This window comes from Poecilia reticulata, chromosome 12 (genome assembly GCF_904066995.2).
Source record: "Poecilia reticulata chromosome 12, P_reticulata-male-v2, whole genome shotgun sequence".
NCBI classification, from domain to species: Eukaryota; Metazoa; Chordata; class Actinopteri; order Cyprinodontiformes; family Poeciliidae; genus Poecilia; species Poecilia reticulata.
The window spans coordinates 14,415,279-14,659,071 of NC_088841.1; the positions used below are offsets into that span (position 1 = coordinate 14,415,279).

Genomic DNA, 243,793 nt, shown 5'->3' on the forward strand with positions numbered 1-243,793 from the left:
AGACTCAAAAAAAAGAAATATAAGGCATGACAGAGGAGATACTAATTCAAAAGGCTGTGCTGCCATCGTTTAGCTTTGTTTTAATAGTCAGCCGGCTGTGATTTAGAAAGGGATGGGTTATAGGTAAACACTAAAGCAGATCATGAAAGGGACTGGCTCGGTGAGGGTCGGGTTTGTCTCTGTGTGATCACTGCCTGTGTTTGTTCTAAGACCTCTGCAGGGGTTGTCTCGTTGTGCATGGTTTCACTGTAAAGCAATTATGCATTGGAGATGAACTGTCGGAGTCCTACGTGCTGACAGGCATCGCAGGAACACAGAGTAAAGACGGTGCCCTCATCCCAAAGTTCACATGGCGCCGTAGACATAGCCCTGAGGTGCTGTGATCAGTTTGGGGCCATGATGACTTTACTTGTGTTCGTCTGGGCTATGTCCAACAGATGGCCCTGATAACACAACCTGTCTTTCTCCAAGCCTTTCATTGGCCTGTCTGGTTGGATGCCTGGGGTTGTTGAATCACACCTATCATGACAATTTGACGCTGAAAAACTATAAACCACTTTACAATATTTGAGTCAGGTTTGGAGAATCATATATTGGATATTTTCATGCTTGTCTGAATCTAAAGAGGTCCTAATGAAGATAAAAGCATGAACATTGTTTTTGTGTGAAATGCCATTGGCGTTTGGTGTACAGTTACGTATTTATATTCTAAAATAGAGATAATCAAAAGCATTTACACAGGGATTAAAACTGTGACATGGTCCTTTATTTTAGCTCCGATTAAATCCTGCAAAGCAGATAGAATAGAATAAATATTTGTCCTAATAGGGAAATGAGTGAACGCATGACACTGGTCATTTACACAAACAAAACAAAAAATACTCAACTAACACATGCAGTCTCCTTCAAAACATAACTAACTGCAGACAGAATCAACAACATTTTCTGCAGAGAACAGCTTCTGTGCATGTGACTCAATCATCCACTAAGGTCATCCAATTTTTGAAAGTACAATAAATACATAATTGATCACAACATGTTCTCATAAAAGAAACATAAATGTTCTACCAGTTAAACAAAACAAACAAAAAAAAACTGTTGCTTCCACATGTTTAAGCACAATTGCTTTTTAGTACAAAGGACTGTTTTGTTCTGTTTTATTCAGAGGGCTGTGTAGCTGCACCTTTTGAGGGTGGCAGTTTGAGAGCAGTAACAAGTAGATCCTTCTGATCAACAAGAACATTTTCTACCATATTAAAAGATCTCTGCTTAGGGACGAGTTCTAAATCATCCAAACTAATCCCCATCAGCTTCCTGGCACTGTTTTCCTCAAGCTGCTCTTTCGTGTTTCTGTTACGCCACCAAACCAGTATGTAATGCAACTATTTTAAGGATTTGCCACTAAAGTGCTGTAAAACATGCATATAATTTTATATTTTAAAACCAGCTTTTTCAGAAAGTGAAGTCTTTACATCGCTTTGCAACACGTGATCTCGTCAACATATGTGTTTATAGCCGTTTGAAAAGCCTGAATAAACCACATTGCATGTTTTAGTTAGTTACTTTTGGTATCTTGTAGAAACTTGTTAACTTTTTAACTCATGTCTCTGTTTTCTTAGTCTTTGTTTTAAAGGCCTCATAAGTACAAAATGACCTTAGTCAGTTACTCACGTCATTTTCATGCAGTGACAACATTCATATTCGAGAGTGTGTCCTGTCAGCACATTGTAGCTCTGTCCACTTTCCAATTACTCCAAAATCTCCACTGAGTGTAAAAGTCTTGCACATTGAACGTTTCTAAATAAGCTACTTAAATGTTCGTATTTCTGTTGCAAAATAATACAAACAAATGTGCTTAAAAGAAAATTGGGAAACTGAAAGTAGACTTGGGAATCCTAAAATCTAGTAAGATTTCATGGTTTGGAATAAAATGTTAGATGGTCATGTCTATAAAAGAAACTTAAACATCAATATTTTGTCTCAGAAGTTTAAGAACTAAACACTCTAGTTAGTTAGCAATAGTTGACATCTGATGGACAAACATATTAAAGATGTATTTAAATAATATCCAGAGATGGTAGCTCCCCTGGTTCACTTGGTGATGAAAGTATATTTTTGCTGCATTTTTCCTCTCTGCAGCCTCTGTTTCCTGTTGCCTCGACTCCACGCTCCCAGCTTTCATAACCTGGTGAGCCACACACAATGTCACCGGTTGGGCATATTGCAGCGTCACAGGGTTGAGCGACCTTTCATGGCAGCTATCTGACCCCGTGTAAGGCAACGACCCTCCGTCACTGTCACGCTTTCACATTCCAGCCTATCGAAGTCCCGTCATAAAAATGATTCATAGCCTGGAATATTGTGGATAGTAAATAGTTGCTTTCAAACTTTGGGTTAATCTTTTCAATAGTTGCTTCTTGGAAAAGTGCTGTACTCCTTTAATGCATCTGTAAATGCTGGCTTTCTGAAAATTATCAACATTTTTCTTTTTAAACCTGCTGGGTTGTTTTGTAATTTGTAGTTAAGTTACTCTCTCTCTCTCTCTGGCTTCATAGCTACATGGTAATTGTTGAGAATGCATCTCTGGCCATTAAGCCCCAGGGTTAAAAAGCTTCTGAAACATCTTCGTATTTTGTTGCATTTGACAGTCAGGGTCATCTTGATGGCTGACCTCGCCATTGTTTGGGCCGTGCTTGAACAGCAAATATGTGTATTGAGACTCATCACTCCAAGCCACACACAAACACTGAGCAGGGCTGCAGTGACAGATAGCAAGACAAGCCCCGACGCATCGCATTTTCTGTCGTGATGCGACACCTAATGAGTGATGTTCTCCGAGAAATACAAAAACAGATGCACTTGTGAGAAAGCTGGGCCTGAAGGATCTCAAAATAAGGAGAGAAGGGGTTTTTTTTTTCCACTAACCTAAGAAAGAAAAGAAGAACAAAGCGAGTCCCATAAATCGTCCCAGAAAGTTGTGTTCCCTTCAAGCCTCCATACTGCATGTTTTGAATTTTGTGGAAAGAGTTTCTCTTTTTGTTTGCACAATGTTTTAAACATTCAGCCGTACTGACAGGCCAATTTAATTTCGTCAAAGCCTTCTCTTTGATTTTTATGTTTAAAAAGTTGTGTTTACGTGTCCTCACCCAGTTTCGCAGCGGGAAGGTTGGAATTAGGAATATCAACAAGTCTGTAAGTAGCGTGTTAAAGAGCCGTGGATTATGATTTTGTTTATTCACGCTGGGTTTTTACTCGTTCACACTGCTGTGCCTGAGGCCTGTTTGGCTCTGCAGTGATGAGGTTAGCAACTGGTCATGTCTCTGCAATGTTTCACATGATGTAGCTGGTGTGAATAGGCCTGTTTGTTGGGGCTCAGCTAGAAATGGATTCTTTGTCAAATTTGGGGGAATTTTGGAGAAGAGAACACAAACCTAAATGTTACACCAAAACATTTGCGCAAATGATCTGGAAAGGTTAAAAAAATACCAGAAAAGTAATTTTACTGGCTTTTCAGTTAGTAGTACTGCTATAAACTCTTCGTAATTAGTAAAACATTTCTACTTGGACAGTACTTAAAATGCAAACTAATTTGGTTTAGTCTTTTGCAACCTCTAACAGGTTTTTCTCTCATGTTGTCTTGTATTTGTCTTAATCCATTTTTCCATCCATTCTGACTTGCTGCCCTGTTCGTAGAGAAGACAAGCATCCCCACAGTATGACGCCACCACTGTGTCTCCGTGAAGGCCATTGTTCCCAGGTGAAAAAAAGTATACTTTAGTATATTCTAAACATACTTAAATTTGTGAAAGTACATTTTAAGTATACTAAGTATTAAGTGTACTACCTATAAGTATATCTGAAATATACTAAAATTATATTTGTATCAATTTAGAAATTAGAACTTTAAACACACTTAAACATAATTTTACCAAAATACATTTTTAATATATTAAATAAAAGCATACTTTAAGTGAACAAAATATATATTTGCCCAAGTCTAAATATACACTTGCTCAAGTATATTTAAAATATATTTTGTGAATATTTTAAATATATATGCTCAAAATAGAATTTTTTAAAATTCACTTAACGCTACTTTAAATTATTAATTTCAGTATGTTTTAAATTACATCTCCGTGTAAATTTTAGGCTAATAAAGTATGCCTTTTTTAATTTTCTTTATTTAACCGGGTGAACCCCGTTGAGATCCAGATCTAATTTTCAAGAGGGACCTGGGCATAAGTCTGCATCACGAAGCAACCTGATTACAAAATAAATCTAATTAACACTTTTGCAGAAGTATGTCTTTTAGTGCGTTTAATGTAATATGTAGGCATACTTTTTAAGTACCTAAAAGGTATGAATTTTTAAGTGCCTTAATAATCTTTTAATATTTATTAAAATTGCATACAATAAAAAAATTATAATGATGATGTAATGTTTAAAAAAGTACCCAATCCATTGTCAGATGTGTGATGTAAAACCTTATAATCAACGACATTAGCTCCAGTTCACACTCCAGACCAGATGGTGGCGGTATTGCACACTTTCATTTATTGAAAAAACGCCACAAAGAGAAGAAAAAACTTGAACGCAGGGAAGATAACAAGCGCTGTTCAAATTCGCCATTTTTACTCGCATAATATTGCCTTAAAAGTAGAGAGGGCCTTGACAATAGTTACTAATTTTGGTAAATTCAAGCTGGTGACGTCCTAGTCCGAGTTAGACGACAACACAACGGGACAACAACCTAAGGAAATGAAATGTGGGTCACAAAAGGAGCCCGGAGGGATGAAAGCTGCTAAGTGTTGCTAGCTGGTGGTACGTTTGCTTATTAATTATCTTCATTTAATTATAAACAGTGCAGTAAAGATATATAACTTACGTTGGTTTCATAATTATTTTATCAATTTTATTGTGACTTGTATGATTATTACTATAGCAGTCATTCAGCTTCATGTTATAACTGCACGGAGGTTGTTTGTTGCGACTTATGCTTTTATTCATAAACTTAACCTTGTTTTAATAAAGCTCCATAAGACAAAGATACTTTGATATTGTGAGGTGGTTGTTCCAACTTGTTCATCAATGTTTTTATCTTCAACATATGTTTGCAGTCTAAGCAAATGAAAGAGGAAGCCAGAGAGATCAGGTGTTAGGAAACGAAAGATTTTTCTGTCTCAGAAGAGGCTCTGACTCCACCAGATCACCAACCAGCTCTGAGGATGAACCTCCACATCGTCTTCATGATGTAAGTTTGTTTTTGTTTTTTCAATGAGGAGCTAGCTACATTTTCAACAACAAAAACTGGTGTGTTACCAACACCAAGTGCTTAATAAACATGATTTGATTTAAAGATAACTGGACAGAATTTATTCTCCTTGTTAATCTAACATTTCTCTTTCATGCATTTTATTTGTTGTTGGCTTTCAGGACCCTGTGATGGACTGGTGACCTGTCCAGGGTGAACACTGCCTCTCATCTGATGGCTGCTGGAGATGGGCACCACCAGCCCCCCTCACCATCCTGCAAGGATCAGTGTTCAGATCATGGATGGAAAGATTTTAAGGTAGTTTGTCTCCCTTAAGCTCACACTTAAAACAGCTTCATAGTTAATGCCAACGTCAACTGATTCTATGACATTGCTGACTATTTTTTTTCTACTTCTAACATAAACAGGCAAAGAAGGCACCCAGAAATGTTTTTCCACCCCAGGCATCCGCTTCCAATCATCATCAGTTCCTTTGATGTCACATACACAGCAAGTACAAAACGTCTTAAAATTGTAAATATTATTTTTATATTTGCTATTTTTCTGTCTTCTTTAAAATACAAATGCTTTCTCTGTTTAATTGCTCTATTGTTCTTTTTTGTAGGTTTCTGTAAGGTGCAGTAGTGCAGTGAACGGGAATGTTCTGTCATTGATCCTCACTTTCATGTTTTATTGTCACACTTAAATTTTCATGTTCATGTGGTCACTTTTGATGTGTATACTGATAATTTATGTAAAGTTCATAAAGTTGTGAGTAAAATTGGACAATTGTAAAATGTCATCAATAAAACAAAATATTTGAATTACCTTGAACATCTTGTGTAATTAATCTTTCCATGTAATTGTAGCATAAAACAATGTAAGTACTGCAGTGTAGTTATGCATGTAATGTACAAAGTAATTAAAATTGTACTTTATTAGCAATAGCAGTAAATCAAAAATAAAAATTAAGTGTAATTTAAATACATTACTTATATATTAGTAGTATATTTAAAATATATTAAAAGTATATGTTTAATATAATTCTGACATAAATAGTACACTCAATATAAAATGAAGCTGTTGAATATTACATTTACTTTAAGTATACTAAGTTCCAAAAAAGTATAAAAGTTGTAATTTTATACAACTTAAGTCCTACTAAAGTATACTAAGTACAAAATTAGTTGTTCCAAAATAGTACAGTTTAAGTACATCAATCAAAGTATGCTAAAGTATGTTAAAATTTAGTATACTAAAGCATACTTTTTTTTACTTGGGTTTGCATATGCCACATTTTTCAAATATAAAACATGTTGAAAATCAACTATACTTACTCTACAACTTCATAATATACACCGTCTTTGCTTTGCTCTTTCACATAGAATCCAAACAAACTACATTGCTATTGGTTGTCATGTGACGAAGCATATGTATACTTTTAGAGGGCACTGCAATTGTTTTCTCTTTCCCCTTGTCAGAAAGGTTTAAATTCTCGGTGTGTAGACATTGTGGTTACAATTCCCTTGTTGCAGTCCTGATCAATCTTTTCAGTTTTACTTTGTAACCCAAGACTGTTCTGCAGTCAGCAACAGTACCTGCCTCCCCACCAACCCTCTGAGTCCAGCTGGCACTCAGTCCACCTGACACAGGGGAGATGAATATCAAATGCTTTGTTTACCACTACAGGTACTATTGCTTCTGCGGTTAAATTTTGAACCGCGTTGCCCGGCAAGCCAGTTTTTGGGAGGTATTTATACCTCTGTTTGTGCCGGGGCAGAAGAATTTGTAGTATCTCTTACATGTCGTCCTAGACTTTAGGACATTTTACAAAAGCATGAATTTAGAAATTCCAGTTTTTGTTTTTACTCAACTTCAATTATGGGCAGTTTTTAGATTTTAGCACTGATATGTTGGTGGACTTGCCTACAGCATACCATTTTGCATACACTACATTGTCCTAAAAATCACCGGTCATTAGCGTAATGAGCTCAATCACAGCAGACAAGCTTTGTCCAGAAGCTACAGCTAGCTACGAGCTACACAAAGTAACCTTTTGCTACCCTCTAGCCCTCTTAACAATAGCCATCTCTGCTTAGCTTATCTCCCTTCAAAGACACTTCTTCACTGGATGCGAACTGTATTTGTTAAAGCATGTAGCTGTCAAAGCAACTTAGCCACCAGCCTCTCAGACAAAGCCCTGGGGAAGCTGTCCTTTCTGGGCCAATGAAGCCAGATTTTGTTTTCGGGCCTTGGCCATGCTAGCATGTTTGTAGCTGGATAAAACGATGGGTGGCATACATTTAAAAAGTTTTTTTATGCCTTTTTTTAAACACAATTCAAAGTAAACTTGGGTTTTAAAAAGTGAAAGCTGAGTTTCAAATTTGATGGCGCTTCCATCTTCAGATACATTTAAGGTAATCTACTTTTAAAAGTGGCTAGATGAGTGCCAACGATGATGTGCGCGTGTGTGGAGAGAGTGGGGTTTTTGTGGTTTGAGGATGTTGAACATTCTGTGGTTGCTGAACTTTGTCTCAAAGACAGATAGGGCCGTGGATCTCCAAGTGGCTTTCATTTGAAATATAAGACTAGAGACCTTCTATTCAGCAGCAGCGAAATACATTTTCTGCACTTGAACTGAAGCATGTTTTGTATAAAGTTTCATGCAGTCGGATGTTTTTGCACATTAAGGGCCAGGTTGGTTCATAACTCTGCCTTCAGAGTTATGGAAGCCAAGGAAAATGTCACATTCCTCAAAGATTTTGCGCCACATTTACATAAAAAACATCACACATTTCCTGCTAATTTGTCAAGTGTAAATCTCGTACCATAAGTGCTCCATTTAATTCAGATCTTGTGACTCTGGAGCCCATTTGAGTTTAATAAATTCATTACTATGCTCATCAAGTTGGAAATGGTTTAAGCTTAGTGACATCATCATTATCTTGATAAAAGTAGCCTGTGATTGTAAACGTAGGAACATAAGGGAAGGCCCAACTTGTTCCAATTAAAACTCCATCCACACTATGACACCACCAACAACACCAACCAGCCGAGACTTTCTGCTATAAAAAGTAACTCTAAATAAATGCTTTAATGTTGTTTACACCCAATTCTGACTATACCATCTAAATGCGCTAAAACTGTGGCTTGCCAGACCGGACAACAGTTTTATAATCTGTTATTGTCTCATTTTGGCATTGATTTCCTTCTGAAGCCATTTAATGCAGCTAGTAAATATATCTTCAGTTTGTCTGGATAAGTTCAGCTCTTCCTTTTTTCAACATTCATAAATTGTATGCATTATTTCAACAGACAAAACCATTAAAAAACAGGCAGAACAACACAGACAACATGCAATCTAGTACAACTATATATTTTACCACAAAAAATAAAAATAAAAAATAGCACATGTTTCACATGTTAAATTCATGCTTGTTTCCTGAGCACATTTTTTTCTGGCAGTCTTTTTTTTTTTTTTTCTATCCTGATCTCTTGCAAGAACAGGTGTTAGCCGGCTGATTTGTTACATGGATTAGGGCAAGTTTGTGAAAGATTGCCAGTGAAGGCTTTGAGGTTGAGATTACACATATGGGCAGGTCAGAAATAACAGAAAATTCACACTCAAATCTGGATGAAGCTCTACGAACAGGATGCAATTGGGGAAAGATATGTTCTATGTTCAGGTCATTGTGTCTAATTTAAAAAAAAATCTGCCAAACTAAAGGCCAGTCAGTGTAATTTATAAAGCAATTTCATAATATAGGTCCATTATAACATTGCAACAAGCATAATAAAAAAATAACCTACAACTGGACACAATAGCTTCATCCCCCTGTTGACAAAAGTTCTAATAATTTTAAATGATATGCCAAAATGGCTCCTGTGACACAATATTTATTTTTTTCATATTTTGTTTTCTTTTTCACTATTATAACGTTTCCCTTAACTTAAGTACTTGAATTTATTGGTAGTATAAAGTAGAAAAAAATTATAGTATTTTTATAATATTATACAGAATCTGAACAAACTCTGACATAAATTTCAAATTTTAGAGTATGGTGACTATTCTGCTTGACACACATTTTCCCTGGTCTTAAAATTTAATTTATCTGAGATTATTTGCACAATGTGTCTTTCCAACGGATTGCTTCCCTTCATCAGCTTTGGCAAGGCAGTAAATGGAATCTATGCTACCAGTGTGCCAGCGAGGAATGTCAATTAAGTCACTGGTTTTTTAGTTCCAAGTTGCAGATAGTGTTGTAACCACTACAGACTATAAATGTGGTATTAAATAAAATAAATGTCAATAATTAAGTAAAGGTCGCCAAAGTTTTCAGGTCAGAATACAGCAGTACGCGGAAAATAGTTAAACACACATCAATAACTGTTGACGTAACTCATGTTTCCAGAGATACTGTTCTATGACAAAATAAAATGTCAGTTTAATAATTATTGGCTTGAAGTTGCTGGGTAAATAACACAGAGGTCAGAACATGTAATAGAGAGCAAGGTCTAGGAAAAGTGTGCGATCTTTGTACGATGATCAGCCTATGTGGTAGAAGCTTCATAGAGTCTCCATGCACACTTCTCCTTGAGTTGTTAAGGTAGCATCACAATGCTCTGGGAAGCTCAGCGCTCCTCTGCCTGTCTGCTCTCAGACAACTTATTCAAAAACCTGCCCATTTCCTCCGGAGCCGCATTTCCTGGAACCAGTTAGCAGAGCCTCTGGTTCTTAAATACATATTCTCCTTGCCACATCCTCCTCCTCTCTAACCAGTTCTCTACTCTGTCCGATAGGTGTCCCCTAAAACAAAGGATATATAAATAATAGACTGTTTTCATACCACTCTACATATTGTGAGCAAACCACTTGCCTTTTCTACTTTGTGTTCCCTGAGTTCTCTCTGCACGTGGGTCAGGAAACTAAATATAAAAACGACATGATTAGGCATCCCTGAATATCCTGAATGTTTTGGACCGGCCTAATCAAAGTCTGGACCTAAATCTTATTGAGATGCTGAATTATGACCCAAAAAAAGCTGTTTATGCTCCATAGCAATATCAAAAAATAACTTATTGCAAATGCCGTGGTAAAGTTTGTAGCTGTGGCACAGCTTAGTGTTCACCTTCAAGGTCAAATGTTTTTACACATTTTGTTTTGGACAGTTTTTCTATTTTTTTTTTCATATTTGTTGAAACTGTCACCATGTTGTGACATTACAGGAGAATCTGTGAAAAAAATCGAGCTCCTTTGTTTTATCGCTGTAGCCTTACAGCCTTCTACATAAATACAATGTTTCTGATCAGAAAGAACCAATGAGAGTCAGAAGGAAGGTCTTAGCGCTGTCAATAATGCTCGTTTACGTGCTGCTTAATGTTCTAATGGGGTAAAACAACTTACAGTTATAGGAAAAGTGTTTATCGGAGTGTGATTGACTGTGCCCTCCTTCTGGCTCTGATTGGTAGCTTCTGACTGCATGGTGTATTTCTGCAGATGGCAGTAAGACAACAGGAAAGAAACAAAGGTTCTAATACATTTAAACAAATCTCTAAAAAAAATCATATTATTTATAAAATTACAAATTGGAGCTTTAATCAATTAAATCCTCTAAAATTACTTTTTGCATTCAGAGTGAATCCTTTAAGTTCAGTGAAATAGAAAAGTTGTTTTAAAAAATCAACTTGCCATGAAGCAGGCATATTAACACTAAAAATAACAGAAGAAAAAAACAAACAAGCATAACCTCACTTGTTTTGAGTCATTGTTTGATAGAGCAACGATCTTCTGGTCTGGCCTGCAGTTGGATCAATATTATTAGGGTACCTAGTAAAATAATGTCAGCTTATTTCATCCAATTGTTTGGCTTGTGTCCACATAAGCTGATGCCAGTGGCTCTGCAGTGTCTTAATAAGAGGCTGCAGTCAAAGAGGGTCAATATCTGCATATTACTGGGCTCTAACAGAACCGTAGACAGTCACAATGAGACAGGATCAGCAGGTCTGCAGCACCTGCCGCTCTCTGCGCGAGTCCATGCTCACAGCCAAGGATGAACAAACAAACACAGATAAATGCATGCACAAAGATTTTCAAACACATACGCACACGCACGCACACGCACACACTACAGAGCTCAGTCACAGCTTAATTTAATCAAGTGCGATGGCTAGCTCGATTAATAAAGCCAGCTATTGACTTCTAATTGGCGCCGCTCTGCTCTGCTAATTTCCTGGGACAAAATTACACTAATGCAGTTTGCCTGATGGAGTACTTATAGTTGGCTCCCAGGAGAGGTAGCCCTGCAAGGCGGCGAGATAGCAAGGTTGCAGAAAGAGAGAAAGAGGAAAAGAGGGAGGTGGGGGTCTGAGGAGGGCGTGGCGTCAAGGAAGGGGTGTGTTCAACTTTGATAAAGATCGGAGGCTGTTGTTCCAGTGTGGACCATTTTCTAATCAGTGGCCTTCTGTCTTTGGAAATGTCATCCAGGCTGGTGTAGCTTTACTGTCTGAGCGAGAGAGAGAGAGTGGGAACTGGAGGGAGCGGAGTATGAGACAGCTCTGGCTGCTGACTTTCACTAGTGGAGTGTAACACTAGCCACCTGTCTGCTCACTAATGAAGTCTCTTCCAACCGCTCACTTCCACCCTTTCAGTACTTATATGCTCAGACAAAAAAAAAAAAAAGCTCTAACCACATTAGATTTGCAAAACAATCCACAGAGATACAAGCCACAGTTAGGGGAGCGTGTGAAAGATGTAAATTGTTTTCACACACATGAACTTTGGAAAATGAGTAGAGAATCATCCTTTACCGTTGTTCGTATATTTCTTTCAAGAGATGCACAATCTTACTAGTGAAATGTATCCCTCATAACAATACAGGTCTTTCTCAAAAAATTAGCATATTGTGATGAAGTTCATTATTTTCCATCATGTAATGATAAAAATTAAACTGTCATATATTTTAGATTCATTGGACACCAACTGAAATATTTCAGGTCTTTTATTGTTTTAATACTGATGATTTTGGTGTACAGCTCATGAAAACCCAAAATCCCTGTCTCAAAAAATTAGCATATCATGAAAAGGTTCTCTGAACGAGCAGTTAACCTGATCATCTGAATCAACGAAGTAACTCTAAACACCTGGAAAAGGTTCCTGAGGCTTTTAAAAACTCCCAGCCTGGTTCATTACTCAAAACCGCAATCATGGGTAAGACTGCTGACCTGACTGCCGTCCAGAAGGCCATCATTGACACCCTCAAGCAAGAGGGTAAGACACAGAAAGAAATTTCTGAACGAATAGGCTGTTCCCAGAGTGCTGTATCAAGGCACCTCTGTGGGAAGGAAAAAGTGTGGCAGAAAACGCTGCACAACAAGAAGAGGTGACCGGACCCTGAGGAAGATGGTGGAGAAGAACCGATTCCAGACCTTGGGGAACCTGCGGAAGCAGTGAACCGAGTCTGAAGTAGAAACATCCAGAGCCACCGTGCACAGGCGTGTGCAGGAAATGGGCTACAGGTGCCGTATTCCCCAGGTCAAAGGTCAAGCCACTGTTGAACCAGAAACAGCGTCAGAAGCGTCTGACCTGGGCTACAGAGAAGCAGAACTGGACTGGGGAGAAGGAAATGCCAAAAGGCCAGAAGTCCAGTGTCAAGTACCCATAGTCAGTGATGGTCTGGGGAGCCATGTCATTTCCAACCCACTGCTGGTGTTGGTCCACTGTGTTTTATCAAGGGCAGGGTCAATGCAGCAGCTATCAGGAGATTTTGGAGCACTTCATGCTTCCATCTGCTGAAAACCTTTATGGAGATTATTTCATTTTTCAGCACAACCTGGCACCTGCTCACAGTGCCAAAACCACTGGTATTACTGACCATGGTGTTACTGTGCTCAATTGTCCTGCCAACTCTCATGACCTGAGCCCCATAGAGAATCTGTGGGATATTGTGAAGAGAAAGTTGAGAGACCAAGACCCAAAACTCTGGATGAGCTTAAGGCCATCGAAGCATCCTGGGCTCCATAACACCTCAGCAGAGCCACAGGCTGATGGCCTCCATGCCACGCCGCATTGAAGGCTGCAAAAAGGATTCCTGACCAAGTACTGAGTGCATAACTGAACATAATTATTTGAAGGTTGACTTTTTTGGTATTAAAACACATTTCTTTTATTGGTCGGATGAAATATGCTAATTTTTTGAGATAGGAATTTTGGGTTTTCATGAGCTGTATGCCAAAATCACCAGTATTAAAACAATAAAAAGACCTGAAATATTTCAGTTGGTGTGCAATGAATCTAAAATATGACAGTTTAATTTTTATCATTACATTATGGAAAATAATGAACTTTATCACAATATGCTAATTTTTTGAGAAGGACCTCTATATGCCAACTATGTTGACATTTTATTTACTATACATTTTACGGCTTAAATTTCATTAGCACTAGCACATTAGCATTAGCACATTAGTACCTTGCAAAAAATATTCACAATCTTTAAAGTATGATGGTGGATAATTATAAAGTGGGTTGGAAATGTTACATTGTTTTAGCATTTTTACATAGGCTAGCATACATTTCCTACTCTGAGCTTGGATTAGTTTGTTCTTTTTAAAGTTTTTTGTATCGCTGGCTTTATGTTTCTACACCCACATGGATCAAGAATTGACCATTTTCCCTATTTTTAAGAAAAGCATCCCCACAGAATGATGGTGCCACCATTATGTCTTACAGCAGGGTGAGGCTGACTTCAGGGTGATGTTTCGACACATATGTATTGCATGTAATTTTAAAAAAATATATGTTTTTCTGTTTGTTTATCATTTAAAATCCCAATGAAAAGACTTGACTTTGTGGCTGTAGAATAAATACATTTAAAAGATCAGATTAATGTTTTGTTTTGCATTTTTCTCACTTGTTTTTGGATAAGTATAAACATACGAATGTGATCACTAAAGGTATTGAACACTAATACCAAAACCTGTAAAATTACTTTTTTTTTTTAGAGTTCTCATTATATTGTTTTGAACTATATTCCCTTCAAGCATAATCTCTTTTCCTGCAACTCACACAAACACTGAATTACACCCACACATGCGACCATGTTGACACTGTTTGCACGTAATTAATTTTTTTCAAGGCCTGCTGACAGATTATCTTGTGAATTTAGCACTATCTGCGACTTTGCTCCTAATCCATATTTTAATCTATATTCAAATGATAGTAAATCTTGTGTTGCATTCACAATCCCTTAGCAGCACATACAGTAATCCCCAGTTGACACTGATCTTGGAGACCAGCAACACCTGTTCTGTCTTAAGACTCAAGAAAAAACACAAGGGACTCTTTTACCCACTTTTGAACCCCCATCTATTTAAACATTTTTAGAACCATTCTTTAGATCTTATTACACCGGAAACGCATTTTATTTAATATGCTTCAGTACTGAATGGTGCACATTCTGAAGATGTCAAACCATAGAAAGAGTTTTCATTTGTGCTGCCTCTATAAATCTCTGTATCTAATTAAAATGAATATTTAGAATGTCAGAAAAATATTTTATGCTTGTGCTCATTAAATCACATTAAAAATAAGGATTTGTGTTTGGATTATACAGTGATGCTGTCCTGTCTACATAAGCAAGGAATAAAATACTTAAAGTAACAAATTAGTGAAGCACAGTGCTCTTATTGAGGTAGTGAAAGTTGAAACTCAAGCATTGTTCGTTCTTACCATCTTTAATATCCTCACTCATGTCCTGGATTGTCTCAAGTTGTTATGAACCAGTGTTAAGATCCTGTATTAAGAGACAGATTGGTGTTTCTTTGATGCCCTAGATTACCAGTAATCTTATCTTCTTTAGATTTGAAAAAAAAAAAAAAAAAAAATCTGGTATGTATCATGCCAATAGGGATTTACTATTGACATCAAACCCCAGGAAAATCAAAAACATACCCTTTGTACAGCGGTGGAGGGGCACAAACGAGATTTAGAAACTTTAATCATATTTCATTTCCTGTCCTGTGTTTTCAAGTCTGCAAATTAAAAGCTGATTACGCACAACAAAAAACTCTGCCTGCTGAAAACATGTTATGGGTGTTTTGGGGGGAAATAAGATCAAATAGGCCTAAAGCATATGAAAGCTGCAATCTATTTATTGTTTATAGTAGTATCTATTAACATGAGAAATGCTGTCACCATTGTTTGTGTTAATTTAATCTGCCTGCAAGCTATAGATTAGGTAGAAGAATTTCAAAAGTCTAGTTTATTTTAAAGCACATTCCTGCTAAAAGACAGTTCAAAGTGCTTTACATCACAGAAACATAGTACAGTAACCAATTGTGAAACAAGCAATAATCACTTTTTGTTAAAACTCAACAAAATCATCAAGAAGATTTGCTATAAATTTATTGATCAATGTTCCAGATATTATGAATCAAAGGCAACATTCTGCTTTCCAGTTCCTTAATTTAAATGAACACAGTGTTTTAGCTGGTTTGCAGTTTTCTGAGATGCTTGTTTCACATTGGTGGAGGATTAAAAAAAAACTCAAAGCTGCTTCTCCCTGTTTGGTTCTGATTCTGGAGATGCAGGTTAGACTACAGCCAGAAAACCTGAGTGGTCTTTAAGGTCGATATAATAATAATATAATAACAGATCTTTCATGTGTTTTGGTGTTAAGCCATTCAGTGATTTATAGACTAACAAAAGTATTTTAAAGCCTATTCTCTAAGCTACAGGGAATACAATTCATGCAGATTTAAAATATTTATAAATGTAAGATTTAGAGTAAACACAAGAGATACAGAAACACACACAATGCATGATCTTGCACTCACACAGACATAGACACACACACACGCACGTGCACGCCCGCACACACGCACACACACGCACACACTCAACCCAAAGGTCCTCCTTGAATCTAGTCCAAACACACACACTCACAATTAGCCGGGGCCGCCAAGGCGACGTCAACGCGAACTTCTAAACAATAGGCACAGGGGATCCATAAAGCACAAGGAGGAAACATGAGCTAATACCACTATTCCAATTAAAGAAACATTTGTTGCCTCTGACACCTAAATGTGATTCTCCACAGCTGTGGCGTGCTCCAGTACAATAGTAGGTCTGCGAGGGCAGGGTTTGTTGTATTGTTGGCCACCGATTGTGTGAAAGGTTGAGTCAGGCCCAGACCCGGTCTCCTGAGAGGAATGCTTCATCACAACAGAGGAGACCTTTTGTTTTCCCTTTTCAAAGGATTTCCAGCACTCCCTGCTCCAATCTTAGCCTCCTTCATAAAGACATGGAAAGTTCAAGTGGATGGTGATGAAGCACATAAATTTAACTCTGTGGTTGCAATGTTCACTAGGCATTGTTGTAATGTTGTGAAATCTACTGGAGGGACAAGTCAGGAAAAAAAAAAAAAAACTTTCATATGTTTTTGGTAAAAGGCAGATGCTTTCTCATGTTGTCAAAATGTTGACATTTATACTGTATCTGGACAGTTTAGTCCCATAGTCAATGTAATGTTTGATGATATTATTATTCAGAGAGAGAGACATGTTATCACCTATTGTCTGTAGGTGGTCTACAGTTTCTGTAACAGTAGAGGTCACTCTTCTCTCCTTCCTTTATAAACAGAGCCCTGAAACAGACATGTGAGCGTCAAAGGACATACACACTAAATGCACAAAACTAATCCAACTTTCAAGGGCATATACATATAATTATTATCAGCAATTTATGTTTTTTCCAGTTCATGCTTGTAGGTCACTATTGTTCAGTTTTAATTATATTTCCCAAATTAGCAACTGTATAAACAAAATTGTGAAATAATTTGCTTGATTACGTTATTTGTGTGATGGCAAACTTTGATATCAGTGAATAACACAATATCCAACCGACAAGGTCTTCATCTTGTATGCATCATTTTATCCACTAAGGAGGAAGAAGCCAGAAAAAAATGTGATGAAGGCTGTGTCTTGAAAACTTCCACCAGCACACTCTTGCTGAAATTTAAAAATGTCAGAAATTCACCTCAGGAAGACAAACTGCTGACAAAAACTAATTCAAAATACTTCTGGCAGCATTCAAGTAGCACATCGCAGTTTCTGCTCCAGTTCTGACCAGTATTGTCATTAGGATGCGTAAGGATGTCAGCATTTAACAATTTTCCAAATAAATCTCTTCATCAGAATATTATGTGCATAGAAAAACCATAAAGTGTTTAGACAGTCTTACCTTTTGCGTTATACTTTTGTTTATGTGGATTTATATGAATGAACGACTATCACAACCTTCCAAATCGGTAAGGCTGACTACAGTTTTCTCATAGCAACATGCTCCAAAAACCTACTTAAAGCCAAAGCTACACATTTTGGTAGATAGTATTGCAAAATGACAGTAGATGGCATATGCAGCCAAGTGTTCTATTCTTTATTTCAAAAACTACATGTAGATCTAATGTGTTTGCACTTTTTTTTTAGCATAAGTGCTCCTTTCATTAGTTTTTTTTATTTTTTGTTAAACAAAAGTCACGTATTAGGTAAAAGTAATCTCAATAAAAATGCCTTTTTTTGATAAGAAATCAATCCCTTCTGTTATTAAAGTGGAAGATTTTCAGACTCTTCTTTGAAAGATGCTACATCCTCACCCATAGTCACCCATAGTTAAATCAGATAGTGCCTTTCTGATTTAATGAATATCACTCAAATGTTTTTGTTTCATGAAAAAGTTTTAAAACTACTCATGCATTCTGAAAGCACTAATTGTGGTTCATTGTCATGTTTTCATTAAATAGTCTGGTTTTCTGGCTGTAAAGCCGTTTGATATTTGGTCTTGAAACAAATTTAGACATGCACAGAAATGGCTTCATGCCTTGTATGTCAGCATTGTAAGACAACAGCAGTGCCACTTGTTTTGTGGTAGCTGTGGTTAATGTCGTACAAGAACAACCCCTTAGATGCCTTTGGACTCAGTGAAGCTTTATGCCTAACTAATGGCTGGTGTGTCAGATGTCTTACCGGCGTGACGAGTCCGGGGGTCTTTTACTCTGAGAAGTCATGGATCTATTAAAAAAAAAACAGATCACTAACCATGCCACAAAAAAGTACAGGAAAACTGATTTTTTTCCACCAAGAAACCAACTCCCAAAGACGATTTTCCAATATGTGTATTTCCGTTATTGAATTATAGAAAAAGCCTTAATGCTCCTCTTTTGAAAGTAAATATGTTGAACTTCTAATGTGTAGTAAGACAGTAATTCTGATTTCTATACTGTCAAACAGGATATGTTAAAAAAAAGGTAAACATCTGTTATCCTTCTTTTTTCTGTTTTCTTTCAAGAAACTGGTGAAACAAATTCAGTTTACATATTGGAAATAAGGAAAATAGTTGTTGTTCCTAAGAATGTTTATAATTAATGATTTGTATTTCTGGAGGCCGTGTAAACTTGTGTGTAAAAGCTGGATTTTCCCTTGAATTTTACCACCGGAGTGTTCCTCTTCTTAGTGGTAAAACCCTGATGAAATCCAGAGGTTGAATAGCTTTGGTGGGTGCTTTCCTTTTCAGATCTTTCATCTCAGGCGGGCTAACCTGATCTTGTGCAGTTAGACTATGAGCCGGAGATCTCTGAACTTCCTGGTGTCCCAGTAATGATTGTTAATGATGTCATCTGATCAGGAGGAGCGGATGTGTGTAGCTATGAGTATTTTGTGTTCAAAATCTGGTCTGTGTGTACATCCAGTGTTCTTTGGAGCAGATACCTCATTAGATTGAGATGGGGCTCATTTTGTTTTGGTGGTGGAGGTGGAAGGGAGTGCAGCAGGAAACATACTTGACAATGAACCCCAGTGTCTGAGCAAGCAACCATAAGTGGCCTCATCTTCTGTCTGAGTAAGAGGCCGTGAGTTCGATTTTCATCTGAGTCTTAGACAGTACTGACAGTAAAGTTGAAAAGGAAACTAAAGCTTACCTTGGTTATTTATTATTGTAGAAAAAAAATACAAAATAAGTTCATTTCTGTACACTTGCATTTTCTGCACTTGCTGAGAGCAGGGCTGTGAGGTTTAATGGTACTGAAGCTTGAAAGTGTAGTTTAATTCGATATTGATGGTAAGTTTCTACAGTTTTTAAAATCTGTTAAGAGTACTTTTTACTCTTTTTAATTTTTATTTTATTATTATATAACTGTCGCCATACACAAAGATATACTTCACAGGAAATTTGCTGAATATTTAAATGTATTTACTAATGTTACGGACTAGAGATCCGAACACCATATCCTCACCAGAGGGCCCCCGGAGAATATGGCCGAGCTGTTAGATTGCTTGAAATCCTGCTTGTGTCTCACACAAACAATGTTTAATGATTTCCTCTCCCAAACATATAGATGTGGGCAGACAAGGCATCATAAAAGCATTGCAGATAGTGCTAATGGGGCCGTGGTTGTTAATGGGGCCAGCAGTACTCTCATTGATAAATGATGCTTATCATACTCAAAGCACCAAGGATTTGTTTCACTTTTCCCACTGCCAATTCTTTGATTCAGCCACAGATAACACCCTAATGACCTGTGGTATTGATGTGGCTTACCATGCTTGTTGTAATTTGCCGAGATAAAGGCAAACATTTTCCTGTTTCGTCGCTAAAAGCAGTTTTGGTGTGACCATGCAACGCCTGGTTAATGAAATATAATAAAGTGAAGAAATTACATTGGAAAAATAAACAGGATGTCCGCTAATAACACGGTTGGCCGCTTATTGTATTTCTGGAATATAAATACAGCTCATGGTTCTTTTTTGAGCAGCCTTCTCTTTGCAGAGTCTCATACAACCATTTGCCAGCCCCACATTTAGACCTCAGCTAAATGGCTGTAATTACATCATGTTCGCCTCCCACCTCATAAGAGGGGATGGAAGAAAAGGGGGATGACCTCTTACTTCCAGAACATGACCTGGGAATGTAGACATGCAGCCTGTGACAATGGCAAGCATGGTGACCTGTCTAATGCGCTACAGCTGATGCCCCGCAGCATCCATCTGTTCACCTCACTTCTGTAAGTCTTAGACAGTGCTAATTATGAGATGAATGCGTTTTTACAGAGTTTGTACATTAGTTATATTGCAAAAATGCACGCCAAAACTTTACTGCTCATCCGAGTTTCTGCTAAAGATCACAAACTGGGAAGCGGCCACAAATGCACTCCTTCATCCAAGTGATATTTTACAATATCTGTTCTGATATGGAAAAAAATACATCCCTCTTGACTGCAAGCTGGAAGAAATTTATGTCCTCTCATTTAATATAGTTGTCTTTTGATGCTTAATGCACCATTAGGACTATGTTTTATGTACTGTTTTATGCTGCACTCACTACCTAAGACCTGATTATGAGCAGCTTGATCAATATCCTCACGTATCTGGTTCTGGAGGAGAGAGAGAGGGTTCTTATTTAGGAAGTAAATTGAGCCCAAACTTTCCTGTCAAAGCGGTGAAAGACTTCTTGAAAATTTGTGGTAAATTAGTAGCAGATGTGTATGTTTATGCAGATAAATTGAATTATCTGGGCTTTGTTGCCCAGGCGCTGGGTCCTCAGTGGCCCTCTCTAATCATGCTGTCAGTGATTTAACTGGCTTCAATGGGTATTGCCATTTCAAGGGAACTAAGGCAGGCACCAGGAAATGAAACACGGTTGTTTTAGCATAGATTGTTTAAATAGTGACTTAACTCTCCCCCCACCAACCACAAAGTTAATCTCCTTTTTTAGTGTTATGAAAGAAAGGATGGATTAAAAAAGAATAAAATATAGAATGCACATAATGAAATATATCCTTATTTTGTTGCTGAGTCTTAATTTGAGCATTCATCTAATCACGTGTACAGCACAACAAGCACTTTTCACAAGTAGTTATTTCGTAAATATTCATATGCAAGATATTAATTTAAATGTGAAATTCTGATATGTAGCCAGTTTTACATTCTTCTTTCTTATTCCATCTAACTTATTTGAATAAGAAGCTGCTACTTAGCAGAAAGAAACAATATGGATTTAATTTGTGTCGATTGTGGACACACTACATGATTTTGACCCAAAGGTTTTGGTTTAAGTTCATTACAAATAAAGGGTTAAATAAAACTGTGTTTGGACTCACATTAAAAAGTAAGGGTTTTCAATTAAAGACTCACTGACAAGATAAAATTGCTAACAGATTAAAAAGATGAACTGTTGTACTTTCATTCTGTGTACACAGAATCCTTTAATATTTTTTTTCTTAGATACTATTATGAAATCCATGTCACTGCAGAGTGTCACAGTTTTTGTCCGTAGTAATTGGGTCATTCGGCAAGTCAAACTGTAAGCAAGTGAGGCTGAGTACACAGAAGTCATGGGGTCAACGCTCTACTGCTAAAACAGAAGAAGAGTCTACAGACAAAAATAAGGAAATCTGAAATAATGTTCTTTAGGCTGCAGGACATGGCCAGCTAAACATAATAGAATCCAACATGAATTCTACAATGTATGAGAGGATGTTTGAGTAAATGAAAGGCTATGTGTACAAAAAAAAAATACAGCTGAAACGACTTTGTAATATTAAAAAAGTCACATCTAAACTGACAATACATATGGTCTGTTCCCAAAATCACTTCGGCAAACATTAGCACTTGGAAAAATGTTGGTTTAAGTGAGACCTAGATGCTCCTGAACAAAATTAACACTATATGAAGTAACTATGCAACCACCTCAAGCCATTCAGTATTTTGACCTTGTTCAAATAACACTGGAAACACAGATTTGTTTCATCTTCATAAACTAACTGCAATGAACACCTGCCCATCACTGATGCATGCATGGCATTCACTGACAATATTTACACCAGCTCTGAATTGTGGCAAAATTCTGATGCCAAACCACTTTTCAACATTCTTCTATGTCCAAGTTACCCTTAGTATTTATTTACCTTTGTAGGTCAGTTTATAAAAATGGTTGAATATTCTGTCAGTAATCTATACCAACATACCAAGTGGGAATCCGTTTTTGAAACAGAAATTTGCTTTCCATTTTGCAAAGGAAAATGGAAAGCAAGCTTCACCACTCTGTGATGAAGCTTGTGTCAAGGCCCCACTCTATCCTTTAGCAGACCCAACCCTCGACCAGGGGAAGGTCCTTTATTATTCCCCGTCAGGTCTGCCATTTTTCACCTTTGTCTAAAAATACAATGGAGGAGGTGGGGAGGTCTGAAAGATTGCTCAAGAATTGCCGGAACAAAGGGAGCGAACTTGGAGGGGCTAAAAATACAGCACAGCGTGTGAATACGATAAAGGACTTCACGAGAGGACGCTGACAAAGCTTTGCTGACTTTCAAGTGGGAGAACAATGTGGCAGACACTTTCAGGGCGTTTGGCTGCTCGCGGTGGCGGCTGGACAGGCTGTGAAGCAGGATGTCGACATCAACCCTCATGGAGAGAACTGAAGGCTGCCTAAAGACAGCATATGAGACAACAGGGAGCAAATCATGATTGTTATGAATATGAAAACTTGAGAGACTTATTTCAGCTAAACTGTTACACTTGTGGTTGTGGCTGCAAAGACAAACAGATAGGGGGCTGAGGAAGGGCATACCAATAGGTGCAACATGAGAAGGGCCCATGAACCCTCATCTTATTGATTTAGACAAAGGAGGGCTGGACTTAATTACCTTCAATTTTCCTTCTGCCATCACTTTCTCTGTTGATCACTTTTCCCAGAAAAGTAGATGCATGTGTGCATCCGTATGTGTCCGTGTTAAATTGTGTCTCTCAAAGTAATATGTTGTATGTTTTTATGGCTAAATTTGTAATTTAGTAGTAGATGCTGTGCTCTGGAAATTCTGGGCTCCCTCATCTGTAATCTGATTTCAATGGCAGTGCCTTTAGAGGTGGAGTCAATCTGATTTTCTGCTTTGACTGAGTGACTGGTTTGTGTGTGTATGCATGTGTGTGTTTGATGCAGAAGGCGCCACCACTCAGGTGGTCAGTATCTTTTCTGTTGAGGTATTACTGGAGTATTTGACTGGGCATGCCACAGAAAATAAGGTCAATTAGAATGTAAGGAGATATTGAAGCTTGTAAAAAAAAAAGGAAATTATGCAAAACCGTAAAATCTTCCTGATTCCATCAAAAAATCTTAGACATCACCAAAAAACCTGGAGCTGCTCTGAAAAAGACTAAAATTACAGCTCAATTTAGTTTTTGCTTTTTTAATGTGGGGTTCTGTGTAACAGTTATCAGCAGTAAACATAAGCCAGTTACTGGTTTCAAATGGTATCAAGGTTTTAAATATGAACAATTTCAAAACTGATAACATTTTCTGCCATTCTGTTCTTTCTGTTCAAAGTAAATTTAAAGAGATACCAGAGAAAATCATTGAGTGACCAGTGTCTTCCACCGCTGCATGCAACATAAAGTAGTTCCTTGCTCTCTCCCTGATGCTTCCTGCCAGATGGCTGACACTTTTATTGTCGCTTTCGAGGCAGACAAATTCACTTGTTTTGAAATACTTTTAGTTGAAAATAAGTCCTGACATGGCAACTAAGTGTTTTCCAGACAGTCTGTATCGCCCAAAACAGAAAGTTACATGTAGGATTGTTTTTTATTAAATTTTTACATTGTTGAAAGGTAAGTTAAAGCAAAAACAAACAAACAAAAAAACAGACACCATAAGGGCTCAATCCTGAAATACATTCAATTCGTGGTCTAAATTGATTTGGTGGAGTTTTTCTCTGTTTGGTTGAGAAAATACAAACAAACTAAACAGAATAATGCAAAAAAAATGTATGTGGTTTAGAAACAGCACATGAAGTGTTTGAAACCTTTGAGTTGGACATTGATAGACTAAATCCTGCATGAGAGTTTACTAATGACTCAACTTAAAATATGATGACCATATGACATACAACATTCTCTACTGCTTCACTAGTAATGACACCTACAAGGAGCCCTGACATTGTGCCATTTGGCCTTAGCTGACTTGCTAACGTACAGTATTCAATAAAAAAAAATCTCAAAGCAAAACTTCATTTAAACATCATTGCTCAAAGATTAAGACTTTATCAATACTTTAGAGAAGAGTGGAGTTTGTATTTGATGTGTAATCTGCCCAGAACATCAGCATATGTTTCTCTGGGAGGAAGGGAAGGTTTGATGAAAGATACATATCACATTCATCAAATAGGAGGATAAGAGAAAACTAACATGTTCAGGAATTAGAGAAACTAGTAAGTTATTGGAAGCCTCCCAGGAAATTCTCTGTAAATTATTGACATAGAAAACAATAAAATACAATAAAAAAGCAAGTGTGTATGCATCAACAATGCATGCACACACCCACACCTAAGGAGAATTTAAAGAGACCAATCAACATGACAGCCATGTTTTTGGACTGTGGGAGGAAGCTGGAGTATCGTGGGAAAAACCATGACTGCACAGGGAGAACATGCAAACACCATGCAGACTCTGGGACAGCATTACTGTGCTGCTGCCTTCTTGCTGCACGACAACAGTGCTACCAACTGCGCCTCTGTGCAGTCCCTAGTATCATGTATTATGACTCCAATATGCATTTTACAAAGCGTACAAATTTATTGACAAAACTAAAACTTTTCTGGAAGTAATTATTACAGTGCATTTCCTAAAATAAGTGTGAGCTGGGTCCCCGGATTGACTTGATGCTTGGTCCTGTTTGATCCAGATCGGAGCTTTTGGTACATACTGACAACTAAAAACAAATCGTCATCCGAATCCTTTAAAACACCCTCTTTGGATAATCAAAACGAATAATTAATGACTCACAATTGCTGCTTAAGATGGATGAGTTGGACCTCTCTCTTACATGATTTAAGACTCCTCAGTTGCACCACACGCATGGATGCATGCATGAAAATTCAAATTCATACAAACATTGCTCAACATGGTACTGTTTACTGTAATTAGTATCAGTCCATTTGCAACCCACTGACCCAGGGTGACCCACCAGATCTGGGTCAACAGGGACAAGCTGCACCACAGTGGAGATGCTTGGGGATCAAGGTAAGGCAGGCCATCCATGAAGAGTGCATTGTCATGTGTGCCAGTGTAAGCGGGGCGGAGGATGGATGTCTGGGGCTGAAGTGTGTGTGTGTATGTCTACCAGGTGTCTGTTGGCAGGTGACAAAGGCTGGTGTGCAAACTGTAAGTGTTTCTGTGCACGTGTGGGACTTGGTGGCTGTGTGAGCGTACTCCTCATTGTGCTGGACTTCAGAGGCCCAAGCGTCTCCTGCTTCCTCTCGGAGGCAGCGGGTTAAAAATAATGTGGTGTGCAATGAGCAACGGGGAGCAAGGCGCAGACAGCAAGGAGCCAGAGCGTCACACATACACACACCCTCAGCTAATCACACTTGCTCCTGCACACGCGCACACGCACGCACACGCACACACACACACACACACACACACACACACACTGTACAGTACTGCTCTATGGATTTTTTTCCTGTTTTATTGGTATCTCTCTTACAGACCAAAGATCCTCATAAACGCTATCATACACAAACAGAAAGGATTGTCATTCAAATCACTCACACTTCATTCTTTATTTCAGAACAGACAGAAAGCAGATTTAACATCTGCTTAGGCCTTTTTATTTTCATGTTTTATAAATACTTAATACTCCCACCTCATTTTGCTTCTGAGAAAAATGTGTTGCTCAGAAGTTTTTCTTTCTATTTTTTTATTCAATACATTCCATTGAATAAAAACAAAAACAAAAAACAGACAGCTCACTGATTGACAAACTGCACACTGATTCTTGATCTACAAATAAAGATACATTTAGTGACACAAGGTGGCACTGGGATCTTGCTGGTGACCAAGTAAACCTTTGACTCCGGCGTACCGTGTGCATGTTTACGCTGACTATCAGAAAATTATGAAGAGAGCACCAATGACTCACAGGTAAATGTCCTATCGCAGCTTTCTCCATATCTTTCTTGTCTACCCCTCCCTCCATCGCGTGAGGAAGCCAGGGCGGCAGCAGTCTCTCTCCGCCTTGAGATAAGCCTGACTCCAGTCAGCCCTGCGCACCTCCTGTCATCTGTCTGGTCTCCTTATCAGCTGGACTGTGAAGAACAGTGGTGTTGACGCTCTAATTAAACCCATGCTTTCTCACCTGGCCCCAGCACACAAGCGTCTTTGATCTACAAGTAGAATGTTTTGCTACGTAATCTTACAAAAGGTTCTGTGGAAAATTGTGGAATGTTAAATGTTAATGTTAAATATATTTGTCTTCTCTCTATAGGAAAACCTGAAGATGTTTCCCTGAAGATTGTGTGAAATCACAACAGTGTTTATGTGCAATGTGTAAAAAGTTCAAAATGTTTAATAATAAATCAAATATATTTTTAATCCTGCTTTTTAAGTTATGATCGCTAATTTTTTTTTTCTAAGTTGCAGAATAACAAACTTTTGTTTTTCTTTTTTTAAGAAATATTTTATAAAACTCAATTTAGAGGTTAACACTAATATTTGGTGGCCTTTCAAACTGTATGACTCAAATATTTTGGGTATCTTCCCACAAACTTCTTGGCGTAGTTTAGAATTTCTGCCCATTCCTCTTGACACACAATTTCAACTTCACATTTCTTCATTTGCACTAGGACACCATTCCTTGACCGGGTAAAAGCTATTCAATTCTGCCTTGTTTCACCATTAAAGTTAATCTGGATTGAAGGGGGGGCTAACTGGCTGATTGACCATTACCATGTCCAGACTGTGTTCTCTTATGATGGTGCCAAGCAGAGTTTATGATATGTACAGCTCTATTATGCTGACTTGAAGAGACACAGTGACTACTGCCACACCAGACACTGCAAACAATGATTTGTATCTTTTAAGATGCATTTCTGCTGGTACGTATTGAAAATCTTGATAGAAAATTTGATTACTGTTTGATAAAAATTTTTTTTAGCAGTTTTCTTAGTAAGGCAGTGTACCAGGGACGGCCATACTACTCAACATTTTTCTTCAACCTTATCTGTTGTTGGTGTGTACAAAGTGGGAGTCTTGCACGTTTATGTTCTTTTGAGTCATGCATTTCAAAGATGAATTTTCACACCTTTCAATGTTCTTATCAGTGCCTCTGACCTAAAGCAATTAAATCACCTCCATGGACAAAAATCAATATTCACAGACTTAAGCCATGACCAACAGGTTACATGGCTCCAGCCATTAAGGTAAGTAAAATGGTCTATTTTGCCTCAATTCAGTGTATCTGAAACAACATATGCCTGATAAGGAGACTCTGATAGAGGTCTGCAGAGACACTTGAGGAGAGGGTTGCACACAAAAGGTATACTCATAAATGTTTATAGCTCACCATTAAACTTTGCTTAGATGTCGGATGTGTCAGTCGCTGATAGCAGAGCTCTGTCAGTTGATTTATGGCCTTCCTTGAAATTGCCTTAGTGACGCCTGGGAAGGATGACTAACCAACTCAGGTAGGGTCAACAAGCTCAGACAGTCAGATAAGAGGAAGGCAGACACAGAGACAGAGACAGATAGCCCCTGGGACGGACAAAAAGAATGAGGGTCGCTTCATGTAAACATGGCAGACATCTCTTGATCTGCCCCGAAGACACAAGACCAGCCGCAAGCTGGTTTATCTGATGATGCTATTGTTTATCCCGATTTGATATGGAGGTCATGCAAGTTAATATTTAACATTATCAAATTAATTTGAAAACCTTCCCCCCCCCCCCAAAACAAAAAAAATAATAATAATACTACATCAGTCATCTATTTTAAGTGTCTTTCGGTGTGTTCTTGCTGGCAACAAAACCTCTAATGTGGCATTTATCCAGCATGATATCATTACACAGAGTGTGTCCATCTTTTGCACTTTCTCTCTCCTAGTTGAGATGTCAAGCCTCAACACCATTTGTCTCAATCAGCTGCCACAGCTTCCATTTGGCCTGTGCACCCATTCAATATTGAAACCAGCAGCTTCTAGTTCAGACATTAAAACTTGCGCACACATGCAAACGCACCCAACCGGCAGCACGCCAGCATGTCTTGCAGCCACACATCCCACCATAATGCCATTTAGTATAATAGCTCTGCGAGCAAATAGCAGTTAACTGCGTTAACGTCTGAATCTGGTTCACAATGCCTATGTGAGCATCTGTCATCTTTATCAATAAGCTGAGGGTCTGACGCAAATCCAATTTGCTCCCCAAGCCCCTTGTTCCGATGTCATCTGAATTTAGATCCAAACACAAGCAGTCAGTGACAATAATGTCACAGGTGCTTGTCCTGTCCTCTGACCTCGAAAGTATGCGTGTTTGCAGAAATGGACTTTCTCTTCTCCCCAATTAAGGCACAACGAATCTTGTCAGCGCTGCCCTGAGCTGAACCCCGGCCATAAAAACAACACTAATTTTTAGGAGGGGAGTTTGAATTTTTTTATTTTGTTGGGAGATGGGGTGGCATTGATGGTTGCAGAGCTGGGTCTTCCCCCTGACACTGACCTGCTGACCTTCTTGACCTCCGAGGTGGCTCGGACAAAGGAAGCCTTTCGCTTTTAATTCTGCCCAGGGAGCGTTATATGGGACCTGACCCTGTGCTCCTCTTAACCTTTTGGACCTCCGGCCTGATGTCCATGATTTAGGGCAAATTTCATTACATGCATTCTCCGGATGAGACTGTTTGCTAAGAGGATACGGAAAAGTCACAACTCAGCCTGATTAAAATGTCAGGTATGGCAGACAGACAGAACACACACTCAGATGACCAAAATGCATGGTTCTTGGAACTGTAGCAGTACATTATAGATTGATGGAAAATAAGTAAACTATTATATTGTTCAAATGAAAAGGCAAAGTAATACAATTCGGTAGACTTTCTTGAGAGATGTGGTAAAAAAAATTATATCAGTTCCTCTTTGCAAGATAGATAAAACCGAGTCAGCTTGAACTGAGGCAGACTTTGACTTATCTGCACTTTGACTTGGCCATTCTAGCACCTAAATGATTTGATCTAAACTAGCGGTTCTCAACGTGGGCGGTACCGCCCCCCATGGGGCGTTCAGAGAACGGCAGGGGGCGCTGGTGGACATTTTTACAAAAGGGGGCGCTGGGATACCTTTGGGGGGTGTTTGGTCGAAGGTAAACTTTACACCTTAAATGCACAACAATGCCAGTTTAGACTTTGAGCAACTTGGTAAAACTATTGTGTAACACCATGATTGGCTGCAACTGTATCGATGGCAGCTCTTCTTCTATTCAGTGTTTGTTAGCTTCTGTTAGCTTCTTGGCGCAGCTGCGTCCTCCTGCTACTGGTAGATAAAATCACGATACCCTCACTGTGTATCCCTCTGAAAAATGAACCTATTTAAATAAAGAAATCCCTCTATGGGTGACACCACGATAGAGAGGTTCATTTCATAGCATTAACACGGTGCTGTAAGTGGTCCGGTATGAAATGGGGGTGATGGAACAACACAGTACTTTTAAATTTCAATAATCAGAATGCAGAAATTGTTTCTGTTGTTTTAAAAGGTTTATGTCAGTCTGCCTTTTCCCATCGATATGCTTCCCAACCGCCCTGCACCTTAGGGGGTTAAAAAAAAAAAACCGAGGCGCACATTACATTGCGCAAAACTCTGAAACAGGAGAAGCGGGACATAAATGGAGCGACATACTAGATGTGAATTATGGCATAAAAACAGAGAATCCGATGCTGAACAGTGAAAAATCAACACATGATGTGAAACATGACGATTAGGCGGTGCAGCAGGTGATGAGTGAAGATTATTCGTCTTATTCGTCTTATAATGGATAAATGATCAAATAAAACTAGCAACAGGAAAGAAACTAAAGTGGACATAGCAATAAACCAAGAGAGGATAATACTAATCAAATGAAACAAAATGGAAATGAATGAAGAACAAAATGCAAGAATAAACTAAGAAACTATAGTAAATACAGAGGAATAAACTGGTATGGCAAGACCTTTCGAGCAATAATTAATACAGAGGACTGTATGGCAAGAATAAACAGGCACTGTTTCCAGATAAAAGGTAAAATAATATTGTTGAAGTGCCATGGGTTTGTTGAGACCACATCAACAAACTGAGAATAAATATATCTTACAGACCATAACAGTAAAGAACTGATCACTTATTTATGTTTTTAATTAGATTTGATATATTTATTTCTTCAATATTATTGTTCATGTCAGTGTTAATGTCATGAGGCTGATGACTCCATGACACTTTGAATTTGACTCATTAGGATTTGATTAAGAACCAGTAATTTCTGCCCAGTAATCTATAATCAATAGACAGGTCTATATAAAGATATAATCCATGTTTCATATTTGTATGGCATTAAAAGGACCTGGAACTTATGTTTTTCCACTGAAAGCTCTGGTTTGCACAATAAATGCCATGTGAGTGAAATTTTATGGATGATACTCTGATGTCCCATTCTCCTGAAGGCAGCACAGATCTGCACCACCAGAAACTCAAACACTGAAGAGAAGAAGAGCTATGATTAATGTAGTTACAGTTCTATCCATGTTTTAATGTTGCAGAGCTCAGTCGTTTTGCAAATAGTTCAAAGTTTAAACTGGCATGTTGAACATCTTTTATCTGGTCATTTTGTGTAATATTTAACAACTAGAAAATGGCACAAAATAAGAATATTTTTTCCACTCTGATTGGCTGCTGTTAGACCTACCGATTTTAACTTCAATGTTCATTACATTTTTCGTAGACGCCTGTGAAAATAATTTCTATTCCCATGACTTTTTTGTTCTCTGGAAAATTATTTTTGATGATAAATACAGAAACAAGCATAAAAATCAAAACATCTACAAAAGTGATAGTAATATTAATGATAAAATAATGGTTAGTGCAAAGTAGCCTACAAATTCTTTGGTGGGGGGCGGTGAGGGACCTGGATAAAGGGTAGGGGGGCGCTGGGCCGAAAAGGTTGAGAAACACTGAGCTAAACCATTCAATTGCAGCTTCACCGAAATACTGAAGGTTCTTGTTCTTGTCAACTCTTACAGCTGTTAACATTTGAGGTATTTTTCTATTGCTATCCATCTTCCCATGAACTCTAACCACCTTCCCTTTATCTGTTGAAGACAAGCCTCTATACACAATAAAGACACTACCACCATGTTTTGTCATGGATATGTTGTTTTACGCCACTCTTCTTTCAATCCAAAAGTTTCAGTATTGGTCTTATCAGATCACAGCACACTTAAAATATATATGACTTTCTTTCAACAATGGTTTTCCCCCTGCCATGAAGGACACTCAAAATCGTCTTTCTCAGCTTTGGATTCCTGCGGCTCCTCAAGAGTTAACATGGGTCTCTCGGCTTCGTCTCCTTTTACCTAGATTGAGGAAAGATTAACCAAACGGCAAGTCATGAAAGGTTTGGAGCTGTGCTATGCATGTTGTATGTTTGAAGGAAGGTTTGAACAATGCTCTGTTAGATGTCCAAAGCTTGGATTGTTGTTTGACCTTGACAATGCTGTTTGTTCTCTAAAGTTCTCTAAAAATTAGAGGTTTTGAGATAACAGCTGAATGATGACATACTGATTAAAATGTTCACATATCTTCCTATTAATAACATGACTGTTAATGATAGCTGGCTCCAGTAGGCTGCACCAGGTTTCAAAATAAAGACTGAATACAAATGCAAATTCCATTCATTTATTTTTTTTTAATTCTAAATAATTTTTTAAGAAATGTATAATTTTTCCTTAACTTTATAATTATGGCAACTTTTTGACAGCGTGTTCCATAAAACCCTTATTACTACACTTTTCAAGTCACTGCACATTGTATGTATTTGCAAGATAGGCTTTCATATTGTGGGAAATCTAAGCGGTATAAAGTCATATTCTCATTCTCAATATGCTTTCAATCACCCTCAATGCATGTAACTCAGCAGGGAAAGTTTGTTACATCCAGAAAAAAAAAAAAAAACAGAACACAGGTGCCAACAGTGAAGGAGACAAAGGATAAGTGAGAAGTGTAAGACAGGAAAGACTCTTGAGGGCTCCTGCCACAATTGGCGCCTCGTCCTGTGTCCTGTCTACCCGTCTCTCTCCCTAGTTGCCATGTTCTTGTCAGTGTTGACACCCTGTCAGCCCCACCTAGATGAGGGCCTGTAGGTAGTAGGCAAGCAACTGAGGTGGAGGTACACAAAGCAGGCAGTCTGAATGGGACTGACTGGGCTTGGATCTAATGGAGCCAGCCTTCCAGACGCACACAATAGCGAGGCCTGAGGCCGGGGCCTGTAACTTGAAGCCTCGGCCTGGTATTTTAAGAGGCCTGAGTGGCTCTGGAGCCAGTTGTCAATCAATTGGCGCACACAATCAGGCAAAAACAAGACTTGCCTGAGTGGGAAAAAAATTAGACGTTGACAGGATAGAAAATATTGACAGAAGCCCCTTAAAATGAGACGTGAATTTTTTTAACACATTCCTGAAGCCTGCACATGTCAACAGACTCTTTTCAGCTTAGGCTTTCTCATATCAAGTATGTTAATCAATAGACAACATAGGACTTTTATTATTATTACATTCTCTTGCATCATTTTATAATGAGTGAGAGTGCTTATATTTCTCGCCTCTATCCTCTTGCTAAAACTGAAGATGTGGCAGTGCTGATCTAAAAGATGGATATCTTTGAGAGTAGAAAACTGCAATAATTGTTGAGGCCCTGCAGCTTTATTTTTGTTTGTTTCTTGTGCTGATTATTCTTTATTGTCAGTCAGTGTGTTGTTGTTGTCCATTTGCTCTGCAGTTTTATTTCTCGGTGGTGTTGCTGATGATAATTGTACCATGCAATCTATTCTTGTCTTTTCATCTCTGGCTTTGGGACATGTAATTCCAAAAGTTGCACTCCAGAAAGAAATAGAGAGATAAAGTGTGTATAGCCTTAGTTATGTTGCATCAACATGTGTCTTGGGCCATACTCTGCTCCTACTAGAGTCAAATTCAGGATTGCTTCGTGTGAGTGAAGAAGAGTTCTGATGCTGGTACAGATATCTGGTCAATACTGATGTGATACAGAAAAACAGTGCTGAACTGATTTAAAGCTTTCCATATTTTTAAACACAGACACAAATGTTCTAAATTAAAAATGTATTCACTAGCTCTGCACCAGTCCAGCATTAAATGCACAAATAGCTTCACAAGCTTGGTCACACATGTAAAATCAGCACAAATTATAATTTTTTTTCAGTCAGTGCAATTATACCAGGCAAATATAAAATAAATAATACAGGCACGGAAGCTGACAAAACAATAGGTTAATTACCTTTGTCAAACATGTAAAAAATAAACTGCAACGACCCTTTCAAATGGTTCAGAAAGTGCAATTAGGAATTCTAAATATAATGTTAAATAAGTAATAGCTCAGAGCACAAAGCATAGAATTAAAATGAATAGATCTGCCCTTATGGATCGGGCACATTGTCACCCATACTTGATTTAGATTTTTTTTTTCCAATACAGATATTAATATCAGATTGGTGCATCTCTAGTTTTGATTGATCGATTTTTTTTTTTGTTGTTTATTCTTTTTTTTCCATACCCACTAAATCCTTGCACTGGGCAAGACACTGGACAAACATTGGACAGATCACTGTCCATCATATTTCAGATGGTGGAAAATTCATCTCAATGAGCCTTCGTTGTGACTCTGAGTCTCCAAACGTAAATCAGTCTCTTTCCTTACTATCACTGCATATTAAACCCAACCTTATAAAAAACAGAGATTCCTTTCATCCTACAACAGACCTTTGAAATTGCAAAGTCAAGAAAAAAATATTCTTTCTGGAACATTTTGATGATCTGAATGGACAAATAAATGTGCATTAACAAAAGTTGGTAAGGAATTGTATCTTAATAATACCACTATTTATCATTTTCCTTAATAAATAATGGTTGTCTAAATGTAATCGTGCTTTTATTAAACTTTTACCTAAACCGTCAAAGCCTTGCTGGCGATATGTTGGGTATCTGGAGCCTGGACACAATATGTTGCATGAGCCCAGAGACACTTGAGCTGGAGGTGTCTGAGATTAAAAACATGCAGGTCTTGACTGAAGTGTTGCAACTCTTTCTGCCAGCAAGATGGAGATTAGAAGTGACCAGTGGTACCATCAGAGCGCGGTGCCTGCCACGTGTTTGTCAGTGAAACATGCATCCAGACACATCTGCAAGCACTTGACGGGGCCTTTTCCTGCCGCCCCGTTTCTGAGGGGTCTGGAAGGTTGACACGCCGATGCTGACCTTATTGTGCCCCACCTGTCACTTAACCTTTATGTTAGATGTCAGTTCTCCCTGCCACTGTCGTTCAATCGCCCCAGCCCTGATGCCAAACACCATGCACTGTTTAAACAGTGACCTCAAACTTCAGCCTGTGAAGAGAAGCAGTCACAAAGCAGCCAACAAGCAAATGAAATATTCCCTTGAAGTTAACTGCAGAGGTGCTGAATTTGGAGGGATAGCAGCACGAGAAATAAAGAAACTAGTGTGTCATGTTGGAACAGGGGCTTCATGTTAACCTCTCTTTGTTATAATTAGAAAAAGACCCCCCTACCCTGCCTCATAAAACCGAACAGGAAATTGTGAAAACTACTACTTTCTCACCCAAAGCAGTTATGTTCCTCGGTCTTTGAAAGAGCAAGGGTGAGTGTGATAAACTGTTTAAAAAAGTTTACATTTTCTTTGCCTCTGGAGCCTTAGAAACACAAGCTCACGCTGTATAAATCTGTCAGGGCTACGGGGCTGAGCATATACAGAGTCTTGATTTACACGTTCCAGATGCAGGATTAAACTTCGGCGAAGCGCTGGAGCATCACACACACCGTGCTCCGCTCATTGCCTTGCTCCCCTTTGATGAAAATCTCTCCGGCTTTGATGCCGACCATTAAGATTCCCCCCAACAAACAAACAAAAGCTCAAAAGACAGTCATACATAGACTTTCAGGGTGGTATGCACTAACAATGAAACACATCTGTCCAGTTTGGGTTAGACAATGTATTTTATGATCGTACAAGAGAAATTCCCAGCTCATGAAAGCAGGAGCACATGTCAGACTCTGACTATATGAAGATTCCCCAATGGTTTAGTACAATAAGACATTGTTGATTATGAATTCAAACATTGCTTCACATTTGTCTCCTGAGTGAACTTGCATAATGACACATTTTAGAAACAAAAGACTTACAGAGAGGAAGAGAAGGCTTGAACTGCAGTGTGTGTGCGTGTGTGTGCGTGTGTGTGCGTGTGTGTGTATGCGTGTGTGTGTGTGTTTGTCTGCTCTGGCTGATGTGGTGTAGCCACACTCCTACTTCCTTAAGGGCTTAGCCAGGGGTGCGTAAACAGTGATCCTATGGTGCTGGGCGGAACAATTCAGTGTCAGAGAAAAGGTCAGCCATCGCTGTTGAGCTCCATCGGGTCAAAGAGAAACACAGACAGAGAGAGCAGGCTAAAGTGGCGAGGGCCCGGAGAATATGTTTCCAATAGACCCTCGTCAGGCTGTGTTAGCATCTGTGTACAACACGTGCACCACAGGGATCATGACCCTCCACTTCCCTTTCCCTTGTTCTCCCCAGTGGGCAAAGCAGCCCTGCAAGGTCACCACAGAGCTGAATGGGGCAGAGGAAGGCACAATATAAACTGACTCCCAGCAAGTACCTTCCCCTAAACAACCAACCCCTCCTCTCCCTTTCAACACACGAATATGCATATACACCCCCTGGACATTTGCAGAGAGGAGAACACCAGAGAGGTCCTACCCCATCCCTGCCTGGGTCACTGTCAGCCTGCAAAATCACACCAGAGCCCAAAGTATCTGGCCAGAGGGAATGAAGCGGGCAAGGGCCACACACACATATTTCCTCAATGGCAGTGGATGTGTGGGGCTTATGCTGCTGAGACCGAGCGAAAATATGCAGTTTGTGTGACAAATCATTGTTTGGGTGGCACAACGAAGTCAGAGGTTTTGGAACACAAACAGAACACAAAGGCCTCATGCTGAACTAAGAGAAAATAAATATATTGTTCTTCAAATTACAAATTAAACACGTCTATTTGAGTCCTATTTAAAGTAAGCATTTATAGTTAAGGTGTTTCATTTTTGCAACAACACTCAAAGAAACAAAGAGTGTCTTGAAAGTGTGTTCAAATCCCTGGAACCATTAAATATTTAACACTTTACAAACTTTAATGCTGTTTATTGGTCATTTTATGTGTAAGGCCAACAGAAAGTAGTTATTCTCCATCCAGTTTGAGTGAGATCAAGTTATTCTTGAATAGAATATGCAAAACTCTCAACTCTGGGAGATTATCAACGTTTTTATGAGACAATTGTGTTTTTTCTTACGCATTTCATATCTGACTCATATCATTAAAGTAATGAACTGATAAAGAAAAACAAAATATCCAAGATGTATTGGTGTTATTTGTTTTTTATTTCAAAGTATTGGACTTTCTGTGGTCCTAAAATAATTCAATCTGGATCAGAATACCAAACAATTACCACATATTTCCAAAAATGTTTAACATATGACCAAAAACATATCATTCCGCTTCACAGAGGGAAAATAATTATTAATTAAAATGCACTACCTCCTTCAATTAGCTTGTTCATGGAGGAAATGAAAGGGAAGGAAGCCTAATCGAAATATGTGTTTTTTCTCCAATACATGGCCATGAAAATAACAGGAAGGGCTGGAGGAGGGGAGGAGGTAGAAGAGAAAGGAAAAACATTCCTGGCTAATTTAAATACAGTCTTATTAGTCTAATGACCACAGTCTGTGATCACTACTCATCACCATTAATGCCACAACTCTCTCGTGCTTTGATTGCCCAAGGCTTGGCTTCCCCCCCACCCTTAGCCCACATTCGGTTGGGGAACCAACGCATTTTCCTTTCCACTACACATGAAATGTGACATGAGGACGCTAATACATGTGGAAAAGGGATAGAAAGCAGGGATGTGAGACACTCTGAGCTCCTCCTTTCACGGTTAATGACATGACGTGCTGCACGGAAGCCAAAAACTCCACTCTTTTTAAAAGCCATCAGCTCTGAGGCATGTTTCTATTAAGGAACACTCCTAAATGTTATAATAGGTGGCCCTAACGAGCTTTGGCCTCGCTCTCCTATCTGCCTTCTTCAACTACCATATTGGCCGCATTGCTGATGCTTATCAAAATGATGAATGCGGCATTAAGTTCAAATGAGTTGGAAGATTGGGAAAAGGGGGAAAAGCTCGTGTTTATCATTGCATGATTTGGTCCTGTTTTCTGCTTCACATTGCACAAAGACTGCTTGTTATTTTAACTGCATGTTTTTCGGAGGTCTTCAATTGTGTAATAAGACTATAATATATGAAAAAATATGCTATCCTTATGTGGATCGTTTGGAGAAATTGAGGAAGAAAATCCTTTTAGTGAAAGAAAGATGAAGAGAGAAAAGAGTAACTGTAGTGATTGGCTAGAAAAATGAAGATTCTGGCCACACAAAGAGGATCACATGGCTTAACTAGACTGTTTAACTTTAACGTTCATTTTCTGGAATATTCCCCCTCTCTCACAACATATACACACACACACACACGCAAACCCACGCACACCCCCCCACACACACACACATAGTGCCCTTTAGCCCGTCTGTCTTTTGATAAGAATGAATTAAAGGTTTCACTCATCGGTGACATAAATATTGTGGTGAAAGTTGAGCTACTAATAATTTTTGACACATCTTTTGAATTAATCCGAATCCTCTTTAAACTACACTGGGACAAAATTAAACAGACGGACCCAACTACATACAGGCATCCCACTAATATTTGTTCATGTCATCATGATGTTGTCACTACCACAGTTCTCATTTAATAGTGTTCTTAGGATTCGAAGCCTCACCCTGACTCTTCTAAATGGGCCTAATATCAAAATTTAAATCTGCGCTGATCTTTAAATCTTTTTCCAGTAGGCATTTGGCTTCAGTAGGTAACTGTAATGTTCAGTAATACTTCAATGCATTGATGTTTTAGAAGGCTTTTTTTTTTTTCTGTTGCTCGGCGATACCCTCTTCGTCAGTGGATATTCAAAACTGGCTTCACTGTGGACCGGGGTATTGATGATTTAGAGGTTTCCATATTATGACAGACTTGAGCACTGGCGGTTCCTGGGTTATTATTTTGTGTCAAATGGGTAAAACTGGAACACATTTGGGTGTTCCACAGTAAAATAATCTGAAGCACAAATCAAAACCAGACAGGCTCACATTCTGGTTCTAGAAAGCTCTAAGACCTCAATCTGTTTTTTTTTTTTTTAAGAATCTGTAGAGTTTGCCAATAAAAATAGTTCTGTACCAGGAAGGCAACCAGTTTAAATTCATGCAAGCATCGCTGATAGGAAGAGTGGTCAAGTATCCTGCCAGTGTTACGCCAGCTGTTGTTGGCTACTAAAGGTTTGTGTTCCACGTGTAAGATGATGGGCAACATGGAGCCAAGTATTAGTGAGGGTAAATGTATGTAGCAAAATCCATGATAAATTCCAACTTTTACACCAAATTCTTGTGTTAAAAATGTATTGTACATTTGTATTTTGTAATCATTCCACCCTCAAAATATGTTTCAAATTAATTGCATTAATGACATTCATACTCATGATGAGTGTATGTAAACTTTTGACAGGAACAGAGTCTTATAATGTGACAATTTTCTCTGAAGCTGTGGAATGTTTTTGAAGATTATATATTTTATTGTTAGAAAGTGCCTTGCTACCAGTTTTACAGCCCTTATACAGCCCACAATAAAGAGGTGTTGTCAAGGGCAAAACCCCAATGAAGGAAAACCTTGGCTTATAATATGACGGCAAATTATGTCTGAAGTCATTTTAAGAAGTGGATTAACAGTTATTGTCATTTTAGCACCACCTGTGTTTCTGCTGCCGCTCCATCCCCGGTTCGTGATAAATCCAAAAGGCCAGCGAACAGCGAACATTAGGTGAAAAAATGAAAGTCGCACGTCTAATGTCAGAATCATGTGGTGTGCTTCCACTCTGCTTGACAGAGTGACACAGCTGGCAAAGAAAAGAGCAAGCACAAAGCAGGCAGCGTGTTAAATGACCCTGGGATGTGGACAACCTTGGTGACTGGGGAAGGCCAGCACTAATTAACGCTGGGCAGCAACGATGGCTGTCAGGGATTGTTGCAGGGGCACAATCCCTAGATTCCACCCCCTAACCCTCCTGTTCCCTCATGGCTGTCCTAGTCACTACCCATGCTACTACCCCAATGAAGGCCCTCGGGAGAGCTTTTCACCCCCTCTCACGCCAAGCTCGACCTCACGCATGATAATGAGGGGGATGTTTGTGGGACAAGAAAACCGACCCAAACTATGCCAGTTTTAGCCTGCTCACACCCCATTACTCGTCATTACTGTCAACTCCTTTAATCTCCACTCCATCACTCAATCAGTGTTCTACTTTTGTAAATATACCGCTTAAAAACTCATAAAACCTCAGCTCGTATGAGATTTTTCTGCAAGATATACTTGCACGTTTATGCATGACGGGACTAACATTTTCGCTCCTCTTACACACCGATGGGATCTGGGCTAATTTTGCCTCGGCATGGGTGCTGGAAGTGAGAACAAACCTTGCAGCAAAACATGACTGCCGATCATTTATTGAGATTTTGGAACGCTGCCTTTCATGCGATGATGTCGCAGCAAACTGCATCTTCTACCACAGTGCTGCTTTCTGAGGCTGTTGCAGCACTAAGGAATTATTATTCATAGCCGGCAGTTTATGGATTAATTTATCACCCACATCTTATTTGTTTCCTTTAATCAAGCCTTGGGGTGTGACTATGGCCTTGGCTGGCCACCAGTTCTGGAGCTTTATTCCTCTTCACACGGCCCTAGTGTTAACGCCGCTGGCCAAGTTCACAGATTTGACTGACTGTGGACTTAATGCTGCTTGCCTTGTTTTCAGCACTTGTCCCTCCAGATTTGCCACCCTGGCTGCACAATTTCCTCCAATTCTAATTATTCATCAGCTCATTATGCCCGTTCCCGGGCGCCTCCCCTAATTAGAGGTGACGTAGGATTTGGTCCCGGGCTAGCCCCAAGTGAGGGAACCAGTTCAGAACCAGTCCAAAGCCTGCGCTCATAAAGACTGGGTAACTGCCAGCCTCTTCAGATGCATGGGGGTTGTGGGTGCTGTCTTGACAGTGTGATGTGACGTGCCTCAACAGTTTCCTTTTCCTCACACAACACACACATTATTCACGCCATTATGTTCCATATCTGTTAGCATAACCCCTAGATATTTATAAGTGCCCTCGAACTAGGGAAATTCTTTCTATCGGTGGTGTTATGCATTGCCTGCATGGTGTGACTTTTTTTGTTGTTGTTGTGTTGGTTATGAAGCTGTGAAGCAGAAATTGGGAGGCAGGGCCACTGAGAACAATGTCAGTGAGCAGGGCAGAGGAGCGTAAATTATTAAATCGTTGTTTCCTAATTAGCATCAGGCGTTAGAGGAAAAAAAAAATCTTGCAAGCAGTGAACAACTGAACTTTATTGTTAATGTGACAGCAACCAAGTCATCACTGGATGAGCATAACATGAGCAGGTAACAATCACTAATAACTGGGATGAAACAATTTTTAAGTTATAATGTTTTAAATCGCTGGATGAAGAAGAATGAACAATTTCTTATAATACTGATGCATGTCTTTCCTTATGAAATGAACTTCTAGTTCAATGTTTCTGTGTCATTTCTTTCTTGAATGAAGAAGAGTTCTTCTATGTGTTTTTCTTAGTTCTTAGTTTTTGTCTCCAGTAAATAATGCTATTGGGTATGTGGTTTTATTTGTGACACTTTATTTAGCACCATTTTTTAACATAGCTACCTATAACTCTATGTAGTCTTTGTTTTTGTTTTCCATAAAAATTACTTCTGGTTGTGCTTAGCAGTGTTTCTTTTTTGAATGAAGCCACCGACACGGCCCTTCTGTATTTCTGTGTGTTCTTTTACAGTATGAGCCAAGCCCAATAGTTTTATCCTTAGCTGTGACTCTTTCCTGGACAAGGCCATTGACTGGACTACATCTGCCTTTAAACTCCATCTGATATGTATTTCTTTCTCATGAAGAGCAAACCTGGTTCAGTTCCTCTTTTTTAAAATGTGTTTCTTAAGTAATACACTAACAGAACAATTGCTGCAATCAATTAAAATGGCTCAGATTGAGCTCTTGTCAGTAACTCATGTTATTTTTTTCCACAGAAAGTACTCCTGGTCCAGTGTTTCTGTGTTTAACTGCAGTTTCAACTTGGCATAGAAATAGGCTGAACTGCTGCTGCTCTTAATTTTTCTGTTTCTCTTTCCCAGAGAAAGTTATCTTGGCTCAGTGTTTTTCTTCCTTCACGAGGCCTATAATAGATCTACTGCAGCCTATGTGTGCTCTTTGTTTTTCTTTCCCACAGAAGGGATGCCTAAACCAATGTTTTGTGAAGGTTTTTCTGTGTCCATTTCCTGCACTCTTAATTCCCAAAAAGGGCAAATAGATGGGTCATGCTGACTCTGGGTCTACTGCTTAAAGGGAGTTTTTTTTTCTTTTGCTCAAGTTAAAGAATTACTGCAAACTCAATGGCTTGATGCAAAAAAGCTGAGTTTCCAGATTGAGCACTCTTTTAGAAAAGGCCAGTAAGCTGATTTTGACTGAATGGGATTATCATTTATTTTGAATTTAACTGCATGTGTGAAAACTAACAGTATGATTGAATTTTTGACCAGCTTTGATGCTGGTCAGTAAATGTATTTAAGGTGATATTAAACATCAAATTATTTATCCTCAGCATTTTGATTATTTCCTGCAGCACCACTAAAGTGACAGCATTTTGTCACCAATGCTAAAATAAAATTTTTGTGACATCAATATGAGGCTTCCCTTGATAACCTTGGTTTTTTATGTGACACTTCTATTCAATTAACTTTTCTGGGTGATTTTGCTTGTGTGTTTGTTTGTTCAGGGCTTTTTTTCCCCCTTACCAGACCTGCTATCACCATTAAGTGTTACTCTCCACCTTCTTCTCACCTTTCTCATTTTCTCACATTTCCTACCTGATCTTGTCAACCATACCTGGCCGGCAGTCAGGGAGAATGAATGAACAATTCCCTAATCACACAAACTCATGACTGTGAGCAGAAAGTTTAAGGATGCAAAAGTGAATGCGACATACAGGAAAACTTCAGACCGATACACTTTTACTCACACTGTCATATGCAAACATACATACAGAGAAAAAATGTAACACGTGTATGAGAACAGTAGTGCTAATTAAAGCCCTCAGTGCAAGCAAAGAAATATGTAATGCTGACATTTAGTCAAGGGAGATTTGGGGAGATGAGGAGAAATTCTAGCGCTCCGCTCGAGTTGGGCCTGGGGCTGGCTGGCAGACAAAAGGACAGCGGCAGGCAGAGAGGCTGGGATAGAGAGCGGCGGAAAGGTCATCTCCGTGAAAAGGCTAACGTGTCAGTGCTTTTGTTCCTGGCCCTCAGAACATATGTTTGGCCCTCCTCCACAGCCGCCCTGGCTATCAGGATGAAATCTAACCCCCAGCACCCCAAACGCAAGAACAAAACTCACTTAGACAGACAGGCTGATACACCCACACACACACGCACACACACATGGTGGTTATGTTACTATACCACAGTTGTTTAGGGTAAATGGATGAATGTTGGGCTGAAGGTGTTGCCTTACCAAACTCAGTGCCAGAACACCTGTCTGCTTCTGTGCTCAGAAATCAAGATAAGCAAAAGGTCACAAAAGAGGATAAATCAGCAAGTGCGTTGGCGATGGATGTTTGAAATTGGATTAAGGTCCATTTATACAGACATTTACTAATTAATTGACTAATGGCAAAAGATAATTAACAACTTTAACCATTTGTTTTCCTTTTTTATAAGCTGATAAGACGGCAACCTTGGAACCCACTGAAATTTGAGATGAGCGTACATCATAAGGATAACGATGAGCTGTATTTCACATCTGGAATGTTCTCATTTTCCTCAAGTGTTCACTTTAAATATCCTGAGATTTTCATGATTATGTTAATTTAAACTAATCCATTTTAAAAAGAACCAACAAAAATGCATGTTTTAACCAACCAGACAAGCTCTTTTGCTGATTGGCCAAACAGTGTTTGTTAAAAATCATTACTAACATAAGTATCTTTTTAGATTAGGGACTAAATCTAAAAATACACTAACAGAACCTTTAGGAGCATAAAGGTCCTATGCTCCTAAAGACTGGACTAGTGGCAGATTTAGTGCCACTAGTGAAGCATGTAGACCTGCTTAGACCTGGTCATGATTAAAACAGAGATTCAGTCACAAAATGTAAATCTACAGCATTTATTTATAACATTTACATTTACAACTTTAACAAATGTTAAAGTTGTGTTTTAGGGTGATTCAGCAGCAAGCTTAAGTTAAATTTGTAGCATGTCATTTGCACCTTATATAGATTTGTATTATTTCTTTTTGATTGAGTTCAGGCACACAAATTGCCTTCTCACACATTCCAATCCACAAACCATAAAGCAGATCAGTTATTCTGCTCCCCTAATCCCGACTCAGTTTTTTCCTCAGTCCTGCCCCAACCCCTGGGCCCCCACCACCCTCACCCTCAGTTAACCCTTCACACCAATTGCAAGTGCCAAGCACAATGACCTATATTTGCTTGAAGCCTCTGTTGGCAGATTGGGTTGAAGAAAAACTCCACCCACTAATCACTGCCTGGTGGTCAGCAAGTACACCTGTCAAAAGAGGCAGCAATAAGGCAGCAGTAATAGCTCGTGATGCAGTGGGATCATACTCATTGAAATTACTGTTTTCTCATGAATGTAGGATCGCTGGATGTGTAGTTGTGTGCATTTGGGAACTCATCTTCATCTTTTGCGTCATAAATTGAGACAGATCAAGGTACTGAAATAAAAGGCAAGCTGGAAATTGTACAAATAAATAAATGATGGTGTGAGAGCAGAGTGAAAATGGCAGCAGAAGATGCAGAAGACAGAAGAAAAAGACGGTGATTAGGCAACAAGAGCGGTTTGATAGTCCCTCTCTTCACAGTCTCTCTGGACCCTAGAGATGAGCCTGAAAGGAGGTAGGCAGACGACATGGCAGCCTTTCAGCCCACATCAGACTGTCGCCAGCTTCCTTGGCTCACCCAGGAGACCATAGCGTGCTCATTGAGAGGGCGAACAGATTCATAAAAGCTATTATTGCCCAGATGGTTTGTGCTCTTCTCAGTTCAAAAGCTGTCAGAGCTCAATGTTTGGTGGTAACAAAGAAAACAGAGGAAGGAGTTATAGTACTAGGCAGAAAATAATAAGTTATGATTCATTTTCAGCTCACCTTAAACTTGCCAGGCTTTAGGAAAGACCTCACATTTTTTATGTTTATATACATTGGATCGCAAAAGCACTTACTACTGGTACGTATTAAAGCTTTGTACATTTTGTCCTGTTACAATCACAAACTATTTTATTTCAGGAGAATGTTATTTAAAAGCCAACACAACGCAGCACACGATCGTGAATTAAAGTAGAAATAACCTTCATTGTCTCTCAGTGAGAAATTCTGGTGGTATCAATGTCGGAGAAGTACACATTGTTGTCACATCATTTGTAGTAAAGAAAAAAAATCAGAAAATGTAAAATTGCAGTTCTCATGGTATCAGCCGCCCATGGGTAAATACATTTTTTTTTCTTAATACTAGATGTGAAAAGTCAAAAGTCATGATACAAATTTGCATTTAGATTTTGGCCTCAGCTTTAAATAGGATGTTATGTCATATATTTTTAGATTTACATAATTTTGTAGAAATCAGTGTTTACTTTCACATTGAAGGGTTTTTTTTTCCTAAAAAGCCACATTTTCCTGATCATGATTGATTTGTAAAAGCAATAAGAATATTACAACATTCAAAGGCTCATCAGCTACTTTGTCCCGGCTGAAGAGAAACATTCCCACAAGTTGCCTCAGCTTTATTTCACCATGGGGATGGTGTGCTCTAAATGAAAAGGTTTTCCAGGCACTGTATGAAGTGTTTCTGCCTAAAGTCGAAAAAGCATAGAAACCTTGTGGACTAATTCTCAGAACAGCCTTAGCTTTGTGTGCTGACCAACGGAGGCGTCTCACAATCAGGGCGTGAAATGCTAAAGAGCTCCCAGCTAACACGCCTGCATGGTGTTTTCTCCCCACTACTGTTCATTTGACATTTAGTAAATCATCACTGCAGTCATGCCCCCAGGAAACACTCACTCTCTGTCTCTCTCTCTCACACACACACACGCACGCACACACGCATGCACGCACACATGTATGAACACACACCCTTGATGATAACTGTTTATTAACAAGTTAGGTGACCTGATTTCATCTGGTTGCCAAAATTACAGCATGCAGAGGTGTGTGATAAAATCCCCTGAAGCCTGCTGACATTTCATTCAACTGATTGTCAAAACAAGAAATTGTAAAAAAAAAAAAATAATAAATTATTTTTAACTGGATTTGACTATTTTATACCACTTATTGTTGAAAAAGTCTATAATTCATCAGTTTAAATAAAATGATCAAATGTTGGAACACAGTGTTATGGTGTACATGAACAAACATTTACTGACAGACGTTCACATATCATAGACAGGTGCTAAACTTCCTCCAAGCTCTTCAATCAATGTTTAGCCAGGGGGGTTTGGGGGGTGAAAGATGCTAAAAACCAAAGTGATATAATGGTCATAGATCTGTCTGCTTGCCTCGCATTGCTTTCCCATGCACATGCTGTCAGCAACTTGGTACCTTGAGAACATTTTCAGACATTGACAAGTGACTAAGAGCGTTTAAAAACCCCAACAGCAATGTTTACGTAGGCATAGACAGGCATGATGTATGTCTGCACATTATGGCAATCTCTTCTATTTGTTATGAGGTTTCATTGCATGTTGGAAATATCACTAAGTAAATCCATCCATTATCCTACACACTTATCCCTGGTAGGGTTGGGAGGGGTGCTGGTGCCTATCTCCAGAGGTCAACGGGCGAGAGGCGGGCTACACCCTTGTGTCCATCGCAGGGCATCATTAAGTACATTCAAATTCAAAAATACTTTATTGATCCCAAAGGGAAATTAATTAAATAAAGATAATTTTCTCATAGACAAGAAGTCATTGTCTTGCTCTAGCAGAGACAAAAAAAAAAACAGAAAGGCGCAGAATGTTCCTAGTACTGTTAAAATATAGTTAACAAGTGTACAGTTAACAGAATAGCTGCTGCTATTCTGCAGTGGATGCAGAATAGCATTTGGAAAAAATTTTCCATAGTAAGATGCATTAGTTGTGTTAAGTTATATGTAGTTGTTTTAAGTTGTATATTGCAAATCATAAACACCTTCCAGCTTGAAAAGTTTCCCCAAAAACCTAATTGCAGTCAGCTTTGAATAATTTTAGGGAAAAACCTATTTTTAAACATGCAGGATTCAAACTATGGTACTTTTTTCTCCTGCCATTTTTTGAAGCCACACTGCCTGCACGATGCAAAAGTATCCTAGCGAGGGTATTTCCTCAATTTATCAGCAGGACTCACTTAACTGCTGCAACACAGATCACCACCCTCTTAATTAATGCAAATGCAGCAAGCAAGCAATGGGCATTGCAGATAATCCTTTGCCTTTGTCGTTACATTGTTTTATCGAAGTGCTTTAAGCCCATTGTCTACATGACTAGCTAATAAAGAGCTCTTAATGCCTTGTCTTGCACTCATAGTGCACATTTTCCTTTTAATCCATAAGCTCTTAAGGCGTCCATAACCGCCTTATTCACGTCAGGCCAGAAGTGAAACCAGTAAAGGGTACTAAAGCAACCTTTATAGTCCATACACATTCACACGCACTTAATATCCAGGAGTGAAGGGAGGAGAATTGACTGTGTGCAGATGAGAGCAATACCCCGCAATCAAATAAAGATGAAGCTCAGAAGTGAGACATTTTAATGCTGGCCTTGAGAGCCCTGAGTGGGCAGAATCAATAGAATAAGAAAACATAATATATTTTTCCTTTGCGTATACAATTTGAAGGGCAAAACACACTTTGAAAATACAATAAGGCCTATAAATTATAGAAATATGAAAATGACTCTTCACTTCTACAGTGTCATTGAGACAACAGGGGGAAAAACAACCATAGTGTCTTTTACAGTGCTGCTTTTTCCCCCCATTTTTGCCTTGCGGCCTTTAGGACATAAACTTAAGTGTTTGACAAAGATGTGATATATTCAAATCTCCAAGCTTCCACTTTAATGCTGGCCCCTCTACCCACCCCAACCCTGCCCCAACACCTCATCATCATTTTGGGGTAGGAGCTGAGCACTCCCTTGTCTTCCTAAGGACAATGAAGCAAAATGTTATGTTTGGGTTGCATTGCCCTCTCTGAAAAAATAAGGCTCATCTAGACTCAGATTCAGATGAGACTGAGGGAAATGTCCACGTTCAAACCCCACAGGCAGGATGGAGAAACACGCCGAGGTGGAGACTTAAGAGGAGAGATGCTATGACTCTCACATGGCAAATCTACTCCACCTCCCCTCAGGGTGTACGCTGCACGAGTGTGTGTTGTGCGGAAGTGGGAAGCGGTGGGTTTGGCCATCTCTGCAGCAGTGGAACTAACATGGGAAAGGAACAGACAGAGGGAGAGAAAGAATTGAAGAATAGGTCATTAAAATTATTAGTAAGGGCAGAGGTTGAGATATGGCCATTGCCTCGAGCCTTTGGTCATATTCATAACGCAGATGAGGAATTAAAGTGTAGGGAAAAACTACAACAGAGAGGAAAATCCTCACATGGGTATTTGAACATTTTTGACACGTTCTTTATTTGTCTTATGTCATGGATGGAGATATAAGAATATTCTGCAAATTCAACTTTATACCATAAAAGTTGGTAAATATCAGGGGTCAGGGGCAGCAGTCTAAGCAGATAGACCCAGACATGGGCCAGCTGCTCTAGGGGAACCCCACGGCATTCCCAGGCCAGAAGGGAAACACGGTTCCTCCAGCATATCCTCTGCCTTGCTCTGGGTCTCGTTCTAGTGGGATGTGCCCGGTACACCTCACCAGAGAGGCATCCTGGAAGCATCCTAACCAGATGCCCGAGTTACCCAGCTGGCTCCTTTCGATGTGGAGAAGCAGTGGGTCTGCTCTGAGCCTTTCCCGGATGACCGAACTTATCTCTGAGGGAGAGCCCAGAAACTCAGGAAATTCATTCTGGCCTTTTCATCTTTTGGCTCAACTCTCTCTTCACCACAACATATTAGTACAAAGCACAAACAGTCACAACTCATACCACACACAGGCTGAGGAAGGCTTCAACACCCAACAAAATACCAATCAAACTTATTCTTGTGGTTGTAACTTGGCAAAATGTTAAAAAAGTTCATTAAAGTACTTAGAATTGGTTTGCCCTGGAATATTTCACTGTTTTTTTTTTCTGTGTAGTCCCCTGGTCAAACATCTTACATGAATGAAAAATGATTACTCCAAGCTGCACTGTCTTAGTAAGTAAATATAGTAAACAGCACAATACCTGCCAAATATCTACATGCTGGCATCATTTTGGACAGCAAGTTTAAAGCACTACTTTTTAAAAAAAAATTTTTATTAAAGACTGTACAAACTCAATAATGAAAGTTGTGAATAAACTCCGTGTATGGCCTCTTTTATGTTTGATACTTGCGACTGTTTCCAGATGCAGATTCTCCATCTTGCCCTTTCTAAATCAATCATCAGTTCAACTTCGGCCTCAGGGGACAGCTCCCTCCCCGTCTGGGGATAGATGGCTGTCTGTCTTGCATGCCTTCATCATACTTTGGCAATGGCTATTTGTCCATGCATGTTGTGACCCATTTTACTGTCGCATGCACATAGTTGTGTAAGGTCCCACATACCTCTATGTAGCCCTATGGAGAGCACAATGGTTCTGGCAATTTTACACTGCCCTGACAACTTTCCAACACTCTGACCTTTGACATACTTCCTGCTGCGCTGAAATATCCCCTCTTGTTGCATTTCAATGGATCAGGAGTTCACAGACTATTTGCCATGGTCCCGAGGGGCTTGAGGAGTATTAAAAAGCTCAAGAAGAGGAGAAGCAGGTCTGTTGTTATAGATGGGCAAAACTGTAAGATTATTATGAGCTTTAATAAGTAATACACTTCAACAAAGCAGTTTTGACCCAGTTTCCACGTAAATCCTGAGTAATTTTTTGCTTGAATGCAGGCAAATTAATAAAATACTTAATTTTTATTGGATTTAAATCTTATATCTATTTAAGCAGAGAATGTTCCTTTCACAAAAAGTCCAGGAAGACTGGTTTCTAAATCCTCTAATCCTGCATGGATTTTAAAATATTTATTAGGAAAGCTTGCAATGTACTCTACGTTGTTTTCATAGGCAATCCGCTTTATGAGATTTTTTAAAAATCTAATCAAAATATTCCATTTTGATTTAAAGAGTACATGTTGAGAGCATTGCATTTTAAAATGAAATGGAAGAAAAATTGTAAAAGAATCTAAACTAATGGGAGACTCGCAGAGATAATCTTCCACCTACAGATAGGTAATGCTTCAACTTCTTTGAAAATGGGAAGCAAGTTTACATTTTGGTAAGATGTAGTACAGGATGTGGGAGTTTCTCCTTTATAGTCTTGTTTGTACTGTGCAAAAATTTTATCTTTTGAGTATTTATTGTTGTGGATGTATTAAGTTACCTTTGGAGAGCATTTCTCTATTGCTTTGTCAATAGCGAATTCAAGATATTCTCTGACCTGGGGAAATAAAATGAAAACTATAAACAGAATGAAGCTGAGCATCAATGCATTCAATAATCTGCAAATATCAGTATTCTGTTGCATACAACAACAACAAATACACTACCTTTCCTAAGCCCCAGCCCTGTTAAAATTGCACCTGTGTGCATTTCTTTTATCCCAGCATGTGGTCATGCTTCAAGTAAATATAAATACAGAGTGATGTGGTGCAGAAAAGGGAGACTGTATGCATTTGAACGGACATAGAGCCCCTCAAACAGAAGGGCTAACAAGAAGAAGGCACACCAACGCTGTATTAATTTTTCATAACATCATGCTCAATACAAAATGCAATAAGTGTTTCTTGTAAGACGACTCCTAGGCACTTATAGCACTTGAGTATGCGGCAAGGTTCTCCTCTGAGGTCCGGATTGCGTGTTTGTCTGATTTCCGTGGTGGGATGATATCTGATGCCCGAGATCTTCGGGGTGTATAGAATACTGTATACACATGGTGTGATCTGAAACCACCAAGGATGCCTCTGTGTGTCATAGTCAGTTCATAATGAACATTAAATATTTAACTCAAAATTTAATATTTAAACAGGCAATCTTTAATAATACGATTCAAAAAATAATTAGAATTCAGGGTTTTTTTTAATATAAAACTAATGTGACATTAGAACAGCATGAGGTTTTTGCAAAAACTTTATGCATTTAATTTTATGAAAGGATTAATCTGTACAGTGTATTAAAAATATTTTTATTCCCATTTAACTTTTTTTCACATTTTGTCATCTAACCACCATGTCCCTTCAAGCCACGTGAATCTGGAAGCTGTAGAACAATTTTTCAAATCTTGGAACAAATTACCAATTGGATTTATGCTTTAGGTTCTGCAATAAGAACCTTGATCTAAACCAATTGATGATTTCTCTGACTATATGTTTAGAGCTCCTTCTGATAGGTGACCATCTTCCCATAAACTCTTCCCATAAAGTATTCCCACAACATTACGCTTCCACCATCACACTTTATCATGAAGATAACGTGTGATAAATGTAGGATGGTATAAGGCGTTAGTTCTGCTCATGCTTTTTGCATGTAGGCCTTTCAACAATTACTTTTTTTCCCCTGCCATTCTTCCATAAAGACATTTATAGTCCCCAACTAATAGTTTTTCTGTCAACAGATTGTCCCACCTGAGCAGTGGATCTCTCTGCTCCCCCTAAGTTACTATGGCTCTGTTGGCTGTTTCTTTTACTTTCTTAGTAAGGGATTTGACTTTATCATTGTTCCTTCTATTCATAATTACGTGCTGTTTTGTTTTAGTTTTATCTATAAAAGAGAACACCAGATCATGCAAATCATTTGTAATAAGATCAATGGTACAAAGAATAAGCAAATGTACTGTCATTGTTTCCAAGAAGCACAAAGATGGACAGCTTACAGTAGTTAAGCAACTTTTTCTGAACCGATCCACCTTGTTGATATTCAACTTTTTGTGTCAGCATAAATTGAAATTTAAAGATATGAAATACCTGACATACAGTTGTTCCAAAGGATTTAAATAAAATACTTCATCATAACGAGAATGTATAGCCGTCAACTAGCGGAGAACTGGATCACATGAGAAATTATGAGACTAAAATAAACTCTGAAGCACATACATTAAAATTAATATATTAGACCACACAAATATTGTAACCCCGTTTATGAAACCCACTTTTCCTGCAAAACAGGAGTATGTTTTGCAAGAATATTTCTATAATTTTAACAAAAGGCTGCAACAACTTTATAACTGGTAACTCCAATTCATTTAATCTTAGCAAACTGTTTTTTGCTAATTGGTTCAAGTCCAAAGGAATTTGAGTAATCTCACAATTTGCACCAGTCAGCTGTACGTTTGGGAAGGCCTTTGAAGGGAGGGGAAAGAGGGACATTGACATGCAAATGATTGTCTTGAACTTTATTGAGCGAGTACATTTAAGTTAATTTGCCGTTGGGAGTGGCTAATGGAAGTAGGCTCCTCCAGTAACTCTTAAGGAGTCAATCCACCTGATTTAGAGGAAGCAAGTGCATAGATCTCTTGATTGACAGAGCTGTTACTCTTTGTGTGCCAACTGATGGACGGAGAGGAAAAATAAGAAGATGGGAGGGAGCTTTTTCAGTACGTCTGGGTTCTGCAGCCTACGGTATATTAAAAAATGTTTGCAATATCCAGGCAGGAGAAGCAGCCAAGTGTTGTTTTAAAGCCTTCAGGGTGAATCATAAATGTTGCAGGTGGGACTTTATGAAAAATGCAATGCATACACTCCTTAGCTAAAACAGAGTTCTGCTGTACCTCTGGGAGTGAAGTATGCTGTTTTGACATCATGCTAGGATTACACTCAGGACAAGCTTCTCTGGGATTACACTGTTTAAAGCAGAAACTTGTTAAATTTTGTAGCTGGAATTTAATTGTTCAGCTGTATTTGCTAAGTCAGTTTTTGATTTTGGTCACATGACTGTAGGCCCAGGGTGGTACAGAAGGTTGGTCACAATTAACAAGGCTACAGGGATCTTATATTACTTAAAGCCTAGTTCACACGTAGGATTTTAAAATTGTCAACCGATTTTCAAAACCTGAGAGCCTACACACGTGAAGATTAAAAATATAAAAGTATAAAAAGGTTGATTGTACCGTTTATGGTGTTAAGCAACACGCAGGAGCAACGAACCGATTTCACTCACAAACATTAAGTTTCCAGACAGTAAATTCCGTAAAATCTTGCAACACCATACATGAATTTAGAATAAACAAACATGGCAGATAATTTAGAGACAATGGTGGTAGTTTGTGGAGATCTAATAAGCAATTAAGAACGTTACAAAAAGAAAACGCATTGCATAAAAGAGATGCTCTATTTGCTGCACCAGAGGCGAGTTGTTCTGTTTTTTCGTCATTAACCTGTGTTACGTAGAGTTTAGATGGTTTTCTGTTTTGACGTTTCATTTAGTTTCACCAGTTATATTATTTAAAGTTTTAGTTGTTTTAATTATACAAAATATTTGCATGCATTTTATTAGGGTCGATGTCAAACCCAGGCTGAATGAAGCCAATTTATACATGCATTGACAATTCTTATGTCAATGAGTTGAATATAACTCACTGACATAAGTTAATTCAGTTAATTACATAGATTTTAACATGTTGGAAAATCAATCATAGATTTTTGCATGCCAAGGTTCCAATGGGAATCTTTGTATTCGCAAGTTTATACGCACAAGAGGCATTGGTAAAAAACAGCAATGAGTTACGAAGCTGCTTCTCTTGGCCCAACTTGCTTCATTTTTTGAAGTAAGTTCATTTTTGCTTCAAAAAATAAAAGGGACGCTGGAAAGGTGGTGTTCAAGTTGGGCTAAAAGAAGTTAGCCGATCACCGAAGCTTTTCATGCCTAAAATACCATCTCAATGCACAACATGTTGCAACAAGCGAGGACATTCGCAGTGATGATGTCAGTCTCCACACTCCACATTTCTAAAAAAAAAAAAAGGTATTTTTTCAAAGAAGTTATATAAATGATCAGGGGTTCCTGAAATACTTGAAAACTGAGGGATAATGCTTTGCTGAAATGTCTGTCAATAATTTATCAGCAAAATGGGTCTGTGAAATTGAGAATGCTGCTTATTTCGTTGATATAAAGTTTTTGATAAATTGTGATTATTTGCAATTATTTAGTTACAGATTAAAGTTTTTAATTGAGTCCCACCGTTAGTAGAAAACTATACTATTCATTATTATGGAGCAATTTGACCAGGGCAGCTGTGCATGCAAAAGCAAACACTATTGGGTAACACGACTAACAAGTTGGATAGGTGTAGGGGTCAATCACTTAACATACCATGAAAGCTAATTGAGATTAACTTTGTCTCCTTCTGAGATCCTCAGGCTTCTTTTGTGTTACTCTGATACAATGTCCATGCATGACAGTGTGACTGAGCACAAATATCTTTTCTTAAATGTGCTCAGTGCTCACACACGCCTGTCACTTCGTGTGTGTGCGTGTGTGTGTGTGTGTGCTTGTTTGTCCTTTTATAGATGTGTGTGAAGGACCCGGCAGAGGAGCTAAAAGTAAAGCGTCAAGCCATAATTGGGTTACAGGGACCAGTGATGGATTAAAGCACGGCTTGGGAGACGCTGGAGCAACATTAGGGTGTCTGAGATGTCAGGGGCAAAGCGCTCTCATTAATCGCCTCGGCCCTTACATTACTGCATTAGTTGTATTAGCAGCTAGGAGTCGGCAAGCACTTTGGGATTTCTCGCTGAGGCAGGCCTCGTGCCTTTCTTTCCTTTCTAGTTACTAGGCTGAAGTGGGCACGATCCCTCTCTTTTTGCCTTGGGAGAGAAGGAAGTCCAATTCATTTGTTTGAAATGCCCCTTTTATATTTACAACCATTTTTTCGATTTTAGCCAATACCGAGAGTATAGATTTACTATGAGAAACACTAAAAGTCAGGAGTGTAAAGTTTCATTGAAAGTTGCTAGGTAATTTAAAGTAAGTGCACTCACACAAATACACGCACACGCAAACACGCGGCCTCTTGCCCAGTCTCCCAATCAGTCATCTCACTTCTCAATAACCTAATAGTCTTCCTGTGTGAAAATTGATTTTTAGGAGCCTGCTGCATGACCCAAGTCCCTGCCACCGCCAAACATAATCTGAGTCCGCTTTTTCCTCTTTCATTTCCATCCATCTCCCTTGCAGTACATATCTTTACACTATAGCTGTTATTAATAAACTGAAATTGATTTTCTAGTGTGGTAAAAACATAACATGAGCGGTCAGAGCGGTGTAGGTGACTTGACCCTGTTGGTTATTGGCTGAAAAAGGTGGGTGGAGTTTTAGCCTTTGCCTGATGGAGGGGGGAAAAAGGTGGAGCAGCGGTTCTGATGGAAACACAGATGAGGCAGTATTGAGTAACTTTAGCGATCCTTAACATTCAACCCCAGCAGTCTGCTCCCTCTTAGAGAAGTGAGAGGTTTATCACTCCGCTAACTCCAAACATCACCAGGTCCCCCACTTCTGCAATCCTCCAGAGAATAAAATATATAATTTAATCACTGATAGCGAGGCTATGATTGCCTTAAAACTGCAAACCCCAACTGTCCGTGAAATCAGATTGTATGACCATGTTATTATTCTTTGACCCTAAACATCATAATTAACTTTGAAGGATCAGGCTTAGTGTCTGTTTTTTTTTATATGTGTGTTTCTTATGATTTCTTTGCAAGTCATTAATGAGTTATGTGTGTACCAAAGCAGTTTAATCTGCTTCAAATATTTTAATGTAAATCAAACTCATGTACAACATTCAGAAAAGATTCAAAAGCAGAAAGACCAAAGCTAAAGAAATCGCCAAAGAGTAAACCTATGGGAAAAATATACAACTTCTGGCATTGCATTTGTTCAACAGATCTCATATCGCTGGCACAATGCACAATGGTAATAAATGGTTTCTGCGAAACTGCAGCATCACAGAGGAAGTTCTACTTTATCTATCTGGAGTGGATTTTAAGCTCACCAGGACATCTGTGCATTGGATTTTCAGTCCAACATCTTTTGCCAAACTTGTAAATTACCATGTTATCACTGAGTGGTGATGATTAGCTTAGTATGAACCTAAAAGACCCAACTTAGTCCAAACCTAAAGACCTTGGCTTTGGGCTAAGTCCAAACCTGATCCAACCTGACTGACTAACTGTAATTAGAGGTCCGAGCCAAAAGTAAATCTGACATATTTTAATCTGCTTCCAGTTTAATTCTTCCAGAACTCTTGCATGCCATCTGGTAATTTGTAGTAAAACTTCCCTGTTTTTTTAGCTTTTGTTTCACATTTTATAGCTCAATATGTTTTGCTCGTTTTAAATCGCACAGTAAATCAAATATAAATCATCTGGGATGTGAAGCAGGGCAGGGCCGTGAGCGCAATAGTTGTGCAATATGCTGCACTTGTTACAGCCTACCTTATCTCTTTTTAACAGGGGTAGGCACAGTTTTCAGGTCCACTTTATCTCATGCATAAAAATTCCTTTGAAAAACAGATTTCCATTACAATGGGAGATTTTCTTTTTTTTTAAAGTTGATACCTGATCCGCTTTCGACAAATGAAAAATAACTTAAAAGAACAATTGAGCATTTAAACACCATTTAATCTGTGCCCTCTGAGTGGGAAAAGGAAAATCCCATCATATCGTTTTCTCATGAAAGGATGAATGGCGAGGGACTGAGGGCAGCATGTGCATGGAGATGGGCAGAGGAAGGACTGCTATAGGATCACAATCGCATTGACTACAATTTCCCATGTGAGTGCTTGGGTACCTGATCTGTGCAAAGAAATACTGGTCCCCTTTTCTTTTGTTCTTTGCCTACGATTGCGCTACGACAACACACACAGCCCCACGCGCGCACACACACACACACGTACAGGTATCCGTTTGACTTGTGCCTCCGTTCACATGGAAGGGGTTGTCCTCCTGCTCTAGGATGAGGTATTGGCTTTCCCCGGAGGGAGAGTTCTAATTAGGTAATTGACTGATGTATAAAGCAGGTGCATGTATCCGTTACAGCTGGCTCGACCTGTTCATTATTAAACAGTGACCCTCTCCACCACTCGTGCCAAAGCCTTCGATACAGAGGAGAAAGTGGCCAGGAAGGGCTTTTACAGGGATCAGCATACTCGTAATTACACTTGCCGGTTACCTGAGTCTTTCCCCGTTACTGTTGCATGCTGAACAAGAGCTGTGCTCCTCCTCTTTCCCATAAACCGACTGCCACAATGCTGTCGTTAAAAGGGATTAACAAAAGTTTTCTGAGGTGGAAACAAATAATTTCAATCGTGCAACAAATCAGTGTAATTTTATACAGGGCTGAACTCATGATCACTGAGCTGCTCAAAATAGTGTATCATGACAGCTCTGAAAAGTTTTCATCCTCACACATTTGTTTATTGACAGGCAAATGAAACTTGAGCTACAGTAGGTCAGAAAGGAGTGGGAAGTTTTGCCCAGAGCCAGCAGGCAGCACTTCATTCTGACACTTTGACATCAGTAAAATATATAAAGTATTGTGTTGCTGTTAGGCCTTGAGGCCAGTTTACTCACATCAGTATTCCAACAATCTAGATATGGATTGATAGCGGAGAAGAAAATTGATTCAAAGGAGTGTGTGTGAACATTTTGTGTTTATGCTTGTGACAGCAGTTTTAAAATGTGAGCTGACCAATCCATCGTGGTTCTGGTTTGGAAAGACAACAAATGGTTTTTGGGAGACCATTTTTTGAAAATGGGTCCCTCCTCCTCACTCTCTCAATTAAAAAAAAAAAAAGGATTCAACATTGTTCTGGGTTTTTCATGTCATTCTACGTTAGTCTTACAGCGGCACCAATACCTACTACTATGGTTTCTTTAATGCTACATCCCGTTGTGTGGACACACCGTTTTTCTTAATAGTTTATAAAAATTTACCTTCTTCATCTCCATGTGGATGGTGTCTGGAAAACTGCAAACCTAATCCCTGTGTTTATATATTAATCACTTTGCATTAGTTGGCATGTTGGTTACTTAGCTGTTTTATCCTTTAAGCTTTATTTTTTAGCCCTTTTTCACAAAAAATATACATTTACTACTACCATTATTGTTTAAAGTGTTTTAAATTGGATCTCAATGCTGTCTCAGGAGCTAAGTTTGCGAATACAATTCAAAGTAAAATGAATTATAATACATTTAGGCAAACTGAACTTTGGCAAAAACATTACTAAGTAACCTAAAAGATGCTGTGGAACCAAGAACAAGGTTTGAGTTCAAATCTGGAAATTAAATTGTTTAAAGCAGCTGCAGGAAATTGAAAGTTTGCAAGGGAATCAGAAGGTAAATCTAAATAAAACTGCATGAACCCGCAGGAAAGAAAGAGAATAATGCCATGAGAAATATATTAAAGGGAGTTAAACCTACATGAAGTAAAATATCTCAAAATTGCTGAAAAAATATATGTAAAGTTACATTTTAATACTGAGTTTTAAAATGTATAGGCCCTAAATGCATGACACTTTGCTTTGTAGAGGCCTTTTACAGTGCCTTATAGAAGAATTAATTGTCTTTCACATTAAAACACAAACTTCATTGTATTTTATTATGATTTTACATATTCATATATTTTGATAAGCACCAATATACATTACACAAGTTATACATCTTAAATTTTGTTATCTTGACCATGCCAACATTTTCCTCACACAAAGTATTGGTGATGACACAGAAGAATTACCAGCACAGGTTTCATTCTGTGTCGGATCGAGGCAAATCTCTTGTAATGCACATCACAAGCCTTAGATTTTTGCAGGGATTGGTTTCTGAACAATACTGATTGTTTATTTCCATACAATCTCTAATCTAATCTGATCTAGTCTAATCTAATCCCATCCACAGTGATCACTGAGATCCACACATGCTAAACCTCCAATCCCTCTGAACTCTATTACAAGTGAAGACATTGTCTTAACATTTAATTAATATAAAAGATTAATAAGTTCAAGACACAATTAAAGATTTCATACAAGTTGATTACTATTTTGGGCTGAATTATTTTACAGCCTTACATTAAGATATGCTGAATTATACTATAGCAGATATCACTCTATGTATTAAAAACCATTCCCTTTTTCAGTGTTGTAGCACTGTACAAACTTCTTTGTATTAATCCAAGATACTATAAATCAAATTTTTCCGTGATTATTCACCGTTCGCTCTGATATCTATATCTGTTACAGAAAAAAAACTTAACTTGAAATGCCCAAATCCAATCATGAAGGTTTTGCAGTTATGAGATTCATCAGACAGATGTAACCACTAGACTGCAGGATTGATTGACCCATAATCCAGTCAAGATTGTCTGGAGATTTGTTTGATGAAGGGTAAAATTGACTTGGATTTTACATGGACTTTGTTCCTCTTTTGGGGGATTTTTAAAGCCTCTGGTTTTTCAAGTATTCAACTGAAGCCTTCCAACATTTGGCCTTACAAGTTCAGTTGTATCATGTTCTAAGTGTGCTGTCTGCAAAATAACAACACAGAAAAAAGACTGACTATCCAGACAAAATAGAACTCCTCATACAAAAGTGGGCATTTAAAAACAAACTGCTTCATTGGAAAAAAAAAAAAAAAGAAAAAAAAGGTGATGGATGTGCTGAAAAACCTATATCCAGATGTTGCAGTGCCTATATCCAAATTAAAACCTTAAGTAATAGTGGAAGTGGTGGGATCTAAGCTCACCTACTGGCTGACACAGCAGTTGGTTACCATGGAGACTCAACTCTGGTTGGCGTTGCAAGGTTGCTGTCTGAGAAATTCAGCTGATTTCTAAGGCGATTTCTCCTGCTCGCTTGGTCATGGAGGGATGGAACAGGTGCTGCTCCCCTCCAAGGTGTTGTTGGATGTCTTACATCTGAAGAACAATATCATATTCTTAGAAGAGAAAAAAAATATTCATGATTGATCAAAGCAGTCTAATCAAGTTTATTTGCATAGCACATTTCAACAGCAGGCCTGTTCAAGGTGCTTTACATGATTAAAACAGAATATAGCAACCAGTTAAGAAACGAACAAAAATTGTATTTTGTCAACGCCAAAGAGTTATCATTAACTAACAAGTTGACTAGCAACCAAGTTGACCCTTAGAGGTTTCCTTTAATAACAAATATGAACAAAATTGAAGCTGAAAATTTGGGGGATGTCAAGGAGGCCTTCCAAATTCAAATATTTGAAGCTCATCACCAACCATAAATCATAAAAATGCTATTGGGAAAATTATGAGACGAGCTTTCTTGCTGTTTTATCACAAAAGATCTACATAAATTGTTGCAAATGCTGCAATTTCTGTCAAACCATATGGCTAAAATGCAAGTTAAAAACTGATACTTTATTTTCAAAATTGATACTATAGCTATCTCATTTTTTATTTAATCAAAATTATTTTACTCCTAAATCTAAAACTGTATCCTAGAAATTTTTGGCATAAGATAATTTTGCTTTAATAGGAAATATTTGCCTACACTATGTCTGACATTACATACCCTAAATTGACCTTTAAGTGTTGTTTTAGATTCAGACTTTATTGTTACTAACCCCTAATCTAATGTGGAATCTAAAAACATGCCATTAAGTGACTAAAGAATGTTAACTTCTGACTTTACTCTCTAATTTCTGGAGTGAGAACAGGTTTGCTGATATGTTTCCCATTAAACTTCAATGTCTTGTAAAAGCATAGTTGGAATGACTTCAAGCCCAGCTGACACTGCACAGGTACCTGGGTTTCAGACTAGATAAAGAGAAGTGCTAACGGCTCACCTCTCTCCTTTCTGAACCTGAACTTTAACCCTTCAGAAACGCAGAACTAATGACTCACAACCTCTTCCTTTTGGAAACGCATTGGCATATATTTGAATGGAAAATCTGCGACATATGGGAGCTATGCCCTAACCCTTGCAGATGGCAAGATAGGGCATCATGTAATCCCTCCTCCATGATCAAATGTCTGCCTCCACGCACAGAGGGCCGTTAAAGTGGGAAAAGTGCAAATAAAAATCATTTTATGAGATAGTAAAGAGGAAAGGAGCCCCTTGTCTTAGGGCCTCGTCAAGTTCGGATTTGACGATAACGTTCCTCCCTCAAAAGGTCTGAGCTGGAAGTGTCAGCAGTGATGCTCTAGCAGCTCGGCCATAACAGAAGCAGATGATCATCAAAAGAAATGTTTATTTTTTTTAATTATTTTTAACTAAATGACACTGAAACAATAAAAGGTGAGCCGCAAATGATTTTTTCTTTTCTGAATCCAGATTTTTTTACCTAGAGAATCCATCGTCTTTCTGTCAAAAGACACCCAATCTAAGATTAAAACAATAAATCTGATTAGACCTCTCCTTCATCTTTACAAGGAGTCCAGAAAATGTGGGAGCCATTTTGGTGTGTTGGATCCAGCTTATTTCATTCCTCTCCCTGCAGGTGTGCCTGTACAGCATGTGAAACCTGAGAGTAGATTAAAGTGCCAATCCCCTAAAAGGAAAAAATGCTTTTAGGAACTTTTAACACTGTGTTTAACAATGTGTTTTTAGTGCCCACTAAACCCAACACACCACATGGCCAAGAACGGGAGAAGGAGCATCCTACAGATTGTAAGAGGAGAGAAAGTCAGAGGGAGGCTTAGGCTCATCACCTTGCTTCAGAAGAGGATTCATGGATCATATTCATGTAGTTCTTTTGTTGAACAATTGTGATGTAATCTGCCTCAAAGACTGGTACGCAAAATATATACATATATTTTATATTGATTTCAGTGAATGGTTGAAAATAATAATTTAAAATGTATGTTTTCTATATAAATCTAATGTCTGAAACATTTGATATATTATCTCAAGGATAAAAAACAAAAAGCAAAGGTGTAATAACTGTAGAACTAACTGGGTTATTCTTCAAACTATCAAGATAATAAAATACTCAGTATTTAAACCATGAATTTGGGTTTTCTGACAGTGTAAATCTCTTTACAACCTTATTATATAAATGACTTTCTGTGTTTTGATACTACAGGATGTGCTATAAGATACCAGCTTCTTCTAGAAAATATCTTTTCAAGAAAACCTTTCACAAATGTCCTTTTTATGATTTTGCTTGAGGCTTGTTAGAAACCATTTGGTAATTTATTTATTGATTGATTAATTTTTTTTTTACATGTCCTATTCTGGATTGTGGCTTTCAGAATTGTTCTACGAGTGTCGAGGTGAGGCCCACCAGATCTACGTTAATAACTGGAGTGTTACGGCTTTTGCTATGATCCTCCACTTGATAAAACTTCATAAGAAATTGCTCCGTTTATTTTAAAGGTAATGAAAGAGAGAAAGGTGGGGAGAAAGGGAAAGAAAGAGGTAATTGCAAGTCTAGAAGTGTGCTTCTACACCTGCAGAAAGAGAGGAAAAAACAAAAAACAATAGCAACAAACATGCATATGTAGCAACAACTACATCATCATATTAAAGTACTTGGTACAAGGTAATGCAAGATGTATTTAGTAGCAACTGCAGGCCAACATATTATCTGAAAACACCAGAATCTAAACCTAGAATTATAAAGTAATATACGGTAATACTTTATATTATAATCTTAGTGGTATTTGCTTTTTTTGTATGTTGTTTTTCTGTTGGTTTTCTGTTGGCTGAACTACAAGTTTCAGTGCAACCTGAAACTTGTAGTTCAGAATCTTAATGATATTCTTTCAATCTCATCAAGTCAGAGATTGAAAGAATATGTAAGCGTCTCCAGTGACGCTTTATTGTAAATCAAGTTCTGGTCACTTATCTCAGGGATTCACCAACCTGGACTTTATCTCAAGCTTCAGATCAACTGCAATAGTTACATGAGAAACCTGCCCTCCATCTAGTCCAGAACACTTCACTTGCTCCAGAATTTATCTTAATTATATGTTACATTAGTCCTTTGTGTAAAAAGACAAGAAGATTTTTACAAAAAGGAATACGACAGGTAATTATCAATTTTACTTGTAGCACAAATCATATAGTAAAAATGAACAAGTTTTTTCCTATCCAGATGCAAATACAAATACAGATACACAAATATATTTCCAGTTGATGAATGCTTGACCTTTGTTTTTTAGTGGCTTAGACAAAACAAATTGCACACCAACTTACTTTAACAATCGAGTTTCCTTCAGTGTAAAGGTAAAATAAAGTGCTAAACGGGAATAATAGGTCAGATTAAAGTTTGGAATCAGCTAATAAGTGGCAGGGTTTAAAATGGCTCAGATATGCACTAATGCAGAAAAGTTGAAATATTCCACAAAAGATTTTGACGACGGTCTCAACGCACAGGACAAACAGGAAGACTGCAGAAAAGGTTCCCGCGAGTCATGAAACAGAGCATGAATGTTGCTTTAACAGAATACTGAAAAACAGAGCAAGGATGTGTTTCTTTCTACAGCAGTAGTTTTTAAAAAAAATACATCAACAAGGAAATATCAAGCAGGGAAAGAAAACTGAACTTACTTTTTGAAGAAAACCATTTAAGACTAAGCTATGGAAGAAGATTTTTTTACAGTATAAAAACAAAGACGCAGCGTAATATGACAAAGCCCCTGACAAGGGTGTTTTTGACCTCTTCATACCTGTGCTTGTAAAAGCAGCCACAGGGGGTCCCAACAAGGGAAGAAATGGAAACCATGTGACACAAGACAGTGCCTATAAATATGGCAGAGATCACAGGGGCAGTTTATACAGGGGTGGGCAGACTGCCTTTTTACCAGCGCGTCTACAACATCTTTAAAAGTTTCTGTCGTGTCATATGAAACCAATAAAAAACGAAATACTTCCTCTCTTGCAGAGAGAAGAAGCCTTAACCTGGCTAAGCCCTGCTTTTACTAATCTGCAAGACACTCTTTACCTTTGTTTTGTTTGAGCTTTTCTTAGCTTTGCTTTTATGGTGTTGTTTCTCATCAAGGTTTTATTTGTCAACCCCCTGTGCTCTTTCTTTACCCTCTGAATGCCATATGTGGGTCTCTTTGTCCTCAACACCTTTGCAGGCTCTTCACAGGTATGTTTACAGGAGACAAAATATAATACATATGCTTAAGAATAGAAATGGAAGCAAGTATAAAAAATGCCTTGCAAAAGTATTCACAACCCTTTTTAATTTTTCCAAAACATTGTCACCAGACTAAACGGATAAACTCTGGTCGGATTAGAGCCATTTTCATCTTTTCAATCTCCATGCATAATGGCATACAGAACAAAAAACTAACATTGAAAAGAACCCCGATCATATCATCCCTGCCAGGAAAATCTGATGTTGGCAGCAGTATACTATGGTGATGCTTTACTTCCTTAGGGAGAAGGAAGTTGGACAGAATAAATGGCAAAAGTGTGGGAAGTCAAGTACATGGCAACACAGGAAGAAAACTGCTAGAAATAAGATTGAAACAGAAGTTCATTTTCTACTAGGACCTAGACGTTAGAGCTACAATGACGTGTTTTTGACCCAAACATACTACTGTGTCACAATGACCCACTCAAAAGTTCAGAACTAAACTCTTAGGAATCGGAGGCATGAGATGAAAATTGTTGTTTGCATTTGTTGCCCATTCAGTTCGCCCGAGCTTGACAGATTTTAAGCTATTTTGCAAAAATGTTTTTCTTAAATGTAAAAACAAGAATGAATGCCATGTATCTCTCTTTCTATTTTACAATGATGAACTACTTTTGCCAATCAGATTAAATCCTAAAAAAGAAAAAAAATATTTGACAAAATGGGAAAATGTTAGTTGGATCTGACGACAGACTGGCGACCTGTCCAGGGTGTACCCTGCCTCTCGCCCGAAACGTTAGCTGGAGATTGGCACCAGCACCCCTCCCGACCCCATTAAGGGACAAGGGTGCAAGAAAATGGATGGATGGATGGATAGTTAGATCTGACTACTTTCTCATGCATTGTACTTCTGTTTTACTGTTCAAAAAATGTAACATAATGAGCACACAAAAATGAGAAAATGATTTATTTATTTTATTAAATGCAGTAAATAGCCACAGCAGTTGCAGAATATAGTTTTTTCCTCCCTGAAAAGAAAGACAGAGGAAAGACCTGCGGATAAATATTAATTTAGAAGATGGTCTAATAAGGAGCTGTAGTTTTTCTCTCAGAGAGAATACTGAGACAATGTCAAACAATATCATACATTACATTTATGCCAGTAAATGTATAAATTAAATCAAAAATTTATTTGAGTAAACCTGTACTTTAGCCAAAGAATTCTAAAAACACAATGCTTCTGAAAAAGTGGAGTTTAACTGTATCGTGTCACTGTAACGACTGCACAAAATCTAAAATCTAAGTTTTCCCTCGTTAAAGGTTAGACTTGCCTCGAAGAGTTGACGTTGTCTTAAAAACACCCACTCCACTCTGCCCTTGATGCATCATTAACATGGACAGTAGTGGACTGAAGACTCCTACTCCGTCTTTCGTTGGGACAATGACCATCTTTAATCTGGCCATAGCCTGCTAATGAATGGGGCGGGCACACAGCCCAGGAGAGGAAGGCAATTTCTGGAAATGATTACAGACTCATTTCCTTGTTTATCCTGCCTTTGAAAAGAGAAAGAAAGACTCCCCCCCCGGCCCTCTGCCCTCCACCCACAGAGGTCCTCCACTTATTGTGTCACTACCCCCACCTGACTCCCTCCTCCACCACAACCGACAGCACTTGTCTAATCTCTCATTGGTCGTTTGTCAAACGCCCTTGCTTTAAGCTCTTTCACTTTTGCTCCGGAGCTTTGACAGATTTGTCTCAGTCAGTGAGCCATTTTCCTCATCCCTCTATCCTTTCTTACCACCTCTTGTGTTGTCTCTCTTTCTTGCCCTCCCAACAATTGTAGAAATGAGGCTCCCACTTGTAAACAATTTCCCTACAAGATCAAGCTGGGTCCCGTACCTTTTCATATAGGAGCTCCAGCCTGGCCTGGCTCTTGTCTTCTTGAAGTGGACGAGTTGGCCCAGACTGAAGCTAATGGCTGGAAATCTCTAACTAACCTCTCCAACAGCTGTCTCCAGGGTCCCCCTCTTTTTGTGTCCTCTACTTCAGCCTTGTGTCCCCTAGGGTTTTTGTCTCTCCTCGCCCTTTTGCTCTCTCCATCGCTGCCAAAAAGTAGGGGATGAGTGCACTAGCTGATTGGTGAAATAACCTTTAGGAATTTTTCGAGAAATTTGCCTTTTCCTTCAACAAGTGGCTCAAGGCCGGAAGAAAACTGAGGCGGTATAACAGGAGGTAAAATTAGGCTCAAAAGCTTTTCTGTTTTTATTCTGTATTTCTTCTTTTCTCTCCATTCCTTTCAGTAAAAGAAGAATAAGAAAAGACCCTCCACTGGACAAGTCTTTCATTTTGAAACATAGGTTCAAAGCCACTGAGAGATTTGGGTCTTTTGTCAAAGGTTCAGGGTAATGATGAGAGGGGAGGAACAACATTCAATTCCAAACAGCTTCCTGGCCTATTCTGCAGAGAATCTCTCCAAGCCCTCGGCTGTAGGACCGAGACCTAATCCACACAAATCTACTCTAGTCCGAGAAAAGCTGTTTCCAGTCTTCAAGTGGGTGAAAGTACTGCTGGAGTGGAGACTGCCGGCTGACTGAGTCCTGGTGGCTGCTTGTGTAGCTTTCTAGCAAATGCATAAATAGAAGGTCAACAGTCCTGCTCAGTTTATAAGATAATGGGCACCATCATTAACAAACCAATGAATTTTTATGAACAAAGTGGTTTTCTAAATGGGTTGAAACTAATTTTTAAAGTGAAAAAACAAAAATGCACGAAGATACACTTTTGCAAAAAGTTGGAGAGTTGTTTTCCCTACTTGAGAGAATGTAAGAACATGGGGTCAGTGTGTGAAAAGCAAGCAGTTATACACTTATGTTTAGGATATGTCAACCTATATGTGTTCGTTAAACTTAAGAGTCAAGTGTAGCAATAATAAGTCATGCTAAACCATATTAATATTTCTAAACATTGATGGAAACTTTATTTCAAACTCAAGGTCCAACCAAAAACAAGACAACAATAGAAGTAACAGCCAAACAGACACATATATCCACAAGCCTTATTATATTAGCCTGAGCATAAAACATACGACACTGCCTGTTAATATCAAGATCATCTGCCAGACGTTTTGTAATGAAATTACCAAGATATTCCATTTTAGAATGACTATAGAATGAATTCTGCTTTTTAAGCTGTAGGATGTTTATTACACATTTGAAGAAAAATTACGTGATTTTTGTATATTTCTCAACTTTATTCACAATCGCAGACAAATATGATTTAACTAACAATCGATGGAATGACAAACAAATAAAAAGGTCGATAGAAAAACATGAACTGAGTAATTCTGTTCTGCTAGGTGTTACAGGGCATGTTCTGTGATAGCAGAGCCTAAACTAAACTAGCTAAACTAGTTAGAATGTGAAAACGACCAGCAGGTTGAAGGGTTCTCCTAAACCTTTAGGAACTTTCTTTTTTCTCACAAATCTAATGAAACAAGTAGTATTCACCTATTCTGTGTTACAAGATAGCATTTAAAATGCCTTTTTGTAAATGAATAGATGTAAAAAGGCACGTGAAACCAAAGCTGAAAACACACGTTGACACGCAAGATATGAGAACAACAACCACCAGTAAAGAAATAAAAGACAGTATTTTACTTTGGCCCTGTGACAAAGTGGTTCAGTTTGAGTTTACCACTTGCCAATTATTCTTATCTCTGACTACTTAAATCTTTCTATAGTTGGTCATAATGCGTTAATTTAAACACTAAAGCATTACAACTTTGCTTCACTAATCATTCTGGGTTTGTTAGCGGTAGCATTATGTTGCACTTTACATCTATGTAAACTGACTAACACTTTAAGCTTTAACTAAAAGTGTTATCTTTTAGCTAAAGCTAAAACATCTGGACCCTTGGATGAATATTTTTATTTTGTTTCAAGGTATATTCATGGTATATTATTTGTCTTTTCTTTTTTACTCACCGTTGTTTGTCCCTTTCAGATGCAATAGCTTGAGCAGGTGTGGGGTAGGAGCCGGCTTAGCACTTCCTGCTTAAATGGCTGAATGACGTAATTGATTTCATCGCTGGGTTCTATTAAAAGGAGGGTTTTCTTTTTTTGTAATGTATTGTTTCTCTTTAAAGTAATCTTTTGAGTTGTCATGCATTACATTTTTTATTTTGCAGACCATTTGGTTATGTAGATGAGTTTGTAAGTAAGATTAATATTCTTACTCCTGTTTCTCTGTTTAGATTTTGTTGTTTGGTTTGACCTGTTATATTAATGTATGGTCTAATGAAGTGCAGGTCTGTTGCCAATTTGCTGTAAGACCAGAAATATTTCAGCTACTCAAGGTGGATGTCAGAGCCTTAAAAAATACTTACCAATAAAATTCACCAGAATAACTTGGAATTGGCATCTGATGCTGTTTTCACTCACCTGTTAGATCACGTGGCTACACTGTCTCACAGGCCCAACACAGTCAACATGGATTCCTTGATGTTTCTGCAAGGCTGCAGCTGGTCTCCTACACTGCAGTGTCTTTTGAATGCTAAGGCTAGTTAGCATGGCCAATGATGATAGCAGATAAACAGCTTTCCAGTAATGGTAAGTTGTTTCTCTGCCCTAATCACATTGAACAGTCTATACATAAACACTATGTCATAAAATATGGTGTGAAAAAGCTTAAAGACTGGATGATGCTCAAGTACTGTGGCTCTAACCAAACCCAGTCATTATTTTGGCAACATTGTGCTTTACTTTTATGAGCTCTAATCAGACTGTTCTTCAAAAGTGCCAGCTTTTGTATAAAAATCTTTACTTTCCTGTTTGTGTATTACTGGAGCCTATTTACAGCAGCTGGTAACACCTGATGACCAGTGGTGGAGAAAGTACTCAAAAAATTTACTTAAGTAAAAGTACAAATACACAGTCAAAAATATACTTAAGTAAAAGTCAAAGTACCACATTAACATTTTACTTAAGTAAAAGTAAAAAAGTACTGGCTTTTAAAAATACTTAAGTATTAAAAGTAAAAGTACTTGCTGAATGCATTACCTAATCGCTAATATCATTAAGTGTGCCGATCGTATTTAATTTTAATACATCAGAAATGTGCCATTTTAATTAACACTACCACAGATTAAACATGTTCTTATTGTGTTTATTCTCTGTAACAGTTTAGACTTAGATATGTGATTCTATGAATCATAATTTCAGGGATGGAAACATTTTGTCTCCTGTCCTAACATAGCATGAACTTCATTAGTCACATTTATTTAGAAAGAAATCTAACTGAAAGGGGATGTAAAGAAGGTGCGGGCGGGGTGGAGGACATGCAACCAAGGAGCCATGTAGCAGAGTTGTAGTCAAGACCACCGAACCCAAGACCAGCGCCCCGCGCTAAATGACACAATAACATTAAGTTTACCTATCAAAATTGGTTTTCAGATTGATCTGAAAGATCCACATTCCCATAAAAACACCTAGATATTAAATACTTAAAGCTGAAATAAATTTAACCAGTATCAATTAAAACTCACTTCATTCTGTTTTGCTTTCATCGCTGTGCTACAATCCGCAGATGTCTCCTGCTATCCCTAGAAAAATAACGCCCTGGGCGGTTGCCCATATTGCCCATGTCAGAAACCACAACTGAAACATCGCAATTAACGGTAAATAACGTTCAACTATGAACACTGTCCAACGGCGCAACAAGTAACTAAGCAGAATGAGCACCGTGACTGTTTTCATCCTCCCTCCCACTGCGATGTTTACCACCATGACAGGAGACGAAATCAATCAATGAGCAATGAGCATGCTCTGTGTTCATACGTTCAACTTTTACTTATTCAGCGATTAAATGAATGTCTATATATATATATATATATATATATATATATATATATATAGACGGATCTTAGTAAAGATCCGTCCAGAAGAATCGGATCGTTCCTTAACGTCATATCACTATATTGCAGACTTTGGTCACAGCGTTGTCCCATATATGCGACACCTCAGTCAACACCTCCACACAGTAATTCAGCGCATGAGTGACAACTTTTTTTCATCAGATGCAACATGTGTCTCAGTACAGCTAGCTTTGCTAGCACAGATCTTACCTTTCTTTAAGCTTTCCTTCCAAGTGACGCTAAAAGTTGGACGAAGTCCCCGTCTATGAAAGCGAAGCGCTGCTGATTTTACATGTCGCCATATCAATTTATGCAGCGCTATTATATTATAGACAAACATCTCCTCCCGCTCAGAGGAAACCACTGCGCATGTCTGGAGCTCCGAGTGCGAGTAAAGGTGGAGGCGATGGGTGACAACAGACACTAAGTCACGTTATTGCTCGGATTTCACGGCGCCACCTTAAGACCCTGAAGTTCACATTTTAACGGAAGAAAAGATCAACGCGACTTGGATGTAACGAGTAACGCGACAGTTTTGTAGAAATGTAGTGAAGTAGAAAGTACAGATACTTACTGTAAAATGTAGTGGAGTAAAAGTAGAAAGTCCCCATTATTAAATCTACTTAAGTAAAGTACAGATACACGAAAACTGTACTTAAGTACAGTAACGAAATACTTGTACTTCGTTACTTCCCACCACTGCTGATGACTGTTATCTTGTAAAATCTCTTTGTCTTCTAACAATATCAACAAAACAGGAAAACCACTTTTATGGAGTTCCCCGTCTAGATCCAAACCAAAATAAAAGTATATAGATAAACAAAACCAAAGTCGATGGGTTTTACTTGACACTTTTCAAATTAGATACACTCAATCCATAATTACATCTTAATAACCCAAAATATACTAAAAGTAGTAATTTTTGTTATACAATTGTTATGAGTATCGCAAACAGAAATATTCACAGATAGCTTGTGAATCAACTAGATGTACTGGCTCTGGGTCAGTCCTCTTCTACATCAATGCACACCTCCTTTTCATACCCACACATTGCTCTGTCAAATACATGTTCTTAACTAAGGTCTGCCCATAATTTTTTTAAATATTTGATGCATTATGGAAATAAATAACCATAAAAAAGCTAAAATGTCACATATAGTTTCAGTTAATTACCTATGATTTTATATTTTTTCCACTGATTGTTGTTCCAATCCCCAGTTAGGCTAGTCAAATAGTCATGCAGGTATTATTAATTGGACTCACGTTATCATATCATCATACAATAAACTGTGTGTGTTATAGAAAAGTACTTTAAATCATCTTTGCTCCCAGGCGGTGACAGTGGGAGTATTTCTCAGTGTGACAAAGTATGTGTATAAAAATGAATGTTCTTACCATTGACTAGCTCTATCCATAAATAAAACAGCTTAGCCAGTAAATAAAAAGTATAGCATGAAATGTGGATTATTCCTAGATTATAATTCTATTCAATGCCTTCAATGTTGTTTCATGTTTTAGTATTGTGTGTTTTTAAGATGATCAGAGACTTTCCTTTGAAATGAATGTCTGTAAAATGAGAGGCTCTGCTATCGTCAGACACTCAAATGCCCAGAAGAGGAAGGTGACAACCTCCCATTGTGCCCAACGTGCCCTCTTATTGCTGATGACACATTTAATTTGGCCTGGCAAGTACGGTAAGCGTTTGACCCAAGAATGCATTAGCTGACATTCTAGGCCAACTGGCACATTGCACAGGGCCTCACATACCTGCTCAAGCTGTACTGACAAGCTGGGACCACAGAATGCTTTTGGAATATAGTACAAAGAAATGCAGCTGAAAATGTATTGTTTTTGTATTGTTTTAAAGTTGCATTCATGTACAGTGTACGCATATACTCTTATGTCACACTTACTGTTACAAAAAAAAGAGAAGAAAAAAGATGCATAGTGTTACACAAATAGCTTAAAAATACATAAATATGTATGTTCATACTCACATTGTCCATGTGTTGTCAGAGTGATGGTGGTCACAAGCCATGAAGACTGATGAGCAAGATGCTGGCTGACATGCCCTGGAAGACATGATTTGTTGTCATCCTTCATCACACCTACCTGCTTTTTTCACACTTGGCTTCTTTCACTCTTTTCCGTCCCTCCCTCTTACATATTTTTTTTCACCTTGCTGAGCACATATTTCACTGCTTCAGGACTCTTTGGAGCCCCGTCTCCCCCACGCCTTCGTCTAGTCGTCAAACACGGGCTCCAGCTCACGGTGCCGTCCTGTTTGCCACCTGCAGAAAAACAAAAACCACACAACAAAAACCTGCTTCCTTCATCTGTCCTCAGACAAAGAGCCCCGCCATCCCCTCTCTGCCCTCCCTGTCCCTTGCTCTGTCACTCCTGTCTAGCTTTTCACTTACAATTAGCTGTGGCGGGCTTCGCACTCATCAACTGTCGCGAGTTTAGCACCCAGTCATGAAGGCCCCTGACAGATCAAGCTAAGGCACCCTGACACCACTGGTGTGAAAGAAGATTCTAATTCTGGATAATTAGCTGACGAGAGCATGTAAGAGGGCGAAAGGAGGGTGGGGGTCTGCTGAGGCGAAGTGGCACTGCGTCGTAAGCACTTTCTGTCAACTTAATGTTGATCTCTATTCTGTCTTGCCATTTCTCATCCATGCAACAATTTATATCTCTGTCTGTTTTCTATATTTTTCTTCACCTCTCCCATCTTACTCTTATTTACACTTTTCTGCCATTTATTCCTGAAGCTGCTTTCTGGTTTTTGATCGTAAATTTATTCAGGTTGTCAGGAAATCCTTTTGCTTTGGTAGTTTCTGGTTGTCCTCACTCAACAAAGAAACACATGTTTAAAATGAAAAAAAAAAAAACCTGAAGATGATGAGTTTGTAGAAGGTTGTTGTTTTTTGATGGCATCCTCTCAGTCATGACGATGTAAAGCTCATCTCAATATCGATAGTGACACCACTGCTTCAGTAATGTTCAGTTCGTGGCAGGCTTGTTCCACGGTGGCTTCTGGGTTGTTGCCTCTATTAGACAGCAATGAGAACAGTTATCGCAATGCTAAAATTAAAGATATGTACTGTCTCTGTAATGGACTGGTGATCTGTCCAAAGCGTACCCTGCCTTTTGTCCAATGAGATAGGCACCAGTTTTCCTGCAACCTTGTGTGTGTAGACAATGGATGGAAAACCTTGTCTGAAGTCCAATTTTTCTTTCCCTTTTTCTTATGACACCGCATAAGAAAGCGCTTTAAATTGTCCAGTTGATTAAATGTGCTATACAATAGACCTCTCTTGCGTTGTTTTAAGCAGCAAATAGTGCAAATTAAAACAGGAATGTGACCTTGTGATTTGCTTAAAGCTGATTTGGTGATTCCATATGCAGATTCTGTTTGGATGCCCCTGGTGCCTACTTGTTAAAACAGTGTAAAGAATACCAAGATATATACATCCTTTGTAGAAGTTGTATTTCATGCCAGAGGAATGTGGTGAAAAAGAGAGAACAATTAATGCAAGTATATTTCCAATGGTGGTGCTAAAAGTGGTAACAATGGCTTGTGAAAACATAAGCAATCTTAAACATATGAATACACAGATTTACACACAATAATACCAGAAAGTCTCATTATCTTGGAGCAAGTCTTGATGTAATGTGGAGATAATGCAGAGTGACACTTGTGATGTCACGCTCTTCGCACTACCGGCCGGGGAGTTAATGGCGATTAGAGGCTGTGTGGAGGTTCTGATTGGTGTAAGAGGACAATGTGACAAACTCTATGAGCATGTATGTGTGCATCTGTGATATCTTTATTTGTGACCTGCCCAGACCAGACACGGACCACATCAGTGCGTTTATTCAAAAATTCAGAAACGTACCTCGGATGACAGGGATTATGCATGTGGATACTTTCAAGCATCCCCTCTCTCCAGCTTCCTGGCCTTAACGACACATTTACCGAGGTAACCATCCGTGAGTGTCTACATATCAGACCGTGACCCAACAGTTAAGACCGGCGCTGGGGCCTCCATGTGCTGGACACACAGTTTGATCCATTCAACTGTGGAGAAGGTGGGCCCCAGCCACTAAGCTCGAGCCAGACACAATGGGGAAGATGACGGATTTTGAGATGATATCTATTACTGTTAGTGACAGCAGTCCCAGAAAGCGAGCTTTGACGCTCCCAGACACTGACAAGCCATGCAGAGTGACACTGATGGCTGTGGGCACAAATCAGAATTGCTTTACCGCATCGGCAGCGCCCGGATGCAGCTATGCTCTCCCTAACCCTAGCAACAAACCTGTGCTTTGTGCTGCTATTATCTGAATCCGATAGTGAGAAACTAGTACTAAACCACATAGTTAAGTAGGTAGGTAAAAGAAACGCAGAAAAACAAGTTAAATGTTAGTATTATGGCACAGAACAGGGCTATGAGCTTTTTTTTTCTTGCTGTTTCTGCCTTCTTTTTTGTTTTTTGTCTTTAGATATTTTTATACTAGCAGAATAAATATACCTGTATAACTTTTATTCACTGGTTTTGATGGAAACGACAGATTGTCTAGACATTGCTCAAAGTAGTGGCAATGCATTGAGGCTTTGCACTCATTTTCCACTTCAGTCCTTATGTGGAGTTTTCATAAATTACAGTTTGACATTTTAAAATGAAGTACTTTCTTAATTTGAACATTTTATATTTTGTGGGGTTTTTTTGTTTTTTTTAAAAAACATGACGATAATTTAAAAAATATAGGTAAGTAGTATTGGGTTAAATGTCCTTTTACCAGTTGCAAGAACCAATTTAACTTTTGTAGCCATAAATAGTTTTATTCTGATTAAATATTTTCCCTCAAATGAGAAATGATGGATCTCGTTTTGATTGGTGGATTTTCCGTCACAGAGCTAATGCTTAGTGGTCCAATTCCAGAAGCTACAGGTTAGCCTGCTTTGCCCATTCTAAATCCAGTTTTGATGTGTTTTTGTGATCTTTGTCCTGTTGGAACAGCCAGTTGAGTCTAAATTTCAACCATCTAGTTGTTGTTGTTGTTGTTATGTTGATATGAGAATTGTATCTTTTGTTTGCCATGTGTACCGAGTCCTTTTGCTTGCAGTAGTGTAGAAGTGCAAAAATGATGACTGGATGATTATGATGACATGAAAAGGGTGATAGTCCTGTCCTAAAAATGTTCTAAGAGAGACTTTTGGTATTGTTACAACTTTCAGACACTGCCCTCTCTGGAATCTGCTGTAGCATAACAAGGATCCAAAGACAACTTTTTATTTCTCTCTATTGCTAATTTCCCATTGAAAGACATTGATATTTAGTTTGAAAACAAGGTGATATAAAAAAAACATTGTCTGCAAATATGTTTGCACAACTAGGTAGAGTTAAGCATGTAAAAGAATGAATAATGGCTGAGGCCACAATGGCATCTGTTGGTTTATGTGTGCATGTGTGTATGTGTGTGTTTGTGTGCATATGATCACCAGCATGTAGCTCCTTAGAGCAAGAAGGGAGAGGTAGTGGTCCCCGCTGAGCTGAAAGGCCTCTGGCCACCATGCCAGCACAATCTCTTCAGCACGTCGGGACCCCCATCGCTCGCGTTTCTCCTTTTCCCTCTCTGCCTCTCGCCTTTCCCCCCAACCCGCGTTTATTTCTGTCAGCTTCCATATTCTTGTCTTCACAGCGTGTTTGCTCGTACTCACAAGACATTTCTAGTCCGTGCAGACGAAGAGCTGCCGCCAACAGTGGGGACCCCTGGTGAGATGGTAAACAGGCACACCAGCTTCTGCGGGCAGGCACTCCGGTCGTACTCGGGGCCCGAGGCCACGTCGAAGTCAGACCTTCCTCTTATCGTTCGCCTCCACAGGGATGATCACTATCCCTTTTGCGGCCCTGGTTTGACACTGCCTGTCCTGTGAGATGTACCAACACGGGCACCCGGCTCTTCCCCTGCAGTCGTACGGCCTCCATATGCACACATCACTACAATGAGTGTCCTTCGGTGAAGACCCCAGCTTTCCCGATTTTAGAGATATTATCTGAAAAGATTGTTGCCTGTGGATAGCAGCAAAAGGTCAGAGGAGCATTCACTGATCATGACCATGATAAACACAATGCAAGCTCCAAGTAGCAATTGTGAATTAACCGTAATGTAGCATACATACTGAAACGAGTTAAACTTATTTGAGTGCCTAAACCTTTAAGAAAAAAAGATGTTCAACGATTATTAGAATTTGACAAATATTAAAAAGAAATATTTCACTCAGCAATGTACAAATATGTAAAAAGACATCCTATGAACTCTCAGACAGTGCAATAAAATGGTAAATAACATACATTGCAATCAGCAGATAAAACTATAATTCAGCGTTACCATTTTACTAATTACAACCAGTTTACAACTTCAGAATATCAAGATTTTTTTTTAAGAATAACTTCCCCATGTTGAAATTCTGGTCCACACAGAAACTGTGTTATTTAGAGAACACCATCATTCAGCTTGGCAATCAATCCTAAGGTCAAGGAAATACGAGGCAGATGAACCCCATGGGAGTAGGCAGATTGAAATTGAAATCAGGGTTGGACAACAGGAAAGTCATCTAGGTGAATTGCATTGCTTTTTTTTAAATAAAAAAAATAAAATAAAAAACTATGTATGCTAAAAAGTTTTCAGTATTCAGCTCTGATCTGTATCTGTAACTGTATACAGTACTTTTGTTAGATGCCATGCAGCTGCCTCACTGTACTTTATTACTTGTCTTTATCTTTGCTGCTTCATTACGGTTCAGACACTGATGAACATCTTGGAGCCAGGACGGCTGTCCATCTGCCCTCTAATGAGATGAGCAGGAAGGGGGTCTTCAGGAATTGATGGCTGTCATTCTTGTAGGTTTCCTCCTGCTCCAGCCTCTGTACATCAGTTAGAGGAGGAAAAGCCCATATATAATGACACGAGGGTTTGTTTCACTGATTTACAGCCCTGATTTAGAGAATACCCGTACTGCAGAGAGAAATTAATATTTGCCAGCGAATGTGAGTATTAATGTTTCTGCACAACAACTTTTTCTCATCACAATTCTGGATAATGACCTATGGGTGACAAAATGTTTCTTGATCTAAAATGTTTTAGCATACATTTCTAAAATGCATCAGTTAAATTTATGATACAGGAATTTTGAGGATTATAGGGCAAATAATTGTGGAACCCCAAACACTGACTTTTTTCTCTCAAATATTAGATATTTCTTCACACTGAATAAATAAAAAAAAATGATTTGGGTATTTTTACACATTGCCAGATTTATCAAAGTTCCTTGGGGGTCTATAGTAAAAATAAATCTGACTCATGAGTGAGCAAAATATTCTGGATCGTAGTGATTGCGGTAGATAAGTTTTACAACTTTTTTCGAAACTCGGAGAATATCAAGGTATCTATTACAACAACAACAATAAAAATAAAAATCTGATATTTCTTTTCTGGAAGAGGAAGGTGAAATATACATATTTACAAATAACATAATGACTGTGTTTTACTCCACAGACTGGGTATCCTGGTTTAGGAACTAAAAGGGATTCATAGGACAACTAGTGTATTACTTTGTAAGACCTGAATGTGGACCTCCATCGCTGCCCAACAGCCAGAGTTTTCTGACAGATCGTAAAAGATAATTGCATTGCCTGGCCTTTTTAAAGTTTAGCCAAGGAGTCCTCCAGGGTGGGCTAGGAGACCTAAATGTGGTCTTGAGAAAGACATTGAGACTAGATGCAACCACAGAACAGAGAGCAGATAACACATCCGTTCTTTTCAGCTATTTATGCAGGTAGAGAAAAAAGAAAGAAACAGGGAAAAGCAATGTTTACAATTCCTAGCATACTGCTGCAGTTTGTGGCAACATGGAAAGTAATAATCCTGTAAATCTGAAAATCTGTCAGATTACCTGTGATTACAGTTCTGCTAATGTGTGTTTGTGTGTGTGTGTGCGTGTGTATGTGTGTGGGCCTAGGCAGACCCAGACCCAGCAGCCTATAGGGAGTTGTTGCCCTGTAGCCTTATAGCCCTGCTGTAACTTCATTAGGTGTAGGTAATGGCACTGAAGTCCAGGAGCTCATAATGTAGAACCAGAGGCCCCATAGGCAGCCAACTATACCCCATCCCCCCCGCGGATATTGCTCTGGTATGCATGTGTCAAATCTTTAGTTGCATGGACAGAATACTTGACATTGTGTGTGAAACTGAAAACATACTGAAAATTTGAACAAGACAATTATATAAATACATTAATTCTTACCAGACACATTCAGGTCTACAGAGTAAGACTTGTATGTGTGTGAATAAATGCTTGGATCGAATATAGATAGGTACAAATAATTGATCCTAAACTCTTGAAAATCCATACAATTCACACCACTGATGTAATAAACACAGTCCAAACATGGTCAAAATTCTGCTGACAGGCAGATTGAGGTTTCTCCTTTGTTGAGGTGAATGAAACGATGAGCAAAAATGTGCTGCTTCTTCAAAAATAATATATTAAACTCCTGGTTTAAAGCAACTTAATCTTGAACCATTGCACTCTCAGGTGTAACAATCGATTTCAAGAGGTAAAGATTAAATTGCCTTATCTCATTATCCACATATCCCATTGTTTCATAGGTTGTCACTCACCCTTGGCAGTCAACCAGATGAAAACAAAGTCTGCAGATAAAGGAGAGTTTCTATGGAGCTGAATTGTCATTATAGAAGTTACAAGGTCTAATATGCATTAAGAAGTTGGGATGTAATAAGTTATGATGATACAGGTCAAGAGAGGAGATGTAACAATTTTGTTCAAGATAGAAATATGAGATGAAAGAACTAGTTTTACAAAGTGCTTTATACTTTAAAGATGAAGAACATTATGTTTTAAAAAAATGTATGACTATGTGCATTATATTAACTGTACTGGGAATTTATTTTCTTTAAAACAACCAACATTTCCTACACTATAACAGTGAGACAGAGTTTACTTTGATGTGAAATATAGTAGTCATTCTGCAAAAACCCGGTCCATGAGATCTTGTTATATCTCCACTAAACAGAGTAATCTCTTATGTAGATTTTTTTTTCTGATTTATCCACCTTTGAAACTTTTTAGGATGTTATTCTAAAAGACAGCATTCGATATTCTCCTGAATGCTTGATATAAAACGTAAGAGAACATCCGTTGGGAAGCAGAGACTGACTTGTATGCCATCAACTACTTGTCTTTACTGGTTTTATTTGAGTGGACCAAAAGAAATGTCTTATTTGAATAATCAGTCTGGTCATAGACAGCCACACACACTGATTGAGGCACACATCTCACTGCCAGCGTTGGGCCCTGTTTATTTATTTGTTATATGTCTGAACTTGCCTGTCTTGATGTTGTTGTGTTGTAAGTGAGTCAGAAAGGGGGCCCTTAATTTAATCAGTGGGCTCTCCTGTTGGATTGAGACTATCCCGCAGATCTATGGTAATACACAGCCCGGGGTGGAGGACAATTCCATTAGTGGAGGGCAGTGACTGGGGCCGATAGTGCTACAGATAGGACCCCCCTCCTCCTTCCCTTGGCTCCCTTTGGCTGACTGGCGTTATAGCCCCTTCATCCTCAAGTTTTCAGAAGGTTTTGTGCAACTCGGAATAAACCTAGAGCCTGCAAAAATAACATAAAATAAAATATTGCCACCATTTCATATATAATCCTAATCTTATTTTTTAGCCATTTATTACAGAAGTGCAAATGTAAGATTAAATTGTTATTATTTTGGTAATCATTTTAGCATCACTTGTGTGTTGGTGTATCAAAACATGCCTCACAATTTGTGAACTGTTTTTAAAATATATATGCTGCTTATTTGCTGGCTCTTGTTCTGTAAAGTGAAAGTGTATGGGAGTGAAGGGTAAAGGATTCCAAGTGTTAAAGCATATCGGGATGAGGTATGGTCCTTTTTCCATTCTCTTGCCATTTCTGGTCTTTTTCCTATGTCCAAAAATTTGCTTGGGATAAATATTGAAAGCTAAATTAATTAGAATGTAGGTCACCGGGATTTTCATTAGTGTAGACAGAGCATTTACATAACTTAGCATTAGATCGATAATGCTGTTTTGGGGGTTTTCTGCTGTATTTGAGTAGCACTGAAAATAAAAATGTGAAATTCTGTGCGCTTTCCCTGTTTTGGAAAAACAATGGATTTTATTGGTCTTAGAAGAGTACAAGGTCTAAAAGAGACAATAGCCAATCCTTTAACATTAGATCAAAACAAGATTTCTTTTAATTTTTTATTTACTTATTCATTGAGACTGTGTTCATACGAACATGGACACATAGCAAAATTTAGATTATTCTTATACAAGCTGAGTTTTGTGAGCTAATAAATAGAATTTTTAAAAATACTTTAGGGTTTTAACAAAAGTCAAGACGCACTTCATTCATGACTACTAATGCTTTGTGTTGTACAAATATAACAGCCAAGAAAGATATTAATCAGTTCTTTCCCCACCAGTTAAATGACGCTATTAAGCTTTCAATGTAAGCTTAAAATATTGTATGGCAGTAAGAACTAATCAAACATATCAAATGAAACATATGAGCTACAATTATTTTTCAGAATCTCATGAAGCCAGCCTGCCATTGTTGTATCTGTGCTCTGAATCTTCTTCTGGGTTTTGATGAGGTTATTGACTATGCTTTGGCCTCCTACAGGTTGAGCACTGGTATTGCACCTATTTTGACTGGAATCATCGCTGACTTTTTGAAAACCAAAATCAGTTTAAAAAATATTCATTCCAGTGCAGTAAAGGCCCAAGGCAGCATAAAACATGTATCGGTCCAGTGTGTATGCTATTCAGAGACATTCCCGAGGCATGGCTAGATTTAGTTTACATTTTTCAGCCAACCTTTACAAAGTCGGGCCAGCAAGTGAGTCAGACTTGGCCAGGCTCTGATAAAGCCTGTGATGAAAGCCCACCACTCTTGTTTTTATTGTCCACTCTCCACCAGGCGGAGTGTTGTGGGAACTCTGGAGACTTGTGGCTGCTGTTTGATCACACTCTGGGAGTCTGACCTGTCACTAAGTGGTGGCAAACACAGCCCACACACAGAGCAGCGAGCATCGACAAATCTATATGTGTGTATGTGTTTCCCACACACAGTGCCACATACCTCACCAGAGGAGGCAGGTCACAACATGTCAGAGTGTTGAGGATTCATAATGGCCATTTAGCCTTCAACAGCTAATATCAGCACTGCTGATTTACAAGGAATTGGGTTGTTCTGTTCCTGTACTCAGGAGCTGCTCGGGGCAAACCTGTTTGAAATTAGACTGTATTAAAGTGCCACACTAAGGAACACAGATACAGAATTGCACTCATTTACACATGCACTTTGATGATAAAAATAAAAATAAACTAATTCCAGAATTTGATTTCTAACCATCACAAACCTTGGACCTGTTTCCATAGTTTGAAGAGTGCCAATTGGTATGGTAACCAGCTGTTTGCAGCCAGAAAGAGTGACAGGGACCTCAGGGACCTACTGAAACTCCAGGGAATGACAGAAGCATGGTGACAAGTGATGACGGCGCCCTCTCTCATGCTTGTGTTCCTAAACTGCATAGGACAGCACCCTCAGCAACAAGACAAGATGGAGATCATACACAATGCTAGGCTAATAGCCACAATATGCCCTGATGAAGTCAGCTTTGATAGAGGCTTGGCTCCATGATCACTGCTGATAGGGGAACAACGTGACTCGGGGATGTCGGATTGCATATCGGAAAACAGCAATGCGTCGTCAAACTGGTTTCCAAGACTACAATGAGAACTGGGCGATAAATTTGTAAAAGTTACAATAGTGTTTAGCGATGGGTAAACAATGATGAGCTACAGGATTTGACCTTAAATTCAACTTGAAAACAAATTTCTGAAAAGTGTCACTTAGGTGCTAATGGACACCGTGTTTGGTGTTTGTTGGATATATTTGTGGCAGCGGTGGAGTGTACACAACATGTCCATGAAGATGTGACTAGACGGTCAAGCAGAAAACATTCTGTAACAACTCCTAAAGCTTAGCTTCTTTAAAAAAAAAAAAAAAACATACACATTTTACTGGCTTCTGTGACCAACCGGAGACCAGAGAGACATTGACATGACCCAGATAATAGGCCCAAAGTCTTGCCTCCACAATTTGATCAATTTGCAGTTTCCTCACAATCGCAGGCACCGTGCTGTCCCCCGCAGCTACTCTGAACCCCTCTCCTCCTCCCTTCCCCAACACCCATCCATGCAGACACATTGCATAGTCGCCACAGCAAGATGCGCTGCCTTTCTCCCCTTTTCCCCCCAAATCACTGCTAAGCCTGCATGATGCCTGCTGCCGGGACACAAACGTGCTTTTGCTCCTGTCATCTCTTAGCAGGCACAGACAGGAGGGAAAAAAGCTGACAGTTTGTCTTGTACCATATGCCACGTGGCAGCAATGCCTAACTGATATGGCCAGAGTTTGGGTCACAGCCAACGGCTCCTTATTCTATCCATTTTATTTTCTTTCTTCCTTGCATGTGCGTGCATCTTGAGTGGAAATGTTAAATATAATCGCTGTGCTGTCAGCAGGGTGGATTTACTGCCTCGGCCCAGCAAGTTGAAAGAGCTGTGTTGGCTGTTATTTAAAGAATAATTTCAGTACAGTACTCGGATATCTTACTCTCTGCTGAAATTGCTCCACTCATTAGACATAGGCAGTGGTATACAAAAAATAATTCATGTTTTTTTTTCTGCAGAAAAGAAAAACATTTAGTTAAATCCCCTCCTCCCCTTTGCCTGAAGAAATGTTAGTTTTCAGCACATCCTCTCAGTCATGAATTTACCTGTGGGGTCTTTTCTTGCAGAGCTAGGAGAGGAATTTGAGCAATGCTGTAGGTAGTTTAAAATTGACTTGTGTAGTTTTGGCTTAGTGAAAGCAAATTTGTTGCTGATGATGTTTTTAACCCCTAAGATAGCACAGCTTTGATCCCTTTCCACACAGCTTAAAGAAAGGCAAGTCACAGACCCTGAGGCTACCTACAAATGTCAGACAATTAGGTGTTTGCTTACACCTCGGATGGGAGTGAGGAGGACAGGCTGTATGTATTTAGAATATTTGGATAGCAGGTATGGGAAACTGAATGTTGTATGCTCAGTGCCTCTAAAGCAAGTGTAAAGTGTAATTTTACATAAATGAAAACACAAGGAGAAACAAGCCAGCTGAGGGACATTTAAAACAATAAAAGATCACTCAAATCAAACAATTTCAATAAACTCCATTTGCAAATTAGACAAAAACTCCCAAAAGTTTATGAAGAACACACTCAAAATCTCTATTGATATAAAATGTCCAGGTGATGATCTTTGGTTTTTATTTCATCAAACAATACAAAGCAGAACAGTAAAACACTCCATACTGCGGTTTGATATTCTTGTACTTCAGGTCAAGCTCGACTTCCCCTTTTATTCAGGTTTCAGTGTTTTGTATAACTTTGGCAAAACTTCACTACAAGATCTGATCAACACATTTTTTAATGTATTTATTAAGCTGGTATTGAAAAGTAGTTGTCTTTGTCATGTTCTAAAGTGATTTAAATGATTAGTGTAACAGAATACAGAAAATAGCAAATTTTTATTCTAAAAATATTTACGCCGACATAACCTCTTTATTCGATGGTTCCTGACAGAAAGTCTATGGGTGTCAACATTAATGCTGGTCAGTAGTTGGCTACAGATGACATTTCAGATTAAATAAATGTGAAACAGTAACCGGTAAAGCAACTCTCAGATTTAAGAGTGATGGACTAAATTGGGCTAAAACATTAGAAGTCCACTGACAGCTGACAATATATCCACAGGATACAAATGCAAATGACGTTTATCTTTAACATTATGGCCTGCTATATTGACAATACATACAAAACATGCTTCTGTTAAAGGTGAAAACTAAAATTTTTCCCAACGTTTGGAATAACCTGTTTCAGTACGTGATGGCTATGATGCGTCATCTGTTGCAGCTGCCAAACCTGGAACAAGGACATCATGGTCACCATTTTCGCTCCGATGGTTCCTTTCCCACCTTCGCTGAGAAATCAAAGGGGAAAACAGGTTGAAAAAGCTGATGAAAAAAATGACAAGTGAGTGACAGATGCCTTGAGGAGCTGGAGGGGTGAGGGGAGGGTGATGGTGGAGGTGCGTTAGCCTGCAAGGAGCAGCACTTCGCCACAGGTAAGAAGGTGCCAAAGTAGACGTCTGATGCACCTTTGATGGTGCCGCTGGGCAGCGGTGACACAGGTGAGAGGCGAAGTGAAGGGGGGACCTTCCAGGCTCTTCACAGCTGCTTCTTTGCCACTGTCATACATATATTCACATGAAAGGAGCCTGAGAAAATGAAATTCTGTTTTTTGAGCAAGGAGGCCCAGTCAAAATGATATGACAATTACACAGTAAAAGTACAATTTCACCTTTTTGTGTGGCTAGTTTTTCAAGTCAATAATACTTTAAAGAGGTCTATAACTGCTGGACAGATAGTACTGGGGAAAGCTGGTTTGGGTTGCCTGGAATCACAATTTGTCTTGTGCATTGAGTTCAGCAGTTTGTCATTTGTCGTCTTTCTTTAGTCCTTTAAAGAAATTCTCATCCCACGACTACATGACAGGTGCCCAATGTAATTATTGACCGTCTCATTGGCTACTCCCTTTTTAAAAAATATGCTTTTTCCCCGTTATACCCATTCTAATTGGATAATGTGCTCATTTCCTTGTAGATAACCCAAACATTAAGCTTTGAAATTCAGCCTTCCTTTTGTAGAATTAGCTAATGTGGAGCAAACGCCAATATCTACAGCTAACCTTGATATGACCAGTGCAGCCAGAGTTTCTTCTAGCTTCACAACATATTTGTTGTTGTGTTGTGTGTGCTTTTTAACCTCTTTGCTGCTGTGTTACTTATGACAAATCGAGAAAATTGTACAATTATGTGTGTTCTCTTAAACTAGCATAAAAGCATAGACAAAAAAGTAAATTTTGAAGTCTCATGATATCCTCCATGCAAACATTTTACAAATAGATACAATTTCCAAAGGAGATAATAACTTATTCACTGAAGTCAGGTGCCTCTTTGCATCAACAGTAAGTTACTCACTGATAATTGTTTTGCTTATGAAACAGTGGAAATCCAGCCTTCTTTTCTCACTTGTTCTTGAGGTTAATTCTTTGGCTTGATTTCCAAAAGCATCACCAAACAAATCCTTCAAAAGGTGACATACAGTGGTGGCAGCGTCATACTGTGGAAACTGTTAGAGGGTGCAATAATTGAGAGTGAATGGAGATTCACACAACAACACAACAACAACCCTGAACATGCAGCCACAGCTACAGTGAAATGGTTCACAGTAGATCATACAATCATATTCAATAAAGAAAAATATGGTTTTCAGTTAGGCTTGTTTAACCAGATTAAAAATACTTTTGAAGAAAATAACCTTTAAACTGGTATCAAACCAATTTAATTTGTAAAAAAATAAAAATTTAATTTCAAATTTCACAATACAGCTTTTGTTGGTCACATAAAAATGACAATGAAATAGATTACATTTTGTGGCTATAATGTGAGTTTTTTTTTAAGCGCCAAATACTTTTGCAATCACTCCATCTCTTCAAATGCAGAACCATTTAGAATAACTGAGCACTTAACATTCATTTTCTTAATAATTATTTTTGCCTTTCTAATACATTCTCCAGTATACTGCTTGCATTTAGAGAATACTGGAACATGTTAATAATATTTGCCACATATACCAATAGCTGTCAGTCAACCAGAAGTATTGGTTGTTTCTACCAATACTTAGTGAATGGTAGATCACTCATAGAAAGCCCATAGTTTTCTATGAGGGATATGACGTTGAGGACAACATGCAACCCCACACCGCAGACTCAAAGGAAAGATTTGAACAATCTAAAAAGCAACTCTGCTTTTCTCCATGCAGATGAACTATAAATTAATCAGAAGTTTAATATTTTATTCAGGCGCCCTCAGTGGCAAACGGGGCACCCATCTGTCTCTCTTCTCTCTAGTCAGCCGTGGCATGTTTGACTGAAGTGAAAGAGAAAGAGAGCCTCTGACTGCCTGCAACGCAGCTCTTTGCTGCTGCTCAGTGTCACTGCCACTCACCCGCCGTCCTGATGTATTCGTTTCCCTCCACCTCCATTAATGTCAATGTATTCCAACACACTTGCAAATGGAAACCCATACAGGCCCTCAAACTGGGGAAAAGGGGGATGCTTCATTTATGTTTCAAGTGTACATGGATGCTTAAAAGACAGAACAAGAGTGGTATTTTTTTTGGCATATAAGGTTTGCATTAACAGATTTGTCTTTGAAATTTTGCTTTCAAAATTCTTGTTTTGTACTTTGGTGACCTGGTCTACAACTGAACTCTGCCAGTTGTAATCCAACTAGGCTGGCTATGGCCCCACAGTTGGTGAATGGAGATGTTTAAAGCACACTGAGTGACAAGGTGCATAAGAGGTCAGCATTCTAGAGGGGCGACCAATTGGATCATGACCCATGAGGGACAGATATGGGCAAGGGATTTAGCCTCAAAGGTCGCACCGGGGTCAAGGAGTGTCTTGCATTCCAGACCCCTAATCCTTTCCCTGCTGTCTGGAACGCTGGCCTTCACTGTTCAACACATCCATCCCCACATGAACAAAAACACACACACCTCTCGAATATTGCTGCGCCTAAAACAAACTTGCACCGCCTGCGTCCACATCGTCACCCTGCTATTTGCCTTGAGCAGAAAAAGCATGGGCTATAGGTGCCCCCTCGCTCAATTTTCTGACCTTCCACTTAACCACCCACCTCCTACAGGGCCGTAGAGTTTCTCCTCTGCTGAGACATCAGAGTGGCAGGGATGTAGGTAATTTGTCAGGGGAACCCAATCCCGACTGTTCACGTATGTGTGTGTGTGTGTGTGTGTGTGGGGGAGGGGGGGTGGGGGTGAGGTGTATGCGTGTGTGTGTGCGCGTGTGTGTGTGTGTGTGTGCGTGCGTGCGTGTGTGTGTGGGGGTGTGCATTCGAGCGCGCGTGTGTGTGTGTATGTGTGTCAATGGCCAAGCATGTGCGTGCACTGGGGGCTTTCTCTGGGAATTTCTCAGACTGTGTCGCCAGTGGAGGCAATCCCAGACTGTTCAGTGTCAGCGGCTATGTAAGCAGTGACCATAATGGCAGCCATGAATTGGAAGCTAGGGCATCCTGGCCACAGTGATTCGAGCCATCCATCAGCCTTATGTGAAACGCACGTCATCCAACACCGTGCAGCATTTTAGGCCGCCTCTGTTGAACACATATATCTTACATGCAGCACAGATGATTTTGGAAGTCGAACCTGTTGACATTTACTCCCCGGTATCCTATCACACACTTAAAACCCACAAACACAGTGGCAAAAGTACCCCTGCTGTGGCTTGGACTAAAACAGCTTGTGTGCAGCAGCATACACTAACCATCAGCCTCTAAATGTTTGTGTTGGAGCAGCCCTCCTGCCGGGCTTTAGTTGAACCCCCACCCCCCAAGCCCCCTACTCACTTCCTATCCCACTACGCTATACCAAACAGAGCCAAATAAAACACAGGCTAACATAATGTAGCAGCATGTCAGCGGTGGGCCCTGGAGCAAGTCTGAAACATGACCCACTCTGTACCAGCCATTAGGACAAGAGTTAAAGCAGCTACGGTTTCGTTCTTGCCGCACAGCCCTTATGTTGCCCAGTGCAGGGCCTGTATGTGTCTGCTAGCAGCAGATTGAGTGATGTATCCTGTGTGGCTATAGTGTGTACAGAGGACCAGAGGGAAGTCCCAGTAGGGGACTACTTCTCCCTTGGCCCACAGGCCACTGCACTTCATCAGTTTCTCCAGTGGGAAATGCCTGCCACTGGATCTCAAGATATGACTAAGCTTACACAGAAGACAAAATCAGGTAATCCAAGCAAAGACACAAGCTAAATTATAAAAGGTGTTATTTTTGTTTTAAAATGAGTATCAGTAAGTGAATCCACTAAGAGCAAGTAAATATCTTTTGAAAACAGTTATTAGCTTGTGATGTGACTATTCTCCAAGTGTCAATTATGGAGGATGAAATCTGCAGATCACACAGTTTGTTGGAATTAAGTTGCTTAGATGCTACCCTCAAAGCACAGGGAGACATTTGCCTGTCTGTGACATGAGCAAAGTGTGTCTGGAGAAAAAATAAATTAAGCAGAGATTTGCAAAATGTGGTCACTTGTAATCACTTGTGTTGCTAAAGCAGGAGGAATTCTGTTTGAGGGAGCACCTCACTAATTTCTGCCTTGGAGACAGAGTTAAAAGAATCACAAGCACATGGGCACATGTCAAAGCATATGGGGTCTGGCACAGTTCCTAGGCTCAGATACAGGCCACAAGCACAGATTCAGTGAAGGTGAGAAATACCTTGCCTTCTCTTGTGTTGATGATGGTGACTCCAAAACTTGAGAGGCATGTAGGGAATTTCTCATGCCTCAGCAGGAAGCAGGGATCCCTTCTCACTCTTTGCACAGATAGATTCAGAAGACATACCACTCAAAACCTTGCTAATCTTGAGGCACGCAGTGTGGCTACTGGTATCAAGTGAAACAAGGTCGTCTGACAAATTTTCTACTTAGAAAAAAAAAACATATGTACCAGATTCCTTTAGCTTTCATGATGCAGACATGTTTTGTGCAAGGCCTGCAGTCAGGGTTAGTATAAGCTTTACATCTCGTAAACATGTTAGTCCTTATTAATATTTGTGTTTATTTTGTCACGTAACAGCCACAAACCTGAGAGACCAACACAAAGTTGTCCTTAATAGTAAAGCAAAACAGAACATGATTTTCAAAATTCCTTACAGATACAAATCCCACTTTTATTAGAAAAATACTCCACTCTCAGTCAGACAGAACAGAAGACATTTGTGAATAGATTTTATGGCCTGAACTGTGAATTTCTACAGCCCCTCTAAAGCTACACATGTCGGCAGATGAAGCTACACTTCACCTGCTGATGACTTGTTTGATCAATGCTTTCTTACTCAGTCTGTCAGCTTAAGTGGACAATTGTGTCACATAATTTTCATTTTCAGATGCCAGACTGAACTTTGCTCAAAGCTATTTAAACATAAATTAAACTTATAATATTGTTTCACCACAAGCTTCAGGAGATAAAAGAGGGTTCTCAAGTGGCTTGTTGAAGCAGTAGGGCATGTTTTAGAGAAACTCTTTTGATAGAGACTCATGGTGAGGGACGTTTTTAGTGCAACTGAAAGAGTCTACCAACTTAAAATGGTGATGAAAAGTAGCATCATGTCATTAAAGATTGACTCAGACAGAAATGAGGAGATAGAACTTGATAAAAGCCTTGAGAATGAGATGGACTTACTTCACCAAGAAGATAATCTAACTGTGTGAGAAATTTAACAACCTGGCAGAAAGTGGAGTCTGGACCCAGGCATTTATGAAGAGCATGTACTGTATATGGCTGAATAGAAACAGCTGGCCTTGCTCACCAAGACCCAATTCTGAAATTAGGAGAGAGGGAGAAAAAGAGGACAAACAGCCACAGACTGGACTGTGGCAGCGCTCGCGACATGTGGAGCCTTTTTCGAGCTTTAGGGGTTGAATCATTGCTTCGTGAAGTGAAGAGGAAGCTTTGGAAGGAAAATAAGGAAGAATAATCGAGAGAAATGGAACACGAGCCAGAGCAGGCGAGGAGAGTTGGTTTACAGTGCAATCAGCATTAAGGAAATTGGTTTGCACTAGCTCTTTGAGTAGAGAGAGGTGATTGATGCTAAGTTAGGCTAGCAGGAAGGAAGTGGAGAAATTAGCAGCAGGCCAGGGCACTGAGAGCTGTCAACTACTTCCTAGTCAATCTAGGGGTGTGAGGAACCCTGAATCCAGTGCCAGACCTCACGAACCACTTGTGTTGGCTTTTTCATAGTTAGAATTGTGCTGATATGATGCATGTGCATAACGCAGAACTTTTCCAAAAACTATTTTGAAGCAGTTTACTTGGCCCCTTTCCAGAGAACAGCTCACTCGCCTCACAAACCTTCAACAGCACTTCACAACAGCACAGCAGAATCTCCAGGGCACTGTGTCAAAACTTGGCTCAACGCTTGCCAACAGTGTAGCCATGTCAAGCCCCTGACAATAGTGGTAGTAGCATGCAGGCACTGTAATTAAGCACGGCAACAGAGGACAGATGCAGAAGGGGAGAAGACACAAAGATGCCCTTGATACCAGAGTGTCGCTTTGACAGCATTTCCTCTGACAGCTTCATCTCGTAGGCCACTGCAGAAGCCCTTACGTCTCCTGACATGTGCTTTACTCATCCCTGCCACAATTCTATGTTTCCTCAACTTGACGAGAAAGATGGGTTGAAAGGAAAGAGAGAATGAGTTGGATGCAAAGATATTATGACGGTCAGTGTAGGCTTTTAATAAAGGCAAAAAAATAAAAGAAATAAGTGGACAGATTTTACTGGCACAAAGAGATTTGATGGTTGATTCTGAGCTTTAGCACAATGACAATTAAATTTGGAATGTAAAAAAAACAGAATACAACAGTAAAGTCAAGGACATGTGAATCAACAGCATATTTTCTTCAGATAGATCAGCACTGGCAAAAGATTAATTCTAAACATCACATGTTACTACCAAAAGAAACAAAATACACAGCCAACAAGCTTTTTAGTGGCTGTCGCACCTTGTAGTGCTAAATATCACATAGTTCATACATTCTAGTCAGTCTAATAGACCATCTTTCAAAGATAAATAGTTCCTCAAATTCCTTGTCAAACAGATCAAACAGAAACTGCACAAATATTTCCATTCAGTCTACCACTGAATACAAATGACTATCACAATAGACTGAATACTCAGCAGTCTTAACTTCAAATAGAGAGAGAACAAGCTTTAAGCAACTGACTAAAAAATCTACACATTTGAGTTGTTTTGTTTAAATAGTGTTTTAACCAGATAGACCAGTAACATTCCTGGAAAATACATGTTGTCATGTCCTAATTATGTTATGTGTGAAGAATTTACAAATAGCTGCACATAGATTTGCAGCATCCTCCAGGAAAATGACATTTCAGCCTTTAAGTGCTTTTCAAATGGAGGAAAATAGAAAGATTATAATTGAGGAAGAGCTGCATGGCTTACTGCTGAGAAGGTAACCAGCTAACTGAATGTGGATGCACAGAATATAGTGCGCTTGGAGATGTTTGTGCCTTAGATTACAGGATAAGTTATTTACTGCTCCATATACACAAAGTGAATACAGTCAAAAGACTGTTATTTACAGGAATTACTCTAAATCCATCTGGATCTATTAAATAGACCAACAATGTTTCGATGCAGGTGATCAGGTGGTGGGCCTGCTGTCTGAGGCCCAAAACACACATAGCTTGAATCCAATTTTTCACACTTCAACCAGGTTTTTACATGACACACTGAAAATGACTCAATAATCCCTCTGTAGACCACCGGAGTCACGAAAGTGACAGTATGTACAGGAAATCAAGCCAGCATCAACACAAGCAGGTCCGGCAGCAAACTCAAAGCAAGCTCGAGCATGATTCCTGTTTCACTCTTCTTCTTTTTTTTTCCTGTATTTTGTCTCAGCCTAAGTAAGTAAGCTACTTCTTTTGCTAGTAAAATACCTTAGTTTATATTTTCCCTCAAAGCAAATGTGTTTTATTTTGCCACTGTGACTAACTTTTTGTCTCATTTATGACATTCTCGTCAAATTACTATCCAGCTCAGAACAAAACAGACCTCAGATCTATCATGGTAAACAGTCAGAGACGCAGTTGCAGGGAATTGTGAGCTGGCCAAGCAGTACAACTAATTTTCGTGACAAGCTCTCCAGCTGTTTGGGTGTCAAGAGTTGCTCCTCTCCTCCCAAGTCCTGTTTGATCCATTACATCCATTATTCTCTCAACAAGAGGAATGAATGCAATTTGATTTGATTATATACCTATATAATTAAATGGGAAAATTTGTAGTTTTATATGAAGTATTCACCTTTTTAAATATGTGCTTTTTACTTAAAAGTTAAAGGAGTAGTTAGCTTTTAACCCATTTTATAACTAAGTATGTCAAGGTGTTCAGAGGAGTGCAGTTGAATTACCAATGAGAACAGTTTTCCATTGAGCTCAGATTTCTGTTCATATAGCTGTTCAAAGAAATACTTTCATTAAACTTGCAACACTTTTTAATTACTGACCCTGGGGAGCTGCCAAGGTGTCAATAACGTTTTCATTAAGACATCTGCTGGGAAAAAAAAGAATCATGTCACATCCTCCCTGCCAAACAACTGAACTATCACTGTGTGCTGATTGACAGAAAGCAAAATACAAAGCTGATCAGTTTTTGAATGACCATGGCCACTTTTTTCAGGCCAGTAGACTCCATATTTTTGTTTGTCAAATGACAGAAGAAAAAAGGCTCTTATGAACTAGTCTAAATGTAAATGGATGCCATAATAGGTTAAAATCCAAAGATCTTGTCTCTTGCTTAAGCATTCCAGATTCTCACATGCAGAATGTGTTTATAGAGATTGCATGGCAAAAAGCCAAAAGCCATTTTTTGTAATTTGGGATCCTTAAAAGAGAGGTTGAGTGAGACCAGCTTAGTGAAAGAAAGATGGCCATTACAAAGAAGCCCATTTTTTACAAAGCACTCCGGTTCTTTCAGGCAGGATTGAGTTAATGTCCCTCTCCTCCCTCCAATCCTCTCATCCCTTCGCTGCCCCTCCTTTTTTACCATGACTCGCTGGCTTGATTTATCTGATGGAAGGAATTCTCCTCAGAGCTCTGGCTCTGGTGGTATCCTTATACTGTAACCTTTTCCCCCCACCAGATGTTCCTCTCTCAAAACATGGTAACGATCACCACCTCAAATCCCCCGGACAAACATATCAAGTGGTCTATACGTGTTTACGTGGATAGCCGCCGACACGAGCGACATCCACAGTTACAGAAGCACTGGGGGTTGGAGAGAAGGAAAGAGAGGAAGAGACATGTTGGAATGGCCGATACTTTAAGTTCAGCGGTTTCCTGAGATCTAAGCACCTGGACTGATTTATCGTATCCTACGTTTTTACCCAGAATTTTCCTTTTACATGCTTTTATGATTCAGTGTTGTGCATTCCAGTGAGAGAAAATGGCTGGGGGAGATGCTATAAAAACCTGCTTTTAGCAAAAATAGTAGCTTATAATCCTAATTCTTATACAGACAGTTCTAAGATATTGCATGCTGTTAAGTGCAAGAAAATATACAGTCTCCAATATACAAGAGTTACAAGGACAGTTAAGGGGATTTTTCAAAGGAAGTTGTGTGAAGTTATCAGGAGTATTTCCTTTACATGCACTAGGAAGATGTCATATCACAGCGAGTTACTAGAAAAGTGAAGAAATTCTCAGACTTTCTTCTGAGTCTGATCATTTCAGACTCAGAAATGATCAAACTCTGAAATTCTAGAAAGCTGACATCGACTCAGATGTGCCATCTTTTTGTTGCAGATTTGAAGAATTTAAAACCACTCTAGATTAAAATGGTTATACATAGGGGCATCGCGTGGCACAGTGGTTAGAGTGGGTGTCTCAAATACGGTGGCCATAGACCTCGAAATAGTCATTCCAAGTTCAACTCCCATCCTTGGTTCACTTGCTTATTATTTCAAATAAAGGTCACTAGTGCCAAAGAATTTCTTTTTTTTTTTTAAAGGTAATATAAATGTATTACAATACAGTGTTACTGAACCAAATTTATCACATTTCATGTTTTCCTGCTGCCACACACCTGACTAAAATGAATGAATGATTAGCAGCACTTGTTGGCACGAAAAGGAGGTAATGCAGACTTAGTGTCACATTTTTGCTTGCATCATCTTGCAGTACTAAATTGCAACAATATTTTTTGTCAAAGTGAAATCAATCTCTCGAAGGAAGATCTATTTTGAGATATATTTGTCTCCCTGTTGTGCTGACAGAGTCAGCTAATAAAGACTTAGAGCACGGTGTTACAAAAGCATTAAAGAAACCTCCCACACTTTTGAAACATTCATCTTAAGTGATCTTACGTACAGACAGGTTACGAACATTATGTAAGTGGTTAACTGGTAGCTACTAACAAAGCTAAAGTTGATGGTCCACAGTTTGATATTTCACCATTTTTTAGTGGATCTGGACTTTGGAACAGATAAGATTATCTTTAGTTAAAAATAAAAAAAATACTTTGACTTTCCAAACCTACACAGATTAGTTTTTTATAGTCTACTGTATCTTTAATTCATGCAAAGCAACACATACCGGACTAGTCAAACCTAGACTTGAATCTTTTATACTAATTTTAATCCAACATGGGCAATACTTGAGAGAGGAAGCAAAACCAAAATTTACAGCCATGTCTTGCAAAAGTGCACCTTTTTATTATTTGCTAATATAATGCAAATATATAGTGTATGACAAATTTCTGGCTGTTATTCTTGGTTTTCTTCACTTTTTGACAAATGTAAATTACAATTATTACAATATGTTGTCCTAATTTATTACACTATTAATTACTGAAATTATGTATTTTGAGGGTTAGTTCTCTAATTTAGGTATTCAAACATTGATTTAATAGAGTAGTCTTTAAAGACTTCAGAATAGGGGGATGTATTGTTTATACTGAGTTCTGCACACTTTACACAATACTTATGCATTAGAGATTTCACATTAACAATTATTACACACGGTTTTATACGCCTATAATTTCAGTAAAGTTATCCACTTCACAGATAATAGAGGATGAGCAGAAGAGATAAAAAAAAAACATAATATTGATGACGGTCCTACAAAGGATAAGGAGGGCGTACGATGCATCAGGGCTCTGACAGTTTTAACCGCCTCAGCCAATGTTTGTCACATTCATCGTGCATGAATTCTTGATTTGATGTGCCTTAATTGATTCGGCTCTGCCTGTCCCCGTCTGTCTGTCTGCCCACTCTCACTCACTGCAGTTTTCTGACAATCTACTATTACAGCTCCCTGTTCATCCGCTGATGCAAGGAACGCGCGGAGGACGCAGGCCAAAGTAGACACATTGTAGGAGGAAGAGCGGCCATAGACGTTGCCCTCTTGTGACCTCCTTTGTGATATAGTAAGCCTCCAAATGGCAGAAGGATCAAGTGCTTCAAAGTGTGCCAGGCAAAGATGAAACCCGGCCTCGTACATGATGAACAGGGTTTTTATAGCAGGAAAAATCCATGATGTAGCCACCATAACACCCAGGCCCTGGAGAGCAGGACTACCACATGTTGCATCAAGTAGCCGAGAGGTAAAGTAAGAGATATTAAGGGGCGAGGCTTCTCTGAAAGTAGTTAATCATTACAAAGTACTGGTTTATGGTTCTGCTTGCATCAGTATTTGATACACTTTAATCAGTACTGACAAAGGTTTACTAACCGTCAATTTTCATCTCTTCTGTTTACAGATTTTGTGATCTTGGGCTTATAGATGTTAAGTTTTTTATTTGGGGTTAATGTGCCACTTTTAGTTCAATGTGTCCTGTTACCATGGTGTTTTGACCAAGGGTGGCAATTGCATCTTTCCTGCAATGTGTGTCTGTGTGTGTGCGTGTGTGTGCGTGTGTGGGTGTGTGTGTATTTTTTTTTCCACAGAAGAGTTGTTGCTTTGCACATTTACCTTGGTTGTTCTCTAATGAGCCCTGCCAATCACAGCCAAAATTGATTTCCTCTTCCTTTTTTTTTATCATGGCAGAAGTATGCACCGTTTTGAGTGGTTCCGAATACAAGTGATGCCCTTCTCCTCTTCTCGTCCTTGGACTCGGTGAATGGTGGGAACTGAAAGGGATGGACTAAAAACATGCTTCATAAACACCTCACTCTGTCTGTGCATGTCAGAAGGGCTGATGGTTGTCACAAACCATTTCAAGAAGGAACACAAATGTGTGTATCTGTGTGTGTTGACCAATATCTTGTTATCGTTTAGTGTGTCCTTTGTGCCATGAAAAGAAAACAAATATAAAGATCATAAGCTGATCTATCTAGTGATGAGGAAACATGGTGCTTGTTTGCATAGTGGGCTAATTTCTTCTCATTCTCAGGTGAACATGTGCTGCCATTTGGTCGGATATTGTGGTATATTCAAGATTTATACAGGTTTTCAATGATCCAAGTTAAATGCTCTGGTTCTATTCATAAGGAAAGCTTCTTCATGAGTTCCCCATCTGTGGGACAAGGTTTCCTGCACAAATGTGCCACTTATAATGCTGCACTTTGAGGCATTGTGGGAAAAAATATTGTGGTATTTTTATGTTTTATGTTATTTTGCTGATTGTTGTTCAGCAGTTTTAGTCATCACTTGGTAGGTCACTGCAGCTGGAATCAAGCAGACCTTTAAAAACTGGTGAAGTTTAGGTTTTTATAACGACAGCCATATCTTGAGCTGAATGGCTAAATATATTTCAGTTATTGTTTGGGCTATGTATAAAATATATAAAATGTTAGATATTTTTGTTTACATACATGGAGAAAAAAAAGAGTTTCTCCATTTGCTTTCTTAATAATTATAGATACATTTAGTCTCACATTTCTTGAAATATGTGTTGGTGAGGCAAATAAGAAGAAAGAGGATTTTTTTTTTTCCAAGCACAGCAAAATGTACAGAACATGTCGAGTTAAAATTTAAATGCATGCTTGATTGATTTAAATTGGGTGCCGCTGATATCCTGCCATGATGTTAAGACTTTCTTGATGGGTGGTAAAAGCCTGAGAAAAACTTCTTCCAGGCAAAGATGTTGTGTTCCTAAGCTGCTCCACTCCAACCCCCGCACATTATGCTGCTGTGCTGATGTCACATTGATTATGCTGATCATAAACTGCCTTTGTTTGTCCCTCGCTTTCCTCCATCAGTCATCTGTCCGTGGGGACGAGCAGAAGTCACACTAAAAGCTCTCTTTTTCATGTTTTCCGCATTTTGAGGTTTTGCGGGAAAGATCACTCGTCCCACTGGAGGCAAAGGCGGCTCCCCTTTTTCTATTGCACTCCAATATATTAATTGCTTTTTAATGTTTCCCTTCTCTCCTGAAAGTTGCTGCTTACCAACAAATCAACAACAATAAGGTTCTTTTTGCTGCTGTTGGCCCCAGCCTGGACTAAAAGGGTATCCAGTCACTGAATAATCCATGTGGGGTGCATTGGAATGAAGGTTTCAAGCTGGTAAAAGAGGAGCTGAAACAGGAGGCCATTTGGCTTTCTTTTTGCTTCGTCCCAAGTGTCTTCAGCTTCCAGCTGTGTGCATGTCACAGAATGGGATTATGGTGTGAGCAAGGATGGAAAGATGTAATGCTGATCCAACTAATCCAGCAAACCCAATGAGGCATTGTGACATTCCCCATCCCTCATGAGCAACAACTTTGGAAAAAATTAGTCTTTAGCATCCATTATTAATCTGGGAAATGTTTGGTATAGCTTTTTAGAGAAAGTGGAACAATCTGTTATGCCTGAAACTGAGGAAACAGATTGTAACATATGCGAGCAAACATTGTATTTTAAAGAAGAAATGAAGAAAACTTCACTCATTTTTCATAAACATAGAAGTTGTTTTCATTTCCCCGCAAATATTAAATGCCTGTCTTTTTTTTTTTTTTTTTTTTTTTTTAATATACAGAATTATGTTTTTTACTTTCTTTAACAAATAGATTGGCCCCTTCATATATGGAGTCAGTTCCCCATTTTACCATATTAAAATAACCAACTTCAATGTTTTGAAGAGAGTTAGAGATTTTGGATATCCAACCTACAGAAAAGAGTGCACAGTTGTGAAGTGCGAAAATTTGTTACACCGGACTATAGAGCACACCAATAAGCCTCACCTACAAATATAAACCGCACCAGGCTAAGCCGCTGATATCTTCACCGCTCTCAAGGACACAGCAGAGGGCTCAGTCTCCAACGCCAAACCATGGATGTGTTCACGCCAAGCTTACGTGCAGCGGCTCTATGTACTGCCAGATCGATAGCCTTTAATTTAAAAGCTGCATCATATGAGTTTGAATAAATCTCTCTGTCGTTCCTGCTGCTAGCATGTGCTTGTTCTAAATAAAAATTAGCGCTTTCTTCTTTGATTTGCCATTTTGACTTTCTCCACATTCACTTCCTGCTAAAGCGCCCCCTGGCGGTTGAAGAAAAATCCACAAAAAAGCCGCACCGGGCTTTAAGCTGGATGGTTCAAAATGTGGGGGAAAAGTAGCGGCTTATAGTCTGAAAAATACAGTACATGGCTTTTCTTTCAATTGACATTTTTTCTTAGTCTTTCTCAACATATATCGTCTAAGACTGTACATCAAAAAAACATTCTTCTAAAACCATCCCAATGGAACAAGGTGGTAGTGGCAGCATCATGATCTAGGGATGCTTCTCTTGAGCATGGAAAAGAAACGTGGAGCTAATGCAGGCAATACCTGAAGAAAGCCCGAGGCTGCAAAAGACATGTTGTGTTGGTCTATCACATAAAATCCTGGTTAAAAAAAACTGTTTATGATGTCTCAAAACAGTATAAAGTTCTGTTTATACTGTAGAAAGTATTGTATAAATAGTCACTCTGATATATTTAGGTAAAAATGTTAAGATTGTAACACCTAATCGTAGATAATGACCATTATTATTTGAAGTATGAATTGATTACACTTATTTTATAACATCAGCAGGTTGCTCCTTGCTGAGAAGTTTTGTCCCAACAGAAAACATACACAAAAGTTAACAATGTTGCATGTTATTTCTTTAAATTTTCATTTTGAGTATTTCTTTAGAAAAATAACCAAAAATTCCCCAGCTTGTACTTTACATAAATCATTGGTGATTGTATTCTTATCTTTTACTCTAATAAGACTATGGTGCTTCCAGTGAAAGCATGTTCTGTTTGTCTGTAATATGTTTTGGTTTGAGAAACAAAGGCAAAATCTTGTTAGTTGTTTGCATGCAAACGTAAGCTTCAACACTGCTTTGAGTGAGAAACACAGGGCGCAGAGGCAAGTGTTTGGAGCTTGAGTTACAGGGCCAGCATCTGCCATCCGGCCATCAGGCCCTCATATCCATCACTGGCCGATGGTGTGGTGCAACCCAGCGTTTGTAAAAACACCCAGAGGAAATGGAGTCTCTGGGCCAGACAAGAATAAAATTAGCTTGATGACTAAGTTCCTCCTTGGGTCCCAGTGGGAAAAGAACTCTGCCATTTGTTTTCATTACTTCCCTTGGCTGCATGAGGGAGGACAACGTGTGTGACTGTGTTTGTGTGTGTACGTTTGGTTGGAGTAAACTGGTGCGAGTATATGTATTTGCCTGCTCACAACCCTGCAAAGAAGGAGGGAAAACATATAATAGCCCTAAAAACTGAGCATTTTGTAATTTCCAGCCTCGTGTGGGTTTAATCAAATGTATTTACTCATAAAAACACCACTTTGATTCAAACCCTCAGCCTGTGTATAATATTAGTGCTTGGTTCATAGAGGTGACATTACTGTTTGGAACTGTTCCACCACCCCTCATGGCATACTATATTGGCTTTGGCCACTTTATTGCATTTGCCTCAGAATATCTAATAAACACACAAAGGTTATAAAAATTGATCTGCACACAAATGTGTTTCCATTCATTACCAATGCAGTGACCTAAGCCAAGTTTTCCTGAACTAGATGTGGCTTACCTTGGACAGCTTCTGTTATGCTAAAACATAACCATATGATATACATGTAGCATTCAGAAGCTATGTTCAACTATGAACGTAAAGGTCGGCCTACCACAATTAAATGTAAGGATTCAAAGACATTTAGATTTACTTTGGCATCATTCAAAAATAATTACGCTTGAATTAAGGATTCTAAAACATCCTGGGTTGATTCTGGTTCAATTTGAAGGATAACATGATGGTTAATTGCTCTGAATTATAAACTGTGATGTGAATTAAAATCAAAACAAAACTTTTTACACCATAAAACATAAGATTTAAATAAATCATTTTTAGAAAAGAATATTTTGGGTGTCGTCTGCATAGAATGAGAACTTGTCATGGATAAATCTGAAAGACTGACTAAGAATATTTTCAAAGTATGCTTATTTGGAAAAAGCTATTCTTTTGGATTAAAACTTCTGGTCTGGATTGTGCTACATTGAGATAATGTTGGAAATACTGAAGATTATGTTTGAAATATATAGCTGCCGTTAACTCTTCCTTCCATTGAATCTCTTTAAACACAGAATGGATCGTTTGGACATAATAACAATTAAAAGGGATCACGAGCAATTAGTGAGACTGAAGCTAATTATTGATCTAAGCAGTATCATCGGAAGAGAGGGCAGAAATAAGGCAAAAACAAATCAAATCCAATAATTAGTGAATAAGTTATCACTCCCCACTACTTTTTGAACTTACAGTGGCAAAATGACCTTTGAACTTTACTTCCTTAGAAATGCAACGCGGCACTTTCAGTGATGTTTTTTAGTTTTTTTACACACATTGTGAAACTCTCTTACACTGAGCCCTCACACACACACACACCACAGATTAGTTCCAGCTTTTACCCAGGGTGCCTGTTAGGCCTGAAGTGAGGACATCTTGTTGTTCTTTAAAGCATGTAGCATTAACACCCTTGCCCCCTGTGTAAACCCCGAGTACTGACCTACACAAGAGGCACTCAGCTCTTTGCAACGCAGCAGTGTGCAACTCATAGGCCTGAGTGCAAATATAACAGCAGGCACCAACACTTTACAGCCTCTGCTCCACTGAGGAAGGAATCAGTAAAAGGGGATACTGAAAAAAAAAATCTGTAAAAAAAAAAATGTAAGTTTGTATGACTGCATTTTGGGACATGAGAAGAGAAAAATGTCATTGGGGATTGTCTTAAATGTGTGAACAATGATGTCCGCTGCCTAGTAATTTCTGATTTCTAACATTGTCTTGGACTCTCAAGAACAGAGTCTCATGTACTATGGATAAAGCAGCTGGCACCTTATTCAGATAGTGAATAAATAAAATAATGAAATAATTCATTTTAGCGCAAATGCTATCAGATTTATTTAATCCTTTACATATTTAATCAGACCCTCTAAAGATGTGTTTGCTTTGACTGTGACTGTATCAACCATTTACGTTTATGTGCTTAATACGGACAAAAAAATATTTTTGAAATTCAAAATGTCCACAAATTCTGAACTTGCCTGCTATTTTCCTTCACAATTAAATGGAAACTCGCCTTCTAAAATGTTACAAGGAAGTCAACATATTTGAACACTGTTTCTTAACATTATATATATATATATATATTTCATGCTACATTTGCAACATGTTTTGAATTTTATGACACAAATGGAAGCAGAAGTTCACGTCGTAATACTGCAATCTATACATGCCAGCTGGCCATAGAATAATGCAATTATAAAAGCATTTATGGTCAGATAGAGGGAGCACAGATATCGGAAGAATTGCACAACTTCCTAGAGCCATTGTTGCTGAAAGGGGGAAGTGATTTTCTCTAATGTATCTCTGTGTTGTGTCCTTGTCCTCCCGCAGCTGGCCTGGACAGACACAGTTCGGGGGTCCTGCAAAATTAGGGTCAAATCAAATGCGTCTGCTGGTGTGTGTGTGTGTGCGTGTGTGTGCGTGTGGGGGTGTGCGTGTGTGTGTGTGTGTGCGTGTGTGTGGGGGGGGGTGCGCGTGTGTGTGTGCGTGTGTGTGTGTTTGTGTATAGGTTGGACTTCAGCAGAAAAAGCGAGAAAGCGTTTGCCATCAACATGGAAGTGAAATAAAGTATAAAAAACCTCTGTTTCTCCAGTTAAACATACCCATGGGAGGAGTGAGGGAGGGACTGAGAGGCAAGACAGAAAGGTTATGAACCAACATTTCTCCTGCAAGGAGAAAGATTTACAGCTACCAAGTTCTGAGAGCTCTACCATGCTTACTTCTATAGCCAGTTAAAACAAATTGCAGCCATGTTTCAGTCACCCACATCCTTACATCTCTCATCCATTTGGGTTGGGCTTTTGGCTGCAGAGCTGTTTCTTTCTTAATTTCTCTAAAACAAATACTTTCCTCTTGTGAGGTAATTTTCATCTGGAAAGTCCCCACCTCCACCACAAACTTCACCGCCCCATATATTCTACTCCCCCTGTGTGCTTCTCTGCAACTTATTTCATTTTTGTCCTGGACCTGCAGGATTGTTAAATGGAAATATAGGCTGTCTATCAATATCAAGCTTTAAACCTGAATACTGATCAAAAACAAGCACAATTGAACAGCTACAGCAAGCGTGAAGCTCTGCATCACGAGGCTGTCTGGGATTAGTGAAAGAATAAGAGCACATAAATTGCACACACAAACTCTCTCTCGTGCATGTCTGATTGCAACGTTGCAGTAGAAATCTTGTGTAACCCGATATGCTGTTTGATTTTGGGTTGAAATGAGAGTGACCAGCATCAGGCGGAGGAAACAGAACAGGGGCAGACGATCTTCAGGGGCAGGTATGGGGTCATTAGAGTGTCTTTTTCATGTTGCAGATTAGAAGCAGATGTCGGTGAGATTGCACCACCAGTGTCATCACTCAACCCACAGCTCCATCTCCATCCATACACATAATAAAAGCACCGACACACATAAGACAGCGTTATGAAATGTTAACTGCTATTTTAAACTATCTATGTAGCTACACGGTAAGATTGGGGTAAAGATGACTGATGTGAAATTACAGCTAAATTATTTTATTTGTTAATGAGGGGTTTCTTGAACATGTATTGAAGAAGGAGACTGAATGTGATTGCTAAGAACTGCAGATCTTCTGGGGTTTTCCTGATTTTATCTACCTATCCTGAGGGTTGAAGGAAAAAACTGTGTTGACAAATAACTGGTTCATGGTGAGCCAAGGCTTATTCCCAAACATGGTGCGTTAAGTGTTGGCCTGAGTGGTTTTGGTTTTATCCAATGGCTACTGCAGATCAAAAGAAGTTAATGCCGGTTTCAATATAGAGGTGTCAGAATACACAATGCATCTTACCATGTTACATAATGTGAACTGTGAACCAATGACAGAGCCACAAGGCAGCAACAACTGGAAATGAGGTCATTGAAGAACAAGTTCTGATATGATGATCAAAATGTCTTATATCACACGGATATGTGGTAATGTGTGCTTCACTGATCTCTGAAAAACATAGCACTATGGGGATCCAATGTGTCTTCTTGGATACATCGGGTTCTACAATGTGAAAGTTAATTGCACACATACCGCCTGCCTTCAAATTCTTACAAAAGATCTACTATAGACCTTTTCATTGAAACTATGTCTGCGACAACAAACTTGAGGCAAGTTCTCAATTGTTTGTCCACAATTGAGAATCTGTAGGCAAACAAGTCTGATCAACAGATGCACCACAGTTTTATCTCACAGAATATGGTGTTAATTATTGATGTCAGGTACCACAATACACCTTGAAACTCCTAGTGGATTCCAGTCTTTTACGAGTCAGATTCAGCAAAAGTGGTAACAATGCATGATTTAACTGGTGGTCATAATGTTATGTCTGAACAGTGTCCCTGTTCTGACTCTTATCTATGAAATGGATAGCGAACGGCGTTTGAGATGTGGCAAGAAGATCCATCATGTGGTTGAGCTAACCATGAAGAGACTCTAAGTAATTCAAGAAGGCTACCATCTACTTGATATTGCATTTGACAGACCCAGGAGCACTTGTGGCACTGCCAGCTGTCTGGTCAGTTGCTCAATCTTGCCTTTTTTTGTATGTTAATAGAAGATCTCGGTTTCAAAGCTTTCACATGAGACATTACAGTCGGGTAAAGCAGTGCCTGCTTTTCCAAACCCACCATGAAATTGCCATGAACACTGAAATATGTCTTTCCAGAACAACAAATGCAGCAGAGCCTGATTAATACTGATGACAACCCTCCTTTGAGTGACAATAGTTTAGTTTTTTTTTTAAGTTTTAATTCCGTATGCCTCAAAAATATAGCTGCAAAACTGTTTGTTTTGATTCTACTGGATCTCAGAGCTGCATTCAACATTGTTGATAATTTCCTGATTGATAGACTGAAAAAGCAAGTGGGGTTGTCAGGTACTGTTGCCAATCCTGGTTCAGATCTTTTATGGAATACCAATGGAGTTTTATCCTGTTTAATGGTTGTTAATATATTCAATTAAATATAATTGGGGTTGCTCAAGGCAAAATTCTCTGGCCACTTTTAATTAATATGCTCCTACTAGCTCAGCCCATGGAGCATTACAAGATTTCTGGTAATGTCTATGTTCAAGATGTGCAACTTTATGGTAAGTCTATTCTAATACATATCTACTACAATCTTAACAAAACCAAAATTTTAGATTTTACATTAAATATGACTCAAAAATACCATGTTTACTTTTATTTTTAGTGAGGTAAAATGCTGTAGTGGTATCTTTGGTCCACATTAGCAATGAATGGTCGTTATCCCAGATTCCAAAGTTACTGTTCAGGACAGCCCTCAGGTTATCTGAGACCTAATCATAAAGTGTTTGCAGGACCAGAACTAAACAATGGGAAGCAATACTTTGCTTATGCGCTCTTCAGCCCGGGAACCAGCTTTATGAAAACCTGAGACTGGCAGAAACTATTGCCTCTGTTAAATCAGGGCTGATGTCGTTATTTTACTGCAGCTGTCCCGATTTGTCCCACTGCCTAATGTAGCTTTTTAAGTATAATTTATCTTCCTAAAGCTATCTCTTTAGGAAAAAGAAAAAAAAAACACAGTCTAAGAATATTCCCATTACTAATCTCAAATGTTGAATCAGGGCTTAAGATTCGCAGACTATTTAGTTGTAATAAAACTAAGAAACTTTAATTAATCCAATTTTAGTGGTGCTTAAAAGTCTGAAAACATGACTGAATAAAACAAAAGTAGCACAAACTTGACTTTTGTTACTCTCCAATATGATAATAGGTACACTGCTGCCTAATCCCTCTCTTATGGCCCTAAATCTTTAGAGAGACCCACCCCCAGCAATGACCTCAGCGCCAGGCACCTCCGAGGGCCCTTGAAGTGGTCCCCTGTTCTGGAAGATAAATGAAGTGTCTAAGGAGCTGCTGTCTGCAGAAAGCTTATTGGAGTACTTCTGGACGCTGATGTAAAGCATCTAATCCTGAGTTTACTCGATCCTTCCCATGTACAAATGTCTGAGTATGTGAGCATTTCATGTATGAACAAATAAGAGGGATAACGTACATGTTTGTTAACCAAGCCTATAAGTGGGAAATGGATGTGCAAAGCCCGCTTTGCTAAGACGTTTGATGTCATTGGCAGAGCTTTGCTGCTGCGTGGTGTATGTGCTGAAGACAGAAGCCCAGAGGGTCCAAACTTTGTGTGAGGAGAAGAGGGTGAACTACACAGTGCTTATTATTCCTGACAGAAGCCACACTGGGGCTGTGAATACAGTCACAGCTACCGAGAACAATTCCATATCCTGACACTGCTTTATTGTTTTGACCATTGTAGCCAGCTAGTGGGGGCCTGACAGACTTATTCCACTGGAAGTCATGAGTCTTGACCTTGTAGGTCAGAGGTAACTTGGGATCAACTATGGTTGTAGGCACTTGTAAAGGATTTGTAGCCTTATGAATAGGGAAACATCTTTGTTTCAAGAAGATTTTTCCATGTGTTTCATATGACATTTCTGCTTGCTGGAATTGTGAAGGATAACTAAATCCTTTTGTGGAAAAAAATAAAAAATACAAAAATAGAAAAAGATTCCTTAGTCTGGTTCCATAAGTGTGCACTCCCAACCAAGCATCAATTATCAACCAATTAACAACTATTATCTACTAATATGTTAATAATTTTGATTAAAGTACACGAGCTTGTCACATTGTCACCTTGTAAATCTCCATCTATCAGATTATGAGGACATTTATTGTCAACTTGACTCTCTTCCCCATCTGCTGACCTAAACATACTGGGTCAAAAGCTTTAAGTATTTAAAATTTTTCATAATTTTTTCACCTTGCCAAAAACCATAGCTCTATAATATAACCCCAAAGTATAATGCTGTCACCTCTATGTTTCAGTGTGGGTATGGTGTTCTTTTTATGCCACATTGTACATTTTGGGCCCAAAGTTCACGTCAGATCACATTTCATTAAGCCAGCTATGGATGTTTCCTTTAATGAAAAAGAAAACTTCAGTCTTGTAACTTTGTCCTTTAATCCAGAAAAGCAGAGATAATAGGAGATTGCACACATAGAATCGAACAATAATTATTAGGACCTCAAAGACAATTTATGAAAAGATCCTTGTTTAGATGTGTTGAATTTTTATGGATTTTTCCTCTGGTAAATGTGTAACAAATATGTTTTTTTTTCTTTCAATTAAAAGGTATTTAACTTTGAAGGGGTAAATAAAACCTGTCAAAGAAACTTTTCATTGAAACAGAATTTGTTTATTTTTAATAGCCTCTGTATGAGAACAATTAGTATTATTTTTAATCTGTAGTTGCACTAGAGAATAGCTGACCTTTGAAAATGTTTTCTGGTTGCATTCATAAAGTAGAACATTGTGAGATGTGAGAATTTAAGCTCCCTTGTTTTGTGCGCGTGTGCGGGTCCTTGTGTGTGTTTGTTGTCGGTGTGTGTGTGTGTGTGCGTGGGTGTGTGTGTGTGTGTGTGCTCTGAGATCAGAGAGTCGAGACAGTTAAAGTTCCAGTCAGAGTCCAAAGGTGGGAGAAGATTTAGAGGCGCTGCTGTGGAAGCAGACAGCCTGGTGGAGATTAAAGAACTTAAGATAGACGGTCATTCAGAGAAGTTCAAAGAATGGAATAATAAAGCCCCCTCCGCTGCTGCACTTAGTCTGCACATAACATTTTAGCAATTATCAGCTTATGCTTTTATTATTCGTTCATTTTCTTTTTCTGTTGGATTATGAGATTTAGAGTTTGGGAAAACAAATCAGCCATGTAGTATTTGTAACATTTTCTCTGCTTCTTAAAGTTGTAACTATGCACAATGTCGTTTCACCTTTTTAGGTTTGTGTTAATGTAAAAAAAATAAATAGATGCAGGAAAAATACACTAATCAATTTCAAATACTGCCTGTTAGAACTTATATTTAGTTTCAAAGGATAGTTCTGTCGCCTCTTATCTCGTTCACAACACAGCGACTGCATGCAAGCCCCAAGAGCTTTCTGAGAACAGCCCTAGAGTCTCCGAGAGCTCACTCCTGAGTGAGTCCCTCCAAGCTCTTGACCCAACGGTGCAGCATGTAGATAGCTTTAATTAGGGAAACTGGAGCCCAGGAACAATATTCTTTTTTCTTTTTTAAAAAAGAACTTTTGATAAAACCTCTTCTAAGTGGCTTGTTTGGATGATCAGGTAATTTAATGGAAGTACAGTTGATAAGAAAAAAAGTTTACATTGAGTTCAATAGCTCTTTCACCATTCATTAGGAATAGCATAGAATTAACACAAAACATCAATGAGCATCATCAGTTCATCTGAGTAAATTACAACCTCAATGTTTTGTCAGAGTTTAAAACAGTATAAACAGAAATGGCAATGTATATTTGGGGGGGCATTTGTGCAGAAGAGCAGGTGAACCTATGTCCTAGTTTAGACAAACATGTTTTCTTCCATAATTGCCTTGTGTTTAGCTCCATCAGTGTTTATATCAACTCTGGTAACCTTCTCTACTCCTGCAAAAGAAAAGCATCTCCAGAGAAGTTGCTACCACCACCATGTTGCACATCAACCTGATTGACTTTTTCAGGGTGATGTGCAATTTAATTTCATTCTAATTTTCTTCCCTATTTTAATTATGTCCCCCACATGGCCTGTAGAAAATTGTAAAAGAAATGTCTGGATTTATTTCAATAGTGGCTTCTTTTTCAGTATTCCTGCAAAAGCGGCAAATTCGTGGAGTGTACTCTGATTAACAATTGTCCTACAAAAAGGTTCTCTCTCTCCTGCGCTGTGGATCTTGTGCCAGCAGAGTTACAACGGTCCTTGGTGTTCATGGTGCTTTTTGTTCATTAATTCACTCTAACAAACATCCAGAACCTTTGCAGAACAGCTGGATTTACACTCATATTAAATTAGACTAAGACAAGATTAAGTTGGACTCTTAATTTTGTGACTTCAACAATACGTTTGTGCAACTGAATTTTATATTGGGTTATCAGAGATAATTGGGCTGAAAATAAATGGGCATCCCCACCTTTTCCATTTTTATTTGTAAAACAATTAGAAACAATACATTGAATTCCTTGAAAAAAATTGTTTAACTGTGTGTTAGTCTATCATTTGAAATGAAATCATCACAACAAATTTTGAGGTTGACACGTGACAAACTTGATCACAAAGCCTAAAAAATCAAAGATTGTGCATCTTGGAAGGATTTCAAATTCAACATATTACACTTAAAGTAAAGTAAGCAGAGGAGAACGCAGCTCCTCTGGCATATTTATTTCATAATATGTATTTATCACTTTAAAATCAATGTCAGTTTTATTTGCATTCCTTTATAAAGAAACAACCCCAGCAAGACGTAATGTTGTGGAACTACTTAATATCCAGAATAAGTGGGTCTCGGTGAAAACAATTCTTCATATTCAAACTGAGGCCACTCTAGTTACTTGACAAGAATGATGATTTGGGGGCAAACCAATCATGTGCTAAAACAGCCTGCCCTAACAGCAATTACTGATGCAGCAAAATGTAGCTAAAAGCCATTTATTCATGTTTATTCCTCCTGATAGCCTTGACCTGTTCCTGCATTCTGGATTTATGTGTAAAAGCTGCTCCCTCCGACCTACAATTAACCTTATTGAAATCAGGACAATGCCGAGTCTTTTGCGTTTCTAGATGTCTCACAAGACCGCAGTGGTGTGTGCGCACGTATGGATGCATGTATTTATTCCCACATCCTCTCCCTGCCCTCTTTTTTTTTTAGTTTCTCCATGTTACTTTTCAGCAATTGAAATCAAGGTAATGAGTAGGCAAGGAAAAAAAAATATCCTTTCAATAGATAATTAGGGAGATTGGTTTACCAGGACCACTCAAAGCCTATTCAAATGCAGGGCTGAGGCCAGGCCTTGTCTGCTGAGTCCAAAAGGCTCCCAAGAGAGGCATTTGCCTTGGCTTCATTTCTCAGAGCAGGTGCCTGGCAGGTAGTCAATGGAGACGGCCGGTTGAGATATACATGAAGCCCATCCCCCTGTACAAGGGGTCAACATCACAGGTCAGGGGTCATGAGCAGAGGTCACAAGGTCAATGTTTAGCACAGAGGACTGACCGGATGACTGGAAGTGAATCCTGGACAGCCGTGGTATCAGTTCTGGAAGTGGATGTGTGACGGAAATGAAGACTCTTCTGCTGTTGGCTGACTGAGACTTCCTTCTTTCAAATCTGCCAAAAAATGTCAGGAGACATGGAAAAGAAATAAATCAAGCAGCCCATTTCTAATTGTATCTAAGGTAAAAAAAAGTGTTTGAAATTTTTGAATGTGACTTTTGCCATAGTGTAACTACTGCATATTTGAGTTTTTAATAATTCACATGCAATTTTTTTTTGTGTTTCTTGCTCCTTTTTCACATTTTCACTAGTTGAAGCTCTACGTAAAGCATAAAAATACTTCAAGGATCTTAAGGTACTGACCAGAAGCATATGTAATAGCCTAATATTTATCTAAATTGGCCATTAAACGTTTCTTCGTAGAGCATTTGGTCTGTGAGAGATTATGTGAAACTGTTGAAGCTACGATTCATACCAGGAGCTCAGTGATCTGAAACACACACCACAATTTGTTTGGGAATAGAAAACCATGGTAACATTGAGGTTGTGGACAGGCCTTCCCAAGTACTTCAATGTCCACACTATTGAAAATCTGTGGGTTCTGCTAAAAAGGGAGTCAAGTGCCAGGAAACCAAGTTTAAAATGAATCCTATGAATGCTGCCAAGATAAGTGGTCAAATAGTCACCCACAATCATGACAAAGTCCTGCTGATGTAACAAGCAGCCTGCTGAGCTGCAACTCTCTTTTTCAGTCAATTATTTGTGTGTAAAAAATTATCCTTAACGTAAAATTTTGAGGAAACGTGTTAGGAAAATCTATAAAATCAGTCTTGGAAACCAATTGATGTTTCTGAATTTAGTTGAATTGTTTTGTACAATTCTTGTGTACAAAAAGTGGAATTAAGATGTTTCTTAAAAAGCAAAAAATGTATGTCATATATACATATGATGCTTTCATACAACCACGATGAATGGCCACTCCAAAATTGTCATTCTGTGTTTTTTTGGAGCAATGCAAAGATTGACTTTTTGGTTTACCTACAACCATTTTAAGGTAAAGAGCAGAATTAATGGTTCCATCAGTAAAAGGTAAGTCATCCAGTTCTTCCACCATACTTGACTAGTGTTAAAAAAAAACATTCTGAAAAATGCAGTGTTGGTTTTATGCGATTTCATCTGAGATGTACAACTTCCAAAAGCTTCACTTTAGTTCAAAAGTGTCAGAGATCATTTATTTATTTTCATCTCTTCCAAATGTGAGATGGGCCTTTGTGACCTTTTCGTTATCAGTTGCTTTGGCCTTGAAACTCCTCCACTGATCCGTTTCGCCCGGTCTCTTTCTTATTCTCCAGGTTTACTCTCTTTTGGTGAGTCATCTGTGAACTCTTGAAGTAATGTCTGTTATGTGATCACTCCTGGGAAGGCTCACCACTTTCATGTTTTCATCATTAATGGTTAATGTCTCTAGTTTTGGTTTGCTGGAGCCTCAAAGATTTAGAAATGACTTTTCAACTTTTCCAGACTGAAACATATCAATTACTTAGCTTCTGTTTCTGTATTTACTCAAATATCAAAATTAGTTTCATCATGTCAAATACTTGTGACAAAGCAGATGGAATATGTAAAGGAGCAAACACATTTTGAAAGTACTGTACAAATCAACGTGTTTAGTCTTCCTATCCATGAGGACACCAGACAAGGATTTAAGGTCAAGGGTGAGGTGCTCCAATTGAATCTCAGTTTGGAACAATGATATGTCATTGCCACAATGCCACTTTTGGCGAAACCATAGCTACATATGTAAGTGGATAAACTCTCCACCTTCATATTTCTCCCAAACACCACCTTGAGCTCTTGAGCTCTACCCCAAGGGAAACACTATATAAATGTCAATGCACTGACTACTGAAACTGTCACAGCTGTCAAAGGGAAAGCACACGAAGTACAGAGGGGATTTTCTTTTTATCGCTCTAGCGGTGGTTCCTGGAAATGCTGCCAATGATTGAAGGCGCGATCCTGTTACAGAGCTCTGTGCACAGCCTCCGTGGTACAGAAATGTTAATTCTGCAAGGATGACAAAATAAGTGTGCAAAATCTCAGCTGAATAAAATTTGCATCCAAAAAAAAAATGTAAGCGAAAATGGTGAGAACCTCCACAAACCCCAAATCTCACTCCATCTACAAACAGTTCTCGGCAACCATCTGACGCTGGATGCGAGAAGGTGCTGCAACATATCCAATATGCTTGTCAATTTCTCTTTCTATAATCAAATAGAAAGCCTGTGAAGTAAATATCTATATTCTTACAGCCGGTTGTTTACAACAATGGGTGCGGCTATAATAAACAGTGTGCAGAAATGAAGAATTTCTTTTAGGGAATCGGTGTGGCCAGCATATGCTCGATATAGGAAACCCATAACATCAGTGGCTCCTTATTGGCGGCTGAGGTCAAAGGCTAGGGAAGGTCAAAGGTGTCATCCTCCTTTCTCATCATGAAGTGCATTAACATCTTCTTCTTGTCCCATCTTATCCAGATGGCTGACCAGGCCACGGGACAGATGCCCCATTTTCGAAATATCTGAGGGGTCCAAAAATGGACCATCGAGAATAAATATGGCTCCATTTTTAGGACATCATATTTCAAAGGAATATAAATACCAATAGGGGAGAACGTGCGGCGCATGAAGCCAGACTGTGTTAACCACGCCTTCATTGATTGCTGGTACAGTTGAAGCAGCTTCTTACTGCCTACTTTGTTTTAAAACTGTTAAAGTTTTCTTAAATATCAGGTTTAGGAAAAATATTATTGACTTCTTTTTAAATTACTATCTCTTGGATAACTATTGCTATTCTTTGATGTTTTTCCCATTTTTTTACAGTACACCATTGAATTACAGCAATCTCAAAAAGTTTCTTCTGACCAGAGTTTGGCATGTTTGTTGTGTCCCCTACATGATGAGTTTGTTAATTTTCTTTCAAAACATCTTGCCACCTCCCCATTAAGGAGAGACTTGGGGAGTACACAAAAATATTTGTCATCAGATTGTGAGATTGTGATGGAGCTCTGTAGCTCCTCCAAGGTTATCATGACCCTCTCGTCTGTTTCAGTATTAAATCTTTCCTTGCCTGGCCTTTTTATTTTGGTGAATGACCATTTCTTAGTAAGTTTGCGGTTGTGCCATGCTATTTCAAGGACCTCGTCAGATGGTCTGAGCTCTCTCCAGCTTTCTCTCTAGTTGCTTTTGAATTTTATAGAGGTATCAGAGTAACGTGATTCATGCCCATACCATGCCAAAATACAACTAAAGCCCATGTATTTCTTTCCTACCAATTGGGACTTACTTTGGTGGTCTATCACATACAATCCCAATAAAAGATTTTGAAGTTTGAGGTCGTAATGTGTCAGAAAAAGTCAAAGGTCGATATGTACCTCTAAAAAAACAATGTAATGCTTATAGATTGAGGCCATTGCTTAAAGAAAAATGTTAAACTATTTTTTCCCATCATATACTAAGTAAATATTTCCAGTGAATTACAGATATGTTGTTTTTTCAAGATTTTTTTAAGGAAATAAAGACAATATGTAGGAGGAAGTGACCTCACTGATGTGTCTGAGTAATTAGATCTCTCAGAGATGGCATTTCTCCATCTTTGCATAAATATACCAAATGATAGCCAAACCAGCTTGATTAATGGCGTTGGGAAGTTGTCCAACTAGTTGCTTTTAAATTGCCACAACAAATGTACCCATATGAGATGATTTTTTCCTCCATATTTCCCAAAGTTATTTTGTCATCAAAAGTCATTCGTCAATCCTTCACCATCTCCACTTGACCAATCAGCTCAGCTCATATTCAGATGACCCCACCTCCCTGCAGAGTCAGTCATTATTTTTACATCACCAAAAACCCTCCAGGCATGTTCAAAGTCAAACAAATAGATGCTCTCCAAGCCAAACAGAGCGAAGCTTCCTGCTGGGACCTCGGGTCTGGCCCTCGCTGCAGCTCCTCGGACATACGCGCAGCTTTAAGTGTGCAAAGAGAAGTGACTTGTACATGTTTTCTCATATGCACATCCAAACACGCAGACAAACATATAAGGCATGCTACCCTGCCCAGAGACCTCTGACTTGAACCTGCTGCTCTCACTCAGCAACACATAAATCACTGGGCTCTAAGCGGCACTGCTGGCCCTCATTGCCATGCTGAACTTGACTCCACGGGAATAAAAGTCTGTAACTAGATACCAAAAACTAATCCAGGCCAGAGACAATTGCTGGCATATGGAGGCCCTGAAGGTGCCGATACCCCCTCGGACAATTTGTTGCCTCTGTCATGAGACCTTTGACTTCTGGACCAACTTCTGCCCGATTCCACTCGTCAGGGACAAAAGCATCAGGAGAGTGAGTGAAGACATAAGGAATGATGACGACATAACCTGTCAAGTCAGCTTCACTCTTGGAGCGGCCATCTGTGCTTCTGAATATGTCTCCTGCACACACACTCGTGTTTAATTGAGATATCATGAGGCTAAACACCAGGCAGTTATTTTTAATGACTGTTTTACTTATAACGTCTATTTATTTTACCACTACCGTGATTGTTAAAAATTTGCATAATTGCAGAAAAAATAGATAAGAATCAAAGAATATCATTATATTTCAAAGTTCTGATAATTATGAATAATGCCAAAACAAGTATAAAACAAAATTAAAGGTTAGATAATTTTAAAAAAATAGTTTCATTGCAGCAAAAATGACAAAATACTCTGTTGCTGCAGAGAATAACATAGAAATATATATATATCCTTGCGATATTTTAAAATGCATCTATTTTGCTTATTTAAAATGTGAAACTAAACTGATGTCCCCTCCAGCTGGGAATGATACCTGTCAGCAATTTTAAAAATGTGTCAACAAGATTTTTTTTTGTTGATTTTGTGAAATACAATGTAAGATTTTATTTGACTATATTTTGCTCAAAGAAAAATGATTTGAAAAACATCTACAATTCTCATCCACAGAAAGTACATAAACGGATGGCTGGGCGGACAAATACACAACCAAGCAGTCTTTAGCTCCTTTTTTTTTTTACCACCCATGTGTGACTGTAGAACTTTTTTACTGAGATTTTTGCATGACAAACCTACATGTCTTCTCTTCCTGGTGACAGTGGCTATTGGTCTAAAAATATAGATTTTTTCATTTTATTTTACATGCCTGAAGTTTGTAACATGGATTGCTAATAATTTAATATCCCCTGTTGCAAAAGACCATTCTGACTATCTTTGCTCACTATCTGTCTCTTTAAAAAAATACGCATTTTTGTAGATGAGTTGAGCAGAACTTTATTAGATTTATAGCGAATCCTTTCTTTTTGATTAGGCCTTTTCTGTAACCGTTCTTGACATTCATTGTGTTTCTTTTCTTCATATTAAGTATGCGTGAAAAAAAGATTACCTCTTAAACAAGGTATTTACAACTCACTTAACCACAATTTAATGAATGCAACAAAAAAAAAAAACTGAAGCAGATGTAGACAAAAAAAAAACATATTCCGATATATTTTATAAATGCACCCTAGTCACTGAATAACTATTTTCACAAACAATTGGAAATCTTTACGATTTTGATTTGAACCTTTTGAGGTCTTGCCTGGTAAAACTTGATCCCTCAGCTATTATCACTAAAGAAAATATAGTGATCCAATTAAGCTCAAGTTTAGTTCTTTTTGGTTTTCATGTGGAATAGAGTGAGTCTGGGTAAAAAAAATAAAAATAAAACTGAAAAGGGAAAGCAACAAATTTCTAACAACAATCTACAGTAAAACACGACATATCAGCCCTGAGCGCCACACCCAAACTGCAAAGAAATTACAGAAGTTTGCCGTGGCCCATGCAGTAGCCACAGGCCTGACACGGCAAGAAATACAGGAATGCCTCAGTATTCTTCTCTACTGATAGAGAGCAGTGACTGTTTAACTGTGATAACATCAGGCACCGTCATTGCCAGCACAGCTGCAGGGCTCCCAGATCCACTTTTATGACTTAAGTATCTGGGAGTGATATCTGCAGCCATCAGTTCAATGCAACCTCATCACATACTTACATTGATGCTGACACACTCTTCTTCATTTTACAGATGCACACATGAACTTAGACTCCAAAGAGACATGAAAGAATGACTCAGATTAATTTATCTTGGAATAAATGGTGTGAGCACTTGAACTCACGTTGGTGTGTCTGTACTGTTTGTGAATAGTCTACTTTTTTGCCCCCAAATGGCTAATTTAGTTGACCTCTTAGTGTTTTTGTTTCAGTCTTCAATCTAACTACGATCTAAATACGATCTTACTTATACAAATAAGTACAACTATGCAAATTACCTACAGTTATATAAATGTGTCAATATTATTGCTGAAAAATTTGTAAATGTGAAATTCTTTTATTGAAACTTGACATCACTACATGTTGAAAATATTATCTATTTATTTGTTGCAGCATTTTTTCAAAACTTTTTATGATTATTTTGCTGCAGTATACAATGAAAAAAATCCTGTCACAGATTTGTCAAATTACCAGACTGGTTAACCTGCAAAGAGAATCAACACTTGACCAATTATCATAACTCGACCATTGTTTTCCCTAACCAAAAATTTCATTGGGGTAAGCTGGTAGGGAAAGTAAATTCACTATGCATTTTGCAAATGTAAAAACTACTAAAATAATTATGTATTATTTTAACATACACCTGTTTGATTTGATAATGATTCTCTAATAGTCCACTACATACTTTAATAATAGACTGAAATAGTTATAAATACATTTATTTATTTCATGTATATATCTCACATGTAACATATTAAATTATCCATTTATTGAATTGTGGTGCTTTTAGTAATCAATAACTGAGATTTAGTCTTGAGGAGTAAAAATGCAAAATATTTTGTCAAAAAAGAAAATGCAACAAATTAAAGAAAATAAAACCTGTTGACTGTTATTTATTTAGAATTTTATTGCATGACGTTCTGTCTGAGCTACAATGGAAACCACAAAACACAGCAAGCATTAAGAAAATTATTTTTTGTGCTTTTTCTTTCCTTCTTTCTTTCCTTCTTTCCTTCTTTTGTTTTTTTTTTTTGTTTTTTTTTTTACCTGTTTTGCCTTTGGCATTTCAGGTGTATGATACAGAGAAGATGGTAGCGAAGGCACATTTGCTCCACAAAGAAAGAAAATTTAAACATTTTTTTTTAAAATTATATAATGCAACTTTGCAGACAGTTTCAAGTATATACTTTAAATACATTATTCTAAGATGTTTATTAAAACTTATATTTTAAAAAGGTTTTCCTCATATGATATTTAGAGAAAAGACCTGTGTTAGCAGGTCATTCATGGTGTTTAGGTTTTATCCATAAAGCCTTTTTCATGCTAAAGACAAATCTCCAAAAAGAATCACAATGTATGTGGATTCAGCATATATTTGAAATTCATTTACTCCTTACACAGAAAGTTTGCGTTTTAATTCAAGCAAAATATCTTCCATGCAGCTGGTTTAGGTATTGAGATCCATTGGTGGTTTGGGGAGTTAAAAATGTCAAAGATTAATTTTGACTCCATCTTTATTAAGCTTATATCTAAATATCTAAACCTTCTGGATTTATCAATATCAAAAAAGAATAAATGTGAGGATCAAAGATTCCTGCTTACTCTGAAATCAAACAAACCTTCCAGAATACATTTGAAAGTGATTAACAAAACCACAACTGAAGCAGTTTATCCAGAAATCAGATGCAAAACACAGAGGTTAGAGCCCAAAGTCCAGGCATTATTATGCAAATAATTTATTTTACTGGTTGCCCCATTTTTTTACAACAAGCACTGTGAGCAAGATGAAACACATTTTAGAAAATTAAGAAAGTTCTTGTTTTCAGCTGCTATGGTTTATCAAGTTCAATTTAAAAGTCAGCTTGAATTTATTAGTGCAGTAAATCGGACATTACGGTGCCAGGCAAAGGCATCATCATCCCTGGAACCTTGTCTCATGATGGGTTATCAGACTTCAGTATATTTATTTAACCAACACAAAATCTGCCAAAGGACAATGCTACTTGACATGCTGATGCATTGTGTATGTAAAACAGCCAATCCAGGAGCACCGTTTATTTTTTTCTTGGTGCTGATTGGTTGTCCCTTCAAGAGCAGAGACATGGAAGACTAGATCTTTGCTTCTGAGCTAAGACTATTTCCACTGTGCATATTAATGCCCATTAAGGTATAGCTGGTGTCTATTCTATTAAAATAGGTAGCTATAAATCTCAAGTATTTGCAGAATTGATCCATTTGCAGCTGTGGTCCGTTTGCCCTGAGCATATCCACTGTACACATGTAGAATCTGTAGTTATAGTTGTATGTTTAGGGTCGTTTAACGTTCACCATTATGAACCCTTCACATGTTTTCTTCAAGTATTGTAAAATATTTGACTCCATGCTTCATTCCATCATCCTTGACCAGTTTTTACCTGTACTTGCTAAAGAGGAGTATTCCATAGCATGATGCTGCCACCTCCATGATCAAATATGGAGATGGTGTTTTAAGATTGATTAAGTTCAGTTTTTACACACACATACCATTTTGCATGTTTTCTAAGTTTCTAGGTTTTATGATCTGATCCGATCAGAGCTCCTTCCTCCATGTTTGCCGTGTTTTCTACATGATTTGTAGCAAACTGGAAAAGTGATTTCTCATGGTCCATCCTGGCTCTCACCCGCTGACAAAGTGATGCAGCTAGGCACTAACTCCCTCGTGGGCCTGCAAGAATAAAGCAGGAGCAGAAAATGGATGATTGGAAAGAGAGATCAGTCTTCCATAAAGATGTTTTGAATGAAAATCATGGACTTATATTCCAGCATTAATAATAAAGTTGATTGATCGAGACGTCTCGATTGGTAAGCCCTCTAGAAAGTATGAAGTGGGTTTTACAGCTAAAACCTTGTGCTTAATCTGTAAATCATTTATTGCAGCAGCCACTGCAAAAGACAAAAAAAAAAACTCCTCAGTGTCTCAAATAAAACACTCTGAAGGCTGAAGTACAACTTGTCCCATTAAAATGATGTATCCACTTCTAAAAAACTCTAAGAAACCAAACTGTCACTTCGGTCACAGACCCCTGGCACTGCAGACGGTCTTCACTCCTCCTTGACCTAAGAAATTGCAGACTGTGTGTTTTGATGGACAGCCCCACTTCCCTCTTCCCCATTGATGGTCAGTCACACAAACAAAAAGAGGGATGAGATGAGTTTCTCAGGGGAGTGAGGATAATAAAATCAGGGTGTCTGTGTGTCCTGAGAGGGGACAATGTTTGATGCTCTAACAGAATGAAGGTCTTTGGCGGCCTGAGCCGGCTGTCTTTTAGCTAAAGCAAGCAGATTTCTTTGAAGCCTGGCCACCTTCGCTGAAGAGCCATTACTCTCAGGCTTTTCTATACATTAGCCATGCCACAGCAGCACAAGTGCATTACAGGCTGCCGGCCCAACAGAGCCCAATTGTACTCCCTCTTGTTAAATATTACCCCAACAGAGCTTATGATTTTATTTTCTTTTTTTTTTTCCCCTCCCCATTGCTCTTACCCTGCTCCCCTCCCCCGATCGGATTAGGATCGATTGCTGCGTGGTAGAGCCGGCCCAGACACGAGGACCAGAACAACGCTCCAGCATGATTGTGCTCCTCAGGCCCCGCCTTGGAGACTATTCAGGCGACTAAATAGAAAGATTTGCCCTTAGATGTCAAATTTCCTCCAAGACAAGGATGTCAATACCAATTAGATTGTCTGCAGTTGCTGTAGTTACGCCAGGGTGCAGTCACCCCCCCGCCCCAGCCTCTTTTCCTTTAAAGATACACTTGCTCTCTCTTAACATCTCACTCACATCTCCTTTTTGTAGGCAGAGTGGTGGTCTCGGCACCAAGCCTTTAGCCTCAAATCAGTTTTACGACTGGCGCTGTGCAGACATTAGGCTAACTCCATTAGCCTCTGAAGGAGATGGCCTGAGGGGAAACAGAGGGGCCAAGACGGGCCTGGCTTGGGCTGCGTGTGTGTGTATGCAAGCGCGCGCATGTATTTGGTGAAAGGGTGAAGGGGTAACATTGTCTCACAGAGTCTTCTGGCATCTCTTTAAAGGTCACTGTCTGCTTGTCAGATGAGGCAAAAGCCCACTGGAGCAAGAACATAAACAAGAAAGAGAAGTGGACAGAAAATGGATTAATGAACAAATGTAATTAGGAGAAAGGGTGGATGGAGAGAGTGGGAGAGAGGACTCTGTCTCCACTTAGTACTGTGGCTCCTGCAGGCGCTCAAGTGCTAACATGACAAACAGATGTTGCTGTGGCTGTCTGGGCACAGAACTGCACAGTGACACTCGTTCAAGTGCATCGACATATGCACAAAAGCAACCTGCCTTTTACCTGAGTAAAAGGCACCTTTTACTCAGGTCATTTTTTATGTCTTCTAAAATTAAACATTAGATCAATTAGAAAATCAGATTGTGACATACAGTCTCCCAGATATGAACAAGAATGGATCAGACAGTGGCAAAAGAATTCATTCCTACCACCCTAACTACTTTTACATTTTTATATAAAACAAAATGCAAACAGCTCAAGTTCTGTCACGTTGGAAGGAGAGCATCTGTGAGCAATTGTCAAGTGTTGCCATGGATTTGAAATTAAATTACAAACATTAACTAATTAGCACAGCTGTGAAGGGACCTGATTGCACTGGATTTTATTTATGGGGATTGGAGTAAAGGGGTCCAAATACATTTGCTAACCGCTTTGTATCTTTTTTAAGTGAAAAAAAAAAGAAACTGAAAAATATGTCTAGTTTTCTTTCAACTTCACAATATATGCAATTTTGTGTTGTCATATTGCATAAAACCCAGATAAGATACAATCAAGTTTCTGGTTGCAACAAGAAAAATTACAAAAATGTTCTAGTTGTGTTGCGGTGTAGAAACACCGCAACACAACAAAGGGAGCAAAACTTAAAACCTAAAGCAAGAAATTCAGAAGTGCAGATGCTAATCAAGATGTCTGAATATTTACACTATTGTGTCATTTTACTGCCAAACTACAAGTACAAAAGCTGCAGACCCTTTTTGCTTTGATCAGATGTTGTAATATGACACTTAACAGCACGTCCAATATCCAACTAGGGATTTTTATTTGAAATATGAAAATTAAATATGAGATCATGCTCATAAAACCACAGAATATCTTGTGGTTAACATTGCTTTACAGCACTGCACAGAAGCCCCTTGCACACATTTATGAGAAAAGCATCGTGATCTGGGGAGAGCTACATGATAAATGTTTAGGAGCAGTATGAAAATGTCTGAAAACTTTACAGCATCATCTTTATTATATTCTATATATAATAATCACAGTGTCAGCTTTTTTTGCCCTGCATGTGAAGATATACGTAGAACAAAATATCAAAGAAACAAAGCTAGAAACTTGTTCACAAACGTTTATGTGCAGCTTGAAACTTAAACCAATGCCACAGCATTTCATTATATAGATTAATTGTTTTATTTGTGCTGAACTTTCAGCTGCAATCACTGGTAATCCTTAAGTCTTGCTTATTTGCTTACCGAGGTTGTGGTGTTGTGACTGAGATGTCAAGAATCCTCTATGTTGTTTTAAAGTCTTTGCTGTAGCATGAAACTGCTATCATTATTTTTAAGGCAACACCAAGTGATGAATGTTATCTTCAGAGAAACATCATGTTTTAATCTTCTGAAATCTACACTGGTAAAAAAAAAAAAAAGACGAAGAGAATTTACAAAAAAAATGTTGCAACAATTTGCATTTGTTTATTAGGCTAGATAATATTCATTTCTATTTATGAGTAAAAAATGATGTAACACGAACAGCAAAATGACAACTAAACGTAAATATATAAAGCCTGGCCTTTTAAAAAATCTACATACTTAATTATCCACCCATCCATTGTCTACACACAGGTCGGTAGTCACGTTGTGTTTGTCTGTCTCCAGTGATAACACCCTGGATGGATTCCCAGTCTATCACTGGAGAAACTCAAAAACAGCCATTCACACGACACACTTGATGCTAACAGTGACTCAGACAGGTCACTTACCCTGGCTGTCATTTTTGGACCGTGGAAGGAAGCAGGAGCACCCTGAGAGAACCTACACATGCATAGGAGACTGTGCAAAAAGATACAGAAAGATTAAAGTTAGAATCAAGAACGTTTCTGCTTCAGCTCATCTGTGCTTATAACGGCACCAGAATCCAGAAAAAAAGGAGTTACGGGAACTGAAAAAGGTAAGAATTAGAGAAAGGAATAAACTTTAAAAATGTATTTTAACAGGGTAGTTTGGCATTTATTAGCAATGACCATCTCAGGAAAAACAAGTACCAGATTGATAGAAAGCTTGACTTAAGCATAAGCAATGTAGCAGCTCTAGATAAAGATAAACAGTGTTAAATTCTTACTCCAAGACAAAAATCCTTCCCAATCACAGGTATTTCAACAATCCTTAAGTCCTATTGAATTTATATATTCATTAATAAAACACCAACCCAAAAAATATCAACCTCATACTTTACACCGAAAGACCACAACGGTTCACTCAACCCTTCAAAAAAAATAATATTCCAGACTTCTATGTAGGTTTTGTTACCAAAATAAAGTAGTGAATGTTTTCCTCCTTTTTGTCCTCCTTCCTGTTTCTTTTCTTAGGGCACAGAGCTCTGCAGAGTCAATTGAGCAACAAGGAATGGAAATGGGACTTGCATTTTGAAGTTGGCTTAACCTTGCAGTGACACCTATTGCAGATGGTTGGAAATGGTTGAGAAGAATAGTTTCCGCATGGTGGAATCCACAATTAGGTAGCACATCTGCACCAGTACCCAACCCTCCGCCTCTTAATCCCCTGAATCTGGCGTTCTTTGAGCTCAGTGTTGGTTGTCAGCCAAGGCAAACAGTTTCTACTACGAAACTGTTTTCAGCCAGGCAATTAGACGAACTTCAGATCTGACTGTCTTCAGCAACGCATAAGAGGAAAAAGGGATGGATCGCTGGAGTGCAACGAGTGAAGTCAGAAGCAGGAGGAGTGGCTCAAAGTGAAGAAAGTATAGGTAGGATAAACAGGAGCACTTAAAGGAGGGGAGGAGACATAGTGACAGCCGTGAGACAGAAATCTACAACCAGATCATCAGTTAGCCACTCCAATCACAATGGATCAAGCCATTAAATGTACATTTTTTTCCCCAAACAACCTCATGGCTGACAGGCACTACACATCATGAGCTTATATCGATGTTCAATGGAGCACTTTGCACTCCCAACGTCTAAGATGTTCAGTGTCTGTCAGTTAATTCAGCACATTTAATCTAAACTAAACTTGTATGTCATTCAAAGAACAGTTGCTTCAGAAACAAAGCACCAATGCCTCATCTGAAGTCACCGTGTCTCTCATTTCTCCTGCATTTACTGGTGCTGAATAAGCACAGAATGTGACCATTAAATGTATTGCTGATGGGGAGACAACGGCGGAGAAGCATCAATATTAAAGTGAACCTGAGTTCTCTTTAATATTGACCATCTCTATGATTTAACTGGATATTCCTGAGTGACATCAGCAGCGGGTTAGGTACAGTGTATGCGAGGTGAAATCTGGATCTGACGAGGTTATCTGCAAGATGGCTCTTACATGTATGCATGTGGGATTGGATTATTTTTTTCTCTTTCAATAATGAACATCTTCTTTGAAAAACTGCATTTAATGCAAAGAAAACAAGTTTATATTCATTTAGAAACAACGATATTAATGCTTTAACTCAGGAATAGTTCAGAAATCCTTATTTGGTGGAATAACCATGAGGTTTTCAGTGGGGTTCAGCAAAGGATCTCAGTTTTTTTCCACAGCTCTCTCTATATATACATATATATAGCATCAGTTAATGTTTAAGTTCACAACATTAACTGAAAGGTCACTAGAAGTCTGTGATCCTAGTGGCAATTGCAAAGTAAGAGGTTTCACTCCAATTCCAAAATCAAAGTCTGACGTGGCCAAAATATTTGTTGATCGAACAGTAAAAATATCTTCATTTGATCTCTCTGATGAGTCGAATCAAAACCACAAACATTAGTTTATTTTATTGGAATTTTAGGTGACAAATCAACACAAAGTGTCGGATAACTGAAAAGAGGGAAAATGATGCATGTTTTTCACAATGTTTTACAAGTGAAAATATGAAAGGCGCAGCATTGCTTTCAGATTCCATCCCACTGTATGTGATGGTTCTAAATAAAATCCAGAGGTTATTTAATTAACATTGAGGTTTGTGGTCATCGCTGTAGCTTACACTGCTAATAGTAGTTAGACTTATCACTGACCACATCAGCTAGCAAATCCCACTGGGTTCAGAGCTTGGCCATGGAAGTAAACTGGGTATTTCCCAGTTAGAAGTTCTAGCGTGGATCATAACTGTACCAGGATAAAAGGAGCTACCAGGAACTGCACTGGTGTCCTCTTAAATTCACCCAGGGGAGTTTGATGTTTATTCTCCATTGTATTTCCTTTTGTAAAGTTTCTTGTTAAGTAAAGATCAGTGCGAAAAACAACTGATTTGAATGTTGGTGCCTTTTAGCTCTTCATCACATTGAATTTGTTTGTATTTACTTTGCAAATAGTCATCCCTCTCTGTCCTGTCCTCTAATTATGGTCAAAAAGCTGGCCAACAAACACTCATCTTCCAAAGTCTGTGGAAAGTTTGAAAATTTAAGAGACACGTTTATTTTCTTGCACAGGATTAATATCTTCAGCTTCTGTTGTAGAAAAAAAATTACATGAAACAAATAGGACCTGTGGACAAGGCAAGCTCCAGAAAAATCCTACTTTCAGCACCTCTGAAATTAGACCTAAATTCCCCCCAGAGGGGCTATTAGATGGCAAATCCTCGCCATTGACCAGAATCTGCCCTCTGCAAGCTCATGACTGACGTCTAAGCTCTTTGATGTCCTTCGCCACAACATCAGCTTCACTTCCTTTACTATGAAGCGGGCAAAATGAGAGTTAGGTTACTCCTTTTCCTTTGGACACCCGAAAAGTTCAGGGGAAGGAAAAAGGAGACCCACAGCATTCCAGATAAACCAGATGTTTGCATCCCATGCTAACATGTGGAGGCATTCGCTAGCCGTGGGCCTGCATTAATGAAGGCGGAGATCCATCTGGGGGTGCTGATAGGAAGTGGGATGCAGTTTGATAGGCTATACGCACACACTCACCAGGTTACATATGTTAGCAATAACTTCTCCTTGCTGCCATTTCGGTCAGCCAAGCACTCAAAGCTGAGCTCAGGACCTTTTCGCTGCCGTGGGAAAAACAAAGAACTGGATGCTAGTAAGAGTTCCACTTAAACTCTGCAGAGTGCAGAAAATGTGCGAGTTAAGTTTACAAACTGAAGAGCTTAATCTCAGTTTGGGGGGGGTTGAAAGTGAATATATAAACTTTTTTTTTTTTAGTTTTTAGAATTTCTGAAAAAATAAATGAATAGAATCTACACTGGATAAATACAGCATGTTTTTTTTAGCATTTGGAGCTCAAAATTGTGTGAAATAATAGTGCAAACACTGTCAGTTTTATTTTGCTTACACATAATGACATTTCCCAATTTTTTATTTACTTGAAAATAAAAAGTGTTCTGCATAAATGTTAAATTATTATGCTTAACATTAATTAGCAATTTTATGTTTTAAGTTCATTTAAAAAAAAATAAATTTTAGCAACAATATATATATTTTTTTTACCCTTTTGTTCCCTCCATATTTTACATCCATTAAAGAAATTGTGAAAAGCCATAAAATAAATGCATCTTTCATTGCAAACTTTTCACTTATTACTCTTCTCTGGACTCATGCTAATGTACGTGACTGATTACATTCTTCTGATTTATGAAGCTCAACGGAAAATCAGAAATTACAAAATAAAAATTTGTTTCAGCTGAAAAAAATCTAAATTTGAAAGTAAAAGAGGGATCAGTAACATTTCTTCTATTGGACTTCTTGTCTAGAAGGGCACTATTTGTGGCGTGGATGGGTTTCCATCTTGTTTCAGTAGATGGATGTTTTTTCCAACTGAATAAATAGACAGAAATTAAATGTTTTTTTGAGTGAAATTATTCTGTTTGGACAAGGGATTTGTTGTGGCCAGTAAATGTTTTAGGATGGTCCCTCCACCCAGTGCAGGTGATAAATAACATCACTGTTGGACAATATAACTCATTCCATGCATGAAGCTGTTGTTGAACTGGAGAGCTGCATCCAAGGTCCACATTGGAGCATCGTCACAGATCCTTCCTCCCAGTTGCTGTTAGACTTTACAACCATCACTGCTTCCAACAAACTCAGACTCAATAAATGTTCATATTTGCTGTTGTTTTCCCATTTGCAAATAAAATTCCTGTTGTCATTTTTACATCCTTGGTGTTGTTTTTTCTTTTTCAATTTCTGTAGATTGTTTTTTCTGCATAAACATCATGTAAAAAGAAATCATGTACATTTTGTACATTTTTCCTTTTTTCTGTTCAGTTGCACATTTCTTTGAATCAGAGTGTACTTTTTTTCTTACTGCACAGTATTTTCTTATTCTGTAAATTTTGTCCGTTATGTTATCATTACTTCTATTTTAGTATTCTTATTTTGTGTAAATCTACACGTTTCTTCTTGCCTTTGACTTTTCTGCGGGTACACATGAATTTCGTCACTGAGAAGTACAGTAAAGATAATTTCTACTCTACTCCATTGTAAAATGAGGCATGTCCAGAATAACCATAATAGGAGCAACTCATCAGAAACAAATTACACAGAAATTTTCAAAAAATTTCAATACCAATATTTGTATCTAATATCACTGTGCACTTCTCTGGTAACAAAGCACTAGTGTACATGCACCAGTCCACCTGTCAAGCTTTCTTTGTCACATCACAGAATTACCAAGAGGGGGATTACCGTGCTGCTATGTTGTTGCAGTAGTTGAATGATGGCTCTGTAAGACTCAAAGGCTTTATTTTACATTAGCATATAGTTATGTATAAACTTTGGGGAAATTAAGATTAAGTGTGAAGAAGACAGTATTTTCATTACAATGCGACTCACATATGTTATGGCAGAACAACTCCAGGGCATTGAGCAGGATATATTGTATGTCAAAGATTGTTTTTCTTAGCTGAAATACAGTAGGATCGTATTTCAAAAAGAAAGCCGGAAGAGCCGTAAAGTGGGTGAAGGAGGATAGAGAGGATCAGGGGTGAATGAAAATGTAAAGATTGCATGGAATGCTCCCGTGTGAACTGTAAATGAACCCCCAAAACTCCAAATCCCCCCAGCTGCTAAACTCTGCTCCTTCACACTGACACGACCACAAAACATTTGCAGCCCTCAGAGCAGGAATGTCACATTAAGATCTTTACAAGCTATGAAAATGAATATTTCTCTCCCACAGGTAGTGCTGGCAAAATATAGCGGCTTCAACTGCAGTCACTAAATCTAATGCATCTCATAGGGATTTTCTTTGAAAGAACAACACGGAGCAGATTAAAATTTTGAAGTGGAAGAAAAGTGCGTACAACAAAAAAGTAAAACTTGAAAATTGTGATGTGCCTTTTTACTCAGTTCTTTTTAACCGGGTATGCCTAAATAAAACTAAGTGCAAGAATAGCCTTCAGAAATCACCTAATAAGTAAAAAGGACAAAAGAAAAAAAATACAGTCTGTCTGTTGCCTTCCTGTGCAACTCTGCTTGAAAACAAATTCTTGCTTACAGCACAGTCTGGGTTTCTTACCATAAATCAGACGATTTTTGACCGGGTCAATCAGCGAACAGAAAGACAAGTTGAGGACGATGACATCGATTTTCTATTCTGTCTATTCTGTTTTAGCAATGGCAGCAGAGGGTGTGCCGAAGCCATTCAGTCCATTTTGGTCACACTTTCAAATACTGAAATAACATTAACAGTCATCTAGTACGGATTGGCTTGTCCCTCTTCGCAGTGGAGGAAGGTTGTTTACAGCACAGGCAATTTCCAGTAAGCTTATTGAACTGGTGCATCATTAAGTCACAGCCAAACGTTAGCAACTGTGTAAAATTTAAAACCTCAACACAGTCCACGCCTCCAGGAAGCAATCATTTCTCAATGGCCCAAGAGTCCAGACCCTCTGTACGAAGCAAAGCATAGAGCAAGGGGTTGGTTTTTATCAGGCTAACTTGAGACATGCCCATTCCTAAAATCATAGGCTGGTCAAGACGTCCAAGGTAATTCTCGAGGAGCTGAAGCATCGCTCAAGTAAAAAAAAAAAAAAATCTGTTGGCAGGAAAATCATTAGCTGTGCCGTTATGAAGAAAGGCACTGTTAAAAGAAAATGATAGAAAATACTCACTATCAGTTTCCCATGAGCTATGTGAGGGACACGGTCAGGAAGAAGGTGCTCTGGAAAGATTCAACTAAAATTGAATGTTTTAGCCTTTAACCAAAAACAGTGTGTGACAGAAAACTCACACTGCACGTTACCCTGAACAGAACACCCCCACAGTGAAACATGTGGGGCTGTTTTTCTTTAGTACAGGCAGGGAAGCTGACCAGATTTGAGGGGAAGTTTGATGAAACCGGACAGAGCAATCCTGAGAGAGAGTCAGAGAGGCTGTAAATGATTTGTGACTGATTTGTGATAGATGTTCACCTAACAACCAGACGAACCTGAACATACAACCAAAGGTATGATGCAGTAGATCAATGCATAGATCATGTGTTTGAATGACCAATTAAAAGTCTAAATTTAAGCCCAAATGAGAATCTGTGACAGGATTTTAAAAAAAATTGATGTTCACAGACATTGAATTTGACCTAGCTTAGGATATTTTACGAACATGTATAGGTACAAATTTTATTCTCAAGATTTGCAAAGCTGGCCGAGAAATACCGAAAAGGTTTACAATTTTCTTCAATGAAAATAGAAAGTATTGACTTGTGGGGGTTAAGTACAAATGCAAGCCACACTTTTCAGATTTGTATAAAATGTTAAAATAATGTCTTATTTTCCTTCTACTTACCAGCTATGCACTACTTTATCTTAAGTCAATGTATACAAAATAGTAAATACTGACCCTCTTTAATAAATCTTTTCTCATAGGCCACAGTGCAGATTGTTATTGTCCTGTAATATGATGAACAATTTTTGATTTCAATTCAAATGAGACGACAAAAAAAAATAGACATTGATGAAGTGTCTATCATCTGTGAGTTAAGCACCTCTATGCTGCACAGCCACTGTTGGTTTTCTGATCTCTCATCATTTGTCATCAGTGACAGGTTACATTTGTCTGGCGCTGACTGCAGGTAATGATAACCAATTGCGTGTTAAGAATGGGATTTAAGGAGCCTAAGAAGCTTTAATGCCTTGTTTGTTTTCCTATGCGCTCTCTTAGAGGTACTCTCAGCCACGCTAGTGAGAGTGTTGTGATTGGTGTGTTTTGCATGTGTAGGAACACTCCCTCTCCTACATCAAGCAGGCCTTTTCGCTCTGCTTCTGTCCACGTCCCTCGTTCACTCACTCACTTTTCCCTGTCCACCCTTTTCTTTCCCTTCTTATTTCCCCCTCTTCATGTCTGCATGTTTCCTCCTCCTTTCTTTAGTCTCTCTCCTCCCACCGGCACTGTATGCATTCCTGCCAGGAGGGGCGGAGGTGTCTGTGATCCGGATAAGGACCAGACCTTCTCCTCATGCTCACCCTCAGCCCTCACCCCCTTCCCTGGGAAAATGGGCGCAGCCTCCTCCCTCGCAGGGCACCAGCTCAGCTTTGAGTGAGCTGCCAGGCATGGCAGCAGAGATTTAGCATGATTTGTTTGTCTGCTGCTGCGTATTTGCACCAGCACCCACCCACCCACCCACCCACCACCCACCCAACCCCACTCTCTTTGCTCCCAAGCTGGTTAGCTGGTGCAGATCTGGATCCAGGCTGCTGGAGGCCAGGGGAGCAGGCCGGGGTTAAGGGGGTGTTAAAGAGGGTGAGGTATGGAAGGCGGCAGTTAAAAACAAAAAAAAAAAACGTGGAGAGCAAGAAAACACACACGTACACCCACACACATGCAAGACAATCTCCCTAATCATTCAGTTTGCATTCACAAAGACTTCAGAGTTTTTTCATTACTTCCCCCCACCCCCCACACCCCCACCCTTCTTGTGTTTTGTAATTGGCTCGCTTCCTGGTGCAGTGGCAGACAGCAGCCACGACAGCGGCTGCCCCGCCGGCCCATTGATCTTTCATCAGCCCATAGAGTTAAAGCTGAAGGCATGAGGGGAAAAGCTGGAGAGGCAGCCCCTCGTTTTATGGCAGCCCGCTGGAGCCTGCCGAGGATTGTTCCCTGCTTCCTCAAATTGTTTTTCATTTAGTCCGGGTGCAGCGCCATGCTGCTCGGAGGAGAATGAGGTGGAGTGACGCAGATATTTAGGGGCGCACGTAACAGCCACAGTCTGGGTAGGTGAATAAAATAGCGTGTTTTCCACTTGTTACATTGTTCTAGGTGCAAATGTGGGTTTGTGTGACATCTCTGTATTGTTTCCTGTCCCAAAGCACAGACTGGTTCTCATACAGGCCTACGACTTGTTTGATTGAGAATTAATCAAACAAAATTCTGTTTAGCTGTAAAAATGACTTACCTTGGAGTGCACAATAAAAATATATGAACATTAAACACAGGTGAGTGTGCATCCAACGTACATTTAAAACCCCAATTTTGCTTTTATTGAAGGAACTTTACCTTGCTCAATTTGCACGAACGCCAACTGGGTGGTCAAGTTGTAGACGGTAAAGAAAATCAGTGCACAGGTGTTGTCCACTGAATCCCCCTGCAATATCCTCGCGATCCGAGCTTTAGCTGTCATGTCATGTGGGCCCTGCCTTGGTCATCTAACCGATATGTGATACTGGGATCCTTCTTTGACATCTGCTCCACTGGGATCTTGTTGGAGAGAGGCAGAGAAACAGATTTCAGATCAGCAGATCCATTTCCACAGGACTTTGAATATTTTATGTAGAGGAGTCTTGTAGCAAGAAAACACGCAGATATGATAAATAACAACCCCATCCAGTTACAGACACTGCACAACGGGTTTTGTTTTCTTTATCGAGTGAGAAACGTTCAAGGCATTTAAAAAATTAAGTGGAATTATTCAATACATCACACGTTTACAGCCAAAACTCACACGACTGTGCGTTTTATGCGACTTCACAATATCATTTACATCATAAAAAAAAAAAAAGATGTGTGAAATGTGCATGCACAGTCAGGTTAGATAGTAGTTGTGACTGCTTTCTGTTTCAAGTTTCAGCAAGCACGTGTTCAATGTAAGGCGGCAATAACGACTCAATGCCGTTCCTAAATGTGGACGCAGGAGATGACATTCTGGTGCAGTGCATGGTGCAGATATGAGGGGAAATACCTCTGTTCATACGTGAACTAAATTGTTTGTTCGGGTTATGGAATGATCAAGTTTCTATATCAGTTTCCAGGACATCGTGCCAGATCATAAAAGTTTCTGACACAAACATATCTAAAAACAACACTTAAACATGAGAGACCCTGTTAAAGCAGACAGTAAATCAATCCTGGACATCAGCGCTAACGACGCAAAAAGATCTCTCTCTCTCGGTCTCTCTCTCTCTCTCACTGCAAAGCCCCACACCTGACCCCTAAACCTTCACCCACAGAAACGGTGCCGTTTCACCAACTGTCTTTGAATACTCTTCCTCTAGAAAGACGTCGTTGAAACCGGAGCCATCCCGGGGCCGCTGTATGTGTTTATTAAGTACGCTCTCGGACTGGCTTACTCCCAAGATGGCTGTAACTGAGAGATTTGTTCATGTAGGCATTAGGTCTGGCTATCAGTGGTGAATTATTTATTGAAAAAAATCTTCCAGTCCTTGGCGGCTGAGAGAGTCTGTAGACTGCTCACTGACTCCTTTGTATGTGTAGGACGGGTAGTTTGATTTTGATCCACGGTATACTGAGTAACAAAAGAAATGCAAGAAGAAAATGTATATTTTTCTAAAATAAAATAAAAAATGGTGAAATACTGATTCTGGATACAGAAAGATCTCTGGCAATATATATTATGCATTACCCGTTTGTGGGATAATTTGTTAAAATAGCACAAAGACTGCAATGTGTCTGTATTTGAGATTCACAAATATAAACAACAAAAAAATCTTCCTAAGGAAGCAGCATATCTGATGAGTGAACATTAAATGCATGTTTTCTTTTGTCATTATTATTTTTATTTTTTATTTTTTTGCAATAGCAGGCGAGGCAAACAATGAAGTGAAACTGATGGCCTTGCAGTGTCAGAGACAGATTAGTTCAGAGGAGGGGAATTATGGGATATTCGGATATTCTCCCTGTTGTACATTTAACTTTAATGAAATAAACTCATGACAAGCTGTGACTACATTAGGTAACATATTGTACAGGTCATGTAATTAAACAAGAGGCAGAGGAAAATAGAAGAAATCATGGAGGAATTAAGCAAACAACAACAATAACAGGAAAAAGAAGACAGAAATAAATTAATCTTAAAATGTCAAAAAAAATGACAATTATTGTATGTAATAAAAGTGATAATAGCATTAGTGTGAAAATGTACCAATTCGTACAATAAAATGCATCATATGTAATGCAATAACTAAGCAAAATTCAGTCAAAAAAAGACAGCCATGCAAATATTACTTTCCATCTGATGCTAATATGTGGTTGAAAAAAAAATAATAGATGTCTTTGGATCTATAAATTTGGTAAAAATGTCCTTAGAAACGTATGTAAGGGCTGCCCAGATGTTGCTATTTTCAGTCATATTTAAGTCAGACTTTGTCATACTCCTTTTCAGACAGTCACCAAACAAGTGGTGTATTTTGCATGTACATTATTTGAGTATGTATATTTGACAATAGGGTATTGTATTTACACTTTGAAAATATGAAAGATTTACTTTGATTATGTTTTGCTGGTGGAATGTCGTCTGACTTACAAAAAAACATCATTATCATTATAAAAGAAAATCACTAACAACAAATTAAGGATTTTTTAAGTAAACTAGTCGACTGCAAAATTGTGCTTAATATATATTCCAAAAATATGCTGATTTGATAAGATAGCACATGGATCTGTAGCCCATGAAAAATGTAGTCAGGTAGGATACGTCGATATTGTCATGCACTGAGAGGTTGAGTCTTTCTTTTTTTTTTTTTTTTTTTTACCTATAAAAGTGACAAAAGCACAAAATCGTAATATTACAAATGCAAAGACTGGTAAATAATACAATTCTGAAAGCTTGTCCTTTCTACTTTTAAATTCATGCATGAACATTTTTAGTAGAAAAATAGAATTTACAGGGTTGGAAATTAGGGCAGCTAATTTATAAGGGTGGACATTTCCTCCTCACCCCCTGGGCTAAAAGTTACATTTTTGTGGGCTTAATAATTACAATAACCTTTCAGCCTGAAAAAAACTATCCATGAATGTTTGAAGGATATGCTCTGCTTACGGGACCAGTAGAAATAAGACGAAAAGACTGTCTGCTTAGACAACATTATTGGAGCCGCAAGAACAATTTTTGTCCAAGATAATGTCAAATATGAACAAAATGGAGACATGAGTCTCACCCATTTGGACAGGAAATTCAGTTATCATCCATATCTCCTCTTCCAAATTTAAATCACAAATGATTTGTTCAAACTCAAATAAATCACATTTGGTAATTTTCTTTGCCTCCATTATTGCGTTAGGGTTTTTTAAATGTTTATGGTCGTCAGTGATAAAGAAATAGAGACCACTGGAGAGGCCTGGCTATTGTCATTCAATGACCAAGCCATTTTGGAAATCACCGCTTTCCGTCTGCCTTTGCCGTTTCTCCCACTCTCTCTCTCTCTGTATTCCCTCATGGGCTTCATTGAATGGAAGACTTCCTTTTATAATTTCCAGGTTTTTTTCATACGCTGCCAATTCCACGGCATCTCAGTAGGAGAACGGCTGAATGGGTCAACGATTGAATGAGACGTTAGTTAAATGAGGAAGAAGTCAAATTTATTCTGGATGCCAAGATTTATGACATTAAACTATTAACCCTTATTTGTCATCTAACAACAACAGACACTGTTTACTTTGGATAGCTGCTGCAAAAAACTCCATGCATTACTTTAAAGGACCGAAAAAAATGTGTTATCTCTCCCTCCTAAGTTTAGAAGACCCTAAGTTATACTCATTTGTGGCCTTTGAACTGAACGTTTTCCACAGATTTTGGAAAATACATAACAACCGATGAAGGGTATAATTTGAGAGCAGCTCTTCTGCTGGCTAACCTCATTTGAAATCAACTGTTCTCCAAGATGTAATTCCTGTCAACATGTCATTTGGGGTTTTGTAAACTTCAGATGTAATTTGAATATATTACTCCTTGACTTGTGACCTACAGCTGATTTGAAACGTCTCTTAGCCACCAAACTCCCGTCTGCCATTTTATATGTCGTCTTTTTGAAACACCTCATAGCCACCAAACTCCAAGTAGTCATTTTATGTCTTGTCCCATGAAAACGAAGTACAATTATAACTTGCTTTTTATCACAGAGTAAGATTTTTTTACTGGCAAAATGTAAGAAAAAAAAAACACAAAAATGAAAGTCTGGGGAACAAATTAAATGTATCCAAAACAAATGTCTAAAACTGAAGTTAATTCTAAAACAGTTGAGCATGAGATTGCCGATAGCATTTAAATTGCAGCAAACCAGAGGAGAACGTCTGAGCTGCCTGTGTCACATTGAGAAAGACCATTTCCTCCAGAAGGACATGAAATTCACTTGCCAAGGTATCATTCCCACTGCAGTGGTCAGCAAAGTGACCCGTAAAGCAAAGCCACTGTGCAAAACTTGCACAATTGCAAATTATGTGTGAAGGAAAAAGAGGGAAAAAATTAGGAATTAAAGATTTGTGTGCTTTGGGTTGAAAAGTTTAGGCCAACTTCCAGTTTAACGTTGATGTCTGCAGAATTAGCTAAATATTGTATGTGGCGATAAACATTTAGCACTTAAATTAGGAGACTTTCTACTCCTCTCACCAAAACTTAACTAAAGCTCCATAGCGCATCTGTTCTTTAAACCGTCTAAATATATGAACATTATGGTTTACAAAAATATATATATATATATATAATTATTTAATTATATAGTGCACTTGACCATGGATCTGAGTCTGTGTTGCTTGATTGGCCTGGGTCACTTCACATGAAAAACATCTGTGATCATTTTTAAATCTGGTAATCCTGAAAGATTATTTTTTGTTGTTATTGTTGTTGTTGTTGTTGTTGTTATTTTTATAGAATTTTGCTATAACTTTCAGAGCTCAGAGGATTTAGTTCAATCCTGGGAACTGGAGCTGGAAACAAAGTTACACCCCAGTAGAGAATTTCCATTTTGGAAAGCATAGTTGGATTTGGTGATTGTCACAATGCTTACTATTTTAATACTATTCCATAAAATGTGGTTCTCTCCATTATATGCTTTCAAAAAAATAAAGCACAAGTTTGCAAAATATATATTGCCGCATTTTGTGTGCTACTGGGTTACTGAGGAGCAACGTTGTCAGCAGAACTAACAACTACTTTATATCTGCAGCTCTAACTGTATTCTGTTTCTGCAGAGGCAATGTTGGATCCTGAACTTGGGGCTGCTCAGAGAGCGTTGGCTTTTCTGGGAAGACTTCAGGGTCATTCCTGTTGTGGGATCAATTGAGAATGTATGCATTTTAACTTTGAATCTGTATGATTTCTTTAATTTGATGTTGTACTACTGAATATATGCTGTTCCCAGTGTGTTTGTTTTGCTAATTTGCCTTCAGACGCTCACTGTTGTGAATCAGTGCAACATAAATCAACTGAAATGAACTAGTTTGAATTATGTCCAACTTTGAAACTTTTAATTTTGAGCACAAACACCACCAGTACAGGCTGAATAGATGATAGAAATTATTGAAAAGGATGTTTCTTATGTGAGTCAGACTGATACTGGTTTGTAAATACGACTTCTGTAAAAAAACAAAAAAAAAACATTCCGTCACTCTTTGACCCACCTGCTGGTGTGAAGCTACTTCATTAATTTGTGCCATGGTGTCAAAAACAATGTATTTTCAAATTATGCCCTCTGTTGCTACTTCTTGGTGTTCAAATCTCATTTTTCTCTGTCGAATACAAGTTGAAGATGTTGTGATTGTGCCTCTTCTCACTCTTACGTTGACTTTCTGCATAGATTAACTGATGTTATCCGGGTTTTTGATTTGCAGGTCATACATGGCAGTCGTTAATTTTAAGGTAACTGAAAGCACAAAGTAAAAAGCCTGGGAACAGGACATGAAAAATGTAGATCTGATTAAAGCCGAGTGATGAATTAATGACACTAATGATGACACGTCTTCTGCTCTCAGGTGATGAATGTTTTTCACAAAGTTGAAAGGGTTACAAAGAGCCCTACTGACGCACCTTTGGATAAACCTATAGGAGCTATGCATTAGTGGAATGCAACTAAGTACATTCTCATGTACGGCATTTAATTTACTTCAGCTTCACTGGTTGCTGCAGAGAATCTTATGAAACCACATTTGGCTTCAGAGATATAAGTAAAAGTCTCTTAGTATTCAACTAAGTTTTCAACTCTTGAGATTTTATAAATTCAGTCACATTGCAGTTTCAAAGCGTGTTTTAGTGGGGTTTTACGTACAGATCAATGTGAATGCCAAACATTTAAAAATCTGAAAAATTTGGCATGTGCTTGTATTCAGCTGCCTTTAATGAGATGCCCCTAAATAAGATCAGTGCCATCAATTCTTCTGGAGTTACTTAATAATCAGATAATGTTCACCTGTGTGTAATTTAATTTAATTTTAGATTTCTTTGAGAAAACATAAGAGTCATAAAGACAAATGAATACAGACAGGTAGGATCATTTTAAACAAGGATTAGGTTATGAAGCAATTTCCAGAGCTTTGACCTTCTAATGAAGGTTTGTTCAAGCCATTATCTGAACATGGAAAGCTGTAAAGCACGGTGGTGTAGGCATCATGCTGTGGGGATGTTTTCATTCAGCCAGGAACTGGACTCCGGTCAGAGTTAATGTGAAGATAGATTCAGAGCTAAAGAGAGGTTGAATGAGATTTCACCTTCCGGTTGGATCCACTGGATATGCGGCCAGATCTACAATAGATTGGTTTAGATCAAAACGTATTGATTCGTTATTCTAATAAAATCAGAGTTGAGGAATAAATTCCTCTCTGATTCCCTTTCACTTCACAGTTATGCAGTGATTTGCATTTGTGCATCACAAAAAAAATTCCCAATGACGTTGAAGTTTGTGGAGCCAAAATGTGGAGAAGCTTAAACAATAACTGCTTTAGGAAGTATGTATGTCAGGTTGAGGTGGATAAGCCATAAAGGAATTTATAATGACAATTATTATTATGTAAAATTATAGGGTTACATATTATAATAATGCTTTTATGTGAAAATTTACAACATTCTAATTGCAAATATCAATAATTATTGCAAGAGACCTATGATACTTTTTTTTTTCAAACTTAACATATATTTAAGTTTATGGCGAACTTTTACTTCAAAATCTTTAAGCGCAGCTTAAGCTACGTATGCTGAAGTAAAAGTTGTGGTTACCTGTATGGTGACATCTCTCATCAGTTAAGATGAGGAACGCAGCAACAGGTAAAACCGGAGTCAAAAATTAAAAAAAATAAAACTGGGCGTGTATGTTACAAGGCATTAGATTGTCATGTCATCCCAAGCTCTGTTTTGCATCTAATATCCCTTACAACAACAAGCGCGTCCTATAATATACATCTACAAATAACCGCTTGAAACAAGATGTCATATGTTCCAAAGCTCTCTTGTCATGACGGAATGGCTCCTTATCTGGTTACAAATGTCCATCAGCAGCCTCCCAGGAGTCTCTCCAGTCCGCAGCCGAACAACATCAAACGCTCATCAGTATTTACATGACCGGAAAGGGTCCGGAGAAGTGCGGGGAAACGGAGTGCAGAATGATGCCCCTGCGCTGCTGCCGGGCAGCAACACGGGTTGCCCCGCTGGACGCGTCTCCGCCCTTAAAAGCGTGCAGTTTGCGCGCCGGGGCGCCGAGGAGGGTCATCTGTTTGCAGTATGCGCGCTGATGGTCATTTTTTATGATGTTGTTTAATCCACAGTGGGAGAAAAAAGAAAGGGGATGGGGGTGAGAGGGAGGTGGGGGGATGTCTAGCAGAGCCCCAGACAAGCTGGCTCCAGCGGCCATCTCTGTAGGCTATTGGCTTCTCTATTTGAGCACAGAGGCAGGTGTAAATCTCTCCTGCGATCTTTACTCTGCACTCTGCGCGACACTCACCTGGAGGTAAATAAATGGTTTATGACCAAGTAAATGAACCACCTCCTCTCTCGTTTTTTGCGGGCTTGTGCAAATAGAGAGAGAACAGCCCCAGGGAGGAAATGTCAGCATTGTCATGCACTGAGGTGTGCGGAGAGGTTGGCCAATGTATCCATGCTGCCTGCGATGCTTGGAGGCATTGTATGCAGCAATGCTCTTTAGTTTGTACATAATTGCAATTGTTATATTTTCAGGACTTTAGCCCTTATTCTCCGAGTTGTTTTTTTTTTCTTTTTCTCTTTCAAAAACAAAGAACAGTTCCATTCAAATCTGTAGACAGAGGTTGACCAAGTTCACTTACAGCGTTTATTCACCACAGGAGCCAGTAGTAGTGCTTCTTCTATGAATGGCGCCATGACCTTTGTCCCTCCTCACACAACCAAATGTTCAAATGCACCTTCATGTAAAAAAAAAAAAAAATGAGTGGAAAAGAAGATTAAGTTGTGACTGTGTCACCACCTTTGGCTTTAATTTCTGGTTACCTTTTATGGCAAGCATTTTTTTTATTTACAGGGTTTACACTGTGTACATCACAAATCGCCATGCCGATATCAATAAAGATTACCTATAACATGAACGGCACTTGTTTCTTTCGCTTTATTTGAGGGCGGGAGGGAGGTGTTTTCACACCTGACTCAATTTGATTGTGGATCAAAATTGCAATATTTGTTACATTTTTAGTTGGTGCTCTTTGCTTTCAAACTCCGCTGTCAGACAAACCAAAGCCTTTTGCCCGTTTACCCCTTCTCCTGTGACAGCATTACATCAAGAAGCACCAAAGAAAACAACATGAAAACTTGTAAAAAAGACACTAAGCGCAACTTCCTTCTTTACAAAATATATACAGAAATAGAGTAGGATTTCTCATTTGTCTTTGGTAAAAGACCAGGAGCCATTTCTCCTGCCAATGCTGGACTTGTGTGTTTGTTTTGGTTGTATCCAATCAGAATCCCCTGCGCTACAGTCCACTTCCTCGAAACACACCAGAGTTCACTTCAACCAAACCGATACCAAGGCTTGTAGGTGGAGCAGAGTTCGATTTTTTGGTCTGTGTCAGAGTTCAATTACGCATCCACACCTCCACAGATGAACTGGACTTTCTATCTATGCAAATGAACCAGTTAGATTAAAGCAGACCAAACAGAGCTGGCCTGAATGCACACTTTCATTATTTGAGGCACCCATGAGGTCTTATGGTCCATTTTAATTTTGATCTCATTTGCTCACCATACAAAACACGTAATTAGAAATAAAAAATATTTTTTGAAATAAAAATCTAACAGGACATTTATTAAAGAGTTAAAACATTATTTATTTTTGCTTGTTTTATTGTTTTTGAACTTTTGAATATTTGCCACTCACTGAAGTTTTTGGTGTATTTCAATGACTGTATGACATAACCAGATACAGACCAGGTATAATGACTATATATATATATATCTAAAGAAATTTATAGGAATTAGTTGTAAACATTTTTTTTGTGAGTGCACCTGTTGGCAATTCAGTTCACTATGATTTACCTAATGAATGACTCCAGATATTTAAATATTTCAATTAATGTCACTAAAACATGTTGCATTTTGGATACATTCACTAGCTTTTTGAGTATATGCAGGCTACTTTTCTACCCTCTTATTTTACATGCACTGATACCCAAAGGTGATCTCTGTCTGTCAGGGTCACATTGCCACATTGTCTTGCACCCTAACTCACGCAAAGTGTGAGCATAGGTGTGTGTGTGTGTGTGTGTGTGTGTGTGTGTGTGTGTGTGTGTGTGTGTGTGTGTTTTTTTAGGGAGAGAGAGTGAGGGAGATAGAGGAAGCAAAAGGGGGGGGCTATTATATCCCAAAGTTTTCCAAAGTAGGTCTGTGCCATTCTTGATTAGAGCTTGTTCCCAAAAGATGGTTGCAGACATGAGATAATGAGGTCCTGTGATAACGCGGGCCTCCTTTAAGTTTTTCCCATGAAAGGAGACTGTCGCCAGTCCACAAAACGACACTGTGCATCGGCACCACGCTACTCACTTCTCATTTGTCAAACACAAAAGCTGATCCACCCCAAATCCGCACTAACAAACCAGGATAGCGGGAGCGAATCATATAATGTTCGGCTGTATTCACTTCGCCACTAATTAACTGGAATCCCACCTTATTCGTAAATACAGTGACCAATTAAACCCCCATGTATGCCAGAGGTCTCTGGGGCCACACTCGGTCGCCAGGAACATTTGTGAAGGTCTGCGGCTTCACTATAGGCAATGGATCTTATTAGGCGAATGACCTCAGTGAGGAAAGGTTACAGGCTTTTTCACTGCCCTCTCTTGGAAAACTAAGATGTTTCCTAATCGGATTTTAATTGGTTGGTTGCCTGGTTGGCTGGTGTCCTCATGGGCGCCCACTGGGATGAATTTGGTGTTTGTGTTTCAGCAAGGATGTGCAAAAATGAAAAGCGTGCACACAATAGAAAAGGATGACTTTACTGAAAGAAAAAAAAGTCAAACGGTGGAGGTGTCTTCTTCTAGGTGTGCTATAAAATAGAGCTTATAAGATATTAGACTATGAAAGCAATTTGAATTTTCACAAAGCATTTTATTTAAAACACAGTGTACAGCACTGGATACATTTAAGTAATGTTACCTATTATATGTTGGTAACAAAGCCTATCTAAAACTTCTTTATAACATTTTAACAGAAAATGTTGGTTTGGTCAGCTGTTAATTTTTTCATAAGCTATCTGTACAGGCAGTATGTAGTAGCATCAACTTTGTCAAATGTAAGAACTATCATAGGAACATTTCTGTTTAGGTTAATAATTTTTAGTTAGCGACAGCTCTATTGCTAAAGAAGACAGTAGCAATCAAAAGTGTTAAACTGCCACCAAATCATAGCCATCTAGCCAATTAAGATTAACATGCCACTTTGTTGCAAAATTTGTACCCAGCCTTAACTCGTTTGATGATAATGCTGAAGTCACACTTGCTAGCTAGCTAATTTATTCTGAGGAAGTTGCTTCCAATAAATAGCAGATCTTAACTTGGTCTGTTAGGTAAAAGGTTTATTACATTTTATGACATGCTGTGCTAATGCTAATGTCAGGTTTGCTCGGATCCTAAATGCCATACTTCTGAGGCAGATTTTGTCGGGAAGAGAAAGATCTTATTCGTGGTTGTCAGAGGAAAGCTTAGAATGCCAAGGCTAATGCTAAATGAAACTTAGCTAGCAAAAACTTCGATAAGATAAGATCTTATTTTGTGTCTTGCACCAAATGCTAAAGACATTTTCAAGAATGGTCGATGAAAAGATTAACGTGTTTAAAGCCGTTTCCGTAACATTGTACGTTTTCATTATAAACCAACTGTTATATTTTCTTTACTTTTCTACATTGAAACAAACCACATGATCAAAGTGATTAAAAATTAACCAATTTAGTTTAACAACTACATTGTAAAATTGTTTTTCAGCTGTTAATAATTCATACTCAGAATTATGGATCTATATGAATGGAATTTGTCACAACAATTGTATTAGTTGAATTGTAACAGCTCTATTTAAATTACAACTCGGAACATGCATACATCTGCAACCGTTTTATTTTTTACTTTTTTTTTTTACCTGTAATGTACAATGCCGCAAAATATATTTGAAAGCGGACATAACCGCAAAGGATCATCAATCTAACATTCAGACCCACTAAAGAGAGGCAAAGCCATATTTTCTACCCTGCAGATAGATATTTATTTCCTCTCTTTGCAACAGTGGCATGAATCCAGTCTCCGAGCTTAATCGAGGCTATCCTATAAGTTAAAGCCGCCCAGGTTCATCTTACGTTCAAATACTCCCCCTCATTACCCCAAAAACGTCTTTATGCAAAACATCTGTAGGGAGTTCAATAAATGGAAAAGCGCGGCTTCAAACCGCATCCTACTCATTTTGATTCTCGTGTGGCTTCTGGTGTATTGTTTGACTTTAAATACGGCCAGTCTCATATTTCAAATGTCACAAGTAAACCCTTCCAATTTCAACATGAAAAAAAAAGCAGCAAGGGCAAACAGCTTGTAAAAGGAAAGAGAAAAAAAAAAAAAGGAGGAAAGTGACTCTGAAATTGTCTGACTCGGGTCACATTTAAAAACACATAATTGAAAAAGAAAAGGAAAAAAGTTTCACTTTAATCCTCGTCGGCGGATCGAGTTTATTTCCGTTGGTTAAAAAGGTACACTTTATGGCAGACTTAACACACACTTAGAATAAATGGCATATAAACCAGATTATTGCACAAGCCTGTCGATGCACAACACAGTGGCTAAAAGTAAGCGCCACAAAGCAAAAAAGCTCAGCCCTCTATGTGCTCAAGCATTAGTGCCTGGATAAATTACCCAGCAAAACGTTAGGTGGGGCTACGCAGTTTTGCAAATCAGACTGAATTTTAGCTGCAAGGGATCTTCTTTGATTCCAGGTGTTAACGGGTAAAAATAAATATGAGAAATGTATGCGTGACAACATGAGAGTCGTTTAAAAAAATTTTTTTATTATTTACAGAAATTTCTCCCAAAATAAATAAATAAATAAAAATATGTTTGGAAAAGGATTCATCACACTGCTCTTTCTGAAGTTGTGACTGATTGGGTCCACTGCTCGCACTTACTAAGTTGAGACGCATGTGGGAAGGGGAGGGGGGCGGCGGTGGAGGTTCAATTGACCGCACTCAACTTTGCCGCCGCTCTGGCTCGCAGCATAACTCTTGAAAATGTTGTTCTCGCTCCTGACAAAACAGTTAATTCACCCAGAAACGGGGAGGTCAAGTTCCAGGGAGGAGAAAGAAGAAAGGGAAAATGTAGTAGACAAAAAAAAGACAGAGAGAGAGAGAGAGACATCAGTTGGGGGATATGGGACGGCCAAGGCGGCTGCATTCAGAAAGAAAAACCCCGTCAATAAAGGCAAAGCCGGACCAAATTATTATCAAGCAAGGCTGCTGCGTTTGTCTAAGCACGCAGAATATATATATATTAAAACTTTAAATATGTTCTGCTGGTCAAAAATGAGTTCACTTTTAAATGAACTTCAAAATAGCACATTTCAAATTCTTAAAAGTGTAAATCCACATCTATTGAGTTTTGTTAAAAATGATGAATTCTCTAGTTTTATTTCATTCAGAAAACACTCTTTACAAACTAAAAGTCAGAATAGAATGTTTCTCTAGTTTAATCATTTCTGCTGCTTGGATTAATGCGCAAGTAATTTTGCGCACGCTGTAACTGCAAAAATAATCAATAAATAAGCAAACATTTTCCATGTGTGTTTGTAAACAAAACCAACTGAGTTTTCCCCTCCTCCCAGACTTTACCAAGCCTGCTTGAAACACTTTACTCTGAAAACAAATTCCAATTCAAACCAGTGAGTCATAAAAAAACTTTTTTTTTCTCCAAAATGTATTTACCGTTATTTATTACACAATTTGAAGTAAACAACGCAAAGGCCAACCCAAACAGATTCTGATAGGTAATTTACATGCAAGAAATCAAGTCTGGATGGTTTTTGACAGATATTATTGGTGCTGATTAGTTGAGCTGATTGGCTTCACTAAATGTATGGTTTTTTTAATTACATAAAAATATCTAAGCATTTTGGCATATTCTTTGAGAATTCTTTTCTTTAAGAAAATGTAAATAATAAACTGTCAAAAGTTTCAAATAAATATGTTTCATTTTAAAGAAAGTATAATGAAAAACAGCCACCCAACTTTCGGGGGTCTGATGCTTTAAAAACAAATGCTGCCTTTGTAAATGTTACTTTTCACAAAGACAATAGCAAAAGTTTGACTCCAAAGAAAAACAAAAAAACAGATGCTGTTTATTCTTCTGACTGACTACCTACATAGAGTAAAACAAAAAAGAGATCAACTTTGGTGGAGTCAAGCCAAATCCAAACTGAAAAGGTGGATTATGGGCTCAGGCCTGCACACAGCACCTGCAGGGAGTGGTTGCCGGGGAATATTTCCCTAAATAACCCTGAAAACTTATCCCAGCAGGTCTGCAATGAGGTCCAACAGGAAAAATGACACACCACCTGAGGCATAGATCCAGGTAAGACCTGGGGTTACCTGGCGGAAAACTGACACCTAAGTTAGTTTTTACAAGGTCATGCAGGGATGGGGTGTGCTGCAGTGTGCATAGTGTAACTGTGCTGCAAAATTCCTTAAGTGCACTTAAGGAGCTGGAAGCTAAAGACAGAGCTATGATGTGGTCAGTCTGTGAGCATAAGCATGGTGCCTGAAACTTCCTCATTTCCTATTAAATGTCTATCGCAGTTCTTACCATGGATTTAATTTAAGGGTTTCTATTGCACTTGATCCATTTACCTCAATCATCGTCCCCTGACACGAAATGCCTGGTTGTGCCGCACGATACACATAAAAGACGCATATTCAACCATCCTGTCAGTCGAAATGAATGCTGATTTCTTTTACCAAACTGTCCAGACTGCATGGCACTTGCTTTTCCGCCTATGGTTTTCCATTTCAAAGCCCTGTGTCTCCATGTAAATACCAAAACACAGTAATCCAATCTGACCCCATTGCAAATTTTCCAGAAACTATTGGGGGGTAGTGAGGTTGACATGAGCCACACACTTATCCCACTTAACCTCCAGAGAGAAGCCACCCTAACCCCTTTAGTCCAAGATTCCTCTCTCATTGAAGGAATGCACTGCTTTTCCTGCTGCTCTACCCTTAAACAGATCTGCATCTTGAGGTTGGACTTAGTGGCAAAACCTTAGAACTTTGTGCGGTTTGCAAAGTTGGAGCGGCGCAAAAGAGTTGATGCCAATGGTGGGGGACAGCAGAAACCCACATCAGGGCACCTCTCTGCTCACTGCACAGGGCAAACCAAAACACTTTTGATTCAAGCTCAAAATAGTCCCCGAACAGATGCCTCTCATGAACATTGCAGCGACATATTTATACTGCGCTAACTTGATGACAAATAACCCGAGGATTTGTCTGGTTTCTATTTGCTATTGTTTGCTTTTTAGCATGCAAAACTAGTTCCAGTCCGATTCATCGGCTCTCCAAGTAGAAGGCAGTGATGGGGGCCAGGGGGGGTGGAGATTCTTATCTCCCATGTTAGCGAGCAGGGGCACGTAAGGCAAGCAGAGAGCTTCTGACACATGGTCCACATCTGAGGCTTTTGCCATGAGTATCTTGATCGCACAGCTTGTATAGCTGCGGAGAAAGCCTGACTGCTGTTTACTGGGTTGAGCAGGCAAATCCCTCGCATTATGCTCTACAGGTGATGCATGCCACTGGACCTGTTGGTTAAAAAAGTGCAGCTGTACTATGCCTTGCAGAAGTAAGCGATGACAATAGAAGTTTGTTTTTTTTTTGTTTTTGTTTTTTTCCACGCCGGTTAGAAAATCATTATGCATCATCACTAAGCTTTGGGTAGGCTTTTTGCCGAACAATGTCATGTAAAGATTTGCTTTAGCAAAACTAAACTTTGGACCATTTTTGTTTTAATTATCTGTATTCATTCCCTTTTGTCACATTACAATTAAAAACATCAATGGATTTTACTGAGATTCTTTTATTTGACAAGCACCACAAATTATCACATGACTACACAATGGAAGGACCAACTAATTACCTTGTTAGGTTATTAGTCGCATGAATTTGTTTTTAAAATCACAGTTGAAAAATGTTGAAAGAAAACTATTTTGATGGTTGTTGAAAAAAAACTACACAAGAGGCATGAAGGACTGCATTCTGATCTGGTGAAGCACAAACTGATATTTTTGGTGTACATGCTGCGTACAGCGGAAAATTTACAAAGACCATCTTAAAACACTGTGGAACGTGGTGGTGGCAGCATTATGCTGTGATCGAGATGGAGATCAATAAAGCCTTACAGGGGTTTCAAAAAGAGTCGAGTCTGAGGCAGAGGTTCATCTGTGCAGGGAGTCTAAAACAGCCAGGGTGCAGTAGAATAGTTTGGGTCAAAGCATATTTATGAGTTGGAATAGCCTAGTCAAAATATAGCCGAGAACCTGCTGCCAGACTTAAAAAGTGATATTCACACAACGTGTCCATGCAGTGTGTCGCTGAGCCTGAGAGCATGTACCAAAATGAGTGAGACAACACTTCAGTCTCGAGATGTGCCAAGACATACCTCAAATGATTTTCAGCTCTACTTGCAGCAAAAGGTGATTGTGCAAAGTACTGACTCAGAGGAGCTGAGTGCAAATATGCAGTAGTGTTTTTAAGTTTCTATTCATATGAGCTGGTCTTTCATATACCGTAGATTCAAAATAAGATGAATTATTGTTTAATGATGTCATTCTTTTTTCAAAAAGATATGCATATGTTTGATATGAATACCTACGAGTTATTTTATATAAATGACAAGTATCAAAAGCAGATAGTATCTCCTTCATCCTAATTTTCTGTCCTTCTTGATAGGGCCTAAAGTTAAAAACCTGTCTCGAAGCTGTGAGCACAGCACCATTTTCCCTGTCAGTCTCCAGTCAATCTCCTGCCATCAATAAGCACATCCCCTAATTAACTAAAATAGTATTCCATCAATAGCCATAACTGGCCAGTGCAGGAATTGATGGGAGCAAGGGTTGAATTGACTTACAAATGCCTGACGGAGACATTTCACAGACAGGTAAAGAGTTTATCGTTTCTGAAACCAATTGACTAAAACAGCCCCGATTCTGCAAAGTGCAGTTTATGGTTTGTATTTTTCTGGGAGCTGCATTGTCTCAACAGATCAATTGCCACTCCACCTACATCTCTGAGGCAAACGGTTTGCATTTAGAAAGTCATTATGTTGTCAATTGAACATCCTCCCCTCCCACGATTTGCGTCGGGGATGTGCGTAACGAAGTTTGCAGTCATTACAGTCGCTGAATATACTAATCTGGTGATGTTTCCTTTCCCTATCACGTCCTGTTAGGGCTGACGAGTCTCACCAGACAATCTCCTCCATTCAGGAGTGGTGCCACCAAGTCTGTCCTTGCTTATCATTAACAATCTGCAAATAAACAGGACAGCATACATTACATCACTTGCAGCTCCGTGATCAATTCCAGGAATGTCTTTGAAGCTTTGCTTAATGAACATACACAGTGTGGCTGTTGTGTGCAGTCAGGGCATGAAAGTCCCACAAACAAACACCTTCATGCATTTTTTTTTTTTTTTCATTTATTAAACTATTACATGCTCAAATGAAGTCAACTACACATATAGGTTGTTGGAATTAGATTCAAAGGAAGGCTTTTCCACCTAAATTCCTTAACAATGCAGCATAGCTGTAGATCCGTGCACCACCAAAGGGTCACCAGCCTCCTGCCACTTGTGTGGACAGGGCAGATTTAAAACACGAGTCGCCACTCGGTACTTTTAGAAATGCACCCACGCGCACCGAGTGAGAAATTTCAGACCCTGTCCAGTCAAATCTACTCCCCCTCTTCTTTGATTTTGATACGCATGATCTGAGTGGATGCATAAAAAGGGAAGCGCTGACAAAGTTTGCTTCATCAATCAGTCACGTCAGCTCGGACCTTTTTATAGCCTCTCCAAAGTCCCTGGGAGCCCTAACCCTGTAAAAGTTTATATAGTGTATTGACCATCTCCTACTTGCTTAGCTAATGAAGCCAGCTGAAGAGAGCCTGAGTGTCAACACAGCTTCCTATTTGATGACACCTTCCACTAAATTGAAATGTGCTTCTAATGGGGCAGAGTGTTTAAAGAAGAGTAAAGCCCACTATTTGACACAACCCTGACCCCACTCATCTGAAAGGAAGGGGTTAGGGTTAGGGGTTTAATGCCATGTGAAGGAAGGTGTGCAGTTTGGAGAGATTTTTAGTTTTATTTTTTTTTCCATTTAGTCTGATGCTGCTGCAGCTTTTCAACAGCGTTGCGTTTGTTTTGTGTAACAAATCAATAGCACACACAGCACATGCCAGATCCCCTTGCCACCCCACCCAAGGACCGCCTTGGGGAATACCGTACGTGCATCCACGGCGCTCGGTTTCGTGCGCACACACGCACCGTGTCTACGCAGAGTAAGGCACGGTTACACTTCATTTCGACAGACTCGGACCGAACTCGAATTAACGCAAACCCGCAGAACTCCTCCAAACAATACTGTAGGAGCCATTTCCCCATTTTTTGGTTATACTTTTCTTTTTTTTTTCTTTTTTTGATGGAGAGAGCAACCGGTGCGAGATTCAGCTGTAGCTCATGCCGTTATCGCCGCCCAAGTTAAACCCCGAGGCTGCAACTGACATGTTCAAACTCCATTCTTCAAAACAATATAGGCGTCCATTATTGCTTTATGTGCAACAAGTTCATCACACGTCTTAATAGATGCGGAAATGTGAGAATGGATGCGGGAAACAAAAGAAGAAGAAAAAGATAAAACGCCGCCACATAAAAAGAAGGATATCATGGTCCCTTTTTGTCAGTTTTCTCTTGAAGCCCCCTCACGTCCCCACTCACCCACCTTCCACACCCTCTGAGGACTTTGTGACCCACGCCTGGATGCACGGAGACAGACAAGAGACTGGGAATTGATGACCAATGTTTCTCCTCGGTGGCTCACCTCTCGCTGCACTCTAGTTTGCTCGTGAATTTGTGGCAAAATTGCATTTTTCAGATAACCGCTTTGCTGCGAGGGCAATATTATTTCACGGAATAACGTTAATAATAAGATACGTCCTTTTTATTAGTGATTACATCCTGCTTAGTCCGTATCCATGGCCAAAAAGGACTGACTGCAACCCAGATGGTGATGGGATTACATATTATAGTGGATGAACAACAGATTATGACAGATATGGTCAGCTTCTGAAATAAAATGACAAAAAAATTTAATAAATAAATACACTCGAGCATCCTGTCTCACAGAGAGACTGAAATTGTCTCCCTGAGACCGTCCTAACCGGAAAGCGAGGCTATATTTAAACACTCAATTGATTGGAGCAACTCAAAACAATTGACGTTTTTAAAGAATAACTGATGATCTAGAAACACAAGTAAACACATCACTGAACTCTGCTCCGATTCAGGATGACGCGTAAAATTTCAGCAAGTTCTGTAAAACTATATATATATATATATATATATATATATATATATATATATATATAGTAATTTAAAGTTAGAAAATGAAAAGTAAAGCAACTTAGGTAATTGCTCGGATCATCATATTAGGCATGTAAATGCGCAAATAGTAAAATATCTTTTAAAAAATAAAAAACTATAAGCTGATCTTTTTTTCTTTTTTTTCCAAAATACACAAAGTACTTTAAAATATAAACTAAAACAAACCATTCCGAGGAGTGTAAAACGATTCTTTGTTATTTTATTAATAAATAAATACAAATTGCACATTTATGTCTGATTTGAAATACTACAGGAAATTTTCATGTAGTTTACCAAAACTTGCAAACAAAAAAAAACAAACAAAATAAGCACAGATCTGTTTTCTTATTGTTTAAAGCACAAGGGAACAGAACAGAGAATGGGAGTGAGCTCGCAGTCAGCAGCGCAGCAGATCGGTAACATCTCCCCGCCTCATAGAGCCGCTCTGCCGGGCTCGACTCTCACAGACCGGCCGATCGCGCAGCTTCTGCAGCTAACGATGTTGACATATTCACACAACACCCGACCGAGCCAGGGGGTTGGCGTTTCACGGCGAAGCCCCTCTTTTTTTTCCCCCCCGAGTTCCAAACACCTTTTTATAAGTCCGAAAGTCTGTCCCCTCCACCCGACCTGTCAAAACCACGCCCACGCAGCCACCCAATTGGTCCGAAAGCGTCAAAGAGCCAATCAAACGGAGCGCTGCTGGTTGTAAGGCGCAACACATCCACACTGTATGAAGCCCTATGGGCCACAGAGGCGCTAGGAAAATCACGGAGCTGGGACCTTACCTCCTTTCTCTCGCTCTCGCTCTCTCTCTCTCTCTCTCTCTCCGTCGGACTCCTGTCTCTCTACACACGTCTTTCTCTCCTGAAAAGTGTGTGTGCGCCAAAGGAGAGCGCAGGAATAAAGCGTATGTGTGTGTGCGTGTGTGTGAGGGTGCATGTCCGGAGCGAGTGAAGGCAAGAGGGGGGGATTATTCGGCGCTATCGAAATATTTCAACACGTCGCGCTCTCGCTGCAGGACTGAAGCCAATAAGAAGGAGCCCATTTTAACAGGAATGCCGATATTGTAAACAGCAGCGGAGGAAGAAAGGAGAAAGAATGCGCCGCGGTCAATTAAGAGAATCACCCATGTTGGTTTGATTCGAACTTAATGTCCGAAAAGGAGCAGAGAGGTGTCCCGATGCGCGTCAGCCTGCGGAGAAAATCGGCGTCGCAGCGCTCCTGAAGATTAATGGAGATCATTTTTGCTGTTTTGCTTTGCGGACTTACGATCAAAAGTTAACAAGAGGACAGCAGAGATTTTGCCCGAAACTCGTCACAAATTGTGGATGTTTGTCGGCGTCTTGCTGAAGGAGGAGTTCTAATTTCTTACGTCTTTTTTTTTTTTTTTTGTATATACATATATAAATCTACATATATTTTTTGTTTTGGTTCAACTTCCTGCTCCTCTCACTCAAAGTACGATATTTCAAGAAATATCGCCCTTTTCTGTACCAACCCTATTTGCTGCCTGCACTTGGATGAACTTCCTGATGAGAGATCCAGTCATACAGGGATCAAGTATGGCATATCATCCGTTTTTACCTCACCGGGGTCCGGAATTTGCCATGAGCGCGATGCTGGGTCACCAGCCGCCCTTCTTCCCGGCCCTGGCGCTCCCTCCCAGCGGTTCCCTGTCTCTACCGGGCGCCCTGGGGAAGCCGATTATGGACCAGCTGATGGGAGCCGCCGACACCGGCCTGCACTTCTCCTCGCTGGGGCACCAAGCCGCGGCCGCGCACCTAAGGCCTCTGAAGACTCTGGAGCCCGAGGAGGAGGTGGAGGACGACCCCAAAGTTCACCTGGAAGCCAAGGAGCTCTGGGAACTCTTCCACAAAAAAGGCACGGAGATGGTGATCACTAAATCCGGAAGGTGCAATATTATTTTTATTATTATCATTATTGTTACTGTTATTATTATTAAAACTCATATTTCTCACGATATTTTAAAGATGTAGTCTGTAATTCTTTTACACAGCGCGCTTTAATCTTTCTTTTTTTGTTGTTACAGAATTCAAACTGTTGTAATTGCCACACAAATGACATGCAATCACGACCTTTAGATTGTTTTCACTATAAACTCTGACAATTATGTCTCCAAATGATAAGCTTTAACATTTGTTTTGGTCCCCAGTAGAACAGCAGCTTAATTTATGAATGAAGTGGGAGATTTTTAGTTTACTCACTAAAAACTTTATTCATAATAGCAAATATTTATTTAATATATATATATACATATATATGCACGCGACTCCTATAGAATTTATGTGCAATCATTTTCAGTTTATGAAAACCTGCATTCTGTCTTTCACAACTCTTCATTTAAATGCTAATGTTTTTTGTGCGTCAAACTCCAGCAGAATTTTCTTAGTCATCGTGGCGTGACAGCGTGCAAAAGCTTTGTGTTTCACCGTGTGTGTGTGTGTGTGTGTGTGTGTGTAGGCCTTAAGAGGCAACAAAAAAAAAATCAAAGCAACATTCCTTCAGTATTTAAATTTATGTTGTGTGTATGTTGTGCTTTGAGAAGGGATGAATTCATCAAGAGTTGACAGCACAGGACGTTTTTTTTTGTTTTTTTTTTACGCCGATAGATTTGGATTAGATTTGCAAAATGCAAAAAAAGTCACGTGCAAAAATGAAATCCACTTTCTGTGATTAGATATGTTTTTGTATATATATTTCTAATCGCTTTTATTTATTTCCAGGCGGATGTTTCCTCCGTTCAAAGTGAGGTGCACTGGTCTGGACAAGAAGGCCAAGTATATCCTCTTGATGGACATCGTGGCAGCTGACGACTGCAGGTACAAGTTCCACAACTCCCGCTGGATGGTGGCGGGGAAGGCCGACCCCGAGATGCCAAAGAGGATGTACATCCACCCGGACAGCCCCGCCACGGGTGAACAGTGGATGTCGAAAGTGGTGAACTTCCACAAGCTCAAGCTGACGAACAACATCTCCGACAAGCATGGATTTGTAAGTTCAACTAATGTATGTCAATTTTTACTATTTATCAAATTACTCTCTCTTTTTTTTTTTTTTGTAAATGCGCGTGTTGAATGCATAAAAAATCATGTAAACTTTTTTTTCATGCCTTAATATTTTCATGTTTGTCATATTTTATGTTTAGAATATTTGATTAACTTGTATTTAAAACAAATAGAATTTCACTGAATATGTCGGGCTTCGAAAATAATCACTTTTCAAGTCCTTGTTTTCACCGAATGCGCTCACTCTTTTTATTTCCGCCAAACTGAGATTTTGCTCAATTTACATTGGACTTCCTGTGCTCAGATTCTCCTGACGATGTGTGTGCTTGTGTGTCTGTGCGTGTGTGTGTGTGTGTGTGCGTGCCTGTGTCTGTTATTTCTGGTTTTGCAGACCATACTTAATTCCATGCACAAATATCAGCCTCGTTTTCATATCGTGAGAGCCAACGACATCCTCAAGCTCCCGTATAGCACTTTCAGGACCTACGTGTTCCCCGAAACGGACTTCATAGCGGTGACTGCTTACCAAAATGACAAGGTAAGATCAGCAGATTTTCTTTTTTTTTTTTTATCTAGTTGTTCAGTTATCGTTGCACAGTCCCGATCAGATCATTAAAGTGTCTTCCGATTATCCAGTGCTTGTCAGATGAGCTTTCTTTCTCGCTTTGCGTCGCTTTGTTGTCATAAAATATGGAAGACGACAGATTTGTTTGATGCAGAGAGCTGTGACTGTAGTTGTGTGCATATGCGTGTGTGGGGTGGGGGCGAAAATGTAGCGTGGAGGGGTGCAGTTTGTGGTAGGAAAGTAATAATTCTGAGGAATGTTATATACAGGTTACCTTTCATTTATTTAATCACGTGGAAGGGATTTGGCTGTGGCTCAGCCTTTTTCTCGCTCTGTTAGCGTATTTAAGCGAGTGTGTGCGTGCGTGTGTGTGTGTGTGTGTGTGTGCAGAGCTAACAGGGCAGGGGGTTGGAAATGACGAAAAAGAAGAAAGGGGGGACTTCAGTGGAAGAGAAGAAAAGGGAGAGGCACTTTTGACAGACCGTGCTGCATTGGTAGTATTGTATTCTCCAAAAAAAAACACGCAGCGCAAAACCAACCAGCATATCATCTCAGCAGTCTTGTGAATTGTTGGAAAACCTTTTGGCACCACATTTGTGACCTCCTTTAACCAATAGCTGCGGGGGAATCATTTTTCATAAAAGCTACAAACACACGGAGAAGGGGCAAAGGGGACCAAACCGTGCATTTTGTGCGCTTTTACGCACGCATGTCCTTATATATACATGTTTTTTTTTGTTTTTGTTTTTTTTGCTTTTCTTTTTTTCTTTCCTGCAAAACCCGCCAAGGTTTTACGTCGTCCTAAGCACTACTTTTATTCTTATTTTTTATTTATTTATTGAATTCTACATTCCACTGTATGGAAGTTTGAACAACGCGGCTTTAGCAGCTATTTACAAACACTTAAGGTGTGCATTAAAAAAAAAACTTCCCAGCTCAGACAAGCAGCAAAACTGTGAAAAATTATCTCCAAATGAGTATAGATGATTGATCCCGTCATATAACTTTTAAACCACAAAGGTTTCCCTTAGTAAATGCAAATCAGGTGCAAATTCAGTTTCTCCTGCACCCCCTCAACTCCCCCCAGGTGAGCAGGGGAACTGTAAGCAATCCTAAAGTGCGCTTATGCCTTCGGCCAATCGTGGATTCTGTCTGGTGTTGTTTTATTAAAGTTGTCGCTTTGTTTTCTATGCCAACATGAACACACGACTTTGCTTCTTTCAGATAACCCAGCTGAAGATCGACCATAACCCATTTGCCAAAGGATTCCGTGACACCGGCAATGGGAGACGGGAAAAAAGGTAAGCCAGGAGGGGAAATATACATTAATCAAAAAGAGAGAGAGGGAAGGGGGGATGGGGGGGGGGGGGGCAGCAAAGACGCCTTACACTGAAAGAGAGAGGGGGATCATGGTGGATTAAACCATGCGTCTAAGCTTCCACATTAACCCCCCGGGGAGTCCCCGTCTTGTCTCACTTTCATTTAAACGCTAATTCTGAACGTCTTAACCTCTGTAACACCGGGAAAGTAATATTTGCCCCAACAAGTTTCCTCTGGATCTGTGGGGTTTATCCTGATGCTGCTTCTGAGTGAGAGCCGTGTGACCGGCGCCACCTGTAATAACCTGGACACTTGTGCGCAGGAAACAGCTGGCTCTGCAGTCTATGAGATCCTACGAGGAGCAGCAGAAAAAGGAAAACGGTGCTTCGGATGACTCCTCCGGCGAGCAGGCTTCCTTTAAGTGTTTCGGCCAGGCCTCATCCCCCGCCGTGTCCACAGTGGGCCCCCCACACCTGAAAGGTAGGCCCCACCGCTGCTCACAGGTCACAAGCCATAAAACTAGCAATATAGAAAGATTTATACAGTTTACTAATGCCTTGTCTTAATTAGTGACCATGAGCTGATTGTAATTGAGTTGGTTTGTGCTTGCAACAGATAAGGTTCTGTCTGTTTATTGGAAATGTATAATGATCAGAAAAAACAATAAAAATTATATATATATATATATTATATACTCATCAAATGACGTGTTTCAATTGGTTTTAGACTATTATGCAAAAGTCCATTCAAAAAGCCTATTTAACCTTATTAGAAATAGCATTATGCTCAGTGCATAATAGTGTGTTTACTGATAAATATTCTTTTCCTTGTGGTGGGGGACAGACAGCCCTAAGTGTAAAGCATATTTTTATAATTATAAAATAAAGAGAGGAGCATAAATTTGCGACTAGAAATGAACCAGCCCAGATATAATTATCAGATTATAGTTTTGGTCGATTTTTTATATCAAATACGTAATAATTTGACCAATCCCATTCCTTTAAATGTATCAAATCTAATAAGTCCCACCATTTTCACTCTACAACTACTTTGAAGCACTCACTTTTCTTTTACTTTGTTAAAACCAGGTAAAGATTCAGGTACTTTGATGGTTAAAAGGGGAAATTCTTAATGTCAATTTATTTTTTGATTCAGAATTTACTTTTATCAAAGAATCTAGTATTTTATGTGTTATGGCTCTTTGGAGTCAACATCAGAATCAGTAGGGCTGATCTTAAAGGAAACCAGGAATCAGTATTGGCCTGATTTATTTATTTATTTAGTGTCATTTTAGTTTTGCCCTTCAGTTCGTGTTTTTAATATCCATCATTAACATAGCCGTAATGGATATTGCTAAGATACACTGTATCGTAGCAAAAATGATTTTAAAAATAGTTTCAAAACTAAGCGAGTCTGGTTGTTTAAAATAACCCAAGTTAAATATGAACATAATTAAATGATTACACATATAAATGAAAAAAAATTACTGTTTGTATTTTAAAATTAGGAATGTTAAATTTAGTTAGCATTTCAAAAATATGTGTTAACCCATCAGATTTAAAAAAACAAAACATGAACTAACATGGTTCATGACAGCAATAAGAAGTAAAGTTAAACTAAGTTTTTTTCCCCAAAAAAACTTGATCAGTATTTTTTATGATTATTGTACCTTAGCTTCCACGTTTTAGTATAGGTCAGCATAACATACCAAATAAAACTCCTGAAATTGTGTTCTGGCTTTTGGCGTTGGTGTGCTGCTCCAGCGATTAGCACTGAGCTTCAGGTGGTCGTCCATCACAAACTCAGTGGAAGTGCCCCATTGCCCTTTGCCGAGTCAGCAGTAATGTAACGTTCTGGTCATTCTCCCGCAGATTTCTGTGACAGCGAGGAGGACAGTGACGACGAGAGCAAGGATGGCAACCATAAAGACGGTCCGGACTCCAGTAAGATCTCCACCACCACGGGGGACGGAAAGGATCACGAGGCCAGCCCGGCTAAGGGACATCCCTTCGGTAGTAGCGACTCCACGGGCAGGAGAACTGAGAAAAGTCAGGCGGACTCTCGGCAGAGTCCCATCACCGTCATCTCCAGCACCACGCGTTCTGGGGAAGAACTCAAGAGTCCGAGTCTGGACCAGTCCAAAACAGACGAATGTAGGTCGATAAGCAAGGACAGCTTCATGCCTTTGACTGTTCAAACTGACAGCGTGCACATGGGCCACAACCACATGCATAACTTTGGATTTCCGCCGGGCCTGACAGGACAGCAGTTTTTCAATCATCTGGGGAGCGCGCATCCGTTCCTCTTGCACCCTGGTCAGTTCAACATGGGGGGCGCGTTCTCGAACATGGCCGCTGGAATGGGACCCTTACTAGCAGCGGTGTCTTCGGGAGGGGTGAGCACCATGGACACAGCCAGCATGGCATCCCCTCCACAGAGCTTGACAGGGGCACCGGGCCTGCCCTTTCACCTGCAGCAGCATGTCCTGGCATCACAGGTAAAACATATTTTCTTTGATTGGGAACTTGGGAGTTTGTCTTTCTTTTTTTTCCGTGCAGCTCAGCAAACCGTCATCCATGGAGGCCAATAGTGGCGTGTTAGACAGTTTAACACTTTTAGTTTAACGCAAGGATTTTTGCAGCAGCTAAAACATATCAGATTAAATTTGATACTGTTAGATCCATGACTGCAGTGAGTCTATTTAGTCCTTCACGTTATTATTATTAATTATTACTATTAATATACATTTTGTGTTATGTTTTTTCCACAAATTCTAAGAAATACATTCATTACATAAATTCTATTAAAATGATTTATCAGCAACTTATTAATTTCAAACAGATCAGCTGTGCAACAGGTGATCTCATGGCCTAGGACAGCAAATATTCCAATGACATTGCATGGCCACCGTACCCGCCCTCCTCTATGCCTAAGCTGCAAGGACAGAATATGACAGCAATGCATATTTTTTTGTAATTAGTTACATGTGTATCTTCAGAAAAGTTTTAGTCTATTTCTCTGGTTCAAAGGACCGACTTAGAAAACCTTTTGTTGGCATATTTTGGTCAGAACTCTTACTTTTGATATTTCGCTAGAATTTAATTTCTTTGAAACATGGCCATGGAAGACGTATACATGTATATGCTTATTAGTTCAGGGTATTGGAGCTGGGGAATGGTGCATTAAAATGGATCGTCAGCTGGGAAAAGGAAACATCGTCATGTTTTAAAGGGCAATAAAAGAGTCTTTCTCCGATTGATTATCAAACAATCGCGATAGCTGCAGCTTTACTGGAATCTCGGAGAATGGGCTGAGATTATTATTATTATTATTATTTCTATTATTATTTGCATTACAAATGCGTAAAGCAAACAAGAAAAAAATGTGTTTACGTGGAACCTAAAAGTATATATTTGCTGCACGGAGAGGATTTAAGAAAACCAGACAGTTTTCAGCAAATAAGAAGAATAATTGGCAAATATTCTCTTTGGATCCACCTCTTGTATAGCTTTCTTGTTTGACACGCAGTTTCGGTTTATCCGCAGGGCCTCGCCATGTCACCGTTCGGCAGTTTGTTCCCGTATCCCTACACCTACATGGCAGCAGCGGCCGCCGCCTCGTCCGCCGCCTCGTCCTCGGTGCACCGACACCCGTTTCTGAACGCGGTGCGCCCCCGCCTCAGGTACAGCCCTTACTCCCTCCCCATGACGATGCCGGACAGCACGCTGCTCACCACCGCCGTGCCCCCCATGACCACCGGCGCAGGAGGCGGTGGTGGGCCCGAGCTGAAAGCGGACGGGCTGGTTCCGGCCAGCCCCGCGGTCACCCTGGACTCCACCTCGGAGGTGACCAGCCACTCCTCTGGGATACCCTCCGCGTCCCCGAAGGCCTGCGCGGAGAAGGACGCTGCCAACGAGCTGCAGAGCATCCAGCGCCTGGTGAGCGGACTGGAGTCCAGTCAGGACAGGTCCAGGAGCGGATCCCCGTAGCCCCTCCACACCCACAGCCCACCTGCTGCTCCTCTGGTTGCTGTCAGGAAAAGCGAACCGTCATGGCGGTGATGAAGACTCATGCAGGTTTTTAATAGAAAAAAAAAATAAAATAAAAACTAAAAGCTTTTAGTTTCTGAAATGCACTTTGTTTATTACACATCTAAAATGTATATTTCTATCTCCTCGGCTTTTTTTTTTCAGTTTTCGTTAATTTAAGCTACTCTTTTTTTCCCCTATTTTCTGTCATTTGAATACCGTACAAGTATTGAAACTGAAACGCTGGCATGGGTGTGAATTATACAGATTACGGAGAAGTTGCTGCTGTGTCCTGTCTCCTGTAACTCTTTGAAAAAAATATGCACTCTGAATTGAATTGACTTATTCACGACCGTTTTGACCTACCTTTTTTTATATATATAAAAAATACTGCTGTATTTTCTCGTACGCCATGAATTCATAGATTGAGTGATTGATGCATGCCCTCGAAAATTAAAATCCGACTTTTTTTTTTTTAATGAAATAATTTCCCTTACTTTTTTTTTTTCTTTTAATTAGATTAGGAATTAAAAATGAGTTTCATCTAATTATTTCAGCTGGGAAAGGTCTACTGAAAGAATGGTGCTCCGGGACAAAATTAAGGCGCAAGCATGCGGAATTAAGGGAAGCAGAAATTTTAAGTAAATATTGAAAAAACAAAAAGATGAATGGTAGTATTGCTCATTGATGTAAATAGGGATATATAAGATATTTATGTAATTATTTGATATTGTTATTGCGTGTAAATACAACGGAGTAGTTTGTTTCTAGGGATCTGTTCTTAATTTATTGTTGATATACCTGTGTAAAGACAGTTTGTGGACTATTACCCTATCTGCATTTATATTTCCCTTTAAAACACGGACTTCATATCCCAACCCCCTTTAAAAAAAATTCATCCTCACAGAGAGATAGTTATTAACACTAATGTGCCATTGTATTTTCACCTGTCCTTGTGTGTGAAGTGCTACTGTTTAAAGCGAATGGAAAAGCGACAACGCACTGCACCAATGGCTTGAAAATAAAACACTTTTTTTCTTCTTTTTTTTTGTCTTTGAGAAGTGTCGTTGAAGTGTGACAAAAGTGAATTCATTTCTCTCTTGTTTATTTTTTTAAGAAAAATCTCTCCTTTTTTTTCTTTAAAAAAAAGTGCCGCATAATCGAAAATATGAAGGTTTTCTCTCTGTGTGTTTATTTTTTGTGTTCCTTAAGTTGTCTGTGGGTTACGTTGTATTGGAGTTATGTCTAGTTTACATCATCGACATTGTGTTCTTGAAAGTTTCAATAAAAAAAATATTGAAATGCCGTTTTTGCAGTGTGTGCGCCTCGCCTTTGGTAGAAAAATCGCAGCTTTTTTTATTTACTTTTTTTTTTTTTTGCCTTGTTTAAATTATGAAATCTTGACGTAGAACGCATGAACTAATTTAAAAGTAACATTAAGTTGCGTGCGAAGAATCAAGTTGAGGTGCGTCTAAAAATCCTTCCACAGACGAGTACCTGAGGATCGCCTGAGCGTTTTATTTCTCTACTGCCACAGGGATGACTCTTAGGTCAGGTTATGGAAATTAACGATGGCAGTTAATTTCACTGTAGGGAAAAATGGGGGAAGGAAGGCGGGAAGTTATGCAAAAAATAAAATCTGTCTTTTTATTTTCCCCTCTCTTAAAATCGAATAAAACAAAATCAATGCACTTTGCTGAAAAGCAACAGCACCAAAAGCCTCGCTGACAAGGTGTCATCTCATACTGAAGAAGCTATTACTTTGTGACAGCAGTAAAACGCACCAAAAAAAAAAAAAGCGGCTCTCCCCGATTACTGCTCCCCTTTTTGCGCCTTAAAGTCAGGAGTTTATCAACACCATATCTTCATTTGTGTATCGCCTGGTTAATGTGTAGCAGGGCTGGCGCGGGTGGATAGGTGTAAACGCGATACGAACCGTCTGAATTGGTCCGTCTTATTGCTCACCTGGCGCCTTGCAGGAGCATATCTTCCATTTTATTGCACGGAAGGCGACAATGCGTCTGTAAATGGCGACGCCCCCTAGAGGCGGCTGCGGCTGAAGGAACTTTTATTAACCAACAGACCAAAGGACAAACCTGGATGAGAAGCTCACCGAGGAGGCATGGATCGGGTGATAAGGATATTTGACTCGGTCACAGGTCTATTGCAGCCTCTATTATGTTTGCTAATGACTAATAAAGAAATCCTGAATGAGTCTGAAATAGCCTACAAGCACACTGGAATAAAGTTAATTTAGCTGCTTAGCAAGTAGTATAGCAGCCCAATCATACATTTTGTATCGCAATCATCACTGCAAGGATTAATGATATTAAAACAAGTTTTTTTCCCACCCTCTCTTTTTCGTTTTCTTTATTGCGTTAAAGAAAACGAAAATAAATTATTGATGCATATCCTTTTTTCTTCTGTGTACATAAACAAATAGACCAAATCTGCAATACACTGCATATTAAACTGGATATGTCTTTTTTGCCCCAGAAATGATGACAACTTCTGCTGTGAAGAACATGGCTTCATTTATTTATTTATTTATTTGTTGAAGTTGCAATCTTTTCGATAACGTTGCTTTCTGTGCAGTTGCGTCATCTAGTGGCAGTAAAGGAAAATCACTTCTCTTTCCAGGGTTCCCATGCAATCCAAGTGTTCATCTCCAACCGGGGTTCAGGTGAAATAAATGTATAAAGAAAAATGCGCAGGGTCCCTCGGTGGTGGTGTCGTTTTTTTGTAACATCAAAAGTGAACCTAATAACATTTATAGATGATACGTCACATCATCTGTGTCCAATCCTTTTGCCACATAGGCCAAAATTGTCAAGCTCCCTTAAAATAGGATTTTTTTAAGTTAAATGTCCAAAGATTAGTATTGTTTTTAAACAATAAATTACTTTAGTAATTCTACACTTTAGTGAAGAAAATCCTTTTTATTATTTAAGAAAAGAGCTTTGTAAATCATTGTAATCCATAAAATGCAAAGGTTTTTGTTGAAAAATGTGTTGAAATGTTTTATGTGGTATTATCTCTGTTTCTATACGTAATAACAGAATTTTAGTAATTCTGTCTGGGAAACATTTATTATATTTAGTCACGTTAACACGTCCATAAAACGGAGGTTTTAATGAAGCCAGGACTGCGTTTCACAGAAATGTGCTTGTTTTGCGCCTATGAAATTAAAGCAAAAGGAAAAAGCATGGCTATGAAAAGATGAATACTTTATTATGTTTCCTGGCATTTTATACTGTACAAATTTATTAGACCAGTAACAATTTTTCTTTGGCCATCAACTGGGCTGCGTTGTGCGTGCGAAATGCTTCTTAAATAAGTGTCAGTGTGTGCACAAAATCTCACCCGGAGCCAAAAATGGTTTCCAGACTGAACTTTGGACACTTCTACTACTTTACACTTATTCCAGCAGATTTATGCAATAATGGATCAGGTTACCTAAGGGTAATAATCTACTTAACTTATCTGGGATTTGTAGTCATTAAGGTGCAACAAAAGTAGAACAATAACATCAGTGTACCTTTAAATCAAAAGCTTTAACTTAATTTCTAAAATTGTCTGTTGTAGTCTGTTAGGTATATGTTTAAATTTGCAAGAAAGACTGTCCTGCTCAAGAAGAGACTGTTCTGTAGCTCAGAAAGATATTAAACATTCAATTGCTCATTAGTTGAATATTTACTAGATATTAATGAGAAAATGTTCTCTAAATCTAAAAAAAAGCCTTGCAAAACTGCTTCACAGTTATCTCAGATTTTATACATTGATGTAAATGTGAGCAGAAAAAAGCACTATCCAACTTTTCAATTATTTTATAAGTGCATATTTAAACAATTTACAGTAATTTATGGTAAAATCCATGCAGACCTGATGTTGATCAAGGCTTTTGAACTAAATGGCGGCTTTTGTATTGTTAACTTATCCTAATGGTTTGGGGAAGAGGTGGGCAGAAACTAGTTACACTTACCTGAGTAACCTTTTGGGGGAACATAACATTGGGAGTAGTTTTACAACTCTTACTACTCTGATTGAATAACATTTCTGGGTATTTTCCACTAAATGAAGAACAAACATATTTTAACCAAAAATCTGGCAGATGCAGAAACAAACCTGCAGTTTATGTTAAAGTGAGACTTTTGCTTTAGCACAAGGTTTTGTTACATTTCTGACATTTACTGTCATTTACAGCTGAAGCTAATGTGCCATTAAAACCATACTTTGTCATAGAAGTACTTTACCCTGTTATAACATATACATAACCTATTGCAGTGCATACATTTGTTTTGTTTATTTTGTCTTTAAAATACCAGAATTGGCAGGTAACTATTTTTTGTCTCTTTGATGTTATCAATGAAAAAATAACAAATCAAGTCTCTATAAAATTCAACCCTTTGTATGGACTTCACCCGTCCTGCATGTCATCCCCTGACAACTTGGAGAACAAGAGGCTAAAGCATGCAGAGTATATCGCATTATCACACTATTCAAGAAAGATGCCGCAATATGTTTTCTCGTGTTATTCAGACAAAATGGTGCCTAATGACAGTCTTTTTCATGACATCTAGCTTCTGGAATAACCTGACTTTGAACGTAAAGATTGCACTGACTATTGATCCTTTGAAGTCTCTTAAAAATGCATCCCCCCCCCCCAATAGATTTTGAGTTGTAGATGTCCTGAACATTGTGACAATTGTTGTGCAAACTCATATTTATTGTTCTTTTCAGTAGTGATTTTATCTGGTAAAGTTTTATTCATCAGAGTTGTTCAGGGTGATTTTATGCTTATTGCAAGATTTTGTTTGACTAGTATTGCTTTAGTTATAAAGTAAAAAAAAAAAAAAAAGTAACTACGGTAAGTGTAACAAGAGCTCAGTATTAAATATGTATTTGGTTTCAAGTTCTTGAATGATGTTTGTTCAACTGCCACGTTGGAATGATTTGCCCCTGTGTTCTTCAGTCATCCAACAGGAAAGGTAAGTTTATGATAACACCGGAGGGCAATTTTCACCTTGCAAAGCGTACACAACAAAGAAATGATGTTGGCTTCTATTCATGCCGACAGCACCCGGGTAGGAGTTCTCACACGCTCATGAAAATTTTATTTTTTTTAAAAAAAGCTTGGCAAGCCTTTCAGGTCATGATTGTGAGTTTAAACAAATCTTTTATTTTGGACAAATGTGTCATACAATGTCTTGAGATAGGTAATGCAGGATAAGCACTCTTCCAGTTACACAGTCAAAATGTGTTTCATCTTTAGGAACATCAAGAACATTGAGCAATTGTAATTTTCAAGATTCTTCTTATTTTGCTCGTCTTTAAACTCCCCAGATTTCCATTTCAATTTCAAAGGAGTCTGGAATGGACACTTTCAAACTGAAGATGAAATGTAAATCATGAACTCGATGTGTGTTTTGCAGAATCACAATACAGACAATAGAGGGGAGGAGCTATAACACCTGACTCATGGAGCAGATAAAAAAAACAATTAAATAAAAGAAATCAATGGCACCGATAAGATTCAGGATTCCTTGCATGTTTGTGCATCACTGCTTTTGCTTTTTTGTCTTTTTGTATGGAAGTTCTGATTCGAATGCTGCATGCCAGTCCACCCTTTCACTTGCATGTGGTGCACTCTAGTGTCCAATAAACATTATTACAAAAGGAGTTAAAGTTTGAGTACACCATGAAAATAAATTGGCAGGGATTTAGTTTCAATTAGAAACTATATAAAATAAAAGCCAAAATAATAATAAATAACTCATTCATCATTCATGATATGAGGATTTGGATTCATAAAAACATTTTTTGATAAAATAATAAACAGATGAAGCTTTACTTGAAGCATCCGATACAAAAAAAAAAAACAAGTTTGACTCAGGACATGTTAAATATGGTGGCATCATGCACCTGTAAAATCTCTAAATTAATAGTTTGCTATTAATTTATATTTGATTCTGTTGAGGTCATATTTAATTTGCTTCTGCTGAGAATTGCAACGATTCCTGCACTTTTCAGAACAACTGCAGCCTCAGTTTTACAAGTGTTAAGATGGAGGCTAAAACGTATAGATGCCAGTTTTTGTTTGAAAGCATTTACAGTTAAATATAAAATACTTATGACCCTTTTAGAGTTAGGTTTCAAGTAATCGCTTAATTTACTAAAAATAAGTTTGTTTTGACTGTAATGTAATTGTAGAACAACAGTAATAACATTGTGGAACAGCCCAGTCAGAGTTCTGACTTCAGAGAGAATCTATGGCGAGAACTAAAAGGAGTTCTTCAACCTCAAAAACTTGGAGACGAGGCGCATAACCAAATGTCATCAAAATAGTCTAAAATAGTCATGTGTAAACATGCAAAAAGCTGGTCTGCAATATGAAGGGATTGATTGTTCTGGGTCAAATAAATACTTCCCAATAAATATTTAAGAGGGTATAAATAAAAAGCCTGGATGGATATGAAGGAGCAAGAAGCTTCAGCAGATTAAATGAGAGAAACTCTGCATGGGGCAACTGCTGCACAGGTTCTTCACCAGTGGAGCCTTTATGGGAGAGGGGCAGTGACAAAACCACTGTTGAAATAAAAACATCAAGGCTTGATTACCATCTGTCAAAAGGCATGTGAGAGACTTCATGATCAAATGGAAGAAAGTTCTTTGGTCTGATGAGACCAAACTGGAGCATTGTGGCCATCAGACAAGATACTATGTTTGGTAGACACCAAGCATTACACATCACCACAAACACACCATTCTCACTGTGAAACGAGACTATGGCAGCATCATGATGTAGGGATGCTTCTTGACAGCAGGACCTGGAAGCCTTGTAAAGGGAGAATATAAAATGAACTCGGCAAACCACAGGGAGATGTTGGAGGACAATTATATTCCATCAACAAGAGAACTACAGATGAAATCTTCAGTTCTTGCATTTTTCCAGTGCCAAAAATATATTCCTTCCTGGTTAATTGGAAGTAAATGAAAACAGATAGCTTTCCAAATGAAATACAAAATAAAATGTTGAACAGAACCTCACTTCCAAATAGTTGTAACTATTCCTTTTACAAAAGACTGATGTTATGAAGGCACTGTCACTCAAGCCTGGTGGAGTTCAATAGATCAAGCAGCTTATTTTGAGTTATGAATCTGAAATACTTATTTGTGTTTTTTTAAAAAAAAGTGCTTAAAGTGTAGAGTGAGCACTCACCTCTCAAGCTTTGAATTTCTAACAGAGCTGGAGGGTTATACACAGCATCTTACTTGTTTTTTTTAATAAGATTGTACTGTGCTGCTTTTTATTTATAGACCTCATTTTCATAGAACAGAGAGTCCTGAATGCCAATGACCACTAACAACCCTGAGGCTTTGATCACTTCCATTTCCTGCTTGAAGATATACTGCTGTGAAAAAAGTATTTGTGCTCCAACTTTTTTTTAAAATAAGTTGCAGAACCAGCTGTCAATGCAGACACAGCAACAAGTCTTCTTGGAGTCGGTCTTTTTGGAGATTTTGCAATTCTATGTTGCACAGTAATTTAAAAACATAGGTAAAAAGTTGGCAATCCATCATGTGTATACTCACTGGCCACAATGATTTAGGAAAATTTGGAATCGGTGTATAACTCAAAAGAGTTAAACGGATCTATGATTTAGGACGGTAATGTTTAGAAGAAGAAAAAAAACATCACAGTTGAAATGTTAAAAACACCAAAGTTCTGGAATGAAACAGTGACTTTTAAAAGTATTAATGTTTACTACAAGGGAACAAACTTGAAGTTTAAGAGAACTAGATCAAGACATCACCTCAGAAGATAGAGTTACCTTGCTCTGAGGCTTTTGCAGCTCACCATCATCCACTTCTCACTCAGTGAAAGTCTTCGGTTCTGTTAGCGTCAGCCCCACTTCTAACCTGTCTCACTGTGCTGCCCTGGAGCTGCTGGTGTGTTACGGCTTGCTACACGACATAAAAGTGCAAGAAGTTTGTGGTCAAATTTCTTTGCGGCATGTTACAGACTGTACTCTGCAGTTCTTTTGTTGTGTTGTTGAATTACCTCCGCAGAACTGTTTTAAATGAGGGGGCCAGAATATTTTAGAGCTCCAGAGCAGTTTTATTGGTTCATACATTTATTTCACAATATAAGTCATTTTTGTTTATTGGGGAGACATCTGTCATCACCTAGCCACCAAAACCCATGTTCTCATCAGCTGCTTGGAGCACTTTGGCAGCTGCTTGTTTGCTGTTTGTTAAAAAGTTATTTTTTTCTTTTTTTAAGGTGAACTGTTTTTTTCACACATGTGCAATGCAATATGTCTTCTGGACACATTTAGAACTCAAAGTTCCAGCTCTGAAATGAAGTCTGGCGTAAACACTATTTTTTATTTTTTTTTCACTTGGCCTAATGCGACAACCTCTTAAACTCCAAGACCTACTTAGTCTTCATCTGAGGTTCACCTAAAGTAAGAACATAATTCAGAAGTGGATGTAAAAGGGATTTTTAGTTCATTTCTTTACAGATAAAACTTTGTTTTTTGTTTGTTGTTGTCGTTTTTTACTCAGTTCATTTTAACACACCCACATGATACACCTCCCAGAAAGATTTGATATTTTTTGTTTTAACAAATGTGTATCATGTAGAACAGTTGCATCTCTTTACTTTCTTGTCTCTCAGAAAGTCTTTTAGAGTTTTTCTGTTTGCTTGAATATTTGAACTTGTTGATTTGAGCTTGTAGGGCTGTTTCAAAATCAACATTTTAAACATGAGAACTAAATTATTCTTTGTACCATTTTTGAAAATGCTACATTTCTTCTTTTTTTTTTAAAGTGCATAACTCATTTGAAAAAAAAAAATCGGAATTAGCTTCACCACCAGCATTAGACAGTTAGAAACAATAGATAATATTTCATTTATTTAAATTGGACATCAGATATTGAATAATATTGAAAATTAAGTTCCACATAGTTCATGGGAAATGACTGCCTGTGTTTACTCGGGTTATTTTTGTCTGATGTTCAAATTTGTTCTTTGATCTGAAAAATGCGAGACAAAAAAAAGAAGAAAATAAATTAAGGAAATACTTTTTTCAGGAAACATATAGCTTTTGCTTGAATAAAATTGTGTGTCAATTTAGGCTTACTAAACCTCAACCCCAATGCTTCTGATTTCTGACATGTCTTCATTTTTGTACATTTCTTTGGACAAGGTTCACAGGATGTTTACAAAAAAAACCTAAAAACCACCAGTGAATCCAAATACAATCTCAAATTGCATACTTCCAATAAACTCCACTATATTAAAGTCAAGACCACAATTGAATAATTACTTTACTATTATAGCTTTAAAAAAAATCTTTCAGTGATTGTGATTACTTAAGAGACTATTTTTCAGCAAAGTGCAAAACTCTAAAAGCAGATCACCAGATGGATGGAGGGAAGCAGACCACATGTGTGGCACTGTGTGCCGTGTGAGGCCTGATACATATTTTGCACATGCAAACCCGCTGTGGCTCTGTTTTCTTCTACTAAATGGGTTCTTTACATGCCTTTCACTCATTCAAGATTCTTAAATAGAAGCCCAAGTGGAGCCACAGAATCCTTCTCAAAGAGAGGATGTTTAATCTCCTCGGCAAGATGGAGATTTAAATGAGCTGCGCGGAACGGAAGAGGACAGCCAACTCTCCCCACACAGACCTAATAGTCTCAGACATCAGCAGCACGTCATATACAACCACCGCCTGGCAGATTAGAAGGAAGACTCGCCACAAGCACAGGCAGACACACACCAGTAAACATGCAAGTGAATTCGGGGCACACGCAGTCAGACGTTTACTGAATAAATCCACCAATTATGACCCATAGAAATACATCTGCACATGTTGACTCTGTAAATGAGTGACACGGCGGCCCACCCTCAATGATAGGCATGAAGTTATGTTGTGCTGAATGAAGATGGGTCTTTCCTAAGACCATCAGAAGGTGCAGCAAACAAATGCGCGTACGCCAGCCAAGCTGTGCAGTCGCAGAAGCACAGACCAGGACTTGTTTTGGCAAAAAAAAAAAAAAAACAAATGTAGAAAACTTTTTGTTTCATTCAGTCATTTGATGATTCAAGAGGTATCTTTTCTCTTTTTTGTGGAATAAATAAAATATACTTTATTGTCCCCATGGAAGAATTTGTTGGATTTTGTTTATACTTTTGCATCACAGACATTAAGAAAAAATAAACCAAAATGGTTGCATCAATCACAACTATGACAGACGATTAAACATAAATCTAACTGATCAGTCTTACATACGATCATAACATTTAACTTGTATTATGCACCGTCTTCACACCTTGAACTGTTTTACAAACATTCTGAGCCTTAACCAGCTTAAAAGAAACTTCAATAAAGAAACTGGTTCTTAAACTAGACTCATTTACAGTTAATTATATCCTTTACCACAGGGCAGCTAAGGTAATTTCACTGCAACAACACAAACAGAAAACAAAAGTATAAAGAAGGATGTTTTACTAATATTCTTGTATTTGGCAAAGAAGTGTTATTATATGAATAGAGCCCTGGGAGTGCTCCTCTTTATGTCACCACAAACCAGAGAAGTACAAGAGATTGTCTAAAATGCAGGGAGAGAAAAACTACTGCTCAGATCTTGTCAAGTTAATCTTATAGCAACCAGGAATTTCTTACTCTATAATCTCCCAGTGAGCAAAAACGAGTAAAAGCTTTAGAAAGTGTATTCAAGACACAGCTGAAATATAAGCTGTTTATTATCTGCCTTGTAGAAGTATTCACATCATGAACTTTTCCAATTTAATTGGATTTTTAGGAGAAAGATTAACATAAAATAGTTGATCATTTTGAAATGGAAGGAAAAGGAAACATGGTGTTCAGTTGTTTGTCTCTTTATTTTCTAAATAAAAATGTAACAAGTTTGAATTGCATTTGTTTTGCACCTCTTTCACTCGGATACCCTTGAATTAAATGAAGTGTGACCAATTGCAAGTCAGAAATAAAGTTGGAGTGGTTTTAATGCAAAGGATTCATTCAGCAACATTCAATCCAAACTCTGTAAATTGAAAGACTTCAGCACAACTGCAAAGTTAGCCATCCACCTTCACTCACTAGCCAGCCAATAAGATCATTAATCAGTGACATGGTAACTCTGGAGGAGCTGCAGAGATCCACAAGTTTAAGTGGGAAAATATGTTAGCAGAACAACAACCAATAAACTTTTAAATCTGGACTTTCAAAGGAATGGTCAAAAGAAAGCCTCTGTTTAAAACGATGCAAGAATCCCTTTTTCAGTTTGCTACAAACACAGCAAATGTGGATTAAAGCTCTCTAGAAAACGATTTGTTTCTGGGGAGGAAGATTTACAGGACACATTTCAACAGGACATGAGCCTAAACATTCAGTCAGAGCTCCAACAAAATGGTTTAGATCAAAGTATATATGTGTTGGATTGGCCCAGTCAAATTCCAGACCTAAATAGAATCAAGAATGTATGGCAAAACTTGAATGTGATCCTCTGGGATCCTCTCTCTACTTTGACTAAGCCTGAGGTGTTTCACAGCAAAGAATGGGTAATAAATGAGCGTCAAGATATGCAAAACTCCAAAGTTACCAAGTTGTATTTTAGGTTAAAGATGCCTCCATCAAACAGCATCTTTGATCTAATACTTTCTTTGTAAAAATTTTAATTAAAAATAGAAACTATAAATGCGTTTTAGAAATTTACTGTCTGACTAGATCATAAAACCAGTTTGTGACTATAAATGTGAAAAATGTAAAGTTCTACTGTTCAGTTTTCTACTCGTAGCTGTGCGTATTATTGCTCCATATTGCAAACAAATCTGAATTAAAAACTGAAAAGCAAATGTTAAAAATTACATATTTTTAATATGCAATGCCTATCAAAGCACCAAGTGATGCACAAAAACTGTCTTTTCATGTCCTCCTCTGAAGTTTGCACAAAGCATGTAGCAAAAAAAGCCTACAACCGCCATCTGTAACCAGGTGTAAAGACAATCTGTGATTTGCTTTTAGGTTTTTTTAGGATTTGCTTAAGCAGAGGAGCCCTGCCCTTCCAAACTTGCTTCTTGTTACATCCCTCAGGTGCTTATTTTTCTTTGTTTTACCAGGTGTCACTTCACCGTGTTCTTGCTTGTTCCTCCACCTTCAGTCTAGTATTCAGCAGGAGGAATGAAGCTCAACTGGATCGGCATCGTGTGACAGACTCAGCCGAATCACTTTGTGTGCATGTTCTAAAATCAAACGGGGCGAGTAAAATGAAGGTGCTTTGATTAATTTTATGGAATCTAAGAGATTGTGCCGAGATTACTCTATAATAAACCTAGCTATGAAGCCAACAGTACAGGTCTGCTGTTCTGAAAGAGTCAAGTAAAATGATTTATAAAAAGGAGATTAGATTCATAGGTAGGAGTGTGAAGGGGTGTATCGGATAGTTATAAAACAGATCTACTTACACTGTACAAATATACAAAATAGCATTATTTTTATTTTCTCACTGTCTGATACTGACTCTGATCTGGGGGGGTGACAAGAGGAAAAATAATAAACCAGAGAAAGTAACTGCAAAAATGTAGCCAACTTCGTTAACCCTATGCCAGAGACAAAATGAATAGATCTTTAGTACCTGCAGCTACAGTGAGTGAGAAGGCAGAGTCTAGCCCAAGCAAATACATATATATATATATACACACATATATATATATACACACACATATATATATATATATATATATATATATATATATATATATATATATATATATATAAAAAGAAAGAAGTATGATCACTGTTTTTTAAGTTGGGATTTTTATAGACTGGATCTGAAGATGCTCCACTGCCACAGTTTTGTCTGCAAAGCCGCTGCATTTTTTTTTCTTTTCCGAAGGCTAAATTAACTGAAGTCACAGCAGAAAGTAGTTCATAATTTTAGCTTTGTGAATGACAAGGCAACTAATGAATCACATCATGTAGTGCAACACAAAGCTAAAGCAGGTAAACCCTACAACATCAGTGAAGCATGTATGAATGAAGCATAAAGTATAGCAACAACAAAGTGAAACCAATTGATTAAAGTTTACAGAAATGAAAGCAGTAATGTAGTTTGTATGGTTGGGGGTACAGTTGTCTATTTGCCCTGTGAGGGGCGCTAGCTCCCCCACACTGTAAAAACTTGTGTTCTAGTCCATCATGCAGCAAGACACCCACCCACACAGCATGATGCTGCCACCTCTGTGCTTCACAGGTTTGCAAGATTTCCCCTTTTTTTTAATTCAACTGTATTGAAGGTGCTTATGGGTAAACACTTCAATTTTAGTTTCATCAAACCACATGACTTTTATGTCTTTGCCTGTAAGCGTTTGCAAACTGTAATCTTGCTTTTATGTCCCTTTTGGAATAATGGACTTTATACATCTAATTTAATGTTGAACAGTTTGAAGAAACGGTTGTTCTGATTGGTTTAGTTGTAGCAAATGTGTCTCGTAAAACAGAGTTGTCCCTCGTCTTGAACTGAAAAGTCTCCAAATATATCAGGATTCACGTGAAACAAACAAAACCCACATTTTTTATATCCCAGTTTTCTCAACGGTATCTTAAGAACTTACTATTTCATTGTATATGACTAATGAACTAACATATAGTCTAAAAATTGTTGTATAAGCAAAAACATACTGAAATCTGCATGTAAACATATTTAAGGCAACCTGCCAAGCCAATGGAAACGTGTCTTTCGCACTTTTCAGAATAGAAATCAGTGGGTTACAGTTAAAATGGCAGAATCCAACCATCAGATATGCAGCACATTTGCTTTCACCACATCCTTCTTCAAACACAACCAACATGGATAAAATCTAAGGGTGCAAACTAAAGCTACTTATTAAGGTCAGTTTTGATGGCCACTAAGCTGGCAGTGGGGAAATTTGAATGCCCTGGATGATGACTAGCAGGGTGAGAGCTGACCAATTGAAGACTTGAATAGATCTTTGTTAGCCAATAGACACCGTTTAATTTAATTTTACACAAATTGAAACCTACAAACAAAGCAAAATAAGCTGCTGTCTTGATTCTTTTAGACAACCCAAGAGACCTTTTAAGTTGTTGCTGAATGAAGAAACACTGAAGAAATTTATATACACTCAACTTAAAAATTAGAACATCAGAGCTTTAGAAAACGTTCAAGCAGATATTAAGCATGGTTTTCATTGAGCCCATACTCACTGTAATGTTTGTTACTGATCCGATTTAATATTTTCATCTTAAGTGTCATGTTTTCATCACGTTTTCATCAGAAGACAAATCATATTTAATAGAAATAAAGCCTAGAAAAGATTAATCTGTGTGTAGTTAATCTATATAAAGTGTTTCACTTGAATGTTTCACTGAATTGAGTTACTAAAATACATAAATCTTTAAAATATTTTTATGTACTTAATGTGAATTTTCTGTAAATTTGAGATATGCAGAAAGTAATAAAATATTCCAACAATTCCTTGTCTTATTGTTCTTTGAAATAAGCAGAAAGATTATTAATATAAGGTAAATAAATTACCAAAGACAAAAAAAGTTTACTAACATTTACTGTCAAGGTATTAAAAATAGTTAAATGTTTCTGTTTATGAAGTTTGTAAATATGTTTGAATTTTTTTCTGCAATTGGTCAATGAAGCAAATGCAGAAAATGCTTCCTCTCTGAATTGATGATTATTTCTCGTCACCGAGGTTATTTTATCCAACCAAGAAAAATCACCAAAAGTAATTTGACAACAGATAAAACGGATGTTCAAACTATAACAAAATAAATCATACGTTTTGTCCAAGAACAAAAAAACAACTTGATTATAATCTGAGCTGCAGCACTTTTGAATATGTTTTAAACTTTAACAGATTTTTCAATAAGACTCAGGAATAATATGGGATTAATCAAGGCTAACATGCTGACAAATGAGTTATTAATTTCTACAACACCGCTGTGCAGCAGCAAAATGTTAGCTGAATGAAAACCTCTGAATTTTATGGCAGATGCTCAACTAGACGGCAAGTGAACAACTTCAAGTGTTGACGCATTTTATTAGAGTTTTTAATTATTTATTTCTTTAGGGTTTGGTCAACTCGGTTTTTTAATAATAGTTTTAGTTAGATCTTCAATTAGAATTGTTGCCAACGATTTGAATCTCTTTTTACTTTTCCTTCCACACTTTTAGACATCTGTGCTACACTAGCACTGCATGTTGTTTTATCCTACTGTAAAACTAAATAACAGGTTTTGGGGGGGGTTTTGTTTTTGTTTTTTTTTAAGTAAGTTATGCCTAAAGAAATATGATTTTTTTTTTTTGTTCCGAATGTAGTTCTTGTAATAATTAGGAAAAATGCATTCAAACATCTCACTGAAAGATCTCCGAGTACTGTTCTAAATCGGACTCCGTTTCATTTGAACAGAATTACACATTTACAAGCGAGTTTATGAGAAAGCATCCTCTCAATCTCAATGCCTCAGTTTCTGTCTTTAAATGTATGTGCAGGCAGCTGCGGTTCTACTTTTACGTTCTTCAGTCTGCGCTTTTTCCACGATATAATTTTGGAGACCTTGTCGTTTACCTGTTTATTGTGACATTGGATTCAAAGTGACTTTCCTATATAGTCATTTTCTTTTCTCTTTTGGTGGAAAGAGCCAAACTGTATCTTCTTCAGGAGAGAGTTTCAGTTTTAATTTGCAGCTTGCATGTACGCTTATTTGTTTATTGAAAAGAATCCTGCATAGAACAAAACTGCTGCAAAATAAACAAAAACTGAAAACAGTTAAAAACCGATGTGTGTTCTATGCGAGTTGCTTTTTAACTGGGAGTTGGGAAGAAAATGTATTCTCACTTTTAATCTTTTTCATGAACTTGATCAATTTCCAGACTCCAAACTCGCTTTAGAACATACCAGTGGGAACAAACGAAACAAAAGAAACAAAAATCACTTCCCCCCACCACCCCACCCAAACTCAGGGTCATAATTTGTGGATTTGAGCATGTCAGAGCTGTAGGTGCGTTGACCTTGGTGAGGTGAGACGTGATGGCCACCAGGCCCTGGAGGTCTGTCACTGAGGCGGCGGTCGCAGTAGACCACACCGTGTGATTCTCAGACTCTCTGGCTAAGCTTGGTAGGTGGCTGCGTGGCTTAAACTCTGCTTTTGATTACATCAAGATCTCCGTTTGATCATGAATGTGTTTACTAAACTTCAACATGGGCTTATATTCTGAAATCATTTCTAGCACACTGATATTTGAATATGAATGCAATAAAAATCACATTTGACAGGACAGACAAATCCATACGACCTGTGTGTGTTGGTGAGATACTGGTCTCATCCGCATAATGTTTTATTTTTTTTTGTTACTATCGTTTTACTATTCTGTGTATTTCTTCATTTAAAACCACTCCACTTTCAGCATATAGAAAAAGTTATGAAACAAAAGATATTTGTAAATATCCGAGTAAAACAATGAGGCAAAAACAATAATCATATTTTGAAAGTATGTCATAATCGACGTTTCTTGTTTCCTGTAATTTTATTAAATGATGCATTACAGTGTGGATAGATTTAATCTCTTTCTCACCCAAAACAATATGTTCCATTTGTTTTATTGTAATTTTGATGTTCTATATTTAATTGTATTCTTATTTCTGTTCATGTTCAAACATCTGAACATATAATCAATGTTTTTATTGTATTCAGTCACAAAGATTTATAATGTTTTACCGAGTTTGTTTTCATGTTTATTGCATTTTTGACTTTTTTTTTTTAATTTTATTTGTGACGTCTGCTGATGTTTTGGTTGAAACTTATGAACTGGTTTAATTGGATCAGAAAGTGACTGCTGGACTGGATTTAGTCTGATTTGAACCAAAATATATTCTGTATTATCAGATTTCAGTTGGAACCAAATAGCTTGAAAAATGTGTTAAGATAAATTTTTTTGTGAATTGGAACCTTATAATCAAAATAAACTGAATTTAAAGAATAATCATCCGCCACATTAATCCCTTTTTACAATTACACAGTAGTTTTCTAAAGTTTTCACAATATATTTTACTGTCATTTCTTAATCTAAATAGTTTAACAAATTTAATTATCTGTATCCTTTGAAGGACAAATAACTCTCCCTGAGACACAAAGTCAAATTTTTTATGTGATTAGTTTTAAATAGACATGCAAGTCTGCAAGCAGAATAGATGGAGTAAAATACAAACAGCAAACTGCAACTTAGATATGACAACTACAAAGTACACATGGAAGTAAAATGAAAAAGACAGTAGCTCTGGAATACTGGAGCTTTGAGAATGTTATGAAGAACTCCAGTTATGAAGATTTACAATGAACCGACAGGTTTTAATTGTTCAATGTCTTTTGTGTGGCAGCTTTTGATAATGTTTGTTATGTTTGGTTTGTAAAGCGCCGGAAAGCAGAAAAAAATGATAGATTTTTTGCTGAAATATATTTATTTATTTATTCATGTTGATTTTTTTTTTTTTTAGGAATTAGCGACACGTTTATTGTGATGTATTCAAATCAACACTAGAGGGCAGCAGACTACACGACATGGCAGTGCTGTAACGTTCACGCCTCATTTATCTGCCGGCATGTCAAAACAAACCACATCCAGATGTGCAAGAGGAGTTTCGATCGACCCTTAATCAACACTTCCTCCAATTATGGATGAAATTATGATCAGCTTTTATAAACATTGGAAAATTCTGCTCGAGCTCAATGAAGCCCGTCTTGTGTGTCATATTTAAGTATTTATTTTGTCAAAAAAAAATGTTTTCTCTGACATCTATGCAGTCTGAGACGGGACCTGCGGATGGGAGGGAGGCGGCGTAGCGGAACCAGGAAGTCGGAATGTGGCTCCCTGTGTGTGATGTGATCGTTAGCAGAAATGTGTCAGCCCCAAGCTCACCGCCACCATCCCGCCGTCACCTCTGCTCTGCTCTCAGCCTCCGGCCCTCCTCAGCAAAAGTGGGAGCTCTCGAGGCGAATATGCGCGCCGGTGCGCACGCATTTGCACGCAACACAGATACCCCTCGTCGTCTAATTGGGTTGCCATGGAAGGCCCAGATATGTTATCGTGGTGGCCCACTAGTGGAACAAGGGTAAACTCATTCACGAGGTCGGGGAAGTGGGGATGGAGGAGGGAGCCCGGAGGATAATGAGACGGGCAAAAGGAGAAGAGGCGGGTGTCAGACCACAGGGCCCATGTGTGGCCATGGAGGGTGAAACCATGGTGGATTAGCAAGAGCTTCAACAAGCCAAGACAGTAAAAGAAAAAAAAAAATCAGAAGGAGGATTTTAGGGAAAGCGGATTTTGGAAGCCGACTTTGCGCCTAATCTAAAAACGATCACCAAAACCAGTGAAAACAGTATCACTTTGCGGTTTTATGCATTAAAAAAAAATAGCAATTTATGTTGTTGATTTGCTTTTGCTCGTCGGGCGCTCATGTTTTTTCTGCCGATAAAGTTGAGGGTTAAATTCTGCTTTGTTCAAATATTTCCCAGTGAGTTGTTTGCATCAAAGGAAGATACTTTCCAGTTGCGGTATGTTAAAATTGACTTATATAATTCATATTTCTCACATTATTTGACTCTGGCGTTTTAGCTACAGAAAATATCTCGACGTGAAAGCTTTACGTAAACATAAATTGCAAACTTTTCTTGCTTATGCTTTTAAATGTATCCTGAAATTCTATGTGAGAGCGCAATCATCCGAGTTATGTCATGATAAAGTGCGTTTTAAATCAAATTCGCCACCCACTCCAAAACGTTCGCAATGCAACATATTTGCTGTCCTTCTCCCCTCACATTCTGGCGCAGCTCCTGAGAGCCAAACTGTGGCTGCAGAATTTTTTTTTTCTTTTCTTTTCTTTTTTCTTCCTTCCTCCACAAGTCTCACAATTTGGTGTGTGGATGCAACCCATCTAGGCACACTCCACCTCATTCAGAGGTCCTGGCTGCGCTGGTGGTTAGCCGCACCAGTCCGCTTCACCTGCCGGTCAGCTCAGATCCACACTTCCAAAGGAAGCATCAGATCATACACTCAATCCAGGAGGTAGGAGAGGTGTTTAAAATGATCCTGGATGCGAGGATTAGATGTGTCAGCAACAGAACAATACAACCTGGCATTTAGGTCTCATGCATTGTTCTTGCGTGCTAGTGTTTGTTGTTGCTGTTAAGTTTTTCTTCTTGGAGAAAAACTGTGTTTTTTTTTTTTGTTTTTTTGTTTTTTAAGTGGAGTTCATATTGCGCGTAATCAGCAGAATTTCAAAGACATGTCTGTTTTTAAACACAGCAGATTTATACATTTGCACAAAAACGCAGCGGAACAAGCATCAATGCATGCAGAGAATGCTGCTCAACCAACCGTCTCAGGCAAATTTTACAATATGATTTTCTTCGCTGGGTAAAGTGAAGACAATTTTGAAAATATGCTCGTTTTATGTTTAAAAAAAAATCTTAATTTTCCTTTTTCTTTTTGTCTCCCAAAACTCATCCTTGCGGTGCAACTTCATTTAATTCTCCCCAGTTTATTAAATTAAATGCATAGTTCAAAGTTTCAATAAAATCTTGCTTTTTACTCTCACCCTGCGACATAAATACAGATTGTTACAGTAACAGTGTGAAGGCGTGCGAGTCGCAGTGAGACGCGGTAATGGAAATCTAAACGTGGGTTGATGGTTTGTAATGCAAACACGTGTATTCATTTCAATTTGTTGCGGTGTGTGTGTGCGTTTTTGAGTGAGTGTGTTCCTGTTCGTTTGTTTCTCAATAATTAAAAAAAGCGCAATGCTCACTTCAGTCTGTCAACATCGCATTAAATGTTTTGTGGTTGTTTGTCTTGATTTAACTGTTTGGTGTTTGTGGATGTATAAAAAAAATATTTAAAAAAAACTCTTCCTCTCTATAAATATGCTGTTCTTATAGTTACTCTTTGTTCCCTCCACACTGTTATCTTTTTTTTTTTGATGTGATGTGAGCTTTTATAGCACCAAGCAGCTGCATTGAGAACCGATTATATTCCTGGCAAGGAATATAATCATCTTCATAATGAATATCGTTATTTATTTATTTGTCTGTTTAGTTAGTTATTGCAGATACAAATCTATCATTAAAATGACGCAATATCAAAAAACCTGAAAACGTAAATAAATGATTATTTTAGTTCAAACTACTCAGAAGAACGTTTCTTGCTTAAACTTTATGGAATCTGACTTTTTCGAGATGTAACCTCTCAGTTTCATCCTTTAAATAATTGTTGCACATGTTCACTTGTGACCATTAGACACTAGTTTTTCTCTTTTTTCTTTTCTTTCCTTCAATCATGAATCTAGTAAATTCGTCCAGCTTTCAAACTATCCGGTTATTGTTCTTTCGTTACTCAGTGTAGGAGCCGTTTGCGCACAGGTACAGTGCGTAATGACGCACAATTTCTTCAACTGATGAGCGTAGGACATTATGCTGTTCTCCAGATTTCTGAGCTCTCAACAAGCGTGTGTGTTTAGGTTTTCGTTGTGCGTGTGTCCCAAAAGTCAGAGAAAATATCAGCCAAAAACATTTATTCTTTTAAATACAGATTTAATAAAATGTAGCATTTTCTGAAATTATCTTCACAAGTAAATAAATAAATAATCTCCATTTAATGTTTCTAAAATGTTTGTATTTTGTTCAGTTATGCTTTTCACAATATCGAAATTCTCCACCAGATGTGACGGGTTATTACTGTTCCTGACAGGTTGACTGTTCTTCGAAAACAAACAATTGAGCAAACTTATCGAGAAACACGGGATGACAACCATTTCAAGTTAAATTACCTACAATAAAACAGTGTATGACTTGATTTTGATTTTTACGAAAGCACAATAAGGTATTGAGTGTAAGCTTATCCCTGTGGCTCTCAGAGGGACCCGCAGTGCAAAACAAATACAACTTCAGTGGCTCACCGCACTAACCTGAAGTTCTGCTTCATGTCAGGTTAGTTGTTCCAATTTCTCCGCTGCTGTTCGCTCTAGTTGGCTTATGTTTCCTGTCCTTTAAGTTATCTCTTGGAAGGAACATTTCTCCTATAGATGCGAGTGCTAGCCCATGTTTAACTCAGACATGAGCTAGCATAGAAGATACACCTAACTTTTTTTATTTTATTTTAAACTTTCATATTTGAGTGTTTACACTTCACTGCGCCTCGCTTTTATTAGAAAAAGAAGCATTTTTGTGTGTGTGTGTTTTTTTTTAATTGCATAAATAACCCCAATATTTAATACACTGATACAAAACCCAACTCCTTGAAATGAATCTCATGTTTATTGTTGCACTCGCAAATTTAGACCGGTTGTGCTGATAAGCAGTATTTGGAGATTTGGTGAAGGATTGTTGCCCATACCAGCACATGATCTCCAAATAGGAATTAGAGGATCAGATTGAAAAACTAATAAGAAGACATGGGCTGATAAACTTAAAGGAATCATGATTTTGGTCATACAAGCTAAAGCTACTCCTGCTCAGTGAACATCACCTCCTCCCTCCTCCTCCATTTACCCCTCCTCCTCCCCTCAGTCCTGCTTGCTCGTCTCGGACTAGATTTCCGCTTCACAATGTTTGGTCACTGATGCGCAGTGGACAGTTTCAGAGCGATCGCGCAGAAAGGAGAGCGACAGGAGAGAGGAAGGGAGAAGAAGGAGGTGTCGGACCTGCTCCACTGGGATTCGGCTGCAGCTCGGCGCTCAGTGCTATCGGCGGGCTCGGCTCACAAAAGCGGGACGAGGCTGCGAAATCCTCTACATGGCTGTGAGCGGCGTCTCGTAGTTTGGTCCTCTTCGGTCAAGGCTCCGCTTGGATGAAATCTGGAAACGCATCACCGGAAAAAGGGAGCATTCATGGGGAAACTCGCCGTGCAAAACGCCCGGACTGTCTGACTGGAGCATTCGGACGTTTTTAAAGTGGTCTGCCTAGGTTGCAGACCAAGGCGTGTTTTTTTTTGTTGTTGTTGTTTTTTTGCTTTTTTATTATTATTATTTTTGCTTTTAGGTAAGCAGACTCTGCTCTAATCGGACTGGGCAGGCAGCTTTGTCATCTTAGTTGCATACAGTACTCTGCAGAGGTGTAGCTATCAAGCAACTCATGCATTCATTTTGCATCATGCTGCCGGCTGTGAAACAAGTAAATCGATCAAATATGTGCATTGATTTTGGGGGACAATATGAATAATGTATATCATGCTCTCCAAAATAAATAAAATGTAGCATTTTACCGACTGGGCCATTCAGTGCAAATCCTGTGATTTGTGTTTATGGTATGCGTAAAACTAAAGGTTATCTTTTTATCCTAGACGTCTTTGGAAAACTTACGTTTTTACCTCCGAATATGAATCCATAGTCTGTAACAACTCGCCTGAAGTACAAAAGCAAAAATGTATATATTCAACAATAATTGTTTTAACATTCAGTTACGCGTCTATTTACATCTGCTAACTTCTGAGAAACACTCCGAGTCCTTCTGCTCTTACATGTCTCCCATCGGTCTTCCAGCTGGGTCTGTGTAGCTTTTCTGGGCTCTGGTCATGGCGGACCAGGAGGAGACGTTTGCCGTCCAGAACTCTCCGGGAGGTTCGGATTCAAGGGAATTACAGAACGATAATAAACCAGAGAAACAGAACGGGACTTCGGGGAAATCCCCATCATCGCAGACAACATACATCCAGCAGGTCAGTGTACGTCTCTTTTTGAGTTTTGTTTTGTTCCTTTGCCTCAGTCTTATTGCTTCAGGCCCTTCACACTTGGGTTTTTAAAGATCGACACCTTATATTCGATGAATAAATACAGCGTCGATCTCATTGGTTGCTATCGAGCTATTAGTCAAAGTGATGGAGGGATTTATTGTTTTTTTTTTTTCTTGTGAATTTCTTCAAACTGAATAAGTGAAAAACATGAGTTTATAGCAGTGCTTTAACATCAAACCAATCACTGAAAAATAATCTGCTGTTCTTTGTTATGCGACATTTGAAATACAGATTATACAAGTTTATAAAGTAGCTACATTGTGTACGTCGTTCTTTTAGCAGTTCTTTAGTGGTGAAGTACAGCGTCGCATTGTAGAGACAGATTTTTTTTTCTTTCAAAGTAAAAGGGCCGCATTCTGATCCGTACCGTTTACATCATGATTCAGGATCCATTCCGGGAAAATCTAAGCAACTGTAACAAGATTTGCAATCATCATTTGTTGCAGGATTACGATTTTGCCGTTATAGGTGTTATAGGAGTGTTGGTGCCCGACTTTAGCATTGATTTTACAGTAAAATTAAAAAGCGGGACTTCCGGTCAATTGTTGCCAATGTTTTTTTTTTTTGTTTGTTTGTTTTTTTTGTTAACGATAAATCCATCCTCAATACCATTCACCTACTTTAATTTGTGACCTAGTGAAGATTATAGACATTAAGAGGTAAAAACTGAAATCGTATTTATAGCTGAAACCCGATATATACAGACATTATGATCAAAAAAATGCACAAAGGATTTTATTTTCAATTAATTGGCATGCAAGATTGTCATATTTATGAATTACTATGTGCGTCTTTAAAGTCCCTCTCAAAATGTTTTAAAAATTAAAGATAACTGTAGTTTTTGGATGCCTAATTGAGGTTGGAAGGCTGTTTGAGTAGATCAAATTTCACCGGAGATCTATTCGATAAAAATGTAATTTTGCTAAAAAAATAAAATAAAATAGGACTTTCGAAAAAGACGCAAGAAGACTTACTTGGAGAGCATATCTGTCTCTCTAATGGATTTACTTTTCTCTTCTGCAGCTGACAAGTTCTATTTTCAAAACAAATTGATATTGGATGTCTTGTGTCCAAAGCCTGTCAATAAAACACTTTTCGTTTTTCCGTATCAGTAGTCTCATGTCAGACAAGGATTTCCAAAGTAAACCGTTTGCCAGCACATTAAGCTTTAAATGCGCATGGATGGTGCGCATAATGTGCCAGAAGTGATCCCGCCAACATGAGACGTTTTATACGTAGCCTAAAAAAATTCCTTGTTAGAAGTTTTCAGCTCACACATTCTCCACCACATTAAACCTGAACAAAAATGCTGAAAGTCAGGCTCGGTTGATCCACGTTCAGACATCTACATCCACCTGTCCCGTGTTTGCTTATTTGTTGTCAATATTCAACCATATTTTCACGATGTCTGGTCGTCTTGCGTCTCTTCAACAACGTTTTGTACGAGACGTGGGTGTTAACAATAGAAGACGCTTAAATGCACGATTGTATATTTTTAAAGGGAATGGAAGGCATAAAGGTCTACCTGCACGAAAGGGAACTGTGGATCAAGTTTCACGAGGTGGGCACGGAGATGATCATAACCAAAGCTGGACGGTAAGATCGACTCTTTGAAAGCTCTGACGACTGTAGTTTTGTTCTGCTTTTCTGTCATTTGATGTCGTTTTAAAGGTGTTTAAATCGTATTTTCAGTCATGAAAAAAGATAAAACAAAACAAAACAAACAGCACATCTGGCTGACGCATCAGTGTTTCGCAAAACCCCACTCTATAATCATACCTTGGGTGGCCATTTTTGTTTTGTGAAATGCAATACCACCAGACACCGATCCTTCAGAAACTGAACTCTGGTGCAAAAAAAAGTTGCTGTTTTTTTTTTCCCTTTTCCTTTTGAATAAAGATCTGTTTTAAGGAAGTTATGCTGTTTTCCCCGCTCTGCTGTAATTGCATGCAGACACGTTTCTGTGTCCCGGCTCTTGAGCTGCAGCATGACATGAAGGAGGGAGGAGGAGTGGGGGGCGAGGAGGGGACGTTGTGCATGAGTGTGTACCGCTGTCAAGCCCGGAGTGCATCCGAGTCAAAACAGCTCGCAAGGCGTGGTGTGAACATTCATATATGAATGCCGACCGCTGGTCTCCCCCCCGTGGCATACGGCTCACACGTGTTCTGTAAATGATTAAAATAAATAATTCATTGTAGCTACATTACACCACAGCCAAGGCACATCACAGTTTTCCCATCAGAGCTGCAGAAAAAAAAATCCCTCATACATCCCCGTCTGTCGTTTGACGTTTGCTTTTGTTAAAAAGACAGTCTAGATTCCTCCTTGTCCACAGCTTTGTTCTTGACTTGTTGTGCTATGAAAATAATTTTGGACTGCATTACATTTCAGTCTTTATAGTATTGCACTTTTAATCAAGTAGTTTGTAAAAAAAAAAAAAAAAAAAAAAAAAAAAGTCTAATAAATAGATTTTCCAAATGTTACCAATGAAAATGATAATTTATTCAACCATGGCAGTTTGATTCGTTGTCATTCCATATTTACATGAATGGTAATCTTCTGTTTAAGAATGATTTAGAAAAAAAATGTTACTTCTATTTTTTGTAAATAATATTTTAGCAAACCTTAAAAACTAAATACGATTTGTAGTTTTGTGTGCAAGACTTTAAGTTCACATCCAGCTTTAACTGGTTTACTTTAGTGCTAATGCTAAAGTCAAATTAGTAAACAAAACCAGCTGTTTACTTTGAGGGGTTTGTGGTGCATCTTAGTGATGGTTGTCAGAAGATGAAGTTTTCTATGTCACCTTATAAAATGAGACGTAAGAAGTTGAAATCTGGCTTTAGCATTAGCAACAGTGCTAATGCTAAGACAAACTTGCTATAAGGCCCAGCTGTTCAATCCTGAGGAAGTCGTTCCCAAAGACCAGCACATTATAGGTATGGTTAGCAGGGATAAAGCTTTATAAAGCACATTAATAGAAGAGTTTTAGTTAGTATAAATCTAGCTTCAACTAACATCCAACTTGCTAGTAAACTGAGCTATTTAACTCCAAGGTGCGTGTTGAGAAAATGCTTACATGGCACAGGGCTGGCCTAAGATTATTCAGGGCCTTGAGCAGAATTTAATTTGTGGGCCCAGTTCCTGTTTAGACCATCACCAACAAACAGCGTTTTAATAGAGACTAGAATCAGAGAGAGGGCAGAGTTTAACTGGTTGAGCTTAAAATGAGTCAGAGATTGGTTATTAGTTGCAGATTAATTCATTTGTGAGCAAACTGAGCTCAAACACAAAGAAAAGATTAAACTTATGTCTTTAAATTGTGGCTTCGTCAAATCAACAAAACAAACAACGAAGATTATTTGCTCTACTTTTACAAAGTAAACTTGACAATTCTTTTGAATAGTAAATTTAAGCTTTTAAGCTATTTAAAGTCCTTTAATTGATCTAACTTGAAACTGTCAAATCAAATTTAATGGTATTCACATTCTTAATAAACATATTTATGGAGTCTCTTGATGGTTTTGCTTATACCTCGGGCTAGCTCTGCATGCCACCTTGCAAGACTTTAAATACGATTAATATGTTAAAGTTTCACAGAGCTTTTACAACTCAATCAAAAACAAATAGTTCTGGGTTCTTTTTTGAAAACAAAGGCCAAACTGCACAACCTCACAAAACTAAGAAGGAGATTGTTAGGTTTGACTCTCTAACCAGGACCCACCAGAGGTCTGTTGACTGGAGGATCCTCTGCATCCATTACTTGCTTTTGGGCACCTAGTGACCGCAGCTGTGAAGCAAGTTTCCAATGTAAATTATGGAAAAATGATTCAAAATGAAGACATTTTAAATACATGTCTTTATCATATTTACGACTATTATTACGACTATCTTAGCTAAATATAATTTTGACTTGAATACAAAGGACTAGAATTCTGTGAACATCCATTTTATACAGATTATACATTACAGAGCTACAAAGAACAATGTAAAAAAATCTCTAACTTTATGTTGCCCTTCTGTATGTTTTAATGTAATTTAGGTGTCTGTTAGAAAAAACACACCTACATAATTTCAGAAACGTATAATTAATGTTTAAAACCTATCCAAAGTTATTACGTCAATTGTATTCCTTTAACTCGAACGGTTTGCATTTTCAGTCTGGAAAGGCAAATATAAGGTTCATAGGATGTCCGCTCTTTCAGCATTGCAGCTCCCACGTAGCCCATCCCATAATTTACTAAAAAAAAAATAAAAAAATAAAAATGCACGTGCAGTGAAATGGTTTCTTTCAGACACAACGTCCAGATCCCTAAAAAAAACACAAACTAAATAAAAGCATTCATATAATTCAGCTGCTTCCATGCGAGGTTGTGTGCGTCATAATTGTAAATGCGCCCATAAAGAAGGTTAACTGTTCAAAGTTTCATTGTAAACTTTTGCGGTGCAAAGCTAACGTAAAGAGATTTAGTTTTTCTGCCTCAACTATTTGTGCACATTTGAGACGCAGTTTTACCCAGAATCATGGAAAAGTCGATATTTTGTTCTTCGCAGGAGAATGTTCCCCAGCTTCAAGGTGAAAGTGACTGGATTAAACCCCAAAACGAAGTACATTCTTCTGATGGACGTGGTTCCTGCGGACGATCATCGATACAAATTCGCCGACAATAAATGGTGGGTAAAAAAAAAAAAAAAAAAAAAAGAAATTATCTGGATGCAAATGAAACTTTTAGGGAAAAAAAAAACATATTTCTTCCCATGTCCCATTATCTGGAGTGGACTTCAGCAGGAAATTTTTATGTTGTCCTGATGGACGAGAATCGGAAGCGAACGTATAATTTCCTGCAGAATTATGACCTGCCTGTTTTCTAATGGTTGCCAAGAATTACAGTCAACATGACTGACGTGTTTCAGTTGGAGCTGATTTTTTTTTTTTTTCCCCCTTTGAGATAGGCTCATGCTGATGAGTTTTCCTACAGTTGCAGTGGCCCTTTGCAGAATTTCTGTTTAGCTTTTACCCTATGATCTCCGACCTTAAAGGCAGGAGCCTATTGTTTGGGTCAATGCCTTTAAAAGAGCGGAGACTCGGAGGGGATAATCACATGCCAGTACTGCAGATTATGAGCCGAGCAAAACAATGTGTGGAAATAATTGTTACACATGTCCGTGAATTGCAGAAAATCGGGGATCGCTTTATTTGTGTTAGCAGCATATAACAATAAAACGTGCAAAAATGCTGAGAAAAATTGCGCGCACAGCTGCGGAAATTGTTAAACGTGCCATTTTTAGGTCTGCATTTTAAAACCCTCAATTAAATTTATGAAAAGCTTTAATTTCAGATGGCAGCCTATAAAACATGCAAATCATTCACCACCTTTTCCAGTCCATTAGCTGCCCATCTACTGCTTGCATGTCTTGCTTTAACCAGTTGCGCATGTGTTGCTGTCCCTGTGCGTCAGGTCTGTGACCGGGAAAGCAGAGCCCGCTATGCCCGGGAGGCTCTACGTCCATCCGGACTCCCCGGCCACAGGGGCGCACTGGATGAGGCAGCTGGTCTCCTTCCAGAAGCTGAAGCTGACCAACAACCACTTGGACCCGTTCGGACACGTAGGTGCCTGGGCCTATAATCATTCTGCTAAAGCTGTGTGCGGAGACGTGCAGAGGCATGTGCGCTGTGTGGATGCGGCTTTTGCGTCGCGGTGTTGTTGCATTCATCCAAATGTATTGTCGTTTTGTCACTGGGAGGTTTTCACTGCTGCTGCTGGAAGAATGTGGTTTATGGAATCCAGAAAAATGTAATTGTTTACTGCAAAATTTGATGATAAATTTGTTATTATTATTAATAATAAATAATAATACGTTTTGTATTTTCCATTGCAATTTTAAAAAAATAATCTTTCGTTTTATATATTCAACATATATGATAATGATATTAGGTTGATTATCGGTTAATTATTTTCAAAAATAGATCGACCAATGAAGATTAAATTTCTTATTAGACCACACCGATGCAACTTTTACTTGATCCTTTTTATTTTTACACCAAACAAACTTCTATAAATCCTCTATATTTTTAGAAGAGTATCCTTCTTGATTTAATTACACATTTGATATTTTCTGCCATTTTATAATTTTCGCATTCTCTTGTCTTTTCTGCAACTTTGTGGGTCTTCTACTTTTTCAAAGAAAATACATATAAATGCACTTGAAGAATTCATTTTACTTTTAGTAAAAGGCATCAAATTTTCTTATTTTAATCTACATAAAAACCAAAAGTGCTGATTATTATTTGTAACTACCAAACAAGTAAAATATTTGAAAAGTTTGTGTAACTAAAATACTAAGTTTTCCTTTTATAGTTACATTAATCTTCAAAAATCTTTTTTTTTATGTTTATTTATTTTTAAAGCAGACACTTTGGATCACAGTTTACACAAGTTCTCCAAAAAAATGCATCCAGCTGTCAACATGAATTTGTTGTACGTGCCATTTAATGGTAAAAACAAAGAGAAAATGTATTAAAAATATTTGTTGTCCTTTTCAAGTTCCTTCAAGGACTTCGTACATTTATTGATTTAAAAGTATATTGTTGCACTTTCTGAGCAAGAAAAAATAATAACTGAACCAGAATTTCTCTACATGGTGCTCATTTTCTAAACTTTAATTTCTCATTATGACTTGCATCTGGCTTTGAGATTTATTCGTTCTTACCCTTACAATAAAAGCAAAACTAGCATCTTTTACTTCATGAACAAAGTGTGCTGCTGGCAGCAGGTTTTCATGAAATGCTGAGTTGATGGGTAGACTGAGGCCTGATTACCTCTCTTGTTGGTAGTCACTCAATTATGGACATTTTTGTCAGGAACAGGCTGTGCTAAGAATGGCTGTAAAAAGATGCATCGCTGCTATTAAAAAGAAGAACAGAAGACTAAATAAGCTTATTAAAATTCTCAAGTAGTTCCAATCACAAGTGAGAGGCTCTGCATTGCGTCTTCTGTTCTCTAAATGTTCCATTAGAGGACGCAAATAATGACTGAAGCGTAACAACACGTTCTAGTGCTATAAAAGAATTTGACCGCATATACGGCACAGTTTTCCAACATTCAGACCCGTTTTTAAGTCGAAACTGTTTTTAGTCCTTCAGTTACCAAAACAAATCATATTTCCACAAGCCAGAGTCTGTCCACGTGGTATCTATAGAGGTTGCTGCCCTGCCAAAACCCAGCTGGAGGACTGAGACTGGAGCTCATTGAGTACATTTTTTGGGGTTAAAGTGTGTTTCTTGATTGGTCACAGTGGTTCCTGACTTGCCCGCTTTCTCGGCACCGTGGGATCCATCACCGAAATGCTGGTGGCTTGCCAGAAAATGCACACTCTGTCAGCTTGTTGGTCCAGCTTGTTGAAATAGCTGAGAGATGTTTTATATTTACTTACAAAGACACATGAAGCCAAAACATATTCCTGATGTATAGATCAAGACAGACCTGTTCAGACTTAAAGCTGAGGGTTTTTTTTTTTTTTTCTCCTTCTCTTTCTGGAAATGTTTCTTAAATTAGATAACTAGACTAATCAAAGCTGAGCTCATTGGCCTGAGTCTGATGATGCTAAATGGCTTGATGTGTGGTTATTGTTGTCGCTCTCAACATGAAGTTTAAGTCTTTGTTTCCTGAAAACTTTAAATGTTTAGTGTGATGGAAATGTTTGTTTTTTTAAGTAAGACCATTTTAATTTTTCTAGGTTGTTTTTAATATTGCAGGTTGAAAAACAAAGTTTCATAATCTCATATTATTTTTATTATGATTTTAGTCATAAAAATGCATGCATGCCTTTTTTTCACAAAATGATACTCTTGATGATATGAAAGTTATGCAAAGAAGGGCACAAATGTTACTTAAAATGTTTTGTTTCATTTCTAACTGTTCATTCCTGTGAGATTTGTCACAACTACGAATGTCCTATAAAAAGATGTTACGAAGATCTGCATAAAGTTATTACATTCAGGCTTTGCAATGTCAAAATGCTGCTTCATTAAATAATGAAGCTGTTCTTTTGCATAACTCCTTAAGACATTTTATTAGAAATGCTTTTTCTTGCTCTGTTACCTGCATTTTACTGACTGCTCCTGAAGAACACTGGTCCTATCACATTTTGAAGTAGCACTTTCCCTGTCAGGTTAGACTTTTTAAAAACCACTGCTCTCCAATTTCACTGCACACAAGTAATTTTCCAATGTTGCTATTTCAGTGTTTGAATTCCTAAATATTTTTTTCGTCTCAAGTTTCATACCAAGCTGGACTCGTTTCCCCCTTTGATCTCCCTCTCGGCTCCCAGAATACCTCTCGGCGTTATTAATCTCCTGCGCTCGCCTCTCTGCCTTCCCACACATGTTTGGGCCGGCCGGGTGGAGTGTGAGGACCGCACTGTTTACGTTTGAATGGCAGTGTGTGATGAGCAATAGATGCTGGTGCACGAAGTCCACTGATCCCAAGGCTCGGGTGGGGATGGGAGTGGGGGAGGTGGGGGTGGACTCTCTGATGTCGAGGTACTTGAAAGCGAAGGGCAGCCGCACGAGACCCAAAGTGATCCCTCACTATCATTAAATAGTATCATCCAGAGGCTGAGGGGGGTGGAGGGTGAAGATACAGGAACCGGTGCAGTGAGTGAAGGCCACAGAGACGAGACATGAGCTGGGGTCCCAGTGGGTGGTCCACAAATACACCACAGCTCTTTCCACAGGAATGGAGATGCGACTTGTAATATCTTCACAGGAGTGGGGGGTTTTTTAACACTGATCAGAGAAGAAATTAGTATTGAATTCATGTTTTTTTTTTATGTGCTCAGAAGGTTCTGTGCAGTTATTGTTGCTGTAAAGATGATTTAATTACTTCTTCAGCTGAAAGCAAGCAGGATCAAAGCTACTACCCTCACAGGTTCTCGCTAGGCGTCACTAGAAGGAGTTTGACCATTTCCTGCCAAGTAGCATGTTTCGCCCTGAAACGAGATCAGATTGGACTCTGCAGTGGACGACTATCAACAGTGAAAGCCCCTCTGAGCTGATTCATGTCTGACTCACAGGGGATTTTCTTTGTGGAATGCTGCAGGATGCCTCCACTGTTACTGGAGGTCAGGGCAGGCCCTCGTCTCCTCGCATGCTGGCTGTGAGAGGCAGGTATAAAAACAATCCTTAAGATAAGAGATAGGGCGACATGCCTGCAGGTCACAGGAAGGTGGGAGCGTTGTAGATGCAGAAAGAGTGGAGAAAGGAGGAGGATGCCCTAGTTTTTGTTTTTTAAATCCGAGGGAATTTGATCAGATTATGAAGTGTTAGCTTTTCTCCTAGACTCATAGCCACGACTCGCTGATCAGTTAAAGAATTCAGTGGACGGCTTGGGGTCCACTGAATGATGGGGTGTTGAAGGAAAAGTTCAATGCTCAAGTTCAGCTGTGAGCTCCGTCCTAATTGACTCATTTCAGGGCACTAACTGGGTTAGAACAAGAGAGAAGATGCTGTTATAGCATCATTGAGAATAATCTAAGATGCTGTTATAACATCATTGAGAATAATCTATCTGGACCATTAAAGACACATTATTATTATTACTATTATTAAAAGATAAGGTGACTCATTAATCCGTACTATATTTTAAAATCGGTGTGAATGAAATTAGTGATGTCCTTATTGAAAGAAGATAACGGTTTTGTATGTATTAAATCCTATCAATTCAATTCAGTTTGTCCACAAATGTTGTTTATATTTAATTCTTTTTTTTTAGTTCTTTTCATTTATTTTATTCATTTTTAATCAATTTTATACCAAAAAATTTTTTTTATTCTGTGAATTTGTGGTCCAGAAAGCCATTCATTTATTGCAACATGTTTTTAAATTGCAAGCAAGAAAAAAAAGTGCAGTTCATAAGGCTTACATAGGCAATAAGTTAGCTATTACACCTTCAAAATGAGAAATCGAGGCAATTTCAGCCAAGATAGTCTGACGAACGGGGTTTTAGTATGGATTGTCCTACATCTATTTTTAATTTCACGAAAATTTTTTGACGAAGCCATCACTTAAATCCGTTTTTCTTTGCAAAAGGCCGAGGCCAGGTTATCAAGAGTTGCACTATTTAGTGACATTAATGCTCTACAGCCAGACGTTGTCACGCAAAAAATATATATATATAAAATACAACCCTCTCTTTATTCCAGATCATCCTCAACTCGATGCACAAGTACCAGCCGAGGATTCACATTGTGAAAGCGGATGAAAATAACGGCTTTGGCTCCAAAAACACGGCCTTCTGCACTCACGTTTTCCCGGAGACAGCGTTCATTGCGGTCACGTCTTACCAGAACCACAAGGTACAGGTCCTCCTTTTGGACATTTTTGTGTTGTCTTTGTTTGCAGTTTTTCATATGGTAAACAGCTCTTCTTTTTTTTTTTTAGTTGCTTCGTGTTTTTACGTGTTTCAAACGGCAGAGTTGTTGTTGTTTTTATCGTTATTATAATTCAAATAAACCCCAGATTTGAGTGCAAAGTTTGTGTGCAGGATTCACGTCAGCGTGAGGTTATAAAAACGTGCGTTTTCAAACAGAAATGGTTTGGGGTAAATTCTTAGCAGCGTGCCGCGCAGAGACCGCGCACGGACCGAAAGAGAGAAAATCAAAGTTTCGCCGCCAGCTGAAAAGTTGCTGATATCACAACGAGTCACTGACAGACGACGAAAAAAAAAAAAAAAAAAAAAAAAAAAAAAACTTCAGAAAGAAGATCGGAGGATAAATGACCTCAAGCAACTTTTAGAAAAGTTACAGCTTTTTGTGGAGAAAGACGAGCTGCAGAAGATCCGGATGAATCTCAAACAGATTTCCCTGCAGCCAACTTTTTATTATTATTATTATTATTATTGCTTTTAATAGGCTGTATGAAGTTTGTCATTTTCAGTTTATTCTAGCGGGTTTTTATAGCAGATTTATTTTATATTGGTTTAATATGCGCCACTCAAAATTACATTCATTTCGATTCAGTTTTTTTTTTTTGTTTGATTTAATTTTATTTTCAATACTTTGGGTAAGTTTTTTTTGTTTTGTTTTTTTTACTTTTCTTTTTTTTTATTTAGCATTTGAAGCCCAAAATATTATTTTATGTTTTTAGATTACAAATTTCTCTTCCACATTAGCGAGGAAAAAATAGCTCGTATAGGAGATAAATGAGCAATTCTGTCTAGAAAAACTTGCTTCAAAATAGAAGAAAATATGTAAAAATTGTGAAGCAGAATTGTCTAATTTTAGGCTTTATCTCGCTTGCATTTTATTTCTAAAATTGCAACTTCAAAAACATTCAACTTTTTTGTTTTCTTGTTTGTTTTCCTGAACTTCTGTTTAATTCGTAAATTGACCTCTAGTTGTGCACTTAATTTCAGTGTTTATAAACTAAACAAAAACTGGAACAATCTATTGTTTTCCTTATATTAACTGTTTGGAAAATGATGGCTAAACGGTGACACATTAGGCAAAAATAAATACATTTCTCGAGACTTTTCAGGCCAGAATCTAAAGCTGAACATCTACTTTGTCCAGATTTTCTGGGGGGAAAGAAAGTCTTGGCGGTGTAAATATCTGTAAACAGCGTCTGGTAAGCATCGTTTTAGCCATGAGGGCCTATATATGTTTCTTGTTTTTGGAATAATGGAGAAAGGGAGAGAACACGCGTCCCTGTAGCCAATCAGAAGCCTCTGCGCCTCTGGGAACAGGAAGCCCAAAATGACCGGCTCTCTGTAGAAACCATTCATTATTTTTAAGCACGTTATTGGGAGAGCTGGGATCGTAACCCCAGGGCTAATTATTGAGGCTCTTTCCAGACCTGCAAAGAAAAGGGAAAAAAAACAAGCATTTCTGATTTCCGAGCGTTTTACCACAACGGTCTAATCAAACAGTTAAACATCTGCAGGAGCATTAAGCGCTGCAGGCGCGTCTCCAATTCACCTGTTGGACTTTTAGTTAATAAAACAGTGTCCAATTTCCAGACTTTTCTCCAATTAAAACATTTTTTCCCCAACTGAGTTTTCTTAGGTAATGTTTTTTATTCATGTATAGAATTTATTACAGCTTTTGCAGACATTTTATTATTATTATTGGCTAAAATAGCATCTGAAATGAAGCGACGATTGTTTTATTAAGCAAAGCTTAGACATGTAGCCTATAAAACGACATTCTTTGAACTTAGCCATGTATGATAATCTTGAGTTTAGTTTGATCTTTTACTAGGGTTAAAATTTATGGAAAATGTTGAACATTTTTCTAAATAAATAATATTGTCGAGGTGAGTTTATCTGCATTAATCAAGAGGAAGGCAAAGGAAATTGCTAACTTTTTACTCTTTAGTTTGAAAATCATGAAAGAATATATAAATCATCTGCCTGTCTGCCTGCATTAATTAACAACCAGCTAGTAAAGTGTCACATGACAGATTTTACAAGGTTCAGAGTAGGTGTTGGCCAACATGCATACAAACCTCCAGTCCTGTCAGAAAGCTGGAAATACACCAGAACCGCCAACTCATTACCTGCAAGAAACCATGACAGGGATATCCCTGCATTCTGCTTTACGCCTTTAGAGCTTGGATTTATATTTTTTTTAAATAAAAAAATATAAGCAAGGCATTCCTGCCAGGTATTTTAAATATTTGCATTTCTAAAGCTTTTTCAAGACAATGTTCAGCATTATGGAATAAGTCATGCAATAAAAATATGACCTGCTGACTGAGATACAGCTTTATTGAACTAAAGGCGTGTAGGACCTCCACCATCTTTCTGGAACTGCTGTTTTTCTCCCTTTGCTTCTGAAAAGTTAGAAACATCCGCCAAGTATTTGCATCTAAAAACTTTTCAGATTTTTATCATATTACAACTACAAATTTGTGAAAGAAAAAATTATATCTGGTTTTTAATTATGATTACACCCAAAAATAAAGACAATTGTGCTGTACGTAATTTAAACCCCAGTACAAAACACACCAGACAGGCCACAACTGCAAAACTTTACCGAGACATAGCTGTCCATCAGGCAAAAAGAGCATATCAGAGAAACAGTAACTCTGCAGAGATCCAAAGTTCTGACGGACAAATCTGTCAGCGGCCCAACAACTAGCTGTACACTTCATAAATCTGGCCTTTAAGAGTAGCATCAGGAAAAAACATTTTTTGAGGGAAATTCAGAAGGCCTATTCCAAGTTTGCCACAAGCCACACAGGGCACGAGACATGTAGCAGGAAGGTGATCAGGTCCGATGAGAGAAACTTGGTTTTTGCCTTTTCCCAGGAGGAAAGCTGCACGACGCTCTGAACACTTATCCTAAAAGGTGAAAGCTTCCCCTCAGCTTATCAATTATTAGTGGGCTGTTAATCGCCAATAACATACATCACCGTTTCTGGTGGTAACAAGACAACAGGTGGAGAATTTAAATGAGTGAAGCCTAGTTGCAAATTTACAACTCAAGTTGAATTCTGGAATCTACTGTTAAGTTGTATTTCTAAAATTACATCAATTTGTTATAAATTTGGCTTTGACTTCTTTTATGAGACCTGAGACTCTTATTTTATTTTATTTTTTTTTATTAATGCAAAGTCTGTTTGCGGTTTCAGATTACACAACTAAAGATTGAGAACAACCCGTTTGCAAAAGGCTTTCGTGGAAGCGATGACATGGAATTGCACCGGATGTCCAGGATGCAAAGGTAGCTGCAGCCGGGATGCTATTTTGTTCATTTTAAAAAGAAGTTCCCTTGAAAATCCTTGATCTTTAATATTTGGAAATTCTTACACATGCAGAATGATGTCAAATGAGCAGATAAATGTCACTTTAGTTCAGCCGGAATCAGAATGTCACTTAACAAGCCCCACTTTAATCCTTCAGTCACCGACTTCCAAGCCAGTAATGAGTGTAACTTTCAGTGAGTGTTATTTTCAGTGATGTAAGTGTAGTTCTTGATCATTGGCCAGCTTTCATGGTGAAGACTTTTATGGCTGATCTGGCAGAACCTCTGAAACAAGACTGTAGCATCTCTCTTCTACAGATTTTTTTTTTTGTTCTTTTAACTGAACTGCTTTTGTGTCTGCTGTGTGTATGCTTGCATGTGTGTGTTTGTGTGTTGTACTGGTGAATATCGCTCGGTCAGGCAGCCAAGGCGGTACGCGGCCACTTTGCTCTCTATTATTCAGTCCAGATGAGGGATGGAGCTGGAGTCCGTGCTGTGCGGAGAAACACTTTTTCAAAGGGGAAAATCTGGTTTTGAAAAACCCCCATCACCCTGGTTTTTGGGGAGAAACTGAAGGGTTTTCCAAGTGGAGAAGTCCCAAATCAGACAAAACTTGGAAAGTTGTTTGTCTTTTTCCAGGAGATGTTGTAATCCTACATCCGTCGCCCTGAATGCTTGACTGAGTTACGGCACACTGAGATAGATTTTAGCTCAATATCAGCAAGAGAAAAAAAAAGGGAGAATAAAAAAAAAAAAGTATTTTCATGTGAAAATAAGCACATTAAGTTACTTTAAGTAGGTGTGCAATCGCTGGAAATCCAAAAAGTTATAAGAATGTAAGCCACTATCAGTCTTGCATGAATTTGCTCAGCCTTTGTCTGCAGTAAGCGTTGCACGTCTGCTTCTGGTTACTCTGAAGAGAGAGCTTATTGAAAACCAGGTCACTTTTCAACTGATGCTACACCAAAAATCAAAGAACCAAAAAGCTGCACAATGATGCAACAATGAATTCTGTAAATTATTCTGAGTGAAAATCATTTATTAGTAGAAAGACTTTTTTCCCCCCACAGAAGGATCTCTGTTTCTAGTGTCCTTTTCAAACTAATCATCCAGTGGATTGAACCTTTCAGTTGCCGTCTTTTACTGAGCCTGTTTGGCACATACAGATAATTACTAATACATTTTCTGTGCATGCACACAGCACCAAAGAGTACCCAGTAGTGCCTCGCAGCACGGTGCGACAGAGGGTCGGCTCCAGCCACAGTCCGTTCAGCGGGGACGTCCAGGGCATGGCCACACCCAGCACCCTGAGCTCCCAGTACTCCCAGTGTGAAAACGGGGTCACAAGCACCTCCCAGGACTTGCTGCCCCAGTCTGGCTCCTACCCACTGCCACATGAGCACGGACAAGATTACTGCATCAAGAGAAAAGGTATGAGACTGTGCGGTGATATGAGCCATGCAGGGATTACATTAAAATATTCAAGGGTTACAAGAGGTTTCATCTGTTGTGCTACAGCATGATCCATGAAGGAGGTAATTGTGACAGTTCCAGATATCTTTAAAAGGCCCTGACAATTAAACAGCCTATGTTACATCAATTCAAAAGTATTCAAAACCTCCCAAGAGCCTGCATGCCCCATGAACGTTTTGAATATTGTCACAAACTTTTAGGTGTCATTTCTAACATTTGATTATCTTAAAAAAAAAAAACCTCTTAGTTAATTATATAAATGCAAATTAACCAGGTGCTCTGTCTACAAACCAAACCACAAAGTAATCATTCTCCCACTATACTAAGGACATCTAATGAGATCCATCAAACTGCAAAGGGTTAAAAAAAACATTTGTGAAGGCTGAGCATGCCATATGCCACAGTGAGAGTCATAATCCCCAAATGGAGAAGACATGGAACAGTGGTGAGCCTTCCCAGTACTGATCAGCCTACCTTACTCTAAGGGAATAATAAGAGTGATCCAGGAGTTCACAGAAAGAAAAACAGAATATTAAAAGCCTGCAGTGTCTTGCTTAAGCCTCAGTTGAGGTCAGTGTTTATTATTCAACATTAAGGAAGATATTTTGTATCTATGGAAGGCCCTTCTTGAATAACAAAGTTGTTTGCTTCTTTAATTTTACCAACAGCAGATGACGACTGTCATTCAGGCGAACACGTCTATAAGAAGCCGTACCTGGAAAGTTCTTCCAGCGAGGAGGACCACTACTATCGTCCCGTTGGCTACCACCAGAGCCTCAGCCTCGCCAGTGGGGCCTACCGCAGCGAGTCCAGCCAGCGGCAGGCCTGTATGTATGCCAGCTCCTCGCAAGGCGCAGAACCTGTTCCCAGTTTGGAGGACATCAGCTGCAACACGTGGGCCAGCGTTTCTCCTTACGGCAGTTGTTCAGTCACCACCATGCAGCCGATGGAGAGGCTCCCCTATCAGCATTTTTCCGCTCACTTCACCTCAGGGTCTCTGGTGTCCAGACTGGGAGGGGTGGGGGGCCACGCCTCTCCACAGCTGGGCGAGGGCCACCATGCAGCGATGTACCAGAGCTCCATGGCCCACCAGACTCTAGGCCGCCAGTGCAGTTCTGGAGCTGGGATCCAGTCGCCGACAGCTGGCTTACAGGGAAACGAGTACCTCTATGCACATGGCATACCACGCACTCTCTCGCCACACCAGTATCACTCTGTACATAGTGTAAGCATCATGCCAGAGTGGAGTGAGAACAGCTAAGAATCGAACAACTGCACACATTGAAGAGGAAACGAAAGAAAATGGACCAACTAAAGCAACATTGGGTCAGTTATATTTATATTTCCAAGGACTTGTTGCAGTTAATCTTAAAAGGAACAATATTTCTTCATTGAGGGAAGTTGATATTCGCTGGGTGATTTACCAGGAGATGAGTGGGCATCTTATCAAGTAGGACGTTTTAGCAGAATCTGCACTTGTAAAGAAGCAACATGAACACAAACAAACATTGGGCTGGACCAGAACACTCATGAAGCCTGCTCAAGTGCAGGGAAAGCTGACACTAAATAGAGCAGAAATGCTTCAGATGTTTGGCCAGGAGGCTCCAGGTTAAAGGTGTTTTTCTGCAGAGTTTTGTTTTGAATGATAGCAGAAAGCTGTTGTATTTCCTGAATGTTTGTCCTTTCTCACATTTTCCCGACCAGACAGTTTCTATGACATTTTTGTAGCAGATTTACGTTGTAAAAAAAAAAAAGAAAAGAAAAACTAAAGACAGGGCTTAATGTCAGTTTTGTTGTGGCTCTTTGGTCAATGTGGCTTTTCTTTAAATCAGAAAGATGGTTTTTGCTTATAGGTAGATTCATTTATTTACATTCAAGTCAAATACCTCATATCAATTTTATTAGGTTTGTGAGACAATACCTTGTAAACATATACATACCTCTTAAATATTTTCACAATTCACTTCAGTGTATTTATTGGGATTTTATGAAATAGCCCAATGAAAAGTAGTGCATAATTATGAAAGTGTCATAAAAGTGATGCATGGTTTTCAAAATGATTTACATTCATCTGACACATGTGGAGTATGTAATCATTAGGAGCAATTTCTTTGCACACCCAGACTGAGTCTGATTGCCTAAATAGCTTAATCACAATTAAATTAGATCTTCAAGAAGACATCACTTTTCTTTTTTTATTAAAAAACAAAAGCCAAATGTAGCGTCATTATTTAATTTTACATGTTTTGGAATAAACATGGAATACTTAAAGTATTCAGGTTTCCGTAGAAGTGTGATCTTTAATTTCAGGATCAACAATGAGGATAAGCTGTTGGATTTGTGTAGGTTAACAATTTCCAGGCTAACAGATATCCTCACCCCCTTTAGATGATGTTCGGGATGATCAGTTTTTCACCTCACCTAGAGTTTTTCTATAAGACATGCATGTATACCCTACATGTCTTGTGCAAACAGGAATGTACCAACAGGACTTTCTTTCACCAATGACTTTCTTGCAACTCTCCCATAAAGGCCATATTTGAAGAATCCACATGTCAGATTCTCAAAGCTAAACTATGGGGCTCTTTAGCCATCCTTGAGTTAGTTAAAGGCAGAGGTTCCCAAACTGTGGGGCGCGCCCCCTAGGTGGGTGGTGGGGGGAGGGCGCCGTGCCATTGCAGGGGGGGGGGGCACGGGAAGCCGTCTGGATGAAAAAAAACACACAAACCTGAACGCTGTATGCGCTGGGTTTGTACCTTAGAATGGCCAACTCTGTTATTCCTATGTCAATTTGATACAGTAGGGGCTTCCACACTTCCCATATCTGTGTCCTCTGTCACTTTTATCAGCAGTTAAAACGGTTTAATCCGTTGTTAACATGTGGTAATCTGTTTTTCCGAGTCGCCTTTAAACGCAACATGAGCGCTATGACGCTCATGCTGGGTTTACACCTGTGCGCGAAGGAAACCTGCTGCTGCTGGACGCAAAGAACTTTTCACAGTTTTCCCCCCAAACTAACAGACTGTTGAGTAAAGCTGTTGGATGAAGGTAAAGTTAGCTAAAAGATGACTAGCTAATATCAATACATCACCTTAAGCTTAACAAGTAGCCTGTAGGCTACTGATGTTGTCTATGTTGTTTACATTCATTTTGCTCCCCAAAAAAGTTGATTCCCCCGCTACGCTTGCACAAGTCATAGGGGGGGCCCAGAAAATGTTTGAAAACCACTGGGGGGCCCATGAGAAAAAGTTTGAGAACCACTGGTTAAAGGGATAGTCATCTCCCTTTAATTTTCTCCCGGTCCAGTCTGTTGATTTAGTTGGACAGACATGCCTTTGTGAGTTTGCAGTTGTGCCATAGTCTTGATGATGAATTGAACTATGTTTCAGAAGTTTTTTTCAATTTTGGGACTTTGTTTATCACAACCCTGCTTGAAACCTGACAGGCATGTTAAGGGTTTTCTTCCATCTGTCCATGTAATTTATACAAGTTGAATTTTTAAATGAAGCCATGTATCTTTTCTTGTTCACTCCACAATTATGCACAACTTTATTTTTATTCAAACCCAGAAAATCCCAATGAAATATCCAGTAGCTGTTTCAGCAATGAAGAAAAGTTCAAAGCGTTTTAATAGTTGTCATAGTAGCGGCCTTTACCACACCTATTGCTGCTGAGTGCATTCAAGATTTGATAGGGATCTCGATATCATGCCGTCTCTCTCCCAAACATATTCTAGGTAAAGCTACATTGTGGCACCTATTTTTTGTGCAGAAAATTAGATTAAATTAGGATTTCTTTTTAGTTTATTTTTTGCTCCAGTAATTACCCCAATATTCAGACATATTCTATTCTTAGGGTTCATTGTGCTACTTCAATCTTAGGACTGCCATTGCAGCGTCAGTGGAGTATGATTTTTATATGATTGTGTCAAACTGTCTTTTGCAGTAAATATGTAAGCTATATGCATTCTGTGCATAATTTACCGACCTTTCACCAGAACCCCACTATAAAACTTTTGAACTAGCCCTTTAAAAACTTTTTAAAAAATGTTTATTAAATAAATGAAAGATTTAGACTCATCACATTTTGAAACACTAGATTTATTTCTGAATGATGGTTGGTATGGCAACAAATTGCTGCTCTTAATAATAAATAGCTAAATAGAGTCAGGTTGACTAAGATGGTTCTCATGTTGAGATGTAATGATACATGCAATGAAGCTGTTACTGCAGGAAGAAGACGCAGACTTGATGGGCAACATTTTGCATCGGTGAAAAGTTTAAAGATTAAACCAGAAAAAGCAAAAAGATCTAAGAAAATATTCGAAAGGAACTTTCTACAATAATATATTTTTTCAGGACGCAAAAGAACAAGACCTTCAGTAGATAACAGGAAATCTGAATAGATTAAAACATCTGGGATCATTTGGGGTTTAAATTTTCTTAGGAGTATGCAAGGAAACTGCTGTCTTTGTAATGCTAGTTTTGGAAAATCCAAGAATCACAAACTGACTCCATGATTTTAATTTCAGATTCCATAACACTTGCAAAGAAAATTTAAATATTGTGCATCCTAAAGAAATAACTCTTCGTAACCTGCTCACATTGCATTTGGAAATGGATGACTGGAAACACTAGAAAAATACCACTTTAGTTGGAGTACCCCAAATTTAAGAAGAATAGAAAAAAGTTTTAGAATCCCATTTGGATTCAAATTCAATTTTACGAGGATGAATCATATCGAATTTAAAATATATATATTATAAGCTTTAGTTCAAAAGCAGCTTAGTTCCTTAGAGCTTTCCATTAAGAAGGATTTAAAAAGAGAAAAAACTATTTGCTTTGATTTCAGGACACAATATTGTTGAAATATTTTAAATCAAATGCCAGTAGCTACACATACGTTTAAATTAGCATTTATTTTCCTCTTTGTATGTGATGGCCAACAACAACATAGTGTGGACAACATTAAGCTTTCTGATTCTGTGACTGAATATTGTATGTTTATACAGGCCCATGTTGTACCAGGCAATTGTGTTTTTTGAAATATTTCACATCCAACATCAGAAAATTCCCTTCAGACAAAGATAAAAAATTGAATTTTAACCTGAACTTAACATGGAGCAAAAATCTGCTTCATATTTGTGATGAGCATGTTCGAGAGTTTTTTTGTTGTTTGTTTTGTTTTTTTTTTAATGTGGGGAAAGGCTAAATCTCAAGTGCTTGTAGTTAATAGCATTTTTTGTCAATAGTATTTATTTTTTTAACTCCACAAATCTGCCTTCTTTGCCAGGTTTAAAGAGGCCCAGTTTATTTTTTTTTATAGTCCACTTTTTATGATTGTACAGGATTTTCTAATCATACTTATATAAGAAATTATTATACAGCTGTCAAGAAGTATCCAAGACTGAACAAATGAGAACATGCCTAACTTTGTAAATAAGCATGTAAATAGCAAAATACCTGCAATAAATGTAAAAATTTAAAGCATTTCGGAGAAGTTCTTTTGACTCTATTGTAGTTGTTTTATTGAAAGGGGAAACCTATTGAGTGATACTCAGCATTTTATTGAAGAATTAAGAAATCACTTTCTTTATACTACAAATTAAATATTTCCAACAAATTTGGACAATAAGCTAGATATGTTTAGCCTTTAGCCTAATATGTAAATTTGATGTCAGCAGTTATACACAGGCATTGAGTCACCTAGTACATCTCATATTGACTATTTGTTTGGAGATGTCCAATGAGTTATTTTCTAGAATCTACCTTTATATTAATGTAAGGAAATGTGGTTATGGTGGTCCCATAAATGATAACAAGAGTGTCACATAATTATTTTTGATTTGATCTGCTGTGATAATAACCCTTATAAATCAACTTAATCAAAACTATTAAAAAAAAAAAAAAAACTAGTCACATGAGCCCAAAATGTAACTTTTTGGCTCATATTTAAGCCAAACACATCACCCCAACCATGAAACATGGTGCTGGCTGTTTGGGGATGCTTCCTTCAGCAATGACAGGAAAGCTGGTCAGAGTTGATGGAAGAATGGAAAGAACCAACTGCAGTGCAACCATGTAAGGTGACCTTTTAGGGCCTAAAAAAAGGCCAGCAACTGAATGAATATTTAATGTGCGACAAGCATGCATGTACTTTAAGAATTGTAAGTATGCATGGAAACCAGACAGTATGTATCATGATGCAAGGGTCACTGGAGTCAAACACTAGCTCCAGCTCACAAGACTTAACCAGCTCAAATGCTGCAGAAATCTATCCTCAACACCAGCTGATCATTAAAATTCTCAAGCCTCTTGTGATGTCATTGTCCCAAACAAAGCAAAATTAACCTTCTTTTTCCTCCCTTAACATGCTTTTCAGAAAAACATTTTTATTTTGCCAGATTCTGTTGAGAAAATCCATTCTTCATAATCTTACTGTGTGAAACTTGTTAATGGAAAAAACAAATACATCATGATATAGTGTCTTTAAACATCACACTGGAATAGTACAGACATGTTAAGAATACAGAAGGCCTTAGACATGAAGAATTGAACAAAAGGTCACACATGAAGTTGAAATGTTTACATGAACCTTGAAAATAGCTCAATTTTGTGCCATCTCGCCATGTTATCCTCCCCATTCCTTTGTTTTTACACTTCTATTTCTCTGTCTCTGCCTCTTCATCTCTGATCCTCCCTGTGATCCTGCCCCCAATCCCTCCTTGCGCCCCCCGCTCTCTCCACCGCCCCATGGCCAAACACGATGACCCAGACTCCCTGCCTGCTTTGATGTGAGTGATGTGACCCCTGCTCTGCAGATGCCCCCACACCGCCAGCCTTATCCTCTCTTTGAGAGCCAGTACAGCCCACAGAGAGGTCCAGTCATTAACCCTGTACAGCCATCCACTGCTTAAACACATGATGCATGGCAACCCGCCCCCCCTACAATCCCCCCCAAGATTCACCCAAACATGCATGTGTGGGCGAGAACCGATGATGCAACAGGCTCTTTAAACATTTTAAGAACGGGTCAGCCTTTCAAAGGGAGGAGCTGGAACCTTTGGCCACTGCTTCAGTTATCATGGTCAGCGGTGGACCGTCTGGTGATATGTCAGAAAGAAAACAAATTAACGTTTAATGACCAAAAAAGCCTGGGTAATGAATGAAACATTCCATTTATTTGGATTATGAGTGTATATATTTTGCCATTCCAGACCTGATGGAACATAAAAAAAATAAAATAAAGCCTTTTATCCACAAATGGAGAAATAAAATGTTTACAAATAAACCAGTGTTTTAAGTCATATCTGGTGACTCAATCCTTTATTTTTTTTTACTTTCATTGAAAGCAAATTGAAAACAAGCCATCTCAGAGTAATGATGAGTCATGGCCTCAGCCAACCTTAAAGCTTAAACCTAAACAAATCACAGTCTGGCTGCACCATATGACAAAGGAGAAAAGAGCAAGAACAAGAGCATTCCTCAGGGTAGAAACCGAGGGAGGACGGTATCTTTATTAAGATGTACTGAAACACAGATCACCACAGATGGATGAGCGCCTTGCACAAAGAGGGTTCTCAGAGAAACAAATCCATCTTGTGCAGAAGTCGCAAACATCTGCTTGAAAAGTCAAACTTTTGCATCTTTGTCTTTCATTAGTGACATGGACAGCCTGCTAAGATATTATGTCTAGAAAAATCAGTATATGCTACAAAAAAAAGATACGAGAATGTGGGCTTCAATCAGCAGTTCATCTGGGAAATCGACTTAAGAGGCCAAATGCTAATATTGTTTTAGCCGGAAGACTAAAATAAAGTATAACACACTTTTACCGGCACTTTCCCAGGGGTGATGTTTATACCTGGCCTGAGGCTTCTTGCGCCTGTGCTGGTCAGTATGGAGCTAGCAGAGTCTTTCATCAGATAACACATTTTCTGGTTCATGTAAAGATGTCCAGCATATCAACAAAGACATGCGTCACGGTGATGTGAAATATGTATCTGCGCACGGCAGCCGCTTTCACCTCCAGCCATGACAACAGCAAAAAAAAAAAAAAAAAAAAAAGGCCTGACATGGGAGAGCAGACCATTCAGTCTTTCAGCACCATTTCTGGCCAGAATCCTGAGGGAAGAGTGGGAGGAGAACGGGAGGCCACTGAGCGTCCTCGGAGGGGAGGCAGACAGGGATGGGGCAGTGTTGAAAGGGTGAGAACCGCCATGTCTCACAGAGCGGAGCAGAACCCAGCGAGCTGTGTTCATGTTAACGTACGAAGTAAAAATGCTCTCTGTGCAGTTTTAGACACCAGGAAGGAACCACCAGGGTGTACTGCGAAACTATTTCTGAGTTGGCTGAGATCTTTTGCAATAATTTAAAAAACATAGCACACATCAATCAACGTGAGCATTTATTCCCATGTGCCTAATTTAACCGTAGCTTAATTTCCATCTGCAGTCTCTGGGAAGTAATGGTATGAAAACAAGACAAAACTTTATATTGTTAGATTACAAAATAATGGACAAAAATGTGAAGAGTAAAATATGCAGCAATCACTAAACTACATGTGATGACAGATTTGTTTGGTTAACAACCAATGTTTTATGAATTTAGAGAACGGCCTCCAAGATGTAGTTTTTTCTTAATTCTGTGGGTAAAGCATTGCAAGCATGAGCCTCCCTTCAAAGAATGCTTAATAAAAAGACCTTTACCTGATCTTCTGGTTATAGCTCCTGTGGACACGTTTTGATTTTTGCTTAATTGAAATTATTCAGGGGACAAAAGAGATCGCACAGACTAGTAGAATGTATTATTCCTTATATATACACACAAGTTTTCCTAAGCTACATAGCAATGTTAAATGAAAACTGTCCAGTGGTTGAATAAGTCTGACTCAAAGTATATAAATCTTGTTCTAAAATGGTGTCTATTGTTTTAATCTTTCCTGTTTGAGTCCAACTTATAGGATAATGCGATTAGAATCAAGTATGTGTGAAGCTTCAGTATTTACGTAAATAATTGCTGTGGCTAAAAAGTATCATCCAACAGTTCTTTTCCATTTTACCTTTTTTCATTTTGCCTAAATAACCCAATCTTTTTATATTTTGTTCTCCAGAAGGTTTTTAGCATTTTCCTATTGTCTAGATGCACATTTCAGAGCAAATATTTCTTTCTTCATTATTTTTCTGTCCTCAGGGGAGAAAAAAAGAAACATTTCCATGAGCAGTTTCCATATTGTACATAAACAACTATAAATGTTTGTTTTCTTCCTCAAATACACCTCATATAGTTTTCACAGCAGTGCAAATCTCATTATCAAGTTTTTCTTCAAACATCCCACAATTTCCTCTTAAAAAAAATTTGGTGCTATTACACAAAGGACTACATAGAGTTTTGTACTAAAAGTTGACAAACAGTAACTTCAGAGCTTTATTTTGGCAATAAAATACCATTATTTTTAAACTTCCCCTTATAAAAGTGTTGGGAAGATGTTTATAGCTATGGCTATGTTTTTTAACAATGTGCCACTCGTGGATGAAAATTAAAAATCGAAAATAAACCGACTGTATGGCTTAGACCATAGCATGAGAAAGAGAAGGCAAGAATCCTAATGAACCACAAAGTTACAGAACATGTAGATAAATAGTCGTGTTTAGAAACCCAACATGAATCGGTACCAGATTATGTTACTGTAAGTTGTGGGGATTTTTTTGTGACATGTAAATTTATGACTTCCAGCAATTTTTATCCCAAAGGCCAGGACACTTGAGAGAAATACTTATCCAAAGCAATCATCCCTCTTGGTTTATTGAAAACAGTTTCTCAAAGATAAAATGACATCTTGGTTGAAGTTCTTTAATCACAGCCCGCACTAATCAGGATTTAATTTTAACAATGTATTCACATCTGTGTCAAAGGACTCAATGTCATCTAAAAATACAATTGTTTCAGCTTGAGTTCTGCACAAAAGCTAACCAAGACTCGGGGGAATTATAGCATTTCCACTGTAAAGCCGTCGAATATAGTTTACATGATGTGGCTACTAATGAAAACGTTTCAACCCTGCCATTGGGTCTGCTGTAGTATGAAAGCTAGGTCTCTGAAAAATGACCTCCAGTTATCTCATCAGTGGACCTGATAAGACACCAGTCTTTTTTTTTGTTCTTGCTCCTGTCTGTGGGAATTTCAGGTACAGGCTGCAGGAAGGCAGGAAGAAAAGTCTTAAAGTTCCTGCATGTGGAACAAATTTAGACAATCCCATTCTTCAAAATCTTGGTCATAACCTTCTGCATTAATTCAAGCATTTGTATCAGCTTTGCCATGACAAGAATTTCAACTTCTCGGTCAGGACTATAAATTATAATTCTCTTACCACTGCTAACCAGCTAATCAGCTCCCAGTTCTTTTCTAATCTTTTCTGACTAAAAGTAGAGTACTACTGTGCTTTGCAAAGGTATTCATAACCTTTATATATTAAATTTTTCATGTTATAATAATAACTCCAGTGCTGGGATTTTATGTAGACAAGCACAAAGTAGGAGATGATAAAGATTATTATTATTACCTGATATTAAGACATGGAAAAACCACAAGCATACCAAAGCTTGACGTCAGTCCTGTCCTGTCAAGGAGGTCCATTGCAACTCTGCAGAAATGCACTGCTAAGATGCAAAAATCTATTGACAGGATGACCATTAGTGATACACTTCACAAATACAGGTATTAAGAAAAAAAAGAAGGGGTGGGGGGGGATGCCACTGTTGAGAGAAGGCCACATGGAGCCCAGTTTCCAGCTCAGCAGGGGACACAGTACATGTGTGAAGGTATTGTGGTCAGATGAGATAAAACATAAAGTTGACATTTTTTAAATTGAGTGCAAAACACAATTTAAAAGGCACAAAACTGATGCTACAGACCTAAATTCAATTGAGAATTGATTCTAACCATGAGCTAGCTTGCAAATAAAAATTTGCAAAAATGTCAGTCTCCAAATGTGCAAAACTGGTAGACATAAGGACAAAATGTTGCTTTTCTTGCAGTTACGATTCTACATGGTAGGTATTCAGGTATTGACTGAGGTAACCTGAATACTAACGGATCCCACACATTAAAATTCTAGTTTGCATAATTTTCCTTCCATCTTTCATTGATGAAATATTTTGTGTTGCACCATCATATGAAATCCAAATTGAAAACACTGAAGCTTGTGGTTGTAATCTGACAAAATGTGATTGAGTTCAAACAATATGAATACTTTTTGCAAGGCATTGCAGCAGTACTGAAGTGTATTAATGGAAGTTTGGTCAGCTTTGAAATTGCCAATGTAAAAATGTTCCAGAGAAAAGTGAGGACAGGCTTATTGGACCAAAGGAGGAGTTTATTTCAAACATGTCTGGGGAGAATCATAGAAGATAGTAAAATTTCCATGTCAATACAGACTGTCTCCTATAGCCTCCTAGATTGCATCTATACGTTGCCACTTCAACACATGGCTCTAACGTTTGGCACACACTTTCCATGAAGATGTCCTTCAGCCGACTATCTTTAGTCATGTTTTTGATTCTTTCAGAAAATGGCTTTGGCTTAGAGGTGTGGTCCTAGCCCAACCTTAGGCCACAAGATCTAACGTGTAATCTACACTACCTTTAAGACAAACAAAACATTGTTTAGAAGAGAATGTCATAGATTAAATCTAAGGAAGACTTATGCAAAAAAAAAAAAAAAAACTGGAGTTTCTGGAAGGCCTTGGCTAAACAAAGATGTCTGATCACTGATCACACATAATCTATTGACAGCTGGAAACAAATATGATCATATTAAAATGTCGACTGAGCATCACTGCGACAAGCGTGCAGGACACCCTGGTAGTTATACCTCACTGTACAGTACATATGACCAGTGGGAAGCCTGTGACTATCACTGCTCTTCTACAGTATAGGAATACTCAGCAGGGAGCACTGTAACTGCTGGGGGGATCGATAACCTAGTCCATCGGATAACTGAACCTCGGGGTAGTGAGGGAACAGCTCCTCCTGACCCCTCTCTGCCTTCAGAGACAGTGTGCCATCACAGCAGGTCAATATGTCTAGAAGCAGCAGTATGGGGCCATCACATTTTGGGACAGCAAGCTGACTTGTCATGCATGTTATAGCCTCAAAAAATATATAAATATATAAAAATACAAAGCAATTGTCTTAATTACATGTAAGCATGTTCTCAAAGGTTTTAGATTGCAATAGTTTATGCTTTGAATTGCCTAAGCATATTTTTTTTACCCATTTTAGCATTACTGAAAGAAGAAAACTGTGATACGTCACCTTGTATATAGATTATAGTGCGACAGAAAAGGTTATGACCACTTATTGGATTGCTACAATTTGTCTTCGAAACACAAACAAGAGCCAACTTCAGTGAAAAATACCAGAAACAACTGCCTTTCTATTAACACCAGCCATAAATCAATAAAGGCTATTCTCCGAAGGCCCTCTCTGCTGCTTGTCGCAAGGTATCGATCTCCCTAAATGCAGGTGTCTGCATGTTGTTTTTGGAAAAACACTGGCCTTTCTGTGAGCCGGTATGCTCCCACCTCCCCCTCCTTCAGCTTTTACTCCATTGGTTTCTGTGTCCAGGCACCATGGTGAAGCAGCCAGCGTAGCACCTCCACAGAGGCCAACGTGTGACTTGATGCCATCAATAAAACCATCGTCTGAGATGGACCTCCGTCGCGTCCCGCACAGTTAGTACTGGCCCTTTGCGATGAATCACCTTGATCGAGGCGTGCCCTCGAGGAGGAAAAACACTCAATATCTCACCAGTTGATTTTCTTTGGATCCATACTGGTTTATGTTTGTGGGGGAGGAAGGGGGGTTATTTCTTTTTCCGCTTTTTACTTCACATCTTCAGGGTTCTGGGTTAGTCAGTTGAATGAAGGACATGGAAAAAAAGTTAAATGGAACAAAAACTTTAGATATTCAATGCAATACCAGGAGGAATGTAAACAAGAGAGCATTTGCTATTTGTTTACAGTTTGTTATGGGTCAGTGAAAGTTACGTAGCAATCATAGAGCTAAAGTGTTGAAAATGTAGGGGAAATTGTGAGAAACAGCTTGAGTTCATTTCATTCTCACTGTTCTTGGCCTCTTGAACAACATTGTGCAACAAAAGAACAACAGCAAGTGTCGTTGAACCATGTTCAATCGTTTCATTTTGTGTCCACCCCATTAAAGTGTCGCAGCAAAACTTGTAGTTGCACCTCGACTCCCCACATAAATATTCTTCTTCTGATGTTTTATGGCAGACTGACTGCAAGTTGCACTTACGCTACACTATTTCTAACAGATTTATCCATCCATCCACATTCTTCAAAAAATGACATCTCTTATTTTCATTGCATTGACTTAGAGAAGGTTTTTCCACAGTTCATACTTAGGAGTATTGCCAGAAATCTGAAGGAGTTGTTACATTTGCAAAAAATAAATAAATCAATATTTTTGTTCAGGGGCGTTGGGTGATTCACTTGTTTAGCACCTGAGGCTGTAGTCTGCTATGTAGTTGTCCTGGAATCAATTTCCAGCTGGTTTGAATAAAAACAGGCTTGATTGTGAAATAACTCTGGAGTATGTGAACTTGAACTGTCCCCTTGTATTTAAATGCAAATTGAATGATGCTGATAAAACGGCACAAACTTACTGAAAACAACAAGATGCCAAGACTTACCTGTAAATCTGAATAATCAGCTTTTCTAATACTAATCCAATCAGAGTTGGTTAATTTAGCTGAAACTCATGTAAAAACATATTTGTCTGGTTGAGAATGCTCTTAATAATTTACCAAATAAGCTAATAACTATTTTACAATGTGTTAAGGGCCAATAAGAGCAGAAAAACAACAATAGACTTAAACATTACACTTAGCCCAACTTCTTCTGTGTGAGAGGCATGAGAACACAATGGCATGGTTAGCTTACCTGGACCTCCTTTGGCTCGGCCCTCCGGAAATCAGCTTTTCATCTGGTTGTCCCAGCAGCTCAGCCCAGTCCAAGGTGTTCTGTTCCATTTTTATGGGTAAAACCTTTTCTTCTTCTTGATTATTTTATCGGCAGTTGGCAAGAAATGTGAAGTATGTATTACCCCCACCTACTGGTGGTCTTATTTTTTTAGATGTATTATTATATTTTGTAAATCAATTTTGTTTTCATAATAAATAAAAAACTAATTAAAATTTGAATATTTTTACTTTCTGAATCTTCCTGTAGTTTATATATTAAATTAAATGTTTCTTTATTTTTCTCTACATGGTTTCTTCAATTCGCTGTCCTTGTTTTGTAGGACACGCCCACAGGTGAAGCTCATCAGCCTAATCAAGGCGTTGTTCCGCCTTTCCACTGTGATGCATTTGCTTCTGCAGGATATTTGAGCATCAGACAAAGAACAGCTACATCACAAATTGTTTCTAAGCCAAAACCAGTATATGATCTATGGGTTAATAACCCTTAATGACTTAAACATTCAATCGTGTACTTGTGTACTGCTTAAAACAAATCTGTACATCTGTACCATTACAACCCTTGTTTTTAGTGTGGGGAAGACTACCGCTATCAAACTAAGTGTAAAGGTAAAATGCAGGGAAAAGATGACAACTCACAATTAGCTAAGTTGATTTTTGTCTGAGAATTAACTGCTGTGTTTTTATCTTATCACTGACAGGTTGCTTGGCTTTTGTTACAACTTTCTATCTTTGCATGTGTGTGTGTGTGTGTGTGGGTGCGTGTGTGTGCGTGTGTGTGTGTGTGTGGGTGTGTGTGTGGGGGGGGGGTGCGTGTGTGTGTGTGTGTGTGTGTGTGTATGTGTGTGTGCGTGTGTGTGCGTGTGTGTGTGTGTGTGAAAAAGAGTCCCAGATTTGTAAATATTGTAAATATATCCGTGAGAACAAATGCATATTGGTGGTCTCTTTTCTGTCTCACACTTGAATAACAAACATCAGCGAGATAAATATTTGTTCTGTGAGATAATGTCCTAAGGTAAAAAGTGCCAAGATAACTAACAGTTTTGTAATCATGAGTCTTTTTAGGATGTGGTATTATTTTTATTCCTGCAGAATCCCATTTTTTATACAGAATACTGTTGGCACATCTTTACTCGGAAGGAGGTATTGCTGCAAAGTCAATTGCTCAATGGAGTCAACCAATTTGTATTTGATTAACTGAATTTGACTGTGCTGTATTAAATGTGGACTTAAAGCAAGGCAAGGTAACTTTATTTAAAATGCAGCTTTTGGCAAAAGGCACCCCAAATTTCATCATCAAATCTAAATCAAAGATGAGATGACATTTGTTGAGAATTGGTGCTATTTGAACAAGGCACATTACTGTTTGAAACACCTCCCATTGTGTAGATATCATGTGCATGTTGGGAGCACTGGTGGAGAGTTGGCTCTCTCACACTAACACTTGACAGCAAACAGGAACAGCATGGAAGACACCCTGTGGATCCATATCTTAGCAGAACATCCTATCAAGATGGACGTGTCTGGAAGACAATAAATAGCTACCCACACTGATGGGACAACAGGCAGACATCTGCTAGGATAAAGAGTTTTCAAGCTATTTTCACATTGTTTTTCATTGTAAAAGTGAAATAAAAACAACTCACTTAAAATGAATCAGTCATGTCTGGTTACTTGACAGATCAGAATAATGCTCAGAAACCAATAGACCGTGAAAGACTATACATGACACGTAAGGTAAATAAATAAAATTAAAATCATGCCTTCCATTTGTAGTATTTGCTTCTTCTTCATTCACACACGACTGATGCAGCAATAAAAGTCCCACCTGTTTGCCAGTGTTGTTGAGTCAACCTAAAAAAAAGTCAATGAAAACCATCTTCCATTTAGAGGCAATTTCTAAATATTGCTGTTTGCAAGGAGCATCATCAGCCTTTCAGAACTGTTCCTTTAACTTTATTTTTCTATACCAATTATGCTGTGCGTGTGCACAAAAGATATTCTCACCAAGATAAATAATCCCAGCAAATTTTATCACATCTAAAATATCCATAACTTTAATTTTTGGTGTGCTTAATCTTTTATTTCATTCTGTCTTATTTGAGATGCTTCTATAGTGTTTGAAACAACAAACCCACATTGTAGCTTGATGGGTGGGTATGTGACAGCACTCAGCCCTAACTCATTGTATGGGACTATTGCTCTGAGTCATGTTGTGTGAGTGCGTGTGTGTGTGTGTGTGTGTGTGTGTGTGTGTGTGTGTGTGTGTGTGTGTGTGTGTGTGTGTGTGTGTGTGTGTGTGTGTGTGTGTGTCCTAACTGTGTAAACTCACACATAGGGATCTTAGGCCTGTGGGAGATAAAGACCTCTCCTCAAATGTAAACATTCTCTGAAGTGGTGAGCAGAGCAGCTGTAGCTGGACATACACACATTTAGAGAAATGCAGTCCCAAGGTCAAGGTTAAGCGGTGCGCTCCTTCAAGACCCACTTTCCCTCCTGGCCCTCCATCTTGCTGTTAAATCTGTTGTTGAGTTGAGGTGCTGAAACATGGGCCACTCCAACAAAGGAAAAAGCTGTGAGAATGTGCAGAGTAGGAGAATGGAGTGGAGAGTTCAAGATCTGCCACAATAAAAGGGCTAAGAAAGCTCTATTTATTTTTCCTATTTATAGTTGTTTTTTTAAATCAAATGGCATCATCTCCATAGCTAGTGCAGTGTTGTAAAGTCTGTTAAACTAAAATAATATTTGACTTTCATAATAAATCATAAATCTTGTCATGTCAAAATATTTGTGTTTAGGGAACCCGGTCCTGCTGCGATGGCATAGGAAGGAGGTGCATTTTGTGTCTGATAAACCATTTTTGTATTCATCTGGCCATACATTTTGGAACATTATCTTGCTGTAAATCCCACATGAACAACAGATTATACTCCATAGTTTTACACAGTAATACAGTTGGGTTTTTAACTGAGCACACCACAAGCCACACAGAAGATCAAAACATATAAACCTCTTGAAACTAAAGAGAGAGATCTTTCTTTTGACCATGATTGTGCTTAATCATACCACGCAAATCGATATAATCATCGTCCTGTCCTTCAAGGGTTGCTGAGATATTTACGCTATTGTTTTGCATTCATGCTTGATGCAACCACTTGGATAATATTTTTCAAAATAAACTACTTCCTGTACGTTTATTTTCAAGTTACCAGTATACACACAAACACCTACGAAAACCTCTCACATGCCACCATTTAATTTATGGTTATTATGAGTTTTTTGTTTATGCAAACAGGCATTGATAGTTATAATTACACTTAGCAATAATATACAGAATGCAAAGAGGTCTAGTTTTTTAATGAAGGGTTTTCTTCTAAATTCCTTAGAGCACAAACTAACTAACATTTGCGACATAACCTTAATTGGACAATAGTCACGTAAAAGGATAAGTTTAAAAAAAATGGTGCAAAGTGCTGTTTGTGCCTTATAGCAGAGAAATCTGTGTACAAACCATCACACTTAGCAAGTGCTTACCAAAATACCTTTTGCTCATTGAAGGCCATTAAAAATGTAGGAGACCTGCAGCTTTTTCTGGTAATCTTTGCTTGAGTCCATCTTTATTATCTTAGTCAATGGAGAGAAGTGGATCCTGAGGTAAAAATAACCAAGGCTGCTTCTCATCAGTGTGACACTTTTATCTGACGTCTGAAATACACTCATACTGATGGATGTATGTGTATGTGGCCACTTACATGTGATGCATCTTAGGAAACATAAGGGCAACAGCAGGACAAGTGTTTCTAACGTGAAAGTGATCATTGCTTTTGTCTCTTGATATGAGAAAGATTTGAATAGATTTAGACTCAAATCTGAGGTTTGGATCAAGGTGTGATCTTCATCTCCAGCAAAATTTCAATTAATATTTTATATGTATTGATATGTTATCTTCTTTATGCATACATGCAATCTAAGGACAAGTAAATTATATTGGTGGCAGCGGAGGAAAATATTTGAACACATCTAAATTTTTACTTCTCCAACAAATTTAGTTTTTCTTCTGTTTTGTGCAGTGACAGTTTTGCATTTACAGTAAACACTAGAATAAGAATGGCTTTGATGCACAACTAAGGTTTTATTTTTGCAGCTGACTTTGTGAAAGGTCCAAAAAGTAACAAGCATGACCAGATACAAGGGACAGATCAGTCCAGCACAGACCAGAGCAAAGGTGGGCATTAGCTGGGTTTCAGGAAAACAAGGTGAGAAATTGCTGCTAACGTTTTACAATAGTTCCACTCTACTGAGCTATTGATTTTACCCCTAGTTTATTCGCTGCCTTTAGTGGCACTCTTCCATTCTCCTTTGGGATTCAGAAAAAAAAAGAGTGCTTCAGTGCTGAACAAGAAATTCAAATGTGCAGCAAATCATTTAAAGACGCACCCCATGAGATGGCTTTCCTTGTTTTCTAAACTGAAACAAGAGTTGTCTTGGCTTTGCTCTTTGCTTCTGCATCCCTGAATTGCTTAAGAATGCAAACACTTGCTAGAGTTTGTCGTGTACAAATAAAAGTAACAAAGCATGAAAGATAGCGTGACATCAGGAAGTTTGCTGCGTTTAAAAAGAAGGTTTCGGAGTAGAGAACAACAGAAGTTCCTTTTCCTGAGTAGATCACAAGATGCATAGATGGCATGCAACATTATACATTTACTACCAATAGCACTAAAAATTTGATTTGAAACTGTTTCCAAAGCTGCAGACATTTATTAAACTCTTACACTTTTAAATTAGTGCTTTTTGGAGCAAAAGTTTTATCTTCCTGGTTGTTTTCCTTTGCCTTAAAGAGACCAACATATTAACTTCATGGCCATGGAACCATGCTTTTCGTGCTTTTCATACTTTTGGCAGTGTGGCTTAGTGAAGAGTCCAGCTGGTAAATGAAATCAGCCTGTCAGAGAAGGAAACTCTGACAATCCTTTTACAAGTGGCTGCTATTCCTGTTGCTGTTCCACTTAACTTCCTATGAATATGCTTGGATACAGCATGCTGTATCAAACCAGTGTTTTTTGCAATTAGGTGGGATTAGTGACTGATCAGTTTTTGTTTTTCCTAGGATTGTGTAGCCAAGTCAGAAAGACTGAGAGAGCATTTATGGGCTTTGGAAACCTCCTGAGTTAATTAGCTGATTAGGTTTTACACCATCAGACTCTCTTTGGGCTTCTTTACAAAATTCAAATTTGCTGAGACACTTAGCTTGGGGTTTTCTGCAATCAGCAAAATTACAAAAAAATAAATAAGGGCTTGGAATATATCAGTCTATGTGTGGTGAATTTTTTTTACTGAATGGAAGGTATTCTGCACTTGTAAGTTACACTTGTTAAAATTGCTTTGAGCTTAAATATTAATGCTTTTAAGAAAATTTAAAATGCATATTAGTGGGGGGGTTTGTTTTGTCTGGACTTTATATGAGTCCATATTTAAAAGACTTTTAATCTATTTGCCAACCTCAAAAACAAAACAGAAATTGGCAGATGGAACAAGAATCACCCTCTACACTACAGAGCATGTTTCTGACTTTTTTATTTTAAAAGATAATCTGCTTTAAGGCCCCTGGATGGCGATTGTATTAGGAAAATAAACTGAAAAACTTTTGATGTGGACATGTGCGAAGCGCAGGTTTTCTGAATTAGATTTCTGATAATAAATGTGAGCACTGGCTTATGTCTCTACCTCTAAATAAAAACTTATCCAACAGTAAACACTCTTTTCCACATGGTTTGATCTGAGAAACAATTGCTTCAACAAACATATGCCAATGTTTTCCAACAAAAATGTGTTTCTAATTGAAAACATTTCCATGGCAAAGTGACCCTGCATCCGAGAATACATATCAATAACACTTAAGCAGACTCAGATGTTAATTGAAAACTTAAAACTTTTACATTTTTTATGTTTTGCATACAAAGTGCATTTGATGCACTACACATCATCTGTTTTAATCCCTCAAGACTCAGCTGTTTAGTTCAAGCTGCTTGATTGTGTTCATGCTTTAATGGTGGGTAGTTTAAACCCGTTTCCAGGAACAGATCCAACCAAGAGTTTTTCAGCGACGCAGAGATACGGTCATCAGATTGGCAAAAGGAACCTTGGCAGGCAGTTTGGTAGCAGGCAGGCAAGGCAGGCAGACGGGCAGGCGGCAGATAAAGAGGACTCTATTAGTCTCGGCTCATTGTACCACTCTGATTTCTTTCCACTTCCTAATTGGCTGGCTTCTGTAGGCTTGGCGGCCATATTTCAGCTTAAAGGGGAAGGCTCCGTGGGTCACGGGAATAAAGGGGCCCGTCTGACAGGTCAGCAGGCTGATGTCTACAGCATAGTCTCAGGTCAATGGTCAAACTAACATCAAGATAGGCCGAGGCAGTATGGGTCAGCTCCTTCACCAGAGGGCCCAGCATAAGTAAGCCGGCAGACATGCTGGAATGTTGCATTGCTGAGTTTTACAAGGAATATTCGTACAAAAAGAAACAGCAAGAAAACATTTAAACTTGCCATCTATAAATGCTGAACTTTTTGCTTATCCTAATGACCCAAAACTAAGCCATTAAAACATTATTTCAAGTAGAAACAATAACTTGAAATGTCATTAAAATGTAAGGTTCTTACAAATCTTACTTTTAGAAATATGTATAGTGCTTGCTTTTGCAAACCAAAACACTGATAGTTACTCCTTATGAATAGATTTTTATTGGTGAGAATTCCATGGACTGCAGTCTTGAGTGTTAAAAAGTCGACAATACTCATCAAGTTTTTTGCAATAGCTCACATTGTATTTGGTACCTTATACCATAAAGTGTATATCAAAAGAACAAGTAGTCCTAAGACATGAATTTCCGTTATGTACATTTGTCCGATCTAAGCTGCCCAAACGTGCGTATGAGCTCACACACACAGACTGAGATCAGTCTGCCAGGCACCAGACAGCAGAGCACAGCCAAATGAGATGTGTGAGAGCCCCCTGCTGCCAAGAGGCAGACAGAGAAGCAACAAGCCCCTCTAATGGAGACATGACATGCTCGCTAGGGCGGAAACTCAAACAAACGATTAATGGGCCATGGAGCCTTTAGTACAGAATACGAATATCCTCTCCCCCTCCCCCCCAGCTCTTTCTCTCTCTCTCTCTCTGTGATCCCCCTTGCTCCTGTCCTGTCCCATGTTGTCCAAGCGGATTTGGCATTTGAAGACTCAGGCTTTTACTCAGAGGCGACACATTTCTGCCATCCCTCAATTCTACTATGATCCCTTTGAGATCTAAGTGGACAACGCAATCATACGTGCTTGAGACTTGAGCGGCAGCGGAAAGTGATTTAACAGGCGACATATAGCGACTTGCAAAAGTACTTATGCTGCTCTGATTTTGCTCCATTTTGGCCCATTTCAATCATAAACCTCTACGTACTTCATTGTTGGTAATAGTGAAATGGAAGAAAATGATCAACTCTTTTCAAAAACATTTCACAAAGTTCCAACCACTTCCCTTCAGAGGAAACCTACTTGGTAAATTGAGCCCTACAATGTGTGACTTCATTTCTATACAAGCCGGCTCCCGAGAACTAGAACCAAACATGGAGAAGAGGCATTCAACTTCTATACAGCACAAATCAGGAACAAGCTTCCAGAAAGCTGCAAAACAGCTGAAACATCGAATTCTTTTACATCAACACTAAAAACCCACCTGTTCAGATGGGCTTTAGAACCATAACAAATGAAACATTGACCATCATATTTGATCTGCATGATTTCGGTAATGGTACTCATCAAAATGTGATGTTCATTCGATTGTTGACTGCGTAGTCAAATGCATGTATTTTTTATGACTTTGTAATTGTTATTATTATGTAAAGCACCTTGAACCGCCCGGATGTTGAAATGTGATATACAAATAAACGTGATTGATTGATTGATTGATTGATTGATTGATTGATTGATTGATTGATTGATTGATTGATTGATTGATTGATTGATTGATTGATTGATTGATTGGTTGGTTGGTTGGTTGGTTGGTTGGTTGGTTGGTTGGTTGGTTGATTGATTGATTGATTGATTGATTGATTGATTGATTGATTGATTGATTGATTGATTGATTGATTGATTGATTGATTGATTGATTGATTGATTGATGCAGATGTTCAGGGAAGGCCTCAGAGGTTTGTGAGACAAATAAAGGAACACCACTTGAAAAAGTTAAATTAACTTTTTGGCCATGATGCAAAACAATGTGTGCATGGAGGAAATTTAACCCAGCACATCAATTAAACATTTAATCACCACTTTGAAGCATGGCTGCGGTACCAAAACGATGCATGTATATTTTTTTTGTCAGCAGCGACAGGGAAACCGGTCACATTTGAAGACGGATGGAACTAAAACAGTGGAGTCCTTGCAAAAAACCTGTTTTAGAATACAACTATCAACTAGGAGAGACACTATATATATATATATACATATTTTGTAAATGTTCATATGCAAACATGTTTTAGAGCGTACTGCGCTCACTTTCATTAATGCTACACATGTGAAATGGGATCGCAGTATATATTTAAATAGTAAGCAGCTGATAAAGAATTCAAAACAACCATCGATACATTCATCTCTCTCTATCTGTCTGTTTTCAACGAGTCATGGTGGGTGCCCATCTAGACGAGTTGCCAGTGCTGTCTCTTCCATCTGTGTAGCTCCTGAGCATTGAGTTCAGAAGAAAAGAAAGAAAGTCCATACATTCATGTGTTTTGATTAGCAGGTAATGATCTTTGATCTAATGCGCTGACTGGGAAAGTGCGGCTCCCATTGAAATCCGGTGGATGCTTGGCCGACCTGGAGCCAGTGTCACTTCTCGTTAGGGCCTGCGGCTCCATGACCTCCCCGTTGCAAGTCCCTGCCCCCTCCTCGCAGCATGAGCACCCTGCGTAATGATATCAATAGCAGCAGGGGTGCAATGAATACAAATCCGCATGCAGAATGTTTGGACAAGAATTCGCTCGCAGGCCCTCCCTCCCTCTTTCTCCTCCCAATCGCCACCGTTCCATCTCTATCCTCTACACAACGGACTGGGTCAGGATGTGGATGGTTGACTTCACTGAAATGCAATTGTCCGCAATTGCAATAAACAACAACTTCAAATATATTACAAAATGTAATAACATATGTCCATAGTAACCTGAACTACATTGGACATTGGGAGCCATGTGAGAAAATGTCTCCAACTGTAATCAATTGTTTGAATCAATTCACGCATGCAGCTGATACTATTCACGCTGCACGTCATGTGACGAGTGCTACATGCATAATTAAAAGTGTACGTAACTTGGCTGTTCATTTACATAAAACAGGATAGTTTGATTAAAATATGGCTTATATTGCACTGCTTTAAATAGGCGTGTTTCTATATAATATCGTTTATGGAGTTCAAGGCTAACAAGCTGTGTTTGTGGCTGCGTCTAATAAAATATTCTATACCTGAACAGACCACTGGAAAAGAAACGCTTTAGCTCAGGCTATTGAACACTTTGTGCAGTGTTGGACCTCGCATGCCAGCCACCAGATTTCCGTCTCTGGTATTGACACAGTCATTTAAAGCACCCTGACCCACCGTGCCCATAACAAAGGTATGTTCATGGAAACAGCCAATGAAATGAATCAGGAAGGAAAGAAGTAATGCACTACTTTTCCGAACTTACAAGTCTGGAAAAACTATAAAATCCAACCTGAGAGATCTGTTTATTATCCGTTGCTGCACCTCAGCGAAGGAAGCCACACTGAGAGCGTGCATGCATAAAGAGAAGCCATGTGATTTTTTTTTTTTTTTTTTGCTCAGTATGCATGCAATGAACACATACCTTCTGCACTCAAACTACACTATTTTAAAAAACTCATGTGGCTTATTAATGCTGTATGAAAACACCACTTTTGCAAAAGGGTCATAAATATTGAATATTTATATTTCGGTATCCCTTTGGAAAAACAGATGCAGCGCCTGGTAAATGTATTAACACCCTCTGAACATTTTTGACATTTTGCCATGATGAAGATCAAGAGACACAGGAGACAGATCAGGGACAAAATCATGGAGAAGTTTAAAGAAGATCAGGAACATGTCATAGAGAACGCTGTAATCCACAATCTTGACAGAAGAAAGCATTAGGCACACCTAGTGAGCCTCCTAAACAGACAGGCAGGGGAAAGGAGAGCGTTAATCAGAGTGACACTGTCCTCCAGAGTGACAGTGGGTCAAGAAGCCCACTGTCACTCTGGAGGAGCCTCAGAGATCCACAGCTCAGGTGGGAGAATCTATTAAAAGGACAACTGGTCATTCTGTCCTCCACAACCCTGGTCCACATTGCAGATTAACAAGATTTAAAGATAAACAGGAGGATGCAGCTAAATTGAGGAAGAAGGGTCAGACATGGTGGCCTACATGAAAACTGCTGTGTAGAGGAAAGCGACACTAACCACACAACCACAGCTACAGTGGAATGCTAAATATTAAATCATATTCATATTTTAGACTGGCCCAAAAAAATCTAAATCTAAGTCCCAAAAGGTTTGTAGTATTTACTCTGGATTGAATTTGTATTCAATTACATGCACTACTTTTCAGATTATTTGTACATAATTTATAAAAAACATGCATAAATTTCCATCGACAGATTTTTGTGTTGCTTCAAATGTCGTTGTTTTATGAAAAACAGGAAAAGGCTCAAGGACGCACTTACTCTCACCAGGTTCTGTAAATGAAAGAGACGATTCTTTTAAAACTTCCCCACTCTTTATTCCACTAATTCCTTGAACACATATAAATCCGTATTCCTCTAAATTCATATGTGCAGAAGCAGGGTTACAGTAAAAACCCAGTTGCTCAGACAAGATATGAATCATTTTTCTGAGTGTTAGTCTTCACAGCGGCGCGTCGGTTCCCTCTCTTCCAAATGGCCCAGTGACACGGCGCACACGACGCTCCCCTTCTCTTTTAACGAAAGTGCGGTTCACGGCGTCATTTGCGACCGTGAAAATGTTGACATATTTGAGGTGGTGCTTGTATCTGAGGCGTGCTCCTCGTCACAGAAGCTCCATAGCTCATGGTCTGTCATCGCCCGAGGATGACACCATCTAAAATCTGTTAATTGCACGCAAAAGCACGTAGGCTCACGCGCTGTCAGTATGTGGTGCAGGAGACAAATTACTGGCTTCTTGCTGGATGTGAGGTTTGTGGCAGTTTGTTGGCTACTATGGGCTAATGCGGTTTTGTTGTTGTTGGTGTTTTTTAGCATAATCACTACATTTTGGTGTTTTCCATAATTGTCTTTTCTGAATTTTTAACCAGTTTTCAATAAATACAAAAGAGTGAATAAAAATGCTTACTTAAACTGATGAGGACCGTTTTAATAAATATGTAATGTGCATCGCTTAGATGGCGCTTGCACAAGTGTGAGGAGCCCCACTTCCCCTCATCCAACACTTTGTCTCAAAAAGCTTTTATTCGATTACATCTCAAATGCATTATCAATTCGACTACAAGAAATACACTTTTTATGTGTACATGAGGGTTTTACGTCTTCTGTTCTCTTGCGTCCTGATTATTTCAGCTTTTGTTGCAGCATTTGCTTTTCTGCTCTTCGCATCCATAACGACGACAATGCCCAACAGATGTTGATTATTTTCTCATGACAACGTGTCCTTCTAATGCTTGATAATGTAATGAAAAGAGAAATGGCCTCCAACTATATCTAGGCGGAATGAGAGGAAAGATTAAGATAAATAGCTACATCTGGCTCTCACTTGAAACTCTAAAGGAAGTGAAGATAACCAAGGAGGGTCTGGTTATTCATCACCATCCAGACATGTGCACATGTACCATTGTAGCAGCTTAGAAAAACAGACGCAAACAGAAAATCCACGTCCGCGCACGGTCAAAAGCACCACCCGACCAGTCGACCGTTGTTTTAAAAGAAAGATCAAAAACACACTTTTGTTGGGTTTCGTCGCTGCAAGAAGAGAAAGCGAGGAATTGACAGCCGAGCCAAGAGGGGAGCTGGTTAATGTCACCTATCATCTAGACCCTTAGTGCCCCACACACCCGCTTGCATCGCCCTCTCGCTCTCCCTCTCTTTCTTTTTATTCTCGTTCTCCAGGGATCGACTTTTCCTGCAGATCCTGACTGACATAAACCCCAGAGCCTAAGACCCCAAACAGAATTCACTGCAGACCTCGGACTGCTTGTCTTCTGTCTGCCTCATCTATCTCTTTCTTCTCTCATTTCCATCCCGTTAACCATTGCTCCCCTTTGTTCTTGCGCTCGATCGATGCACCATAACTCAACCGGCCTCTTGTGTTTGATGTCTGAGCTCTGGATATCATTTCAACCGTTTCTGCTGAACCAGTGAACCACGCTGATAATACCGTGTCTCACGGACGCAGGCACGCAAATGACATGTGCACGCACACACGCATACACACACGCATACACACACGCACACACGTTAGTGCAGACATACACTTAATTATAAAGATATATGGGAGCAGGGGGATAACTTGAGTTATCAAGAGTACAGCAAGCTCAGAAAACAGCAGGTGATTTATCAAGAGATTTACCTTTCAGAGTAGATATCAGTTTAGGGCACAATCTTGTAGATTAAATTAACTACATATTTTTTTTTACTACTTATTAGCAACTGGAAGGAGGTTGCCTAAGTTTTATATAGTATTGTAAACTGCAAACCCCTTGAAAAAAATTGCAGAAATGTCTCAAAGAAGCAATCATCTGACATTTTTATTTCACAGATGTACAATAAGTATGTGTTATTAACAGATTCCGTTATTCATACTTTGTCAGCGACAAACTTGACTGTGTTTTATTGTGATTTTATGCTATGAGCATCGCAAAGGAGTAAAATCCTTTTAATTGTTACAACAGTTTGTCACCACAATTACAGGTGACAGTCATTTGGGATGTGTTCCTACTGGTTTTTGCCCTTACTTCTTTGCAGAATAGTTCATTTTAAATCTGATTGGAGGGAAAAAGGGTCTGTGCACATTAATTTGTAGGTTTTCAAGTCTTGTCACATTCATACTGCTTAAATGAATTTAGACCTCCGTTTTGACTGGGCAATTTTAACACATTTATATACTTTGACCTAGACTACTTCATTATTTTTGTGACTGTATTCTGAGGGATGCTATTCTGCTGTAAGATGAAGTTTCATTAGTCTTATGTCTTTTTCATTTTCCAGTTTTCTTCCAAAACTTCCCTATATTTACCTGCCTACATCTTGACTCCAAATCAGACTATTTCTGGAGAAAATTATAAGGATACATGGGGGATATATGTATGGCATGTTTGGCACAAAAAAAAGAAGAAAAGAATTGAGTATAAATGCAAGCCTGTTTCATATTTGTGCATCAGTATCCATTCAGTTGTGTTTGAAATCCCAGTTAAATACATTGAAGTTTATGAGTGGAATGCAAGAAAACAATGGGGGGGCTGAATCAAAGGGTTTGAAAGGTGTTTCTTAAACTTTTGTTTGTTTAGTTTTAGCAGAGAGACTAATTCCATAAATTACTGTAAAAACAAGAAGCCACAGAATACTAAAAAGAACACACACAGCAAAAAGTAGAACATCTCTTCCCTTCAATCTTCTGTCTGTGACGAAGCTTTCACACTTCATCAGGTGTTTGAGCTGCAACTTGCTGCCCAGTGCGGAGTCAAGCAGACGCACTTTTTACTGTAAGGTTTGCTTTGACGCTGTAGTCGGACATATTAATAACTGTGGGATCAAATCGTCTTTAGGAAGGTGTTAAAAGCTGCAATCTCTAATGCAGAAAGTCACTGCTCTCAGCATGCATTTGCTTGTGAAGCACAGAAGGGGAAGAATTACTGTTCCTTGCATGTTTCATTGAAGATCAAGAAAAATGAGGGTCACTAAATTGCAGTTTATACTCTCATTTACATGCCATATACATCAATTTTAAAGCTTTTTTAATACAATTTCTTTAAATTGGTTGTCAGAAAGTTGTGATTTCTATCATTTTGAAAGCAAAACGTTTGAGCATTGCTTAGGCAACAGAGAACAATGTTCTATAAGAAAATATGTAATTGAACCTCAACAAACAACATCAACCCGTCTGCTTGTATAAATGAATTCTACACATGTATTGAGATTTTGTGTGTAATTTCTTTGCTTGATTTGAGGACGGACTGATAAAAAGTCATTTCTGAAAACAGACTTTAGTGTTTTATAAATAGACATTTTCTTAGTTATAAAGATTAACACTCGCTGTCTTACCTGAGTGACAACCTGCCTTGTCTTTCCCATCTTGAGGAGTGGCCCAGAGGACTGGGCGTACCCCAAAGAAAAAGAAAGCTGTTAATTATGATGTAAAAATTTCTAGATACAGATACATTTTTAAATGTAAGTCATACATTTTAAAATAACTCCATTTGCGTTTTGATAAAAAAAATGTTTGTCACTAGTCAAACACAATTAATCGTGTAAGTGGAATTTTCCCACTCTTTGAAAAGTCTCAAAATAAAGGTCAGTTTTTAATTTCTTAATTTCAATATTACAAAGCGTAACTATGCCGAAATCTGGGATCTCTGCTTCTTCGAGTGCAGCGTGGCAGCGGCAGGAGATGTGACCTATCATGTCATGAGGCAGAGGCGTGTCTTCAGGTGCACTGAACTGGGAGGGAGTGCAGTTGTCATGTTTCCTAACGTGTAGCAGGATGTATTGCTGGCAGAAGCAGCGGGGGAGCTCCGGCGTCTCTCCTGAACACTCACAGCCTCATGAAAGAATGATGGTTGATTACCTGCATGAGATGAGCTACACAGACCCTCCGGACACACAAGATTGCCTGGTTTACGGCAGAGTCACCACGCAACTGTAAATGAAGGAGCAAATTTGTCTTCATCTCATTCTGAAGAATTCGTTTTAAATTCCAGTAAATGCAGAAAGTTAGCCGTTTTCCCAGCTTACCTTCAGAAACCTCTCAATACAAGGGTAACTGCACACTAAAGTCATATTGTCCATCCGTACCTGGTGCTTCGGTTTTCACCATCAGTGCCATGTTTTGTGCCACAGCTTGGCGTTTTAGGAGAACAAGTTCCAGATGGCTCGAGTGCCCGTCAAGTTTCCTCCGTCAGCCACTCCGGTTATCGGCAAGTTCACTTCACTTCAAGGAACCACTGACAGGCCTGTTAATTAGCACCTTTGGGCTTTTCCACCCCCTCCACCCCAATACATGGAAAACACCAAAACGTTCGTACGCTGAAGAACTCTTATCTTCTTCCTACATCTCAAGCCCGTTTGCCTGCTTTAAATCAGAGTTGCACTGTCAGGTGCCGTTTAAAATAATTTTCACTATAAAGAACATATTTTTTAAAAATTGCAAATTGAAGTTGGAGACTAAATGGTGAGATCTGCCTTAATATACACGCAACTAAATTGAACTTTCATGTAGATGGCATTGGCATTTACCACAAAAAAAATGAAATTGTAAACTAAAAACAATGTAACCCTCCACATTAGAAGAGCTGCTTTGTTCAAAAGTAATAGCCTAGTAACAGCTTTCTGCCTTTTCTGCAAGGTCAGTCTCAGGCCCTTGGCCCCTACCCCGAGCGGAACTGAGATCCTGACCTGTTGGTCATTTGTCCGAGGAGCAGGTTCGACGCAGGTCAGCATGCAGAGGAGGAAAAATGAACTGCTTTGATCTGGAGCTGCACGGGACTGAGAGTGATGAAAGTGGTCCCGGTAAAACACTAGAACGACGTGTGGTCAACAGGCCCTCAACAAAGCTGCAGTCTGTAATTAAACCGCAAATTAAGTGCTAGAAACTGGGACAAAATGTGCAGGTCAGTTTACATTTGTAGGTGCTCTAGGCAAAGGGATTTGGGACAATGTTTTGAAAACGATCTTTTAAAATGATTGACATTTGCATTAACAACTGTTATATTAATTTGTAACTTTAATGTTCTTTGATGGTTCAGTTATAACAAATTTATTTCGGTATTAAATCTTTTCTAAACGTTTAGATCAAGTATTCTCAACCGTCCATAAGTAGGGTTGGTGGGCTATACAGTAAACAATTATGTCATCTTAGTAAAAGTAAAAAAAAAATATATATATATATATATATATATATATATATATATATATATATATAACAACTGGTTCATAAAGTCTGTTGGAGCAAGTATTTTTAAGTTTGTATCTAGTTGTGAGCAGTTGCTTTAATAAAGCAGATTCAGCGATTGCTAGCAAGTTTGAATTTAGCACCAATGCTATATCTGAGCTGTGGTTAATATTGAAAATATTTACATTCAATGATTTCAGTACTGTAGTCACAATGCTGATGCGACAGTGAGTCATCCTAGCAAGAGGAGCTGTTAAAATCTGCAGTTGGAGGGAAATGCTTAACCACCAACGATTCTTAGTCCTGCTTTTTGTTTTGAGTTTTTTTCTTGTTCTTCAATAAACTAGATAATTAAAATGGTCTTAATAACAGCACGTTTGGGTGTTAAACTTGCCCAATTTCTACTCACATATTCAGTGCTGCTGCTGGCCATTTAGGTGCCCTTAACACACTTTTTTTTTCCTCATTTCATTGCTTGTTTGTCATTGCAAATAAAAAATGTTGAACTACTTGTCAGTATTTGTCAGTTTTATGCATTTCTTCATTATTATTTTCTGAAAATTGATGAAAATAACATGTTAATTGAAGATGCAAACTATTACAACAACTTTATTGATTAAATTGGTTTACAATTTATCATAACCATAATCCATTTACAATAACTACAACTCTTCTTAATGTTGTAATCCAGTTTATCAGTTGGTAATTTACATTAAAAGCCAATGCAAAGACGGTCTCACATATTTTATCCTCCGGTGAATTTGAAGTGGTACACAGAAGGCGGGACAATCAGATCTGATTGATGGCAACTTAGCCTATGAGGCCTACTGAGCTTCCCTCAGAAGGTCACGTCCTGTCTGGCCCCTGTCCACTGCACACTTCCACAACATATCCGGGGTCCTTGCCCTCCAAATTTGCTGCTGTGCACACACATACGCACAAACACACACTGACATGAGAGCCTTACCCTCTTGGCGCCATGCTGTGACGGTGGTCAGGACCTCGCATGCTATCGAGGATCTGGTGCGGTGGAAAAGGCGGAAGCAGGGAGAAAAGAAATGAAATGCAAAATATTTCTTAAGCAAATCAAAACTCTTAGTTTAACAGACTAACACACTCCTAACCTGCCTTTGTTGAAACTAACAAAAATACCAGATGTCTACGACACCTAGCAAGGTTAAAATGATCCCAAATAAGTTTGAGAATTTTGCTAAAGCTTTTTAGAAAGTGATTCCTGAAGATTAACACTAGCGTTTTCTCTCCAGACAAGAGGTTGCTCTTAAAAATACGTTGTTTTTTAAAGTCATTCTGAAACACTCAGGGTTTAACCCATGATGCAGGCCTGTGTAACCTGACTGACTAACTTGGAGGCCACTGTCAGACTTTAGACAGTGACTATACTGCCCCCTTTTGGTAAGAAGTGTATTCAACTGAGTTTAAAGATGGATAAAATAATTTTACCTATGAATCTGAAGTTAACAAAATTACATCTAAATAATAATTGTAAACATTTTTATATAAACTACTAGTTGTTAAAGAGACATTATTTTTCATGACACATTATGTGACCAAAGTGATAGACATCTTTTTCTTTTTTTTTCTTCAATCATTCCTTCTTTGTTATATTTATTTGATGAGATGCAATACTGGTGGAGTGCATTTTTGGCTTTGCATAAATCTCCTCTTCCTAAATTAATTTTTCTGGTCATTTCAAATTAATATTTATTTGGAGTGGCCATTTTCTTAAAGGACTCGGCATCATTTTAGCCTTAAGTCGTACTAATGCATTGGAGCTCAGTGATTATTTTTGATTTCCAGTGTTTCTCTGATCCTGGGCAAGATGAATGAAGTGTGCAGCCACAAGGAGACAGACATCTCACTCAAGCTGAAAAGAGAGTGGGGGTTTGATCATTCCTTCGACAAGCTGCAGAAAAAGAATGAGAATGTATTATTAGTCCGAAACGGATGAAGTAGCCCCTAATCAAAAATGCACTTGCATCATGCACAGCCAACTGTAAGGAGATTAGAGGAATACGGCTCTGTCTCTTGTCACAGTCCCTGTAAATTGCACATTGGCTAACGGAAAAGAGCAGCTTAAAGTTGGTGAAACTATAAGTTGTTTATTTTTTAGTCAACAACCAGAACAGGTGAAGACCATGTGACACTTTAGGGAGATATGGAGTGACTCCTGTGTCTGAGAGGGAGACGTGGAAGGTGTTGACTAGATGCAAACGAGTTGGCCCCATCGAGAAGCGACAGTGGAGCTGATAACCCACTTTCCATCCACCAAGAGAAGACCTCTTTATAAGGGCTTTCTGACCGAGCATCCCCAAAAATAGCCCCCTCTGATCCTAAACCCTTGGACCGATGTGCATGCCAACATGTTTTCCCTCTCAGTGCAACTCACAGCCCTAACCTGTGTAGCCTCACTCATTTGTAAAAATTAAATCCTCTCTGTCGTTGAGAAAAATAAATACACTTTTGTATGTCGCATAGGCTTATTGGCGGTATTTTAGAGTTCCTCCGTAGGTTCATGCTGCTCATTTTAAGTAGCTTTCACTCAATGCGCTTGTTCGTATTTGCAGTAATTGTTCTGCTTGGATTTGTGGTCAGAAAGACACAAAACAGGATTGTGCTGGAAGATTACTGGGGTAAAAAAAGGGGAGCAAAACAGATCAATTTTGCGTGCTGGTAGGGTTTCCCTTCGTGGCACACACCGCTGCTTGTATTAGACCAAATAGTCCCTGCTGAAGAGAATTTTCTTCTTTTTTTTTATATGGTGTGGTCAGATTTACAGCTTGACAGGCGCAGAAGATCACAGCCAAAAGATTTCTTTAAGGATTCAAATAAGATCGCTTTTATGTCATAGCAATCTATACAACCTGAAGTTATTAGAAAGTTATTGACATTAAAATCTGCATCATCTTCTTCTCAACAGTAGAAGAACCAAACATATTAAACCAATAACTGATAATACATAGTTCTCTCACAATTAGAGTGGAGAATGTTTGGGTTTGTTATGCAGTCCAACGCCTGACATTTAAAGTTTTTGATCATAAGAGGTTTATTCGCCATGATTTCTGAACTTCATCTGATCGCACCTCATCAGGTCAGGATCAGATTAATGAATTCAAATTGATTTGATCACATTCTCTGTGTGGTTCCATTTTAACCTCACCATAACGTTGTAACAGCCAATGTAACCTTTACAGTCATTTCTGCTTTCTAATTGGGAGTTTCTGGCACAACCCTCCTGGAACAACTACAAACTTTTTTCTTTTCTTTTTTTTTTTGTTGTTGTTTTTGTTTTCGATTGAGCTAAATTCAGGGTTCTCTTTGAGCGTTTGCATGGTAGGTTGTTCACAAACTTTTTTTTTTTCTTTTTTTTTTAACAAAGCCGCTGCTCTATAATTTGACAGTAAACCCAGCTAACCAGTGTCGGACCCAACAATATCCAGCTCCACCCATCCATTCCAAAAGGGCACCACACAGATTTCTCTGCTGTTGGCAGAACCGGCCCAATATACAAGCAAGTAAAGGTACAGCTATGGGCCCCCAGGAAAACAAGGGGCCAAAAACAAACACAGATGTTTTAGATTGTGAAGTGAATTTTAATATTATATTAAATATTAAATAATATGTGTACATACAACATATTTTTAAAGTAACTACTTCATATATATAAGAGCTAAGTGAAACTACACATTCCCTACTCTCATAAACAGCCTGTGCCATCCTTTGCAGCAACAAATGCCAACAAGCTTCAACTTAATGAATCTGTTGCGTTGCCGAGGTTGAATTTTGACCCATTTTTCTTTGCCGAATTATTTTTGATTTAGTCACACTGGAGGGTTTTCAAGAATAAATGGCATGTCACAGCATCTCAATTAGGCTTAGGTCCTAAGTTTGACCAGGACATTCCAAACTTTTTCATTTTGCTTTTGTTAACCCAGTCACAAAAACAAAATGACTTCCTGCAGTAGTTCGGATCAAGTGCGTTTGAGGTTAAGGTCACAAATTGATGGCTGGACATTCTCTTTCAGGATTTATGGTTCCAGCAAATACAGCAAGTCATTTAGGTCCCGGGAATTTTTTTATTTATTTTTTTTAACACCAGATGTAACGTTATGCACACCTTTGGAAAAGTCTACTGTTGTCTTGTTACAAAATATTTTACTGAAAGTGTTGAAAATTATAAAATCTTTAGCTAAATGTTGTTGTTTTTCATTCACCATGGGTCAATGACATATATATCTATTTTATACATATTTATATATACTGCTCAAAAAAATAAAGGGAACACTTCAGTGTTCACTTAAATGTTAAAGTGTTCCCTTTATTTTTTTGAGCAGTGTATATATTTCTAAATTATATAATTTTTTTTCTTTTCTGGAAAAACTTAAGAGACCACTTAAAATGATTAGTTTCTCTGATTTTACTTATTATAGGTATGTTTGAGTAAACTTAACATTGTTCTTTGTAATTCTATGAACTTCTGACATGTCTCTGAAATTCCAAGCAAACATTTGGTGCTTATTTGCAGAAAATGATAAATGGTCAAAGTAACGGAAAAGATGCAGCGCTTTCAGACCTCAAATATTGCAAAGAAAACAATTCCCTACTCACTCAGAAACGACAACACTTACGTTTTAGCTCAGGAAGAGTTCAGTGGGGTTCAGTGCAGTGGTCTCTTAATTTTTTCCAGAGCTGTATAATTGTTTCTCATCTGTTCTTGAAATTCTTTAGCTCAGGGCATGGTGTGCTGTTTTTGAGGTATTTTAGCCTACTCCCTGTTAAATTTAAGTATTTTTTCATTACAGGGTTGGCACACCCAGTAATTAGATTTAAGGGGTATTTACTTTTTCACTTTGAACTGGACTGGTGGATATATAAAAATAAAAATAAAATAAAAAAATGAAATCATCACTTTAAAACTTCCATTTTGCATCTCAAAATTTCAAACTAGTAAAATCTTCAAGGAGGCAAATATCATCTTACAGGAAACTCCAAACTTAAAATTTGTCACATTGTAAAATTAGTGAGAAATTACCTACTTCTAAATGAATGAATGAATGCGGACGGTGGAGCGGCAGATGTCATTTGTGTTGCCTCTGTCATTCTTCAAGTGCTCTTCTGCCTTGAGAGCGACAGCCTGGCAATCTTATCATCGGTGGGAGCCTAGGGAGGAGGGAGGAGAGCCAGACTGCAGCGATGGCTCCTCGGGAAACAAAATGAAACACATGCACACATATCTGCAAACAGACAATTGCTTTGACAATGGATTAAGATTAATGTGATAACCGTGGGAAAAAAGAAATCTCAGCACTGTTTGTATGTAAACAGTTAACTTGTAACAGTTAAATGAGCGCAGGGCTCGTTTAACATTGTAAACCCAACTTATTTTATTTTTGCCAGTTTTTATGAAAATGAGCCAATGCTCTTCAGCTCCATTTCTGAATAATTCAGAACCTATAAAAGTCTTTTGGTTTGCACACTCATTTTATCCTGCAGGGCTTTTCGTCAATCCAGTCATTTTATAGTGTTGAATCATAGACATAGTGTACGTAGACTCAAAACTGTAAGAATGCTGCATAAGTCATCTTAAGTGCAACTTTGTCAGAAACCTAAAACACCAGTAGATAGGTACTTCTACAGTTACCTAGCATTCATTAATATCTTTCTAGGTTGTTAGTTTTTTTTTTCCTGCACATTTTAAACATTGTGCAACAGCTCTTTCTAAAAACCTGCCAAAGGCGCTCTGGTCAGCCGTTGTGCAAGCAGCTGTGTTCTGATTCTCAGGCTCTTTGTCGTATCTCAAGTGGATGCTGTGTCCGTCCTGGGAACCCTAAGCGAAGATAAAGCTGTCGTTCCTGATGCCTGCAGGGCTCCTGCAGCACTGGAGAGAGCCCAGGACAGGGAGCGGGATAATCAAGGTACGTAACAGAGGAGGGGGGCGGCGGTTTCACAGAAGACAGGATATTAAGTAAAGCCTTACAGAGACTTGCTATCAGTGCACGAGGATTAACTGATATCTGGACAACATACTGTCCTTCACCCCTGCTGGAGCTGCTCCCAGATATTTTGAGGTCTGTTTGCTTCTGTTGGTAGTAAACAAGCGAGGATTAGTTTGCGCCAAGTTTCTCCCCTCCAGAGAGTCAAAATGAGGATGTTATGTTTTTATTTATCTATATAAAATGCAGTTTGTTATTTGCTATAATGGTACTGTGTCATGAGTATTTATCAGTAAGAAGAAAAAAGACCCTAATCACAGGAAAGTGCATCCCAGTTTTAGGCACACAGCCACAACAAATGTAAGAGTTAACACATATTTAACTTTGCTCATTGTAAATAACGCATAATGACAGGAGTTTTGGGGAGAAGAACGACATGCATGGAGGATGGGAAAAAAATCTAAAATTTCAAAAACTACATATCAGACATGAACTTTTTGTTCTGTCTACATTAAATAGGACTAAACTGGGACTGGGCAATAAACCAGCCGCAATATATATATTACATACATATTAGCAATAGAAGATACGACAAATATAATGTTCAATAATTTCACTGAAGAGCACAGCATTCTGGGGGATGTAGGCAAAGGAAAAAATTTTGCAGCTCAACCAACTAAAAAAGGTTGGTGGAATCAACTTTTTGGTTACCGTAACAACGACTTGAGTAACTTGCACAGCAGCAGTTTCAGGTTTTGCCAACGTGCCTCATAACTGCTTAAAAATAAAAATAAATTAAAATGGTGTGGAAGAAATTTCCGTTAACACTTTGACTGGGTGTGAATCAGACCGACATGACACCGTCATAAACATGACATAACATCTGTCATGAACGTGAACGAATCTTTATGAATGTTTATGACTGTTGTCATGAAGTGTCATTTGGTAAATAATGACACTTTTAATGCAAAGTTGCTCTAAAAGTTGCATTGAAAGTCCATTAAAAGTGCCAACGTTGCATTAAATTGTCACTATTTACAAAATCATGCAAAGTTGGCATTTTTAATGGACTTTTAATGCAACTTTTAGAGCAACTTTGCATTAAGTCATTATTTACCAAATGACACTTCATGACAATAGTCAGACATTCATAAAGACTCATTCATGTTCATGACAGGTGTTATGTCATGTTTATGACAGTGTTATGTCAGTCTCATGCACACCCCTTCAAATTAAGTGTTACCCATTTCCTTTCTACAGTTAAAAGAAAATTGTTGATGAAACAGGAAAGGTCACCTCACCAGATGCCGACATCTCTCTTCTTGCACATTTATAATAAAGACAAGACACAGGATAATGTCTCTTTCAATGTATTTAGCCATTATCATCAAAGCATACAGTTTCAGCCAAGTTTTATAGGGATGTAGTCCATCTGATTGGATCATCCCTCTCTGGAGTCAGGAAGCTGTGTGTATGGTGATGCCTAAACCTTCGCAGTCCAGAAGGTTTTCATCAAGCCAGATTGTCCCCTGTAGCTCAGGGTCACAAAATTCACCATGCCAACTATAAAAACATGGAGATTCGTGGAACTCCTCATTAAGCCCCTGGTGGCGCAGTCAGCCCTCTGCAGCAGTCTCTCCCTCACAGCCTCTTCCTCATCTTGCCCTTCTTCTGGCCTCCACGCCCGAAGCCCGACTTCTTCATCTCTCCCAGCCACTGTTTGTTCTTGCTGCGTATTCTCTTCATGCCGCCGCCTTGCAGGAACTGCTGCTTCTGCTTCAGCTTGCGGTTCTTCAGGATCTGTGAGCTGGATTTCAGCTCAGATCGGATCCTGCGCCCGCCTGCCGTCACCTGGGGAGCCGCGGGGCTGTGGGAGCTGGCTCCTCGCCGGCCACGGCCACGACCTGCAAGACAAGATAAAGAGTGCAACTTTTTCTGTCTACCGTCAGTCAGATAACATTGGTATCACTTCAAATAAGAAGGGGGGTGGACGCATCATACCTCCTGCAGATCTCTTCCTTCCACCCGTTTCTCCGTCCGAACCAGGTCCCGCATCCTCGACTTTATATTTCTTCTTCCATTCCTCGTAGCTGACAGGTTGTCAAGTGACATAGCATCGCAATAATACAGCTGAAAAGATGGAAGGTCAGAACAGAGACGGCAACACGCTCACAAATGGAAACTTTGGGAAAAGGATACAAGTTTTTCCGTTTCTTGTTGTGCACAATCTGTCCGCTCTCGGTTCTGATCTTCTTGTTTTGCTCCTCCTTTCCTGACTCTTTCACAAAACGTTTCCTCTTTCGGTCCCTATGGGTTAAAAGAAAAAAAAAACAATTATAGTGTGAAATATTCAAGTGAGAGACATTTAGAAAAGGACTCAGTAAGGTTTGGTGTTAGAGAGTCGATGAGTTTAAATCACCATCTCATAATTTTTTTGTGCTGGTTTAACTGGTCGCCCTCGTCTCCCATGAGGTCGAGGACCGCTGAGGAGGCCTGCTGTTCAAACTGACTGCCTTCTCCACCGAGGCTTAATCTGGTAACAGAGCATCACAACATGAGTTTAAATACAAAACATTTCACCTTAAATGTAGATAAATCAAAAGAAAACGCGTGTCCTCTCCTCACCCTCTCTCAGAGTTGAAGTCTTTCGGTTTGTAAGGGATGTAATACTCCTCATCTTTGCCCGTTTCCCTGCTTTTCTTGCTCTTTGGGTGTTCTCCGTCTTCCTGCACGTTCCTTCTCTTAACTCCGAGCACCTCTGAGAACACCCCCTGGTGGAGACATTGAGAGTTGCATGTATAAAGTGCCAGCTATTATAGCTGAGATAAAAATCCAGCTGTAATTTTTTTTTTTAGTATGTTCAACCCAAAGTGAAAAACATCCTGTGATTTCTTTTTTTTTTTTTTTTTTTTTTACCGATTATCATTTTCCTAATCTACTTAAACTTGTCTGAACTGAAGTTCCAGTTGTCTTGAATCCAAAAACCCTTTATTGACTCCTGTCTGCTTTCAGCTTTGAGTGGTTTTAATTCAGGAATCAAAAACTGAAATATTAATGTTTAAAATGTCAAAATGAACTCATGATGTGGCAAGTCTTAGACAAATTACATCATTTTGGAGTTGATGCGAAAAGAGTCATTTTTGGAGAAATGTATGAAATGGAATAAAGCCTGGAAAATCGAGCATTTTCCAATACTCAGCTTGTTGTTTTCCATACTTACTCAGACCTGGGAAATGATACGAGCAAATCACAAACTTTTCTAGACTTTTCAAGACAGTGCACTAATCCTGTTTTTTTTCTCCAGATAAAATTAGTTACCCAGAATCTGGCTTCTTAGCAATAAAAAAACCATATCTTGTAAAATACCCTTTACAAAAACCAAATCCAAAAAAAATGACATTTTCAACAAAGAACCACAAATTATACTACAGTTTCTTAGGACTGAAAAAGGCCATGAGAAGGTTGCAATTCTCATCTATTTCACTATTCTGCTATTGATCCAAGTCAGATTTGACATATCTAGTTCAAACATTTAAATACTTTTGTGTTACAGGTCTGTTTTAATCTGAGCATAATAATTATACATTAGCCACGTTTTATTGAGATTCATAAAATATTTACAATGCTACACAAATCCTGCTATTTTTGGCATTAAAACAGGTCCAGCCTTTTCTGTTCTTTTACCTTTACTTCTGAAAACAATAAGTATTCTTAGATTTCCTAGTTGCGAAATTAGTTGTTTAATATCAAACACAGACAGATATTTTTAAGATCGGAATTTGCTCACAAATACTTAATTTAGTTGCTAAATTGACTTTTAAGGTGTGAAGTTTACATTGTTACTAAGGGTCAGCTGATCTGTGTTGATTACCTGCAGGTCTTCCTCCTCGTTTCCTTTTCCCTGACCAGCAGTGGCCCTGGGTGGAGCCGACAGTTGCAGCCTGCTTCCTGCCGCCACGTCCTCTCTCTGCCTGTTGAACTTGTCCACCACCTGCTTGTCCTTTGACCGTTTCTTCCGCATCACCTCACTTGCAGGCGTCTTACTGTTGGAGTTGATTTCAAAAATAGTCTAAAAAGAGAAAGGACAGATAAAACAGCATTTAAAGACATCGGTTGACAGCAAATTCCGGCTCCAAGGGGAACCATCCGTGAACTCACCGATTTGGACTTGTAGCTCTTAATTGCGTCGACCAACTGAAGGCGCTCCAGCTCATTTTTCTCCAAACCAGAACCTAGAGAGAAAAAAAATAATAAAAAAATTAAACGTCGGCCATGCTGCGACGTGAGCCAGTTTTTTTTAAAAAGCTCCTTCCTCAAACTGACCGAGTAACGGATGGACGGCCATGCTGGACACGTCGGTGCTTTTCACCCGCCTGATTGATTCTGCCGAGGGGTTCGGTCTGGACTTCAGGTACTGCTTGTAGGCGTTCTCCGAGACACGATGCAGGTTCTGCAGGTCCAGCGAGTTTTCATGAGCCGTGATCAGATGGGAGCCTTCATCGTCCAAGACGCTCTGAGGGACTCGTCCAAACACACCGTCTGAATCTGAGGGAAAAAAATGAAAAATGATAAAAAAACAGAAAAATTAAACCTCAAACAGCTTTTATCATGACAAGAGCCGAAAGGCCGTCTACAACGTTTACCCTGTGTGTGGTCAGCTGTCGCGAACTGAACCGGCCTTCCAAGGAACAGATGAAGATCGTAGACAAACGGCATTTCATCTGTACAGACCATGCTGTACGCTGTACCACTGCGTCCCGCACGTCCCACGCGGCCTGATTGGATAAGACAAGAGGTGCTTCAGTCTCCTGAGCTTCAGTAATAATTGAGGAAAACAAATGCATGAGGCCAAGGAATAAAGCACCAACCGACTCTGTGCAAGAAGAGTTTTGCTTTGGAGGGAAAGTTGTAATTGATGACATTGTCCAGCAGGGGGATGTCTATACCGCGAGCTGCTACATCAGTGACGATAAGCACCATGGCTTTCCGGTGCACAAACTTCCCGATGTTGATCTTCCTGGCAGTCTGGTCGAGGGCGCTGTAGATGTAGGCGCACTCGATGCCTTCTGAAGACAACAGCTGCAGGACACATGGAAGCACTTTTTACTTTACAGTATTCAGGATTCATAGAGATTTTTTTCCCCCTCTTTCAGCAGGGTTCTTACATATTTTTCAGTTGGAATTCTTCATTGGATGGATGGAAACAGAAAAAGGGAAAGATAGATAGAAGGATGCATGAGAAAAATTGAGGAATGGACAGAGTGATGGGGGGAAAATAAAATAAAGATCAAACGAAAGTGAAATCTTGCAATGTATTTTTGGTTTAGTTCTTAGTGTAAATATGATAATACATTTGAAATATAAGACAAGTTGTGAGTAAAATAATCTGCCAGTGAAAAAATACATTTTAACTTATGATATGGGAAAAATACCACGTTCCACTGGCAGATTTTTTCACTTATAACTAGGACTTTCTTTTATTGATATGGAGTTATTGACTTAAAACAAGCTCTTGCATCTTGCTGGAAAATTACTTTCAAGTTAGTTTTGTCTTATTTCAAGTGCACCATAGTTGTACTATATACTAGCTAGATCAAAAATACTTAATAAGATTTTCTGTTTTTACAGTGAGTGACGCAAGTAGGAAAGAGCCGAAAAGATGAATTGATGGATACCAGGATGAAAATACAAACATTTTCCCAAACACTTTTTCTGTTCTTTTGCCACACTGAACCAGGCCTGGAAAGGTCTTAAACCAAATTCAACATTTTCCCCGGCAGTTTAGAAGCCATGTTCGAGTTAAAATATTCCAAGATGCTGTAGAAAATATCAGGAAAGTCATAACGGATAGAGATATCAATCTCAAAACAAAGGCAAAAACTGAGATACAGCTATAAAACAAACATTTTATCTATAGAATGAATTCACGAAAGAGCAAACGCAGAGTCGGTCTGGTGGTGAATCTCACCTCGTTCAGGTATTCCACGTGGTGCTTGGTGGCAGCAAAGACCACCGTCTGCTCCTGAGGCTTCGCCACGTTCCTCAGGAGGTGCAGCAGCAGCGCCGGCTTGTCGTCCACACGCAGGTGGAAGAACGACAGCTGATGGACGACAAGATCAGAAAACATTTGAGGAGAGCTGGACACTCATTTCACTCTGTGAAACGTGACAGAGTGATTAAAATCACCTTCGATAACTTCTTTAGAAATTTGGGTGAAACTAAACAAAAATTGAGTTACTTCAATGTCAGGCGACAAAATTAGAGAAGGTTCATGAATCCACGTTAGGGTTGTGGGTGCATGACTTCAAAGGGACAAACTAACGCAAGCTTTTCAAACATTAATGTCTTATAATGAAACAAAAGGATGTAAATATTTATTTTATTGTAAACAATAGCTTCTTCTGCTGATTTAAATCAACTTACTAGGTGAAAAAAATTGCTGCCACACATCCAAACAAAAAATTCACTGATGGCTTCCCCAACATATGGAAACAAGATCTACCGCAGAAAACGACTCACATATTCAGTCTCTAACTTACCTTAATCTGGTCACTGAGTTTTGTATCAACATCCAGGCGAATCAGCACCGGCTCCGTCAGCCCTGGGAGACAGAAGTTGATTCAGTCCAAATCAGATCCAACATTTGACGGCGAGTCAGGAAAGAGCGAGACGGCTGATCTCACCAGCTCTGGCGAACTCCACCAAGAGTTTGGGCAGAGTGGCGGAGAACAGGAGGGTCTGTCTGGTGTCTGGAAGCCTGCGGATGATCTCCTGAAGCTGATCGGCAAAACCCATTTCAAACAGCCTGACAGCAGGGAGAAATAAGGGAAGACAAAAAAAAGTCAAATGTTTTCACTGCAAAAGATTTCATGTTTAGCTTCAAGTCCCACCAGTTCCCTGAAGTGGATTTAAGGAGTGAAAGATTTAATTATGTAGAAAATGTGGTGTCTTGATCTTCATTTACCTTCACTTTAAATTAAAATGTTCGTCGTCTGTCTTGATTTTCTTAAGAATTTAATTAGTTGTACTGTTTTATTTAAGGTCTAGAATCAGTACAAATTTTACCATAATTTTTTTTTACTTTTATGTGAATCAACCAGTGAAGCTCGTCTGTTAAATTTGCAAAAAAAATCCTCCCACCGGCTATAAATGGACACCCCAGTGTTTGATCATGAGCTAGAATGGTCTAGTCAAAGTAAAGACAAAAGGTTCAGTTTCCAGATTTGCATAGCTGGTTGAAACAAAGACCAAAATAAAAACATATCTTTTTTTTTTATCTTGACAAAATAAAAAAAGATATAAATAAACAAACAAAGTCGTGTTTTGAAACATAACTTTTCAAAACACTTCATAATTACCGATTCTTATTGGACTATCACATACAAATTACAAGTAAAAAAATGAATATTGGGTTTGTTATATGATAAAGTGAAACAAAGCTACTTATGTGTGAATACTTTTGAAAGGAACTGTGATTTACCTGTCGGCCTCATCAAACACCACATACTCCACACTGTGCAGCTTCAGGTTCATGTCTGTGATGACGTGCATGAGACGACCAGGGGTGCCGATAATTCTGCAGGAGGAAAGTAGATCTCATATTTTTGTGCGTTCTTAACATGCATATGGGTAAAAGCCTTTGAAGAACGACGCTAAATTGAAAAACGTACATGTCTGGGTTTTCGTGAAGCGCGGCGAACTGGTCCTCCATGCTAGAAACGAGAGATATTTACTGTTACCACACATTTAAAGAGACAACAAAACAACAACAAAAGAAAAATACAAATGAGGAGTGACAAACCTGTCTCCACCAAGAATTAAAGCAATCTTCAGGCGTGTGAATTTACCCAGCTAAACAACAAAACAAAAAAACAAAATCAGGAAAAAACTTTACTCAACGTTAATTAACATTTAACACATTTCAAACCAAAAGAACAAAAACAGCAGCCATCTTGAAAACCAGAACACATGCCAAACGGACCTCTTTTGTGAACTTCATGGTCTGGAGGGCCAATTCTCTGGTGGGGGTCAGGATGAGAACTCGGGCTCCTGTCTGAGCTTGAGGGGCCTTAAGTTTCTCAAACATGGGTACCAGAAAAGCAGCCGTCTTCCCGCTTCCCGTCCTCGCCATGGCAACCACGTCCTTCCCGTCCAGAATCACAGGAATGGTCTGATGAGGGGAAGAGAAGAAATGTTAACGCCAAGAATATCACAACTATTTCCCTACACCATCCAAAGGTTAGACTGACATACCTTCCTCTGAATTGGAGTAGGGACTTTGTAACCCTTCTTCATGACACCCTTATAAACAGGAAAGCTGAGACCTGGAATTACACATAAAGTTATGAAACACTACTGACTAGCTCAAGAAATATCTGATTTGAAAATAAATAAATAAATAACATGCCGTAAAGCAGCGAAAATCAGCTCCTCCTGTGAACTCACCCATGGACTGAAACCCTCCAGACTTCTTCTTCTTCTTGTTTTGGGCTCGGACGAGTTCCCTGGTGTCGGGCTCCACGTCGGATGTGCAGTCTGACGCCGCAGGGAAGCGTGGCAGTTTCCTCCCGGGCTGTTAGCATCAGCAAGACAACATGTCCATCACTAGTTGATAACACTGAATTACAAGGCACAGCGTGGTTGTTATAGTAGGGACACTTGAGACATTTTTGTCTCAGCCACAACCTCACATTTCCATGGATTTTATTGGGATTTTATGTGATTAATCAACACAAAGTAAAACTGTGGACTGAAAGAAGAAAGGTGTTTGTTTTACAAATATTTTTGCACAAATAAAAAAAAAAACTAAAAAGTGAAGCACGCAGTCGTATTGAGCCCTAATCTAACCACACGCCGGCCTGTATGCAACCCACAATGCATGGAGGAAAACTGACACTGCATATAGCCCTGAACACAACATCCATGTGTAGTGGCAGCATCATGCTGTGGGGATTTATTCAGCAGGTATCATCTTGAAAAGTGCGAAGATGACAATCAGTTACAATCAATCCAAACTTTCCTGACGCTTTCACTCCTTCTATCCCCGCCATTCTTCATTAGATTTCGCTTCTCATCCACCAAGAATGTGAAACAAAGATGGACATTAAGAGTAACTTTGGTCCATCCAACTGGCCAAATGTATCAGTGCAAATGATGAATGTCTTGATAATTGAAAGTTTGTATCCTTTTAAATATTTCGTCCAAGCTGTCCTTTGTAACCGTCAGTACTGCACACACTGACGCTCCAATGACTGTTTAGGTCAAAACACACTCGTACGCTAAAGTGACCCAGATCTCAATCTTGACATGTTTGGGAAGCCTTCAAAATAAATGTACATTCGCTTACACGTTTCCTCAAATATGAAAGAAGATTGGACAAGCATTTCTGTCTCTAAATGTCGAAAACTGGTAGAGACATACAAGTCAGCTGCAAGTGCTAAAAAATGAACGTTCAATGTGAACAGACTAACTGAGGCATAATACAAATTAACAACACATTTGTATTTCCCAATGAAATACTTTGAAGCTTGTGACTGGAGTGTGGAAAAAGTCTAAGGGGTGTGAATATTTTTGTAAGACTGTGGATTCAAACACTACTATTTTAGTCACCTTGAGGGGAAAAATGGTATTTGCTGCCATGTTTTGGTGAATATAAAGTGTAAGCATTGTTTAAAATGGTGAAAACTAAGTTTAATGTCAAGTAACTGCTTTGCACTTTACCGATAGTGGCTAAAAAACAATGTGTCACTGTGTTTAGTCAAAGCGGGTATGGCTTCAGAAGACAACAATGGCGTAATTGCACATTGAAACGGTAAACAAGTCTACACGTAGTAATTTAATGATAATAATCAATTGTTTGTAGTAAATTAACCAAAACCATAGAAAGGGGGAAACGGATTTGAATCGGGAGACCTCTTAATCTACAGTCAAATGCTCTACCACTGAGCCATACCTCTATCTGCACAGACAGCCGCTGCCCATGCTGCCACTAGCGAACCGATGAATACATTTAGATGTAGAAAACATGTTAGTTATTTTTCTAGAAAAAGTAGTTCAAAACTCTTGTGACTTACAGTATCATCGTCTTTAATTTCAGCAGCCAGCTGAAAGTCTCCACTATCAGAGTCAAGCTCCTGCTCCCTGTTAGGCGTATGTCTTTTTTTCTTCGTCAGTTTCTTCTTTCTCTGAGCCATCTTGCCACCTTGATGTATCTACAGTCGGCTTTTAAATATATAAACAAATTACGGAGAAAAAAACAGCTTATTTCTTCTCCCTACACCATGTCACTCCTAGTAGATACGTTGAACACGTGGGGAAGTAAAAGCTTTCTTCTGCTTTTGTTGTCGCTCGAAGCTCGACGTCGCCACCTACTGCCACGGAGGATTAAGCGCCGTTCATATCGCCGGAAGCTGGTCAGTGTCCGCCTCTGTTTGCCACAGGCGTTTTTTGTTTTTTTCAAGTTTGTAATAAATGCAGGCGCTGGTGATTCTGTTATTTTTAACAGAATTACCAATTCTTTATTTTCTTCTCTTTTCAGTTTTATAAATTGCGCTAGTGATGAGGGGTTAAGTCTTTCAATTAACACTACCTTGCTATTCTCAACCTTTACAAAACTAGTTATGGCGCTGGTATTTTTTTTCTTCACCTTTGTTAAATGGTCAGACTTTAGACCCTCTATGTTCCTGTCAAAAAGCAGAAGATGGTGCCAGTCCACAGGTTTGTCCATTCTGAGTACTTCAAGCTTCTTTTCCCTTATGATGAGGCAGTGAAAGGTTAGGTTAGGTCCTCTAATTTTGGTAATCTAATTTCTGTAGCAAGAAAAACTGAAGTATTTGACACTATCAAGAAAATTATGTCGCCTCCACCTCAGCATTCTGGATAACTTTCTGATGATGGCTGCAACACATTTTAAATTTTTTTAATCAGGTAATGGCCTTGAAATCTGATTTCCCTTCCTTATATGGATAGCCCTCAGTGCTTGGAGTCATTTGCTTCTTTTCCATCAATTACACTGGATGAGTTGGCTACATTTATTGGCATCCTATCTTAAACATGCTGAGGTAACGTCTGTACTAAAGAATTCCAATATTGATGGCAGCGTTATCGGTAATTATTGGCCGATTTCAAGGCTGCCTTTTTCTTTCTAAATTATCAGAAAAAGTTGTAGAAAGTCAGCCCAGATCACTTTTAAGTAAGCTACAGATTTTCTGCACAGGAAAAAAAATGTGCAGGATTTCTTGTTGAAACCAAGATTGGTGTCTCTGAGCTTAAGAACTTGCTTGATATGAAATAATACTTATACTTTAATAACACAAAAGACTGTGAGAAAAATACAGACATTTGGATAAAACAGTATTTTATAATCCCCCATCGAGTTGCTGTCATCTTTCTGTGTTACTCTCTCAGTCCCAAATATTAAACGGACAGCTGTGACTGAAAATATCCAACCAGACTGCAAGCTGCATGTGGATCAAATCTGAAGCATTGCATTTATTTTTCTTGTTTTTGCAGTGTGAGCAAGCCTGCAGCATAAAATGGGCACTTCAGTAACATGTTGTTTTATTCTGAAAACGTGTTTTATTGCCATGGTATGTTTTTGAAAAGTAATGTAATCATGTGGAAATTAATGAGGATGCATGGTTAGCTGCTGCGTTCATATAAGAATTGAAGTAAAAATAAAACATGTGCAATGAATTGCATTTACTTAGACAATTAATGCTTGCAAATGTTCTGTATTGGTTTGACTGGCTTAAAACAAATTCTGCATTTTATTTTTTTTAAGTTGGTTTCAAACATATGAAGCTAACTTTTTCAAATCTTTGAGT

General features: G+C 38.6%; 3 protein-coding genes and 2 long non-coding RNA genes across 8 annotated transcripts; 3 read left to right on the plus strand and 2 right to left on the minus strand.

Moving 5' to 3' along the window:
• Positions 1–4,100: 4,100 nt before the first annotated feature.
• Positions 4,101–6,157, plus strand: LOC145554419 (uncharacterized). Its single transcript, XR_014090382.1, has 5 exons — positions 4,101–4,821; positions 5,118–5,251; positions 5,434–5,569; positions 5,680–5,785; positions 5,877–6,157. It is a non-coding gene; the product is annotated as an uncharacterized LOC145554419 (long non-coding RNA).
• A 101,917-nt stretch (positions 6,158–108,074) lies between these two features.
• On the minus strand, positions 108,075–210,148 carry LOC103473797 (uncharacterized). 3 transcript variants are annotated; one of them, XR_535066.2, is made up of 6 exons: positions 209,804–210,148; positions 137,995–138,090; positions 129,991–130,191; positions 121,309–121,378; positions 109,155–109,267; positions 108,075–109,076 (listed from the first exon to the last, which is right to left on the minus strand). It is a non-coding gene; the product is annotated as an uncharacterized LOC103473797 (long non-coding RNA). The 3 variants fall into 3 exon arrangements; XR_535068.2 differs by lacking the exon at positions 137,995–138,090 and adding an exon at positions 165,607–165,739; XR_535067.2 differs by lacking the exon at positions 137,995–138,090 and having other exon boundaries at positions 209,804–210,143.
• On the plus strand, positions 149,006–159,080 carry tbx3a (T-box transcription factor 3a). Of its 2 annotated transcripts, none has more exons than XM_008424291.3 (7): positions 149,006–150,747; positions 151,580–151,862; positions 152,253–152,399; positions 153,651–153,727; positions 154,069–154,226; positions 155,618–156,243; positions 157,292–159,080. In XM_008424291.3, the coding sequence occupies exons 1-7, from the start codon at positions 150,356–150,358 to the stop codon at positions 157,733–157,735; spliced, it is 2,127 nt and encodes a 708-aa protein (XP_008422513.1). In that variant the 5' UTR covers positions 149,006–150,355; the 3' UTR covers positions 157,736–159,080. The 2 variants fall into 2 exon arrangements, with proteins under 2 accessions (XP_008422513.1, XP_008422514.1); XM_008424292.3 differs by having other exon boundaries at positions 151,580–151,847.
• Positions 177,064–198,477, plus strand: tbx5a (T-box transcription factor 5a). Its single transcript, XM_008424293.2, has 8 exons — positions 177,064–180,547; positions 182,124–182,218; positions 185,177–185,296; positions 186,082–186,229; positions 190,826–190,978; positions 194,256–194,347; positions 195,570–195,799; positions 196,510–198,477. The coding sequence occupies exons 1-8, from the start codon at positions 180,404–180,406 to the stop codon at positions 197,100–197,102; spliced, it is 1,575 nt and encodes a 524-aa protein (XP_008422515.1). The 5' UTR covers positions 177,064–180,403; the 3' UTR covers positions 197,103–198,477.
• Positions 210,149–233,322: 23,174 nt separating the features above from the next.
• Positions 233,323–242,338, minus strand: ddx54 (DEAD (Asp-Glu-Ala-Asp) box polypeptide 54). Its single transcript, XM_008424290.3, has 20 exons — positions 242,042–242,338; positions 240,414–240,540; positions 240,222–240,292; positions 239,950–240,138; positions 239,770–239,819; positions 239,639–239,680; positions 239,449–239,544; positions 238,652–238,773; positions 238,508–238,569; positions 237,937–238,068; positions 236,837–237,047; positions 236,612–236,743; positions 236,292–236,513; positions 236,127–236,200; positions 235,840–236,037; positions 234,594–234,739; positions 234,388–234,501; positions 234,168–234,275; positions 233,970–234,058; positions 233,323–233,872 (listed from the first exon to the last, which is right to left on the minus strand). The coding sequence occupies exons 1-20, from the start codon at positions 242,159–242,161 to the stop codon at positions 233,610–233,612; spliced, it is 2,568 nt and encodes an 855-aa protein (XP_008422512.2). The 5' UTR covers positions 242,162–242,338; the 3' UTR covers positions 233,323–233,609.
• Between the last annotated feature and the right edge of the window lie 1,455 nt (positions 242,339–243,793).

Excerpts from the sequence above, each read along its gene's own strand:
- ddx54 (XM_008424290.3), bottom strand. The coding sequence starts at position 242,161 with ATGGCTCAGAGAAAGAAGAAACTGACGAAGAAAAAAAGACATACGCCT. Across the intron at positions 238,774-239,448 it reads GTGTTTGATGAGGCCGACAG|GCTGTTTGAAATGGGTTTTG; the intron begins GTAAATCACAGT and ends CCCTGCTGTCAG. Across the intron at positions 237,048-237,936 it reads ACGTGGAATACCTGAACGAG|CTGTTGTCTTCAGAAGGCAT; the intron begins GTGAGATTCACC and ends TGTGTCCTGCAG.
- tbx5a (XM_008424293.2), top strand. The coding sequence starts at position 180,404 with ATGGCGGACCAGGAGGAGACGTTTGCCGTCCAGAACTCTCCGGGAGGT. Across the intron at positions 182,219-185,176 it reads ATCATAACCAAAGCTGGACG|GAGAATGTTCCCCAGCTTCA; the intron begins GTAAGATCGACT and ends TGTTCTTCGCAG. Across the intron at positions 185,297-186,081 it reads AAATTCGCCGACAATAAATG|GTCTGTGACCGGGAAAGCAG; the intron begins GTGGGTAAAAAA and ends CCTGTGCGTCAG.
- tbx3a (XM_008424291.3), top strand. The coding sequence starts at position 150,356 with ATGAACTTCCTGATGAGAGATCCAGTCATACAGGGATCAAGTATGGCA. Across the intron at positions 151,863-152,252 it reads GATTTGTAAGTTCAACTAAT|ACCATACTTAATTCCATGCA; the intron begins GTATGTCAATTT and ends CTGGTTTTGCAG. Across the intron at positions 156,244-157,291 it reads AGCATGTCCTGGCATCACAG|GGCCTCGCCATGTCACCGTT; the intron begins GTAAAACATATT and ends GTTTATCCGCAG.